General features: G+C 47.6%; 5 protein-coding genes, 1 long non-coding RNA gene and 2 pseudogenes across 11 annotated transcripts; 6 read left to right on the plus strand and 2 right to left on the minus strand.

Annotated features, from left to right (window-relative positions):
* Positions 1 to 8,930: 8,930 nt before the first annotated feature.
* CENPB (centromere protein B) lies at positions 8,931 to 12,038 on the plus strand. The gene has a single exon (XM_043987543.1). The coding sequence runs from the start codon at positions 9,037 to 9,039 to the stop codon at positions 10,810 to 10,812; it is 1,776 nt and encodes a 591-aa protein (XP_043843478.1). The 5' UTR covers positions 8,931 to 9,036; the 3' UTR covers positions 10,813 to 12,038.
* Positions 12,039 to 19,474: 7,436 nt separating this feature from the next.
* Positions 19,475 to 31,206, plus strand: SPEF1 (sperm flagellar 1). Of its 4 annotated transcripts, none has more exons than XM_043988657.1 (8): positions 19,475 to 19,717; positions 21,706 to 21,817; positions 24,658 to 24,796; positions 25,195 to 25,234; positions 27,345 to 27,405; positions 27,717 to 27,828; positions 29,259 to 29,362; positions 29,872 to 31,206. In XM_043988657.1, exons 1-8 carry the CDS (start codon positions 19,609 to 19,611, stop codon positions 30,239 to 30,241), a joined length of 1,047 nt encoding a protein of 348 aa, XP_043844592.1. In that variant the 5' UTR covers positions 19,475 to 19,608; the 3' UTR covers positions 30,242 to 31,206. The 4 variants fall into 4 exon arrangements, with proteins under 4 accessions (XP_043844592.1, XP_043844593.1, XP_043844594.1 ...); XM_043988658.1 differs by having other exon boundaries at positions 29,850 to 30,030; XM_043988659.1 differs by having other exon boundaries at positions 29,259 to 29,992.
* Positions 31,207 to 32,555: 1,349 nt separating this feature from the next.
* LOC122743599 lies at positions 32,556 to 51,152 on the minus strand. The gene is made up of 3 exons (XR_006355002.1): positions 51,105 to 51,152; positions 47,621 to 47,697; positions 32,556 to 33,172 (listed from the first exon to the last, which is right to left on the minus strand). It is a non-coding gene; the product is annotated as an uncharacterized LOC122743599 (long non-coding RNA).
* C2H20orf27 (chromosome 2 C20orf27 homolog) lies at positions 49,725 to 95,482 on the plus strand. Of its 3 annotated transcripts, none has more exons than XM_043988664.1 (6): positions 49,725 to 49,747; positions 63,511 to 63,621; positions 68,633 to 68,784; positions 83,285 to 83,423; positions 92,084 to 92,206; positions 94,435 to 95,482. In XM_043988664.1, the coding sequence occupies exons 2-6, from the start codon at positions 63,603 to 63,605 to the stop codon at positions 94,533 to 94,535; spliced, it is 534 nt and encodes a 177-aa protein (XP_043844599.1). In that variant the 5' UTR covers positions 49,725 to 49,747; positions 63,511 to 63,602; the 3' UTR covers positions 94,536 to 95,482. The 3 variants fall into 3 exon arrangements, with proteins under 3 accessions (XP_043844599.1, XP_043844597.1, XP_043844598.1); XM_043988662.1 differs by lacking the exon at positions 49,725 to 49,747 and adding an exon at positions 50,110 to 50,267; XM_043988663.1 differs by lacking the exon at positions 49,725 to 49,747 and adding an exon at positions 51,330 to 51,351.
* A 1,082-nt stretch (positions 95,483 to 96,564) lies between these two features.
* Positions 96,565 to 139,540, minus strand: HSPA12B (heat shock protein family A (Hsp70) member 12B). The gene is made up of 13 exons (XM_043990208.1): positions 139,243 to 139,540; positions 133,341 to 133,402; positions 120,704 to 120,801; positions 119,802 to 119,926; positions 116,356 to 116,542; positions 115,961 to 116,065; positions 114,820 to 114,936; positions 110,138 to 110,312; positions 105,056 to 105,142; positions 102,952 to 103,056; positions 101,533 to 101,791; positions 100,867 to 100,970; positions 96,565 to 99,669 (listed from the first exon to the last, which is right to left on the minus strand). Exons 2-13 carry the CDS (start codon positions 133,381 to 133,383, stop codon positions 99,029 to 99,031), a joined length of 2,046 nt encoding a protein of 681 aa, XP_043846143.1. The 5' UTR covers positions 133,384 to 133,402; positions 139,243 to 139,540; the 3' UTR covers positions 96,565 to 99,028.
* An 8,045-nt stretch (positions 139,541 to 147,585) lies between these two features.
* Positions 147,586 to 154,033, plus strand: LOC122739600 (annotated as a pseudogene).
* A 32,305-nt stretch (positions 154,034 to 186,338) lies between these two features.
* On the plus strand, positions 186,339 to 225,321 carry SIGLEC1 (sialic acid binding Ig like lectin 1). The gene is made up of 22 exons (XM_043989060.1): positions 186,339 to 186,384; positions 187,019 to 187,384; positions 190,161 to 190,457; positions 193,437 to 193,703; positions 194,815 to 195,069; positions 195,977 to 196,276; positions 196,683 to 196,940; positions 197,706 to 198,014; positions 198,745 to 199,002; positions 200,080 to 200,382; positions 203,173 to 203,430; positions 204,040 to 204,336; positions 206,847 to 207,107; positions 208,136 to 208,426; positions 209,251 to 209,505; positions 210,533 to 210,835; positions 212,111 to 212,365; positions 217,928 to 218,227; positions 221,090 to 221,195; positions 222,671 to 222,743; positions 224,800 to 224,959; positions 225,179 to 225,321. The coding sequence occupies exons 1-21, from the start codon at positions 186,339 to 186,341 to the stop codon at positions 224,926 to 224,928; spliced, it is 5,187 nt and encodes a 1,728-aa protein (XP_043844995.1). The 3' UTR covers positions 224,929 to 224,959; positions 225,179 to 225,321.
* A 22,484-nt stretch (positions 225,322 to 247,805) lies between these two features.
* On the plus strand, positions 247,806 to 255,604 carry LOC122739603 (annotated as a pseudogene).
* The last annotated feature ends 28,648 nt before the right edge of the window (positions 255,605 to 284,252 follow it).

Consider the following 284,252-nt stretch of genomic DNA (forward strand, 5'->3'; position numbering starts at 1 on the left):
TATATATATATATATATATATATATATATATACACACACACACACACACACATGTGAACTAGGGAATAGATGTCATATTATATATGTGCATTTGAACATTAAATGTATATTTTCTATTATTCCAGCAGTTATTGATATCTCCATTTTTTTTTAACATATAGAGAATTTATTGTTTCAGGCTTCCTAAAGCATACTTCAGAGCGGGAACACCTCTAACTTCCCACCTAAAGACCACCCCAGCCTCTGTACCCTTCACCCACCTTTATTCCCTCTCTCAGTGGCCTGGGTGGGAGTTTGAGAGAAGAAAGAAGACATGGGAAGGAGAGGGAGAAGAGGCCATTTCTTAAGTTTTTAGGTTCATAGGATCCTAAATGTAGTTCAGGAAGTGACCTCATTGGCCATGTGGATCAACCTTATTGTTTTACTTCAAATCGAGGAAATGGAGACCCAGCATGGTGCACTGATCGGCCAAGGTCACACAAGCATCTACCATCCTCAGAAATTTGGGTTGCGGGGTTCTCCCAATGGATTTTAGTTCCTTATTTATTTTATTTTTTAAAAGGCTTCCATGTCAAGATTGTTTATGAGCTTCTCTTCTGGATCTGTGGGTCCTTTGAGTGTCCTGGGAGTGGACTAATACCTTCTTGATGACTCGACTCTAAGAAAACCTTTTAGAGATAGGTCTAGAACCCAGAGTGGACTTGAAAAGGCTTCATAGGAAATCATGGGCTCTGTCTGCCTTGGAAATACAATGAATTCTACCCTTTGATGCAGCAATATCACTACTAGATCTGTATCCCAAAAAGAGCAAAGAAAAGGGGAAAGGACCTATTTGTAAACACACACATACATGCATAAACACATATATGTGTATTTTTGTGTGTATATGTATATATACATATATATATATATATATGCATGTGTGTGTGTATTTACAAATAGGTCTTTTCCCCTTTTCTTTGATCTATCTATATCTATACTTATAGCTATAGCTATACCTATATTTTTATCTATATCTATATCTACACCTATACCTACATTTATATCTACATCTACATCTATCTATCATCTATATCTATCTATCTATTGATAGCAGCTTTTTTTGTGGTGCCAAAGAATTGGAAATTATGAGGATGCTCATCAATTAGGGAATGACTAAACAAGTTATGGTCCATGATTGCAGTAGCATACTACCGTGCTGGAAGAAATGATGAGCAAGATGGTTTCAGAAAAACCTGGGAAGACTCATAGGAAATGATGCAAAGTGAAGTGAGCAGAACCAGGAGAACATTGTACATGGTAAAATCAATGCTTTAATGATGATCACCTGTGAAAGACTTAGCTACTCTGATTAAGACAATGATCCAAGATCATTTCTCCCCCCAACCCCTTGTTTCTTTTTTTTTAGAGAAAGTTTTAAAAATAAAGTCCAGGGGCAGCTAGGTGGCACAGTGGATAAAGCACCAGCCCTGGATTCAGGAGGACCTGAGTTCAAATCCGGCCTCAGACACTTAAGACTTACTAGCTGTGTGACCCTGGGCAAGTCACTTAACCCCCATTGCCCCACAAAAAAAAAAAATAAAGTCCACATCATTCTTTTTTTTTTTTTGTGAAGTCCACTTCATTCTGCACTCAGTGCTCATCAGATCTCACACTGGCAGTGAATATTGTTTTCCATTATGTATCCTTTGAAATTGTATTGGATCCAAAGGATCCATAATCAAAAATACTAGTCACCTCCAGAGAGAGAATGAATTAACTGAGTGCAGAATGAAGCAGACTTAAAAAAAAAATCACTTTCTTTATGTTTCTCGGTTTTCACATTTATTTATTTGTTTTGCAGCATAGCTAATATGGAAATGTTTTGTATGACTTCACATTATAATAGATATCATCCAGTCTGGCTTCTGATCTCATATTGCTTACCTTCTCAATAGGTTGGGGGAGGGGAAGGCAGGAGAAAGTTTGGAATTCAAAATTTTTTTAAAGGCATGTTATAGGGGGCAGCTAGGTGGCGCAGTGGATAGAGCACCAGCCCTGGAGTCAGGAGTACCTGAGTTCAAATCCGGCCTCAGACACTTGACACTTGCTAGCTGTGTGACCCTGGGCAAGTCACTTAACCCCACTTGCCTCACTTAAAAAAAAAAAAGGCATGTTATAATTAAATAATTTTAAAAAGAGATAGTGCTTGGCACATAGTAAGTGCTTCCTTCCTTTCCCCCTTCCGTGGCTGTTTCAAGAGAGAACAAGTTCTGGCAGGCTCCTTGAAACTGAAAAGGCTGTGAGTAGACCAGGCAGTGGCAGTCTTAGAAGGACCAGCCTAGCTAAATCCAGAAAGATAAACCCTCAATTTGGCCTCAGGCTGCTGAACTTTTTTGGTCTCAGCCCCTATTAAAGACCTTCTGATACCTTAAGTCAACAAGTGTTGACCTTGCTAGGAGCTGATCAGGGTTCTGGGGGATAAATAAAAACAGAACAGGGCAGCTAGATGGCACAGTGGATAGAGCACCAGCCCTGGAGTCAGGAGGACCTGAGTTCAAATCTGGCCTCAGACACTTAACACTTACTAGCTGTGTGACCCTGGGCAATAATCCCAATTGCCTCACTAAAAAAATAATAAATAAATAAAAATTTAAAAAAACCAGAACACCCCAGCCCCTCTCAGGCTATGAAGGGAATATTTACATGGGAAAAATCAGAGCCTTGAAGAATCATTATCAGAGTTTAGAAAAATTATGAACCTCTTAGTGGACCTTGAGTGGCCAGTCCAAGACTGCTTGGGCTTTAGGTCTTGGCTGTTCTCCCTCACCATAGATAGATGGGTGGATGGATGGATGGATGGATGGATGGATGGATGATAGATAGATATAGAAAGAAAAAGAAACAAAAAAGAAAGAAAAGTAAGAAGGAAAGAAAGGAGTGAGGGAAGAAGGAAAAAAAGACATACTGAGTCATCAGTCCTTTTTCAGTCATGTCTAACATTTGACGTCTTCTTGGCAAAGATATTGGATTGGTTTGCCATTTCCTTTTCCAGATTACTTTACAGATGAGGAAAAAGAGGCAAATAGGGTTAAGTGACTTGCCTAGGGTCACACAGCTAGTAAGTGTCTGAGGCTAGATTTGAACTTGGAAAGATGAGTCTTCCTGACTCCAGGCCCTGCACTCCATGTACTCTGGTGCCACCTAGCAGCCCTAAACTGAGGTCTACTTCCTCAACTGGGCCCTTGATGCTGCAAGGCAATCTCTTTATACCTTCCTAATTAACTCACTTTCCCATTCATCACAGTAGCTCTTCTAAAATGTTTCATCCTCCCTCAAGTCTCCCATGGTTCCCCCTCCTCCCCACCCTCTCAGCTGAGATCCCTGCCTCGTATTTTACCAAAAAAAAAAAAAATTGAGGCCATTTGTCAAATGCTCCTTCTCTTCTCCTCCTTATCTCCTATCTCCCTGATGCCTTCTGCCAGCATCTCCTTTGGTCTCATTCCATCCTGTCCCCTCTGACAGCTTGCCCCCTCTGTCACTCCCACTCTCTCACTTATCCACAATCTCTCCCAGTCAGCTCGCTCTTTTAATCCATTCTATCTCTCCTTCCTTTTGTGGCTCAGCTTCAGAAGTCTGCTGCTATCTCTCCTCTCAGTTTCTTCTTAATTTTCTACAGTCTGGCTTCTGATCTCATCATTCCACCAAAACCTTTCTCTTCAAAGATACTAATTATCTCTTAATTGCCAAGACCACGTGCCTTTTCACAAGTCTTATTATCCTTCTTGACCAGGCAGTCCTCGACACATTCACCCTCCTAGATACTTACTCTCTTTCCTCTAGGTGTTTGTGACATTGCCCTCTCCTGTCTCCCCTAATGTATCTGACCCATCCTTCTCGGTCTCTTTTGTTGGATCTTCATCTGGGTCATGCCCACTAACTGTGGGTGCCCCATGGGGCTCTCTTCTCCATCTATAATATTTCACTTGGAGATCTCATCAGCTCCCGTGGATTCAGCTATCCATCTTTTTGTCAGTGATGCTCACATCTAGTTATCTAGCTATTAACCTTCAGATTTGCGTCTCCAACTGCCCATTAGATATCTCCAACTGGAAGTCCTATAGATAGATATCTTAAACTCTCCATGTCCAAAATTGAATTCATTCTCTTTCTTCCCTTATCCTCTTCCTGATACCCCTTTTATGTGTTTTCCTTCCTTCCTCCCTCCCTCCCTCCCTCCCTCCCTTCTTTCTTTCTTTCTTTCTTTCTTTCTTTCTTTCTTTCTTTCTTTCTTTCTTTCTTTCTTTCTTTCTTTCTTTCTTTCTTTCTTTCTTTCTTTCCTTCCTTCCTTCCTTCCTTCCTTCCTTCCTTCCTTCCTTCCTTCCTTCCTTTCTTTCTTTTTGCGGGGCAATGGGGGTTAAGTGACTTGCCCAGGGTCACACAGTGTCTGAGGCCAAATTTGAACTCAGGTACTCCTGAATCCAGAGCCAGTGCTTCATGCACTGCACAACCTAGCTGCCCCCCAAAACCCCTTTTATTGCTGAGGTTACCACCATCCTCCCAGTTACCCAGGTGACAGGTATCATCCTTGACTCCTCACTCCCTCACCACCTTGGTAACATCTTTCATATGGGCTCCCTCCCCTCCTCTGATGCTGCAACCAGCCTGGTGTTGATTCTCACAGCCTCTTGCCTGGACAGTTCCAAAAGACTGCCAGTTGATCTGCCTCCCACAAATCTCTGTCCTCTACTTCACTGTCTTTGTTTTTTTATTTTTGTTTGTTTGTTTGTTTGTTTTTGTTTTTGCAGGGCAATGAGGGTTAAATGACTTTCCCAGGGTCACACAGCTAGTTAAGTGACAAGTGTCTGAGGCTGGATCTGAATTCAGGTCCTCCTGAATCCAAGGCCAGGGCTTTATCTATGGTGCCACCTAGCTGCCCCTTGTTTTTTGTTTTCGATTTCTCTACTTCACTGTCAAAGTGATCTTCCTCAAGTGAACGTCTGACCCTGTCACCCCGTATAAACTTAAGTAGCTCCCTATTACCACCAGGATTAAATATTAAGTCCTTTGTTTAGAGTTTGAGGCCCTTTATAACCTAACCCCTCCCCCCACACCTTTCTAGTACAATTATTCCTTGCACATTGGAACTTTCTCCATGGTGCTTGTGATATATTTGCCAGTTGGCATAAGAAATTAAGTGGGAATTTTGGGCCAGCAGATGACACAGACCAAATACTTAACCCAAATTTTACAATAAGGTAATGTAAACACCCCATAAAAGAAAAAGAAAAAATTCAGACTTCTTCTCTGGTATGAAGGGAGGGCCAAAAAATTTTACAGGGATTTTCCAGATGGCATGGGGTGGGAGAGGAGGCGGGGGAATACTTCTCGCCTACCCCCCTTGATTTTATGGGATAACTGTATTCTTACACCTTACATTTCCCCTCCCCCAACATTCTTCAATCTACTTGCTCTTCTTCCTACAAGAAACTCTATCTCCTGACTCTGGGCATTTTCTCTGGCTGGCCACCATGTGTGGAATGCTCTCCCTCCACCTTCTGGCTTCCTTTAGGTCCTAGCTAAAATCCCACCTTCTTCAGCAAACCTTTCCTGATCCCCCTTAATTCTATTGTTTTGTTTTGCCGGGCAATGAGGGTTAAGTGACTTGCCCAGGGTCACACAGCTAGTAAGTGTCAAGTGTTTGAGGTTGGATTTGAACTCAGGTTCTCCTGACCCCAGGGCCCATGCTCTAGCCACTGCACCACCTAGCTGCCCCCAGACTTTTTTTTAACTTTCTTTTTCTTGTTTGTTTTGGTCTGTGTATTTATAATTTTTATTTTTTTGCAACCTGGCTAATATGGAAATATGTTTTGCATGATTTCACATGTACAATTGATATCATATTGCTTGCCTTCTCAATTTGTTGGGGAGGAAAGAAGCTAGATGGCGCAGTAGATAAAGCATGGGCCCTAGATTCAGGAGTACCTGAGTTCAAATCTGGCCTCAGATGCTTAACACTTACTAGCGGTGTGACCCTGGGCAAGTCATATAACCCCAGTTGCCTCACCAAAAAAAAAAAAATTGTTGGGGAGGGATGAGTGGGAGGAAGAGAATTTGAAATTCAACATTTAAAGAATGAATTAAATTTTACATGTAATTGTGAAATATCTAATGAAATAAATTCTACATAACACCATACATATATATTTCCATCCATCCATCCATCCATCCATCCATCCATCCATCCATCCATCCATCCATCCATCCATCCATCCAACCTTCCATCCATCATCTATCTATCATCTATCTATCTATCTATCTATCTATCTATCTATCTATCTATCTATCTATCTATCTATCTATCTATCTATCTATCTATCTATCATCTATCTATCTATCCATCATCTATCTATCTATCTAAGAAGGCCCTGTGGAGGCCTGGAGCCAAGCAAGATAAGGCCAAAGCCTTCCTATTAGTGTCCAGGGTGGTTCAGGACCAGAGCATAACTTTCTGATGGCGAAGGATGACTGGAGGTGATGGCTCCAAGGGAAACAAGCTCCCAAGGTAGTCTGTTCCTTGGAAGGACAGCTCTACCTTAGGGTAGTTTTTTCCTTAGGTGAAGGTTAAATCTTTTCTTTCTAACTCCCATCCTTTCTCCTACTTCTGCTTTCTGGAACTAATCAGAACAACTGGGGCAGCTAGGTGGTGCAGTGGATAAAGCACCAGCCCTGGATTCAGGAGGACCTGAGTTCAAATCCAGACTCAGCCACTTGACACTTACTAGCTGTGTGACCCTGGGCGAGTCACTTAACCCTCATTGCCCACTTCATCGCTCTTCTAAGACAGCCCTTCAGGTACTTGTACCCAGCTCTCAAGTCCTCTCGGGGTCTTCTCTTCTTCAGACTAAGCATTCCCCTTTCTTTCCTCATGTGTACAAACTTGAGGCAAAGCTTTCCATATGCTGTTCGACCCTCTCTAGTTTGTCAACTTTTTTCTACAAAGAGACATTTAGAATTGACTCTACTCCTCCAGGTGTGGTCCCATACATAGGATGTCTGATGCTTGGGGTCCAGGACTGCTCTGTGTTTGTCTTTGTGCCCCCCATCAAATCAGCAAACATCGATTAATTGCCTACATTGTGTTAAGTAAGTTCTGTGGCTAGAAAGAAAAAGGTAAAGAGCCATTTTTGCTCTCAAGCAACTCACATAGAAGTTTTTGTTGAGTTTACTATGCCTTCCCTAGTTCATACACCCTAAGATTAATGTGTCCTCTTATCCCCTCCCCCACTTTCTGTTCCTTTTGGGCAACAGAACAAGTCCTAGCCATCTTTATTTATTTATTTTTAGTGAGGCAATTGGGGTTAAGTGACTTGCCCAGGGTCACACAGCTAGTAAGTGTTAAGTGTCTGAGGCCTGATTTGAACTCAGGTACTCCTGACTCTAGGGCCGGTGCTCTATCCACTTTGCCACCTAGCTGCCCCCAAGTCCTAGGCATCTTAGAGGCCTTCCTTGCCTCCCCCAGCTATTGATGCCTCCATCCACTACCCGGGGCATTACCTTGTAATTAATTTGTTTTTCATCTTTTATGTTTCATTCATATGTATACAAGTTGTTTGCCTCCCTGGGATGTAAGCATAGCATGGGTAGATTTCAGACATTCGGATGTGCTGGCCACTTTTCCTTGGCTTCTGCATTCTGGCCCTTTATGTAAAAGATCGTTCACTAAGCTTGGGAAAGAGCAATTCCTGCTGCCTATGACTGGGGGTTTTGTCAAAGAGGATGAGCCACTGAGTATCATGGTGGTGGGGGAGCAGATTCTTTTGCACCGCCCATCTGCGTGGGGTGAAAGAGTTGCAGAATCTCCCCAGCCGCTGTCTTGGAGATTCTGTCCTTTCTCCCGTGAAAGGGGCAGTAGGAGCGTCAGTGCCACGGCGGAAGCCACGAGTCCTTGTCTAGTCTAGTGGACCCTGAGACGGGACCTCAAGTCCCTGCTGCCTCTTCTGCTCTGAGAGGTGATGGAATACCGGTGCAGAATGAGGCCAACCTTTGGACGCGGCACAACGTTGTTGTGGCCGTGGTTTAATTTTTCTTTTGTCCCCCGTTTTCCAATGGGAGAGCGAGGCGGGAGGGCGAGAAGAGGGATGTCTGTTCATGAAAACCATTCCTGGAGGGCTTCGGAGGTCCCTGCGACCCCCGCGATGTGTGTCTCAAATAGAGCGTCGGCGGGTCTGAGCTCCCTCCCAGGTCTCCCTGGAGGATGCTCAGGTCGCGCTCTCCGCGCCCTTCCCGAGCGGAGCGGGCCAGGGTCGCTGTCCTGGAGGGCGCTCGCTCGCAGCCCGTGCTGGCCAGCGCCCGCGCGCTCGGACGGACCACAGTGACCTCCAGCGGTCCCCGGCAGCAGCACAACGGCCGGGGGGCTGGGGGGGGGGAGGAAAGGGGAGAGGGAAAAGGGGGGGGGAGGGAGAAGGCGGGAGGCCGGGGGCGGAGATGGGGGCGTGCCTCCTGACCACGGGCAGCCACTTGCGTCCGAGGGAAGGAGGGGCTCCTGCTCCTCCCCCCCATAGCCCTCCCCTTCTCCCGCCGCTGCTTCCCGCGAGATCCTGCTCTGCGCGAGCTGGGCCTCGGAAAGAGAGGGAGACCCTCCCCCACTCGGCCGCCCCCTCCCGCCCCCCGCCCCGCGCCGCGCCGGCCCGCCCGGGCTCCCCCTCCTTCCTCGGCTGCTGCCCCTCACTTCCTGCTGCTGCCTCACGCGGGGAGCGAGCGGAGCGCAGCTCAGCGCAGCGGGCGGGCAGCGGCGGGCAGGCGGGCAGGCGGGCAGCGGCGGGCAGGCGGGCAGCGGCGGGAGGCCAGCGCCCGGCGAGCCCGCCGCCAGCCGCCAACGGCCAGCGGCCAGCGCGGCCGGGTCCGGCCGGGCCGGGCGGGCGGGCTCCGCGGCCGGCGCGCCGCTTTGTCTCGGGCGGGCGTCGGTCCGGGGGGCCGCGGGGCTCCCCCCGCCCCAGGGACGCCCCCTCCCGGGGCCGGCCCGGGGCCCGGGGCGGGGGGAGGGGGCCGGCCACCATGGGCCCCAAGCGGAGGCAGCTGACGTTCCGGGAGAAGTCGTACATCATCCAGGAGGTGGAGAAGAACCCGGACCTCCGCAAGGGCGAGATCGCCCGGCGCTTCAACATCCCGCCGTCCACGCTGAGCACCATCCTGAAGAACAAGCGCTCCATCCTGGCGTCCGAGCGCAAGTTCGGCGTGGCCTCCACCTGCCGCAAGACCAACAAGCTGTCCCCCTACGACAAGCTCGAGGGGCTCCTCATCGCCTGGTTCCAGCAGATCCGCGCCGCCGGTCTGCCCGTCAACGGCATCATCCTCAAGGAGAAGGCGCTGCGCATCGCCGAGGAGCTGGGCATGGAGGACTTCACGGCCTCCAACGGCTGGCTGGACCGCTTCCGCCGCCGGCACGGGGTCATGACCAGGAACGGGGTGACCAAGAGCCGCTCCCAGCCCGCCGCCCCGGTCCAGCCGCCCGCTCCCCGGGCCCCGGCCTCGGCGCCGGCCGCAGAAGGCGGCGGGGGCGGCGGCGGCGGGGGCAGCAGGCGGTGGTGGGAAGAGCAGCTGCCCGCACTGGCCGAGGGCTACGCCTCCCAGGACGTCTTCAATGCCACCGAGACCTGTCTGTGGTACAACTTCCTACCTGACCAGGCCCCTGCCCTCGGGGGCGAGGCCCGGCCCAGCCCGCGGCGGGGCACCGAGAGGCTCATCGTGCTCCTGTGTGCCAACGCGGATGGCAGCGAGAAGCTGCCCCCGCTGGTGGTGGGCAAGCTGGCCAGGCCGCAGGGATCCCGGGCCAGCCTGCCCTGTGACTATACTGCCAACCCCAAGGGTGGCGTCACTGCCCAGGAACTAGCCAAGTACTTAAAGGCCCTGGACGCCCGCATGGCGGACGAGTCCCGCAGGATCCTGCTGTTGGCCAGTCGGCCGGCCGCCCCGGCCTTAGACATCTCCGACCTGCGGCACGTTCAGGTGGCCTTCTTCCCGTCCGACACCCTCCAGCCTTTGGAACGGGGTGTCGTCCAGCAGGTCAAGGGTCACTACCGACAGGCGCTGCTGCTCAAAGCCATGGCCGCCCTGGAGGACCATGACCGCTCCAGGCTGCAGCTGGGGCTCACCGAAGCTTTGCACTTTGTGGCTGCCGCCTGGGAAGCCGTGGAGCCCTCGGACATTGCTGCCTGCTTCCGGGAGGCTGGGTTTGGGGGTGGCCCCGGGCCGGACCTTGATGTGGCTGTCAAGAGCGACGAGGAGGAAGAGGAGGAAGAAGAGGAGGAGGATGACAATGAGGAAGAGGAGGAGGATGAAGAGGAGCAAGGGGAGGAGGAGGGAGAGGAGGAGGGAGAGGAGGGAGAGGAAGGAGAGGAAGAGGAGGAAGAGGAGAGCTCTTCAGAGGGGCTGGAGGCAGATGACTGGTCCCAAGGTGGTGGGGGGGCAGGTGGGAGTTTTGTGGCCTATGGAGGCCAGTATGAGCAGGGGGGGCCTGCTGTTCAGCTCCTCGAAGCTGGGGAGGACTCGGAGTCGGAGAGCGATGACGAAGATGAGGACGATGAAGATGAAGATGAGGACGACGAGGACGACGATGATGACGACGACGACGATGACGAGGTGCCCGTGCCCAGTTTTGGTGAGGCCATGGCCTACTTTGCCATGGTCAAGCGGTACCTGACCTCCTTCCCCATTGATGATCGTGTCCAGAGCCACATTCTCCACTTGGAGCATGATTTGGTCCATGTGACCAGAAAGAACCACGCCAGACAGACATCTTCCCGAGCCCTGGCACACCAGAACTTAGCCTGACAAGCTGTCTTTTTTTTTGGGGGGGGGTCCCTGGACGCTGGTGCATCCCGGTCCTGACATGTATGGGATTTCCAGGGGGCTCTTTCAGGGACCAAGTGGTGATGGTGGTGGGGAATGGTTTCCAACATTGGGGGTTCCACTCCCTTAGGTAATGTCCTACACCCCTGCACCCCTTGGGAACTGGGCTAGGCCCTGTGTCTACTTGGGAGCTGGGCCTGGGAGCTGGGCTGGAGTTAGCCTAGCCTTCTTCCTCTTGCCTTTCCCTTACCCCTCCTCCCTCTCCACCTTTTCTCCCCCTCCTTCCCCAGCTGCCCCCAGGGCTAGGATACCTGCTGTGACTGGCAGGGCTATGTATAGGGTGGGGAGGGTCCCTTATGAGCAGGCCCCACCCCAAAGTGCCCCACAGACACTGACCAGCCGGGTCCCATCAGCAGGGGCAGCTGGTGGAGTGGGCTGGGGATCAGAGTGAAGACATTTTGCTTGGTGGGTAGGAGGGTGCCCAGAGAGTGCCAGCCTGCAGGTTCCCCCCCCCCAACCCTGCCCCCTTGGGCTCTCACCTTTCACACTCTGCATGGAGATTCAGCACTAGGGAAGGGGGCCCTTCCTCGGGAAGAGGGCTCAGAGGGGCCTGGAGAGGCGGCCCCTGAGAAAGCACTTAGAGACAGCATGGCGGCAGGCCCCGAGCTGCAAACCTTCAAGCCTGCCTGCCAGGGAATCTTTTTTTTAAGTGCCCATAGCGTTCCCTCGGCCCCAAAGGGAAGCTTTTGAGAGAAGCACAGTTTCCTCCACCTCTGAGGAGTTGGTTTCCAAACTGCTCCTCCTTAACCTCTGAGAGATTTTTTTCAAATCAAGGGCTCATTTCTTCCTGCCCCTGGGCTCCCGCTGCTGCAGGGGAGACTGGACGAGTTCCAAGCATTTCTCTTTCCTTGAGGTGTGAGGGCAGGGCGGGGTAGGGGGCCCTGTTTCTCTCTTGGGCATAATCAGGATCCCAAAGCTGCCACATCTTGCCTAGTCCCCCATGCTCCCCCACCCTTCTCCCTCTGTATGGTACCTTCCCTAAGCTGTTGCAAGCTGACAGGGGGATGGGGAGGTGTCATTACCTGCAGGGAGGGTGGTGGTGGGTCCTGGTTGGGTCGAACTACTCTCCAGCTATTTCTTTTCCTAGTCTGAATTCAATAAACCCTTCCGATCCCCTTTTGCTGGGGGTCGGGTGTTTTGACAGCTGAGGGGTGATGTGCTTTGTGTCCTGGGCTTTTTTTCTGGGGATGCCCCTCTCCCATCTCCTGTCCATATTGCTAGGGATGGGGATCCAGGAGTGCACGGTTCGGGAAGGGAGGAGGACAGCAGCTGGGTGGTAAGGCTGTGTCGATTGTAGTTGGTGTGGCTAAGTCCATTTTTGAGGTCTGGGAAAGTGGGTCTTTGCCCAAGTTTCATTTGAGGTCAGAAGAAGAAAGCAGTTGCAAATGCCTGCTGCCTTGATGGGCATTTGATGCAGAGCAGCTAGGTCTGGGTTTAAGAAAGGCTTATTGTCTGGCTTCAGGATACCTAAGTGCAAGGCCTGTCTCTCCATCACTTACTCTGTATGACCTTGGGCAAGTCAAGAGTCTTAAAGGGGAGCCCGGAGGAAGGGAAGGAAGATGGCGTGCTTCTTGAGTGTGTGTGATAATGTAGACAGGGGCCTTTATGGGTGGGCATCTGTTGGGGCAAGGAAGCCCCCACCCCCATTTCCCCCCCATGCTATCATAATCTTTGTCGTTTTACCATTAGAGATTCATTCCTTTAGCTAGTGCAGGCTTTTCTGTTAGAATGTAAAAATCCCTCCAGAGCCTTTATCATCCTAACATCTTAGCACTGGAGAACAAGGTTCTGGTGGTAATGAGACCAGGGAAGATCGTTGCCAAGCTGAAGGGGCCAGAGTCGAGAAGTGTGAAAGGCAGGTGGGAGGGTATTGAAGATCTTCCCTCCACTTCAGACAAATGTCTAAAGTTCAACTTTAGATTCAATCCGTCCAGAGGCCGTGGGCACATCCTGGAGGTGCCTGCCAGTGAATGAGACTTGATGGGGGAATGAAGACTTCTGGGAATTGAGACCTTGCGGTCTAATACCTTAGTATTTGGACCCCTGACTCCACTCCCCCAGGTCTTTGGGTCACCCAGAGTTTGCTAAGGGCTGATTATATAGGTACCAGAGGCGGTGCTAAAACACATTCCCTACTCTTGAGGAGGGGGGAGATGCCAAGAAGCATCTAGGAAGAGAGGAAATTCATCCAGAGGAGACAGAAGGCAGGCTGGGAGGGGAGGCTCCCTGACCCTAGACCCAGAGTGGGAGGAGACCTCTGGAGTTTGACCCTTCATTTTCCAGAGAGGTGAAAGAACTTGGTTGGGGTCACAGGGCCAGATTAGATGCTTTCCCATTCAACAGGTTAGTTATTAAGTACTGACTGTGTGCAGGGTTTGTGTTAGGCCCTGGGAATCCAAAGACAAAATGTGTGCATCCTTCAGTAGGTTCACTGTTATCTTACCTGTAGCAGGTCTATGTGAGGAGGAGGGAAGGGGAAGGGCTTGGGCATAACTAACCCCTCTGCTTTGGTCTCTGCCAGAGTCCATTGAAAATTCAATTTGCCTCTAGCCTTCCTATTCAGACTTTCTCTTTTCTGCCCTTGGGTGGTGGCCAGCCGTGCCTCCAGCTTGGGATCTGGTGGTTCACGGCACTCATCTCTGGTCTAGAGAGAGGTAGAAAAAGCCACAGCTTTAAAATCAAGTCTTGGGTTTAAATCTAGCCTCTACAACTTAGTACCTGTGTGACTTGGGGTAAGTTACTCCCCAGACTCACTTTCCTTTTCTGTAAAAGAAGGGGGCTGAATTGGACAATCTAAAGTGCCTGAGATCTAGGATCCTGCTCTTCCCAACCCCCCAGGCTCTGGTGAGGCCAGTGGGGGTCGGGCTGGGCGCTTGGCCAGGCCTCTCCCTCTCCCAAACCGGTTTGCCTGCTTCTCTGGTGCTACTTGGCAGGTTTACAGGGGTTTGTCCCTTGAACAGGGTTCTGTTCTCTTGCATTCCCTGGTAGATGTGCTCCCTGTGGTTGGGGGTGGCTAGAACCCTCTGCTCCCAACACTTGCTCCCCTTGCCCTACTCCTCCCCATCCTCATGACCTCAGGTTCACTCAAGGAGGCTTCTTCGTTTGGGCTTCTGGGATAGTTTAGAGCTGAAATCGAGGGTCAACAGAAATCATCTTGTTCCCCCTTATCATAGGAATCCTTGATTCAGAGCTGGTAGGCACCCCAGAGGCCATTTTAGTCCAGCTCTCTCTCTCTTTTTTTTTTGGTGAGGCAGTTGGGGGTTAAGTGACTTGCCCAGGGTCATACAGCTAGTAAGTGTTAAGTGTCTGAGGCCAGATTTGAACTCAGGTCCTCCTGACTCCAGGGCCGGTGCTCTATCCACTGCGCCACCCAGCTGCCCCAGCCCTCTCTTTTTACAGAGGAGGAAATTGAGGCCCAGGGAGGTTAAGCTACTTGCTCAGGGCACAGGAGAAGGAGGAGTGTGAAGAGTTCCCTGCTTCAGGAGACACTCGGACTGAGAGTAGGGTCAGAGAACAGAGGCCGCTTAGTTCCAACCCCCTCATAATACTGCTGAGGATTCTGAGGCCCAGGTAAGGGAAGGGATTTGCCCATGATCACCCTGGTAGTAAGCCTTTTTTTTTTTTTTAAAGTGAGGCAATTGGGGTTAAGTGACTTGCCCAGGGTCACACAGCTAGTAAGTGTTAAGTGTCTGAGGCCGGATTTGAACTCAGGTCCTCCTGACTCCAGGGCCGGTACTCTATCCACTGCGCCACCCAGCTGCCCCCTCTGGTAGTAAGCCTTGAAAGTAGATGGTTCTAGGTTTTCTTGACTTCAGAACCTTAGCTCTTACCCCTGGGCGATGCCTCTCAGTTTTACAGATAAGGAAATAGAGGCAGAGGTTAAATTGCTTTATTCAGGGTTACATAAGGCCTCGCATGGGAGCCAACATTTGAATTCGGGTCCTCTTCAGAATGAGTCAGGCTCATTCCTGCTTGTGATGACCTGTCCTAGGAAAAGATCCGGGCTTGGCTCTTGGACCACCACCAAACCGTGAAGTTTGATCAGACTTTGTGAGCGTCCAGACCTGAAGCTAAGCCGGCGGTAGGGAGGGTAATTGGCAAATTCATGGACTTTCTTTGAAATTTTTTAACAGTTTGAGGTGGCCTTTTCTGGGAGCCCTGGAATTAATCCAGCCTCTGAGGGTTCCATGGAATTTTCAGCTGGGAGAGAGGAATCAGGGAAAAACAAAGGGTATCCCTTGGGGGCAAGGGTTTCTGTGGTTTAGCCTCTAAGTGGGGAGAGCACTGGACCTGGTGACAAGACCTGGCTTTGAATCCACCCTGAGACTGTGTGACTTTGGACAAATCATTTACCTCTCAGCCTGATGCTTCCTCTGTAATATAAGGGGGAACACTATGCCACCCACCCCATTGGGTCGTTGTGAGGAAATCCTTTGTACACCTGAAGCCACCATTGAAGTGTGAGTTGTCATTAGGATCGTTTGTGCCCGGCCCCCAACTGACAACCTCTAGGGTCATCCTGGGAGGTCGGGGAGCAGGGACAGCAGTCTCCTGCTTTCCCCTTTCCTAGCATTGGTTGGTTTGAAGCTATAGAGATCTCATGGGAAAGAGAAGTGGATTTGACGTTGGAGGACCTGGCCTTAACCAAGTGGCCCTAGTCAAGGCAGTATGGGGTAGTAGATAAGGCAGTGACCTGGGTTCAAATCCTGCCTCAGGAAATTAATAACAACAGCTGGTACTTCTGTAATGTTTTATGGTTTGCAAAAATCCCTCAGGAGCCTTTATCAGTCAGTAACATGTTTTTTTTGTTTTTTGTTTTGTTTTGTTTTTTGCTGGGCAATGAGGGTTAAATGACTTGCCCAGGGTCACACAGCTAGTAAGTGTCAAGTGTCTGAGGCTGGATTTGAACTCAGGTCCTCCTGACTCCAGGGCCGGTGCTCTATCCACTGCGCCACCTAGCTGCCCCCTAGTCAGTAACATGTTAGCCCTGAAGGACAAGATTCTGGTGGTAAGGAGACCATGGAGGATTGCTTCCAAGCTGAAGGGGCCAGAGTCAGGAGAAGAGTGTAAAAAGCTAAGGGAGGTCCCCAACCCCTTCCCCCATACCCTGGGAGGTAGGTTACTATCCCCATCTTACAGATGAGAAAACTGAGGCCTCCGGTGGTCAAGCACCTTGCCCAGAATCATTTGTAGTCTAGTAAGTAGATAAGAATCTACTGCATCCGGGTTTATTAGCAAAGTGTATTAGCAAAATGACAGAACAAGTCACTGTACTCTCAGTTCATTCACCTCTAAAACTAGAGGGTTGGAATGTTCCCAACGAGCTCTAGATAAGAGGTTCTTAATCTGGGATCCATTTTAGGGAAATCTCTGAACTTGCCTGGGGGGAAAAATGACATCTTTATTTTTTATAACTTCTAACTACAGTTTAGCATTCCCTTCAGTTAGGAATTTAAAAAGTCATTATTTTGAGGAAGGGTCCTGAGGATGCCTCAGACTGAGCATGGGATCTGTAAACCACTAGATGGATCAGAAGGGTTCAGGGCATGAGGTGAAGTTGGCCCAAGCGGTCAGTCAGAGGTGGTGTTGCTAGGATACAGGCTGAACACCTTGGCCGAATTGTTCATTAGAGCCTCAAAACGCTTCCATGAGGTAGGTAGTCTTTCATTCCCATTTTACAGATGAGGAAACTGATTCACAGAAAGGTAAAATGACTTCGTGTGCATATGGATGGTTTGGGATTTGAAGGCAGGAACACCTGAGTTAAAACCTTAAATCATTTTCTAAATACCTGTTGTTGTTGTTATTAATGCTGGAAGAGATGGTGAGAGGTCAGCCAATCACAGGTCAGCTACTCCAAACCATGCTTGAGACTTCTCTAGCTATCCAGCAACAGGTGGCAACTGTTTGAAAGCCTCCCTCAAAAGGCAGAGGCCCCAAGGCAGTCCATTACACCTTGGGGCAGCTGTGATTGGTAGGGAGTTTTTTTTTTCTCCTGTTCAGCTGAAATCTGCCCCCTTTGCAAAGTCTGTCCCCACATCAGAATGTGCTGAATCCGGGGCAGCTAGGTGATGCAGTGGATAGAGCACTGGCCCTGGAGTCAGGAAGACCTGAGTTCAAATCCGGCCTCAGACACTTGACACTTACTAGCTGTGTGACCCTGGGCAAATCACTTAACCCCAACTAAGGGAGGGAAAAAAAAAAAAGAATGCTGAATCCCATGGACTCAGAGGACCTGTGTTCAGATGCTGGCTCTGTGGCTCATGACCTCTGCCACCTTCTCCCTTGTTAAAGCTCTTTCCACATCTAAAAGGAAAGATGGTGGGATTGGCATGGATGAAGACGAAAGGCCCCATCCATCTCCAATCTGTCAGCCCTCTGCAGCCAAGGAGGGTTAGTGAAATCCTCTTCATTTTACAGAAGAGAGAATGGAGGCCCAGGGGCCTCAAATGTCTTGTCCTAGGTCACGCAGAAATAAGCAGAAGAGCCAGAATTTGAGCCTGGTTCTGTGTGCTCTGCTAGGAAGCAGTAGAGCCCATCCACAGCTTCTGAATGTGTTGGGGGTCACTTCCAAGCCCAGGGAGTAATTTTTCGGTGGAAACAAGGAAGTCTGTGAATCCTGCTGACCCCTGCCCTCCCCAGACCAGGAGGCTTTGACTTTCTGAAGTCCCTCCTTCTGGAGCTAAAGCTGCCCTTTATCGACCCTACCCTAAGTGTGCCCCACATTCCAAAGTCCCCCAGCAAAACTTCCTGCCCTGAGGCACCATTCTCTGCGATTGCACTACACATTAAGCCAGAAATGCCTGGCCTGGACTGGGAGACATAGTCAGTTTTAATGGATCAATGCATTCATTTAAATGAATCTCTAACTGGTAGAATGAGGAGTGAGGGTGGGTAGAGACGCTAGGGATGCTTTTTGGGTCAATCCCTCCTAGTGCTTCTCTGCTAATGCTGATACCAGCCTGTTAAGTGTCCCTACTTCTCTCTTCTTAGGAAGTCACTAGGTAACCAGTCAGTCGCTTGGTTCCCATTTCTGACAGCACAAATTCCTGGTCTACAGAGTTGGCCCATTGCTCGTCCCTTTATTTCCCTTTTCCCTGGGTTAAAAAGCCCTGTCCCATACTTTCTTCTTAGGTCCAGAAGAACTCCAACCTTTGGTGGGGGTTATGGAGGTGGTGACATCCCATTTCTGAGGAGAGGTTTTACTTGGTGGAAAGCTGGTCCTTCTGGGGCCATTTCAGACATCCTCCCCCACGGCCAAATTGGTTTTCAGGATTCCCTCCTCTCTGGCACACCACCCCCAGCACCCAGTGCCCTCACGCTGCCCCGGTCCCTCCCAGTTCTGATGTTTTCTCTTTACCAAGGCCCCTCTAAGCTCTGATATTGCAACCTTGGAGTTCCCTCCTAGCTCCAACATTGTGTTTTCAGGTCCATTCCTCGGCATTTTCTGTTTACTAGCCCTGGTCCTTTTCAGTTCGGACAATGACTATGTACAATTCATGTAAAGGACTTGGCAGACTTTCAAGTTAGTCAATAAATATTAAGGTCCTACTATGTGCCTGGCGATGTGCTAAGTGCTGGGGATACAAAGAAAGGGAGAAGGCAGTCCCTGCTTTCAAGGAGCTCACATTCTAAACACTCAGACACTTGTGTACAGGCAAGCAGCAACAGAGGAGACAAAGTGGAGATAATCAGTCGAAGGAAGGCTAGAGTTAAGAGGGATGGGGAAAGGCTTTCTGAAGAAGGGGGGATTTCAGCGAGGATCTGAAGGAAACCGGTGGAGCTGGGAGGCAGAGAGAGCATTCCAGGCATGAGGAACAGCCGGTGCAAATACCTGGAGTCGGGAAATGAGCGTCTTGTTCAAGGAACAATAAGGGAGTCAGAGTGGGAGGTGTAAGAAGCCTGTTAGTCCTGTTCCTTCCTGGTCAGGCTCTAGGCAGTTCCTTAAGACTAAGCTGCAGAGGAGGCGCTGATAAAGGGTTTCCTCATGGGGGAGTTCTCTATCCCAATAAAACCACAGGTATTAGTTATTATTTTTCTGTTACACACCATTACCAAAATGTAGCCTTGTGTTCATCTCCTTAGTGGTCCGCGTTTGCAGCTGGGGCTGCTCTGATGTGTTCATCCGTGACAAGGCAGCTAGGATCTTCCGGAGACAAAGCCGTAGCCCGGAGGAGAAAAGCTCTAATGGTGGAATTTCAGGCACCAGGGATAAGCCAGTGAGCAAGGGTTTTTTTTTGTTTTGTTTTGTTTTGTTTTTTGAAAGGCGAGGGAGACAGTAGGCCTGTCCTTTTCCCTCCCCTCCTTCCTTCAACATCATATAGTCGGTAACCCGCCCTATATTTGGGTCATAGCACTTCAGGTTCGAGCCCGCTCTCTATAGGGCGGTCCTGGCTAGGTCTTTGACATCCCTTCTTGTTCCGAGTATGGCACTTGCTCCGCCTCCCAAGGCTTCCTTTCTTCTCATTGGCCGCAGTCTCAGGCAGGGGCGGGCACACCGAGAACTACAACTCCCAAAAAGCCTCGGGACCCAGGCGGCCGCCCCGGTTGCCATGGTTTCTGTAAACAATATGGCCACCCCCAGGCGGGGTTCTAGGCTCGGGGCTCAGCAGGCAGCAGCGGTCGCTGGGGTCAGCTAGAGAGGTGGCAGCTGAGCGGCAGGGCTGGGGCTGGGGAAGGAACGGCGACTTGGGCGGGGTAGGAGGGCCGTGGACGCTCATGGCGGGCAGCGTGGACGAGGAGACGCTGCACCAGTTGTACCTGTGGGTGGACAACATCCCCCTGTCCCGGCCCAAGCGGAACCTCTCGCGGGACTTCAGTGACGGAGGTGAGGCAGGGGGCGCTGGGGAGGGGTGGAGGGAGGGGCAGCATTCCAAGTGGGCGTGGCCAGAGCCGGGCGGGAGCTCCCCCAAATATGGGGACCACGCCAGTTGGGCCACTGGAGACTGAGGCGTGAGCTTGCCCCTGGAAGGTGCCCCAAGACCCCCTTCCTTCCGCAGCTTTGTTCCCAACTTAATTTTCTGAGCCCCCCAATCCCTTCCGCCACAGATCCGCCCTGTTCTTATCCCCCATCCCTTTCCCTCCACCATGCCTTTCCCCCCTCTACCCCTCTTCATTCATGTCCGCTCTCTTCCCCCTTCCCTATTGTCAATCCCTGTCCCTACCTCCCCATCCTTCCTTCTCCATCTTCCCCATTTATCTCTCCCATCCCATCCATTCTTCTGTCCATCTCCTCCATCTCTCACTTTCCTTCATCCATCTTCTAATCCATCCCTGTCCTCCTTGCCCCCTTCTCCAATCCTTCTTCCTACATCCCTCTAGTCTAGCCATCTACTACCCATTCCACACTTCATCCTTCTCCCTTCATTCGTCCTCCATCCTCCCTTCAGCCCTTTCCCTAACACCCATCCAACTCTCATCTGCTTTTCTTCTCCACCCTTTCCCCATCCCTCCATCTCTCCTCATCTCTGTCCTGGATCCTTGTTATCCATGCATCCATCCGTCCGTCTGTCCATCCATCCACCCACTCACCCACCCACCCACCCATCCATCCATCCATCCATCCATCCGTCTGTCCATCTGTCCATCCGTCCCTCTCCCTCACCCCTCAGCCTGTCTCCTCTGTATCATGGCCTCTGGGGTCTCTTCTAGCTATCGTCTATGATCCTTGGATTTCTTTTTCCCCATAACTATCCTACCACCCCCCCCTCCCTATCCCATTTTCCCATCCTCTCCCCTCCATCTCTCCCATCTCTATTTCCTCCTAACTGTCCCTTTTGTTGTCCTCTTCTTCCTCATACACCCCCATTTCATTCTTTAAGCCCAGTTTCCAAGGCCTTGGGAGTGGCACCCTTGAAAGTCAAGCTCAGACAAGGGCTTGGGGACCTCCTTTAGCTTTTCGAACTCTTCTTTATCAGTTGATTGTTCTAGAGAGGCTGGGACAGAGGGGACTTCACTTCATGGGATCCTTCCCTGGGAAGGGAAAGCAGCCATGGCCTGACCCTTGGCACATTAAGTCTGTGTCCTTGGCCTGGAAAGAGGAAGGGCCAGGATGTGCGCTGTAGGTTAGTAGGACATTTCCAGAAAAACAGGTTGAAGTAGGTGCTCTTGGCCAGCAGGCGGCAGTGTCACCTCACTGCCAACCCCCACTAAAATCAACAATTACAACAACCCACAAAAAGCCTTGACTGTTAACCTTTCCTTTGGTGTGCTGGGGTTAGGGTAGGCAGCAGAGGAGAGGGAGGCTCTTTGGCTGGGAGCTGCTGGGCTCCTGGGTGAGCCTCTGTTTCTCCATTGGTCACTCTCAACATTATGCAGAGGAATGAGCTCTATAGCTGCCTCAGCCCATCCTCTCCTGAAATAGAGTCGTCCTGATTTCTCTTCCTCCCATTCCCTTCCTTTCCTCTCCTTAATTCTCCTTTTTCTTTTTCCTCCAACCCTTCCTTTCTTCCTCTTCTTTTGTTCTTTTCTCTTTGCTCCATCCCCTATCTTCATCTTCCTCCTTTCTTGTCCCCCCATCTTTTGTCCTGTTTCTTCTTCTCCTTCTCCTTCTCCTTCTCCTTCTCCTTCTCCTTCTCCTTCTCCTTCTCCTTCTCCTTCTCCTTCTCCTTCTCCTTCTCCTTCTCCTTCTCCTCCTTCTCCTCCTCCTCCTCCTCTCTGTTTCTCTCCCCCCACTGTTGGCTCTCTATATCTGCTCTCTTTCCCCCTTCCTCATTCCTGTCATTTTCTCTTCTCCTCTTCTGACCTCCCTCTCTTCCACGGGGTTCCCCTCTGTCTATCTCTTCCCCTTCACCTATGTTTGTGTGTCCCCTCCAGTCCTGGCTGCTGAGGTGGTGAAGTTTTACTTTCCCAAGATGGTGGAGATGCATAACTATGTTCCAGCTAATTCTGTACAGCAGAAAATCAACAATTGGATTCACCTGAATAGGTAAGCTTAGCCTTCAGCTGGGAGGATGTTGTGGATGAAGCAGGAATAGAGTCAGGGGAGTTAGGGCTGGGAGAATCCCCTCCCCCTCCTTCTTGAATGGACGGTCCATGATAAAGTTGTTTGGGTTTCTCCCAATCTCCCAGCATTCTCTGTTCACTCTCCCCCTGCTATCTCTTGCCTCCCACTGTCTGTTGTTAGAATCTTAGAGAAGGTCAACCCATTTGTCTCAGGCAAGCAACATTAGGAAGGTAATGTTTTCTGTGTGAAAAAAAATCAGAAGATGCATTTCAGAGCAAATTGGATTAAAAAAAAATCCATCTGCTGTTTGGGATTATCTGGACCACGTGGCCCCTCCCCCTATTAACAGTACAAAGTACCATTATTTGGATTTCAAATTTTTCATCTTCCTAGCCAAATTAGGGACTATTTAAGCCTCATGGTCCTGCTTTTGAGAATCAGCAGCATAGGGCTAATGGACAGAGGGCCAGCCTTGGACCAGGAAGACCTGGGATCTGAGTTCAGGTCCTGTCTCTGACAGATACTGGTTGTGGGCCCTGGGCAAGTCACTTCGCCCCTCCCTGCTCTGGGCAACTCTCCAGGGTCTTACATTTCAGAGGAGTTGCTGATAGATTCCAGGAAGGAGTTTGTACATTGGAAGTTCCCCACAGTGATTCGATCACAAGTACATGGGGCCAAAAACCAAACAGTTTCTTCTGTGTTCTGCATAAGCTCTATTTTGTCTTAGGAGGCTGTCTCTGTTGGGAGGTGTACTTAAGCTAGTGTACAGCCCCGGAGGATTAAAACAGGACAGGAGATCCTGCCCTGTGTCCTGTCACCTTCTTGGAGCCTTGCCTGGTGGCCAGAAAACTACCTGCTGGGCTCTTGCTCCCGCTGACATTATGGAAGAAATCATACCCTTGTTTTGCCCCACCCCCCTATAAAAGATGTAACTGAAATCTATAGCTTTTTCTTCCCTTTCCCTAGAAGAAAATCTCTCTCTTCTCCCTCAATCCCCAGCTTTCCAGAAGTAAAACTAGTTGTCCATCCAGTTCTATTAAAAAAAAATCCATAAAAATCGCCGTGTATTCAACTAATATTGGAGGCCTGTTTCTTTTTTAAATTTTGATTTTTACAATTAACAAGCTTTCATTTCCTCTCCCGGCACCTCCCCACGGAGGGAAAAACAAACCAACTGGCTCTCATTAGAAATATGCATAGACAGGCAAAGCCAATTCCTCCATTGGCCACGTCCCAGAATGTCTGCCTCATTCTTCATCTTGAGTTCTTCATGTCTCTCTGTAAAGAGAGTGCTTCATCTGGTCCTGTTTTACAAGTTGGCACGACACCAGGAGGGAGAGCTAATGCACCAAATGAAAGACCTCGCCAGGATAGAGCATTCCCAATCTAATAAGATGAAATTCAGTGGAAATAATTGGAATGTCTTACATTTGGGTTTCAAAAAAATCAACCTCGCAAGTACAAGATGGAGGAACCACGGTCAGGGAATGATTTGTCTAGAAAAGAGCTGGAGGTCTTAGTGGGCCTCCAACAATGATAACAATGAGGATAGTCCAAAAGGAGAATGGGTTATTTTTGGATGCAGTGGGTTCCCAGTCCTTAAAGACCCTCAACCCAAGGTTGGTGGACCACTTGCCTGGTGTGTTATAGCTGGAATCCTTTTTTGGGCATGAGTTGGACCGGATAGCTGCTAAGGCCCCTAAATGGTGGCTCTGGGTCCCTGTGGCCAGTCTGCCTCTCTGCCCTTAGGGAGGATAGACCTCAGCAGACAGGCATGGAGTGCTGGGCTTGGCCTCTAAGACTTAGAGGGAGTCCTCTGGTGGCCACAGGATGCTTGCTGCCCTGTGATCTCTCCTGCCTTGGATCATTCTCTACCTGCCTCCTGGGTATGCCTTTGAGGCCTGGGCCTGGGGTCTTCCTTCTCCCCAGGGCCCATGCATAGGGGTTGCTTCCATAGTAGGAACTCCCTCTCTTGTAGTATTTGTATGTATGTGTGTGTGCGTGTGCGTGAGTATGTGTGCATGTGCGTGTGTGCATACGTGCATGTTCATGGTCATGTGTGCATGCATGTGTGTGCATTGCGTGCATGTATGGTCGTGGTCATGTGTGCACAGGTGCGTGCGTGTATTGTGTGTGTTCATGGTCATATATGCACGCACGTGCGCACGTGTATTGTGTATGTGCGTGCATGTGCACGGTCATACGTGCATGCATGTGTGCGTGTTGTGTGTGCATGCATGTTCATGGTCATGTGTGCATGCGTGTGTGCATTGCGTGCGTGTATGGTCGTGGTCATGTGTGCACAGGTGCGTGCGTGTATTGTGTGTGTTCATGGTCATATATGCATGCACGTGCGCATGTGTATTGTGTATGTGCGTGTATGTGCACGGTCATACGTGCATGCATGTGTGCATGTGCGCGTATTGTGTGTGCATGCATGTTTATGGTCATGTGTGCATGCACGTGCGCATGTGTATTGTGTATGTGCGTGCATGTGCACGGTCATACGTGCATGCATGTGCGCGTGTTGTGTGTGCATGCATGTTCATGGTCATGTGTGCATGCGTGTGTGTGCATTGCGTGCGTGTATGGTCGTGGTCATGTGTGCACAGGTGCGTGCGTGTATTGTGTGTGTTCATGGTCATATATGCATGCACGCGCGCACGTGTATTGTGTATGTGCGTGCATGTGCATGGTCATACGTGCATGCGTGTGTGCATGTGCGCGTGTTGTGTGTGCATGCATGCATGTTCATGGTCATGTGTGCGTGCGTGTGTGCAGGCGCTCGCTCTCCACACATGAAGGGCCCTGGTCTGTCGCAGGAAGGTGCTGCACAAGCTGAATTTCTCTGTCCCTGAGGATGTCATCCAGAAGATTGCCCAGTGCTCCCCCGGAGTGGTAGAACTGGTGCTGATTCCCCTGAGGCAGAGGCTGGAGGAAAGAAAGCGAAAGAAGCAGGAGGTTGGCTCATCTCCGGCCCGCCCTAGACCCCATCCTCTCCCCCGACCTCCCTGCCGGACTGAGCCAGGCCTCCCTGGCCTTCTATGTGGGCAGAGTACACGGCTGCCGGTATATAATACAGTCCGAGGGTTCACCCTCTCCCCGCCTAAGGAAAGCCCTTTGCTTATTTAGCAGCCCTGGCATCTGGAGTCAGCCTCAGGGGGCGGGCCGGGGTGGGGAATGGACTTTGCCTTGTGGCTCTGATCTCAGGGCCGGGGAGCCAGCAGGCCCTGGACCTATGGCCTGGTCTCCTAACCACAAGCAAGGATGGAGGAGGGAGGGGTGGTCAGGCTCCCCTGCCCAGGGCTCCTTGGGAAGGGGAGGGCCCAGTGTGGGACTGTGTGTGTGTTTCCCCACAGGAGGCGGGTCTCCAAGAAGGCAGTAACTACATGGATGTGGGTAAGGTCACTTCCACGTCACCTCTCTCTTCTTCTCTAAACTGCACCTGGTGTGTGACCCCTGGCGTCCCCTCAACATCAGGCCGGGAGGGCGGAGATCTGAATTCTAGTCTTTGGTGGCACGACCTTGGACAAGCCACTCAATGCCATCAGGCCTCAGTGTGAGAGGGAGAACCCTGGGATGAGAGAGAAAGAGAGGAATCGCTTGTGCCTGTGTGTGCAAAGGCACTTGCCTTCTACCAAGACGAGGTCACGTCTGGAAGATCTGTGTCATGGAGTCTGTGCGCTTCCTTTGTCTGTGATACTGCTGGGAAGAACAGCTAGCTCCCTGTCCTCTGCCTCCCCATGCACTGGGAATCTGGGGTCTGATAGGAGCAGAGTCCGCACACTTGGTTGTCGGGAATCTCTAGTCTGAGCAGATGTTCTTATCCTCAGAGACCCCAGGACCGATGAGGAACGGTCATAGTAATAGTAGTAACAACATCAACAACAACAATAATAATAAACCGCAATAACTACTACTACTAATAACAACAATAACAAATATTAACTACTGCTGCTGCTGCTACTACTACCACCTAACTCTCTTTTTTTTTTTTTTTTTTTGCGGGGCAATGGGGATTAAGTGACTTGCCCAGGGTCACACAGCTAGTAAGTATCAAGTGACTGAGGCTGGATTTGAACTCACGTCCTCCTGAATCCAGGGCCGGTGCTTTATCCACTGCGCCACCTAGCCGCCCCCTACCACCTAACTCTTATATGATGTTTACAATGTGCCAGGCACTGTGCTCTTTACAATTATTATCTCGTTTGAGACTCACAACAACCCTGGGAGAAAGGTGCAATGTTATCACCATTTTACAAATGAAGAAATCGAGGCAAACAGAAGTCAAATGACTTTTCCAGAGTCACACAGTTAGTAAATGTCTGAGGTTGGATTTGAACTCAGGTCTTTCTGGACCCCTGCACTCTATCCATTATACCACCCATCCCAAAGATACTCAAAAGACAAAGCAAGTGAACAGACAACAACAACAACAACGAAAAAAATCCCACGTATATACAATGCCAAAGTACACCTGAGAAGCCGTAGATGTGGAAGGAACTGAAGTAACCAGCACTGGATGGGGTTAGTCAGGAGGGCTTCCTGGAGGAGGTGATTTTGGGAGGAAAGCAGGATGTAGCTTGTCCAAGTGGAGGAGGAGGCAGGATTAGCAGAAAAAGATAGCTGAGGGGCAGCTAGGTGGCGCAGTGGATAGAGCACCGGCCCTGGATTCAGGAGGACCTGAGTTCCAATCTGGCCTCAGACACTTAGCACTTACTAACTGTGTGACCCGGGGCAAGTCGCTTAACCCAATTGCCCTACCAAAAAAAAAAAAAGAAAGGAAAAAAAAGAAAAAGATAGCTGATCCCCTCCTATTTATTTATTTATCTATCTATCTATCTATCTATCTATCTATTTATTTATTTTTGGTGAGGCAATTGGGGTTAAGCAACTTGCCTAGGGTCACACAGCTGGTAAGTGTTAAGTGTCTGAGGCCAGATTTGAACTCAGGTACTCCTGACTCCAGGGCCGGTGCTCTATCCACTGTGCCACCTAGCTGCTCCTCCTCTCCTACTTATTATTCCTTCTCCAGGATTTTAAGATTAGAAGCTCTCTATCTACTTCAGTCCCCTCACTTTACAGATGAGACCAGAGAGCTAGAGCTGACAAGGAGCCTCTGAGGTCATCTAGTTCCACCTTCTCATTTTATTATTTTTAGATTTTGGGGGGTTAAATTAAAAAATTTATTTTAGACTTAAATACGAAACAAGGAAAAAAAAAGAAAACAGCAACATTGTCAAGTACACAGCAGAATTTTTCATTTTATCCAGAAGAAAACTGAGGCCCAGGGAGATTGGGTCTTGTCCATGGTCAAATGGTGAGAGGGTAAGGCGAGCCTTGAACCCGGATCCTTTGACTCCAGATTCTGATGGGCAGAAATAGCTGCTCTCAAAGGATGTGTGTGTGTGTGTGTGTGTGTGTGTGTGTGTGTGTGTACCACACCTCTTCCCTCACCCCAAAAGGAGCAGAGCCTGCGGGCAGCTCTCATCTGGCCTTCCTCACACAGGTTTCTCCCAGAGGACCCAAGGGGATGGTACCACAGACCCCCGGAAAACAGGGCAGCTCAGGTAAAGGCTCCTCCTCCTGTGTGTGGCCATGGGGTCTCCAGAAGTCAGGCAGGATATTGGGGATTTCTCCCCCAGCCCTGACCCAGTATTAACCTTGACACCTCTGGAGATGTCTGGGCTAGGGAGCGATGAAGGTGGTTGAGGAAGAAGTGGGGATTGGATCATTTGGAGGGCAAGGGAGGGAAAATATGGAGAGAACTGCATGAGACAGAGGAAGCAGGGAAGGAAGGGTGCAGGGCTGCCGAATGGATTTGTGACAACAGGGTCGGTCCTCTGTGTCTGTGTCTGAGTGGACTCCCTCGTCTCCCTAGGGGAGGCAAGTTTCTCCCTGCGTATAGCCAGGCCTTGCAGGGGGACCCAAACTTCCTAGTACAGATGGCTGAGAAGGAGCAGGAGTTGCTGGCCTCCCAGGAGACAGTCCAGGTGAGTGTCGCTGCCCCTCCGTTCTTTTCATTCATTGCAAGGTGCGGCAGACAGAAAGAGAGTTAAGGACAATCCCTGTTCTCAAGGGGCTCGCAATTTAAGAGGGAGGGGAAATTATGGAGAAAAGACACCATGCAAGAGACAGCCTGGAATGATGGGATCTTTCTACTGATCTGGAAAAGTGGTAACTGCTGGGGAAACTGAGTCAGGAGAAGGACTTAAGAGGCCCAGAGTCCCCAGGCACTCTTGTGTCTCACCCTGGTCCTAATATATGACTATTAGTTACATATATATGTGTATACTCAATACAACACATGTACATATGTACACACACACATCTATGAGCTCATCTCTCATCTCCATGACTTTGCACTGTTTGCACACTGTCCTCCCCTCTGCCTCTCAGAACCCCCAGAATCCTCCAAAGCTCAGCACAAGGGCTGCCCCCACCCCAGGAGGCCTTCCCTGATACCACTTCCCCAATTGCTAGTACCCTCCCCTCGGAAACGGCTCTGGTTTTGCTTCACACAATACACACACACACACGTATGTGGGTACATGTGCATTTATATACTTTATGTACATAGAATTTACATATAGATAGATCTATAAATAGACAGATTGTCTCCCCCACCCCACCCCAAGAAAATGTTAACGCCTTGAAAGAAGGGACCCTTATGCTTTTGCCTTTGTTCTCCCAGTGCCTGGTACAGAGTAAAAGTTAGTAAATGCTTGTCAAATGGATGGGTGGGTGGGTGGATGGGTGAATGAATGGATGGATAGGTGGTTGGATAGATGGGTGGGTGGGTGGATGGATGGATGGATAGGTGGGTGGGTGGATGGATGGATGGATGGGTGGGTGGGTGGATGGATGGATAGGTGGGTGGGTAGATGGTTGGATAGATGGGTGGGTGGGTGGATGGATGGATAGGTGGGTGGGTGGGTGGTTGGATAGATGGGTGGGTGGGTGGATGGATGGATAGGTGGGTGGGTGGATGGTTGGATAGATGGGTGGGTGGGTGGATGGATGGATAGGTGGGTGGGTGGATGGTTGGATAGATGGGCAGATGGATGGTTGGATAGGTGGGTGGGTGGGTGGTTGGATAGATGGGTGGGTGGGTGGATGGATGGATAGGTGGGTAGGTGGATGGTTGGATAGATGGGCAGATGGATGGTTGGATAGGTGGGTGGGTAGATGGATGGGTGGGTGGGGGGCTGGGTGAATGAATGGATGGATAGGTGGGTGGGTGGGTAGATGGATGGGTGGGTGGGTGGGTGGGTGGATGGATGGGTGGGTGGGGGGCTGGGTGAATGGATGGAGGCATTGTTGCTGAGTGGTTTTGCCCGGCCCACTGTGAGAAGGGGTCCAAGCTGGAGCTGCTGGGCCAGGGTGTGGACAAGGCTGTGACCTTGCTGTCCTGGCTCTTCAGGTCCTTCAGATGAAGGTACGACGCCTGGAACACCTGCTGCAGCTCAAAAATGTCCGTATTGATGACCTGAGTCGGCGCCTCCAGCAGGCCCAGCGCAAGCCGCGGTGAGCAGAGCGGGGATGGAGGCCCTGTGCGGGTCCCCCCTCCCCCTCTAGCCTCCCTTCCTGGAAGCGCCTCTACCAGCTGCACATCCAGGCCCAGCTGGACAGACTGACCTCGGGCCCTGGAGTCCCCCGTCCCTTGGGCGTCCCTGCCCTGGTCGTGGGCAGGGAGTGACAGCCCCAAAGGCTCAGGCTGCCATGTGGCCCCCGGAGCCTGGGGTGGGAGGCCCCTGAGTGGTACCAAACAGAGCTCCCGGGTCAGAGCTTCTTCCTTCCCTTCTGCAAAGTCCCCAAGGGTCCCTCCGCCCAGGAAGGATGTTGCAAGTCCCTCTCTGGAGGCATCGGCAACTTCAGCCCGGGAGGTGGGGCCATCCCGGCTGAGCTGTGCTGTGTCACCAAAGAGGGCGGGGAGGGGGGGTCAGGGTCTTGGGTACAGTGGGGGACCAGCCCTTCCTCCTGAGCCCTGCATCTTTCCTTGTTCTGGACTCAGCCTCCTCCTCCCTCCGGGTCAGGCAAAAGAGGCATCCCTTGGAACCTGAACCCAGAGCCCGGACATCCTTCCTGCTTCCTGAAGCCCTGGGCACTGTGGACCACTCCTCTGCCCTCCACACGCTCTGGGAGGACTTGGCCCTGGCACTCATTTCCAGTTACACCCCCTGCCACGCGTGTCCCTGGGCACCATCCGCCAGAGCCCTGAGTCATCTTGTCCTGAGCCAGAGGAGGATGTGCCCGGCTTCCTCAGGTTTTCTCCTGGCCCCGGGCCCCCCTCCCCACCACGATGAGGGGGAGCCCATCCCATGCGCCCGTCTTTCCCACTCCCACTCGTCAGCCAAGAGCAATAGGACCGGCCAGGGCTTCCGATGGCCGGGACGTCAAGGATAGAGGTCAGGGCTTAACTCAAGGCTGGGGAAGAGACACAGGCTGCCTGCCTTTAGCCCCCTGCCTTAGCAAGGACCAGCCCTTCTCAGTTCTGGAAAGCAGATGCCACAGGTCCTTCTGTCACTCAGATCCCCAAGGAAAAAGGGCTGGGGGAGAGAGAGAGATGATGGGGAGAGAAAGCTGGAACATCCCCCCCAATAAACATGCTCTGCTCTGATGGTCTGCTGAGTGACTCTGGGCTCTGCCTCTTGGCCCTGGCTCTGTGGATGCCTGCTCCCCCCACTCTTTGCCTTCTTACTTTGGGCAGTCATCTTTATGCCCTATGGGACGTGGTGGTTAAAAGGCCGGCCCTGTTAGAATCTGGATGCCTTAACCAGAGTCCCCGCATCCAGGCTGAACTCCAGCCCTGACCCAGAGCTGACCCCTAGCTAAACCTGCTCAAAGAGGGACCCTAAACTCTGACCAAAGGCTACCCCCGAACCCTGGTCAATGGTAAATCATTCCAACCTTTGCAAGAGATTATCCCCCTGGCCCTGACCAGAGGCCAGCTCCTGCCCTGATCACTGACTGGCCCCTGAGCCTGGTCATGGGTTGACTTCCAGGATTCCGTGGGGTTTTGACCTCTCTCAGCATATACTGGTTGCTCAACCTGGCAGCCAAATTCTTCCAGGCCAGCGGGTAGCAGTAAATAGCATTGTGGCATGGGGCTTGGGGGAAGGGCAGGAGTCAGGAAACCAAATGGGGAAGTGGGGTATCTATGCCCGTAAGTTCCCCATCTCCATTCCTGATGAAAACCATCCCTACTTCTGGCCCAGTCTTCTTGTAGACATAGGTCTCCTCCAGGCTCTTTCCTGATACGACAGCACTTTATCTACATCAAGTACCTTCTGGCTGAAGGCATCACCTTCAAGCATCTGTCTGTCTCCCAGAACTGTCCTGGTTCCAAGTTGCTAATTTCAGAGGCTGCAGAAATAAACACTTCCTCCTATACATTCCCCCACATTTAGCGGCAAATGCTCTCTAAATAAATGGGTGTCTGTGTGGTAAGTCAGTCAACAAGCATTTATTTATTTATTTATTTATTTAGGCCGGGCAATGAGGGTTAAGTGACTTGCCCGGGGTCACACAGGTAGTAAGTTTCAAGTGTCTGATTCTGGATTTGAACTCAGATCCTCCTGAATCCAGGGCCGGTGCTTTATCCACTGCACCACCTAGCTGCCCTCAACAAGCATTTATTAAACCCTTACCATGTAGCAGGTATTGTGCTAAGCATTAGGTATACAAAGAAATGCACAAACAATCCCTGCTCACATTCTAATGAGGGAGACAACATGAAAAGGAACACGTACATACAAGATCTATATGAGGTAAAATGGAGTACTCTTAGGGAAGCGCTAGCATTGAGAGGGACCTGGAAAGTCAGAGACTAATGCACAACTTACATATCAACAAGGCATTGTTGAAGGATAGAGAAGAGCTAGCCAGGTTCCAAGGTGATTAAGTAGGGTGTTAAAGCACAGTAATCGCCTCTGATCTTCTTCATGGGCTCCAGAGGAATCCTCATGCTTCCCTACTGAGAGTGACCTCCCACATTAGCAGAGGCTCAACAGTATGATTTGAGATTGCGTAATTATATATAGAACAGGACTCCATTCTGATGGAGTCAGTCCAAAAGCATTTTTAGTAAGTACATTCTATATGCCGGGCACCATGCTAAGCACTGAAAATATAAGTAAAAAACAAAACAAAACAAAACAGGAAAGAAAAGAAAAAGAAAATATAAGCAAAAATGGGGCAGCTAGGTGGTGCAGTGGATAGAGCACCACCCCTGGAGTCAGGAGGACCTGAGTTCAAATCCGGCCTCAGACACTTAACACCTACTAGCTGTGTGACCCTAGGCAAGTCACTTAACCCCAATTGCCTCACACACACAAATATATATATATATATATATAAGCAAAAAGAAAGACAGTCCTTGTCCTCAGGAAGCTTACATTCTAACGGGAAGATGGCACACAAAAGGCAGCTGAGGACCTGGCTGTGTAGAGAAGTAGTCTAGGGAGCCTTGAAGTGAGCACGGTTGGTGTGGGTGCCTCCTCCAAAGAAGGAGCTCACCCTTTAGAGGAGGAGGAGAGGCTATAGGGGTGGAGGCATTGTCAGCAAGTGTCACGATCACTTTTGTTGTTCAGTTGTGTCTGACTCTTCTTGACCCCGTTTGGGGTTTTCTTGGCAAAGATCCACTATTGGCCATTTCCTTCTCCAGCTCATTTGACAGATGAGGAAACTGAGGCAAACAGGGTTCAGTGACTTGCCCAGGGTCACACAGCTAGCAAGTGTCTGAGGCTGGATTTGAACTCCAGACCCGGTACTCTAATCACTGAGCTACCCAGATGACCTAAAGTCATATAGCTAGCAAGGAAAGAAGGTGGTCTCGAGCCCAGGGTTTGTAATTCCAAGTTCAGTGATCTTCCCACCATATAATTCTGCCCTCGAAATCCTCCAACGACTAGTATTCTCTTCTTGGTGCTTGAAGCCCACCTCCGATTTGGGCCCTGCTTTTTACTTCTCCAGCCTTGTTTCCCACAGCATTAGGGTTAGGGTTTCTTGTCCCCCAGGCAGGGTCTTCCCTGTCCCTGCACGAGCGGTTGTTTTGCTCCACCTCTGTTTTGTCCCTCCTCCTTTGCCCTGGTTTAGAAGGTCTCCTTCCTCCTCCTCGGCCCATCAAAGTCTACCCATTCTTCATGGTACTCTCTAGGTCTATTGCCTCCAGGAAGCCTTCCAGGAAGGATGTGGCACACCCTGGGGGGCACTGTTTTATTTCGTCTTGAATCATCCTCTGCTTTGTTTCATCCCCTCCTGTTTCATGTGGAGCTTTAGCAAGCCAGGGTCCCTGTCTTCTTTGCTGTGTCCCTCAGCGTAACATTGGCATCCAGTCTTGAAGGAATCAATGAAAGGAGAAAAAAGGCACTTATTAAGCACTTATTGTTTGCTAAGTTTAGCTAGGGATACAAATACGAAAGAAAAGCCAGGCAGCCAGGTGGCATGGTGGATAGGGTACTGGGCCTGGAGTCAGGAAGGTCTGAATCCAAATTTGGCCTCAATTACTACCAGTGTCACCTCAGGCAAATCACTTAACTGCTGCCTGCCTCAGTTTCCTCAACTGTAAAATGCAGATAACAAATCACCTACTTCCCCAGGTTGTTGTGAGGGTCAAATGAGATAATATATGTCATGTGCACTAAGGTGCTTATGCTATTGTCCTCTGCTCTTGAAGAGAACCAAAATGACATCACTATGTTGGGGTCAAGGTACGGGTGTATCCGACTGTGGCTGATCAGACCAATAGGAGATTAGAAAGCTCTACCCCACTGTGTATGTTTCCCATTCAAACAATGTGGCCAGCCCATCGGACCTGGGCTCTGGGCAGTTGCTTGGTTGTTATCTTCATTCTTGAAGATCAACAAAATGATATCACTATGTTAGAATCAAGTTACACTGTGTCCAATTGGCTGACCAGACCAATATGAGCTCAGAATGCTCTACCACAGGTTGGTCACAATCCATGTGGGGGCAGCTAGGTGGCGCAGTGGATAGAGCACCGCCCCTGGATTCAGGAGGACCTGAGTTCAAATCCAGCCTCAGACACTTAACACTTACTAGCTGTGTGACCCTGGGCAAGTCACTTAACCCCAATTGCTTCACAAAAAAAACCCCACAAATAATCCATGTTGGATTCTTTAAATTTGCACCTCTTGCATTTCCTTTGAGTTACTGCAATTCTGCTTTGCTCATAGAGCACAGCACTTTCTCTGATGAGGACACACCATGCTGGGCAGTCCTGTGCCAGCATCTCCCATGTCGTGCAATCAACTCCAAAGTTCTTAAGAGAGACCTCGAGAGTGTCCTTCTATTGCTTTTTCTGACCACCACGTGAGCTGTCGCCTTTTGTAAGTTCTCCATAAAATAGTCTTTTAGGCAAGTGCAAGTTTGGCATTTGAACAATGTGGCCAGCCCATTGGAGTGCTCTCTGTAGTGGAGTTTGAATGCTTGGCATAGGATTGAGCTCAAGAGAGGACCTCAGTGTCTGGTATCTTGTCATGCCAGGTGATCTTCAGAATTTTTCTATGACAATTCAAATAGAAGTGATTTAGTTTCCTGGCATGATGCTGGTATCCTGTCCAGGTTTCAGAGGGGCACGACAATGAAGACAGCACAATGGCTCTGCAGACCTTCAGTTTGGTAGTCAGTCTAATACTGATACCTCTCCTCTCCCACATTTTCCTTCAGAGCCTCCCAAACACTGAGTTAGCTTTGGTAATGCATATTTATTAATGTGTGCGTCCCTGGAAAGTATACTGTCAAAGTAAGTGAACTTTATTCACAATATTTAAAACCTCTCCTTTTGCTGTAACCAATAGTTCCATATATGGACGGTGTGGTGCTGACTGGTGGAGCATCTGTGTTTTCTTGGTGTTAATTGTTAGCCCAAAATTAGCATAAGCCACAAAGAATTGATCTATACTTTGTTGCATCTCAGCTTCAGAGGCTGCATTGAGTGCACAATCATCTGCAAACAAAAAAGCCAGGCACTAATTCTCCCTCCACTTTACTCTTGGCTTGTAGCCTTTTCTTTTTTCTTTTCTTTTCTTTACTTTTCCTTTCTTTCCTTTTTTAAATTTTTTATTTTTTTTAGTGAGTCAGTTGAGGTTAAGTGACTTGCCCAGTTACCTAGCTGCCCCTCTTTCCCTTTTTTACAAAGGGTTTTACATGTTTTATTTGATCATCTCAATAATTATGGAAGTAGGGGGATGGAACCAAGATGGTGGAGAGAAGCCAGTGAGTTGCCTGAGCTCTCCTTCTGTTCCCTCAAAAAGAACATTAAATGAAGCCTCTGGATAGATTCTGAAACTACAGAACCTGCAAAGAGAGAGATACAGTCTTCCAACCAGAGATAATTTAGAAGACTTCAGGAAAAGTTGGTCTTACTCGGGCAAATGGGAGGCGCAGTGCAGCGCAGCGCAGCGCAGAGGGGGTCAAGGCAAGTCAGCAGGAAGCTGTGGGCCACAGCCGAGCAACTGAAGCCCCTGGATCCTGGCTCAGCAAGCTGGTGGTGCAGCAGGACAGTGGTGAAACCCACCTGCACCAGCCGAGAGGGCAGGTTGTCAGCTAGAGGGCCACCCACAGGACAGGTGTGACCAGGCCTGACCATTCAACCCAGCGTGCTGGGAATAAGCCCAGGGTGGTGAGAAATCCACAAGCCATAGAGGCCTCAGTGTAGAAAGCCAGTGACACAGCCCCTATACCCCAGCACAAGAAGCTTGAAACAGGGACCCTGGTGCCCCCAGAGCAGACCTCAACTTTAAAAAAAAATAAGCTGCAATATGAGTAAGAAACAAAAAAGAGCTCTCACCATTGAGAGCTTCTGTATTGACAGGGAAGAGGCAAACACAAACTCAGATGAGGACAACACTCCCAAATTGCCTACATGTGAAGCCTCAAGAGGGAAGATGAGTGGATAGAGCACCGGCCCTGGAGTCAGGAGGACCTGAGTTCAGGTCCGCCCTCAGACACTTAACACTTACTAGCTGTGTGACCCTGGGCGAGTCACTTAGCCCCAATTGCCTCACTAAAAAAAAAAAAAAAAAAAAAAACCAAAAAAAAAAAAAGAGGGAAGATGAATTGGTCTCAAGAACAAAAAGCCTTCTTGGAAGAGCCCAAAAAAGGATTTTAAAAATCAATTGGGGGGGGCGGCTAGGTGGCGCAGTGGATAAAGCACCGGCCCTGGATTCAGGAGTACCTGAGTTCAAATTCGGTCTCAGACACTTGACACTTACTAGCTGTGTGACCCTGGGCAAGTCACTTAACCCCCATTGCCCCACAAAAAACCAACCAAACAAACAAACAAACAAAAAATCAATTGAGAGAAACAGGGAGAGAATTAAAAGCAACACAAGAAAATTATGAAAAAAGAATCAGCAACTTGGAAAAGGAAGCACAAAGATTGACTGAAGAAAACAACGCCTTAAAAATTAAAATTGGACAGTTGGAAAATAATGACTCGATGCGACACCAGGAATCAGTCAAGCAGAATCAAAAGAATAATTATGGAGGTAGGTGCTATCATCTCGATTTTACAGATGAGGACATGAAGCTAACTTGTAGCCTTTTCAAGTTAAATAACTGACCATCAGTGCAGTAGCTGACCTTGATGCCTTGTTTGTTCTAACTGAAGGCGTCTGACAGCATTGCTGAAGACACCATGCTAAAAAGCATGGGAACAAGCACACGGACTTGTTTCAGTCCACCGGTGACCAGGAAAGATCAGGAATATCATCCATTATCCAGAACTGTGGCAGGCGTGTCATACTGATGAACTTCTCTGGGCAGCTGCATTTTGACATCATTTCCCATAAGTTCTCATGACTGACAGTATGGAAGGCCTTGGTCAGACCTACAAACATTGGATACAGACCTCTCCTGCTCCTGGCATTTCTTGTTTGTTTGTTTTTGTTTTGTTTTTGTTTTTGCAGGGCAATGAGGGTTAAGTGACTTGCTCAGGGTCACACAGCTAGTTAAGTGTCAAGGGTCTGAGGCTGGATTTGAACTCAGGTCCTCCTGAATCCAAGGCCAGTGCTTTATCCATTGCGCCACCTAGCTGCCCCTACTCCTGGAATTTCTTCTGCACTTATCAGGCAGAAAACACCATATCCACCATTCTTGGCCCTTTCTGAAGCCACACTGACTATCAGGTAGATGACCATCGTCCAGGTGAAAGATCAGCCTATTAAGAACTCTGGCAAGAATCTTGCTGGCAATAATGATTGTCACAGGATAATAGATTTCCTTTACCTTTAGAGATGGACAATGGAGGCATCCTTATGTGATGAGTAAAACTAAATGTGGTCATCTATTTCTTTCTTTCTTTCTTTTTTTTTTTGGTGAGGCAATTGGGGTTAAATGACTTGCCCAGGGTCACACAGCTAGTAAGTGTCAAGTGTCTGAGGTCAGATTTGAACTCAGGTCCTCCTGAATCCAGGGCTAGTGCTTTATCCACTGCGCCACCTAGCTGCCCCTGTGGTCATCTATTTCTGTCCCAAGTGTAGGGAAACTTAGCTGGGGCTTCTAATATAGTTGTTACTTATAAATTAGAAGCTTTAGCACCAGTTTTAGGGCATTAAGCATTTATTAAAGTATATTAGATATTAGTAAAGAGAGTGCACATGGCTCTGAAAGATAGGAAAGCGTAGCTAGAATCTAGGGAAGAGAGAGAGAGAAAAAAGGTACCTTCACCTACTAGTCTTAGGCCAAAAAAAGAAAGTCCCTGTCCCTGTCAGAGTGGAAGCTACCTGTGGGTCCAGAAGAGAGGCGGTGCCTACATACTGCTCCAAGCTAATTGGCCAGCATCACCCAAATCCATTGGTTCACTGGAATTGAGGGCAGTCCATGAGTAGAACATGCTGAAGTCAAGAGTTCAGATCCTCTGGTGGGAACAAAGCTTTCAAGGTAGGTGTGGTTTTGAGTGAGGTAACTTCCTGACCTTAAGAAAGGTCAGCCAGGGGGCAGCTAGGTGGCGCAGTGGATAGAGCACTGGCCCTGGAGTCAGGAGGAACTGAGTTCAAATCCAGCCTCAGACACTTAACACTTACTAGCTGTATGACCCTGGGCAAGTCACTTAACCCCCATTGCCCTACCAAAAAAAAAAAAAGGAAAGGTCAGCCAGGATCTCTCAGCAGGGGGACCCCTGGAAGTCCCCAAACCCCTATTATTTTTTTTTGAGGGGCAGTGAGGGTTAAGTGTCTTGCCCGGGGTCACACAGCTAGTAAGTGTCAAGTGTCTGAGACTGGATTTGAACTCAGGTCCTCCTGAATCCAGGGCCAGTGTTTTATCCACTATGCCACCTAGCTGCCCCCTCAAACTCCTATTATTAATAATTTTATCACACTTGAATACCTGGGGTATAACCTCCTTTTGCCATATAACCCAGAAAATTTCAGTCAGCTTTTGTATGAGCAGTGGATCCCCCACCTTGTAAATCTCAGCTGGAAGAAAATCAGCACCAGTTACTTTGCCACAGCAGAAGAGCCTAATTGCATTCAAAGCCTCTTCTTCAGGTTTTTAGAAATTTGGCTAGAGAGCAATGGACTTCAACCTGAAGTAAACGGTCAATGACTTCAGCATTGATTGATGATGGTTCATTGAGAACACTACAGAAGTATTCAGTTTATCTCAAGTTCTTATCATTAATCAGTGTGGCTCCATCAGCACTGAGTTGAGATGCACCATATGTTTTTGGACCATAAATAGCCTTCAGGACATCATAAAAGCACTCTGGATAGTCAGTATTAGTGTAAAACTGAATTTCATCTGCCTTCTTTTTCTTTTTTTTTTTTTAAGTGAGGCAATTGGGGTTAAGTGACTTGCCCAGGGTCACACAGCTAGTAAGTGTTAAGTGTCTGAGGCCAGATTTGAACTCAGGTCCTCCTGAATCCAAGGCCAGTGCTTTATCCACTGTGCCACCTAGCTGCCCCCTCATCTGCCTTCTTAGCCAAGAATCCTGCATCTCTCTAAGCTTTGCTTGTACTTTACTTTTTTTACTTTTTAATTTTCACTTAGAGTTTTCCCCAAGTTACATGTAAGAAAAGAAAAACAAATTTTTTCACATTGATTTTTTAAAAACTTTGTGTTCTAAATTTTCTTCCTCCCTTCCTCCTCAACCCTCCCTATGCAATCAAGCAATTCAATATAAATCATACATGTGCAGTTATGCAAAACATCTTCACAATAGCCAAGTTGTGAAAGAAAATAGACAAAATAACTTTAGAAAGAGGAGCTAACAAATAAAATCATACTTCACTCTGTATTCAAATACCATCGGTTCTTCCTCTGTTGATAATTTGCATTTTTCATAATTCCTTGTGATAGTATCCTGCTCATCATTTCTTTCACAGTTACTATTGCTAACTGTATTACCCTCCATCCTATTCCCTCCCCTTGATATTTACTCTATTTTCTATCTTCTTTCATCCTATCCCTCCTCGAAAGTGTTTTGCTTTTTACTGCCCCCTCCCCCAATCTGCCCTCCCTTCCTTTGCCTCTCCCCCTCCTTTTCCCATCCCCTCCCATTTTCCCTCAGGGCAAAATATATTACTATACTCACTTGAGTGTGTATGTTGTTCCTTCTTTGAGCCAATTCTGATGAAAGTAAGGCTCACTCACTCCCCTGCTCCTTCCCCATCTTCCCTTAGACTCCATAAGCTTTTTCTTGTTTCTTTTATGTGAGCTACTTTACCCCCCTTCTACCTCTCCCTTTCCCTTTCTTCCAGTGCATTCCTCTTACCCCTTAACTTTATTTTAAAGTCCGCACCCCAGTTCCAGCAGAGACCGCAGCTATTCTCTCCCAACTGCTGGACCCCCTCAACAGGTCCATGAGCCAATTTTCAGAAGAAGCAGCTGAAGATTCTGAGGCTCTGGAGGTGCTGCCTGTCCAAGGCAGATTCTGCTCCATGTGCTTCGCTCTTCTCTCATCCTGAATAGCAGGTGATCCCAGTCACCTAATTAAGCTGTTTTTGAGTGGAAAATAGTCTCATTCTGTTCTTATGTGGGTTATACTGCTCCAGGAGTTGTCTTATGGCATTATTTTCTTGAGTGCGTGGCCAGGTTTGTTGGGAGTGGGGAGAGTCACAGCCTTTTCTCTGCCATCTTCTGTACTTTACTTTTTTTGTGGTGGGGGCAGGGCAATGAGGGTTAAATGACTTGCCCAGGGTCACACAGCTAGTAAGTGTCAAGTGTCTGAGGCTGGATTTGAACTCAGGTCCTTCTGAATCCAGGGCCAGTGCTTGATCCACTGCGCCACCTAGCTGCCCCCCCTGTACTTTACTTTCGATGGAGTTAAATGCTACTTTCTTAGATACAGATAAACTATCCTGCTGGTAAACCTTGTGGAGTTCTCATTTTTTTTTTTTTTCCATTTATCAGCTTCAGAATTTCCCCATTGTTTTTGTCAAACCAGTCTTGATGTTTGCGAGTGTTCTGGTCCAGATGAATAAGTGGAGTACTGTACACTCGATCTCTGTAAGCTGCTCACTCCTTTTCTGCTCCACTGTTGCCGACTGTGTGTTGGCTCAGCTTTCCCTCCAAGTTAGCAACAAACTGCTCCCTCTCAGAGAAGTGCTCTAGTCTGTTGACATTAAGTGTTCTGGTAGTCATCTTGCCTTGGGGCCCCTGCTTTTGTTGAATGAGAATATTTAGCTTGGAGAAGATAAGTATGATCAGTCTAGCACTTTGCACCACATGTTGTTTTAGTCACTCTCAATTCCGTCTCTTCTTACAATGACATAGTCTATTAAATGCCAATGTTTTCTGTGAGGGTACATCCACCAAGTTTTATTGTGTTTAGGTAAATGGAAAACAGTGTTGGTGATGAGGTCATGAGATGCACAAGTCTCTCTCTCTTACTTTTTTTTTTTTAACACTTAACAGTATTTGTTTTTTTCCAATTACATGTAAAGATAGTTTTCAACATTCATTTCTTCTTTTTCTTTTTTCTTTTTTTTTGCGGGGCAATGAGGGTTAAGTGACTTGCCCAGGGTCACACAGCTAGTAAGTGTCAAATGTCTGAGGCCAGATTTGAACTCAGGTCTTCCTGAATCCAGGGCCAGTGCTTTTTCCGCTGTGCCACCTTGCTGCCCTCTCAACATTCATTTTTGTAAGATTTTGAGGTCCAAATTTGTCTCCCTCCCTCCCTTCCCTCCTACTTCCCCAAGGCAGAAAGCAATCTGATATAGGTTATACATTACAGTCATGTTATGGAAGAAGAATCAGAACAAAAGGGAAAAAACAAAAGAAATAGGAAACAAGTAAAAAAAACAACAAAAAAGTAAAAATAGTGTGATTTGATCTGCATTCAGACTCCATAGTTCTTTCTCTGGATGTGGATAGCAACTTCCATCACCAGTCTTTTGTAATTGTTTTGGATCACTGCATTGGGCTTTTTGTTTGTTTGTTTGTTTTGTTTTGTTTTGTTTTGTTTTGTTTTGTTTTTTGGTGGGGCAATGAGGGTTAAGTGACTTGCCCAGAGTCACACAGCTAGTGTCAAGTGTCTGAGACTGGATTTGAACTCAGGTCCTCTTGAATCCAAGGCCGGTGCTTTATCCACTGCTCCACCTAGCTGCCCCCATATCCTCTTTTTTTGGTGAGGCAATTGGGGTTAAGTGACTTGCCTAAGGTCACACAGCTAGTACATTTCAAGTGTCTGAAGCTGAATTTGAACTCAGGTCCTCCTGATTCTAGGGCCAGTGCTCTATCCACTGTGCCACCTAACTGCCCCTATATCCTTTTTTTTTTCTCTTTTTTTTTTTTGCGGGGCAAGGGGGGTTAAGTGACTTGCCCAGGGTCACACAGCTAGTAAGTATCAAGTGTCTGAGGCCGGATTTGAACTCAGGTCCTCCTGAATCCAGGGCCGGTGCTTTATCCACTGCGCCACCTAGCTGCCCCCCCCCCCCATCCTTTTACCATTTATCAATTGGGGCATGGCTTGTAGAGATGCTTGGCTCTTCAGTAGTAAGTGATCATTGCTGTTGCTGTTTTCCAACTGCATTCTGGGAGTCTGAATCTATTCTAGCATTACAGTCACCCAGAATTACATACTTGTCCTCTCTTGACACATTGATGATGAGGGTCTCCAGGTCTTCATAACATTTTTATTTGACCTTATCAGGGTTCATCATGATGGGAACATAGGCACTGATGATGATGATGGTGGCGTGGTGCTTTCCTGCATGTGTTAATTGCATTGTCATGAGCCTGTCCTTCACTCCTGGCATACCAGCTTGTTGACTAGATTATGTATTTAGTTATTTATTTATTCATTTATTTGTTTGTTTGTTTGTTTGTTTATTTATTTTTGCAGGGCATTGAGGGTTAAGTGACTTGCCCAGGGTCACACAGCTAGTAAGTGTCAAGTGTCTGAGGCTGGATTTGAACTCAGGTCCTCCTGAATCCAGGCCCGGTACACCACTCAGATTAGTTTTGATTGCAAAGCCTACACCAGTTTCATGGTGCTCCCCTTTACTGTGTCCACTCCAGAAAAGCATGGATCCAGCTCCGACTTTGGGGAGCTGGCCTTCATTTGCCAGTCTGGTTTCACTCAGGGCTACTAATTGCATGCGATACCTGCTGAGTTCTCTCGCAACAACAACTGTTCATCTTTCAGGTCTGCTGTATTTTGTCTTGTCCATAAATGTGAGCACGCTCCATGTATTGATGGTGAGTGAAGTTTTTGTACATTTTTGTGTTTGTGTGTGTTTCGACCGCATGATGGGATCCCCTCCTGCTGTGGTAAACAGGCCAGAGTTGGGTAAAACAGACCATTTTTTAGGGCACCTTTTCTAGTCCCTTCGTCATACCGAGACGTGTGCAATGCAGTCCTTAAAAGGTGGCTCGGACACCTAGGGGGCTGCTGAATCCTACTGCTGCTTCCTGTGAGAAGGTACTTAATAAATACTTGTTTCCTTCCTGCCCTCAATGGGCTTATAGTCTAACAGGGCAAACACTGTTCATAGGCCAGGCAGGGTTGGAATGTTACAGGGAGAGTGAGTGGGGCCACAGGGGAAGAGATTCCTTCTGCTAGCAATGGAAGCTGATTTGATCCTGACTCCAGAACTGGGGATAGGGTGGTGGCCGTCCAAAAGGCCTGGGGAAGGCATGGCTGAAGATGTGCTGGAAACACCCAGCTGGATTATTCACTACTCAGGACAGTGGGACTTCAGGGTGAAAGCTATAGAGATGGAGGGCTCACACCACCAGGGCTTGTGCATGGCCCCTGATGTAGGTGGCAAGGTTGCTGGCCTGGCTGTTGAGAAGGTAGAGTTTGCTCATTGGGAAAATGCTTTATTGGTCCGAATAGAAAACCCAGCACAGCCCTGGTGAAAGGGCACCAGCCTTGGGGGCCATGGCTCTGGATCCTGTTTCCCCCGTGTCTCAGCTGCATTACCCAGACAGGTCGCCTCATCTCTGTGTGAGCCCTGCTTTCCTCACTGCTAAGGTGGATAGAACAACCTTGTGCTAACGACTTGGTGGAAATCGAGTGAGCTAATGCCGACCAAGGGCTTTGGAAGCTCGACTAAATGAGATTAAGGGGAACAACATGTTTCTACAGTGGTTTTTAAGGCTTACAAAGGCCTTTCCTCCCAGAATGGGAAGGATTTGGAGAGGGAGGGAGGAGAAGAGAGGACATGCCAGATAAAGGGAGACGGCGGGAGGAAACTAGGAGAGAAGGAATGCTGGCAGAATGCTGAGTACAGGCCATAGGTCATGGAATGTCAGAGCTGGAAGTTACTTTAGAACATAATAACAAGTAGTACTTATATGTGGCATTATAAGGTGACGTGCCTTATGAACATCCTCTCTTTTTATCCTCACAACAGCCCCGAGAGGTAGGTGCTATCATTATCCCCATTTTGCAGTTGAGGAAACTGAGCCAGATAGAGGTTGTGACTTGCCCAGGGTCACAAAGCTAGGAAGTAAATGTTTGCTGTCATATTTGAACTTGGGTCTTCCTGATTTCAGGCAGCACTCAATTTGATATCTGACAGCTCAACCTCTTCATTTTATAGATGATGGAACTAAGGCCTAGAGAGAAATGACTTAGTCAAGGTAACACAGTTAATGAGCAATCTAGTCAGGACTAGAATTCGGGTGCCCTTGAAAGCATATATGTGACCCAAGTGAGAAAGAGGTTGGAGAGAGAGAGCTGCTGGGGTTGGTAATAGAGGAGCTGGGTAATAAGAGGGTCAGGGGCCTCTCTCTGGGCTTGTCAGGGGACATCAGTGGCTCCTTGAGGGCAGGGTGGAGAAGAGACTCTCTTTCCAGTATATTTCCACCTAATGTCCAGTAGACACTGAGGCTAGAAAGGGATTGTATCCTAGCTTCCTGACTCTTCTACCTAGGTACTGTGTGACCTGGGACCTGTCTTTCCTCTTCATCATTACTCCTTCCCTTCCTCCTTCCCTTCCTCCTTCCTTTCCCCTTCCTCCTTCCTTCCTTCCTTCCTTCCTTCCTTCCTTCCTTCCTTCCTTCCTTCCTTCCTTCCTTCCTCCCTTCCTTCCTTCCTCCCTTCTTCCCTCCTTTCTTTCCTTTATCCTTCTCTTCTTTCCTCCCTTCCTTTCTCTCTTCCTTCCCTCCCTCTCCCTCCCTCCTTTCCTTTTTCCTTCCCTTCTTTCCTTCCTTCCTTCCTTCTCTCTTCTCTCACCTTTTCTCTGTCTGTCTGTCTCTTTACCTGCCCCACAGCAACAGTTCTGTAAAAACAGAATCCTAAAGGGAACCCATGGCCAGGCCTCCTCAGAACAGAGCCAGAGGCTCTGCTGGGCTCAGGCCCTGTGGCCCCCCCCCCCTTCTAGTCTATCCCAAGCACTGAAGCTTCTACCTGCCCCACCCCCACCTTGGGACTCTGGGAGGGCTATCTAGGTCTGATGGAGAAATCCCTGGTGTCATGGTGATGGGCACCATGGAGATGGTAGGAGAGGCTGGGGCCTCAGGGACATCAGCGGCACAGAGGAAGCTCTTTGTCTGAGCCGGAGGCTGAGGCTGGAACCTTGGGCTTCCTCGCCCTTCCCCAGCTCAGGCCCGGTCTCTCTCCTCTTTCTCCCTCTCCTTCTTGTCCTCTTTCTCTTTTCCACTCTCTTCCTCTTTTCTCCATTCTTTCTCTTCCCCCTCATCCAATTTCCAAGGGGGTAAATCAGGGGTCCTGCCCTTGGGGAGTCCGAGAGAGTCATAATGGGGAGAGTCCCAGGACCTGCCCTTGGTCCCATGCAGCTGGTGCAGGGGCCACATAACAGGGAGCAAGTGGGAGGAGGGAGCTGCTAACCCAGACACGAGCACCCATGTTCCCCAGGCTTCCTGAAGAGCCTTTTGGCAAGATCATCTCATTTGGAATTTATGTGACACTGGATAACATCAGCCGACATTACAGCGTTTTAAAGTTTCCAAATCACTTTATATACATCATCTGCTACGAGCCCTGCAATGACCCTGGGGATCAATCGACAAACATTTATTAAACACCTACCCTGTGCTGTGCCCTGTCTTGGGGAGTGGAGGGGGGCAGGGGAGGTAAAAGAGAAGGAGTTCAGGGGCAGCTAGGTGGTGCAGTGGATAAAGCACCGGCCCTGTATTCAGGAGTACCTGAGTTCAAATCTGGCCTCAGACACTTGACACTTACTAGCTGTGTGACCCTGGGCAAGTCACTTAAACCTCATTGCCCTGCCAAAAAAAAAAAAAAAGGGAAGGAGTTCTTGCCTTTCGGGGAGCTCACAATCTAACAGGTGAGATTAGGTGTACCCATAGAAGTGAATATTTGCAACTTATACAAGGTCATTTTGTGGGATGCAAGAGACAGTAACAGCTGGGAAAACCACAGGAGCCTATATTTATGGCTGGAAGGGATCTTAGAGGCCAGAGCATCCATTCCCCTTATTTAACAGATGAGGAAACTGAGGCACAGAACAGTTAAATGAATCGCTTGGGGTAGGAAGAGGGGAAAGTCATATAGGTGGTGAGTGTCAGAGGATGGATTTCATCTTAGGTCTTCTGGACTCCAAGGTTGGCACCCCAAACATTAGTTCTTGGGTTATAGGGGACAGGACTGCCTGGATGAGATCAGTCCAGGAATGTTTACTTGAGAAAGTAGGATTTCTGGAAGTGTTCAGAGTCAAAACTCAGATGAGAGAGGAGTTCTCCTGGGATTCTCTGCTGCTGGGGAGGGCGGTGGGGTAGAGAGAGGACTCTACTTAACCCTTTCTTATTTAAGTTATTAAATTAGTTAAGAAGGGAGCAATGGGACCCAAGTGTTCTCTCTCCAGTGGGCAGGCAGAGGTGTGGATGCATGGGTGGGCAAGGGCTGGGGGTGGGGTAGCTAAGGCTTCTGGCCAAGGCAAGCCCGATGCTTGGGCCTGGACTGATGACCGTAGAGGAAAGAACCTATCAATTCCCATCTCAACACTATTGATCTGTGATCTGAGAGTCAGTAACCACAGCAGAATTGCAGCCTTGCTATTTACCTTTTGCTGATGGTGTTCGGCACACCCTGGGGACTTGGGGAGAAACTTTTTCCAGCTTCCTAAGGCATCCTGTCTCAGCTTGGGGAGCAAGAGGCCCCTCCCAAAGACACGGACCTCCCCTCCCCTCTCCTTCAAGGCCCGTTATACCTCAGCCCTTTGTCCCTTCTCCACACTTCGGCATCATCTCATTAGCATATCAGAGCAAAGAGAAAGAATAGAGGAGCACAAGCAATTGAAAATAAACGAGAGGCAGCCCAGCGCTATAGGAAGGGTTCTTGGGCAGGGCTCGGATTTCAGTGTTGGCTCTGGTCCTTGGAGAGTCCCTGGGAAGCCACTTAACTGAGATAGTGGGACCGGATCTCTTCCAAATCTCAATCTATGAAAATACTACAATTCTATGACCATCTTTCTGCCCTAGGTTCATCGTTCAGTGAAATGAGACTTTGAAACCCATTCTACAGAGAGAAAGCCCAAGGCTAACCCCCAGCTTTGGAATCACAGAATCTGAGTTGAAAGGGATAACAGCAGTCACAGGGTGAGGAGTGGACCTCCGGACTTTATCTGCAGGCCTTAAGGTAGGGGGTTAACACATTCCCTCCAGAGAAAGCCCATTTCCAATTGTGTGGCTAATTGTTAGGGAGTTTCCTCCCCTCCGCCAGCTTTACTCCTTGAGAAAGGGGATTGTTTGTTTCACTTCTGTCAATCCTCAGGGCTTAGCATAGTGCCTGGTATGCAGTAGGTGCTTAATACATGTTGATTGACCGATTGATTCCATGGAGCCTAAATTTTTAGCTCATCCATTTCTTTGGTTTTTATTTTTTATTTTTGGTGAGGCAATCGGGGTTAGGCAACTTGCCCAGGGTCACACAGCTAATAAGTGTCAACTGTCTGAGGTCGAATTTGAACTCAGGTCCTCCTGAATCCAGGGCCGGTGATCTATCCACTGTGCCACCTAGCTGCCCCAACTCATCCATTTCCACCCATTGTTTCTAGTTCTGGTCTTGTACAAATACATGCTTGAACAGCTGTCATGTTCCTTTCCTGAATCTTCCCTTCTTCAGGCTAAAAATGCCCCTTCCTTTAGCTTCTTTTTCCTTTAATTAACTTTCTGTTCCTTTAATTTGTGTTCAGTGCAGTGTCTGGTGTCTTGCCCCTTCCAACTTCCCCTGGACATACTCCAGTTGAAAGGGCAAGTCCAGGTTCATTCTCTATAGGAATGGGCCCTGACCCCTCTTTGCAGTGGTCACAAACTTCATTACCCAGAGGCCAATCTGGTGATGAATAAATAAGTACTTGCTGAGGGATTGATGAAGTTAGCTAGGCTTACCGTTGGATGACAGACGAGCAGACAGGCAGGCATAGCCCGTCACCCCCTCTGGACTGTAAGCCTTCCCAGAGACCTCCCTGAAAGGAAGGAATAGGAAAATAATCACACTAGCCAGCATTTATGAAATGTTTTAAGTCTTCCAAGTGCTCCAAGTAGCTTATTAGCAGAGTCCCATTTTACAGATGAGAACACTGAGGCTGAGAGAGGTTAGTGACTGGCCCAGTGTCTGAGGGAGGATTTGAATCTGCCTCCGGGTTCTGATTGTTGTGAAGATACCCCTGTTGGTGTTTTCAGGGTCGAAGGGCTGTCTTATGGAAGGGGAATGTTCGAATTCTGCTTAGCCTCAGAAACCCGGATCTACAAGCTAAGGGCAGAAGCGGCAAGAGCTGCCCAGTAATTCAATTAAACTCCTAGCAAGAGATTTCAATTCAATTCACTCGACCAGCGCCTTCAATGTACAAAAGCCAGAGCTTTGTTCCGGCCCCATTCAGTCTTGGCATTGTTTCCTCCTCCCCCTTCCCTCTATTCTTTCCTTCCTCCGCGGGGTCGGGGCCACATGGCTTCCTCTCTGCCAATCCAAATTCCCTCCCTCTTTCAAGATTCCGCTCGAGTGTCTCTTCTCCCCCGGGGAGGCTCACCTTTGGCTCGGAGCTGCTTTCCCTAGCCTACTAGCCGGGCAGTGGAAAAAAACCCTGCGTTTTGAAGCCACAGACACTCCAAAGAGCGTCTGACTTTTGCCGCCTGTGTGATCTTGGCGAAGTCGCTGCTAAGGTGGGGGCCACAGTTTCCCCATCTGTCAAATGTGAGAGAGTGGCAGTGGTAGAGCGAATGCATTGAACTTGTTGTCATCAAAGGACCTGGGTTCAAATTCCGTGTCTGTCACCCGTGTGTTACTTTGACCCAATCGTTTCACCTTCTGAGTTTCCTCCTCTAGAAAATGAGAGGGTTAGACCGGGCGGGCCTCTATGGCTCCAAGCTCTAAATTGGATGATTCTAGGATCAGACCTGCAACGGTTTAATCGAATGAGTCTTGTTTCCCCAGTCCCACACAGATCAAGGGGGTGGGGGGTGGGGCGGGGTGCTTCGAGGCTTTACTGCTGTTAGAAGACGGACAAAGCCGTCTGCCTCTCGTGGGTAGGGGGGCAGGGTGACGGGAGGTGAACACTACATTTTAAAAGGACTAGAAGTGAAAAGAACCACCCCCCCAATTGTATCTGGAGTCTGGGCACGGTGGATTTAGATCTCTACTGCCTCTCTGTCTCTCTCTGTGACCTTGAACAATGATAATTATAACAACAGCTGACGTTTATAAAATGTTTTCAAGTCAAGTTCAGAAACATTTGTCAAATGCCTACTGTGTGTCAATCATTGCGCTAAGCGCTGGGGGTGAAGAGAAAGATTAAAAAAAAACAACCCCAAACCAACAAACAAAAAACCATGCTCCTGACATCAAGGAATTCAGTCCAAGAAAGGTTTGCACTTTTATTTTCTGTAAAATGGAGATAATCTGCCTCCCTGGATTGCTGTGAGATTAAAACGAGATATTTGTGAAGTGTCTTACTGACTGAAAGCACCATGTAAATGCTATCTCTGGTTATTTACATTGATTTTTGGACCCTGCGCAGAAGTTACCAACGGGTAGCTTATTGGCATGAGGAAACTGAGGCTTAGCGGAAGTCGTCACCTTCTCACCTCCACCTGTTTCCTCCGTAAAACGAGGTTGGATTAGGCCTGGGGTTCTTCAGTTAGCGTCGGTGAGCTTTTTAAAAGAAATATTTTGGCAGCTGGATTTTACTACAATTGGTTTCCATTGTAATTCTATGTATTTTATGTACTTAAAGACATTATCTAGAGAAGGGGTCGATGGGCTTCACTAGACCGCTGCCCAAAGGGTCCAGGGCACAGAAGCAGTGAAGAAACCCCTGGATTGGACGGCTGCAAAATGGGGTGGGGCAGGCCTAGGCGGCCTGGCAGGGTAGAGTCTGCAGCTCTGAGTCTCTGGTCCTAGGAGCGCTAACGTCCTTTTCAGCTGCAGATTCTGCACTAATAGCGGCGGCCCATCGCTCCAGTCACCGGGCCGCGCACGCCGGCAGGGGAAAGGGGAGTGTCCCGCAGTCGCCCGGGGAGGTAAGAGCGGTCACGACTAGCCAGTGCACGCGGGGCACACCGTGCACCCTGGGGCCGCACGTTCAGCTAGCCTAGAGCACCCCGAGAGACGCCGCGCCCCCGCCCGCTTCCACGTGACGCAGCGTTCTAAACCTGGCTACATTGTAGCCACAGAAGCCCCGCCCATCAATGGAGTCGCCTTTCCTTTATTTCTCGCCCCGGAGCTCGCCTATTGGCCCTAGACCCGAGGCCAGAGGCTCTAGCCACGCCCTTATCCCGTCGGACGGCCCTCCCACTCCCCTCCTCGAGTGGCGGAGAGACCCCGGCGGAGTCCCCGCCCCTTGGTCCGGGCCAATGGGAGGCAACAGAGGCGTGTCCGGGGGTGGGTGTGTGGGGCGGCTAGGAAGGTTCTGCGGCCGCCCCGGCCGGGGGGCGCAGCCGCGTGCGGAACCTGGACCCTGAGCAGCGCGAGCGGCGGCCAGCGGTAACTACTGCGGCACAGCCCGAGCCCCGCGTAGCCGAGCCGGAGCGTGTGGGACAGGTGAGCACAGGCCTCGCGGCGCCGCCTCCGGCCCGCAGCCCCGGGCGCTCGGTCGGCTCCTGCCCCGGGCTCAGGCCGGCCCGGCCCCGGATCGCTGCGTGTGGAAGCCGAGCTCCGGCTCCCTGGCCTCCCCTGCCCTCCGCGGGCCGCACCTGCTCCTGCGCTCCTTTCCTCGTCCCTTCTCCCCTCCTCCCCTCTGCCTCCCTCCCGCCCTCTTTCCTTCCCTCTTTTCTTCTCTCCCTTCCTTTCCTTCTATTCATTCATTCCCTCTCTTTCTCTCCCTCTTTTCTTCTCGTCTTTCCTTCCCTTTCTTCTCTCCCTTTCCCTTCCCTCTCTTTCCTTCCCTCCCTCTTTCCTTCTCTTCTTTCCTTCCCTCTGTCTTTCTTTCCCTTCCTTTTCTTCATTGCTTTCCCTTCCCTCTTCCTTCCCTTTCTTTCCCTTTTCTCCCCTCCCTCATTCCCTTTCCTTTCCTTCTCTCCCTTCTTTCCCTCTTTTTTCCTCTCTTCCTTTTTCCTTTTCTCTCTTTCTTCCCTCCCTTCTTTCCTTTCCCTTCCTTCCCTTTTCCTCCTAGTTTCTCCCTTCCTCTTTTTTCATCCTTCTCTCTCTGCTTCCTTCCTTTTTCCTCCTCTTTCCCTTCTTTCCACTGAACGGCCCTCTCTCCCCCCCCTCCACATCCCACTCCCCTTTCCCCTGAGCTATTGCCCTGACCTCTATTCCCAATCATCACTAGTGTCCCATTGCCCTCTCAAATGCCACCACTCCCCCATTAATCCATCTCTTCCCAGTCCCTGCCTCTCCCCATCATGGGAACCTCCTGGTCTGTATAGCACATAGTACCTTCATCTTCCTCCTTCCCTTCCTCTCCAGCTCTTCTCTCCTTCCCCTTGTCTCTTTCCTCTCTCTGGTCTTCCTTCTTCCCTTCCTTCTCTCCCCCTCTTTCCGCTCTCCCTCTTCTCCCTCCTACCCTCCCCTCTCCTCTCCTCCTCCCTCCTTCTCCTCCCTCCTCCTTCCTCCATCTCCTCTCCCTCTCCCCATCACTCTTCTTGATCTCCCTTCTCATTTCCCACCTCCCAGGACTCCTTAGGTGGGAACCTGTCTGTCCTTCCCCCCTCCCCCCTTGCCTTCCCCTCTCAGGCCAGGGGTAGGGGATGAGCCCGTGAGTCCTCTTAGCTTGGGGTTGGACAGAGGGGAAGAAACAGAAGTTGAAGGTGCCTTCTCTGCAATCATCTTTTAGGAATTGGGGGGGGGCGGTAGTTAACCCTCCTAGGGCCTAAATAAGCCTTCTTTTCCCTGAGCCCTCTGCTTAAAGTCCCTTGGGGTGTGGTCCCTGGTACCCCTCCCTTCACTTCCCCTGTGCCTGATGGAAGGAGGGGAGGGGGCAGGGAGCAGAAGCTGGGGTAGGGGCGCATAAGGACTGGCTGATCTCCCGCCAGGGCTGGGGCCACCTTGACTGGGGGGATCTGGGGGGAAGAGGAGGGCCCCATTGTCAGAAAGGTAAGAGGTCTTGGATGAGGGTCTGTGTGTGGGGAGGGGGGCTGAGAGAAGGCTGCAGAGGATTACCAGGGGGAGCGAGAGGCAGCTGGAGGAGGCAGAGGTGGGGGTCCTGGCCCTCCCCCCCACCATCTGAAGATGGGGAGGCTGCACAGCCTCCTCTCTGGGAGGGGTGCTGGGTGACCTTGCCTTAGTCACTTCCAGTCCGTCCCTCCTCCTGGACCTTGGTGGAGGTGGGGAGGGAGCCAGGTGATCCCTGGGGAGGCCGGGCATCGAGATCCTGCGTCAAGGTAATTGTGTTGAGTGCTCCCTGATTAAGTGAGAGCGTCCTGTGTCTGAGGCTGAGCCTGCACCGCAGGAGGCCCAGCAAAGTGGGTTGGGAATGAATGTGTGGCTGCCTGCCCGCTGGGGAATGACCTGAGCCTGGGCTCCTTCCTTCCCCCTCCCACTCCCCACCTGCTCTCTGGGGGATGTCGTTTCTCCTCCTCCTCCCCCAGGCTATTGATGAGGAAGGGGGGAGAAGAGGGAAGGTGGAGAGCTGGGCACTATGGGGGGGTCCCATCAGGCCCCTCTGGGGCTTCGTCTGAAAGCCGGCCTCCAGCTCCCCCCGCCCCCAGTTCTCCCTTCGCCTTGCCCATGAGCTACAGTACACCATGAGACTAACTTGTGGGGGTCTGTCCCGGGAAGCAGCCACAGGTGCTCACACCTTGAGAAGGTCTTAGATTTGATGGAATCGGAACTGTCTATTTCATCCTCTGTGATCCCCCCTCCCCCATTTGCCAAGACTACTCCCCCTCCCTGTCTTTTGGGAAGCCTGCCTTGGCTGGTCAGGTTGGGAGGATGGGTGGGGTTGGGGGAGGGATGGAGGAGATGCTTCCCGCCCCCCCCCCCCCCCAGCAGGGCTGTGTTTTCACTTTCTTGGGAAGGTGGAGGGGGGTGATGTCTCTCCCACTCCCCAATTCTTTTTTTTGGGGGGGCATTGGGGGTTAAGTGACTTGCCCAGGGTCACACAGCTAGTAAGTGTCAAGTGTCTGAGGCCGGATTTGAACTCAGGTCCTCCCGAATCCAGGGTCGGTGCTCTATCCACTGCGCCACCTAGTTGTACTCCCCAATTCTTTAGGTGAATTTAATGAGCCCAAAAGGCCGGTAGAGAAATGAGCTGTGGATGTCGGTGGCCCCGCCCCAGTCTGCCATGGTTCCCCATTATTTTATTAGGATTGATCAGGGACTCAGGTTTGAATGCTGTGCAACTATGGGCAGGTACTTTGTCTCTGGGCCTGGTCTCCTCTGTCAAAGGAAGGGGTGGGACTGTGAGATGAGTTCTGGGGTGCCTTGTGCCTCTGAGTGTCTGCTAGCCCTTTGGGGGCTGCTGAGGGGAGGAGGGGTGTGTGGGAGGGAGCGGCTTTCCAGACAAAGATGTTCCCTCTTGGTGAGGAGGCCTCAGTAGAAGCCCAGGTGCGGGAGAGGATAGGACGCCTCTTTTCTTAGGCTTCCCCCCCTCCCCATACAGCCTCCCAGCCACAGCCTAGGAGGTCAGGGAGCATTTCTGATGGTCAGGGCCCCTGGACTTGCTTTTTTCCTCCCCTTAGTCTAAGGATCAGAGATGCAGAGTTTTGAACAATGTGGTCTACTCCACCCCCATAGATGAGGCTAGGTGACTTGGCCAAGGTCACCTAGCTGGTCAAGCCTAGATCTGCTAAGCTCAAACAGTTGTCATTTCTGTTGACCCCCTGGGTCAGGGGTCAGATCTAGGCGATAGGGCCAGAGGTTGGAGAGCAAAGGAGAGAGAGAGAGAGAGAGAGAGAGAGAGAGAGAGAGAGAGAGGGGGAGCCCCTCCCTGTGGGGGAGGGGCAGGGGCAGGATGCTCTGGGAGCCACAGCAGGCCCTGACGCTATGATGCTGTTGCTCATTTCCCACTTCCATGGGGCTTGAACGGGAGCATCTTAGGGCTGTCAGACACCCAGCTAGGAAGAAGTGGCATTTGAACCTGAGTCTCCTGACTCCCAGGCAAGGGCTTGCTCGTCCTCATCACCGTATTGCCTGATCGATGCGGCTGGCTCACGGGAAGTGCTCAGGCGCTGGCTGGCTGCCCACCTGTTAGTCATCATAGACAAGACTCTGGCATTGGGGGGGGGGGCGCTGAATGAAGGCCGAAGTTCCTCCTAGTCCCAAGAATCTGTGATTCGCGCCTGTCCTCTCCTGGGCCTTAAGAGCCCTTTAAGCCGGCCGAGGCTTCCTCTCTGGGCTCCCTTTGAGGAGGGGGCTGGGGCCGGGGACATTCAGCCAAAGTCTTGCTGGCCTGAGCGAAACCAGAATCCCCGGCCTCGTCCTCGGTCTGTCGGGCCAGACTTGGGAGCTGTTCCCATGTGTCCCTATCAGCGAGCCAGGAGGCCAAAGAGACACAGGCCGGCCCTGGGCTGGCTGCCCCTGCCGCCACCACCGACGGCTCTCCTGCTCCTGGGAAAATGAAGTGATGGGGGAAGGAAGCCGGCTCCTGGGAGCCCAGGCACACCCAAGGTGGGGAGTTTGGGGAGAGCGCGTTAATCACACTCGTTAGCACCCGTGCTCTGTTCCTAGGGCACCCCAGGAGTGTTCGGTACAGAGGCCTTGCCTCCCACGCTCCAGCAGCCAGGCCCTGCAAGAGGGGCCAGGATGGCATCTCGGGTCCTTCTCGACTCTGATGTCTGGACCCCCACCCTCCAGGAAGGGGAAGGTGGCGATAATGTGCTGCGGTTTTGTCAGCCTTTGTTTACACTTTATGAGGTGCTGTCACACCCACAACAACCCTATGAGGCCCTCGGGATGAGGAAACTTCGGAAGCCCGGGAAGGGTTAGGACTTAGCTTGGGGCACCCAGCAGTGACTGTGCCCGGCTAGAGAACACCAAGTGTCCTAACTTCCAGCCCAGGGCGGTTCCCAGGGATGTAACTAGGGTGGGGTGACAGGGCCTTTGCCTCTAAGTGTGGTGAATTTAGGGCATGGTAACAGCACCTAGGGCACCTGAGTCCAAGTCCTGTCCCCAATTCTTACTGTGTGTGTCAGTGCCAGTAAATAACCTCCCTGGACTGTCTGTAAAATGGGGGAGCAGGGCGGGATGGCCTGCTCTCAATCTCTGATCCTCTGCTCAGCCAACAAGCATTTATTAAATGCCTGCTGTATGCTGGGTGCTGGGGATTCAGGGACAAAGAATGAAACAGTCTCTACTCACAAGAAGCTGACATTTGAGTGGGGTGGGAGAGAACTAGTGCTTCTGTATAAATATATAGAGAATAAAGATAAATGCATGAAGGGGTAGCCTAGGAAGATCTTGGAGCCACCCGGAGTTAGAACAAGCATAATTGGTTCAAATGGGAGTCTGCCAGATGGGTGGGGGGATCTTATTCACCAAGCCACTGTTCTGGGCTCCCCTTCCCCCAACCCTGCTCCATCCTCCCCTTCCCCCCACGACTCCCCCAACCCTGAAGAAATACCTGGTCCCCCCCACCGTGCCGCCTCCTTCCAGGAGAACTCAGGGTGATGTGGCGAAAAGGAGGCGCATCAGAGACCCCCGGGGGCTCCCCTCAGAGCAGGGACTTGGCTCCCTCCAAAGTGGGCCGATGCAGAGGCTTCTGGGAAGAGGCGGCCAGCCTTTGGGCCTTCCTCCCCAAGAGGAGGATGGGTTTCTACTTAAAGCAGAGTCAGCCAAAGCTCCCCATCCCAGCCACAGATGGGAAAGCCCCCGGCTGGCTTGACTGCTCGCAGCCTGAAGTCTGGTTGGAAACAGTTCCTCGTCAGCAGACCCCCTCTAAAAGAGGAGAGGGAGATGACTAAGGGCAGGGGGGGGCTCCTCCCTGATAGGAGGGGGCTCCATCTCCAGCGGCAGCGTGGGCCAGACGTGTGTCCCCGCGAGCAGAATTCCCGTGGCCCGGGACCTCCACGGAGGTCCTCAGGTTCCTAGCGCTCCCCCTCGGCCCCCGCCTTCCCCGTTTGGGGGCCATTCAGATCATAGAGCAGGAGCAAGAAGGGACCTGAGGGGTCATCTTGCCCCCCATTCTCATTTTTTCTTTTGGTGGGGCAATGGGGGTTAAGTGACTTGCCCAGGGTCACACAGCTAATAAGTGTCAAGTGTCTGAGGCTGGATTTGAACTCAGGTCCTCCTGACTCCAGGGCTGGTGCTTTAAAAACTGTGCCACCTAGCTGCCCTCCCCCCCATTCTCATTTTACAGATGAAGAAACGGAGGTCCGGAGACCCTGCCCTGATCTTTGAATTATCATAGGACGCTAGGTGTTAGCGGCAGAAGGGATCTTAGAAATAAGAGGGATGATGATGACCGCCGCGTGTATATAGAGGACCTTCAGTGTGCGTGATTCTGGTTTGGTCCCTTGGCCCAGTCTCCTCGTTGGGGAACAGAAGGAAACACAGAGGCAGTCATGGGCAGTCAGGATTTGAACCCAGGTCCTGGGACTCCTCAGTTACAGATTCAGTTGAATTCCCCGTGTATTAAGCACCTAACTCTGTACAAGGGAGGCTCTGGGGGATACAATAGTCCTTACCTACAGGGAGCTTACGTTCCCAGATGGCCTTTCCTCTGTAGGAGGTGCCCAGAGGCCTCTGGGCCTGTGCAGCAGGGAGTGCGTGCTTTGGAGTCAGAAGAGCCGGCGAGGCCTGCCTCGGACCTGGTGTGTGACCCAAGGCCAGGCAGCTGTGGCCCTTCAGCGGTGGGGGGGGGCTGATCTGCCCCATGGAAGGAGTTCACCACACTGGGAGTTCACCTGCAGGGGCAGTCACAGGCAGGTGTGGACCCAGAACCCTCTGAACAACAATGACTTCTGGAGGGGCAGGCAGGCTGGTGTCTGGGCAGAAATGCCCCCTCCAGCAGTTTAGGAAGGCAGGCCCTGGCTTGCCCGGCAGGCCGACAATGCCCTGGGGCTGCCTCTCCTGGTTTGGGCTCAGTGATTCTAGGCCTGGCTCCTGGAGTAGGTGGAATTAAAAATAAACCAGATATTAAAAATAGCGGACGTTTGTGTGGGACGGCAGGGTTTGCAAAGCCCTTTGGACACATCACCTGGTGTGAACCTTAGAGCAAGCTCGTAGGGGCAGGCAGGGTAGGAGTTACAGACATTTCACAGTTGGGGAAACTGAGGTCGTGGGGATGGACAAACAAATGAAAGAAAGGAAAAGCATTTACTGGCCGCTCATGACCAAAGGCCCGCAGGAGGCTTATCTTTCAGTGGGGGACGTCACCTTAAGGGGGTGGTGGCCAGGGAGCGGGGTTGTAGTGAGTCTGGAAGGTGACAGGGGTGAGTGAGGCTCGGTCATGAGGGCGTCTTAGAGATGGGATTCGAACTCAGGCTTCTGCTGAGCCCAGCCCAGCCTAGCTTCTTTTCTGTTGCTCCAAGGAATTTACCCAACCCTCTCTGGGGATTTTCTGGCTCAATTACACATCACATGTTCTTGGTCTCATCAGAGACCTGGATTCAGATCCTGCCTTCCAAAGTCATTTATTTCTGCCTCTCAGTTTCCTCATCTGTGAAATGGGCTCAGTGGTCTCCCAGTCCCCTTCCAGCTCTGAAGTCTATGATCCTAGGACTGTGCTGGTCCCTTCCTTACCCCAGCTTCTCCTTTTCCTAACCACCCTCTGCCATCCAGCTCCAGGGCACTCTCCCCCCCATCCTTCACTCTGGCCCAGCCTCACCATTCGATGCCCCGTCCTCACCATTCGATGCCCCATCCTGTAGAGAGGGGCCTTACAAGGAAAGGTCATTGATTTACAGCTGGAGAAGAAGACCTCCCTCTCATTTTATGCTTGATGAAACTGAGGTCCTGGGAATCACAAAAGATGTGGCAGAGTCAGGATTCAAATCCAGATCCCCCCACATTTTACAATTGAGGGAACAGTGGGGCCTTGGGGACCCCAGGCTCATAGATCTTCGCTGTGCGAGCCATTGAAGCCACGTTGCCTTGGGCTGGGGCAGGGCTTGGGGAAGGCCTCTTAGTCCTTAGGGCCTCAGGGTTGTGCCCCTTCCTGGGGCCCCTGGGCTGCAGACTGGCCGAGCCTCGGACCTGTCCTGGAATCAGGCCCGCGAGAAGACCAGGTCAACCCGTGCCAGTGGTGCCCATGCACAGACCCCAGGCTGCAAACCTCAGGCTGCCTCTGGCTTTCCATCCTTGGGCCTGATCCCATGATCCTTCCCTGGCCTGGGAACCTTTTCTAGGTCCCCACCTCAGCTCCCCTGCCCAGAGCAGCAGGGCCGTCATTTCTCAGTGAGTGTCCTTGCTCGACCTCCCAGGGTGGGGGGGCTGACCCTGGCACCCCAGTGCCTCCTGGTGCCCCAGGCCTGTGGGCTGAAGGATCCACTTGCTGCTGCCTTCCCTGGGGTCCCTGAAGATGCACAAGGTCATCCTACTATCTAAGCATTGATTAAGTGCTTGCTGTGTGCTTCTGCTGTACTGAGCTGGGGAGACAAAAGCCAAGCTGTCTCTGCTCTTCAGGGCTTCCATACATTCAGTCAGACTCGTCGGGGACCCATAAAATGTCTGTGGCCAGTTAGGGCCCTCTACCCAGAGCCCTGTGCTCCCTTGGGGAGCAATCGAGAGAGGTCCAGCTGGGGGCAGCTAGGTGGCACAGTAGATAGAGCACTGGTCCTGGATTCAGGAGGAACTGAGTTCAAATCCAGCCTCAGACACTTGACACTTACTAGCTGTGTGACCCTGGGCAAGTCACTTAACCCTCTTGGCCCCAGCAAAAAAAAAAAAAAAGAAAGGAAAAAAGAAGAAAGAGGTCCAGCTGGCCCAGGCACCTTGGGGCAAGTCACGGGGCTCACTCAGGGCTCTGAGGTTTCTCTGTGCATCCTGTGCACCCTGTGCCCCTCAGGAGTTCTGGGTGGCCTCGTCAAATATTAAGTGCTTTGGGATCCTGATAAAAACAGTGGCCTGCCTGGGTAGGGGTGGGCAGGTGGGCCGCTGGGCCTGGGGGGGAGGGTGCAAGGATGCGGCCGCCCAGAATAGAGGGGGCAGGTTTTTTCCTCCCAAATTAATCTCACTTGGGCTTCCACCTTCCATACCGTGCCCCTCAACATGTTCTTGTATTCTTTTTCCCCTCCGCATTTATTAGTCTTGTATCTCTTCTAGCCTTTTTCTTCCCACCTGGACAGTGGCCTCCTGTCCCCTGGGGTTTTTTGTGAGGCCTTAAGGAATGTATTTCTTTTTCTTTCTTTCTTTTTTTTTTTTTTTTTTTGTGGGGCAATGGGGGTTAAGTGACTTGCCCAGGGTCACACAGCTAGTAAGTGTCAAGTGTCTGAGGCTGGATTTGAACTCAGGTACTCCTGAATTTAGGGCTGGTGCTTTATCCACTGCGCCACCTAGCCGCCCCCGAACGTGAGTATTTCTTATCCTGCTCATTGCTATTAGGCTGTGCTGGAAAATGGGGAGGGTATGGAGAGAGAAGGGAGTGGGGCGGGCTGGCACCATGGGCAGAGATGTGGATATGGGAGGAAGATCAGCTGGGGACAACATGTAGAATTCCTGCCTCGCTTCCCCTTGGGGAGCCTCAGTTTCCTCATCTGTAAAATGGGGTCACACATGTAGTCCTGACCTTTCAGGGGGGTCCCAAGGCTCCTGTGACAGCAGAGCCCTTTTTAAGCTTCCGGACACCAGCACAGTGTCCGCTATTGTCTCCCCCTAACTCCTGGCCCGACCCCATGTGTGACACTCTCTCAGTACGCGGGCAGCCAGATCCCTGGGCAGGCACCTGGGGGGGGGGCTCCCCTGCCCTCCCCTGTGACCTGTTTTAGCCTCTGCCCTTCAGGAGCCTAATGACAAAAGAGCAGACTTCTTGTTGGGAAACTCCAGGTGTCATTCTCCAGGCTCATGGGCCAGAAAGGGGGCCGGGGTTTGGGAAAAGGGGAGAATCACTCCTCGCCTCCCCATGCTTCTCCTGATAAACCAGTAGAAAAGGGGAGGGGGCTTCCTGGCCTACCAGTCTGGCTGCCCTGGTCCCCCTGGGCTGTGGACTTGCCGAGTTACTGTGGCCAAAACTCTTTGACCTCTCTGGGCAGCCCAAGAAATCTGATGTCAGTGGATTCCCTTTGGAAGTCTTGGAGGGCTCTGGGGGTGGCTTGTTTAAAGAGGGTAACTCGGTGGGGCCAGAATGGGGGGGATCTGATGACGAAGGCCGAGTCCCTTCTTACTCCTTTGTCGGCCCAGTTAGAAGGGGCTCATCTAAGCCTGCTTGGGGTGTGTGAGGGAGGGAGGGAGGAGCCCCTGGCATCTCACGCCCCTTTGTGGCCTCCACTTGCCCCTTGCCATCTGCTAAATGTCAGCAGTTCTGCAGGGTACGCCTGGGGTCTCTCTGGGGGGGCGGGAGGGCTGCAGGTCATCGGCCTGTGAAGTCATCCGTGCATGGAGCCAGCTCCTCGGGACTCATGTGGGAGTCTCTGGAGACTCGTCAGCCAAGCAGATGTGTCACATGCCTCAGCGGGCTGATGCCCCCTGCCCCAAGCTGGGATTTCAGCTGCAGCTGCCTCACCAGGGGAGTCCCCTGGACTCGGGTCACGAACCCCTTAGCAGGCAGCTTCTCCCCAGCCCAACCCCGGCGTTTGGAAAATCGAGAAGGCTACACAGCCTTGATGCCCAAATCTGGGCATGAATTTAGGGCTTTATGTGCCTGGCACATAGTAGGCCCTTAATAAATATCAATCAGGGGGAGGGCCGAGGGCACTTCAGGCCAGCTTCCTTTGGAGGACCCTTTGAGAGAGGGAGCCTTGGCCTGGGAAGAGAGTTTGAAAGAGCACCGGCACTGACCCTGCCTTAAACGTTCCTGGCCTCGGTTTTCTCATCTGCAAAATGACCCCTTCTAGCTTTCTGTTGGTGTTCTAGTCTGTGAAACAGGGTCAAGAAGAGTGTTTTGATAATGGCCACGGGGGAGGAGCCGGGCTTATGCCCCAGTTTGGACAGAGAAATCCCAAGGAAGGTTGTCCAGTGGGGGCATGAAGGGCTTGGGTGGAGAATGGTGAAGGGGGGGATTTGGAGTCAGTAAGAACAGAGTTTGAAACCTGCCTGGACACTTAGTTGTGTAGTCAGCCTGAGCTAGTCACTTAACTTCTGAAACTCAGTTTTCTTTATCTGTAAAATGGGAAAGGAATGGGACAAGAATTTATAAAGTGTGTCCTTGTGCCAAGTGCTTGACAACAACCCTGGGAGATGGGTACTGTTATGATCCTCACCTTACTGAAGAGGAAACTGAGGCAACCGGGTCAGGTGACTTGCCCAGGGCTGCCCACCCAGTAAGTGTCCAAGGACAGATTTGAATTCAGGTCTTCCTAGCTCCAGGCCCAGTGCGCTACCCACTACACCACCTGGCTGCCTCCCAACCCTTAAAGGCCTATTTACACGGGAGCTATTATCACTCCTCTTGCGGGTGGGAGTTGTTTCTTAAGAGCAAGACTGGTTGACCAAGCTCAGGAGCCTCTGGTTTTAGGTCAGGCCTGGAGGCTGGAGTGGCCTTTTCCTCCCTCTCCCACAAGGGCCCTTCTGGAGTCCAAAAGTCTGGGGTGGGCGGAGCCGAGCAGACCTCTGGGCCACCCTGTCCCCCCAGGGAGCAGAGGGTGCCTTCAGACACAGAGCGTCCTCTGCTCTGGGGCCAGGGATGTGATGATGCTCATTTTCTGGGGCAAGTTTCTCCTCTCTAAGATGGGAGGGAAGGATCCCTTCAGGCCCCTAGGCTCTGCTGACCCAGGATGAAGGATGAAGGATGAAGGTGGTTCTCAGGGCACTGGGGACCCCAGCCGGCTGGCCCAGGGCTCTTGGGTGCAATTGGGGAGCTGGAACAGGACCGTGATGCAGATGGGGCAATGCTGATGGGGCACTGACCCCCGGATTCTGAGTGTGTGGGGCCTGGGAGGGGCGTATGGCTAGCAGGAGAGGCATCACGGGATGAGGGGCACAGGGAGCCAGACGGACTCCATCCACAGGGCCAATGAAGGAGCCTCTAGAGAGCCCTTCTGCTGCCCGGGGTGCTGTGCTGGGCACAACCCCTGCTCAGGCTGCCAGCCTCCTGGCCTGAGGGTAACCTTGGGAGGAGGCCTGGTCTTGGAGGAGGCTGGGAGGTGGGGGGAGGCCGAGTTTCCTGGCCAGGGGGTGGGGGGCTTTAGAAGCCAAGGGGGCGACATTGTGAGCACGGGCATTCATTGAGGAAGAGGGATGGGATGGGGGCTCTTTCAGTGGTTTGGGGCCATCTCTTGGCCTCTGAGTTGGATTGGAGCAGGCAGAGACATGAGGCCAACCTGAGACCCCTGAGGAGGGTGGGAGATGGTGGGGCCCTGGCCTAGAGCAGTAGCCATGTCGGAGGAGAGGGGAGGGGGCGCAGAACAAGATGTGGCAGCCGGGTGGGTGAGGGAGACGTTAAGAGTGGAGGGGGCGGTGCAGCTAGGTGTTGTAGTGGATAAAACACCGGCTCTGGATTCAGGAGGACCTGAGTTCAAATCTGACCTCAGACACTTGATACTTACTAGCTGTGTGACCCTGGGCAAGTCACTTAACCCTCATTGCCTGCAAAAACAAAACAAAACAAAAAACAGAGACTGGTTAGACGGAGGAAGTCTTGGCCTTGGTTTCTTCATGACCTGAGGTGCCTTCTGGCTCCAAAGCTCTGGTCCGGGGATCCTACCTGGGGGACCTTGACCGAGGGAAGGAATGAACTCTGGGATTGCCAATTCCCTGCCATCTCGGTCCTACAAGTCTCTGCCCCTTCCTGGGCCTCAGTTTCCTGACCCGTAGAAGGAGAGGACTGAACTAGGGAGCCATTGTGGTCTAGTACGGGGCTCCTGACTTGGCATCAGGAGGGACCTGGGATCAGTTCCTGCCTCGCAGAGGAGCCGGTCATTGAAACTTCCCCAGAAAATGGGCACAGCACCTACCCACAGGCTGGACGGACCCCCGGGGCGGGTTGGGAGGGCCAAGGAGCCATTTAACGGCCCCAGCAGTTCATTCAATAGGCGCTCACTAGGCTGGGGGTGCGGGGAGGGTACGGGGCCACGTGGGAAACGGGGAGGGCAGCCTGTCACCATGCCATACCAGGTCCGGTCATGTGGAGTCCAGCCACAGCATCTGGGGAAGGGGGAGGGAAGGAAAGGGGGAGGAGGAGGGAGGGGGGGGGGAGAGAAGGAGGGTGGAGGGCTTTCTGTAGGAGGTGGTCATCCTTGTCAGGTTGTTTTCTGCTTATTCTCTATGGTTCCACTTACCCTTCTCTGGGCCTCAGTATTATCTGAGGATTATCTTCTCCTATTAGAATATAAGCTTCCTGAGGGCAGGACCTGTCTCTCTTCTGTATTTGTATCCCTAGCCCTTGGCACAGTTCTTGGCAAATAAGTGCTTAATAAGCACCCCCCCCCCTCTCTCTTTCATTCACTTATTCACTCATTCATTCACTCATTTACTCCATCCATCATCCATCCATGCATTCATTCATTCACTTCATTCATTCATTTACTCATTCATTCACTCATTCATGATTAGATTCCCTCCAGCTGTTTTTCTAGGCCCCTCTTTACCCTCCCCATTCCCCTTGCCCCATAGTATCATCTTGAGACCCAAAGCCCTGCTGCTGCTATTGACCCCCAGTGGACTGTCAGCTCCTTGTGGGCAGGGACTATCTTCTGCCTCTTCTTGTGTCCCCCAGCGCTTAGCCCGGTGCCTGGCACATAGTAGGTTCTTCATCGGTGACTGGTGGGGAGAAGTCCTGACTCTCTTGTCCTCGTCTCTCCTCCTCTGACAGGTTCCTGGTGCGTTCTCCTTGGAGTATGGGCGGCTGCTGAGTTGGCATTGGGAGCTCTGCTTTTCAGCTGACAGGCAGTGGGCAGGGGCTCCATGGCGACAGCTAACAAAGGTGAGTGAGGGGTGCTTCCCGTGTGGAGGCAGAGCTCCCTCCTGCACGGGTGCCTGCCTGGCGTTGGCCTCCGCTGGGTTGGAGCGGCTCGTGCTTGGGTGGGCATCCGCGCTTGACTCTCTCATCTCTGTTCCCCCTTAGGGGCCCTGGGGAATCCCAGCTCTGCCCCTCACTTCCTCTGTGACTGGACAGGCTGTAAGCCGTCCTCAGGTCTGGAATGACTTTCTGTGTAAAATTAGGGGCTTGGCACTAATGGTTGGTGGTGTTCCCCACCCCTTTTCTCATCTCAGTCTGGGCCTCTTGCCTCGGGTGTCATTTTAACACCTCCCTCTCCAACAAAATGGAAGGAAGTCCCTTGAGGACAGGCTGTTCCGTTGTCTTTGTTCACGGACTCCTGAGCTGACCTCTGGGGGCCCTGCTGTCTCCTGGGTATCTCAGGCCATTCCCCTCTTGGGAGCTGGGGTGCACCTGCTGTCGATATGTACCCTCTGATCTCTTGGAGAGGTGACCTAAAGCAGAGGCCTGCAGTGAACGCTGTATCATCCAGGGGAGAGAGAAACTGGGGGAGAAGTGTGGGGGACAGATGGGCAGAGCCCCGGTAGGAGACTGCCCATTCTCCATTCATCCCGCTGGAGATCTCTCTGCCAAAAACAGCAGCCAGTGACTGCTCCAAATGCTGGCCGTGGAGTCTGGAAGATCCGGGTTCAGATTCTCTGTCAGCCACTCTCTGTGTGACGCCAGCCCTCGCTTTCCTCATCTGTAAAACCCAAGGCAGTTGGAGAGACCAGCCAAGGTGGCGGAGTAGGAGGAAGCAGTTCCGCTCAGCTCTCCCCGGCTCAGCAAAGGCTGGGGCTCAGCACTAGCGAGTCATGACTGGGCGATCCAAGGAAAAACCACTCTGGGTCAGGGTTGGTGTAGAGAGGCAGAGGGCTCTTGGCACAGGGGCCTCATGTGGCCAGGAAGGTCCCGGGCCTCACAGGCTTCCAGCCCCGCGGCTGAACTGGTGCCTGTGTCTGGGCACGTGGGCAAGAAGTGGTTTGGAGCGGGCAGGGAGGGGCCCGAAGCTGCCCAGACAGCAGGGGCAGGAGCCAAGTGGCGGCTCTGTCCCTTTGACCCCAGAGCTGAACCACAGGTCTGCTGTGGCCTGAGGTGTGGCCAGCAGTGGCCGGCCGAAGCTCCAGGTGGGGGAGAGCACACACTTGGGTCCTGGACCCACCTGGCCGTGGGGCAGCAATCAGGTTTTGCCTGAGATCCACCATCCACCCCAGGAGGCTTGCCAGTCACCCCTGAGATCCTTGGAACACAGTGTCAGCATGCAGAGAGAGCAGCCCAGCCCAGCCCCAGGAGAGGAGAAGTGATCAAGCCCCGGGCCTTCCCGGTGGAGAATGGCGCCCCCCCCCCCAACGTCCCAATTCAGGAGGGCAGCTGGAGACGCCTGGGCCGCTGGCACCTTCCGACATAAGCCCCGGATTTGGGGAAGCAGATTGCAAAGGGTTCAGCGTCCTCCCCTGGAATGTAATTAACTCATGAGCAGGGATTGTTTTCTTTGTGCGTCTGCATCCTTGTCCCCTGCCAGCACAGTGCCCAGCACATGGCTGGTGCTTGCCAAGCCCTTATTGATTGGCCTATCGAGGAACTGGCTCGCGCCCCCATTTAGATTTGGATGGGCGACCGACATTCACCGGAGCCGTGGCATCTGGGACCCTGAGGCTGGGGAGCAGCTGAGGAGGAGGGGGAGGAGCAGGGGGACTTGTATGTTCTCCCCGATCCGTAGCGAAGGAATGAAGACAATCACATAAGGGAGAGCCGCAGCGAGACCAAGCACTCCTGGGTCCTGGCTCTGCTTCTGACATCTGCGCCAACTACCTTTGGACGGGAGGGCACAGACCTCGATGACTCACGGGGCATTGATGCCCCAGAAAACCAGAGCGAGCGGCCCTCGATGGATTCCGGTCACCGGCCCGGACGGCCCCATCCTCGGGAGGGCAGATGCGAGATTGGGAGGGATGACCCGGGCTGGGGAAATGTCCCGATTTTGGATAAAAAGGAAGGAGAGAGAAGAGGCTGCCAACAGTTGGACAGTCAGCGTGACTCATCGATTCTTGGCCGCACTGTGGTGCACAGATCATTAGATAGATGGCTAGTGACCGTCTAAGAAAGGAGGCCGTGGCTTCAGCCAGAGCAGGCTTGTTTGTTTGGGGCAGGGCTTCTCGTGTGACTCGTTAGCGGAATGTGATGGATACTGCTCACGGTTTCCCAAAGGCGTCTGGATGTGCCAGCCACACACTATTCTTTAGAAAAGTTGGAGAGGCTTGGACTGGGAGGATGGTAGCTTGATAGCGGATCATCAGTAGCTTAGAAATAGGTGAGTGAGGGGCAGCTAGGTAGTGCAGTGGATAGAGCACCGGCCCTGAATTCAGAAGAACTTGAGTTCAAATGTGACCTCAGACGCTTCACACTTACTAGCTGTGTGACCCTGGGCAAGTCACTTAACCCTCATTGCCCAGACAGCAGGGGCAGGAGCCAAGTGGCGGCCAAGTGACCCAGCCAAAAAAAAAAAAAAAAAGAAGAACAACCAGAAAAACAGCAAAAAGAAATGGGTGAGTGATTGGACACAGAGGGGGGTCATTTGTGGTTTACCATCACTCCTCTTGGCTGCTGGTCTCTGGTGGAGTGCCGTGGGGAGGGGTCCTCAGCCCTGTGCTGTTCTGACCAGACAGGTCTGTGGGTTGGATAGGCATCGGTGGTGTGCTTGTCGAGTTTGCTGATGACACAGAATTGGGAGGGGTCGCTAGCACCGGAGTTAAGATCTTGGCCCCCCAAAGCTCTGGGCGGTATCTAGTGTCGGGGATCCAGTGGTCTGTCTGAAAAAGACCAGGGGCATTTCTGGTGCCCCAAGAGCTCAGTATGAGTCAGAAGGGCACGTGACAGCCAAGAAAGAGAGTGAGATCTTGGATTGCATCAGGGGAATGAGGGAAGTCACAGTCTCTGTTGTCCTCTGCCCTGGTCGGATCATAGCTAGAGTTTGGGGCTCCAGAGTTTAGGAAACTCACAAGCATTAATTAGGTACCCACTGTATGCCAGTCTTGGGACACCAAGAAAGGTCAAAAGCACCCCTGCCCTCGCGGGGCTTATGTTCTGAGGGGTGACAGTGTGTAGGCACCTAGGGCCCCCCAAGACACCCTCAGAGGTAGGTGACCTTGGCGGGGGCTGCACTAGTGGTTTCGGGGCCCAGAGGGGCCCTCCTGCAGAAGGGGATGTTTGGCTTTCGTAGTGAAGGAAGCCGAGGATTCTCAGAGGTGGACGTGAGGGTTGGGCTTGGTGGTGCGAGGACTAGTGAGCGACTGGAATGGCTGGACTGTGGAGTATGTAGAGCTAGGATGGTGCCAGGCTGGCAGGAGCTTGTATTTGGTGAGGATGTTGGCAGGACCGGTGTTGATCAAAGTGAGCCGGGGGGTGATGCTGGGCTGCTGTTGGTGAGCTTGTACCAGCCGAAGGAGCCTCCTGCACGTGGAGAGGATGCCTGGGCACCGTGGGCACTGTGGCCCCCGAGGGCAGAGCTGGTGGCCGGCGGGATGGAGCCTCCAAGAGCAGGAGCTGTTCAGGCCGGAGCTGGAGTGGCGTAGGAGTGGGCTGGGCACCTCACCCCCTTCCTCCAGGTCTTCCCTTGTCCTCTCTGCCTTAGGCCAGACCCTTCTGATGCCGACATTCTAGGAGTCTGACCTGGGGGCACAGACTGGCAGGCTTTCTCAGGGAGGTGATGGGGTCCATGCCATCACAAAGCAGATGTCTTCATCACCCACGGCACCGCCCATGACATCACCCTGTTGCCTTTACTCCCTCCCCCTTTGGCTCCCGGTCTAGTCCACCTTTGTCTCGGCTTCTTGGTCTCCCTCCCCCCTCCCCCGTGCCCCCTTTTCCCCTCCCTGCCCTTCTTTCCCCCTCCCCTCCCCCCAAAATGAAGCGGTCCCATCCCATCTCTGGCAGTGCCCATAGCTTACTGGCCAGAGGCTCCCAGGAATGTCTTCAGAAGGCCTCTCGTGGGCTCTACATGGTGTCTAACTGGTGCTTTAAGAAGAAAAAGAAAGGGGTTTTCAATGAGGGGGGCTTCCCCAAGAGGAGCATGGGTAGGTGGGGGGGAGGGAGGGGGAGTGGGCAGGAGGGGCTTCCTCTGTTTCCCTGAATGACTTTCTTTTTTTTCTTCACGACTGGCCTAGGATGTGATGTGTGTGCATGTGTGTGTTTTCATCTGTTAGCTGAGAGTCCTAACCAATAGGATGTCCCCCCTTCTAACTCCCACGTGACCGTCAGCATTTTCCAATCCTGATCCTAGGCAGAGCCCACCCTGTGTCTCCGGCTCCTCCCCAGCCCCTGTTCCTCCCCACCCATGAGGCCTGACCTCCTCCCTGGGGCCCCAGCCTGGCTTTCCGATACCCCCCGTTCCCCATCCTCAGCCTCAGACTGACCTTCCGTGAGACCAACCATTTAACAATATTGTTACCACTTCATGCCAGCCCTCAGCCCCTGGGCCCATGGGCTCCTGCCTCATCCTTCCCCCCTGCCCACACTGAGCAGAGCTTGGCCCAGGCTCACCCCCTCTTCTCTCAGACCAGCAGAGGTGGCACGGCCCCGTGGAGCCCATCTCTGTGTCCTGTTAGAGCCCAAGCAGAGGACAGAGGGGACTGTGAGCTCGCTCCCTCCCTTGATGCAAGCTCTCAGTCCACCAGGAGTCCCCCGGGTCTGTCGGCAGACTCCTGGACCCCCCACGCTGTGCTGGCAAAGCGGTTTTTCTCTCATTCCCTGCTGACTTTCAGCTTGCGGGATGTGGCCCGGAGCATCTTTGCTCACACTCCTAGCCAGTTCTGTGTCATTGTGCCCGGCCGGAGCCCTCCTTGTCATCATTATTAATGGCTTGTCCCATGGCTGGCAGAGGGTCCCGTGTCCGGATGACCAGCGACTGGGGCCGGGCGTCCCTCACCTGCCCTCTCTGCACCCCTCCCTCCCTCCCTAGGAACCAAGACCAAGATGGGCAGTATCCGCTTCTCCGAGGCCTCGACCAGCCATGCCGTGGAAAGCTCCCAGAGCCACGTCCACTTTGACGAGAAGTTGCACGATTCGGTTGTGATGGTTTCTCAGGAGTCTGATGGTAACTTCCTTGTCAAGGTAGGAGACGGCCTCCTTCCCCTCGGCCCTGCCCGCACACTGTGCGCTATGCTAGAGGGCTGGGCTTGCAAGACCTGTGTTCAAATCCTGCCTCTGAGGGACTGGGAGGCAAGGGTGGTGGCAGACAGAGCACAGCAGGCTTTGGAATCCCAGGTTCTGGGTTTGAATTCCACTATCACTCTTGCTGCCTGGGTGACCTTGGGCAAGTCCCTTGACCTTCTGGATTTATTTTCCATCTGTAATACAAGAGGAAGGTTGCACTTGACGTCCTCTGAGTGAGGTCCCCCAGCTCTCGATTCTGGCCTGAGGATCCCGTAAAGCCACAGTTACCCCTCCCTGAGCCTCGGTTTCTTTGTCTGCAAAGTGGGAAGAGCTGTTTATCGGGCACCTCCCTCACAGGGTTGTTAGCACGGCTCTAATGAGGTGGCTCATGACGTGTATTGCGATCAAAGAGTCAGTGTTATTGTCCTTCTTGTACCCCATTCTGGGGCCCTACGGGGAGGGCTTAAGCTTCCTCCTCTCTGTGCCTCAGTTTCCCCAGCTGTCAGATGAGTGGGTCAGACCAGGTGCTGTCCCCAGTCACAGGGTCTTCACAGCCAGGACCTTGGAGAGGTCATCGAGTTCATTGTGCACCTGCCCAGAGACCCCCCTCCAACGTCCATCCCCAGCAAATGATTCCCCCCCCCCCCCCCCGCCCCAGCAAGGCCAGCCTGGCCCTTAGGGGACCGCTGGGGATGAGGGGAGGGGAGATAGAGAAGAGACAGGAAGAGCAGACCTTTGGAGGAGCCAGAATGTGCTGATGGAGACCCTGGGCTCAGCTCGGAGCCCAAGGAAGTGGAGAGGAAAGGGGCTGGAGCCTGGCTGAGCCTGAGGGCACAGGGCACAGAGAGTAGGCTTCAGAGCTGGATGGAGGCCGAGGGGGTCTCCTGTTACAGAGGGGGAAACTGAGGCCCGGGGGGTGGGGTGGGGAAGTGCTTTGCCCAAGGCAACATAGGAGACGGCAGAGCCAGGGTGGGTGGAGGAGATGGCTCCTGAGACTGAAGGGGGGAAGGTGGGTTGGAGACAGGAAGGTGCCAGGGGGAAGGGGGGGCATGAATGCCACCCGTCGAGCCTTGGACCGGAGGGGGATTGAAGGGGCACTGGCTGGAGAGTGTAGCTCTAGTGGTCGGAGCCCCTGGTGTCCTCCACCCCCCAGAGAGGGAACTGGCTGGAGGCCTCAGGGTTTGGATAAACTTCACTGTGGGGGGCTGGCTGGGCTGATGTCAGCGAGGACAGTGTGAGCCCTTCCCTCAGCATGTCTCAGGGTAAGGGTGGCGGCTGGGGCCTGGCCAGGAGCGGGGGGGAGAGAGAGAGAGAGAGAGAGAGAGAGAGAGAGAGAGAGTGTGTGTGTGTGTGTGTGTGTGTGTGTGTGTGTGAGAGAGAGAGAGAGAGAGACACACACACACACACAGAGAGAAGAGAGAGGAGAGACAGAGGGGAAGAGACCTAAGGATAGAAGGGAGAGACAGAAGACAGGAGGGAGGGAGTAAGGGAGTGAGAAAAAAAGAGGAGAGAAAAAAGGGGGGAAGAAGGGAGGGAAGAGGGAAGAGAGGGAAGGAGGGAGGGAGAGGGAGGAAGGGAGGTAGAAAAGAGGGGAGAGGGGATAGAGGAAAAGAGAGGTGGGGGGAAGAGGGCAGGGGGGAGTGTGAGAGAGGGCCCAGCATTACAGAGGAGGTGAGTGAGCATACTGGGTGAGACTGAGCTTTCCTGGGACACCGAGAGAGGGCTATTGTCTCCCTACAGGCTGCCACCCCCTCAGGCCCCGCCCCCCCCAGGCCGTTACAGGGCTTCTTCTTGGGCAATGTTGTTCAAAGTGTCTTTGAGGCCTGTGAAACTGAGTCAGCCTCCTTCCTTTTCCCAGGCCTCTCTCTTGGGGGCTCCCCTGCCCTCCCTCCCCTCCCCTCTCCCAACAGCCACCTCCTCCTGTGTCTCCGTCACCTCCCTGGGCTCTGAATGCCCTCGGGATCTCTCCCCCCCACCACAGGAGGAGGCTGAAAGCCCCCCTCCCTCTCCCCCAGCCCTTATACCCATAATAGAGCAGTGCTGTTTCTCTGGGGTAGCCCGAGGTGGCGGTAATGCTGGACCCTGAGCCTGAGGGCCCTGGGTTCAAATACTGACACCGTGGTGTCCTTGGGAAGTGTCTGCCCTTCTCTGTGCCTCAGTGTCCTCCTCTTGGATGAGATCGTCTTGAGGGTCCCTCCCGGCTCTGACCGAGGGGTCTCTCCCCGCTCTAGGCCCTCCCCTGCCAGAGCCTGGGACCACACCCCACTATCTCTGAGCAGGAGGGGACCGGAATCTGACAAGGAACCACCCAGCCTCTGACTGCAGACCTCTTTGGACAGGAAGAGTCAGGAGGGCCTGGATTCCAGTCCTGCCTCAGGCACTTTCTGGTTGTGTGAACCCTGGGCAGTCACTTCCCCCCTCTCAGCCTCTGTTTCCTCATCTGTAAAACAGGCGTCCTAACAGCACCTCCCTCCCAGGGTGGTTGTGGGGATCCAGTGAGATAGGAGGTGTAGACTGCGATGGCCATTTTGTTTATCCATAGCCCTGTGGGCCGAGTCCCAAGGCCCGGGTTGTACAACTGTTCAGAAACCATTTATTTACCTTCCTGAGCGACTTGGTTTTCTGTCCAGACACGAAGTAGCCGTTTTGTAGCCTCTGCCCTCCCGGGCTGTTGTCAGGCAGGTTCTGCATAGATGTGTGGAAGAGCTCATAGCGCCAGTCCTGGTGTGAGGACCCTTTAAACTCCCCCCTCCCCCTTTCCCTCTCTCAAGCACACATGTATACACACATATGTACATATGTACACACACATACACGCTCATGCACACACACACATACCCTCCCCCCTGGCTGCCCGCCATCTCCCCTTCACTGGACAGACGTGCCGGGCTGATGGGGGAATGAGCAGCTCCCATTTTTAGCTTCTCTAATTACTGGTTGGCTGGCTTTGCTCCTAGGAGCCCAGGCTTCTGGGTTCCTCTTCTTCTCCCTGCCCCCCACCCCCATCCCCTTCATCCCCCCAGGGCAGGGAAGGAGCCAGAGTCAGGACCGAGGAGCTGGTGAAGGGCAATGGGCGTGAGTCATTTCTCATCTGTCCTTACTGGGCAGCTGCTTCCCTCATTTTGGACTTAGGGGCCAGGGGCTGGGTTTGGATCCTGCCACGTACACTTGCTGGCTGGGTGATGACCCGTGTGTGTGACAGAGACGCTAGAGAATAGCCCGAGCCTGGGCCTCCTCAGCCTCCTCGGCAAAGGAGAGGATCTGGGAGCTGTTGGGTCAGGGTCCAGAGGGGATAAGTGGCTTACCCGATGCCACACAGCACACGAGGAGGAGTGAGGTGGGGCAGGGGATGGAACCCCAGACCAAGAGTCCCACGGCTGGCTGCTTCCCCTCATCTCCAAAGCGATCAGCATCGTTAGGATCCCCCCTCCCTCCTCTGCACAGAATGGGGTGGCTGCTGAGGTCTCTTCCGGTTCTGAGTTCCCCTTCTTCTTGTCAGAGTTCGGCCTTTAGGGGGTAGTGGAAAGAGCTCTGGATTAGGAGTTAGGACACCTTCTCCAGAGTCCGGCCTCTGACCTTGGGGATGAGTCATTCCTCTCTGGGTCTCAGCTTCCTTAACTAAAATGCTGAGGCGTTACCACCCTGCCTGTGGAGGCCTCACCTTGTAGGGGCCTGTCAGCAAGCTGACTGTGTCCCAGAGACCCCCCAGCTCTGACGTTCTGGGACCTCAGGCTCTTCAACCCCCCCATTCTGTGGTGTCTAGGCCCCCTCAGTCTGTTTTAGGCTCCTTTGTGGCTCTCAACAGTTGGGGTCCAAGAGCTTCTAGCTCAGACATTCTCGGATACTGTCAGATGGGCCAAGGGTGGAAGCCAGTTTCTGATTTCCTTAGAAACACAAGCCCCCAAAGGCTTGGCCCAGACGGAGATTCTGTCCTTCAAACTGTAAACAGCCCATGATAATAGAGGGGAGTGGCCGGCTGGAGTGGGGCTCCTGGAGGAGGTGGGAATCGGAGGCCAAATGCAGAAACAAGAGGAGGGATAGCATGAGGGAGGGAGGGAGGAGGAGGAGAGGACAGTCTGCACTCCTGGGGGACTCGTGTGATCTGCTCTTTCCCTTCCCTCTGCTTTTCCTTTGTTCTACAAAGAGCCCTTTGATCTGATCTGAGGTATATTTTGGTAACTAGCTTGTCCTTGGGCCAACTCCCCGAGGGGCTGGGGAGGTCAGACCAGTTCATTGGCCTCATCTGCTCGGTGCTGGTTGGGTGGTGGGTTCAGTCCTTGACTGGGCCCCGGATGGAGACCACTGGCTTTGGCTCTTTGAGACCCAAAGTGCGGGAATGTGGATGGTTTCATGCCTCCCACCCCTGCTGCTGGGAGCCACAGCTCCCAGCCTGTGCCCCACTGATGAGGTCTCGGAGGGTGGCCTGCTGTTTCTGCTGGAGGGAGATAATCTACGGCCAGTTAGGGGCGTGGAAAGAGAGAATCTGCTCTGCCTCACAACAGCCCCGTGAAGATACAGGTGCTTGTCAGCGTTATTATCCCTGTTTAAGAGACAAGGAGGCTGAGGCCCAGACAGATGAGGTGGGATGGTAGCAGAGGTGAAATTCAGACCCCAGGTTTTCTTCTGGCAGGTTCAGTTCTCTTCGGAACGCCTTCCCCACGGACAGCGTTGTACATTCCAGAGAAAAGAGCCCTGGGTTTGGACGTGAGGATTCTAGATAACCCTGCAGAAAGCTCATCTGTGAAATGGGAGCATAACCCCATGGACTCCCGGCCTCAGAGCAGGGTGCTTGTGAGGTTTGAGGGAGATAGTGTGTAAGAAAGTCCTTTGCAAACCCTCGGGCCCTACGTAGGTGTCAGTTATTGTTGTCAGTATTTTTAGTTTGGTTTGACTGCCGTGAAGGGGAAGGGATGAGCAAGAAGGTGGGATAGGCAGGTCGAAGCCTGATTGATTGTCAAAGGCCTTAAATCCTAAACTGGAGGATTGGCGTGTTCATCTCGAGGCAGCAGGGAGTCTCTGAAGGTTGTTGAGCCGGAGAGTGACCCGATGACTATTTTTGCCAGCCGTGCGAGGGATGGATTGGCAAGATAGAGCCCATCTTCAACCGCTCTTTTAAAACAGGGTTAGTATCCACTGGACCTAAAAAGGAAATTCAGCTTTTTGAGCTTGCTTTCAAACCGAATCCAAAGAGATGAATTAGGAGGCTCTTAGGGTAGGCCAGGTGTGCTAGTCTATAGACTGTTGGCTAAAAAAGCCAGCCTGTGACGAGGTGGCGGGCTGGAGTCAGGACAAGTGGGGCCTATGGGCCCTCCCAGGAGGGAGAGAGGCCCGCGGGCCTCAGGGACAGGGAAGCTCTCTAGGAAGGGCTGAGCCTTGGACTGGGCCTGGTGTCTGGGCAGGACTTAGCCAGACTGAGGGTGGACATTGTGTAGCAGGAAGGACTGGCGGCTAGGTGGGTTGAGGGTTGGCAAGATGGAAGGCAGGGGGGACAGCCCAGCCCAGCTAGAGCCGGTGGTTGTTTGGGGCCAGGCAGTGCAGGGCCTCGAACGCCAGGCCAAGAAGTTCAGGCTTCATTGTGTTGGTGGGTCGTGGTGAGCCATTGTGGGTTCTTGAAATGAAGTAGTTTGTTTTTTTTTTTTGCTGGGACAATGGGGGTTAAGTGACTTGCCCAGGGTCACACAGCTAGTAAGTGTCAAGTGTCTGAGGTCAGATTTGAACTCAGGTACTCCTGAATCCAAGGCTGGTGCTTTATCCACTGCGCCACCTAGCTGCTCCCGAGATGAAGTAGTTTTAAAGGGCCGTGAGGCTGGGGCTGAAGGGAGCGCCAGTGGTTATGGCTAAGACAGACTCTAGGGAGAGAGGGAGGACAGGCCTCAGGTATCAGTGCCAATTCCCTTAGAGACGCCCCTCGGGTCAGAGAAGATACATGGTTCTGGGCAGAGATCCATCAGGATGAGACACCAGGGGATCTTTGGCCCAGGGTAGGAAGAGGGAAGCTGAGTCACAGAACCTCAAGATTCAGAACGGGGTATAGCGCTCATTCCATCTGGCCTGGTCCGAGGAAGCCCCGTGAGGACACAGGCAACCCTTGGCCTCTGCTGGTGGCCGTGAGTGTGGGTGCAACTGCTGTGTCTTGTCCCGCCCTCCTGGGCTGGGCAGGGCCAGGCCCTCTTTGGCACGGTCTCCCGAGGCGAAGCCCTTCTCCAGCCAGTCTGCCGTCCTCTGGACTAAGCCCCTGGTCCCCGCCTGCCCTCAGAGGGCTCCTAGTTTGAAGGGATGGGGTGTGGCACAGAGTAACCCCTGCTAGTCTGCTGGGGAAGGCAGCCCTGATCCTCACTTGGGGAGCAGCTGGGAGATAATTACTGTGGCTGGCACAAGTATTGTCTCACTTGGGCCTCCCAGCTAGCCTGAGAGGTAAGTGCTTTGATTGTCCCCTTCTCATAGATGAGGAAACTGAGTTGGAGATCAGTCGGTCAGTCAGCAAACATTTATTATGCACCTACTCAGTGCCAGGCCCTTCCAAGGAATTTACATTCTGATGGGGGAAATGGCAACTCTGTATAAATATATCCAGGCAGCTGGGTGGCATGGTGGATAGAGCACTGGCCCTGAAATTGGGAGGACCTGAGTTCAGATCTCACCTCAGACACTTACTAGCCGTGTGACCCTGGGCAAATCACTTAACCCCGATTACCTCAAACATCCGGGGTTGTCTCCAGTTGTCCTCATGTGTATCTTGCCACTGGACCCAGATGGCTCTGGAGGAGGGAGTGAGGCTGGTGACCTTGCACGTCCCTCCCTCACTTAAATTAAATGCACTATAAGTGATGACATCACCCCGATGTCACAGTCCTCTTCCCGAACGAAGGACAAACAACAATAATAAATATATTGTGAATATTTGCTAAAGAGGCTGAATAAACACGGATAATTACAGAGTGGTTGACTATGGGCTCCTTTGGGAGGGAGGACGACACTAATGTTTCTGCAGCATATCAGGAATGGCTTCCTGTAGAAGGTGTTGCTTGAATTAATTCCTCATCATTTATTAAATTCCTTGTGCGTGCAGGACATTATGCTAGGCATGCAGACAGAAGTGGAGCGGCCTTGTCCAGAGGGAGCTTCCCTTCTCTTTGATGAAATCACCATTTCCATACCGGAGTAAATAGCACTACTAGAAAGTCACTTGGGGAGAGACCCTTTGTGACTGATCTAGAGGTGATAGGGAGCCACTGGTGTTTATGGAGCAGAGGAGTGACGTAGTTAGACCTGCGTTTTCAGAATTATTTTGGCAATAATATGGAAGATAAATTGGGAGGGGGGCCGCTAATTAGGAGGATGTTATAATACTCTAGGTGATAGGAGAAAAGAACCTTAAAACTCAGGTTCAGCTGTGATGCTGATGATAAAAAAGTGGGGGGGAGATGTGGAGGTAAATCAGGAAGATTTGGTGACGGGATTTGTGGGGAGAGGAGTGTGTGGAGTCGAGGGTGACGATGGGTTTGAACACTGTAGCGCCTCAGAAGGATGCTGGTGCCCTCGATAGCAGGAGAGACATTTGCAAGAGAAGTGGGGAGGGGATGAAGGGAAAGATGCCTTTGAGATGCCTAGAGGCTGGCTAGTGAGGCATGTCCTGCAGGCATGTGGTGAGAAGAGGGTCAGAGAAATGGGACTGGGTGACATCTGCCTAGAGATCGGGGAGGGGGGTGTGCAAGGAGAGAGAGAGGAGAAGGGCAGAGGGCCCAGGACAGAGCCTGGGGGCATGATGCTCATGCTGCTGAGCCTGCAAAGGATGATGGGTCAGGCAGGGAGAATGAGAACCAAGAGGGAGCAGGGTATCAAACGCAAGAAGGAGAGAGGATTTTTTTTGGGGGGTCAGCAGTGTCCAGACTACAGAGAGAAGGACATTGAAGGGCTTCTGGAATGGGCTGGTGGGGGATGATTGGTACCTTGGCAGGGGGTGGAAGCAGGCCAGAGAGGCCAGCAGAGGTTGGTGGCGTGTCTGGGAGGGGCTTTTTCTCTGAGGTAAATGTTGGAAGGACTAGGTGTTGAGGGGCTGGAACAGCAGGGAAGGGGGAGGACAGCCTGGGGGTCCTGCCTCCCTCTCTTTCTGCTCCTCTGCTGCTTTGGTTCAGAGCTCACATAAATAAGTACACTCCTCTCTCCATCTCCTTCCCCCGTCTCTTCCTGATGTCTTGAGCTGTCCATCCGTGGGTGGGGCCCGAAGCTGGGCTCTCCAGCCTCTGGGGGATGGATCTGTGTTCACTCCCTGACCCTTCAAACAAGCTCTCAGTTGGGCCTCCCAGCCCACCCAGGCTCTGTCTCTGTCTCCCCCTTGTTTTCTCATAGCCTGTCTCCGTGTCTCTGTCTCCCTTCTCATTCTCCCCTTCTCTCATTCTCTTTATCTGTCTGTCTTCCCTTTTCCTCTCCCTTCCCACTCACTCACTCTTTCTTCTCTCTTCTTTCTCATATTCTTTCTCCCCCTCTCCTCTCTTCTCCTTCTCTCTCTCCCACTCTTTCTTTTTCCCTCATATTGTCTGTCTCCATCCTGTCTTCTCACTTTCTGGCACAGTGTCGGCATTTGGGAAAGTGGCTGCATTTTTCTCACGATGAGATGTTGAACTCTTTTCCTTCTGAGAAATTTTCCAGGAAGAACAGCTTGGAGCTCCGTGGATATTAGGCCGCATGTGTGCACATGTGCACGTGCATCTCCCTCCTCCCATTTGCTTCTGGTGTGTGTGAGTGACCCCTGATCATATGACGGAGCCCCTCGATAGGCCTCGCTTCTGCGTATGCTAACGTCAGCTCCCATGGGTTTATTGCTTCCCAGAGCCTTTCTCACAGTGACTGACCCTTTCAGGCTTTGCTGTTTCCCTTTTACATAGGAGCAAACTGAGGCACAGATGGGGGAAGGGAGACCCGCCCAAGGCCACACTTAGTAGGAGGAGGAGATGCCCCGAACCCCGAGGCTTTCTGGCTTCTGATGTCGTCTTTCCCTTGGGCTCCCCATCTCTGATGGGATGATAGTAGCAGTCAGCATAGTAGGAGAGGAATCATGGAAATTACAGTGGAAAAGAGGGCTAGCCTTGGCATCAGGGAGACCTGGGTTCAAATCTTTCCTCAGACACTTGATAGCCATTGTTCCTCCACTCTGAGTGATTCATGTCACGCCTCACCTAAAAAACAAGGTTTGGACACAGGGGCCTTCAAGGTCCTTCTGACTCTAGGTTTGTGATCTGTGAGTCTGTGTGTATGCCTTCACCTGGCCTGGCCCAAGGCTCTGACCACCAGGCTCCCTGGCCTCAGACATTTTTTTTTTAAATTTATTTTTATTTTTTGTAGGGCAATGAGCGTTAAGTGACTTGCCTAGGGTCACACAGCTAGTAAGTGTCAAATGTCTGAGGCCGGATTTGAACTCAGATCCTCCTGAATCCAGGGTCAGTGCTCTATCCACTGTGCTACCTAGCTGCCCTCCATTTTTTTAAAAAATAAAAGTATTTTATTTTCCAGTTACATGTAAAGACAGCCCTCAGCATTTGTTTACATAAGATTTCCAATTTCAAATTCTTCTCCCTCCCTCCCCTCCCTCCCCCTCTCCCCCAGACAGCAGGCAATCCGATATGGGTTTTTTATATATATATGTACACACATACACACACATATATACATACACACATATACATACATAACAACATTAAACATATTTCTGCATCAGTCATGCTATAAGAGAAGAATCAGAGCAATAAGGAAAAACCTCAAAATAGAAAAACAACAGCACCAAAAACAAAAGAAATTGTATGGTTCAATCAGCATCCATATTCCATAGTTCTTTTTTTTTTCCCCCCTGGATTTGGAGAGCCTTTTCCATCATGAGTCCCCTGGAACTTTCTTGTACCATTGGATTGGTGAGAAGAATCCAGTCCATCACAGTTGATCAACACATAGTGTTGATGATATAATGTTCTTCTGGTTCTGCTGATCTCACTTATCATCAGCCCATGCAAGACCCCCCAGGTTTCTCTGAACTCCTCCTGCTCATCGTTTCTTCCAGCACAGTAGAATTCCATTACATTCTGGCCTCAGACATTTGCTGAGAGCTCAGCAGAAGCACACTGTTCAGGGAAGGCTTCTGGGGGAGGGGGGGAACGGGACGGGGACAGGGCTTCAGGTAGGCCTTGAACAACAGGTAGGGGGATTCCTACGACAGAGAAGTCAGAAGCCTGGGTGGCTTCTGGGGCTGACAGTTGCCCCAGGGAGAGGTGGTTGGTAGTAGTCAGGGTCGTGGTAGTGTGGGGTGGTGGGCAGTGAAGCGAGTGACTGGGCTTCCAGTGTGGGGCACGGTGTAATAATGAGGAACAGGAATATCCAGCTGCCTGCTCAGTTCTTCCTCCTCACCCTTTAAGGTTGAGAGGGGGCTGACTGGGAGAGAGTTAGACGTGGCTATTTGATTCCAGTTTAATTTAACAATCATTTATTAAGCACCCACTGTGCGCATCAGATCAATAAACAAGTACTCATTAAGCGCCTTCTATATGCCAGACACTGGGGATTCAAAGGCTAGGCATAGGGGCTGGGCTTGTGATTACATTGGCATAAGTGCCTCCCTGGCTGGGGGGCCACCTTTGCCAGTGTGGGTTGGCATCTTCTCTGCATTTTACAATCTCAGAGATTTGTCCAGAGCACTGAGCACGTCAGTGACTAGCCCAGGGTGACACAACCAGTATGTGCCCAAGGGAGGACCCTCAAGGGACGGCCTTGTCCTCCCACTTTCCCTTCCTAAAACAGGGTCTGTGTGTTCAGTGTGTGTATGTGTGAGTGCATACCCATCCCTCTTCCTCCACCGACTGGCCTGCAGAAGCCTCTGGGCAAGATTTAATGCCAGCAGATGCTGCATCGGTCCTGCTGGGAATCTCGGTTTTTTTTCCAACCTTTGATTTCATTGGTGCTGGGAATGCCAGTGAGGAATCTCTGCTTATGAGAATCCACACGTCCCATTTCAATTTCAAGCGGTAGACGGTGGCCAGGGCACTGGGACAGCAGCCATTGGCCACCGGGCACTGCGCCAAGCGTTTTATGGTTATCACCTCCTTGGATGCTCACAAAACCCGGCGCAGGAGGTACTGTGGTAACTCCCATGTCTATCCAGAATCTCCGTGGATCTATCTCCTATAACTTTATTATCTCTGTTATCTTTTATTTATAATCTGTACCACCTTTTTATCATATGTATCCGTCTGTCCATCTGATCTGCTTTCCCACCTGCCGATCCCGCTAGGAGCCCGATCAACACAGTCCTGGGTGTGGAGTCAGGAAGACCTAGGTTCAAATCTAGCCCCAGTTACTTTGTGCTGTGTGACCCTGGACAAGTCATTTCACCTCTTGGCCTCAGCGTCCTCATGTGGGAAACACGGAGGATAATAGCACCTCCCTCAGACGAGGTGATGTTTGTAAAGTGGTCTGCAAACCTTAAAGCCCTGTGTAGATGTCTGATTAGATTCATTAATTGTCTGTCTGTCTGTCCATCTGTCTGCCCCCCCCCCCCCATGTCACTGGTAGAAGGAGCTCCCTGGGAGGACACGTCTACTGTGCACCTACAACTTAGAGATGGAGGGAGATGCCTTGACATAGGATTTGTTAAGTGTGTCCTGTGTGTCCAGGACTGTGTTAGGCACGTCACAAATATTATCTCATTTGATCCTCATAACAGCATTGCTGGTTTTATACAGTTTAACATTTTACAATTGAGGACACTGAGGCAGATGGTGGTTAAGTGACTTGTTTGGAGTCACACTGCTAGTAAGCTTCTGGGATGAGATTTGAACACAGGTCTTCCTCGATCCAGGCCTGGTGCTTTAGGTACTATGTGGTGGCCTCACCTGCCCGCTTGGCTTGGGTGAGCTCAGCCATCCTTTACAAAGAAGAATTTTAAAGGGGGCAGCTAGGTGGAGCAGTGGATAAAAGCACCGGCCCTAGATTCAGGAGGACCTGAGTTCAAATTTGGCCTCAAGACACTTGACACTAGCTGTGTGACTCTGGGAAGTCACTTAACCCCCACTGGCCCACAAAAACCAAACAAACCAAACAAAGAAGAATTGTAAAAAGGAAGGGGAAAAAGCAGCATTTTAACCCTGTCTCATGGTGTATGCAGTCTTCTCCACCCATAGCCCCCCGCCTCCCTCTGCCAAGAAGGGAGGGTTTGTGCCCCATGCTGACCTCCCTTCTGGCTTTCCTAGGGGGTGGGTTGGGCTGTGTTCTTGTTCTCCTGCAGTTGAGGCTGCAGAAGGCCCAGCCCGGTGCCCTAGCTAGTACGGCCGCCTGACCTTGAGCTCTGGGCTTCCTTCCTCTTAGGCTCTGCTTCCCCGGCTCCAGGCCATGGAGTGTGGAAGTGTTTCTCCTGGGGCCCGGAGGGGCAAGGGGGTTCAGGGAAAGCCTAGACCCGGAGTCCTGCCTCCCCTTGGCACCCCCTCGCTCCTCAGTGCCGCCTTCTACCTTTGCTAGGCTTGGCATGAGAGTGGAGTCCAGGCGAGGCCACAGGGGGCCGGGCCAGTGGGGGGCGGGGGGAGCTGCTGGGCGGGAGAAGGGGCACCAAGGCCGTGGGAGGTTGTTAGGTTCCTAGGGAGACAGAAGGGAAAGGTTGTGAAGTTGGGGGCGCCCCGCATGTCTTTGGTTGGGAATGAGCCATAAAGAAAGGATGCTGTGGCACTGGGCTGGGGCTGGGGTCGAGGCGGGAGGGGGCGCCCTGCGTGGATGAAGAGTCTCCTGCTCCAGAGGTGGTGGAGACCAAGGTGATGTGGGCGGCCTAGGTGGGCTGTGAGGGCCCTGGTCTGAGGCGTCCTGGTGGTGGGCCTGGGTGCTGCCTGGCTTGGTCTGGGCATTTGAGGGCTCTGAATTCAGGCTGGATGCCCTGGGTTCCAATCATCACTCCTCCCGGAGACCTTGGGTCAGTCACTGACTCGGGCTGGGCTGGATGGTCCCTGAGCTCCCCGCAGCTCCAAATCTCTGGATTTGTGAACCCCAGTCTGTCTGCTTTCCTAAGCATTCCTTAAATGTCCCCTTTGGGGACAAGAAAGAGAAAGATCCTGCCTTCAGGGCGCTTCTGTGTCCGCCAGCTGGCCAGCCCCCTTCTCAGAGCAGGCCTGCCCTCGGGGCCTGCATGGAGTCCAGGGACAAGGCCAAGGTGGCGCCTGGGGTCCTGGGCCGAGCTCTGCCACTGTGGGTGACAGGGAGCGAGACACTCCTTTCTTCTGCCTTGGTTTACTCCTCTGTGAAATGGGTTCAGCGATCCTAGCCCTGCTTGCTGCCCCAAGGAAGGGTGCTTGTGAAGATGAGTGCATGTGCTCGCTCTGCTTAGGGGGAGGTAGAAGAAGAGGCAGCCCCTGTCCTCAGACAGGGTTGCGGGGTGGCATGGGGGTGCTCATTGTCTAGTTGGGGAGAGAAGGCTGACTGATGTAGCTCCATTTCTCAAGAGCCCTGGGACATAACCTTGCAAGCCTAAAACCAGAGTGCTGTGTCAGGAGGATTGTTCTGGAAACCCCAGGGTGGGCTAGGCAGGGTTCTCTGCTGCAGGCCAGGTACATGGCAGTGGGGGCCTGGGCTGGTCTGAGGGCAGGTGGAGCAGGGGAGGGGATGGGGGGCGGACAGGAGAGTGGAGCCACAGGGGTGAGACTGTGGATGGGTGGGGAGCAGACCAGACACCGTGCGGCCCCTCCAATGGGGCTGACGGGAACAGTTCAGGGAGATGTCAGGGGGTCTGGTTAGGGAGACTGGGCAGACCAGACTGGGAAGCCCTGCTGACCGACCAAGCGATGTTAGCTTGCGTGGTTTGTGTTGTGTGAGTGTGTGTAGTTCATGTGTCTGGGCTAGTGTGTATATATGTGTGTCTATTAGTGTGTACATGCGTTATGTATGTGTGGTTTGTGTTGTGTGTGTGAGAGAGTGAGTGCGTGTATGTGTGTGTAGTTCATGCTGTCTGGGCTAGTGTGTATATATGTGTGTGTGTCTATTAGTGTGTGCATGTGTGTGTATGTGTGGTTTGTGTTGTGTGTATGAAAGAGTGTGTGAGTGTAGTTCATGCTGTGTCTGGGTTAGTGTGTCTATATGTGTGTCTGTTAGTGTGTGCATGTGTATATATATATATATGTGTGGTTTGTGTTGTGCATGTGTGCGTGCACACATGTGAGTGTGTGTGGTTTGTGCTGTGTCTATGGGCTGGTGTGTCTATATGTGTGTGTCTGTTGGGGTGTGTGTGTGTGTGTGTGTGTGTGTGTATGAGTATATGTGTTTTGTGCTGTGTGGGTTAGTGTGTGCGTGGATGTTTGTGTCTATGTGTGTGCACGTGTGTTCCTGCCAACCTGGGGGAGGGTGGGCAGTGAGGAACAAGAGCTGGAGGCCCCTGGGCCATGCTCACCCCTCCTCCCCCTGCTCAGGTGCCCCCTAACCACTCCCTCCACCCCCACAGATCGGCTTCTTGAAGATCATGCACAAGTATGAGATCACGTTCACGCTTCCTCCGCTGCCCAAGCTGGGAAGAGACGTGTGCGCCATCCCCCTCCCCAACCTGCACCTCAAAGTCCTGAGCGTCACTCCTGTTTCTGAAGGTGAGTCCCGGCTGGGGATTGGGGGGCCAGAAAGGACCCTGCCTTCGCAGCCCCGGTCCCCCATCTGAAGAGTGGAGGGAGGCCCTGGTCGGACACGAGGTCCAGGTCCTGCCCATGGGGAGACCCTGGTTCCAGGAGCCAGCCCCATCTGATGTGCAGTATGGCCCCAGGCCTTGGAGACCTTGGTCTGGGGAGAGACCCGGGCCCTGGTCCCAGGGGGTGTGTCAGGCACACTTCTCTGCAGGGACGCTCTACCTAAAGTTTTGTGGTGCCCCCGGCTCCCCTCCCCGGTGGCACCATCTTTACCTGCTGAGTGATAAGAGGTCACTCCAACACCTGCAGGTTGTCTCATTGGGGAGCCCCATCTGTTCCCACGCCCTTGTCAGAAAATACCTCCTGCCTTCATGCCCCTAGAGGGTCTCCCCTTTGTGTTGGGGCCGTCACAGCTACAGTCAGAAGGGCCCGGCTCATATCTCACCTCTGACACCAACAGTGACCTTGGACGGGTCGCTTCACATCCCTGATTGTCATAGAGAAAATGAGGGGCCTGGACTCAGGAACCCAAGGGCCCTTCTTTGGGGTCTGAAACTCATGTCTTGGGTCACACAGAGGGAGAATTCAAACCCAAGGCCTCCAGACTCCAGATCCAGTGCTCTCTGTCCTCCTCGGGGGAGACCCCCACTCATTTCTAGCCCTTAGGAGTCTCCTGGTCAGGGGCGTGTGGGGAGGGGGCTGAGGCAGGAAGGAGGCCCCTTGTGGCCTGTAGGAATGGGGGCCAGGTGGCTCCTCCTCTGTGTCCTTGCTGCTCTCACGACAGTGGCTTTGCCCCCAGGCAGGTGATGTTACATTCACTTGGGTTGGGTCGGCCCTGGGAGAGGTGGGGGCAGGAAGAAGTCTTGGAGAGCTGCCCACGGAGCCACCTGCGGGCACGTGGCAGATGCTCTGGGGAATCTCTTCATCCTGTTGGCAGCCCGCACTTCTCCACCGGGCCCTAGGTCTGATGAGACACGCATCCCCCTGCCTTGGCTGGTGTGGGTGCGTCACCATGGAAACCTCCTCTTCTTACCTGACAGCCTCCCCCCTCCCTCCCTCCTCCTTCCTCTGCGCTTACCGGGTTGAGGGTCCTCCACTCTCTCGAGGACTCCCTTGGCACTCCCCCGGGCTGATTGCTCCCAGCCCCCCACCTTCCTCCTCGGCTGTTGAGATTCTGAGTCTGAAGGGAGCTCCATTAGCATCCCATACACACATCTGGGGGCACAGTGGGGCAGTGCCAGAGCTGAGTGCGAATCCTCCTTTAGACACCATGGGACCTCAGCTTCCTTAGATACAAAATGGGTGTATCAGGCCCCTGCTTCACTTCTAGGCTTATTGGGAGCCTCAGATGAGGTAACTTATCTAAGGGCCCCCAAACCTCAGCGTTAGCCCCCCCTGTGTCTGTGTCATCTTGCTGTCACGCTTTGTCTCTCTCTGGAGATGATTGGCCTCCCTGGAGGTGGAGACAGAGGTAGAGCCTCTGGGGTCTTCTGAGAGCCGTGGTGGAGTCATGGGAAAGGGCATCTCGTTGCCCTGAACCTCATCTGGGAAATGAGGGCATTGCCTCTCAACATCATCACTTCAGGGTGATGACTGAAGGACCAGGAGTGGGCCAGAGGACCCGGGTTCAAATCCTGACCTTGCCATTTATTTACTGAACTTGCATGCCCTTGGATAAGTCACTTCCTTGGATCACAGACTCGGCCCCAGGAGGGACCTTATATGGTGTCTGATCCAACCTCTTGATTTCACTGGTGAGGAAAACAGACCCAGAGCAGACACGATCTTGCCCCAAGTCAGACAGGAGGCAAGGGCCAGAGTCAGGATTAGAACCCAGCATCTGCAGACTTCCTCTCTTCCCATGGCACAGCCTTGCCTGTACCTCCTTTTCCTCATCTGTGAAGGAGGGGGCTGGGGTTCCTGCGCCTCCCGGCTCTGGTCTCTGGTTGAAGCCGGGTGGAGGTGGAGCCGCCGGGCTCTGGGGCCCCCGAATGTGGAGGAGCCATGAAATATTGGTGCCCTGATTGATGAGCCCTTGGCAGGGAGACCGCAAAGCTCACGTCTGCAGCTGCTGCCTGTCGGGGAGGAGCATGGGGTGGGGGGAGGAGGAGGGCAGCTCAGAGAGTCATGTCGGGAAATTGGATTCTGGCCCCTGGGGTTTCCTGTGAGATCCAAGTCTGCCCCACCTTCTCCACTTCCCCGTTCTCTTTGTGACTGGGTCCTGGGCCCCCCAGGGCAGGGCTGGTGTCTCCCCATCAGCACAGGGTCCCCTTGTTTTCCCTGGGCCGGCTCTGCCTGTGGGGAGGCTCGGGTCGGGAGGGGGGGGATGGCAGGAGGGGTGGACTGAGCAGGTCTGACAGTCTGAGCGGTGTGAGGCTGAGCTGTGGGGGTGGGGAGGAGGAGGAGATGTGTTCTTGTACCCCCGCCAAGAATCCCCCACTCATCGCTGGGATGGATTTCATCCTTTTATCTCCTCAGTGCCTCACCGAGCAATCGAGCCTCTTGGGGCGTAACTGAAGCCTGCCTTTTCTTTTCATATGCCCCCCCATGGGGTCTCGGGGTAGCTGGGTCCCCTGCTCTAATGGCCTTGTGCTTTGGGGCAGGGGTTGGGGGCCATCCTTCCCCCTCTGCCTCCACCCCCCCCCCCCCATCAGCCACTGGTCAGGGTCAGTAGTGACAGAGCCCGGGCAAAGCTCAGAGGGAGGGGCCGGCCCGGAGCATTGCCCAGGTATGTTCTTGCCACAGGAGTTTCCAGGGTTCCTTGGTGCAGGGCTGGGGAACCCTTCTGATGTGGGGAAAGAGCCAGGTCCCTGGGCCTGAAGGGAGAAAAAGACCCTCACCCTCCTAGTGTTGCCCTTGGCAGGATCACATTTATGAGAGACCTCCAGGATCTTCTCATCTGAGCACTCCCACCCCAGTGTGGAACTCTCCCCATGACATCACCCCCCAGTAAGGAACCCCTCCTCTACAACATCACCCTCCCAGTGTCTCCCCCCAGTATCACCAACCCCAGTGTACCCCCCCAACACAGTCCATCCTAGTGGAATCCTCCCTGCCCCCCATTATATTGCTGTCAAGGCATCCAGCCTCAGTTTGAACACTTAGTTGGTGGGGAGCTCACTATCTCACAGAACAGTCTATTCTAATTTTAGACAGCTTCAGTGTTTTTTTTTTCCTTTGGTTTTTATTGATATCTTTTAAAAAATATATCATTTTCATTTCCAAGTATATCCCTTTCCTGTCTCCTCTAGAGAGCCATCCCTTGTAATAAAAAAGAGAAGGGAAAAAATAATTAGTTCATCCAAACTGTAGCAGGTCATGCACTGTGATGGTGTATGCACTATTCCACACCCAGAGCCCCCCGCCTCTGCAAAGAGCCAGGCCTTGGTCGCTGGGACTTCACACTGTTGTGTTTTGGCTGGTCTGCTCTTGTTCCTTTTCTCTGCATTGTTGCAGGGATGGCGCGTGTTGTTTCCAGGTTCCACTGTCTCCCCGCTGCGTCTGTTCATAGAGGTCTTCCTGTGCTGTTTCTGTGTTCTGCGTATTCAAACTTTTTTTTTTACTGTGCATTAATCTTCCAGGACAGCTCCAGTGCCTAAAGGCTTTCCTGGGATTGGGTTCAAATCTGCCACGTTCTGGCTTTTGATGCTGTGGAGAGAATGCAAGTCCAATCTTTTAAGTGGATGCCTTGCCCTCTAGACGTGCTGTGCCTGGTCTGCTCTGGTGGTGTGCAAAACAGCACTGGACTTGGGGTCCTAGAAGACCCAGGTTCACATCTCACTTCTGACACGTGACTCTTGGTAAAGTCACTTGAGAACACTGGGTCACAGTTTGCTTGTTTGTAAAATGGGGGTAGGGGCAGCTAGGTGGCGCAGTGGATAGAGCACTGGCCCTGGACTTAGGAGGACCTGAGTTCAAATCCTTCCTCAGACACTTAACACTTACTAGCTGTGTGACCCTGGGCAAGTCACTTAACCCCAATTGCCTCACCAAAAAAAAAATACCCTAAGTAAAATGGGGGTGATGGTTATGAGATGTTTGTAAAGCAGTTTACAGAGAGCTTTATGGATCAGCTGTTATTGACCTATACCCATGAGATCACAGGTGCGGGCCCCAGACCTGATAAAATAACAGCGATTTCTAGTTTTAGAGCTGCCCGGAGCAGTGGTGAACACCGCCAGCCACTGCCCACTTAGAAAACCACCCACAAACATTTCCCAATTGCATCTTCATCCAGTTTGGGAGTTTTGTTGAATTGACCCACCTCTGGCCTAGATCACACAGCTAGAAAGAGTCAGAGGTGAGACTTGAACCCGGGTCTTGTTGGCCCTGAGTCTGGTGCTGTTTGTTCTCTACCGATTGTTGCCTCTGTGGTGCCGGTGGGATCTTGTTGGGTGAGTGCTTGGGGCAGATCTCGGCCTATTCCCGTCTTCTCATCCTGTACGGCTCTTCTTGTCCATCTTCTCTAAGTCTTCCACAGGGGGCCTCACTAACATTTCCTGGCCACTGGCGACTCCCATATGACTGTCCCTGCCCTTTTTCTTTTCTTCCTTCCTTCCTTCCTTCCTTCCTTCCTTCCTTCCTTCCTTCCTTCCTTCCTTCCTTCCTTCCTTCCTTCCTTCCTTCCTTCCTTCCTTCCTTTCTTTTTTCTTTCTTTCCTTCCTTCCTTCCTTTCTTTCTTTCTTTCTCTCTCTTTCTTTTTTCTTTCTTTCCTTCCTTCCTGCTTTCCTTTCTTTCTTTCTTTCTTTCTTTCTTTCTTTCTTTCTTTCTTTCTTTCTTTCTTTCTTTCTTTCTTTCTTTCTTTCTTTCTTTCTCTCTCTCTCTTTCTTTCTTTTTTCTTTCCTTCCTTCCTTCCTTCCTTCCTTCCTTCCTTCCTTCCTTCCTTCCTTCCTTCCTTCCTTCCTTCCTTCCTTCCTTCCTTCTTTCTTTCTTTCTTTGTGGAACAATGAGGGTTAAGTGACTTGCCCAGGGTCACACAGCTAGTAAGTGTTAAATGTCTGAGGCCAGATTTGAACTCAGATCTTCCTGAATCCAGGGCCAGTGCTTTATCCACTGCACTACCTAGCTGCCCCACCTTTTCTGATTGGGCATTTCCTGGAAGGCCCTGAGGCTGCTTCTTGTGCCACACGGGCTGTGGAAAGGACACTTGGGTCCTCCACATTCAACTGTTTCAGAGATTTTTGGTTCAGACCTGTGTCTGAACCAAATTTCACCAATGCCCAGTATGGATCATGTCATTTCATGCCTTAGAGAGGGGTTACCTGGGCCGAAGGGGGTCAAGGCCACAGGCACATTTAGGGAATGGGAAGGAAGTGAAACGATTTGCCCAGGGTCATATGGCTAGGATTTGTTAAAGGTGAAACTAGAACCCAGGTCTTCTGAGACCAAGGCTGGGTGGTCCACTATGCCAGTGATCCCTTTATACCCCTAAAAATTATGGAGGATCCCCAAGAGTTTTTGTTTATGTGGGTTCTTTCTATCAGCATTTTTTGTGGTTCGTTTTTTTTTTGTCATGGCCAGCTCTTTGTGATACCCTTTGGAGAGGCTGGCCATTTCCTTCTTCAGCTCTTTTTACAGATGAGGAAACTGAGGCAGAGAGGGTGAAGTGACTTGCCCAGGGTCACACAGCTAGCAAGTGTCTGAAACTGGATTTGACCTTGGGAAGAGGAGTCTCCCTGACTCCAGGCCTGGCGGTCTATCCACTGCGCCATCTAGCTGCTCATCAGCACTTACCATGTTAGAGATTAAAATTACTAACATTTTGGCATTAATTCATTAAGAATCACAACATATTTTTGTGAAAAATAACTATCTCAGGGAAGCTAGGTGGTGCAGTGAATAAAGCACCAGCCCTGGATTCAGGAGCATGTGAGTTCAAATCCGGCCTCAGACACTTGACACTTACTAGCTGTGTGACCCTGGGCAAGTCACTTAACCCCAGTTGCCTTACCAAAAAAAAAAATAATTATAATAACTATCTCCTACAACAAAGGAGATTTAGGAGAATGGCATTGTCTTAGAGATTTTTGCAAATCTCTTGAATGTGTGGCTTAATAGAAGCAGCGGGGTCTCCTATCTGCTTCTGCGTTATTCAGTCTGATGTGCTTAGTTGTTTTGGCTGAAGCGTATCAAGAAAATCTGGCCTCATAGACTAGCAGTTGGAAGTGGGTGAAGCATTTTTTAGTAGGCAAACAATGGCAGTGTGATGGTGAGTTGTTTTGGCCTTGCGGATCCCCCGAGAGGTCCTTGAAGCCCACTTGGAGAACTGGCCCCCACCGCCCGGCTGCCTTCTTGTTGGGAGATTAGAGCCGGGTTTGTGTTTTGGGGAAGCCAGAGGATTGTGGAAAGACCAACACATACATTTCCCTCCCAAGCTGTCTGGCTGCTCTCTTCTTCACCTTTGAGTCTGAACCTGGCTCATTGTTCCCCTGTGCTACCTGCCTTAACTGGAACCCTCTGAGAGTCCCTGCTAATGCTGTCAGAGAATGGAATGAGCTCTTTTGCCTGGCTTCTTCTCGGTGAACCCTTACTGCATCCTGGGGATTGCCATTTTGCCAAGTTCTAGCAGATGCTTTGTTGAAGTCGTGTATCTTGAATTTGGATAGGGAGAGATACTGCGCCCACTGGGAGGCAGTTTCCAGAATCCCTCCCTCCTTTTTTCCTTTTGGAAACATGGCTCCCGGCCTGGGGGAGACCCTGGTCTTATGGGGAACCATCCCCTACTCTTCGGAAGCCCCATGTCTGATGGGGAGATACCCTTTGTTCTTTTTTTTTTTTTTTTTGCGGGGCAGTGGGGGTTAAGTGACTTGCCCAGGGTCACACAGCTAGTAAGTGTCAAGTGTCTGAGGCTGGATTTGAACTCAGGTCCTCCTGAATCTAGGGCCAGTGCTTTATCCACTGCATCACCTATCTGCCCCAACCCTTTGTTCTTAAGGAGTGCCTGGTCCTATGGGGAGATACTCTCTGTTCTCAAGGACCCTCTGTCTGCTGGAGAGACATTCTTTGCCCCTGGCCCAGTGGGGAGACATCTCCTGCCCTTGGAGAGCCCTTGGTCTGGTGAGGACACACCCCCTGTTTAGACCCCCTCTGGCCTCACTGAGGGTCGTGCAGGACAGATAAGCCTGTGGTGGACGGCTGACTCTGGTGGTCTTGGGCAGCTCCCTTTCCTGGTCTTCCTGATTGGCTGCAGAGCTGGGCTGGCTCTGAAATATTCATTGCTCCTGGAGCCTGTGGTCTGAGGCCCGCCTTCTCTCCCTGCTGGCAGTGCCCGCTGCAAACTGAGCTGCTTACCGCTGGGTCTCCTGAGCCCTGCCTTCCCCTTCCCCTGCTGGCCCAAGTGAGGTGAGCCTGAGGACATGGGGAGGGTCTTGTCCTCGGGGCTAAATGCCGCCCTGCGGGGGTGGGGTGGCTGGAAGCACCCGCCCAACAGCTCAGCCGCATGGGCGCTCCTCAGGCCTCCCTGGGCCGCCGGCGACCTCGCTGCCCTTTCCTCACTTGGCCGTGCCTTTGGCTATTTACTCCTCCCCCTGCTGTCTCCTCAGGCTCCAGGCTTCAGGTGCGGAGGCATGGCAGCTTTTACGGCATTTTGGTTATGCCCTCAATCCTCTCTGGGCACAGACATGCCCTGATCAGAAGGCAGAGGGTCCTCTAGGAGACTGCCACTCTGTGATGGGCAATTGCTTTTTATTAAAGTGTAGCACATTTAACACTGTGGCAGCCAACTCACCCTGTTTTTGCCCCTTTCAACTTCCATTCTTGTCTTTGGGTTTTGGGGTGTGATTTATGGTGTCCATCTGTCCTTCCTTCCTTCTCTCCCTCCCTCTTTCCTTCCTTCCTCCCTTCCTTCCTCCCTTCCTTCCTCTCTCTCCCTCTTTCCCTCCCTCCCTCCCTCTCCAGGGTTACTTACAAAGGAACTGAGAATGTATTCAGTCGATGATGCTTCTCAGAGAGTAGCAGGTCCCTGTCCTGCTCTGAATTTCCCAAGTTCTTCCAGACTCCTCCAGCCTCTTTTTGCCCGGCCATCCCAGTTCTTCCTCCCATCCCGACTCCTTCTCAGTACACTGCCCCCCTCCCTGGGCCCTTTGGGGGACTCTCTTGAGCTGCTGATGTCCTTCACTAGGCGGCATCTTAGCGGGCTTCTCATCTTAAGGACCTGGGTGGCAGTCCCAGTAGGTGGGCTGCTTAACAACTGACACTGGGCAAATCCCCGACTTGTCAGGGCCTCCGTTTCCTTAGCTGTAAAATGAAGGGAGTTGGATTCCTGTCTAAGGTGCCCTTCGGTTCTGCATCCTGCCGTCTTATCTCCCTTCCTCCGCTGTAGGATCAGCCGTAAAATATAAACAGGTGGGATCGCGGAATCCCAGATATGAACCTTGAAAGGACCTGGGAAGTCCTTGAGGCCAAATCCCCTATTTTACGGATGAGCAAACTGAGGTGCAGAGGGTTGAAGTTGCAGCTTGCCCAGGGTCACACAGAATAAGGATCTGGATTCAGGTCCTCCCATCGAGACCGGATGACCCCCAAATCCGGAGGGCTTCTCTGAGCAAGCAGGTCACTGCCCGCAGTTTGGGTGCTGATGAAAGCTTGTGACGCTCGGGGCCCCTCTGGGCCTCCTCTCTTTCCCACAGGCTTCTGCGTGAAGTGTGAATACATCGCCCACAAGGAAGGTGTTCTGAAGGAGGAGCTGGTGCTGGCCTGTGAGACCAGAGACGATCCCTCTGTGAGAGTGGTGCTGCAGGCCAGAGTCATGGGTGAGGAGCAAGGGGCGTCCAGCACCATGGACAGAGCCCCTGCTGGCTGTGGGGGCGCCTGAGGGAGGGACTTAGCCTTGTCTTTTTTTTTTTTTTTGGTGAGGCAATTGGGGTTAACTGACTTGTCCAGGGTCACACAGCTAGTACGGGTCATGTGTCTGAGGCTGGATTTGAACTCAGGTCCTCCTGACTCCAGGGCCGGTGCCCTATCCACTGCGTCACCTAGCCGCTCCTAGCCTTGTCTTTTAAAGGGCCCCTCCCGTGCCTACCTTCCAGCTTCTGGTCTGATGGGGGGGAGGTGGCCCACTCCGAAGCTAGAACAGAGCCTAGAACTGACCTCAGGATGGGATGCTGGAGGCTGGTGCTTGGAGGTGGTTGGGGAGGAAGGCAAGCGGCTGGGTCATAGACCAAGGTTCAGAAGGGGTAGCAGGGCTGGGGGGTGGGCTTGGAGGGGTCCTGGGGCCCAGCAGGGGTGGGGGAGGTGGTGTCGGCCACAGACCGAGCCCCACGGGAGAACAGCTCCAGTTAGAAGCATTGTCCTTGTCTCTGCCTCTGCCTCTGCCTCTCCAGGGAGGCAGCCAAAGTGTGGCACCTGGAACACGCAGGATTTGGGTCAGAGCGCCCTGTTCATAGCCCAGTTCTTCTGCTCCCTGCCCGTGTGTGACCTTGCCAAGCAGGGCATGCGTCCTCTCCCCAGCCTCAGCTTCTTTGGCAGGAAAAGGAGGGGCTCATAGCAATAGTGGATCAGAGCGGGCACTGGAGGGTGAGGGGACCCCCAAAGATGAGTCGCTTCCCCTCTCTGTGCCTCAGTTTATTCATCTGTAAACGAGGGGGCTCCAGACTGGGAGCCGTGGAGTGCTGCGTGTCGGCCTCCGTACCAACTCCCCTGCCCCCTCTGCTGGCTCCTGGCGGTAGCGACCGCTGGTCTACCGAGGTCTGGGATTTGAGGGGATGTCTGGTTCTCAGAAAGCTGGGAGGAAGAGGAGGAGGAGAGGGGTTTGGCTTCCCCTTCGTCTCTCTATCCATCCTCCCCATCGCCTTCATTTCCTGTGGTTTAGCTGCCTCTGTCCCTCCCCAAGTGCCCGTGAGCCACCTCTCTGGGCCTCCTGGGGTGGCGCCTCGGCTGCCATAGGGTCTGAGCTGTACCTGACCTGGCGTTTGCTTTGTAAACATCCCCAACCAATGGCAGTGACTGAGTGAGGCTCAGCCCTGAGTGGCGGCTTCGGGGGGTTTTAGGGAAGGTGCGGGGGCTCCCTGGGGTTCCGGGGCTGGAGGAGACCTCTGATCAGCCAGTCCAGCCCTTTCATCTGGCAGCTGAGGAAGTCCAGGCCCATGGGGAGTGACAAAGCGGGGATTCGAACCCAGGACCTTGGCCCCCAGAGGTAGCCCGCTTCCTTCTCTACCCTGCTGACAGCCTCTAGGGCTATTTGTATTAGGAAGGAACTTGGGGGAGCAGGAAGAGCCTCATGCTGGGGAGTTGGAAGCAATCGCTGACTTTTCGATGAGGCTTTAAGGCTTATAAAGTGCTTTACAGAAAATGTTGAAGGAGATGTGGGAGAGACCTCATTGGCTATCAGGTTCAACTCCACTCGTTTTACAGAGGAGGAAACTGAGGCTCATTGTGGAGGCCCATCGCCTGGGGCCACCCACCCAGGAAGTAGGTAACGGAGCCGACTTTGAAGCGAGGCTCTCGGAGGGACGGGATCCAGGGCCTGGAGCCCAGGTCGGGCTGATTGCCTGCGTTCTTGCTTTGAAAAGGAAGGGAGCTGGGGCAGCTAGGTGGCGCAGTGGATAAAGCACTGACCCTGGAGTCAGGAGGACCTGAGTTCAAAACCGACCTCAGACACTTAACACTTACTAGCTGTGTGACCCTGGGCAAGTCACTTAACCCCAATTGCCTCACTTAAAAAAAAAAACAAAAACAAAAAGAAAAGGAAGGGAGCTGATATAAGTAGATGGTGATGGTGCCTTGGTCTGTGATTCTGTGCAGGAGGGAGGGAGGCAGGAGCAGAGATAAGCAGGGGGCAGGAGCAGGGTCTCCAGCGTCCAGGATACGATGCCCATTCAGAGTCAGGAGACCCCATTCAGAGTCAGGAGACGCCGTTCCGATCTCAGATCTCAGCTCATGGGGAAATTGCCGAGTCTCTTGCCCTCAGTTTGTCCCTCTGTGGAATGGGGGGGCGCAGCCAAGGAGAGGCCGGAGCTGACCGCTGTCCTCTTGTTTTCAGACCGGCACCACGGCACCCCGATGCTCCTGGATGGGGTGCGCTGTGTGGGCGCGGAGCTGGAGTACGACTCGGAGCACAGCGACTGGCGTGGCTTCGACTAAGGACCCCCATCCCACCTCCCTCCGCTCCTTTGCTCCTCCCCCTTTCCCCTCTCCCGGATGGAGCAGCTGCTTAGTCCCTGGACTGGATGCTTTGCTACTTGGAAGAGGGAGAGAGGACCAGAAAAGGCCTGGGGCCAGGGTGGGGAGGGGCCTCTGGTGTCTCCCTTCCGGGAGCCAGGAGGGGCCCAAAGTAGGGCCCCCCCCCCCAATCCCTTCAGCCTTAAATTCCATCCGGATTTGTCTCAGTCTGTGTCGCCTGCTGCCCCTCACAGGGCCCAGCATCTGGGCCAGGGAGGGGGGGCGGGGTGTGGATGAATAGAGGGAGGACTGGGAGTATTCCTAGCCGGGTAGTAGATGGGGTCTTTGATGCGGGCTGCCTCCTTCCCCTGCCACCCTCCGTCTTATCCCGGCATCCCCACTGCCTCCTGTCTCTTCTGATTCAGTGACCGGATGGGATCCAGCCTCTGGATGGGAGATTGGGCTTTTTTGGACGGGAGGGGAGTGGGAAGGCCTCTTCTGGGTGCCTCAGTTTCCCTGGTCTGCAGGTGGCCTTCCTGGCGTGGGGAGGGGCAGGCTCTGGTGTGTCAGGGAAGCCCAGGGTGCCTCTGTCCTTCCCCTGCCCTCTCAGCCTGGGCTGTCTTCCTCCCCCTGTGCAGTCAGCCTTTCCCATGGGTCCCCCTGTCCCCATTCCTAAGCCATAGAGCAGGAGGAGAGACGCCCCTCCTCCAGGCTTGCACCGGCCTTTATCTTTGCTGTTGCTGCTTTAGCTGTTTACCCCCCAGACTGCCCGGGGGGAGGGGGGCTGTGGAAGGAGGCTGGGCACTGGAGGGAGGGTCCTGTTCTAACCTCCGCCTCTCATGCCCATGAGTGTGCCTGTCCTGTGTTTGTTGGTTTGTTTTTCTAAGTGATTGGGGTGAAAGCCCAAAGAAATTAAAAGAAAAAACCAAGTTTCTGTGCAGACCAAACTGATTACTGGCTTTTGTGGGATGGGAAGGGGGGTGTCACCCCCCTGGAATAGATGGCTGTGTCCTCAAGCCCTAGGGGTCGACCCCAGGAGCCAGGGAACCTCTGTGGGCCTGGGGGATAATCCTACCTTTGCCTTTAGGTCTCCAAAGATGGGGATACCCCCCACCCCCACCCCGGGCAGCCGGCCAGTAGAGTCGCTTAGGCAGCATGAACCATAGATTGAACCAGCACTGGGTCGTGGGGGAAAGAACAGGAGTCGGCAGCTGAAGCCATAGCATAATCGGGTGCTGGACTAGGCATTGTGGAGACCCACTTCAGACATAAGCCGTGTGGCCGAGCCTCAGTTTACTCATCTGTCAGAAGCTGGTGGGGGGGATGGTGGCAGCCCCAGGTCCTTTCTGGCTGTAAATCCATGAGTTTATGACCCCTGTGGGCCTAAGCTCTGGTTCTCTGATCTTGGTTGTGAGTACTAAGGAAGAAGGCTGAATTTTTCTACCCCCTCCCTCTAACTCTTATTTGAGATCTTTGCTGCTCAGATTTTTTTTTTTTTTTGGGTGGGGCAGTGAGGGTTAAGTGACTTACCAGAGTCACACAGCTAATAAGTGTCAAGTGTCTGATCCGAATTTGAACTCAGGTCCTGAATCCAGGGCCAGTGCTGTATCCACTGCGCCACCTAGCTGCCCCTTTAGAATGGTCAACACTTGTCTTTAGCACATCCTCTCAGTCGGGCTTCCTGGTCACTGCTCCCATCCCCTTCTTACCAAACAATCTTGGGATTAGGAGTATCGTTCCAGGGGATGCCAGCCCCAATGATTGGTACCAGAGCAAGGTACGGGTTTGTGGGCATGGTCTCAGGTGGCTGGATGGAAGAAGTTTGGAGTAATCTCCATAGCAGCTCTCCCCTCCTATCCCCTCCCAGAACACCCCACCTCCCTCAATAAACCTAGGCCAGGGCTCCAGCCTGTGGGGACTGGCCTGTCCAGCCTCTGTCCCTGCCCCGCAATCTCTCTGCTAGACTGTGACCTTGGGCATAAATGCTTTATTGAGAACTTGGCTTTCTCTGACAGCAAACCCAGAGTCTCCTCCCCAGTCTGAGAACCGCCCAGCCCTGCCTGGTGGTGGGTGGTGGGCATGGGTCTTCATTCCTCTTGGGACAGGGAGCGGGGAGCTACTTGGATCTACAAGAGCTTCCTCATGGACTCTTCGCTGCAGGGAAGTGACCATTTCCTCTGAGGCCTGTTTGAGTGACCTGAACTATGCAAGGAGTGTTCCCCCCAGCCCCACCACAGGGTGCCTCCCCCTGCTGACAGTGACCCAAGTGACACCACCCCAGACAGTGACAAACTCAGTCACTTACTCTGTTAGTAACATTGCCCATCTCATAACAGGATCCCACAATGACCTCTTCCCGACTAACGTCCCCTGCTGATAACTCGACTCCTGATAATTACTCCGGCCGGTGGCATCCTTCCCTGCTCTGCAGAGCTGTGATCTCATCCCCATGGGCATCCCTCGCTCGCCGCTCACAGCCCAGCCACGACTTCATCCTGTGGTTTTCATCCACGTCTGGCCATAGGTCAGCACGTGGGAGGAAGCGTTTCTAACAGTCTCAGTCTGTCCGCTCTTCTCTGTGTCTGCCCAGCCACACCTCCTTCACAGGCATCTCCCACCCTGAGTCCTTGCAGGAGGTCATCATTGCAAACATGGTGCAGCCTACTCACATTCTCCTTTCTCCTCTTTTGGTGTCACTTGTCATTCTCTGCAGAATCTCCCCCTTGGGAGAATGCTTATGCCAAAAAGTTGGGGCTCAGTGCTGGGATTGCCAAAAGCACTGAGCAGCTCCCCAAACAATCCGGGCTGTTGTTTTCCCTCTTCCACCCGTTCCTCCATTGTCCACCTTCGCCCTGCCTCAGCAGACTGGCTATTCAACTACTTGACAGTCTGGACAACATACATTTTTCATCCATTTAGTTTTTCCAGTGTGCATTGTTAGGCGAACCTCTTGGGGAATCATCGTTCTCATTAAGGGATTCCTGTCATATGCCGGGGCCAGAACTACTTACCCCATTAGTACCTTACCCTGCTAGTTAACTATCCCACCTAGTTATATTCCTGCCAGTAACTGATTACCCTAGTAATATATTTCTGACTAGTAATGCTACCTCATTAGTGAGAACTGAATGTAATACCCCCCTCCCCTACTTGTCAAGTACTGCCATTATCTAATATTTTCAGACCCTACCCCACGAGATGGGGTCTTTATCGGTCTCGGCCCCTTCTAGGTGTCATTGGCCTGCATCCATCGATCCCTCGTGTGCTTGGCTTCGGTCGCCCCACCTTGTGTGGGAGGGCCCCCTGGGGTCACCGAGGTCTCCGTTCCAGCCTCGTCTGGGGGTGCTGCTTGTTAAGCCTGGGAAGTTAGTAAGATAAGTGCTGTGCAGAGTTTTTTGTTCCCAGGTCCTTGCTGGTCCAGGGACATGGGGCTGAGCCATTGCCCCAGAGTCAGATTCACTGAATCTCCCCTTGCTCATGGGCCCCATTTTCCACTTTCAGCTCTTGTCCGTGGCAGGAGAGGGTGCGGGCTCGAGGGCTGGTCTAAGCTATAAAAATAGAATCTGAGTTTACCTGCACCCCCTCCCCCAGTAAGACAAAGCAGAGTGTACCTAGACGTATAGGAAGGGGTCGCTTGGGAGGGTGCGGAGGAAGGGGGGCTGAGCTTGAATCTCATCTCTGTGCTTAGCTTACTGTGTGACCCATGGGCGTGTAGCTTAACCTTTCTGGGCCTTGAACTTACTCACAGGTGAGATGGACCAGACTGTCTTGTCCAGCCTTAGCATTCTATGATTCTGTGGGTGGGGAGGGGGATTAGGACACTGGGGAGCCTCCCCTGCTCTTTCCCTGAGCAGTGGGGATAACTTGCAGTTTACCCCAACCAGGCATGAGGAGCACCCTCACCCACCAAACAGACCCTAGTTCCCTCTGCCGCCTCCTTCACTGGACACCCTCCAGCACCTTGTCAGGGGCTGCCTCTTGGTGGGGCTGCCCGCACAGACTCCCTGGGGTGAGTGGTGAGGACAGCGGCCTTGGCCCATCAAGAAGTGGGTGAGGACTCCAGGTTGGCCCGGTAGCACTCTCTCTGTTGATCTTGGAGCCTTGTGCTGTACTTCGGGAAGTCTTCCAAGGTCCCCCTGCCCAGCCCCAGCCCCAGCCCAGGGCATGGAATAAAGGCAGAATTTGGGACGATGGAAGGGATTTTGGAGAGAAGTGGAGTCCAGCCCTGAAAAAGGGGAATGAAGGAACGAGGTGTGGCGGGAAAGGAAGAGAGAGGAGAGTGGAAATGTGGTTAGGGGAGTGGGTCTGAGAAACAAGACCAGAAGAAGGCATTGGGGATTGTGGGAAGGCACAAGGAGAGAGGGCAGAGGTGTGGGCAGATTGGAGAGTTGGGGAGAAGGGGGAACGTGAGAGGTTAAGGGGGAATGAGAGCTGGAGAGGGAGCCAGCCGGGCTGGGGGGTCTCCAGGCTAGGCCTCAGTTGGAGAGGAAGTCGATGGTGGCGCGCACTGTCCGGGAGGTGCTGACGTCCACAGCGGTGACCTTGATCTCCGTGTCTCCAAACTGCATGGAGGCTCGAATCTCCCGGCGAGCCGGAGTCGTTCCGGGAGGAGCAGGGGCCAGCTCGAGGCTGATGGCCCCACACTTGCGCACGCCAGGATCGGTGATGTACTGGACGTCCTCAGCCGCGCAGCAGTAGATATTGATGAGGATACGGTGCTGGCCGGGCCTGGCGGGGCAGTAGCTGCGCTGAACCACCTCTCCCAGGGCCACAGACTGGTCGGCCGCCACGAAACGCTCAAAGACATCCGTGCACCAGCTCTTGCCGTCCTTGACCAGCAGCTTCTCCGGGGGGTGGCGGCCGGCCACGAACTTGTTAAGGACCCCGACTCCGTAGGTGAGCGGCGAACGGCGCACTCGGACCACACCAGGGTCCAGGCCGAACAGCACGGCGCCCTTCAGGATGGTCAAGCCCACGTCCTGAGGGATGATGACCCGCAGGCCTCTGCTGCCAAAGGCCTCTTGCACTGCGTGTTGGAGCACCGCCGACTGCGCAAAGCCCCCCACCAGGAACAAAAACTTCACCCCCTGCACCTCGGGGCGGGCCAGCAGCTCATCTGTGGGGAGAAGAGGAAACCTGAGACCCTGAGCTCCGGCTCTCCCCCCGGCCTCGTCTCTCCTTCCCCTCTGACCAGGCAAAACAGCTAGGGACCTTCCAGAGGCTGCGCTTGGGCTCTTGGGGGTTACCCTCTGCTTGCACTGTTTGGACAGTTTGGGAAGGGTTAGTTCTTGGTTCTGGATTCTCCAGAGCCCCCTCCTCTGGCCTGGACTCAAACAGAAAGACTCTGCCTGGTTGGCCAAGGCAACAACACTTTGAAAAATGTTAAGGCAGAATGGGGAATGGTAGTAAAGGAGTAAGGTAGAACGTCAGAGCTGGGTGGGAGGGCCTTAGAACAGGGAATGTCAGGGCTGGTCAGGAGAGGCCTTAGAGCAGGAAATATCAGAGCTGGGGGGGGTCTTAGAACTTGGAATGTCAGGGCTGGGTGGGAGAGCCTTAGAACAGGGAATGTCAGGGTTGGGTGGGAGGGTCTTAGAACAGGGAATGTCAGGGCTGGGTGGGAGAGCCTTAGAACAGGTAATGTCAGGGTTGGGTGGAAGGGTCTTAGAACTTGGAATGTCAGGGCTGGGTGGGAGAGCCTTAGAACAGGGAATGTCAGGGCTGGGTGGGAGGGCCTTAGAACAGGGGATGTCAGGGCTGGGAGGGTTTCTAGGACTAAGAATGTCAGGCTTTAGAATGTAGTATTGGGGAAGGTACCTTAGCAAGAATTATTCTTGCCATTCTTTGTATCCCAGTGCTTGGCACACAGTAGGTGCTTCATAAATGCTAGCTGAGAACTGACTGACTTGGGTCAAAGACTGTTAGATGAGGAAAGAATCTTAGAGTACAAAAGGTCCGATCTGGCAGGGACCTTAGAACACGGGAGGTTCAAGCTGGAAGAACATTAACACAGTAGGTAGGAACAATTCTCAGAACAAAAAAAGTGACATCACCTTAGTGACTCATCCAGTCCAGCCTTGTCCATTTCACTCATCTGAAAACCATCCCAGAGAGTAGGGAAGTGACTTGCCCAAGGTCACATGGCTGGGGGGCCCCCAGGTTTCCTGCATTCCTAAGCCAGTACTATTTCTCCATACTACAATTTCCTTCTGTTTCAGGCCACAAAAGACAAAACCCAATCCCGTTCTGTTTCAAGTCTTTGAGGCCCCTGTCCCCCATCGCCTCCCTTGTCTGGCGTCCCGGGACCTGCCCTCACCAATGTGTTTGATGATCTGGCTGACGGTGGGCTGGAAGAGCTCGTTCATGGCTTCACAGGACATCCTCAGCATCCCCTGGGAGGACCACTTCACAAAGTTCACACTGCAGGGGGGAGGATGAAGACAGAATGAGCCCCAGAGGAGGGTGGGGGAGGGGGATGCCCTTCCCAGTCTGCATGATTCCAGGAGACAGAGGGGGCCCCTCCATCTGGACACCCAGGATGGGCATCACTGAGTCACTTCTTGCCTGTCAAGCAGACACCTTCTAGGGGAGCGTGATGGGGGTGATGGTCAAGTGTCAGAAGGGCGATCCCATAGTCTTCCTCAGTCACCTCCACCCAGTTCTGAGGCCTACCACCTTCCTGCCTGTCACTGGGGATCAGAGAGAGATAGGTCTAGAGCTGAATGGGATCTTAGAGGCCACCCAGCCCAACTCCATTTTACAGAATGATAAACTGAGGCCTCCAGAGGTTATGTGACTTACCCAAGGTCACACATGGGGCAGAGCTGGGGTCTGACCCCATTCCTGATTAAATCCAGCATCCACCCTGCTACTACTTCCTTTCCTTCCCTCTTCTTTCCATACTTTCTGCACATGCCCAATCCTAGCCAGGAGAACATCCCTCTCCCCGTCTGCGCCCAGGGCAAGGAGGCCATGGCCCCACCTGCTTTTGCGCAAGGCCGTCTCCACGTTGTGCCCGCGCTGTTTGCGGTAGAAGTCGATGAAGGAGAAGGGCAGGGAGATGTTGAGGGGACTGGCACGGTGGGGCCCGGCCGTCCGCTTGCGAGCCTCAAAGGCGATGGTCAGGTCCACCCATGCCGCCGGGCGCTTTGTTTTGAAGGTGGTGATGAAGTCGTTGCTGAAGATCCTGCCCAGAAGCTGTTCAAAAGCCAGGTCCACCCCAACTGCTCCATAGGGACCCCCTGAGGAGGGAAGAATCGAGGGGGCTGCTGTCTCCCCAGGGAGAGAGAGACTGATGCAGGCGGCCCCGGGCACAGGAGCCTCTGGTCTGAGAAGGAGGCACAGCCTCTGCCACTAACCCTAACTTAGGCACAGGTCTCATCATGCCACGTCCCCACTCAACAAACTTCGCCGGCTCCCTAGTGCCTTGGTATGGGCCGTCTCTCAGGCCTAGGATGCCCTTACTCTTTGCCTTGTGGACTTCCCGATTCCCTTCCAGCCTCAGCTCAAACACCACCTTCTCCACACAATTCTTTGTGATCCCCAATGCGAGTGTGTCGCCTCCCCAAAGGGCCTTGTATTTGGATATGCACATACACATGCATATGTGTTTACACATGGGCAGGGACTCCTCATTGTTATCCATCAGTGGTGTCCACTTCCTTCTCGAGCTCATTTTGCAGCTGAGGAAAGTGAGGCAAACAGGGTGAAGTGACTTGCCCAGGGTCACAGAACCAGGAAGTGTCGGAGGCTGGATTTGAACTCAGGAAGATGCATCTCCCTGACTCCAGGCCTGACTCTGTGCATTATGGCGCCACCTAGCGGCCTCAGTCCTCTACTAATGAAACCTAAATAGCTAATATACAATTTAAACACATCAATTATATATTAATATATTACCTATATTAATATTAATAGGTAATTATATATTAACATAAGTATATATTGATGTATAATTAATATATCAATAATATTACATGATATATTAATATTATGTAATATCTAATAGAACATATACTAATTCAACAGTTCCTACCCACCATAGAGCATCAGCTCCTTCATTTTTGTCTTTGCATTGCCAGCATCCGGCACAAAGCCTGGAGTTCAGTAGGTGCTTAATAAATGCTAGCTGACTGATTGGCATCAACTTGTTTGCTGGACGAGCTCCACATAGTCCCTGCCCTGAAGGAGTGCCTTGTCTTATTGGGTGAGGAGATGCTCAGGAATGGGGGAATCCCAGAGCCAGGCTGGAGGGGTAGGGCGTTTGGGTGGTCTGTCTGGTGAGGATGTGGCTGCCTGCAGTACAGATCTTGGCCACGAGAGGGCAGTGCGACCAAAGTACTGGTCAGTGCTAGGGAGACTGGATGAATGGGGAAGGGAGGGGGTCATACTTGGCCCTTACCTGAGGCTTTGTAGAGCTCCTTGAGGGTCCCCAAGGGCTGCTCAATCTGGTGCACCGTCAGGTCTATGGTGCCGCCCCCACAATCTGCCACAACGTAGCGGTCACCTGCAGGAAGGGTGTGTCAGGACAGGGTGGACACAAGCACCCATAAACATGCACCTGTGTACAGGCCTGCCTGGAGACACACGTGCAAGTGGGCACAGGCGTACAACATGCAGACACACCAACCTGTGGATGCACACGGGCATTCACACCGACACGGGCGCCATGTTGTTTCTCTCAACATGCTCCCAACCCTGCCTAGAACCAAACCAAATCAAAACAACATTGCCCCCCCCCCCCAGGTCACAGATGGAAGGGACTGCAGAGCCTGAAGTGTCAGAGCTGAGAGAGGAACCTTAGAACACAGAACGTCAGTACTGAGAGGAACCTCAGAATACAGAACGTCAGAGCTGAAAGGATCCTCAGAACACAGAACGTCAGAGCTGAGAGGAACCTCAGAACACAGAAAGTCAGAGCTGAGAGGAACCTCAGAACACAGAGCGTCAGAGCTGAGAGGAACCTCAGAACACAGAGCGTCAGAGCTGAGAGGAACCTCAGAACACAGAGCGTCAGAGCTGAGAGGAACCTCAGAACACAGAGCGTCAGAGCTGAGAAGAACCTTAGAGCACAATGTCAGAGCTGAGAGGAACCTCAGAACATAATGTCAGAACTGAGAGGAACCTCAGAACAAAGAATTTCAGAACTTAGAGGAACCTCAGAACACAGAATGTCAGAGCTGAGAGGAATCTTAGAATACAGAATGCTAGAGCTGGGAGGGGCCTTAGAGCCTGGAATGACAGAACCAAGAGGAACAGAATTAGGCTTAGAGACAGAATTAAGAAGAATGTCAGTGCTGGGAGGGACCTTGGAGACAACACAAACAAAGGCTAACATTTACATGATGGTATCCTGTTTACTAAGTGACAGAGGTATACATACACACAGACACAGACACAGACACCGCCTCCCCTCCCCTCCCACATCACAACCACATTCCTCTATGGGCGCCCCTCTGCCATGTCCGTCTCTTTATCTCTGTTCCCCTAAAGGCTCCTCTGGTTTCTTCCAGTCTCTTCAAAGACCCCCGCTCCTATCCTACATCAGGGTTCTGCAATATAAACATCTCTCCTGCCTGCCTCCAGGCCTCTTCCTCTCCTCATCCCCATTGCCCAGCCTGGGTCTGCGTTCCAATCCTTCTGACCTGTGGACAGGTACAGAGTCACCCCCCACACCCCTGCCCTAGTTCATGGGATCCCAAGTGTCTGAGGTGCCCCCACTCCCACCCCGGTGACTCTCGTGGTTGAGCCTGTGACCCCTGAGAGCCTCCGGGATCTTTATTCTGAGTGAATCCTGCCTCTCCCCAGAGTGGATGGGCAGGTGGATGGACCAGGCTGCTCCTGTCTGAGTGTTGTTGGCCCTCAGGGCAGGTGATCCCCAGCTAGCTGTGGGTGGGGGGGAGGTTGTTTAGTGAGGGATAGTGAAGATGAGGATGGGAGTTTTCTTTTTTTTTGTTTTTGGTGACGCAATTGGGGTTAAGTGACTTGCCCAGGGTCACACAGCTAGTAAGTGTTAAGTGTCTGAGGCCAGATTTGAACTCAGGTACTCCTGACTCCAGGGCCGGTGCTCTATCCATTGCGCCACCTAGCTGCCCGATGGGAGTTTTCTTAGGGGGGATGAAAGGGAGGAGAGAGGGAGGTGTGAGGGTGAAGTCTCACCTGGGGGCAATACATCTAAGGCTGAACCTAACTATTTTCCTCACCTAGTCAACACTTTGGATTTGTTGGTAGAAGCGAACTAAACTGACTGGCTAGTATCTCTGTGCCCACGTGTCTGTGGGCACATGCCCATGTGCCAGGGCGTGTTTGCCTGTGCTTCTGACAGGCCTGGGCTGGTGTGGGCTGAGAACTGAGTTCTATGGTCCCCAGTGCCCCAGTCCTGTGTGTGCATGGAGGGTAGGGTGGCTGGTACCTCCTCCGGCCATGGGACCTCCCAGCCCTTGGTCAGCCCTTTGGCCTCTTCTGCCCTCCTCCCACAGACCCTTCCCCAGCTGGCCCCCTCCTACCTGCCTGCATCTCTGCCCACAGCTCTCCAACACCTGACTCCACCAGGAAGGTGCGGCTATGCCTCGATCTTCGAAGCTGTTCCCTGGCTGGGAAGGAGAGAGCACAAAATGAAAGGGGAGCCCTCTCCCAAATTCCATCCTTGATAGTCGGGGCACTCATTTCAGCAAAATCTTTTAGTGTCCTTGTCGGCACAGCTTGGGGAGTCGCTGTCCTGCTGCGGGAACTGGCGTGGTCAAAAAGGAGGCCGACAAGACCAGTGCTTAAGTCAAAGGAATGAAGCACAAATGGTGGAATCTTGGACCCTGGTGACAGGTGGCCTGTCGACTTAGAGTTCCAAGAGACCTCAGAGTCCTTTGGTCCAACCTCATTCCACAGACGAGGAAACTGAGGCCCAGAGATTCAGTGACTTGCCCATAGTAAGATATTTTGAGGGGCCGGGCCCTTCCCTGTGCTCCCTATTTCACCTTCGTGTGGACTGGTCTGAGAAGCAATCACAGTTGGTCTGATAGCCTCGTTTCAAAATCTCTTCACTAAATACACCCCCCCCAACCAAGTTCTCCCCCCCGCCTCCCGCCACCTTCTCTCTTCCCTACCCTGCTCCATCTCTCTGGGTTGTCCATCCCCACGGCCCCCAAGGACACAACCCTCTATAGAGAAGGGGGCTGGATCTAACAACCTCCAAACTCCCTTCCAGCCCCCAGTCTATGACCCTGCTCCTCTCCTCGCTCCTAGCTTGGGCTTCCTCTCAGGCCAATGACCACCCCCGCCCCATGCTTACTCCTCAGTGGGGCAAGAGGAAGGCCTGTAAGAACAGCCGCTTCCCAGTGCCCTGAGCTTCCTGGTCCTAGCGTCTGCTCTGTGGCTAGTCTACGGTGGGTCCCCTCTTCTGTTTCTAAGATGTTTCCCTGGTCAGGATGGGAATGGGGTCAATACCCCAAGACTGCCCTCAGCCCCAGGGGCCCAACTTCACAGGGTCATTCTAAGGAAAGTGCTCTATAAAGGTGAGTTTTATATGACACATACATATCTATCTATGTATTGATAGATGGATGCATACATAGACCACAGTTCTAAGGAAAGTGCCTTTGGGTTTTTTTTTTGTTTGTTTGGTTGGTTTTTTTGTTTTTGGTGGGACAGTGGGGGTTAAGTGACTTGCCCAGGGTCACACAGCTAGTGTCAAGTGGCCGGATTTGAACTCAGGTCCTCCTGAATCCAGGGCCAGTGCTCTATCCACTGCGCCACCTAGCCACCCCCTGGAAAGTGCTTTATAGATGTGAGTTTTATATGACACGTGTGTGTATGCATGTAGATATAGATAGGTGGATGGCAGATAGGTGGTATGTAGATAGGGTGCCAGCCTCATCTTCCTGAGCTCAAATCCAGCCTCAGACACTTACTGGCTGCGTGACCCTGGGAAAGTCACTTCATCCTGTTTGCCTCAGTTTCTTCATCTGTAAAATGAGCTGGAGAAGAAAATGGTGAACCACTCCAGTATTTTTGCCAACAACAGCAACAAGAAGACAGACAAGTAGATAGATAGATTGTGATTTCATTGGTGGAGGGAGCTCCCATTCAGGAAATTCCCCATAGAAATAAGATACACACGGGACTAATTAGATATAATCAGCAGAGGGAGAGCACTCTCATTGAAGGGGAGTGGCAAAGACTTCTTGAAGAAGTCTTGGATTGAGACTTGAAGGAAGCCAAGAGAGGTAGGAGGCAGAGATGAGGAGCAAAGGTGACCAGTAGGTTCACCCTTTCCAGGTCTGGGGGACAGCTTGTGAAAATGGCCAGAGTTGGGAGATGGGGAGAGAACAACAAAGAGGCCAGTGTCCCTGGATTATACAGCCCATGGTGGGGTGGGAGGTGCGAGAAGTCTGGAAAGGGTCAGGTTATGGAGGGCTTTGCGAGCATGAAATACAATACACAGGGGGCAGCTAGGTGGTACAGTGGATAGAGCACCGGCCCTGGAGTCAGGAGGACCTGAGTTCAAATCCGGCCTCAGACACTTAACACTTACTAGCTGTGTGACCCTAGGCAAGTCACTTAGCCCCAATTGCCTCACCAAAAAAAAAAAAAAAAAAAAAAAAGAAATACAATACACAGGAAACCAAAGAACAGTGAAAATAATAACGGCCTTTTTTCCTCTCCAAGTTCACAGACTCCTTGAAATCCATTTATGCCTCCCAGTTGAGAGCCCTTGCTCTAGAGTTTCCTGGGGCCTTGAGAGATTAAGTAATTTGCCCAGGGTCACACAGCATATGTCAGAGGTTGGGTTTGAACTCAAGTCTTCCTGATTCAGAGGCTGGTTCTCTATTTGTTATTCCATGAGGACTCTGATGAGTTACTGTGTTTTTATGAATAATAAATCAACTTGGTGGTCAGTACCCCACAGAGCCAGCAGGTGGGGCAGGGGAGCTGAGCGCAGCAGAGCATCCACAGCATCCCAGGGCTTTGGAGATTCTCTTTGAGCTTCTTGATTTTATAGAAAGGGCGCTGAGGTTCATTCGAGTGAGATAATTTGCCTCGGGTGCCGGGGGCAGAGGTGGGACCTCCTCCTGCCCACCGCCATCATGCCTCCCTCCCCAGCTGGGCTGTGCAGGCAGGAGCAGGGCATCATGGGAAAGGGTCAAAAAGCAAAACAACACACGAGTGGGGAGAGTCAGTGGAAGTCTCTGCCACTGATTAGAACCTGGTGGTGAAGCTTTGCTCGGACAGTTTGGGATCCCTCCGGAAGTGGTCCCTCCCCTCTCTCTCCCCCAGGGATCTGGGCTCTACACCCACAATCCAAACAGGTGTTCCTGCTATAGGTGGAGTTGGGATGAGTCATGACCTTCCCCTCCCCTTCTCTCAGTCAGCTCTGTCCACCAGGAGGCCAGACCCTCAGGCTGCTTTTCCTTCTGTCCGGGAAAAGGTCATCAGGTTTCTCCATCCCCCTTCCTCACCTGAATTCCCCATGACACAAACTCCAGCGGCCTCGCGTCAGCTGCTGGGGTAAGCGTGCTGGCCTTGGGGTCAAGGCCTGGCTTCCCAGTTCTGCCTCTTACTGGCAGTGGGCCAAGTGACTGCCCTAATAACCGTAATCATAACAGCTAATAGGCTATGGCACTTTAAGGGTTACAGATCTCTGTTTAGATGATCTCACTGGATTCTTACCACAACCCTCTGAGGTTGGTGCTACAGATGTCATCCCCATTTGACAGATAAGGAAACTGAGGCTCAGAGCGGTCATATGGCTTGCCCAGTATCACTTTCCTTCTCTGTCAAATGGGGATAATAACCTTGCTACTTACCTCATAGAGTTGTTGGGAGGGGCAGAGAGTGTTTCTAAAGAGCCACTGTTCAGTTGTATCAGTCATGTCTGACTCTTTGTGACCCCATTTGGGGTTTTCTTGGCAAAGATACTGCTGAGGTTTGCCATTTCCTTCTCCAGCTCATTTTACAGATGAGGAAACTGAGGCAAACAGGGTTGAGCGACTTGCCCAGGGTCACATAGCTAGAGTCTGAGGTCAGATTTGAACTCACAAAGATGAGTCTTCCTGACAGTTCTACCATTCTATCCATTGCACCACCTAGCTAACCCTTTATAAAGAGCTATGGGATCACAAATAGCTCTGGATTTGGAGTCAGAGAATTTGGGTTCAAATCCCAATTCTGTCACTGCCTTCGTGACTCTGAGCAACTCACCTCACTTCCTGTTTTCTGTGGAAACTGGGCTTGAGTCTCTGCTAAATAAAGGGGTTGGACTAGATGACCCATAAGACCCTGCCTTTTTGTGATGTCCACATTCCGTTATCTGACCCCATACAAGGTTGCGACCCACAGTTCAAGAAGATTTGATCTATACAGTCAGTCTATCTATCTATCATCTCTAGATGTTTATTTAGTTTGTCTAGTCATCTCTCTCTTGTTCTCTCTATCCTGTCTATTTATCCATCCATCTTTCTATCTATCCTGTTTATCTATCTATCCATCCATCATTTATCTGTCTATCCTGTTTATAAATCTATGATCCACCCATCCACCCACCCGTCCATCCATCCATCCATCCATCCATCCATCCATCCATCCATCCATCCATCCATCCATCCATCCATCCATCCATCCATCCATCCATCCACCCATCTAGTCTATCTAGTCTGTCTATCTATCTATCTATCTATCTATCTATCTATCTATCTATCTATCTATCTATCTATCTATCTATCTATCTATCTATCATCTATCTATCTATCTATCATCTATCTACCTGTCTGCCTATCTATCTATCTATCTATCTATCTATCTATCTATCTATCTATCTATCTATCTATCTATCTATCTATCTATCTATCTATCTACCTATCTATCTATCTACCTGTCTATCTATCTACCTGTCTATCTATCTACCTGTCTATCTATCTACCTGTCTATCTATCTACCTGTCTGTCTATCTACCTGTCTGTCTATCTACCTGTCTGTCTATCTATCTATCTATCTATCTATCTATCTATCTATCTATCTATCTATCTATCTATCTATCTATCTACCTACCTATCTATCTATCTAACTGTCTGTCTGTCTGTCGGTCGGTCGGTCGGTCTGTCTGTCTGTCTGTCTATCTATCTATCTACCTGTCTTCTATCTATCTATCCATCTGTCTATCTATCTATCCATCTGTCTATCTACCCATCCATCTTATATTTAGAGCTGTGGCTACATTACAGATCATTTATTCTAATTCCCTCACTTTCCAGATATAGAACCTGAAACACAGAAAGGTTGACAGCTACCCAGTTCACACAGGTAGTGAGCAGCAAAGCTATCATCTCCCCATTCTGTACTTGTGTGATTGATTCTTGGAGCCCTAGGGTCCTGCTTTACATTGACTTCTCTTAAATTCCATCTCATTAGTTGTCCCAGTGTTCTGACCTCTCCAGGTCTTTCTGGATCCCACCTCCACCATCGATCATGTTAGCCGGCCCTCCTTGCACCAGCAGACTTGACCAACCAGCGCTTTTCATCCAAGCCACTGGTAAAATTGTGGACTGGTACAAGGCCCAGGCCAGACCCGCAGTATCAGGACTCGTCCCCTCTCTCACCTTGGCGGAAGCTGGAGTCGATCGAACGGCGCTCGCCCAGGAAGCCATTGGATACCGGGCGGCAGCTCAGGTCAATGAGCTGGTGGAGACGGAGCTTCCGACAATAGATGGAAGCGGCTTCAGGCTCCAGGGCTATGAGGAGCTGCTCGGGGTCCTCGGGGGACACCAAGCCCGCCTGCAAGAAGACGGGAAGGGAAGGAAGCGTTAGTGCAGACAAGTTGGAGTAAAATCCATGAGGCCGGACTTCATCTACAAAAGCCCACGGTGGCAGCAATCGCGGTGCCAGGTAACAACAGAGTAAAGAGGCAAGCTACATTTTTTTTTTTGGTGACGCAATTGGGGTCAAGTGACTTGCCCAGGGTCACACAGCCAGTAAGTGTTAAGTGTCTGAGGCCGGATTTGAACTCAGGTCCTCCTGACTCCAGGGTCAGTGCTTTATCCACTGCGCTATCTAGCTGCCCCAATTTTATATATGTATTTATTTTTGCGGAGCAATGAGGGTTAAGTGACTTGCCCAGGATCACACAGCTAGTAAGTGTCAAGTGTCTGAGGCCGATTTTGAACTCAGGTCCTCCTGAATCCAGGGCTGGTGCCTTATCCACTGCGCCACCTAGCTGACCCAGCAAGCTGCATTAAGGACTGTTATGTTAATAACGAAATAGGACCCACACCTATTTAATAGGTCGGAGTTATAGGTAACACTTTAAAGTTTGCAGAATGCCTTATGTATTATCTGCTTTGATCTCTCTTCTTTCTGAGCCAAATGATGAAGCATCGAACCACAGAGAAAACCAGACAGGAAAACAGTCATCCTTGGCCAATCATTAGCTTCCAGGCCCTCCTCTTCCCCGCCCCTCCCCTCAGGGTTGGGCTTGGTATTTAAACCTTCTTTCAGTAAGACCAACTAACTGATGGATAGAGTCTGACAACACTCTGTACCCAGATGTTCTCCCTTCTGGGGTAGCATCAGTCCCCCCTTTCCTCTGCCTAGTGCCTGCCTTCCCTACTGTCTCTCCTGGGTTCTGTTCCCACAATGCCCTGCTCTGGAGATGTTTGATAATGCAGAGAGAAGAGTCTTCGAATGTCAGAGCTGGAAAGGGTCAACCTCCTGGATTCAAATCCAGCCTCAGACACTCCCTAGCTGTGCAATGCCAGGCAAGTCGCTCAACCCTGTTTGCCTCAGTTTCTTCATCTGTAAAATGAGCTGGAGAAGGAAATGGCAAACCAGTAAGGATCCTTGCCAAGAAAACCCCAAATGGGGTCACAAGTCAGACACGACTGAAAAATGACTGAGGTCAGCCTCTCCATTTTACAGAGGAAGTTGGGCCCTCAAGAGGGAAAAAGATTGGCTGAGGTCGTACTGACAGTGTTTGGGAAAGTGGGCATTCCAGGTCGGGAGTCTTGTCTCAGACTGAGCATGACCACACGGCAAATTAAGAGCCAGAACTGGAATGTTTTAGGGTTGGGCTGGGGTCTCTCACAGCCTTCGCTGGTGCTGAGAGGGTGTCTCATCTTCTCCATTCGGGTCTTCAAGGCCACATCTTCCCTGTTGTCCGAAGGGCTTCCTGAGGGCAGGCATGTCTCACCCTCATTAGACCAGGGGCCGTCTGCCTGGATGGCTACCTGCCATTTTGCCCTTCCTCTTCCTTCTCCCCAGCAGCCTGCTCTCCACCCCTGGCTCTCTTGGTTCCAAGGGAAAAGCATTTGCCTTCCCTTTTACCAGTCCTCTGAATCACTTCCTGATGAGGTGCTCACTCCTTAATATCTTTTCTTTTCTTCTCTTTCTTTTCTTTCTTTTCTTTCTTTCTTTCTTTCTTTCTTTCTTTCTTTCTTTCTTTCTTTCTTTCTTTCTTTCTTTCTTTCTTTCTTTCTTTCTTTCTTTCTTTCTTTCTTTCTTTCTTTCTTTCTTTCTTTCTTTCTTTCTTTGTAAGGCAATTGGGGTTAAGTGACTTGCCCAGGGTCACACAGCTAGTAAGTGTCAAGCGTCTGAGGCTGGATTTGAACTCAGGTCCTTCTGAATCCAGGGCCAGTGCTCTATCCACTGTGCCACCTAGCTGCCCCCCACTCCTTACTATCACGCTGCCCCCCACCCCACCCCACCCATCCAGCTCCTTTTCCATTTCCCCCCATTAGATTATAAACTCTTTGAGGGGAGCAACTGTCTCGTTTGTATGACCTTAGCACTTATCACAATGCCAGGGATGGCACAGTCAGTACTTGATAAGTGTTTGTTCTGTCTGTTTGCCTAACATCACCTATCACATCTGTCTCTCATTTGTCATCTATCCAATCTAGCATCTATCATTCAATCATCTCTCACTCTCCCTCTGTCTTTTTAAGTCAGAGGCTGTCCCTCCCTCTTTCCAATCAGGGCAGGGGCTGTGTCTCCTCAGAATGGAGGTTCTCTGATAGCAGACATGGCCTCTTCCGTCCGAATACATGAAAATCCCTTGAAGAGAGGAACGCTATCTCTGCCAACAAATTGGGGGCCTTCCAGGGGCAGGGGGCATGTCTCCTTGGCTGTGCCAAGGCAGGGGGATGGCAGCAGAAGCCTGCTCCTGGGACTTCCAGCAGAAAGATCCCTGAACTTCCAACGTTTCAGGGAATGTTCCAGGCTCTGAGGGATCCCCTGAATGCTGTTTGGGGTGGGGAGCAGGGGGCGGCTAGCTCTGATTAGATCTTCAGCACACTTTCCTCCTGCGGTCCTGGCTCTTTCTGAGCCGGGGCTTCCTCGGAACAATGTGGGAGGAAAAGCCACAGAGGGGCTGAGTCTGCGAGCGTTGGGCTGGGAGGAGGGCGGGGGTGTTTGTTCTGGCCTGGCTACAGGCGATGTTCTCATCCCTTGGATGGGCCCCGCAGCACAGGCTCTGGGGGAGTCCTGAGCCCAGGCCCTGGGCCTCTCCTCTGGCAGAAGCCTTAACCCTGTGTGGCTCCTATCCTGCTTTCCCATCATTGCACAGTCAGATCCGGCCCCTGCCCTGGTCACTAAGGACTTTTGTCTCTAGACAGATGCCCTGGGGGGCAGTCCCAGCCATGCCAGCCTCCCAGGGCAGGCCTGGCACCCGCACCTCTTGTTTTCTGAGCTCAGCGCTCCCCTGCAGGCCGTTTCCCTGGCCTAGAAGGCCTTCCTCCCTGACCTCCACCTCTTGGAGTCCCTAGCTCCTTCCCAACCTCAGCTTAAACACCAGGGAGCCTGCCTGGATCCTCCCCAGTGGCTAAAGACCTCTACCTTCAAATGGGCCCATTTAGGGCTCAGGACGGGTTGTATTTCCCTTTGTATATCTTGTTTCCCATTAGTATGACGGAAGGTTCTCGAAGGCAAGGACTGACTGTATCACTAGGGCCTAGCTCAATGCCTGGCATCCAGTGGGTGCTTAATAAAGGCCTGCTGATGGACTATGGTGTAGTAGAAAACATATTGGCTCTGGAGCCAAAGGGCTTGGGTTCGAATCTCTGTTCAGATGCTCACTACCTGTATATCATTGGCCAAGTCACTTAAACTTATCTGAGCCTCAGTTTCTCCGTTTGAAAAATGAAAATGTTGGATTTGATGGTCTCTGAGGTCTCTGTCGATGACCATCCTCGAGGGATCAGCCCAAACCCTTCCTGACCCTGCTGCTCTCCTTGGCATGGGTCCCTGTTGGGAAAATGATGTCCCCAGGGTTATTTGGCCTCCCATGGGCTGTATGCCCAGGATCCTCTCGTCTAGAGTCTGAGCTAGGGGGGACTAAGCCACCTGTAAGCCCTCTGCCATTTGTCTGCTTCTGCTTCCCCAAGAGTGCCCTCTCTCTGAGATGACCCCCACCCATTCTTCTTCTTTTTTTTTTTGCAGGGCAATGGGGGTTAAGTGACTTGCCCAGGGTCACACAGCTAGTAAGTGTCAAGTGTCTGAGGCTGGATGTGAACTCAGGTTCTCCTGAATCCAGGGCTGGTGCTCTATCCACGGCGCCACCTAGCTCCTCCCCTCCCATTCTTTATGCATTCTGCAGGTATGTCGCTATTTGCAGGTTGTACCCCCTATCAGATTGTGAGCTCCTGGAAGGCAGGGCAGTGCTCAGCCCAGTGCCCGGCACACAGTAGGTGCTTAATAAATGCCTGTTGACTAGGGATGACCAGCCTACTGCTGTGTCCCTCATGAGTCTATAGATTTTGATTTGGGTCCTCAGCCTGCATAGAACACTAATTTTTTTTTAATTTAAAAAAAAATTGTTGGTTTTTTTTTTTTTTTGGTTGGACAATGAGGGTTAAGCGACTTGTCCAAGGTCACACAGTTAGTAAGTGTCAAGTGTCTGAGGCTGGATTTGAACTCAGGTACTCCTGAATCCAGGGCCAGTGCTCTATCCACTGCATCACCTAACTGTTCCCATATAACACTATTAACACTATTTTGGCCCTAGGGCCTGGGTTCCAATCTTTCCTCTCTAACTTAGTGCCTGGGATATCCTGGGAAAGTCATTTTTCTTCTCGTCTTCAGTTTCCTCCTTTGTCAAATGGAGATTCCAGTCTAAAAACTCTCTAAGGTCGCTTCCAGCCCTAAGTCCTAGGTATTCATTCGGTCAATCAATAAATGTTTATTAAGCACCTACTATGTGCCAAGCATTAGGGTTAGGATTGGAACTCAGGCCCTCCCAAGGCTGTTTTGTCTCCAGATTGGGCGGAACCTGTTGGGACCTGTCACTCACCAGGTAGGCAGCTTCCCTCATGAACTGCTTGGCCGGCTGCTTCCAGATGGCAGGGACAGTGAGTACCCAGCGGATGGCATTCCTCTCTGGCAGTGATGGGCACTGTTCCCTGAGCTCCTGGATTTCAGCCGCAGTGTTTGGAGGAGGGAGGGAAGGAGGAGGGGGATCAGAATCATAGCGCACAGAACAGAGTTCGTTTAGGTCAGCCCTTTCGTTTTACAGATGGGGAAACTGAGGGCAGGGGGAAGGGACTTGCTCAAGGACACCCTGGTTGTGAGAGGCAGAGTTGGAATTCAAAGCCAGGCTCCAGGATTCTGGCTCCGGCCCATCTGTGATGTCTCTAGTTTAGCCTTCCGTCCCACCCCTATTTTCCAACAGAAGACCCAAGCTCACATTCCCAGCAGTGGAAAACACAGTCAGATGGCAGGGAGGAGTCTGTGCTTGGTTGGGAAAACTACAGGTCATGTTTCTGTAGCTCTTACTCCTGTGCAGGCCCCAGGCATGATTTGGACAGTGTTGGGGTGTGTGTGTGATTGCCCATCTCTGGTGCAAATGAAGAGCCCTGGATAATAGCAGCCGCCTCTCAGGGTTGCAGTGAGGATCGATGAGATCGCACACATACCGTGTTCTGCAAACCTCCCATCAAACCTGTGAGATAGCTGCTAGTATCTCCATTTTACACACTGGGGAACTGAAGTTAGGTGACTTGCTCAGGGTCACACAGCTAGTAAGTGGAAGACTGGTCCTAAAAAGGGGAGGCAGGGAGTCCAGTGAATTATGTGACTGAAGAAGACCCACAGGGTCAGAGGACCAAAGGGAGTCCTCCCAATGTCAGGAAGCAGGATTTGAACCCATGTCTGAGGCCTCTGAATTATGCTCCATGTCTGAAGTTCCTTAGAGACATTCATCTTATTCTTTCAGCCCCTCCTCCCGATATATCCATCTCTGTCTGGGCTGATGTCTGGAGACAGGGGAATGGGCGAGATGACCTCTGGAGGCCCGGCCACCACTGGAGGCCTGGCCACCGCCTTAACGCGGGCTGGCGTCAGAGGACGCACTGGTCTTGGTCTTGGTCAGGTGGGAGAAGGGCCCAGTCGGATCTCCTTCCCTCCACCCCTCAAGGACCCAAGGGGATGGTCACCTGCACAGCGTGCTTCTTAAAGAACCGCAGAGCGTGGGCGAACACCTCCAGGGCGGGCATCTTCTTCCCATTCACAGCCTCTAGCTCTGTCTTCATGGTGAGGTCCTAAGGGTGGGCAGTGAAGCAGTGTCAGGGGAGGGGGTGGAGGTGGGTGTGACCCTGACCCCTCTCCCCACCCTGCAGAGCGCACCCCACCCCAACTCTACCCTCAGCCCCGCCCTTCATTTCTGAGCCCCGCCTCCATTTTTCAGAGGTAGCCTGGTTCCATTGCTCCAACCCCCTCCCACCCCTGGGGTTCTCCCTCCCTGCTCCATTCCCTCACCCTGACTCCCGCCTCACGCAGCCTCTCCCCTTATACCTCAGGCCCCACCTCCCACCCTCTCCTCCCAACTCACACTGGCACTGTGGATCTTCATCTTGAACTTCTCAAAGTACAGCCAGTCCCGGGCCTCCTCTGGGTCCAAGTCATGGTAGTAGTCCCTGGCCGTGTAGCCGAAGCTATGGAAGGCGCCCTCCGGGGTCAGCAGCAGGCTGGTCGGCGTCTTCTGGTGGGCCACGCCTGGGTCCCCGCCCTCCCACTTCCTGGGGTGGGATGGAGTCCAGTCAGTTTGGCCAGCTCTGGCTCTGAGGCCATCTGTCCTGGTCTCATCTGCGATTTTATCGACCTTCCTCTGCCTCTCTCCAGTCCTCTCCCTATCTCTGTCTCTCCCAGTCTCCTGCATTAACTGTGTTTTTGTTTTTTTCTATTTCTCTGTCCAATTCAATTGAGGCAGCTGGGCTGGGGGTGGGGGTCAGGATGGGGACAGGGACAGGGAGATCGGCAGAAACTGGGTGGAGCCATTCTGACATCAGTGTCATCAGAGAATCCATCCCTGGCACCCACCGGGTGGGGGCTGGCCCCAAGACACAGTCCTGAGTTGTTCATCTTTGAGGGAGGAAGCCAGGCCCCCTCAAACGTCAGCGCCCTGGACTGAAGCCCTGCTGCCCCAGCTCTGAGGATTCCTTTTTCTCTCCATCTGTTTCACCATTTCTTTCGGACTTTCTCTCTCCCTCTCATTCTCACACATTATGCTTTCTCTTCATGAGACTCCTTCCATAGACCTACCGTGACACCTGCCTTTGACGGTCTCTTTTGACTTTTGTCTCTTTGGGGCCTCTCTGCTTGGGCCTCTGGTACATCTCAAATAAAGCACGTCTACAACAGAACCCATCCAGTCCTTCCTTTATAAGCTTTTCTTGACATCAGGGTCTTTGGGACAGTACCTTGGTACAGTTGGAGGGATGAACTTGGTGTCAGGAAGACCTGGGTTGCAAACCTGCTCAGAAGGGTTCTGAGACTTGCCCGTGGTCCTATAGCTGATAAGTGTTGGAGCTGGGATCCAAACCCTGGTTTGTAAGTCTAGAACCCTTTCCAGATTCCTAAGTCTAGAACCCTTTCCAGATTCCTGAGTCTAGGACCCTTTCCCTTGTCCGTTGTGGCTTCTAATATACAATATGTGATCTCTCTCTCTCTCTCTCTCTCTCTCTCTCGCTCGCTCTCTCGCTCTCGCTCTCTCGCTCTCGCTCTCTCGCTCTTTCTGTGTCTCTCTGTCTCTTTCCCCTCTTCCCATAATGCCCATAGATTTGTCTATCTATCTGCCTATCTGTCCATCTATTCATCTATCTCTCCCTCTCTCCACATATCTATTGATCCACCTACCTATCTATCCATCCCTCTTTTTCTCTCTGACTCTCTGTCTTTTTTCCCCTCCCCTTTCTATCTCTTTTTCTTCCTATATACTTATTGATCAATCTACCCATCCACCTGTCTACATATCCATCCATTTATTCATCTCTCTCTCCTCTTCTCTACATATGCCTATTGATCCATCTATTTACCTATCCAGTCCATCCATCCAACCGCCCAACCATCCATCCATCTCTCTTTTTCTGATTCTATGCCTCTCCCTGTTTGTTTGTCTCTGTCTTTCTTTCTCATCCCACATCCTTTACAAATCGAACTACTGGATCTTATGCTGAAATACCAAGGCCAAGGTTTAAGTTCACCTATGATCCTAAATGTGTGACCCTAGTCAAGTCACTTGACCTCTTAATACCTGAGTCTAAATTGCAGAGGGATTTTGCTGAAGAGGCTATTTCCTTAGCAGGAGCTCCATACACCAATAAAACAACAGGCTTTTCCCCTAGCATATATAATGACAGCTACCATTTCTATAGTTTTGTGAGGTTGGCCAAGCACTTTCTACACATTATCTTCTTTGATCCTCACAATAAATCTGGGAGACAGATGCTGTGATTATTCCCATTTTACAGGTGAGGAAACTGAGGCCCAGAGCTATTAAATGACTTGCCCTGGGTCATGCAGGTAGTAAATATCCAGGGTGGGATTTGAACCCTGGTATTTCTGACCTATTTGCCATGCCACTATCTGTCTTACCCACTGTTCCTGGCCCTAAGCTGGGCACGAGGTGGGAACTTAGAGAGTGCTTGATTCATTGTACTATGTGGGGTAGAAGGGATTGAGGGTGGAAAAGTGTGTGTGGGGGGAATCACCAGGCAGAAACAGCTCCCTCCAGCTGTGAGGTGGGAGGAGCCAAAGGGAGAGACAATGAGAGATGGCTGGGCTAACATCTGGATCTGAGGCAGCAGGCAAGAGGAAGGAAACGGGACAGGGAAGTGACCCCAGCTTGGGGTCAGTGTGTATGTGAGCGAGTGTTGGGGGTGGGGAAAGGTTGGGAACAATGAATTTACAGGGAAGGGAGGGAGAGGGAAGGAGGGTGGGGGGTGTGTGTGGGCTTTGGGGTCCTGGCTCATTGAGCGGGGTTTGTGTCGAGGCTGGAAGAGGAGGAAATACAATCTCTCAAGTTCAAGGTCACCAGATCCACCCTTGGCACCTGGAGGATGCAGAAGGAGACTCGTCTACACAGCTTAGAAACCTGGATTATTCAGCCAATAACTCTGGGCCCTCAGGTTCAGGATCACTTCCTTCAGCCCCCAGCTCTTCTCTGAGTCTTCTCTTCTGCATGGGAGGAGACCCCTACCCCTGCCAAGGTCCTGCTTCCCTCCCCTATCTCACCTTGCTGTGTACACGATCAGAGGACATCTAGTCTAACTCCCTCCTTTTACAGACCAGGAAACTGAGGCCCAAGGAGGTCAGCTGACTCGCCCAAAGTCATACAGGTAAGTGATGTTCAGAGGTGGGATTTAAACTTGGGCCCTGATTCTAAAGCCATCACTTTCCCCACTATCCTATCAATGGAGAGATGTGAAAATATTTATCTGGTATTTATCATCTATTACTTATAAGGGCAGTCTTTCTTTTCCTTTTTCATCTTATTTTATTTGGAACTTTAGAAATAAAACAAGCATTCCATAACATAGAATAGAAAAAAAGATGATTGTACATGTACAACTTGCTATTTCTTTTAAATATAGAATAAAGTTATCATGTAACTTCCTTTTCCTTTCCTTTTCTTCTTCCCTCCCCCTGCCCCCAGTGCTACCATTAAAGGAAGGAGGCTGAACTCCATTTTCTTCCAAGGGCTGTTTTTCTCAGGCTGGGATTACAGTTGTTTTCCTCAGTGTCCTAGCATGAGGGAACCGGCTTGTGATTTGGTCTCTCTTGACCTCTTCCCAGCTGGGGCTCCTGGCCCTAATGTTTGGGTTGGGGATGAGTCTTCTTCCCCCAATCACTCCCAACCCTGGGCCACTTGATGAGTTTATGGTTGATTCTAGGCACCACCCCCCGTTATGATCCAGCCAGGCTACCGAGGGATCACCTTCCTTGTTTGTGCCATCTGAGTCATTCCTAACCTCACCCCTGGCCCTAGGGTTCCCTTACCTCATCATGTGAATGGACTCAGGGTCGTTGGTGAAACTGAAGGCATAGCCGCTAGAGGTTGTGCCAAAATCAATGGCCACCACCACGGAGAATGGAGCAGGCCGAGGGGCTCGAGCCTCGCTCCTCTGGAAAGACATGATTAATTAGAATGGGGCAAATACAAAGAGAACTTTTACCTCCCACACCCTAACCCTCCCCTCCTCCTTTCCTCTACAATGAATCAATCCCAGGCGTTCATCGATCTATGCATCCATGCCTCTATCCATCCATGCATCCATCCTTGCATCCATCCTTGTATCCATCCATGCATCCATTCTTGCATCCATCCTTGTATCCACTCATCCATGCATCCACCCATCCATGCATCCATCCATGCACCCATGCACCCATGCATGCAGGGTCTGGTTATCGAGAGAGAGACCAATATCATCAATTTGTTAATTATTTTTATTTATTTATTTTTAGCGAGGCAATTGGGGTTAAGTGACTTGCCCAGGGTCACACAGCTAGTAAGTGTTAAGTGTCTGAGGCTGGATTTGAACTCAGGTCCTCCTGACTCCAGGGCTGGTGCTCTATCCACTGCGCCACCTAGCTGCCCCAATTTGTTAATTATTAATTAGCCTAATTAATACATTGATTACTAATCACCCAGAAATAATAGTTCCTGCCCTCAAGGAGCTTACATTCCAATGGGGAAGACATCATGGAAAAAAATTATACCTACAAGACACATCCAGTCAAATGAAAACCTCAGGGAGAAGGCTCTGGCATTGAAGGACGGACTGACCAGCAATGGCCTCTTGCAGAAGGTGGGCTCTGAGCTGAGAGGCCCCCATCCTGTGGGCTTACCTGAGCCTGAGCCCTTTCTCTCTTCCCACTCCCCACCATCCAGGGCCACTTACCGGGGACTGAGAAGGGGTGAGTGGAGCAATGCTACAGCTGTCCTGCATTCTTGGAGAGCTTGGAGGGGTGAGCAAGGGGGACTGATCCCCATTTGTACCTGGAATGAGGGAGAAAATGTCAGTCATACCTTGTCCCAGGTTCACCTCGTGGGCATTAGAGACAGAGGGAAGAGACATGTTCAGGAACCTCTAGTCTGATGGAGGAGGTGAAGCCCTTGCTTCCACCAAAGAAATAAACAAACATTTATTAAATGCTTACTGCATGCCAGTCACTGTGCTAAGGAGTGGAGGAACAAAGAAAAGCGGAAACACACCTGTCCTCACTTCAATTCAGGAGAAGATAATAGGTAAACAACAATATACATGCATGGTACATACAATGTAAATGGGAGGCGACTGATCGCCGAGGGGAAGCAATAGCATTGAGGAGGGCCAGGAAAGGCTTCTTGCAGATACTTGAAGGAAGCTGGGAGGTAGCAATGAGGAGGAAGAGGGTTCTAGGAATGGGGGAACAACCACTGAAGAGGTATCCGGAGCTGTTTGATCACAGAAAATATGGAGGGAAGGAAGATATAAGAAGACCAGGGAGGTTGGAAATGGGGCCAGGTTATGATGAACTTTAAAAGTCAAATAGGGGCAGCTAGATGGTGTAGTGGATAGAGCAGAGGCCCTGGAGTCAGGAGGACCTGAGTTCAATTCCTGCCTCAGACACTTAACACGTACTAGCTGTGTGACCCTGGGCAAGTCACTTAACCCCAATCACCTCACTAAAAACAAAACAAAACAAAACAAAAGTCAAATAGAGGGACAGCTAGATGATGCAATGGATAGAGCACCGGTCCTGGATTCAGGAGGACTTGAGTTCAAATCCGGCCTCAGACACTTAACACTTACTAGCTGTGTGACCCTGGGCAAGTCATTTAACCCCAATTGCCCTGAAAAAAATAAAATAAAATAAAAGTCAAATAGAAAATGTGATATTTGATCCTGGAGGTGATTGGGAGCCACTGAGGTTTGTTGAGTAGGGGAGTGACCTGCTCAGACATGCATTTTAAGAATGGTCACTTTGGCAGCTGAATAAAGAAGGCACCAGATTGGGGAGAGACTCGAGGTGGGCAGACCCATCAGCAGCTACTGCCATAAACCAGGCACGAGATGATGAGGGCATCGACCAGGGTGACAACTAGGTCAAGGAGAGAATGGGGCATATGCAAGAGATGTTGTGAAGATAGAAATAACTGAACTTGGTGACAGATCAGATATTGAGGATGGGAAGGGTAAGAGAAAGTGAGGAGACTATGGGGGGGCTCCTCCTTTGATTGGGGGACAGACCCTGCCTTCAAGGAGTCTGAGTCTGCCAGATGGGACCAAAAAGACCCATCCATTTAGATGCAAGCATAAGGGCAGCTAGGTGGCGCAGTGGATAGTGCACTGGCCCTGGAGTCAGGAGTACCTGAGTTCAAATCCGGCCTTAGACACTTAACACTTACTAGCTGTGTGACCCTGGGCAAGTCACTTAACCCCAATTGCCTCAGTAAATATATATATATATGTGTGTGTGTGTATATATATGTATATATATATATGTGTGTATGTATATATATATATACTGCTAACTGTGAAGGATTCTTTGATACTCATTGAGAGGGTCCCCTAAAGGAAGAAAGAGCCAAGATGGGGGAGGAAAGGCAGCGACTTGCCTGAGCTCTCCCCAGGACCCTCCAAATACCTTCCAATAATGCCATAAGACAATTCCTGGAGTAGCAGAACCCACAAAAGGACAGAGTGAAATACTTTTCCAGCCAAAGACAACTTAGAAGGTCAGCAGGAAAGGCCTGTTGTACCAGGGTAAGTCCAGGGCAGGCCTAGCCCCGGGCCCAGCAAACCAGGAGCAGGCCTTGGGAACCTCTGAATCAGCAGTCGCAGCAACTGCTTACCACAGATGGTAAGGGGGTAAAAAAATTGGCCAGGAGATTACAGGGGCCTTTTTGCTAATATTGAGACAGGACTCTGTTGTTTTGCCTGTGGTGGTCCCAGGAGGTGGGAAGAGCACAAACACACCAGAAATGGCAGCCTCAGTAGATCTGGACTCTGTTCTGCTCTGTTCAAGGGCAGAAAAGCAGGCCTGTGGTTGCTTACAGACCAGAGCACAGGCCAGGAGAGAAGTAAACATATCTCTCCTTAAAGCATACCACCTTGGAAGAACTAAAAACTTACAAATTCCTAGCAGTATCTCTGAAAACAGCTGCACAACCCCCCTGAAGCTTGGGACAGTGTGCCCTCCACCCTGGAAGCAGCGCCTCACTTGAATAGAGTTAGAATGCAAGAAATAGACTGGGAAAATGAGCAAACAGAAAAAAAGTTCCGACCATAGAAAGTTTCTATGGTGACAAGGAAGATCCAATACATCTTCAGAAGAAGACAACAAAGTTCAAGCTCCTATACCCAAAGCTAAAGTCCTGAACGAGACGATATTTTGGTAGCCGAGATCAGACCACTGAACTTCGACAGTTTGCAGATGAGGCATCACTGAAAGAACTTTGGCCTGCAGGTTGGCAGACCTAGGTTCTAGGTTACTCAGTGAGTGACCTTGCACAGGTCACCTGCTTTAGAATTCCTTATCTATGAAATGCGTCCTGGCCTAGGAGATATCTTCAGATTGACCTTTCTTGTTGAGTTCATTTGTTTATGATTCATTTTTGTCTAATCTGTTACACTGATCTAATTTCTATTTTTTTTAAGTGGGGCAATTGGGGTTAAGTGACTTGCTCAGGGTCACACAGCTAGTAAGTGTGAAGTGTCTGAGGGCACATTTGAACTCAGGTACTCCTGACTCCAGGGTCGGTGCTCTATCCACTGTGCCACCTAGCTGCCCCCCAGATTGACCTTTCTGCAGCTGATATGGAGGAAGAAGGGCAGGGTTGGAGGCTGGAGGTGAGGAGAGGGGTGACACAGAGGGGACTGGTGGGATTCCCTCTAACTCAGATCCAAGTAGATATGGATGAGTCAGGAAGACTTCTTAAAAGAACCCAAGTTTAAATGTGTCTTTCGAGGCCAGTAATATGGAAAAGGAGGGGAAGTGTGTCTCCCTTAGAAATTCAAATGGAAAAAGTACCAACTTTGGAGGCAGAGGACCTGAGTTCAAATCCCGGCACACCGGTGTGACTTTGGGCAAATCACTCAATTCCCCTGGACCTCAGTTTCCTTATTTGTAAAATGCCAGGATTGGATTAGATGAACTTTGAGGTATTTTTCAGCACTAATCTCTTATCCTGTGATAGTAAATCATTTAACATCCTTGGGCCGATCAGCTGTAAAATGACAGGTAGGTGGTGGAGTAGATAAGAGCTCTGGGCCTGGAGTTAGGAAGACCCGAGTTCAAATCCATCTTCATCCACTTTCTAGCTGTGTGACCCTGGGCAGGTCACATCACCCTGCTTGCCTCAGTTTCCTCATTGGTAAAATGAGCTGTAGAAGGAAATGGCAAACTGCTCCAGTATTTCCCCGAAAGGGGCCACAAAGAGTGGGACACAACTGAACAACAAGATACCAATGACAACAACAGCTAACATTTATATAGCCTCTAGCATGTGCCAGGCATCATGTTAAGAGTTTACAATTATTGTTTCATTTAATCTTCATAACAACCCTGGAAGTAAGCATGATCATTATCCCCATTTTATAAATGAGGAAACTGGGGCAAACAGAGATTACACGACTTGCCCAGAGTCCCACAGCTAAACATCTGAGGCTGGGTTTGAACTGTTTTTTACTCTGGGCTGGGGGCTCCAAACACTGCCCCACCCAGGGTTGGGTTCTGAGGTTCTTCCAGCCAGGGTCTGAGTGTTAGAGCTATAAGACTGTCTGGCCTACCCTGCCTCATGCTCTGTCCCCTCCCTCCCTTTTCAGAGGAGAGGAAACTGAGGCCCAGGTTAGGGAACCTGCTTTTTCAAGCTCACATGGATACTGAGAGAACAGAGCTGAGACTCTCACTTTGGGACTCTTGGTCACTGGTCCCTCTGTCTCATCTCAAGGCCCTTCTATGAGGACAAATCATCCACTCAAGGTGAAGATGGGACAGAGAGATGGGGGCAGGACCTGTGATTTCTCTGGTATAGGGGACTCCCGGGGAAGGAAACACTGTCCACCAATGCAGGTTGCCATCTTTTCTGTAAATTAGAGTCAGAGAGAGGAGCCTGGAGTCCTGAGGGGTTGAGACTTGCCTAGGGTCACACAGCCAGTAGATGTCAGAGGGAGAACAAGCTCAGGTCCTTCCCGCTCCAATGCCACTTCTTTATCCACTACATTTGAGGGGTTGAGATGGAATATTGTGTATAAGGAACAGTAACTGGGTCGGTTTGACTGGAAGGGACACAAGTTAGGTAGTTATGTTGGGGCCAGATTGCGAAGGGCTATATGTGCCAAACTGAGTTGTTTATATCTGATTCTAGGGGTAATAGGGAGCCACTGGCGTTCACTGAGTGAGGGAATAATGTGGTCAGACTTGGCAGCCAAGTGGAGCATGGTTTGGTGTGGGCTGAGACCAATTATCAAGTGATCTTAATTGTGCAGACCAGAGGTGATAAGAGTCTGAGGCAGACTGGAGGCTGTGTGAGTGGGGAAAAGGGGAAGGGTGGGAGAGAATTTGCATCCCACTTTTGTTTCTGGCATTTTTCGTACTATACTACAGCTGTCTCTCCTCGCATGACCCGAAGGTCCTTCCCAGTTCTAACGCACACGCTGCAATTCTGACTCCCCAGAGAGGCACTCCAGCTTAGCAGACAGAGCCAAGAATGGGTGGGACAGTAGACAATGTGGGAGGGAGGAAGCCAGCCTTCCCAAACTCTACCCCTGAGTCTATTGGCTTTTTGTTATAAAAATCAAAACTTCTTCCTGGTTAACTGTAGGTAAATGAGGGGCCCTTTGGTTTCTTTCCCACACTGTGAGGAGGTTCCCACTGGCCCTGGGGTTCAGGGAGGATGAGGAAGAGGATGGAAAAAGAGGGAGAAGATTAGGGAATGGGAAGAGGGGTTCGATTGTGGGGGAATGAGAGCTGCTGGTTTGTCTACCCCAGACACACTGAGATCCCAGAAATTCAGAGTCAGAAGGAACCCCAGTGGAGGTCTATTCCTATCTGTGCCTGCTCCCTACCCAGCAAGTGGTCAATTAAGGGGAGCTCCCTCGCTCCTTAAGCATGCCCTTCTCACTTTTGGACAGCTCCTCTTGCTAAGGGGCTGCCACCCATCGCTTCTCACTACTCCCAACTAGACACTTGGGAGTCCTTGGCTGGCCCCCAGTCATCCCTCTTGGCTTCTAGTTTGGAGGTTCTGAACCCTCTTTGTGTCATGGGCCTCTCTCTGGCAGCTGATGAAGTCGGTGGACCCCTTCTCAGAAGAATGTTTTTAATTGCATAAAATACCCAGGATAATCACAAGGATATATCAAAATCAAGATGTGATTTTCCTCATCGGGGTTCTTGAACCCTCTGAAAACTATCCACAGACAATTAAGAATCCTATATCTAGGGGCAGCTAGGTGGCGCAGTGGATAGAGCACCGGCCTTGGATTCAGGAGGACCTGAGTTCAAATCTGACCTCAGACACTTAACACTTACTAGCTGTGTGACCCTGCGCAAGTCACTTAACCCCAATTGCCTCACTTAAAAAAAAAATCCCATATCTAGTGCCTGGGATAAAATCCATGTTGCACAAAGGCTTGTGGATTGGTTGGTTTCTTTCCTATGGGGTTCCAGTCTCATCCTATCTGCTTTTTTTTTTCTTTTTAAAAGAGAGTGGGTCTTCTTAACTCTCCTAGCCTGGAAATGGGGTGACCACTCATGGGCCTGGTTCCCCTCCTGAGCAGTAGGGGGGCTCTGACCTGCTTCCTTTTTTACCTGGGCTAGTTCACACCTCCTGAAGTAGCTTGGTGGCTCCCATCAAATTGGTGCCAGACTTAGTGAAGACACTTGATCCATGTACTACAGCTTGGAGCTGCAGAGTCTCAGCAATCCATCAACCTCAGCCTCCCTGGTAGCAGGGAATTATAGATGTGTGGGCTTCCACATGGGGCCTCTCATTTTCAATTCAGTTCAATTCAACAAATGATCATCTGCATCTGCTATGTGTCCTGTCCTAGATGTTGAAAATAAAAAATCCAGACAACTTTAGTCATTAGCCTTATAGAATGTATTGTCTAGTAGTATCCTAGGGGGCAGTAAGAGAAGCAGGAAGACATTATGGATAGAGAACTGGTTTTGCCAGATCTGGGTTCAAGTCTTGGATCCATACTGGCTGTGTGACCTTGGGTAAGTCAACTAGACTGTCAGTATCCCCAGATACCTCTCTTAGGACTATATATATATATATATATATATATATATATATATATATATATATATATATATATATATATATATATATATATATATATATGTATGTATGTATTTTTTTTTAGCGAGGCAATTGGGGTTAAGTGACTTGCCCAGGGTCACACAGCTAGTAAGTGTTAAGTATCTGAGGCTGGATTTGAACTCAGGTACTCCTGACTCCAGGGCCGGTGCTCTATCCACTGTGCCATCTAGCTGCCCCCTTAGGACTCTATTTTGCAAACCTGGGGTCAGTTGCAGTGAATATTCTCACTGGGTATTCCCCCCATCAAAAAAAAAAATCAAAGGTCTGATCATGTAGATTTTGAACTGGAAGGATGCTTAGAGGCCATTGAGTCTGACCCCCTCATTTTACAAATGTGGAAACTGAGGCAAACAGATGATCTAACCAGAGGGGCTAAGAAGCAATTGGGATTTGAACCCGGGTCCCCTGCAGTCTGACTCCAAATCCATTTTTCTGTCCAATGATACCAGTATCACACAGTCAATCTGAGCTGTTGGTGCCTATGGGGGTCAGGATTCGAACACAGATGATTGTATTTGGTTTTTTGTTTTTGTTTTGTTTTTTTAGTGAGGCAATTGGGGTTAAGTGACTTGCCCAGGGTCACACAGCTACTAAGTGTTAAGTGTCTGAGGCTGGATTTGAACTCAGGTACTCCTGACTCCAGGGCCGGTGCTCTATCCACTGCGCCATCTAGCTGCCCCAAACACAGATGATTGTAACCCTTCACCTAACATTCCAAGCTTCCTTCTCAGATCCCCATCCCTCGGGGGAGGGCATGAGACAAAGGCCGCAGTCAGGCCCCTTCAGGGACCAGAGGTGGGAGGCCCTTCCTCACTAACGAGGCTACCAGGAAGGCAGTGACATTTCAGTGAAGCTTTGAAGCCAGTAGTGGAGATGGGGAAGGGCCAGGAGACAAAGCCATGGGGGCAAGTTCGGAACATATCAAATAGTCCAGTTTGGCTGGATTTTCTATGAGACAAAACTGGAAATGTGGGGTGATAGCAAACTGTGGGAGGCCTTGAATGCCAGACAATAAAGTCTGTAGACACCTCAGCTGAGGAAGGGCGAGAGCAGATCGGTTCTGCTGCCACCACCTGCTGATCAATTGGGGGGTGGGTTCTTCCTCCTTGGGTTTTTTTTTTTTTTTTTTTTTGCAGGGCAATGAAGGTTAAGTGACTTGCCCAGGGTCACACAGCTAGTAAGTGTGTAAGTGTCTGAGGCCGGATTTGAACTCAGGGAGTCCTGAATCCAGGGTCTGTGCTTTATCCACCGCCACCTAGCTGCCCCCTTCCTCCTTGTTTGACAGGGTGAAGAGCCTGGGCAGGGTGGGCAAGGAAAGGGAGGAGGAGGAAGAGGCAAGAAATCGGGAGTCGGAGGGAGACAGAAAAAGGCAGGATGGGACTGAGGTGTCCAAGCCTTTGAACTGTGCGGCTGTAGACAAATCCCTCTCCCTTTCAGAGACTCAGTTTCTTCCTTGAAAAATGAGCGGGCTGGGCTAGTTCAGGGGTTCTTAGCTTATCGGGGTGTTGTGGACCCTTCTGGCAATCTGGTAAAGCCTAGGAAGCCTTTCTCCAATAAATGCATAACACAAAAATACATTAAGAAGGATGAAACTAATTATACCTAAATGCAGTTATCAAAACACACAAAGTTTACAGAACTCGGCTTAAGAAACTCGCCCTAAATGATTTCTAAAGTCCTTCCAAATCTAACCTTCTGAGAGTCTGTGCCTGAAAGGGGGATGGGCGAGTAACTGTTAGGAGGGGAGGTGCTGAGTCTGGAGAGAGGGAGGAAGGAAGAAAGAAAGGACCGAGGGAGAGATGCAGAGACAAACAGCGAGACAGGAGAGGGGGAGGAGGGGATGCAGTGGGGAGTTTTCGGATCAGGGGAAAGACTGGCTTCATGGACTGGGAACCTTCCCCCTCCCCTTTCCTCCCCCTCACCCCCCCCCCCCCGCCCCAGCCCCCACACATGGTTCCAATTAGGTCCTGAATTAATCATCCCACCCAGCCATGGGGGACAGACTGGCCCCAGCTGGCAGCCGGGAGGAAGGCGATGGAGTGGGGGGAGGGGAACACAATCAGAGTTAGTTTCTTGTCCCCCCATAAGTCCCCAGGCTCCCAATGAGGGAGAGCCGTGCAGGTGGGGTCCACCCCGAAAGTACGACTGAGTCTCTTCTGTTCCACCCGCCCCCCAGCTTCTGGAGCTCATCTGAGCCTCCTCCCTCCCCCACGTTGTTAGCGCTATCTTTTCTCAAATAACCTTATATTTACTTCAGGCTCAGAATCACAGGCTTTGAGGATTGGGACGGACCCCACGGTGTCATCTAAGTACAAGGAAATGCTTAAGGAACCCCCTCTGTACCGGGCAGGTGGCTATCCAGGAAGGGGACCAGCCCCTTCCCCCCATTCCTCTTAGGGACAGCTCAGTTGTGGGAAGTTCAAATTGTTCTAAGCATGTGCTGTATCCTGGCCCTCAGCAGAATGTAATCGCCTTGAAGGTAGGAACAGCTCCGCGGTATCAGCACATCATGGAGCCTCGATGTATCGACAAAGATCCGCGGGCTCGGGGGCTGGGCAGCAAACCCCAGTTCTGGCATCGAGAGCCGCAGGACCGGTTTGGTCACCTCTGCACTGAGCGGGTGAGACGCGATGACCTCTGGGTGCTTCCAGATCTAGACTGACGATCCGATGCCATTATTCCCATCCTCCCCAAAAGGGGTAAGGGTAGGATGTTGAAACCCAAGGAGAGCGGGACAGATGGTAGGATTTCAAGGAGGGCAGAGAGGAGAAAGCTTCTGGGCCGTGGAAAAGGCACTGGACTTGGTGTCAGAAGACCCAGGTTACGATGCCAGCACCAACACTCACTGGCATTGGGACCCTGGCCGGATCACTCTACCTCCACTGTATCCTCATCTGTAAGATGGTGATGGAATATTTGTTGTTTTTATTGAGTCGGTTCAGTAGCATCTGACTCTTCATGACCCTATTGTGGGGTTTTCTCAGCAAAGATATTGCAGTGGTTTCCCTTTCCTTCTCCAGCTCATTTTACAGATGAGGAAACTGAGGTAAAGAGGGTGAAGTGACTTGCCCAGGGTCACACAGCTAGTAAGTGTCCAAGGCCAGATTTGAACTCAGGAAGTTGTCTTCCTGGTCCAGCACTCTGTCCATTGAGTCACACTACTTTCTTTTCAAGGGGCCATCGGGAGAAAACTGCTTTGCAAACCTTAAAGTTTTACAAAAGTATGGCTATGTGTATGTGCATGTGTGAATGTATATGTATGTGTGTATGTGTATGTGCATGTGTCTTACTGCTATTGTTGATAGTGACAGTTCCAGAAGTCATTACAGAAGAGACCCTGTCTGACCTCCCTCCCTCCCTTGACAATCTCTCAGCACCTTGGGATGGAACGTCCTATAGGTAGGTAGGTAGGTAGGTAGGTAGGTAGGTAGGTAGGTAGGTAGGTAGGTAGGTAGGTAGGTAGGTAGTCCCTATCATCTCTGGAGAATTTCCTTATCTCTGAGCCCCTTGGGGGCATTGGAGATGGCCAGGTGGAAGAGAATATAGTGGGGACCAGGGGCATCGGGGGCCTTCACAGCACACTGCTGGCATTTGCCCCCCGTGGAGGCAGAATGAGGAACCTCATGAGACTCTGATGTTCCCCTTCCTTCCTGCTCTGTCATGGGGCTGCCCTACCCCACCTTCCTGGAGTAAAATTACTACCCTTTGAGTCATTAGGTGGGGAGTGGGAGGGTATCTCTAGAAAGTCCCCAAGAAAATGGACATGTATTGTTTGGGAAAGTTGTGGGGGATGGTGATGTCTTTAGCACATATACAGGACTCTAACCTTCTCATTTTACAGAAGAAGAAAATGAGGTCCAGAGAGAAGTGACTCAGCCAGGGACCTGCCTGTAACAGTACTAATAGGAAGAATTAGGATTTGAACCCACACCCTTGGACCACAGATCTAGCATTTTTCTTTGTTCCATCTGGCATCTCGATATAGTGGTGACGGTGGTATTGGTATTCATAACTTCCAAGGAGGCACGATTAAGAAGAATATTGGGGGGCAGCTAGGTGGAGCAGTGGATAGAGCCCTGGCCCTGGAGTCAGGAGGACCTGAGTTCAAATCCGGCCTCAGACACTTAACACTTACTAGCTGTGTGACCCTGGGCAAGTCACTTAACCCCAATTGCCTCACTAAAAAAAAAAAAAAGAAGAACATTGGATTAAGTCTGAACGCCTGGGTTCAAATCCCACTTGTAGACATGTACTGGCTGTGTAATGTTGGGCAAGTCATTTTATTTGTTTTTTTTTTTTTTAGTGAGGCAATTGGGGTTAAGTGACTTGCCCAGGGTCACACAGCTAGTAAATGTTAAGTGTCTGAGGCCGGATTTGAACTCAGGTACTCCTGACTCCAAGGCCGGTGCTCTATCCACTGTGCCACCTAGCTGCCCCTGGGCAAGTCATTTTTAACATCATCTTTTCCCGTTCTGTAAAATGAAGGGCTTGGACTCTTTCCCCTCTAATATCCCTCTCAGATTGGAATCGATGATTCTCTGCACTCAGGATAAGCAAAATCCCCCAGTCAATCAATAAAAATAAAAGCAAGCATCTTTTAAGTATCTGCTCTCAGCCAGGTACTGTAGGGACCACTGGGGATCCAAAGAACTCACCCCCCACTTCGAGGACCCCCAGAAACTTCTAAGCTAGAACCTTTCTCTGGGCCCCATCTAGATTAGTTCTATTTTTTCTTTTAAACTTTTATGGAAATCTTTGATATTTATTCCATAGTTATTTCCCTTTCCATTTGAACCCTCCCTTGTAACAAAGAAAACCTGCCAGCTGAAACCAACATAGAGATTTTGATCATCTAAACATCTATTTTCCTTATTTTTGACTGTGCTCCCCTGCTGATTATTAAATGCTCTTTAAAAATGAGTGTACCCTGGGGCAGCTAGGTGGCTCAGTGTATAAAGCATTGACCCTGGATTCAGGAGGACCTGAGTTCAAATCCGACCTCAGATGCTTGACACTTACTAGCTGTGTGACCCTGGGAAAGTCACTTAACCCTCATTGCCCTGCAAAAAAAAAAAAGAGTGTACCCCACTTGGTCCTAGGCTGAGCTGTTTCTGAGGTCACACAGGCAGCTGCTAACATGTTGTGTGACCGTGCACTGGTTCCTGACTCTCTGGCCTCAGTTTCCCCTAAGTGACTTGGGAAGGAACCTCTGCTTTCCTTGCCTCCCAGGCATGCTGTGAGTGTAGAAGGAGTAAACACATGGGAGTGAGCTTTGAGACTCACCTCATCTGGAGAGAGGCAGGGGCTAGCCCAGTGGGTCAGACGCTGAAGATGGGAGGGGGACTGGGTAAATCAGTGAAGGGGGACTGGGTTTGGTTCCTCCCCCTGAGCTAAGGCTGAGCAGGGCTGGGCCAGAGAGCCCTGAGTGCAGAGGGGGGAGGGTGGGAAGAAGGACAGGAAGGAAGGGCCGGCCAGGTCTTTGTGAGAGGACTTCCTGGGGAGGGTGCCCCACCCCAGCTGATGGGGACAGAGGAGAATGGCTGGAGGCACATACACACACACTACATATGGAGCACAGGACCTAGCAAATAGTTGGTGCTTAATAAATGTTAATGGATTGGTCTCCTTCCTTCTGCTTCCCTGCAACCCTCTGAATACCACCCCCCCTCACGCATACATTCCCACGCCACATACATACTCATACACACTCATAGTTGTGTGCACACACTCATGGGAGCACACTTGCTCCCTTTCTCATACCCATACCTGGACAGCCACTTGTCTATGCATTCAGGCATATCCATTTGTACGGGCATCCGGCCGCCAAATCCCCCAGACCACACTTGTGCACACACATTTAACTTCTAGGCCCAGTATCACAACTGGCTGCTCTTCTGTGCATTTTGCAGAATGCTTTGTACACCGTAGCCATTTAATAAATGTTTGTTAGATTGAATTGAATTGTTTTATATTTATGTGTCTGTGTGCGGGCCTGTACATATATAGACTGAACCTGGATAGGGTCTTTGCAGTGTGTGTGTGTGTGTGTGTGTGTGTGTGTGTGTGTGTGTGTGTGTGTGTGCACACGCTTTATGGCTGGCTTAGTGGTAGATACAGTTTCAGTGGAGGAGGAAGAAGGAACTGGGAGTAAATCATTTAGTGTGGGGGAGAAGGGATGTAGGTAGGGTAAAGTTGCAAAGAAAAAGAATGGGGGAGTTGGGTCTTACTTATTTGCAGACTGTGCATCTGAGACTGTGGCACGGCCAGCATCTTCGCATCCCCTGGAAGTCTGTGCAGAGGAAAGAGAGAAGGATGTTAGATCAGGCACCTTGACCACCCACCCAGTTACCTCCTGCCACCTTTCTTGAAGCTTCCTTCCCAACCCTCAGTCATTATTCACAGACCTAACCTTTAACAATACAGATAAAGCACCGGCCCTGGATTCAGGAGGACCTGAGTTCAAATCCGACCTCAGACACTTGACACTTACTAGCTGTGTGACCCTGGGCAAGTCACTTAACCCCCATTGACTAAAAAAAATACAGATGACACCCTTTGCCTCCGACCTGTAGGACCTGGGCTCCGAACTGCAAGTCCAGCGTTGGGATTGGGCTACCGTCAGTCGCTCAACTCCCTCAATTATCCTGCTTTCTCCATGGGTTTGGGAACTCATCCAGGGGCACACAGAGGCTGCCCCCCTCCCAAGCACAGACACATATGGAGGCATAAGGACATGCCCAGACACATAGGGAATCAGTGTCCCCATCAGAAGTGACCTCACAGGTCATCTAGTTCAGCCTCTACTTGAAGACCTCCACTGGGAGGGACCTCACTCCTCCTGAGGCTGATCCTTTCACTTTAGGGTAGCTCTGCTGATCAAGAAGTCTTCCCTTCCTCAGGCCCAAATGTTCTTTTCAATTTTCACACATTACCCCTAATTCTGCCCTTGGGGCCCAGAAGGACCAGGTTAATCCCTCTTGGGGTGGGGGGGGAGAGACAAGGGGACATTTGAGGGTGGGACCTGAGGCTGAGCAGCCTCGGGGGAGAAAGGGATTCAGAAGGCTGAGGTTTTCAGGGACTAATTTGGAGCTCGGGGGTCTTGCTGACTTGGAATGAAGTGACTTCACCCGGAGCTCAGCTGGAAAAGAAGGGAATGTTCTCCCAAACCAGGTTGGGTCTAGGAGAGCCTAGCTACTTGCTTGGTGCTAAGTCCTGTCAAGGCGGAGGTCGGTGGTGGCTGAGCTGCGATTCTTCACGGTGCCCAGTCGTAGAGGGCTTATTTGGCAGTACCACTTGTTGTAGTAAAGTCATTTTTGCCTTCTAAATGAATGAGCTGAAGCAGGGAGAAGCAGGGAAGGGGTGGGGGGCAGGTGCTAATGTAAAGAGGAGAAAATGACATTCCCTTGGGTGGGAACAGTGGAAGGAACTCAAGTCTGACTGCTGGGAGCCTTCAGGTTGAAGATGTCCTACGCGATTTTCTTGCACGCATGTGCACAAACACACAATAGATTCTGCCACATTCGTGTGAGTTGGGGCCATATACTTCAAATGAGATCTCTCTTAAAGGAAAACCAAAATATAAGTATACACTGAAAAATAATGTGGATCCTAGGCACCAATCAGATTTTATTCAAGCCAGAAATGGGAGAAAGTCTTCTACATCCCATATTTCTGTATGGAAAAATTGATAGATACATGAGAAAAATTTCCAGTGTTGTGTCCAGAAGCAGGAAACTTAGGGGCTGGGCAACAATCCCTGGAGACCTATTAGTTTCATGGTGAAGGTGAAGAGGGAATGAGCACAGTTATATGGAGGACATGGTGACCAGGGCTTTGTCCCAGGAAGGAAAATTCAGAGAGAAACACCTATGTGATAGTACCCTGCCCCCGTCCCCTGCATACTAGGTGCAGACATTGCTAGTTATAAACTCATTAATGAGGCCAAGGCCATTTAAGCCAGTTAGATTTATACAGAGGATACATTGTTCCTCAGATGCAGACCAGTTCCTAAACCCTACTACTGCTACAGACAGATCCCTAACCCCAAACATTGAATACAGATCAACATCTATCCCCTTTAGTCCGACAACCCAGTTCCTAAACTTGATCAAAGCTGGACCTCAAACTACAACCTTAGACTGACCCTTAACCCTTCCCATAGTATGCTCCCTAACCTTGATCACAGACTGACCCTTATTCCTTGCCACAGGTTGACCCCTAACCTTGACCATAGACTGACCCTTAATCCACTCCAACCCCTAACTAGATGTACTTAGCTTGGAGAAGGGGATTCAGCAAGAAGATAATAATGGACATTAAGACTACTAGTCAGGGGGCAGTTAGGTGGCACAGTGGATAGAGCACTGGCCCTGGAGTCAGGAGGACCTGAGTTCAAATCTGGCCTCAGACACTTAACACTTACTAGCTGTGTGACACTGGGCAAATCACTTAACCCCAATTGTCTCACCAAACAAAAACCAAACCGAACCAAACAAAACAAGACAACTAGTCATCTTTGCCCATGTCCCCTATCTTCCTGTCCCTTACAATAATTTGTTTATTTATTTATTTATTCATTCATTCATTTATTGTGCCTCTTTGTGTATGTGTCTTCACCCCTTTCAGTTTCTCCCTACTTCTTCCATGCAATTTCTTTTTAGCCCTTTATTTTATTTTCTATGGTGTTATATCATCAATGTTAACTTATGATCACACTCTGTCTACACATACTCTTTCTAATCATTCTGATATTACATTCTATCTATGATATATGTATAAAATATAATTATATATCACAAATAAATTAAAATTTTTTTAAAAGACCACTAGTCATGAATTATATAAGGAGATTCCTTCTGAGTATGAGTTGGGCTAGATGTCTGCTGAAGTCCCTTTGAACTTGACTTCATGTTCACACAGATTCACTGCTAAACTTGGCCCCAAAGGTAGCTGAGCCCTCATCTTTCCATCTCCCTAAGACTCAGTTTCTTCATCTATAAAATGAGAAGGTTGGACTTGATGGAACTCCACATGATCCTCTTCCAGCTCCATGATCTTCTCAACCTTCTCATAAATGCTGGTCATGAAGCCAGGGCAGGAGGTGTTCATGGTGCACACCTACATATCTTGTTTGTTTTGTTTTGTTTTTGGTGAGGCAATTGGGGTTAAGTGACTTGCCCAGGGTCACACAGCTAGTAAGTGTTAAGTGTCTGAGGCCTGATTTGAACTCAGGTCCTCCTGAATCCAGGGCCGGTGCTCTATCTAGTGCGCCACCTAGCTGCCCCTACATATCTTGTTTGAAATAATTAGGCAAGTCATTGAAGCTCCATGGATTTATAAAATAAGAGGCTTGGATTATATGACCTCTGAGCTTCCTTCCAGATCTAGGACCTAGTACCACGTAACTTCACATAGCATTTTGTTTAATCTCTAATTCAAATGATATTGTTTATGAAGATATTTGTGTCTTTCCTACAGTAGATAAACCTTACAGTAAGGAGTCCTAAGTTTGAAGCCTACATCAGATACTTCCTGTCTGACTTTGGGTAAATTATTTAACTGTCCTCAGCCTCAGTTTCTTCATCTGTAAAAATGTAGATAATAACGGTACCTACCTTATAGAGTTATTGTGAGGATCAAATGAGTGATTGTATGTAAGACATTCTTTTTTTTTGTTTGTTTGTTTTTTTTGTTTTTTGTGGGGCAATGGGGGTTAAGTGACTTGCCCAGGGTCACACAGCTAGTAAGTGTTAAGTGTCTGAGGTCGGATTTGAACTCAGGTACTCCTGACTCCAGTGCCGGTGCTTTATCCACTGTGCCACCTAGCCGCCCCCGTATGTAAGACATTTTTGCTCAATAAAACTTCTGAGCCATCTCTTCAGCCTTCACACCTTCTTATTGCTGCAGGCAACCCTCTAAGACCACAAATTGCCTATAAATAGGCTGTTGCCTCTCTTTATTTGTAGAAGGGTTTTCCCCTCTGGGAGTTTATTTTACTAATGAAATCCCAGATGCAATTTAGATTATCCATCTGTCCATTCATCCATCCCTCCATCCCTCCATCCACCCATCCATTCATCCATTTACCCATCTACTCATCCATCTACCCATCCACCCATCCATCTACCTATTCAAAGACATATACATGAATTGGTTCGGATCTCTATTCCTATCTTTTTGCCTCTTTCTGCCTCTATCTCTATCATCTCTATCTCTATATCTGACCAGATGTGGAGATTCTATTCTTAGATGAGGAAACTTTCTATACCACTGTGGTAGTAGGACTCAAACCCAGGACTTGACTCTGAGGCCAACTCTATACCAATTAAGGTATGTTGCATATACACACACATATGTATATATGTATGCATATATATATATATACACACACACATACCCATATATACACACATACCCATATATACACACATACAATTATCTCCTTACAAGACCATAAGTTTCATAAAGGCATGTTATCCAATCTTTATGTTGGGTTCATCTAATGGCAGTTAACATGTTTATTTATGTCCACATCTTTTCTTTAGTATACCTGTACTAATGCATCTACTCTTCATGAGATTTTGGGAAGGGATATTGGACTAATGACTTCATTGTGTAGGGAACTTCTAGTGAGAAAACTCCCACTACCAATACAGATTGGCATCTGGTCTGCACTGGGGGGCACTGAGAATTTAAGTGACTAGCTAAGGGTCACATAGCTAGAGGCTTATGGATTTATCTGTCCCTAAATTCTTTACGGAACTTATGGGTGAACCAAGGGAAGGCCATGAACAAGAATCATGCATTAGGAGCAGATTAGACAGAGATACATTTGAATATTGAGGGCACCCATTTGTCTGATTCTTTATGAGTCCTGACATTTGCCCCATCTGACTGGAGGCTTCCTGAGGGCAGGACTAATTCTCTCCAAGTCACAGATGAGAAAACTGAGGCTCAAAAAAGGGTCAAAGAGTGAGGGAGTGATTGGCTTAGACCCTCCTATACCATAGAAAAGGGCTGCTAGGTGAGGCGATGGTTAGAGCCCTGGGCCTGGAATCAGGAAGACTCATTGTCTTTAGTTCAAATTTGGCCTCATATACTAGCTGTGTTACCCTGGGCAAGTCACTTCACTCTATTTGCCCTCAGTTCCCTTATCTGTAAAATGAGCTGGAGAAGGAAATAGCTTTATCTTCACTTATTTATTAAGCTTTTTGGGTCGTAGGTTCCTCATCTGTTTTTGTTTTTTGCCTTTCATTGTAATCCCCAGCCTGACACATAGTAGGAAATACAAGTGCTAAAAAAACCCAAGGGGTTAAGCTAAATAACTTTCTGAGGTTCTAAATCTACCGTTTTATGACCTATGAAGCAGAGATGTAAACATACATTTACCCCAACCTCAGGAGCTTACTCACTGCCTCCTTCCTCATTCCCCTCCCTTTCTTTACCCAAGGTAGGTTCTACAGACTCTCTGGGGGTCCCTTGGGGGTCTCAGCTACCCACCCCCCTGGCCTCAGCTTCTCCCAGGGGACCCTCTACTCCTGTCTGTTGGCCAAGGTCAGAAGTTAGCACATGGCTCCCCGCCCTAACCTGTCCTGTTCCCCCCTACTCCCCAAAGCACACACTTCTGGGCTCTCCCTCAGGCACAGAATTCCTCCCAATCATGACCCCACACAGAGATTGCCCCGGGATCCTCCTTTAACCCCACTCAGGAATCCCATCGCCCCCCACATCAGACCTCCCAGGTTCCACAGAAAGGGAGTGGATGGGAGCAGACAGGATGGGGAGCAGAGCGGGGAAGTCAGGAGAGCTTGGAATACTCTGCCTCCACCCCTAGCCTTGGATTCTAATGAGGTGTCCAAGCTGAGGGGATCCCCAAGCATTCAAAGGTAGAAACTTTTGGACCTGGGGGAAATGGGAGCTTTACAGCCCCATTTCTCAGGTCCTGGGGTGGGGCGGGTACTGAAGCCACCCATTGTGTGTATGTGTGTGTTTGTGTGTGTGTGGGTATGTGTTGGGGGGTTCCAGACTCTGGACCAACCCCTAAGCCCCCCATAGCCCAACCTGTGCCCAATCTCCCACCCCCAAAGTCAGGTAGGATAGCTTGCTTTCTTCCTCCAGCCAGGTACTCACCTCCCGCACGTTCGCTCTGGTCCCTCTGCTCCCCACCAGCTCACCAAAGCTGCCTTGTTCCAGCTGTGTCTGGATGCAGATGTTCCTTGGCCTCACGATCCCCGTCCCCAGTCAGGCCCCCTGTGCCTAAGTCAGGGAGGGAACTAGTCTAAAGACGAAGGTCTTTACCCCCCTATCGCTCAGTCCTTCAGCACCCTCTCCTCCTCCAGGGTGGGCCCACACCTTCCCCTCCTCGAGTGCTTCGGAGCAGGCAGGCAGGCAGGCAGGCGATCCCCAAAGTCCGGGGGATTTCTGGACTATTTCCTCCCACTCCTGTCCCCCACCCCTTGGCCCGGCCTCCTTCCCCTCCTGCTTGCCCGCCCAGTGCAAGAGAGAGAGAGAGAGAGAGAGCCCCTAGGTTCAGATTGCAATCCCAGACCCAGATGTGGGAGGGGCGGGGTCTGTGGACTCCGAGTCTCCCAGTGGAGGGGTGGGCGGGAGAGAGAGAAACCCAAATGCTCAGTCCTGGGTCCCCTGCCCCAAATTCATAGGGCACCCCCCCTGGATTCTCTGGAGAAGAGGAATTCCATTCCTTTGCCAACCCCAAACCAATTTTGCTAGCGCTTTGAGAGCGTGTGGAGGGACAGGGGAACATGGGCTTCTTGAGAAAGCCTGGCGCTGTCAGTGTGGCGATTTGGTGACCGCGGCCCATCTAGCTACACCTCCCACCCCACCGAGGCACTAAGTGTTCAGGAGAGCCCCTTGGTTTCTTGGGAAGCCCAGGCAGCTCGGGGACAGCTCTGGACCTGGAGTGAGGCAGACTTGAGTTTAACTCCGACCTCGGAACTGTGTGACCCTGGCCAAATCACTGAACCTTTCTGAGTCTCAGTTTCCCCAACTGTAAAATGGTGATAATAAGAGCCCCTCCTCTCTCACCGAGCTGTTGTGAGAATCGAATGAGATAATACATATGTCAAATGCAGTATGACTGCCGGCTAGGAGAAGGAGGAATAGAAATAATCATTTGGACTGGACCGGTCCTCCTGGTGTATGACTGGGATGTGGGAGCTCCGATCACGTACACTCCCCACCCCACCCTATTGCCTTCCTGGTCAAGCTCCACCTGATTCTGGTGCTTTGCCCAGGAATGATGTCGGAAGCTTGGACGTTCCAGCTGTGGATGAGACCATAAGAATGCGAGCACCACCCCACTTGTTCTCTCCCTCTGGCCCTCGATCCTGCTTCTGCCAGACTCCAGAGGGAGGAGGGTTTAAGGAAGGCTCCCTCTCTGAGTCGGATCACTTTTTGGTTAGATCTTTTTTTTGGGGGGAGGGGTGGGGAGCAATGAGGGTTAAGTGACTTGCCCAGGGTCACACAGCTAGTAAGTGTCAAGTGTCTGAGGTCGGATTTGAACTCAGGTCCTCCTGAATCCAGGGCCAGTACTTTATCCACTGCGCCACCTAGCTGCCCTCTCAACTAGCATTTATTGAGCACCAATTAAATGTCCAGCCCTGTGTTTTATTTACAAAACAAACAAAGCAATTTGAAGAGAAGGCATGCTAATAATTGGGAGAATCAGGAAATTTCCTTCTTTTTAAACAATATATGTATATATATATATATATAAATCTTAAAAACAAATATATTAAAATATTTTTTAAAAACAAGCATATATATATATAATTTAAAGTATATATCTTAGGGGCAGGTAGGTGGCACAGTATAGAACACCAGCCCTGGAGTCAGGAGTACCTGAGTTCAAATCCGGCCTCAGACACTTAACACTTACTAGCTGTGTGACCCTGGGCAAGTCACTTAACCCCAATCCTCACTAAAAAAAAAAAGTATATATCTTAAAAACAAGTATATATATATATATATATAAAACAGTTATACATATATTTAAAACAAATATACATATATTCAAAATAAGTATATTTTTAAAAACAAGTATATACATATATTAAAACAAATATCTATGTAGAAAAGTCCCTTGTAGGAGGTGGCACTTGAACGTAGCTGAAATCTTTCCTCATCCTGTATTTTCCTGATCCTGGGCCTCCTCCAGTCTCTCTGGATTTGGGAAGAGGAGGGTGGGCTGAGGTTTGGCCTCAGCTGCCTCCCTCTGACTCCCTGGTCTTGGTGACTGAAGCTTGGGACAGGCAGTCAGTCCTCCCTTTCATTTTTGGAGGCCTGCGGAAGCTTGTTGCTACCAGCAAGTGGGGACAGACTCTACTCTCCCAGCTTTTGGATCACAAGGACCTGGGCTCAGAGCTTCTTAGCCTGGCTTCCTGGCCAACTTCACCTTCTCCCTTCTGCTGTGCTGGACATCTCTCTCCCTATCAGACTAGGAGCTCCCTGGGAGTGGGAGCCACATCTCCTCCATCACTGTTGCTTTCATTCTGGGACCTCTGCGAGGATGCACGTTTTTCCTCACTCAGTGACTCCCTGTAGATCTACAAGAGGAGAAGTGGGCTGTGGGCCTCTGCATATAACTGAAGTGCCAGGTCAAGTTCTCTCTTTGCTTAAATCACCCTGGCCAAATGGAAAGTACGAGATCTGCCACTTACTAGCTGTGTGATCTTGGGCAACTCACGTTGACTCTTTAGCCTCAGTTTACTCTTTATACAATGAGGACAGTAAGAGCACCTGCCTCACAGGTTTTCTATGAAGATCAAACAAGATCACATCTGTAAAGTTATTTGCAAAGTTTAAAGTGCTTGTAGGAACAGGAGCAGCCATTGGGATTATCGGGCAGCTCATTTCACTTCAATGAAAGAGAAATCAACTGATCTGTTGATATTGAGGAGATGGCAACTGGGGGAATGATATGATGGGGAACATACCAGATAGGGGCTTAAGAGCTCTGGTATCACGCAACCTAAACACACAATAATGATAGCTAGCATTTATATATTCCTTTGTGGTTTGCAAAGTATATTATAAATATAATCTCTTTTTGTCCTTACCTTAATGCCGGGAGGTAGGTGCTATTATGATCCCCCATTTTACAGATGAGGAAACTGAGGCAGACAGCGGTTAAGAAATTTGCCCAGCATCACACAGCAAATAAGTACGTGAGGCTAGATTTGACCTCAGGTCTTCCTCACTGCACGTCCAGTGCTGTAGCCATTCCTTGTACCACCTAGCTTTCTCTACAGCTGCTCCACAACGCCTCAGGGGAACCCCTAGAACCCAAGGGGAGTTGCAGCTACCTGCCCTAGGGACCAGGACCTCCGGTGCAAATAGGGAATGGTGAGCCCCAAATTTGTATGTTTCACTCTTTTTCAAAGGGTTGTTGTGAACAAAGAGCTTTGTAAACCTTAAAGTGCTTGGGAATGTGAATTCTTATTCCCTTTGGGACTTCTAATTTTTTTGCTCTGACCAGTCTTCTTAAGTGAGGAAAGTCAGATGTCCTTTTAGTTAAACCTCACACTTGGATCCCGCCTTCCCTCCAGAGCCCTGTGATTCTTGGTCCTGGGTCCTGGGTTCAGGTCCCAGGGCAGCAGAGGAGAACAAATTCCTCAGAGCTGTGATATCTTGGCATCATAGATTTAAAGCTGATGTGGTCCTATAGAGTAAGTGGCAGAGAGAGCCTGGATTCTCTTCCAGGTTTAAATCTCACACATCTTTTTCAGTTCTAGGTGGCCTCTGCCGACAAGGGAATATGTAAAGATGGCTGGACAATTGTCTTGAAGTTCAGTTAATCAGTCAGTTAATAAGCATTCATTAAGTGCTTACTGTATGCTTGGGCACAGGGCATGTAAAGAACTGTGTATATATAAAACAGAAGGTAATCTCAAAGGAGGAGCCATCAGTGACTGGGGAGGGTTGTAGGGGAGAGAGCTAGGAAGGGCCACTTATAGAAGGGAGGCTTGGAGCTGAGCTTTGAAACCAAGGAAGCACAGAGGGGAGCTGAGGGGGCAGAAAATTTCAGACCTAGGGACAAGCAGAGTCGGGAAATAGATGGTGAAACGGAAAGGAAGCTGCCATTGCTCTATCATACAGCGCACAGATCAGCATGAGCTGGGTTTGTCCAATGTCTGGATTGTCTTTCAAAGCTGCTTCTTTAGAGATCACCAGTGTCAACCACCCACCCCTCCCCCCAGCGTAGCAACAAGGACAAAACATAATGTAAGGGCACAAATAAATGCTATCATCCCTCCAGGAAGCCCTCCCAGATTGATGAGGACGAAAGGAGCTGATTCCTCTTGCTCTTCCATCCATCCATCCATCCATCCATCCATCCATCCATCCATCCATCCATCCATCCATCCATCCATCCATCCATCCATCCATCCCCTTTGTTTAATTATTAGAACTGATTCCTGCTCCAAAGTTTTCAGTGGCTTCCCCTCCCTCCAGCACTGAGTCCCAAAGCTTCAACCTGGCATTCAAGGCTCCTTAAACTACCTCATTAGCATGGTGGCATGTTGGAAAGAGCACCGATTCTGGAATCAGAGGACCTGGGTTCAGATTCTGCTTTAGGTGCTTACTACATGCCTGACCTTGGGCAAGTCACTTAACCTTTGTGGGCCTCAGTTTCCGCAGCTGTAAAATGGGGGGGGGTCAGACTCAAGGACTCTGTGCTCCCACCCTGTTCTTTTTTTTTTTTTTTTAGTGAGGCAATTGGGGTTAAGTGACTTGCCCAGGGTCACTCAGCTAGTAAGTGTTAAGTGTTTGAGGCCGGATTTGAACTCAGGTACTCCTGACTCCAGGGCCGGTGCTCTATCCACTGCACCACCTAGCTGCCCCTCCCACCCTGTTCTAAAGCTATGGCTTTATGATCCTTGTGTCCCGGGGCTTCTCTGTTAAGCCACCTTCCTCTTCCCAGGGTGGCTTGTGTGCATACAAGCTTGGACAGGGGGTTTTATGTGTCAGAGAGTAGAAACCAGTAGGGTAGGGCTAGGTATGTCAGTGTATCTTTCAGTTTGTGCCTCCCTCTCTTTCCTTCTGCTTCCCCCCATCTCTTTCTCCCTCCTCTCCTTCCTCCCAGTAAATGATAACCACTCTCTCCTTGTCAGGCTTCCCAGACACGGTGGCCTTTGGTGGTCTGGAAAGCATTACCAACATGCTGAACACTCCCTGCAAGCTCTCCTCACCTCCTCTCCCTCCCCCCACCCTTAGGAAGGGGGGCTGCCTTCAGCCCTGGGGCCCCAGACTAGCCCTACTGACAGACGCTTGAGGGCAGCCCAGGGACCTGGCTGAGAGACGTCTGGCCTCTGAAAGCAAAAAAAAAATGTGGGATATGGAGACTCACATGATGGAAAGGAGCAGGAAAGAGAGACGTCCATCATTCCCTCGGCATGCCCCATTCCCAACTCCCCAGGCCTGCTCTGAGCTTGCTACACCTAGGGAGCAAGAAGAAAACCTAACAGTACTTAGAGCTGGGGGCTTCTGATCTAGAGATGGTGAAGGAGAGTGCCTCCTTCACTCAGCCCCCAGGACCTGGGTTTTCCTGAGAACAGCCTGCTTGCTTGCAGAAGGGTACATGGCCTCCCCCCCCCCAACCATAGTTCCTGGGCTGATTGAGGAATACAACAGTTCTTTTTTTGGGGGGTGAGGCAATTGGGGTTAAGTGACTTGCCTAGGGTCACACAGCTAGTAAGTGTCAAGTGTCTGAGGCCAGATTTGAACTCAGGTACTCCTGACTCCAGGGCCGGTGCTCTATCCACTGTGCCACCTAGCTGCCCCTGAATACAACAGTTCTTGCCATCCCATAGATCCAGATCTAGTCCCCAGATAGGGAAGCCCTAACTTCATACCATTCCTGGGGTGGGGGTAGAGACACAGACTCTGTACCCACGGTCTAGTGGGAACCTACAGGGGAAAAGTGTGGGCTAGGATCTCTTAAACTAGAGCTCAATTCTTTTTGTTTGTTTGTTTTGTTTTTTGTTTGTGTTTTTTTTTTTTTTTGTTTTTTTTTTGCGGGGCAATGAGGGTTAAGTGACTTTACCAGGGTCACACAGCTAGTAAGTGTCAAGTGTCTGAAGCCAGATTTGAACTTGGGTACCCCTGAATCCAAGGCCGGTGCTTTATCCACTGCGCCACCTAGAGTTCAATTCTTATGTCAGATTTATGCCCTAAGATGATAATTGCCAGTTGGAGAAGATTGGTTTGTCCTGCCATCAGAAGGCTTTAGTACAGGGGCAGAGGGATGGCCAGGGTGACTTCTAGAGATTCTTTCCCCCTCTTCTGACCCTTGACCTTTCACCCACATCTTTTGAGGTTATTTCTGTCTCCTCTGACCTGACCTTGCCCCACCCACTCAGTCTGCTCAGGAGGGCCCCCACCCCACTGACCTCATCATCTCTGGCAGGCTAGACTTTACTACTCTCCAGTTCTTAGCTTCCTGTTGAACAAGGGAGGGAACAGAAGGGAGAGAGTGACCCCTTCTATTACTCCTCTCTGCAAATATTTAGGAGAACTCAGACCCTGTCTTCATGGCTCCCCTGGGAGCCCCCTCCATCTCTCCCTCTGTCTACCCATGTTCCTCTGTCCTAATGTGGGAAGAGTCAACAACTGTCCCATCAGACCATGTCCAAAGACTCTGGCTTGGTATTAAAATCCCTTCACAGGTCAGCCCCAACCAGTCTTTCCATCCTTCTCCCACCATTATGCCTGGCACCGACCATAGATCATTAGGCTATACGATCTTCAGATGCAGTCGTAAGTCCTATGACGTCTTAATCACGGGACTGTGGTCTCCAGAAGGTGCCAGTGGATACCAAGGGGATGAGGAGAGCTCTCTAACTCCCTTCCATTAGTATAAAACCCATCAAGAGGGTGGGTGAGGTACAGGACATGTGGGTTTCAACTTAGGTTGGAGGTAGTAGGTCAGTGACAAAGACCGGGAGACCAGCAAGGAGAAGGAAGTCAACAGCTTGCACCCCTTGAATCACGTCCTCCCAAACTCCTGCCTAGGAAAGGGAGGAGACCAGCTCCCCCAGCCCCAGCAGCATCTACCAGGCAATCATGTTTAGTTATTAGATTCCTGAGGTGTGAGCTTCCTTCCAGGAATTCCTCTGCTCCGCCTGTCCCAGCCCCCCTCACCCTTCCCTCTCAGGCCCATAATCCCCCTCCCTATAGATTTCCTCTTCCCTGACAACAGCACCATCTGGCCAGAGAATTCTTCCGTTTTAAAGGGACTCATGGGGAGTGAGTGAGAGCTGTAGTCAGCATTTAAAGTATCCTTGGGAGGGAGGGAGGGCGTATGTGTGTTTGTGTGTGTGTGTGTGTGTGTGTGTGTGTGTGTGTGTGTGAGAGAGAGACAGAGAGAGACAGAGAGAGAGACAGAGAGACAGAGAGAGAGAGAGACAGAGACAGAGAGAGACAGAGAGAGAGACAGAGAGACAGAGAGAGAGACAGGTGGGCACTGTTCCCCTAGCATCACCACCTAGGTCAGACCATCCTCACTCAAGCTTTTTTGACAAACAGAAAGATCTCTGAGCTGGAAGAGTCCCCAGGAATCATCCCTATACTAGAATCGCCACCACAACATCCCTGCCCAGTCCAAAGGTGTAAATAGCTTGGGGCAAATGGGGCTTTGCTACAGGCTTCTGACATGGAGACAGCTTCCATCTTTCTATCCCTTAAAGTCCTGCAGAGGCATAACTTCCTGAGGGATTCTCTGGTGACACTCAGAGCCTCCTCTAGACCTACCCCTTGCTCGGAGCTACCTCCTTCTAGTCTATAAACACATATTTATTAAGCCCTGGCACTGTGTGCCAGGAACTATGATCTGAAAGCTGTGAACTCCAGAAGGTCTCCAAGAAAAAACCAACACCCCCAAAACCCAACCAACAATACCAAAAAAGCAAAACAGTGCCTGCCCTCAAGTAGCTCATATTCTAGTGGAGGGGATAATATGTACTTACATGTTACAAGTAGATGGAAGACAATCTGAGATGAGAATTTACAAAGAGTTGGAGGTGAGATGGGACTGGGAGTCTTCTGTTTTTTGTTTTTGTTTTTGCCAGGCAATGAGGGTTAAGTGACTTGCCCAGGGACACACAGCTAGTAAGTGTCAAGTTTCTGAGGCCAGATTTGAACTCAGGTCCTCCTGAATCCAGGGCTGGTATTTTATCCACTTTGCCACCTAGCTGCCCCCAGAGTTTTCTGTTCTTTTGAAAGAAGTGGGTGACTGGAAGGAAGGTGGTGCTCTTGATAGGAATTAGGAAGTCTAGAAGAGGGATGGGTTTGGGGAGAAGATAATGCATTCTTTTGATCTGTGTTAAGTTTGAAGCGTCTACAGGAAATCTAACTGGAAATGTCCAGTGGGCAACTGGATGAGAGCTTAGGAGAGACAATAGGATTGGCTACGTAGACCTGGGAATCTCCTGCATAAAGATGACCATTGGATGCATGGCAGCTGATGAGATCAACCAAGTGAATAGAAGTGAGGAAGAAGAAAAGAGAGCCAAGAGAGAGCTTTGTGATATACTCACAGTTAGCGGGTGGGACCATAGATGAAGACTGAGACTGAGGAGAGGAGCATCATGAAAATCTAGCATGGAGAGAATATTTAGGAGAAGTTCATAATGGATAGAGCCAAAGGCTTCAGAGAAGGCCAAGAGGATGAATAAAAGGCTATTCAATCCAGCAATCAGAGATCACTGTTAACTTTGGAGAGACTAGCTTCAGGTGAACAGATCAGAAGCCTGATTTAAGAAGAGGAAGTAGAGACAACAGTGTAGATGGCTTTTTCAAAGAATTTCACTAAGAGCAGAAGACAAGATATGCCATGGTTTCTGGAGAGGGCGTGTCAGGCTGTTCTTTGTCTCCATTGGCAAACCCACTGCCATCTTTTCTAACTTCTTATTAGAATGGGAGCTCCTTGTGGGAAGAGGCTTTCTCTTTTTGTATTTGTGTCTCCAGTACTTTGTGTAGCATCTGGCACTAGTAAGCAATAGATGCTTTCATTCCCTGACTCATCCTTTCATTTATGGTGGTAGCAAGCTGTTCCCACTCTCTACCCCTGCTCCCACCCACCCTTAGCTCAAATGATGTAATGATAGTAAGAGACAGATGACAGAGATAATTAGGTCTTAATATGTTAAATAAAAAGCAAATCATTATCTATAACTTGCTTTTCCCATATAAAGTGTTAAGATCTTTCCCTGAAGAAACTGGAAGGGCGATTCCCTTTTGGCTGACAAAACATCGAATAAGTCCCTTTTGGTCTTTAAAAAGTTTGCTAGCCTTGGAACAATGACACATGGGAGCAATTTTTCTTTCTCCTCCATCTACTCGCATCTGCCACAGAGCATTCCTGCAGGCAGAGATAACTACCCCTGCATCCAGCCCAGAAGAGAAGGAGAGAGTTAGGACAAGGAAACTGCTTCAAGGAGCGTGACCCCTGGCAGTTGAGAAGAGAGTCAGCCAGGAAGCCCTTAGAAGTTGGGGGCTTGACCTTGTCTTACAGATGAAGCGAGTGAAGCCCGTGGGTGCAGTGGAAAGAACCCTAGTTCTGAAGTCCGAGGATGTGGGTTCCTACTGTGTGTCCTTGGGGATGTCGCTTAAGTCTCCTGGGCCTCGGTTTCCTTATTTGCATAATGGGGATGGGGAGTTGGGCTGGATGGCTTCCAGTTCCATGTCTATGGTCCCAGTCTAAGACTCTGAGAGGCCTGGGGCAGCTAGATGGTGCAGTGGTAAAACAGTGGCCCTGGATTCAGGAGTACCTGAGTTCAAATCCGGCCTCAGACACTTGATGCTTACTAGCTGTGTGACCCTGGGCAAGTCACTTAACCCTCATTGCCCTGCAAAAACAACAACAACAAAAACAAAAAAACCCCAAAGGTATTACATGAATTTTGGGGGCATCTAGGTGGCACAGTGGATAAAGCACCGACCTTGGATTCAGGAGTACCTGAGTTCAAATCCGGCCTCAGACACTTGACACTTACTAGCTGTGTGACCCTGGGCAAGTCACTTAACCCTCATTGCCCCGCAAAAAAAAAGACTCTGAGAGGCCAAATGTGTCCAAGGTCACACAAACGAGCAATAATAATGGCAGAATTTTAATCCCTGCTCTCTGACCCCAGTTCCCATGATCTTTCTACTATTCCATCTTGTAGCTAGAGGTACATCCTGGCTGGCCAGCCCCAGGCCGGCTTCCTTTGGATGAAGACCACAGGGTAAATCTTTCTGGTGTCTGAGCCAGATGTCTCTGTAGCTGGAGCAGACCGAGGCTCCCCCAGATGAGAAATGAGTGGATACCCGCCAGCTCTCCTGAAATAGGGAAGCTCCAGCTCACTCCTAAATACTTGGGGAGTTTGGCCTCCTGAGGGAATCCCAGGGTGGTAAGAGGTGTGGGGACCTCTGTCATTTGTATGTCTCTGGGGTTTTGGACCCAATCTAAGACCAAGGGGTTGGTGTTGTCAGAGGAATGCATTCAGCTAATAGGAACCTCTGAGATCATCTTCATCTAAGGAGAGTGGAAAGGGATTGGGAGTCAGAGGGTCTGGCTTCAAAACCCAGTTCTGCCATTTACTAGTCACATGATCTTGGGCAAGTCCTTTACTGAATGAATGAATGAATGAGTGAATGAATGAATGAATGGAAGAGCATTTGTTAAGTGCTTACCATATTCTAAGGGTAGGGAGGTGAATAGAAAAGACAGACAGTGCCTGCTCCCAGGGAGCTCCCATTCTAATGGGAGGGGACAACACATAGGGAAGGGTTCAGGTGCAAGTCACATGGAAAGGTCCCATGGTCCTTAGGGTGTAGTGGCAGCACACGGTCTTGTATTGTCTTTATTGTCATTCCCACTGATCACATCACCTCAGCTTCTGGTGGTGACCCACCTGCCAGCACCAAGGACTGCAGTGGTGAGCATGACCTTTTCTGGATCTTGAGCAGCTGTGGCTGATATGCTTCTGTGTAGCACAAACAGAAGCAGTTGCCAGGCTGCGTTTCCATGGTGTTTGCTTCCTGGATGATGCTTCTGAATCTGGGCTGGAAGAGGGGCTTTGGTATTCCCATGGCTCTTGGGTTCAGGGTCCTGGGATGCCTCCCTTGGGTTCTGAGCAGAGGTGGTGGTGGGTTTGACTTGCCTGGCACCTGCTGCCTCCTTGGTGCCTTGACGATTCAGCTAAGCTGGCTTGTCTGCTCCCCCCCCCATGCCCCCTCCTTCTTCCTCCACAGCAGTTGTTTCCAGGGATGAGGTGGGGGCTGGACTTGAAGCAATAATGGCGACCTGGTTGGTGGTGCCCTGCCTGGGGCTCTGGGTCTTACTGCCCACAGGTGGCTGTTGGTGGTGGTGGTGGTGGCAAGGAAGGGGGGCTCCTTCACAGCCTCATCTCTAAAGCGAGGAGGTTGGACTAGATTCCTGCTAGGGCTTCCCTGGATCTAGGGTGCTAATCCAACACCCTCCTGCAGATGAGTAGAAGGAGGCTTCCCTCCTGTGTCATCTTATCCTCCCCATGTGGTCCCTTCCTATTCTAATGCTTTCTCCTGTGATTCATGATCGCCTCTCAAGTCCCCATCCTAAATTCAGCTCAAGCCCAGAAAAGGATTCTGGGCACAGTCAATACCCTTCTCTTCCCACCTTCTAAAACCACTCTTCCTCACTGTGAACACACTGGTACCCAAAGTCTCCAGAGTTCCCTGAGCATCAGGATCCAGCTTCCCTCCCTCTCTGTCTGCTTCCCTCACATCCACTCCAACCCCACCCCTTCCCTCCTTCTGCATCCCAGTGTGAGTGCAAGCTAGAAGAATGGGATGGGACGGCAGCACCCCCTAGAGGCAGCTGGAATCTCTGCACCTTCAGTGTGAATGGACAAGTGAGCCAGGGTGGGACAGACTCACAGCATCTCAGAGCTGTAGGGGCTCTCCCAGGACATGGAGTCTGTCTTGGATCTGTCCAAGAATCCTTTCTCCAAGCATTCCCGAGCAGTGACTTGTGGCCTTTGCCTGAAGAGCTCAATGGTAGGGAGCACACTCTCTCCCCAGCAAGGAGATTCATTCATTTGCTCAGCATGCATTCATTATATGCCTGCTGTGTACCAGACAGTGGGCTACCGTGCTGAGGATTCTTAGGCCAAAGTAAACAGTCCTTGATTTTTAGGAACTTATGTCCTATTGGGGGGGGGTGTGTGGAAGAACTATATCTACACAGAAAAATAAACACCTAATGAATGCAAGGAGATAGGAGACAGTCATCCTGTCCAAGATTTTGGAGATGAGCTTTCAAGATAACAAGGGACTCTGTGAGGGAGAGGTGAGAGGAAGTGCATTCTAGCATGAAGGACATGTCACCTGTGCCAAGGCCTGGAGGCTGAAGATGGAATAGGGGCCTCAGGACAGAGGCCAGATTGGCTGCAATGTTGGGTTTGTGAAGGAGAGTAATTCCATTTTTGGATAGCCCTAACTGGGTGATGCAGTAGATAGAGGGCCAAGTCTGGAGGCAGGAAGACTCCTCTTCCAGAGTGCAAATCTAGCCTCAGATAGATACTAGCTGTGTGACCCTAGGCAAGTCACTTGACTCTGTTTGCTTTAGTTTCTCCGTCTGTAAAATGAGTTGGAGAAAGAAATGGCAAACTACTCCAGGAGCTTTGCCAAGAAAACCTCAAATGGGGGGAGAGCTGGACATAACTAAAAATGACCAAACAACAAGAAGAACCTTTATGAATTACATGGTACCTTAGTTGGCCCCTGTGCAACTTCTAGTTACTGTTCTTGGTTCTGCCGTCCAGAGCCAGGCAGAATAAGATAAATTCCTATTTCATATGACAGGCCTTCAAATACTTGAACTTAATGTTCACTAGGTATGTGCAAGATACTGGAAGTCATTGTTCAAGGCTTAACATCCTTGGTTTCCTTCCAGTGATCCTCCCATGGCATGACCTTTGGGTCCCTTTACCACTCTGGCCTGAAATCTCTGGTTCCATTCTAGCTTGTTAGGGTCCTTCTGGGAGGTCCCCAGCCTTGGCTCCCAGAAGCTCTTTGGATTTGACTTCTATTGAAACCATTGTTCCCCAATCCCATTTCTCACTGGATCGCCACTCCTGCCTTCCAAGCCCCAGTGACACTGAAATAAAGTCACATGCATTTACTTAAAACAAAATGCAAGATAAGTATCAAACCTTTAAAACTACAAAGCAAATACTCCTGCCATCACTTCCCAAGCTGAAGAAACACAGTAGCTTGTGTTATTGTGTTTACTAAATACTGTTGCTGAATCATTTTTAAGTCATATCTGACTTTTTGTGACCCCATTTGGGCTTTTCTTGGCAAAGATGCTGGAATAGTTTGCCATTTCCTTCTCTGGCATATTTTATAGATAAGGAAACTGAGGCAAACAGGGTGAAGTGACTTGCCCAGGGTTACATAACTGGTAAGTGTCTGAGGCCAGATATGAATTTAGGAAGATGAATGTTCCTGACTGTGCACTATGGCACTACCTGACTGTCTAATTACTAAACACTGGTAACCACCTAATGTTGAGATGTGGAGGAAGGCTTCTAGTTTGTCCTTGGAGGGAATGCCCACATGCACATGAGCCATTGAAGTCTTGAAGTAAGTGTCTAGTGTGTCATTTGAAAATGGGTACAAGAATACCATCTCTCAGTTTTGGTTTCTTCATCTACAAAATGGGCAAAATAATGCCCCGTACCTCACAGGGTTGTGATGATCAAATGAAATATCAGGTATAAAGTATAACTCAAAGCTTATAAAGCACCTTAGAAATATTAGTTATTGTTTTGTTATTATTCTGTGATTTCTCTGACTTGGAATTTGGTGCTTGTTACAGTAAACCATGTTGGTTTTCCTCTGGGACAGTGGCATTCATCATCAAGGCCACTTGGCCATTGAAGTGAGTAGGTCCTGATTTGAACTTTAAATGGAAGGTTCAGTGGATAGAGTGCCCCACTTAAAGTTAGGAAGGCTCATCTTCAGGCCTTCAAATCTGGCCCCAGACACTTACTAGCTGTGTGACCTTGGGCAAATCACTTAACCTTGTTTGCCCTAGTTCCTCATCTGGGCTGGAGAGGGAAATGGCAAACCCCATCACTCTCTTTGCCAAGAAAACCCCAAATGGGGTCATGAAGACTCAAACATACTGAAATGACTGGAAACAACAAAGTAAAATTAGCTTCTTTAAGAGGCAGTGAGGAGCTGTGGGTTCCCTGCTCCTAAGGGACCCACTCACCCCGGCCAGGCCGAGGCTCCGGCCGGGAAAGGGTCACGTGGGCTTGGGGTTCTGGGCCAACCTTTACCCCCGAGTCTTTTCCTGCCACACCAGGTTCTGGTGATCGACGGGCGGGGTCATCTCCTGGGCCGCTTGGCGGCCATCGTGGCCAAACAAGTCCTCCTGGGGCAGAAGGTGTTCTCAGTTCGCTGCGAAGGCATCAACATCTCAGGAAACTTCTACCGGAACAAGCTGAAATACCTGGCCTTCCTCCGAAAGCGAATGAACACAAACCCTTCAAGAGGCCCTTATCACTTCAGAGCCCCCAGCCGCATTTTCTGGAGGACTGTGAGAGGGATGCTTCCCCACAAGACCAAGCAAGGTCAGGCTGCCTTGGAACGCCTTAAGGTGTTCGATGGCATTCCCCCACCCTATGACAAGTGGAAATGAATGGTTGTCCCCGCTGCTCTCAAAGTGGTCAGACTGAAGCCAACTAGAAAGTTTGCTTATCTGGGGAGCCAGGCCCACGAGGTTGGCTGGAAGTATCAGGCAGTGACTGCTAAGATCCATTATAGAAAGAAAAAGAAGCCCACGAAACTGCGCAAGCAAGCTGAGAAGAATGTGGAAGGCAAAAGACACAAATACACAAAGGTGCTGAAGAAACACGGGCTGCTGGAGTGAGTCCAATAAAGTCTGTCCTCTACGGCAAACCCCCCCCCAAAACCCAAAACCCAAAACCAAAAAGAAACCAAAAACAAACAAGAAAAGAGGCAGCGACTTCCTTTTTTTTGGAGGCCTTCAATGACAGGTAGGGCCACTTTTTTGTGCGTGTGCACATTGTGTTTTGTTTTTTTCTGTGTAGGTTATGTGACTCACAAGGAGGGAGAAATAGATATTTCTAGAATCTCCTTCCCTTCCCCCTCCCACCCCACCTCCCCTTCTCCAAGGGACACTGATTTCTGCCAAGAGAGGAAGTAGGAAGTTGGGGCCAGAGGCTAGCACCTCTGCTCTCCTCGTAGAAAGGGGGCGCTTGGCTAGAACTATTTCTATCTGCTCTTTTAAATATTGTAATAATAATAGCTGGGGCAGCTAGGTGGCACAGTGGATAGAGCACCAGCCCTGGAGTCAGGAGTACCTGAATTCAAATCTGGTCTCAGACACTTAACACTTACTAGCTGTGTGACCCTGGGCAAGTCACTTAACCCGAATTGCCTCACTAAAAAAGAAAAAAAATAATAATAGCCAATATTTATAGAGCACTTACTATTTGTCAGGCACTGTGCCAAGCCCTTTACAATTCTTATCTCACTTGATCCTTACAACAGCACTGGGAGGCAGGTGCTATTAATATCCTCATTTTACAGATGAGGAAATGAGGCAAACAGGAGTCAAGTGACTTGTCCAGGGTCACACGGCTAGTAACTATCTGAAGTGGGATTTGAACTTAGGTCTTATACCCACAGGGCTACCTAATTTAGGGGAAGTAAGTTTTAGGTTCAAGCTGTGCTCCTGCTCACTGTTTCTTTGTGGAGCAGTGTCCCAAGCTATGTATCTGAGGCTCAGACTCCTATGAGATACTAATTCCATAATGAGTATATAGCAAATAGAGAGCAAACCCATGTATCTAAACAGATAGCAAACAGAAATCAGAGGAAGAATACACATGAGAGTATATGCCAGACAATGCACAGAGCGAATGAGCTCTCTGTGAGTGAAAAAGCTCAGTTGGAGAGAGACAGAGAAAGGGAGACAGACATGGAGAGAGACAGAGAGACAGAGAGACAGACAGAGACAGAGAGAGAGAGAACCAAATATAATGAGATTCCTTTCCAGTATAGGTTGAACTAGATGGTGGCTGGGGTCCCTTCCAAGCCTCCAATTCTATGAGACAGGAACTCTACGGTAAAGGGAGAGAACCACCCTTATCATTTACAAAGTGAATATACTTAGGACAGTTGGCCCTGACAGAGAAAATGGGCTGGGGGTGGGCGGCGCATGGTAGGATCCAGGGAAAGAAGTTATAGAGGCTCCCAGGAAGGATAGAGTCAGCCCAAGGGAGGAATCTTTGATTGATAATGATGACAGAGGGGCAGCTAGGTGGCACAGTGGATAGAGCACTGGCCCTGGAATCAGGAGTACCTGAGTTCAAATCCAGCCTCAGACACTTAACACTTACTAGCTGTGTGACCCTGGGCAAGTCACTTAACCCCAATTGCCTCACTAAAAAAAAAAAAAGGACTGTGGATAATGATTAAGGTCTGCAAAATACTTTACATATATCATATTATCTCATTTGATCCTTACAACAACCCTGGGAAATTGGTGCAATCATCATTGTCTTTTACAGGTAAGAGGTAAAATGACTCGTATGTCACAGAGCCAGTAAGTGTCTGAAGCAGGATGTGAACTCCATTCTTCCCCCCACTCTACACTATCCATTGCACCATCTAGATGCTCCTGAAATAAGAAAGTCTCATTTGGGGAGCCCATAGCCAGAAAGCAGGTTCTGAAAGAGGCTGAGAATTCTGCTAATCCTCCTTCAAATGAGAAACCTGAGAGTTTGGCCTAACATCCTCACAGGCCAGAGTTGGACTGGATCCGATTCTATTTTTGGTCTTTAATGGAGGGACATCCAATGGTGAATTCCACAGTCAGCATGGATGCCAGTGCATGTATGAAGTGAGGGATGGAATGGGGGGCTCAGAATCTCATGATCTTTGGAGGGGGGCAACTTGTGGCTAGACTGCACACGCCCAGAGCAAGGGCTCCATGCACTGTAGTCTTGCCTAAGTTTCTGGGCTCTACTGTATTTTCTCTGTTTTCCTTCAAAGCTTACCTTCAGCATGATCAGATTTGACCAGAGATAAGAGAGGAAAAGGCCTGACATTGCAAACAGGGCAGATGAGAGAGCAGAGGGCCCTGAGCAGTTGGTTCAGGTTGTTTTATGTCCCTGAAGAGTGTGGGTGAGGCCAGGGAAGATCAAAGGATGACAGCCTAGAATAGGGAAGGCCAGGACAGCTGGGAATGCTGACGCAGCGGAGCTGATGAGAAGAGCCATTCTTCACATGTGGGCAAATCACTTCCTCTCCTTGGCATAAGTTTCCTTATTAATAAGATACTCGGGTTAGCACATATCAGGGATTCTTAGCCCACAAACTTAAAAATATTTTGATAACTATATTTCAATGTACTATAGTGGATTTCCTTTGTCACCCTGCATATTTTATACATTTAAAAATATTGTACTCAGAAGGGCTCCAAAGACTTCCACAGACTGCCAAAGGGGTCCAAGATACACAAAAGGGTAAGAATCTCTGGGTTGGTTGATTTCCAAGGTCCCTTGTAAATGATGGTATTTTTAAAAAAATTTTTATTCTGAATAGAATTTTATTTTCCAAAATATATGTAAAAAACAAAATTTTAACATCAATTTTTAAAAAACTTTGTGTTCCAACTTCTCTCCCCCCCTCCATTTCCACCCCCCACCCACAAGAACTCAATCAATTCAAAATAAGTTATACATGAGTAGTCATGGAAAAATTCCCATATTAGCTAGTTGTGAGAGAAAACAGTGAAAAAACCCAAAACTTCAGATTAAGGAATTGTCAAAGAGGAAATGAAAAAAAAATTGAAATGTGCTTCCATCTGTTTTCAGATACTATCAGTTCTTTCTCTGCAGATGGGCTGCAATCTTCATAAGTCCCTCAGGGTTACATTGGATCATTGCCTTGCTGAAAACAACCACTTGCTTCCCAGCAGATCATCCCCCACTATTGCTGTTATTTTGTATATAGTACATTTCACTCTGCTTCAGCTCATGTAGGTCTCTCCAGGTTTTCCCCATAGCATCCTGTTCATCACAACCTCTATATCAACCTTACGCTTGACAGAGAATCTTCTTCACAAAAGCCCGGCAAAGTAGGTACCATACATTTTGCCATTATAATCAATCATCATAACTATTTCCCTCCATTCCACTCCCTTCCCATGACATTTACTCTATCTTCTTTTTACCTATTCCTCCTCAGAGGTGTTTTACTTCTATACTCTCCCTCACTCTGCACTCCCTTTTTTCATCCTTCCTTCCTTGTCCTCTTCCCCTCCTATTTTCCTGCAGGGTTAAATAGATTGCTCCTCCCAACTGGGTATGAAAGCTATTCCCTCCATGAGCCCACTCCAATGAGATCAGGGTCTCTGAGCTAATTCTGTGTTCTAAATTTTTCCTCCTCCCTCCCTCCTCAACCCTTCCTATGAGATCAAGCAATTCAATATGTCATACTGGTGCAGTCATGCAGAACATCTTCATTTTCCTTGAAAGTGTTTTGCTTTTTACTGCTCTCTCCCCCAATCTGCCCATTCCTCCTTCCCTTCTCCCCCCCCCCCCCCGCTTTTCTCCCTTCCTCCCCCCAGGGAAAAAGTATATTACTATACCTACTTGAGTATGTGTTAGTCCTTCTTTGGAGCCAATTCTGATGATATTAAGGTTCACTCACTCCCCAACTCCTTCCCCCTCTTCTATTCTCCTCCATAAGCTTTCTTCTTGTTTTCTTCATGTGAAATACCTCTCTCCAGACCATCTCTCCCCTTCTCCTTCCCCCAGTTTATTCCTCCTACACCTCAACCCTATTTTAATGATGTCATCATGGATTAGCTAGGTGGCACAGTGGACAAAGCACCAGCCCTGGATCCAGGAGGCCCCCCAAGCTCAGATCCAGCCCCAGACATAAGACACCCCTCCCCATCTGCCCCACAAAGAACAAAACATAAATGCTTTACAGATATCATCCCTTCATATTCAGTTCAGACCTGTCTTCTGTGAATTTCTTGTGAATAATTTTTGTCTTGTCTTGTTTTGTTTTTTGGTGAGGCAACCAGGGCCAAGCGACTTGCCCAGGGTCACACAGCTATTAATTGTCAAGTGTCTGAGGTCACACCTGAGCTCAGGTTCTCCTGAGTCCCGGGCCGGCGCTCCATCCACTGCACCACCCAGCTGTCCATGAATTTCTTACTGAGATAGTTCTTATGATTTTAAAGTATTATCTTCCCATGTAGGAATGTAAACAGTTTGATCTTTTAATATCCCTCATGAAGTCTTTTTCCTGTTTACCTTTTTATGCTTCTCCAGGATCTTGTATTTGAAAGTCAAATTTTCTATTCAGTTCAGGTCTTTTCATCACAAATGCTTGAAAGACCTCTTTCTCATTGAAATCCCATTTTTGCCTCTGAAAAATTATACTCGGTTTTGCTGGGTACGTGATTTTTGGCTGAAGTCCCAGTTCCTTTGCTCTCTGGAATATCATATTCCATGCCCTTCGGTCATTTAATGTAGAAGCTGCTAGATCTTGCTTTATCCTTATTGGAGCTCCACAGTATTTGAATTCCTTTTTTCTAGCAGCTTGCAGTATTTTCTCCTTGACCTGGGAGTTATGGAATTTGGCTATAATATTCCTGGAGGTTTTCCTTTTGGGATCTCTTTCAGGAGGTGATCGGTGGATTCTTTCAATTTCTATTTTAGCTTCTGCTTCTAGAATATCAGGGCAATTTTCCCTCACAATCTCTTGGAGGATGGTGTCTAAGCTTTTGTTTTGGTCATGGTTTTCAGGTAGTCCAACGATTTTCAAATTCTCTCTCCTAGATTTATTTTCTAGGTCAGCTGTTTTTCCAAGGAGATATTTCACACTGCCCTCTATTTTTTCATTCAATTGGATTTGCTTTACTATGTCTTGGTTTCTCATAAAGTCACTAGCTTCCATTTGTTCAATCCTAATTCTTAGGCAGTTATTTTCATCAGACAGTTTTTAAATCTCCTTTTCCATTTGGCTTTTCAAACTGTTGACTTTTTTCTCATGACTCTCCTGCATCACTCTCATTTCCCTTTCCATTCTTTCCTCCTTTTCTCTACATCTTCTTTCTAATTCTCCTAATTTCTCTTCAAAGTCCCTTTTGAGAGCTTCCATGGCCTGAGACCAGTTCATATTTTTCTTGGAAGCTTTGGATGTTGGAGCTTTGACCCTGTTATTATCTTCTTCTTCTGAGGTTGTATTGTGGTCTACCTTACCCCCAAAGAAGTTTTCGATGGTCTTCTGCTTTCTCTGCCTGCTCATCCAGGCTTACTATTTCTTGGCTTTGAACTCCTTCTTTAAGTGTGGCGGTGCTTCCAGGGCACACTGTTCAAGCTACAGCGTGGCCTGGGGGATGGTTGGGCTTCTTCTCAGCCTTCCTGGCCTCTCTTTCATTTGATTTTAAACTCTCCACTGGTGTGTGTGTGTGTGGGGGGGGGCGGGGTGGGGTTGCTTCTTGGCTCCACTCCTGTTCTCAGCTTCAGAGGTCCCAAGTGTTTTGGGTTGAGGGGGGGCAGGCTTTAATCTCACCTGGCCTGTTCTCAGGTCCGGAGATAACCTCAGGCCTATTTACTAAGAAACCAACCAGCAAAGCTTTCTGTGGTGTGGTTCTCAGCTTCTGATGAGACTGCTCCCCTGCTCCCCTCCCCCACCTGGGTCTCCCACACTCAGGATTTTTTCCTGGTTGCCTGCTGGGGTGGGACAGTTGAATCCTTTCCCCCCAATCCACTGGTACCCCTGCACTTACCCCTCCCCCCCCAGGCTAGCCGTTCAGTCCGACTGCGCGCTCAGTTCCAGAAGACACCGGTGCTGCAGCCGATTCAGAGGCACTGGGGCAAATTCCTCTGGCGGGTGTCTGGTGTGTTGGCCCGATTGTGGGGTTAGGCTTTATTCGTGGCCCAGCACAGCCCCCTGAAATCTATCTGTAGCTGGAGAAAACTCTCAGCCTGTATTTTTGTGTGTTTTTCTGCCCCAAGAGTTCTTTTATTGCTATTTTTGGGGTTATTGTATCAGAAGACCTGTGAGCTTAATGTCTTTCCTCCGCCATCTTGGTTCTGCCCCAGAATGTAAATGATGGTATTTGATGACAAAATTTTATCTTCCTAGGTGATCAGGAATTTCTTTCTTAAAAAAAAAAAGCATTCATTCATTTGCTGCTTTATTTATTTTTCCATCCATCCATCCACCCATCTTTCCATCTGTCTGTCTATCTCTCCAATGAATGAGTTCAAAGGGGGCTTCTTGGTAAAGCATTCAGCTTCTCAAAATGGGTACTGAAGTGGTGTTCTGCACAAAGAACACTGCATGTGGAGTCAGAGGAACTGACTTGGCTACTACTTATTTCTCATACGACCTTGGACAGTTATTTTCTCTCTTTTTGCCTCAACTTTTCTCCTCTGTCAGATGATGAGGTTGGATTCTATGGCCTTTAGAATCCTTTCCAGGTCTCAATCTTATGATCCAAAGACTTCCTTCCTCTTCCCAACCTCTGGATTGAAGCTGGTGAGGATGGATGAAGCAACATTTTTCCAAATTGGCTCCTCCCATACATGTTCCCCTGAAAGGCTTCCTAGGTGAGGCCGAATTAGCTGGATCTGCTGGATGGCTTGTGCAGGAAAAGGAAGGGGGCATCATTTGGGGCTGGGGACTAAGGAAGTACATGTGATACTCAGTTGATATTTTGGTTATTTTTTGCTGAACTGCTATTTCTCTCTCTCCTCTCTTTCTTGTTCTTGTTTCTCTCTCTCTCTCTTATTATTTGTCACAAGGGACAAGTTCCTGGGGAAAAACAAAACACCCATGAACTTGCCATCACACACATCCATGTTCAGAAAGTATGAAATTCTCTTCTCTGATCAGTCTTTTATCTTTCCACCTCTTTATCTGCCTTGGAATCCCAAACCCCGTTCTTCATCTTCGCCGTTACCTCCAATCCTTTGACCCCTTGGTTTTTCCCCAGGCCGTTACCCCTGCACTGGCTACAGTCTTCTTCCTTCCTCATTTGACAACCTAGTGAACCAGTTCAGCTCAACACTGTCCTCTTCTCTCCAGTCCCTGGCCCCTCTATCACTGATCTTTCCCTCTAGGCCTCAGATTTGGATTTTTGCCGCCATCCTCTGCCTTCACTCATGTTGCTAAATGGAAACTGTGACAGCTATGTCCGCTACAAATTTGTTATAATCTCAGCTGGGCTCTTGTGGTTGTGAGGTAATCCTTTAGTATCTCCCTGATCGATTTGCTACAATTGTGACTTGTGACTGCTACAATTCGCTATATTGTGGGGGACTCCTATCCACCACCACGGCTTTCCCAAGCCTTTTTTATTTTTTATTTTTTTTGGTGAGGCAATTGGGGTTAAGTGACTTGCCCAGGGTCACACAGCTAGTAAGTGTTAAGTGTCTGAGGCCGGATTTGAACTCAGGTCCTCCTGAATCCAGGGCCAGTGCTTTATCCACTGCACCATCTAGCTGCCCCTCCCCAAGCCTTTTTGTTCCTCCCTAAATCTCCCATGGCTCCCCCTCCTAGTTGAGAACTAACCTTGAATCATATCTCACTGAAAAAGTGGAGGCCATTTTGATGAGAGTTCTCTTGCTCCACCCCTTCCTCATCTCCCATCACTCCTTGCCTTCTGCCACTCTCCTTCACTTCTGTCTCATATGAGCAGGTGACCCTTCTCCTTGCCAAAGAAAATGCATCCATATACATGTTATCTTATTCCATCCTGCCTGCTCTAAATGATTGCCCATTCTAACATCCCTACTTTCTCACTAAAATCTTCTCTCTCTTCCTGGTATTGGCTGCTTCCCTATTGCCTACAGATATATAACCCTCATTCTCAAAGAACCCCTCACTTATTCCACCCATCAGAGCTAAACACAGTCCCATATCTCTTCTGCTGTTTTGTGGCTAACCTTCTTGAGAAGGCCGTCTATAACGGGTTTCCAGCTCAATTTACAGATGAGGAAACTGAGGCAAACAGAGTTAAGTGACTTGCTCTGGGTCACACAGCTAGTAAGTGTCTGAGGCTGGATTTGAATTCAGAAAGATGAGTCTTCTTGACTCCAGGCCTGGCACTCTATCCACTGTACCACCCAGCTGCCTTCATGACCTCAGGCCTGGACTGTTGCACTAGCAGCCGGTGAGTCAGCCTGCCTCAAGTCTCTCCACACTTCAGTCCCTTCTCCAATCATGTCAAACTGATCTTTTTTGTTTTGCTTCACAGTCAGTCCTTTACTGGTATGTTATATTATTGTTAAGGGCTAAAATTCTAGTTAAACTGTCTAAAATATCTAATGAGTGGTCGCCAATAAATTATAAGCTTTAGCAAGAGTTAGACTTTTAAGCATTTATTAAGGAGAATAAGAATTTGGTAAAGAGAGAGAGAAAGGCCTAGATTCCTATCTATTAAAGGGAGAGCACATTTCTAGCTCCCTTCTCCACCAGAGTCCAGAGGAAAGAGAGTGAGACCGAGCGCCAGTCTCTTCCTTCCTCCTCCCACTAGCCCGCGTCACTTCCTGACGCCAAAGAAAAGACTCCTGGTCTTGCCCTCAAAGACCTTTGCTTCATGGGCAGAACTCTTCTACAGTAAGTCTCCAGCAGGTGGCGTCATTCCAATCGTTACATTATAATATTAATAAAATAATAACATGCCCACCCCAAACTGTTGTATATACAAATAACAATTTTTTTAAAGAGACAATTTCATTGCTATCATTTTCCCTCACCTAATTGTTGTTTCTATGATCTGTTCCTTGACCCACTCACTCATTTTTTTTTTTTGGCAGGGCAATGAGGGTTAAGTGACTTCCCCACTTACAGCTAATAAGTGTCAAGTGTCTGAGGCTGAATTTGAACTCAGGTCCTCCTGAATCCAGGGCCAGTACTTTATCCACTGTGCCACCTAGCTGCCTTCCACTCACTCATTACTTAGGATTGAATTAAGTCTCCATTTGGGTCTGTTGCTTGTGCTCCCTGAAATGAAAATTACAAGCTGATCTTCTTAAAGCACAGGTCTCATCAGGTCACCCTCCTACTCAATAATATCTCCACCTTCAAGATCATAAAATCATCCCCTTGGCATTCAAAACCCTCCTTGCCCCATTCCTACATTTCAGTCTCCTTACCTCTTACTCCCACATACTCTCTGATCCAGTAACATTGACCTCTTGCTTTCCTTTGAATGAGACCCTCCCTCTTACAACTTCTGGGCATTTTCTCTGGCTGATCCCAATGCTTGGGATCGTCTCCCTCCTCATCGCTATCTCCTGACTTCCTTCAAGTCCCAGCTAAAACCCTACCTTCTACAAGAAACCTTTCCCTGTCCCCATGAATGTTAGTGCCTTCTCTCTCTTAGTCATTTCCAGTTTCCCCAATATACATTTTGTTTGTATGTAGTTGTTATTATCTGCCCCTTAAGACTGTGAACTCTTTGAGACAGGGGCTCCTTTTTTCCCCTTTGCCTTTCCTTTTATCTGCAATGCTTAACACAATGCCTGGCACTTAGTAGGTGCATAATAAATGCTTGATGACTGATCGACTGACTCAGAGGAGGCAGGAGGGGTATATTTGGAAATGAGATAATGTAAAAACAAAACATATGAATAAAATTGTGACAGTCACTGGCCAATAGAATGTCAAGGCAGAAATGATGTCTTATGATGTAAAGAGTACCCTACACCAAAAAACATCTCTTCCTGTCATTTCCATAACCTATATAAGACCCCTCCCTCAGTTTCTGGACTAGAGGTAGTACCTGACCTTAGAGGCACTACCTTGAATTGGCAAGGGTTGGGGAACAAGTGCTAACACTGTCTCCAGAGGGCCCCTGTGAAATTGTACTTTTGCCATTTGAGAGGAGTGGACAGGGTTCTGGGCTTGGGGTGCATCTACCCTATCCCTTTCCCATTTAGCTCCAAAGTCCAGCTGGGCCCATCAGATTAGTAATTATCATCCCCAAATGAACCAGATATGCCCCCAAGGGAGTGAGAGCCAGGTGGGCTCATTTCAGTAGGGGCAGAGTGGATAGAGAACAGATGAGGTTGAATGGCTCAGCTAGGGAGACCATAGCCAGGTTAGTGGAGTAATTTGTTGGCAGTGAGCCCAGAGGGGAAACTCTCAGAAATGATTTGGGGAACTAAGAATCCTATTTTGCTGACTTTAGGGTTTGGCCCAGTCTCTGGGCTCTTTTTCTGTCCCTCCCCCATGACCTAGTACAGAAGCTGAGAAGAGGTAGGGTCAGGGCCTGTCCAGTTTCCATTTCTCCTCTCAGATCTTTGCTGAACCCAGCAAAGATGAGCAATCTCAGCAGTTTGGGAAGGAAAGGGAGAAGGAAGGTGGAAGGGAGGGAGAAGAGTTTCCGGTAATAATTATTTTCCAGTAACACCATTGCCTTTCTCCCATCACCACACCAATTTTATATTTGATTTGATGTTGGAGGCAGTACTGCCACTCAAACCTTAGGCCCAAGCCTAACCTTTGGGAGCCTGGAATGGTCATCAGTGGGGATAATCTAAGTCCTGGAGCTGGGAGAGGAAATGGTTTTGGGGAGTGTCCTGGCCTGGAAGGTCTCGGTTTTAGGGGATTAGGACCCCTAGGAGGCAGGTGGTCTAACTGGGGGAGATGTGACCTCTGCCTTTGGGAAGTTCTAGTCTCATGGAATAGACACAATGACCTTGAGCTTTTCCCAAAGTCTAGAAGTTATACTCTAAGGGTGGGATGGGGCTGACATATGCTAGTGATTAGGGGCAATTAATAGGTCATGAGAGAATGAATCCTTCCGGGGAAAGACAGCATGGACCAACTTGATCATCTCCAGGGTCCCTTTTACCTCTGAGTTCTATGGCTCCTTCACAAGTCTGAGAAAGTAATGGTATGCCTTCAAGAAGCCAACCAGAGGTAAGCAAGTAACCAGAGCCAGAGGGTGGTGATAAAGGAGCGTGAAGAAGCATTTTCTACCCAGGGAATTCAAAGTGGACTGAAGGTGATCATACCGTGAAGGAGATTCGCAGGAGTGGTAAGGAGGGGACCAACTTTTCTACCTGAGACAATCTCTTTTGTGGCATCTATCTGCTATCCATGCCTCAGGAGGTGTGAGGTTCATGATGCCATCATGCAAGAGGATGAGTTTCTGTAGAATATGAAGTTCAGGAGATTAGCCCAGTGGGAAATGAAGAGGTGACTGCCTTGGGAGCGCTCCTGAAATGAAGGATCTGATAGGAAATTCCAGATGTCCCCCCTTCTCTAATCAGAGGATCAAAGATCTAGAACTAGGGGGGACCTTAGAGATCATTAGTCCAATACTTCATTTAAAGGTAAGGGTAAATGGAAGTTCAGGCAAATGAAATGATTAGCTCAAGGTCACATAGTTAGTAGCTGACAAAAGGGCAATTCAAACCCAAGCCCTGTGATTCTGACGCTGGAGCTCCTGCCGCTAGAGAATGGCCAAGTGCCACTGGATGTTGTGTTTGGTGCTGATCTGTTCAGCATTTTTTTCCCACAATGACTTGGATGAAGGCACAGTGGCATCTTTATTGTGTTTGTAAATGATTTGAAGCTGGGAAGCACATAGCTCCCACGCTGTGTGACAGCTAGGATCCCAAAGGACCTTGATAAGATGATCAGATCTAGTAAGGGGGTTCAATTGAATTGAATCAAATGGGCTGATGGCTGATGGATGATGCAAACAGTTCTTTCTTTTCCCACTTCAAAGCTTGCATCTGAGGGCAAAGAATCTTGGTTGATTCCATCTCTAAGTTCCTCTAAGGTGGGGTTCATTTCATTTTTATCCTTCTATTCCCAGCACCTACACTGTGCCTAATACTTAACAGGAGCTTAAAAAATGTGCATCAAATTACAAGGAATTTAATTGACTGGCATCAAAATGTTTGTTGACTTGAACCACTGAAAGTGAACCTGGGGGCAGCTAGGTGGCACAGTGGATAGAGCACGGGCTCTGGATTCAGGAGTACCTGAGTTGAAATCCAGCCTCAGACACTTAACACTTACTAGCTGTGTGACCCTGGGCAAGTCACTTAACCCCAATTGCCTCACCAAAAAAAAAAAAAAGAGAGAAAGTGAACCTGGAGGTGGAAGAACAGACTGAAAGGCCCACAAACCAATGACACCGGGATGAGGAATCCCCATTTTGGCTTGAGTGTATTTCAGAGCTGTGCTCAAATAGGAAGGCCAATTGTTAAATTTTTTAGCCTGAATATTTATTTATACTTCAGAAATTGGCAAACGCTACAAATAAGGGCTTCATTTATTGTTTTGTGAATTGTCTGGACTTAAGGAAATGATGGAGGAAATATTAACAATGTGGATCAAAGCTTCTTAAACTGTGGGTTTTGACCCCATTTGAGATCTGAATGTGGGGGTTTCAATGGGTGGGGGAGGGGCTGTGGAGAAAGAGAGAATGTGGAACTCAAAATTTTTAAAATTTCAGAAATAAATAATAAATTAATTAATTAAAAACAAAAAAAACCTTTGAGCCCCTATCTGGAACTGTGTAGATTTCTTTTGCACACACTTCTAATGACCTTATCCTGGCCTAGTATTTATGAAAAATGGAAAATGGTACCCAGAACTGGTGACAATAGCAAGAGAATAATCAGTAGGGGTTTGAGCACTAGAGCTCCCTCAACTCAGGAAACTGAAGTGGCTTAGGGGCCAGGAAGGTCCAAGAGACAGGGTAATTCTCCTGGAGGTTCAACAATCAGGGAAGTTAAGTAGGGAATGTTTCTTGCAAAAGCCCTTGGGTCCAAGGTAAGTCACTAGAACTTATTATGAGAGGAAGATCTGATGATCCAGGAGGCTGAGATCTATGGTCTAGAACTGGAACTTGGCCTTTGCAGATAACTTTCAATTAGTTAAATCTCTACCTGTTTACATGGTTGGAGAGATGACATCTCTCTCTAGGGGCACAGAATACCTCTCACTGCTCCTTATCTTAAGCCTCAGAGAGGCAATGTGAGATAGGAGAAGAAATTTAGAACTTGGAGTCAGAGAAGACCTGGGTTCGAATCTCTCATACTTAGTTCTCTGTCCATGGGCAAGTCACATTATTGTTGTAAGACTCAATTTCTTCATTAGTAAAATGGAGACAATGATAGCACCTCCTGCACAGGGCTGTTGTGAAGCCCTCAGATGAGATAATGTGTGGAAAGCAATTGCCAAATGTCAAAGTGCTATTGAAATATCAACTATTAGGGGAAGCTACGTGGTGCAGTGGATAAAGCACCGACCCTGAATTCAGGAGGACCTGAGTTCAAATCTGGATTCAGACACTTGACACATACTAGCTGTGTGACCCTAGGCAAGTCACTTAACCCTCATTGCCCCACAAAAAAACATAAGAAAGAAAGAAATGTCAACTATTATTATTAGGATAAGTGACTTGCCCAAAGTCATGCATAGCCAGGGTCTGAACTCGGTTCCTCTGACTCCAACTCTAGTGCTTTCCCCACTGAATCCCTGTACTCTGTTTCTCAGTTCTCAGAAAAGTGGTCATAGGCTTGGCCCAGAGCCAGGATAGAGTGTGGTGATATAGAGGACTTTAATTAGTCTGACATCTGGATATCCTGGTGTGTCTCTCTTTTCCTCCCTTTTTTTCTCTCTCTTCTTTCTCTACGTCCCTTCCTCTCTCCTTTTCTCTCCCCTCCCATAGCAGAATAAATAAGTTATTGACTTGGCTCAATGATAATTCATCCTTCTGTATTGGGGCCAATCCCTCCCTTCCTCCAGCATGGAGCATGCTCAAAGTTGCACTTTCTGGTTCTGGTTGACCTGGGAGCCTTAGGTCCACAGAGTGACCCCATGCTGAAAGACTTTACCTTTCAGTATGATGTGGTAAACTCTGAGTGTTTCCTTGGTTTACCCTTGCCCTATGATAGCAGCAGGGAGGCAGATCTTCTATCATTTAAGTGAAGACAGCCTTGGATTGAGCCTTCTTTTTGCTACGAGTCTTTCTTAAGTCTAAGGTGGAGGGATGGGTAATAACTTATCCCTTTGGGGAATGCTGCTTTCATGTGGATCATGGACTCCATTAGGTAAGCTTGGGCTTGGGTTCCTGCAGGCTTCTTCCACTTTCTTTTTCCTTTCATGAATAGGTGACCAAACGTAGTGCTTGAAGTGGCCATGTTCAGGCTTAGAGGTGACCTTTTGAGTCTGAAAGGTCAAAGAAAGAAGCTGTTGGTTGCTGCAGATGCAGGAAAATTTGCTTGTGGAACCAGCTAAGTTCAAAGTTCAGAGGACTTTTGAATTGGGATTGAGCATGAGTGGAGGGATGAGGTAAAATGTGAAATGCCTAATTAGTAAGCCTGCAAACCCCATTGGCTCCTGATAAGGTTTAAGAATCAGTCTTTCATTAGATTGTAGCCACAGTTAAAGGTTAAGTTACCGAATCTTGTTCTGTCAGTATATGCTTGAGTCTTTTCACATTTAGCATTCCTTTTTTGTATAGAAACAAACCTTATCAGATTCATTTTTTTTTCAGGGCAATGAGGGCTAAGTGTCTTGCCCAGTGTCACACAGCTAGTAAGTGTCAAGTGTCTGGGGTCAGATTTGAACTCAGGTCCTCCTGAATCCAGGGCCAGTGCTTTGTCCACTGTGCCACCTAGCTGCCCTCATCAGATTCATTTTGGATGCCCCTTTTCTTTCCCCTTTTGGGGAGATCCAGAGGTGGCCATAAGTAAAATAGCCCCAACGGGTTACTGAGGAGGGGCTTAATGGGACAATGAGTATAAGAAAAGAGACTCTAACAACTCTTTAGAGGCAGGCTCCTTCAGGATTAGACAAGGTCAAAACCACATGATTGAGCATAGGACAAAGAGTGGAACAAACCCTTCATCCCATGGACCCACTGAAGGTCCTCAAGGTCAGACTTCATAAGATGGAAGAACCAACAAGGGAATTTTTATTCTGGAACTGATTCTCACTAAGGAGGAACTTAGTTGTTGGAATGGGGATGTTGGCAGGAAATGACTATTCCTATCTAGCATTTGTGATGGAGGAGAGGAAATCCAGGCAAAGTCTGACATGCATCCCAGATCACAAAGAGGAAGGGTAGATAGAGCCCCACAGCCCACCCATTTACAGAAGGAGTTAGACAGTTAGTTGGGGCCATTCACAGAGCATTGGTCCTGAAGTTAGGGAGACCGGAATCAAATCCTGACCCAGTCACTTAATAGGTCTGTGACCTTGGGCAAGTGGCTTAATATCTCTGAGCATCATCTATAAAAGAGGCTTAATAATAGCACCTGTTTCACAGGTTTATTTTGAGGATACAATGAGATAACAAAGGTGAAAGCACTTTGATCTCCTTAGAGGGTTATACAAATGCTACTTTTTATTAGGATGATGATAAGCTTTCAAGAATAAAACTCTGAAAACACAGAGAAAAATAATTTTGAAAAAGAAAGAAGAGTGGAGACGTCTAAAGAGACTGATCTAGACACAAGGGAAGTACACTAATAAATATAGAAAAGATGGAAGCAAGCAGGGATGTGCTGCAACCAGTCATATTGGCTGGAGAGACTTGATCATTGAATTTGCAGAGTAAGCAATTACACTTTGGAAATTGACAAAAGCTCCAGATCAGGGCGTGGTTGATTATATTGATTGTCTAGACTTAAGAAGGTGATAGAGAAAATGTTAATAATGAATATTGAAGTTAAAAGTGTATGTCCCATGTACATTTTCAGAGAGCCTGTGTATGTTTTGTTTTGTTTTGGGGCCAGGGCAAGGAGGGCTAAGTGACTTGTCCAGGGTCACACAGCTAGTAAGTGTCAAGTGTCTGAGGCTGGATTTGAACTCAGGTCCTCCTGAATCCAGGGCTCGTGCTTTAGCCACTGGACCACCTAACTGCATAGAGAGCCTGTTGTTAAGCAGTTACCAGCACACCTTTGGAAGTAAGGGCAGGTAAACAAGGATGAATACTGAGATGTGCTAAAGCTCAGGGAAAGCTATGGATAATCGTAGCTCAAGAGGACTCTGCATTGTTCTCCACTCTGTGAAATCTCTCCTTGGGTCTAGAATAATTCAGAGGAGCTGAGTTGGCTCCAAATTCTGAAGTCTTCCCTGGAAACACCCTTAACTTCTCTATGAAAAAGACAAGAGATGAAGCTGAGATTTCAAAAGACTCACAGACAAGGAACTAGTGCAAACAGGATGAAAGTATGTCTGTGCTTTGTGTCTTCTTTTCTCTTCTCTTTTACCTTTTACTTCCAAGATGGCAACACTGGAAGCTGAGGAAGAGGCAATGAGAGCCCTACTGGTGAGCCTGAATGCTAATGAGGGAGAAATGTGGGCATCAAGGATTGGAGCCATGACCAGCATCACTCAGAAACTCAGAAACAGCTGTGTGTGTGTGTGTGTGTGTGTGTGTGTGTGTGTGTGTGTGTGTAGGAGGCAGCTAGGTGGTCCAGTGGATAGAGCACTGGCCCTGGAATCAGGAGGACTTGAGTTCTCACCTCAGGCACTTACTGGCTGTGTGACCCCAGGGTCACTTAACCCCAATTGAGTTAGACTTCTGGGGCCATCCCTGATTATCCTGATGTATGTCTTGCCATTGAACCCCCATGGCTCTAAGGAGAGAGTGAGGTTAGTGACCTTGCACAGCCCTCCCTCACTTAAATCCAATTCAGTGCAAGTGATGATATCACCCCTATGTCATGGTCCTCTTTGAGAAGGAAGGAAAACAACAACAATATGCATGCATGCATAAATAGACACACATAGTACGTATATGTATATATGTATATGCACATGCATATGTACATACACAATATGTATATATTCATGTCTATGGTATTTTGTTCCACATTATAAAAAATAATGGGGTCACAATATACTGTTTTTTAAGCTCTGAACGCTGGGAAGTAACTTGAGAGAGTGGAATGCCCCTAAGTAGGGGGTGCTCTGAATCAGTTGTAGATAGTAGAATAGCAGATCTCATGTTTTAGTATATAATTGATATTTCATTAACTTCCTGGACTAAATCGGAACATGGCCAGAAAATGAAAAGTGCTTCTGAGTCAAATCTTCCAAAGCAAAAGCTGACATATTGGGTTGGGGAAGTAGCTAAGTCATTTTGATCATTCCCTAGTGGAGATACTGCAATGGGGAAACTATAGCCTGTAAAAGGATCTATTTTTGTTTGTTTGTTTTTGTGGGGCAATGAGGGTTAAGTGACTTGCCCAGGGTCACACAGCTAGTAAGTGGCAAGTGTCTGAGGCTGGATTTGAACTCAGGTCCTCCTGAAGCCAGGGTCGGTGCTCTATCCACTGCATCACCTAGCTGCCCCCAAAAGGATCTATTAACACCTGACTTTGTAATAATAATCCTTCTAGGAGGCAGCTAGGTGGCACACTGGATAAAGCACTGGTCCTGGTTTCAGGAGGACCTGAGTTCGAATCCGACCTCAGACACTTGGCACTTACTAGCTGTGTGACCCTGGGCAAGTCACTTAACCCTCATTGCCCTGCCCCCCCCAATAATCCTTCTTTCTCTTCTCTCTTTTTTTTTTTTTTGCCCAAGGTCACACAGCTAGTAAGTGTCAAGTGTCCAAGGCTGGATTTGAACTCCGGTCCTCCTGAATCTAGGGCCAGTGCTTTTTATCCACTGTGTTACCTAGCTGCCCCCTCCTTCTTTTTCTTGATATATGTTCAGAAGAGGGGAAGAGAGAGAGAGAGAGATAGATAAAGACAGAGACAGAGAGAGTTCAAATAGAAATAAAGTTTAAAAATTAATAAAATAATCTCTCACATTAAAAATTTTTCTAAAATAAGATACCGATTTATTATCATTTTTTTAACAATCTTGCATATACTGAAATGTTTTGGACAACCAGTCTATTTAATGTATGAATTTCAACAAATTAGACAAACCTTTTTCTAAAACTAAATGCTTTAGGATTATGTATAAAGACCTATTGTGTTTAATGAACCTAATTGGTTTTTTTTTGTTGTTTGTTTGTTTTTTTGCGGGGCAATGGGGGTTAAGTGACTTGCCCAGGGTCACACAGCTAGTAAGTGTTAAGTGTCTGAGGCTGGATTTGAACTCAGGTACTCCTGAATCCAGGGCCAGCGCTTTAACCACTGTGCCATCTAGCTGCCCCCGAACCTAATTGTTTTTAATTTAATTATTCTGTATGAAATAAAGCCACAGGTACTAAGGGAGGGAGGGGAAGCATCTTTGGCTATTTGCTTAGAGCAAGCAGAAATTTCTGAGTAATAGAGTACACTGACCGCTATTTATTGTTTGTTTATCTCTTTGGCCAAGTTAGCTACTGGAGTTTTGGGTTTTATTTTCAAAAATAAAAAAAAAAAGTATTGCTTATAGAGAATGATACGATTACATTGAACCTTCCTTTGTTCCCCGGCCCCCCCCCCCCCTCCCCGCAAGTGTCAAGTTAATTCTTTAGAAATCTCTTTGAACTCTTCCTCACCTATCATGTGGCCTGACAAGAGGCTGTTTCTGGTCATTCTGGGGATCACAAGTATTTCCATTCTCTTTTCTAGATGTACGTACGTATATTATATGTACTTCTAGGTGTAGTAGTTTAAATTGTTTTGTAAAGGAGATGGGTAGCATTCGTTTCCTCTTTATCTTTTCATTTCCAAAAAAAACATGATTTAAAACAGTTCTAATTTTCAAAGTCTCAATCCATTTTGAGACCTTATAAACAATTACTAAAATGTATCCAAACAGTTACTAAGACATAGACTGTCACTAAGACATATCTAAAGCCTGTGCATTTAGGTATCTGTTGGTAAAGACATTTGTGAGTATTTAAATGGACCTGAAAGAAATTGAGTAGTTCCCTATTACTTCTAGGATAAAATTGAAAATGGTTCATTTAGAACCATCATCTTTATTTGGCCTTTTCAATTATTTTTCATTGTTACAACAGCAGAAGTTTTAAGGCTACGAATACAATTAAAGATATAAATCCTTTAAGTTCATTCTTTTAACCTGTAAAATATTTGAAAGCCAACCACACCTATCTTACTTCTCAACTAGAAGCAATGCACTCTTGTAGCTTTTGTCATTTAGTTATTTTTCAGTTGTGTTTGACTCTTTGTGACCTCATTTGGGGTTTACTTGGCAAAGATATTGGAGTGGTTTGCCATTTCTTTCTCTAGCTCATTTTACAGATAAAGAAACTAGGCAAACAGGGTTAAATGACTTGCCCAGGGTCACACAGCTAGTAAATATCTGAGACCAGATTTGAACTCATAAAGATGAGTCTTTCTGATTCCAAGCCCAGTGCTCTATTTACTGCACCACTCAGCTGCCCTAAAGTTAAGTTTACTACTCCATTAAAAAAAAATTAAAACTAAAGGGCAGCTAGGTGGCACAGTGGATAGAGCACTGGCCCTGGATTCAGGGGGACCTGAGTTCAAATCCAGCCTCAGACACTTACTAGCTGTGTGACCCTGGCCAGGTCATTTAACCCCAATTGCCTCACCAAAAAAATAAAAAATAAAAACTTGATATCTTTTATTACATCACAACTTTATCCTATCCCTTCTTTGAAGATATGTATCATCTTCATATTATCAAGAAAGATGTGATATTGTATGAATATAATGTTATGCATGAATATATGTATTAATCCATTGAACAAGGAGATAGCCAGTCTAAGAGCTGATTTTCCCCAGTCACCCGTTTTAGGAAGTTGACAATTCCTGGTGATTGATTCAGAACAATAAAATCAAAGCAACAGAGTCTTAATGAATTGATTCATTAATCAATCAATCAATTAATTAATTAATTCGTTCATTCATTCATTCACTTATTTATTTATCCATTCATCTATCTATCTATTTATTTATTGCAATAGAGTCTTTTATACTTGTGCCCCAAATATAGCAGTTCAGAAATGTTTGATGGTTGTAACAATTAGTTATTATAAAACATTTACAGTTCTTCTGCCATCATTATAGAAACTATGTAAGGAAGAAGTGCACAGTTGTTACAAAATCTGGACTGTTCTTTCAGGCCCAAGCCTAAAGTCATAGATTGACCTACCATAGATCTACTGGGAGAAATTTATTCCATTTGATTTTGAAAAAGCACGTATACAGCAACATTCCACGCTATTCACAGGGTATCATAGCCAGGTTCAGAATCAATCAGACAGGAAACATTCCTGTTTAGAAAAGAAATAACACAATGGGGAAACTGAGTTGAAACAAATTCTGCCATTAGTATTTTTTCAACCTTCCTAGTCATTTGCATCCACCAGTACTATTTTCCAGATTGCCCTCCCTTCGGGAAGCTCATGATATTTCCCTTGAACGATGGAGTACTAGATGAACAAAAGATACCTGAATTCAGAGTCAAAGTAATTCAAATCACAGTTCCACTTCACACAGGAATTTCCACTAATCACAATTTAGAGCAGGATATAGAGTTGGTTTTTTATGTTGTTGAAATAATAGTTGATATAAAAACATGTAGCTCCAGTATCTATTAAGTTCATAAAAGGCTTTCATTCAATACTTTTCTAATTTAAACACATCTTGGTGTAAAAATCAATCATGAGAAATTAAGAAAATAATCACATTCTGGAGTTTCACTCATATAGTTTATTCAAAATACAGAAAAAGGATGGCCACTGTGAGCCTTCAGCCTAACATCCACATTTTAAAAATATTACATATTAAACCCTAAGGCAAAAAGAAAATATTTAAAATTGAGGTTTCTTGATACTAAGTTGTATCAAGGATGTAACTTCAATCATACTCTTCTTGGCTTGATCTCATAATTTCCCTAATGGGAAGGAATCCCAGAGGTCATGGAGTCTCCCATTCTCATTTCACTGATAATAATAACATCCAACCCATAGTGCTTTAAAATTTGCCGTGTTTTTGTGAGGTCTTTGAGGGTAGGAACTTTCTTTTACCTCTTTTTTTGTACTCCCTGCATATAACACAGTGCCTGGCACATAGTAGGTACTTAATAAATATTGATTGATTGATGATTGATTGGTTACTTCATTTGATCCTCACAGCAGACCTGTCAAAGTTAGGTGCTATTGTTATACATTCTTATATTATTATATCAGTGAGTACTTGAGGCAAGATTTAAACTCAAGTTGTCCTTACTCCAAAGCTAGCACTCTATGATAACTCTTCAGCCTTTGACTGAATGCCTCCAATGGGCTTTTTTCCTCCTCAAAAAATTGAAAGTAATTTTGAGATTTTTCATGACTTCTAAGCTTTATTTGACCAATTTTTATATTCTTGGTAATATAGAAAAGTAGCTGAAACCATGTAGCAATATTTAAAATTGAGCAATCTAAATTTGGGTTGACATTGGGGTTTTTTTTTTAAGTGAGGCAATTGGGGTTAAGGGACTTGCCCAGGGTCACACAGCTAGTAAGTGTTAAGTGTCTGAGGCTGGATTTGAACTCAGGTCCTCCTGACCCCAGGGCTAGTGCTCTATCCACTGTGCCACCTAGCTGCCCCCTACATTGGGTTTTGATAAATTAATTAGGGAGAATTACTTTGTATAGCCTGATTGATTTGTGTCCTGAATGGTAACTACTGATACCACCTTTGCAACCGGAAGAGCAATTTGGATTTTGGTCTCTGAATGCAGTTAGTTTAGAATGTCAAAACTGACAAACAGATAAAATAATTTCCTATGTAAAGCAATTTGGAAATGCATTCAACTGAATTAATGTATTGGATTGGCAATAAGTTTTGTTTCAAGTTTCACATTTTGAGTCTTTCATATTGGTATATATTTTTATTATGCTTCTAATTTTTTACAGTGTGATTTTGGGACACTATTGTATAAAATGTTATTAATTTGAAAAATGATACTTAGCATTACTGCATTTTTGTTATTAGGAGAACTTTATATACATACTTTATATACATTTATTTATCTATATCTTGTGCTCACAGATTGTAAGTTTTTAGAGTCTAGCAATGTGCCTGGAACATAGTAGGTGCTTAATGAATGTTTGTTGATTGATTCATTGATTAATAAATGTTTGTGGGATTGGAGCAGATCAAATTGGAGTGTGAATGCTATCTGATGCTCTATAGATTCTCTCCTCCCAGAGTAGGGTGTATGGCTAGGGCTCAGGCATTGTGTAATTGTAAACAACTACTTCCCAATGGGGAGTGGGGATGGTAGTTGAGGTTTTGGGAAAAGAGGAAGTACCCAAGTGAGTTTAAATTCTTCTTAAGATTGAGGAGGACCAGAGCTGCAGGGAAGTCAGAGGGATCAGACCTCCTGGCTGGACTCAGGGTGCCCCTTCTTTTGGATCTGAGGCTGAAGCCATCACCTAGGGTACCAAATCAAGGTAATTTCTCCCCGCTGGCAGGGAAGGTAAACAGGGACTGCTGATGAGTGGAGAAAAGAAAGGAAGAAATGCCTTTGCTCTGGACAAGGGATGAGAGAATTTCCCTTTTTTTTTGGGTGGGGGGATCTTCTGGGCTTTCTTTGAGCTTTCATGAGTGGAGGCAATTCTGTGTTGTGGAAATTCTTTCCACTTGTGTAATTAGCAGCTAATCTGGGAGTAGCCCAGAGGTGGGGTATCATGGTGGAAAGATCTCTGGCTCTGGAGTGAGAAGTTGCATGTTCTTATCTCACCTCTGATGATGCTTGCTACCTGGGTGACCCTGAACAAGTCAATGCATCTCTCTCAGACTTAGTTTCCTTGTCTATAAAATGGGGAGGTTGAACTCTGTGGTCTTTGTGGTGATTTCCAGGTAAGGGTGTATGATCTATGATGCAGAGTGGCACCTAGTCAGGCCTTTATTTTGGCTTCCGAGATGTATCCTAATACATAGAGGCTATATGGTATAATAGGTAGACAGCTGGACAAGGAGTCAGCAAGAACTGCCGACACTTCTTAATTCTGTGACTGTGACCAAGTCACTTAGACACTCTGGGTCTCAGTTTCCTCATCTGTGAAATGTGGGGGTTGGATGCAATGACCTCTAGGGTACCTTCTATCATGTAACTGATAGCCAACCAGCATTTATGTAGTGCTTTGCAAACCGTATCTAATTTTTTAATTCTCATAACAACCCTGTGAATTAGGTGTTAGATCACCTCACACCACCCTCCTCATTTTACAGGTGAGGAAACTGAGTCTGTCAGAGGTTAAATTACTTGCCTAGCATCTGATGCTGGATTTGAACTCGGATCTTCCTGACTCCAGGCTCAACACTCTATCTGCTATGGTGCCACTTTGTAAGCTCTGTGATCCACCCACAGGGCTTTCAATCCTCATCTCATTCTCTCTCTCTCTCTCTCTTTTGGTGGGGCAATGAGGGTTAAGTGACTTGCCCAGGGACACACAGCTAGTAAGTGTCAAGTGTCAGAGGCTGGATTTGAACTCAGGTCTTCCTGCATCCAGGGCTGGTGCTTTATCCACTGTGCCAACAGCTGCCTCCTCTCATCTCATTCTCTAATCTTGACCCTCATCGAACTTCTGGAATCTAAATCTGACCATATTTACATACCTATCTCTCACCCTGACCCCAGCTCCGTACCAATATCTCGATCTAACTACAGTTTGAAAAACAGTTCTCAAGCCTGACTCTAATCCATTTTCTCATCCCCAAATTTCATCCCAAGGGCAGCTAGGTGGCACCATAGTGCACAGAGCACTAGGCTTGGAATCCAGAAGTCTCATCTTCATGAGTTAAAATCCAGCTTCAGACACTTATTAGCTGTGTGACCCTGGGCAAGTCACTTAACCCTGTTGACCTCAGTTTCCTCACCTGTAAAAATGAGCCAGAGAAGGAAATAGCAAACCACTTTAGTACCTTTGCAAAGAAAACCCCAAATGGGGTCACAGAGAGTTGTACACGACTGAACAACAAAGAGCTAAACCTTCGTCCCTATCCTCATTCTCAACTCTAACCTCAATTAAAAACCTAATGATTTGCTCCAATCACATCGCAGCACCTAACTCCAATATACCCAACCCCAATACTTAAGCCTCCTAACTCTAGCCTGAACCTTATCCCAAATCAGCTCTTTTTTTTTTTTTTTTTGGTGGAGCAATTGGGGTTAAGTGACTTGCCCAGGGTCACACAGCTAGTAAGTATCAAGTGTCTGAGGCTGGATTTAAACTTAGGTCCTCCTGACTCCAGTGCTAGTGCTCTATCCACTTGTGCCCAAATCACCTCATTTAAGTGAGCCCCATATAACTGTATCCCAGTGCTATTTTGACCATTCATTCTAATTTTGGCCTGAGGTTCAACCTAAACCTTACCTGCCAGGTGGCCTGTCCCAAATAAGTGTGTCATTTTAGACTGATTCACATGCAAAGGGGTTTCTTTAGCAATGAGACTGAACAGTGCCATGCATGTGTCACATCCCAACCCTGGCTCCCTCCCTGAACCCAACCATTCTCTAAATCTTTCCTTAACTCAACTCTCCTTTATTCTGCTGCCAAGCCCATCCTTCACCCTTCTCCCTGGTGCCAAAGCTTGCCCAAACCTTGATCTTTATTCTAAGCCCAATTCCATCTCTAGCCCTCTTGCGTCATAATATTAAAAAAATTATTAAAAAGATTGTTCTTACCGTTATAGACAGAGAAAGAATGAACCAAGTGTATGAAATCCCAGGGAGTTGGTAGAAAGGGCACTGATTTTAGGGAAACCATCTGGGCCATTCACCACCTGCATTATCTTAGGCAGAGTGACTTCACTCCCTGAGCCTGCTTACTTATCTCTAAAATGGGATGAAAATACTTGCTCTATCTACTTTGCAAGGTTCTCATGAAGAAAGTTTTTTGCAAACAGTAAAATGCTGTTAGAAATTGGAGATACTGTCATAAGTCTCAAGAATCTGTCAAATCATTGGCTTCCAAATCTGATCATACCTACATTCCATCTCTCGCCTTGACCCCATCCAAAGCTTGGCTTGGAGCGCGTGCCAACATTCTGCATGACAGAATCCATATTTGACAGGCCAGCACACTGAACCAAACCAAGTAAGATGAAATTCAACAGGGCTCAATGTAAAGTCTTCCACTTGCCCTAAAAAACCAACTCCCTGGTGATGGGAGATGCTTAGTAGAAAGAAGTTTGTCTGAAGAAGGTGTGATGGGTAAAACTAAATGTGTGTGGTCACCTTACCTGTCTGTCCCCAGTGTGGGGAAAGCTAACTAGGATTTACTTATAAATTAGAAGCTTCAGCAACAGCTTAGGCATTAAGCATTTATTAAAGTATATTAGAGGTAAGCAAAGAGAGAACACATGTCTCTGAAAGAATAGGAAAACCTATCTCCCCTAGAGGAGAGATCAGAGTTCAACCTGGCTGATTCTTTTGCCACCACCATGAAGTTCCAGCCACCAGTTGAAAAAGAGAACAGCACTTCCTGCTGTTCCTGCCCTCTAATGCCAGTCCATTAACAAAGGAGTGGAGGGAGGGGTGGACTGCAAGCTCAGCCTGAGTGAGCAGTGTGACAATGAAGCCGAGAAAGCTAATAAAAGTGAATTTAGACTGCCGTGTAAGAAGCGGGAATATCAAAAAGTACTTTGTCCCGAGCAGATTACACCTGGACAATAGCAATCAGTCTTGAGGCTGTGTGACCAGACTTTCGTATTGGGAGTTAGGTAGGATCTAGTCAGGAGACATCTGTTATCCTGACTGTGGTTCCATGATGATTGAATTGTTTATTTTTGGCTGCTTGCAATATTTTCTCCTTGATCAGGGAACTTTGGAATTTGGCTAAAACATTCCTGGGAGTTTTCATTTTGGGATCTGTGAGTTACAATCTGGCCTCAGACACTTAATAACCATATGACCTTGAGAATGTCACTCAACCATGTTTGCCTCACTTTGCTCATCTATCAAATGAGCTGGAGAAGGAAATGGCAGAACACTCCAGTATCTCTGGTAAGAAAACTTCAAATAAGGTCATGAAGAATCAGATAGAACTGAAAAATGTCTGAACATGTAAAAGTTAATAGATCTGCCCAAGATCACACAAGTGGTATGTGTTAAAGCCTGAACTGGAATCTGACTCTGAGGCTGGTCCTCTATTCATTAGTCTTGATATAAGAGGGAAAGTGCTAACTCTGGAATCTGAGAACCAAAGTTCAAATGCTGCCTCTGTTGTGGCCTGTGTAACTTTGAACAAGTCACTTTCCATTCCTCTGGCTTGTTTTCTTGATTTGTAGAATAGCCGGGTCAGCTGGCCTCTGGGGTCCATTCCACCTCAATATCTTTGGTCTGGTTCTCTTGGGGATTAATGTTGTCTGACAACTGGTCTTTTTAGCACGAGATGGTGTACTCTTTGGAGAGTGTATGTGCCATCCCTCCCAGCTCAGATCATCCAGCCTTGATCATCTACCTTGGTCCTTTTGGCCAAAGAAGGATTTGGGCACCTGGATCTTTCCACTCATTGTGCCCCTTGTTGTTCTCTCCCCTCTCCCCTCTTCACTTTACATGGATAGTCTAAGCCTGAGAGAGAAATTGTGATGATGCTCACGAGAGAAAACTGAAACCAGGACCCAGAAGAAAACCTTGAGAGCAGAAATGAAACTGAACGCTTCCTTCCGTTCCCATTCACTGACATTTCTTTATGCCCTGACTCCTGCTCATGTGACCTTGGTCAAAATGCTGCCCCTCTCTTTGGCTTTGCCATCTCATCTGCACAGTCTGTTTCTAGACCTCTCTTTCCTTCCTCCTCATTGAACTCTGCCTTGAGGCCAAGAGAAATATTGGATCAGAAGGCCAGGTCTGACAAAGTGTCTGATAGCATGTCCTGATGGCTTCCCTCCTTGATGCTGTGAGAGAAGGCTTTGGGCATTGGACTAGCTGCCCCCAAAGTCTTTTCCACCTCCAAACCTCAGCCTATGAACTTGTTGAGACATATTTGAACTGGTGAGGCTCATGTTCAGATCTTCCCAGCCTTTGGTTGGTGTTGTCTCTCTACTGTCTCCTTTCCTCTCCCAGTGACGGTCTCTTCTAGCTCTGGTATTCTGTGGTTTTAAGTCTCTGTGCCCGGACTTAGCAGGAGCTTTCTGTGCTGTCATGACATTAGTACCACCCAAACTGCCTAGACTGCTGAGCTGGATGCCTGATCTCATTTAAGAAATATTTGTTAAGCACCTACTCTGTGCCATTCACCATGTAGGTCCCAGGAATAGAAAGAATACATTCATTCATTCACTCGTTCATTCAAGAGCCTACTGTGTGCCAGGAATTGTGTTAGATTCTGGGGAGGCAGATATATTTGTTTCATTCATTCACTCATTCATTCATTTTTTCACTCATTCATTCCCTCACTCATTCATTCCTTCAATCAGTGAGCAAGCATTTATTAAGTACCCACTATATGTCAGGCAATGTGCTAGGTGCTGAGGAGACAAACTTGGATTCCTCTCTTAATTCATTTAATCAATTGATCAATGAACACATATTTATTAAGTTATGTGCTAGACACTATGAATCCTATCTTTGGCCTTTATTCACTAGCTTTATTGTCCTTAGTGGTCAGTAGTGGCACCTCTTGATTTCATAGATAAGTAAACTGAGATCTAGGGAGGTGAGGTGCTTCGCTTGTCACCTTTTGCAACAACTATTCCAAAATCCTCCCACCTGTTCTCCTGACTTCTGGTCTCTCATCTTTTCAGGCTGTTCTTTTTTTTCAGGGTGTTCTATACAAGGCTCCCCAAATCATCTTCCCAAAGCTCAAGTGTATGTCACTCCCTGGCTCAAGAATCTTCAATGACTCCCTATTACCCCTATAATTAAACAGGAACTCTTTAGGTTTGTCAGTTAAAACCCTTCATGGCTGTGTGACCCTGGGCAAGTGACTTAACCCCCACTGCCTTGGAAAAAAACAACAACAACAAATCCTTTATGGTCCAGACCCAGCTTATTTATTATCCAGGCTTATTACACATTACTATAATAATAATAATAATAATAATAATAATAGAGTATATTAATACTCTATGTTTTAGCCAGCTGGACTACTTGCAGTTCTTGGCATTCCATCATATGTCCTGTAAGGGCCAAATTTATTATGGGGAGAGTTAGTTGGGTGGCTCGCCATAATATTGGGGTTCAGAAAATAATAAGAGACCTCTAGGTCCAAAGTTTCCTCCCTTCCAAAACTGTCTTTTAAAGTTATTTCTCCCAGGCTAATAAGAAAGGAGATTCACAGCCTCTTTTTCACAAACAAACCAGGTTTTATTAATGGGAATAAAATTTACAACAAAGGTGAAGTTAATAAAGCCAGGGACAAGGGAAGAAGGGAAGAAGAGAAAACAAATAAGCTCCCTGGCTTTATCAAAGACTGACTCAAACCCCAAACTTGCTTCCTGCTCAGTTAGCTCAAAGAGCTGGCCTCAATTCCACTAACCACATGGGGTCTGAAGTTTCAGTGGGAGTCAGCTGGGCAGTCCCTCTCTGGCATGCTCCTCTGCTCACCAGAAAGAAAGAGCTTCTCCAAGTAAGTATTCCCCTTTTCTACTTTTTCTCTCCTTCCTCAAAAAGGGAAGTCATTTAAGTTGCTTGGCTGAGAATGGTCCCCCTGGTGACACCAGTAATACACTAGCACATCACTCAGGGAAGGCCAGGTGTGACCTATATCTAATCATCCCCAAGTAGGTACTTAGTCGGTTTCTCATTCTCACCCAATTCAAACAATACTAAATCAATCAGGTGGGGCCCCTGGGCATCTGCTAAATTCCATTATTTTATCATAGTACGAAGGCTTTGGGAGAAGGTATGGAAGAAGGGAAAAGCTTTTATAAAGTGCCTACTATGTGCCAGGCACTGTTCTAAGTGTTTTACAAATATCCCATTTGAGATTCATACTACCCCTGGGATGTTGGTATTATCATTGCCCTCAGTTTACAGGTGAGGAAACTGAGGGTATGTGACTTGTCCAGGATCACACAGCTAAAAGTGTCAGTGGTCCAGCCTATGTGACTCCAGGCCAAGGGCTCTAACAGCACCATGGGGGAAGCCATTGGAGGCTAGTATTCTCTTCCTCCTCAAAGGATCATGCATTTCTAGCTGTTCACTTTTGGTATTCTTCCAGTGGAATGTAAACCCCTTGAGGGCAGGCACTTTTTCATTTGTTTGGTCTTATTTTGCTTTGTCTTTGCATATCGGGCACCTAGCACAGTGCCTTTCTTGTAGTAGGCATTTAATAAATATGTTAGCTTGAATGTCAGGGTGGCACACTGAATAGTTCACTGGTCCCAGACCCAGAGGACTTGGGTTCAAATCCTGATTCTGATGCTTCCTAGTCACTTAATCTTCTTGAGTCTCAGCTTCCTCATCTATGAAATGAAGGGGTTGAACTAGATGGCTTCTCATCTAGATTTCTATGAGCCTATAGATTGGTGGTTAGTAGCAGAGCTGAGGAGCAGCTAAGTGGTGCAGTGTACAGAGAGCCAGGGAGACTCCTCTTCCTCAGTTCAAATCCAGCCTCAGATACTTCCTAGCTGAGTGACCCTGAGCAAGTCACTCAACCTTGTTTGCCTCAGTTTTCTCATGTGTTAAATGATCTGGAGAAGGAAAAGGCCAACCACTCCAATATATTTGCCAAGAAAACTCCAAATAGGGTCATGAAGAATTGGATATGACTGAAATGACTGACCACAAACAAAGCAGAGCCAAGTTTCAAAAGTAGTTCTTGTGATTCCACACCCAAAGTTATGCTGTCTCTCTCCCCAGGGTCCTGCCCAGTGATTCTTCCTTGCTTTCTTATGCCCATGAGCAGTCCTCTTTTGGAACCATAAGAAATGGATAGTTTTGGTTTTCTTTTTCCAGGACACAGATGCGGAAGTTGTTGTCAGGTTTCTATCTTTGCTTCCATCCTCCCTCCCCCTTTGTTGAGTCAACACTTGGTACCAGGCACTGGGCAAAACTGTGAAGTAAGTTTAATGTGCCTTGTATTCCCCTGGTTCCTTCTTTCCTCTGCTTTCTCTACTTCCTTCCACTTCATTGATGTGGTTTCCTGCATCCTCCCTCCCCATCCCAGGATGCTACATGATCTGGGCTCTGGTAACCTCTCTGACCCTCAAGTTCCTTTTCTGTCAAATTGGGGTAATAGTTGATCTAACCATCCTACATTGAATTCCCCCTGATAATTATTTCAGGCTCAGAGGAGATAACAGAATCAGCATGGAGTAGTGGGCAGAGTGCTGGAGTTGGAGTCAGGAAGACCTGGGTTGAAATCCCACCTCCTGCATCTACTGTCTCTGTGATGCTGAGTAAATTACTCCATAGTCCTCATCCATGAAATGTAGGAGGAAGGCCCCTAAGATTGTTTCTAGCTCTTCATCCATGACCCAATGGTTTCACCTTTTCCCACCCTCTGCCTCCAACTTGAGGTTCCCGAGGAAACAACTCTTCCACGTGGTTGCTACTTTCTGAAGGGTCTTACTATCTAATCTAGCCAGTCAGTCAGTCAGTCAGTCAGTTAATAAACATTTATTATTGGATTCCTATATGCCAGGCACTGCCCTAAGGGCTAGGGACACAAAGAGAGGGAAAAGACAGTTCTGAAGACAATAAATATGTACGAACAAGCTATAGACAGGATAACTGGGAAATGACTAATAGATGGAAGGAACCAGAATGAAGAGGGGCTGGGAAAGGCTTCCTGTAGAAGATGGAATTGTAGCTGAGACTCCAAGGACATCAGGGAAGCTGGAGATGAGGAGCAAGAGCATTCTAGGCTTGGTGGACTGCCAAGGAAGTTGTGTGAAGAGAGGAGATGGAGTGTCCATGGTCTCACCGGATCCTTCTGCACTCCCCTGTGAGGTGGTTGGGGCAGGGGTTGTTATTTCCACTGCATAGACGTGGAGAAGGAGGTCCAGAGAAGTTACTCAAGGGCACAAGAGGCCAGAAAAGAGCCATGTAGCCTTTCAGCTGCCACAGCCTCAGCCTCCCTGTGCTTGGTCCTGACAGGTGTACCGCCCTTGATCTGTCCTATATTCTGCCCCCTGTTTTCTCTGTCTGCTGGGGTGACAACTCACAAATCTGACAACAAAACCTGCAGTAATCAATCAATGATAGTACAGTGGGAATCCTGTTCATGCCTCAGTTGGACTAGGTGGCCACTTAGGTCCCTTTCAGCTTTCTAATTCTGTGATTTATTAAGCATCTACTTTGTGCCAAGGCACTGAGCTGTATCGAGTGCAGGGCTTGGAGTCAGGAAGACTCATCTTCCTGTGTTCAAATCTGGCCTCAGATACTTACTAGGTGTGTGACCCTGGGCAAGTCACTTCACCCTGTTTGCTTCAGTTTCCCCATCTGTCAAATGAGCTGGAGAAGGAAATGGCCAACCACTCCAGTATCTCTGCCAAGAAAGCCCCAAATGGGGTCACAAAGAGTCAGACAGGACTGAAACGAACTAAAACAACATGTTGTACCAGGTACTTTGGAATGAATGGGCAGGGATCTAAGGGGAAAACCATTCCAACTCGGTCCTCCTCCCCCCTCCCGCCCCCAGTTCTTTATTCCTCTTAAGGAAAAATGCATCTGAAGAGGGGTCTTCTGGAGACAATGCCCCTGCCTTTATGGAGTGACTCAGTGGAATTCTGGGAGCCACTATGGCAATAAGCAAGAGGAGAAGTTTTGAGAGAGGGATCCCCTATCAGTGTATGGGATTTTGTCTATAGCCAGGTTGGCTGCTGTCCAGGGGTGCTGTGATGACTTCTGGGGCAGATGTTTCACACAGTTGAGGACTGAGGATAAGGATTTGATTTCTCTGCTTCCCTTTCTGCCCCAGGCCCTATCACCACTTCCCTCCTGCCCAGGAAAGTGAGTGACTAGGGAAAGGACCCTTGAGAAAGAAGTGTAGGTCCAAAGGAGACATGAGGAGGGATGAGAAGGGATCTGAGGCCACCCCAGGGCAAAGGCTTCACTGAGCTGGATCTTCCTTCACTCCCTCTCTCTGGGGCAGGATCTGCAGGGTCTTAGTAGAATCTCTGCCTACTGGCTCCATCAGGCTGCCAATGGAAGATGATGGCGGGGGAGGTGGTGACCTTCATATTAACAACCCACCTTTCTAAATTGCTTTCAGGTTGACAAATCACTTTCTTCCACAACACCCTCAAGGCAAGAGGCAGTGACCCCCCTCCTGAACGGCCTGCCCTTCCTGCTCTCTCCTTCCTGGAGCCCTGCTGGACCTGGCCATGGTTTTGACCTGGCTGCTTTTCCTTGGGTCTGCCTTCCCCCTAGGTATGCCTAAACCAGAGAGGGCCACTGCCCTTCTGACCTCACTGAGCTCACACTTTTGGAGAAAGCCCAAACCTCCCCACCCCCCAATTCCCACACAAGCCTGTATGGATCTTGGATTTTGCGAAGTGCTTTCCAATCCCACACCTCCTTTGGTCCTTGACCTCATGGAGGTTACATGTGAATGGGAGACCAAGAAGCATGTGCCCGGGGAGGGGGATGACCACGAGTTATACATTTTCTTTTCCCTATGTCTCTCCTTTGGTGGGAGGGAAATCTCCCCGTTTCTAGAATTAGAGAGCCCTATTTCCTCAGACTGGTGTAAGTAAAGGAGGGAGACAGGTGTCCCAAGTCTCCCGGCACTTTCCCTGAAGACAGCTGGTGGGCCCTCTGCTTTGTTTGACTTCCCCAGAGAGGGAGGGGCAGCTAGGTGGTGCAGTGGATAGAGCACCGGCCCTGGATTCAGGAGTACCTGAGTTCAAATCCGACCTCAGACACTTAACACTTACTAGCTGTGTGACCCTGGGCAAGTCACTTAACCCCAATTGCTTCACTAAAAACAAAAACGAAATGCAGAGAGGGGAAGAAAGGATCAGACTGATTGATTCTCCCTCCTCTCCCTTATCTCTATCATTAGGCCTGGCGTCCTGGGTGGTGACCAGCCCTGAAAATGTTCAGGGTGTCAGTGGCTCCTGCCTGGTCATCCCCTGCACCTTTAACTTCCCTAGTAATGTGAAAGCAAACCAAGGCATCACTGCTATCTGGTACCGTGACTACGCAAGTGCTGACAAAAAGGTGGTGGTAAGCCATTCCAAAGACCCAGGGCAGGTGGACAGGATCTTCCAGGGCCGGGCTGTATTGTTGGGAATCCCTGGGAACAAGACCTGCAATCTGCTCTTGCGGAATCTCAGCCCTGAAGACAATGGGGACTATACCTTTCGATTTGAGATCATTGGGGCAGACAGCTGGTCTGGCAAGAAGAGCACTGCAGTCACGGTTACTGGTGAGACTGGGAAGGGGGTGCCATCATCTATCCCATCTCTATTCCTTACCCCCCTCTCCCATCCCCTTATCCCCTATTCCCCTATTCCCCATCACAGAACCACAGAATTTCAGATTTCGAAGGAACCTCAGAGATCATCAGCTCCAAAGCTTCTTCTTCTTCTTTTTTTTTTTTGTGAGGCAATTGGGGTTAAGTGACTTGCCCAGGGTCACAAAGCTAGTACATGTCAAGGGTCTGAGGCTGGATTCGAACTCAGGTCCTCCTGAATCCAGGGCCAGTGCTCCATCCAGTGTGCCACCTAGCTGCCCCCAGCTCCAAAGCTTCTTTTTTTTTTTTTTTTTTTTTTTTGTTTTTTTGGTTTTTTTGTGGGGCAATGGGGGTTAAGTGACTTGCCCAGGGTCACACAGCTAGTTAGTGTCAAGTGTCTGAGGCCAGATTTGAACTCAGGTCCTCCTGAATCCAAGGCCAGTGCTTTACCCACTGCGCTGCCTAGCTGCCCCCTCCAAAGCTTCTTAAAATGTGGGGTTGCAACCCCATAGGACTCATGTAACTAACTGAATGTGGGGTTTGTAAAAAAATTGGGCAACAGTAAAAGATTGCGTATGCCTATTTTATATACCTGGGGTTGCATACAAATTTCTCAGGTGAAAAGGGATCATGAGTGGAAATAGTTTAAGAAGCCCTGATCTGGGGCAGCTAGGTGGTGCAGTGGATAGAGCACTGGTCCTGGAGTCAGGAGTACCTGAGTTCAAATTCGGCCTCAGACACTTTCTAGCTGCATGACCCTGGGCAAGTCACTTAACCGCAATTGCCGCACTAAAAAAAAAATAAATAAATAAAGAAGCCCTGATCTAATCTAACCCATTCCTGATTAAGAATTCATGCTCCAGGGGTGGCTAGGTGATGTAGTAGATAAAGCCCAGGCCCTGGATTCAGGAATACCACCGTGAGCAAGTGACTTAACCCCCATTGCCCCACCAAAAAAAAAAAAAAATTCATGCTCCACCACTCCTAGCATCTCTGATAAATCATCCAGTCCTTGTTTAAAGACCAGTACTGATAGGAGGCAGCTCTATGGCTCAGTGGAAAGAGCATTGGGCCTGGAGTCAGGAAGACCTGATTTCAAATGCTGCCTGTCCCTCACTAGCTGTGTGACCCTGGGCAAGTCATTGAACCTCTGTTGGCCTCTCTTGGCCTTAATCCACTAGAGAAGGAAATGGCCAAACACTCCAGTATCTTTGCCGAGAAAAATCCATGGACATTGGTGTGCTCTGGTCCCTGGGGTCACAAAGAGTCAGACACACCTGAGCAATAACTGATGAAGGCCTCATTAGTTATCATGACATTCCATTCCACATGTGGGTAGCTCAGAGTTTTAGGAAGCCCACACATTCCTTTGTCTTCCTCCTTTCCCTGATCCTTCATCTCTGCCCCTGCTGTCACTCTCCCCAAATCACATTTCCAAGTTAGAAGGGGCCCTAGAGGCCATGAATTCCAGACCCTACAGGGCTGAGGAGCTTTTCTCTGGCATTTTTGACAAAGTGACCACCAAGGAGAAGGAATCCACATGTATGAGCTGTGTGACCTTGGGCAAGTGTCTTAACTTTTCTCAGCCTCAGTTTTCTCGTCTGTAAATTGGGGATAAGAATAGCACCTACTTCCCAGGATTGTGAGGATCAAATGAAATAACATAGGAGGAATACTTTCACATCTTTGAATCCCTATGTAAAATATGGTCATCATCTTCTTCTTCTCCTTCTCCTCCTCCTCTCCTGCTCCTTTTCTCCTCTTCCTCTCTTCCTTTTCTCCTCCTCCCCTTCTCATCTTCTTCCCCTTCTCCTCCTCCTCCCCTTCTCATCTTCCTCCCCTTCTCCTCCTCCTCCTCCCCTTCTCATCTTCCTCCCCTTCTCCTCCTCCTCCCCTTCTCATCTTCCTCCCCTTCTCCTCCTCCTCCCCTTCTCTCCTCCTCCTTCTCCTCTTTCTCTTCCCCCTCCCCTCTTTCTCCTCCTTTCTTCCTCCTCCTCCACCAATATAGAACACTCCACTTTTAGATGACTCTCATTGTTCGGCAGCTTATCCTCATATCTAGGTTCAATCTGCTTTCTGAAGCACATACATGTACACATGACTCCTTTGGGGTCAGGCAGAGCCCATCCAGGCCCACTTGCACATGATGCCCATCGGGTCTCTCCTGAGGCTTCTCCTGTATCCATACCCCCAGTTCCTTCAATGGCCCCTAATATGACATCATTTCCAGTCCCTTCCCCATGCTCACCTCCCTTCTCTGGACAGGCTCCAGCTCATCAATATCCTCCTAAAAGATGCTGACCCACGTCCACCCCTGATTCCATCCTCATGACTCATCTCTTAGCCCCAGCCCTTTCTTTTCCTTCCTGTCCCTTTCCCACCCTTCCCCTTCTTTCTGGTTGGTCAGAATCCAGTTCAGAGGTTGGAGGGAGATGAGTGAGGCTTCAGAAAAGGTCTAGAACTATTGAAGAATGGGAGGTGTGGGATTTCCGGGGCGGAGCCAAGATGGTAGAAGAAAGGCAGTGAGCTCCCTAACTCATGACAGGATCACTCCAAAAAACATCCAAATAAGGTCATAGGAAAATGCATGGAGAATGGGAGGCATGGGGGGAAGAAGGCCTCTGTATACGTTTCCTTCTAAGACCCTTATCCCGTCTTTGCTACCTCCTGAGTGGGGATTATTTTTCAGAGAGTGGGAGAGGGGGACATGTGTGTGAACCTGTCCCTACATCTTTCATCTCCACCCCAGATAACCCCAACACCCCAACCATTGCCTCCCCATCTCCTCTTCGGGAAGACACGCAAGCCATCTTCACCTGTTCCACCCCCTATGTGTGTCCTGAGGAGGGGACCCCCCTCTCGTGGCATGGCCAGGATCCTGTCCACTCCAACACAAGCCAGCTCCAGGAACTGGAGCCCACCAGCGTCATGTACCAACAAAGCCTCAGCGTTGCCTTATCCTGGCGAGACCATGGTCGGAGTCTGAGTTGCCAGTTCTCTGCTGCAAGGAAGCAGAGCCAGGAGAAGATCAGCCTTCAGGTGCAGTGTGAGTACTATCTGGTGCCTGACCTGTCAGCCTCCTGGGCAATCTGGAATTCTTGGAGCTCTCCTTCAGTGACCTGGAGCCTCTACTTCGGGGTCCCTTAGGCCTGATGCCTTAGTTTATTCCCATGCCTCCCTAGATAAATCTCTCCGGGACTGCCACCCCCTTACTGAAAAAAATATATTGTCACCTCTCAGACTAATGTAAATTGGCAACCCAAAGCATAGTTAGGCCTTCCAAGGTTGGTGGTTTGTACCTTTCCTGTGGTGGGGCAGGTGGGGGAAGAATAAGAAGCAATCTGCCTGGGGCAGCTAGGTGGCGCAGTGGATAGAGCACCAGCCCTGGATTCAGGAGGACCTGAGTTCAAATTCGGCCTCAGACACTTGACACTTACTAGCTGTGTGACCCTGGGCAAATCACTTAACCCACATAGCCCCACGACCCCCCCCCCCCCACCAAAGAAACAATCTGCCTACCTTTAAAAAACAGAGAAAAAAACCTTTTCTTATTGCTGCTTAATTTGAATGAAAAAGCCACTTTGATTAACTAAAAAATCCAATTAACTAAATTTAATAAACTATTAACTAAAAAACATAAAAAAGAGGTAACTTCTGTGGATAAAGGTAAAGTAAGCCAAGTAGAGATGAGTAATTTAAACTTGATTATAAAGACTAATGAGCCCATTAGTAAATCAATGACTGTTTTGTTTTTTTTTTTTTGAGAGAAGAGGGAGAAGACCGGGTCTCTCCCCTCAGGGGGCCCCAGTCTCCTTGTAGAGTTTTAGGTTTTCTGCCTCCCAACAGTTATTTCCTCCTAGGCATTTTGTGTATAATTTGGGAGCTGCTAGTTCAGGGGTGGGGGAAGTGCAGATTATGGCACCTGGGCGACTTACCGCCTTGTGCTTGAATAGCTTAGATGAAGAAAATGGATCAAAAGGGAATTGTATCCAATTTAGTACTTAGTTATCCTTTGACTAGGTCATTAGAAAAGCAGCTTAAAAACAAGTCAAACATAGCAGTTGTCAGAATGACTTGTTATGCCATTTAAATCAGTGACATACAATTTGAGACAAGATTTAAAGAATCTTTAACACGTAGGTATAGTTTGGTACCTTTCTCCCTGACCCTTCATTGTTGCCAATTGGTGCCAAATGTAACAGTGCTTTCCCTCCCACTTCCTTGGGACTCACCCTAACCCTTTCCTGGCATACTGAGCTGGTGTAGGAGCTGTTGGCAGTTTCTGAGAGCATTCCCCGGTATCAGTGGCTGTTCTAGACACTTGCTTATTATTCATCTGACTACATATTTGCTGCTTTTTGAGGGTTAGTTTGCTCTTTTAAGTACCCTGTTCTTCCCTTGATGTCACTTTTCCTTAAGGCTCAACAGAAATAGAAAAATTACACAATAATAAAACACAACAAAATGTGCCCCGCCCAACCTGCCCTCTTAAAAATCCCATGAAGAGCTTTTCCCAATCAGAAAAGGGTTTTACAGTTACAACACTATTTTAAATAACATTTTATTGATATTTTCTATTTCTTCCATCACCATAGTCATCTTCTTCTCCCTTCCAGGGAGAAATCCCATATGACAAGTAATATTTTTAGAGAGAGGGAGAAAAAGTCAGCACTAGGGTTTAATACATCAAGAGAGTCTGAAAGCAGGTATGATGTGTAACACTGTGGACAGTGACATTACTGTATGATTTTTGTTTTTCCATTCTCCCCTCCACAATATAATGCTTATACTATTAAAAATGATTTAACAGGGGCCAGCTAGGTGGTGCAGTGAATGGAGCACTGGCCCTAGAGTCAGGAGGACCTGGGTTCAAATCCGGCCTCAGACACTTAACACTTACTAGCTGTGTGACCCTGGGCAAGTCACTTAACCCCAATTGCCTCACCAAAAAACAAAAACAGAAACAAAACCAAAAATGATTTAACAGGCTCTTAGCACATCTAATTACTTAGCTGGATGCAGAATGCCCTGTTTTAAAAGGACTATTGTGGTGCAGTGGATAGAGCACTGGGCTTGGAATCAGGAAGACTCTTCTTCATGACTTCAAATCCTGCCTCCGACACTTGCTAGCTATGTGACCCTGGGCAAGTCACTTAACCCTGTTTGCCTCAGTTTCCTCATCTGTGAAATGAACTGGAGAAGGAAATTATAAACCACTCCAGCATCTTTCCCAAGAAAACCCCCCAAATGGGGTCACTAAGAATCAGACATGACTGAACAACAAAATTAATTCTTTTCACAAATTTGAATCTAAATCCTACGTAAAATTTCCAAATATCTCAAATGACTTCTTCAGCAGAAGATAAAAGATTCATACATGAAACAGAGAACAAAATAAGATTACTTAGAATCAAGTACTCTTCTGTTCCATAGCAGTCTGGAAGAGGGAGATATCTGTATAGGCAGGAATCATCTGGGAAGGCTTTCTGAAGGGAGTGGGTTGGCAACTGGGCCTTATTTAAGAGCAGCCTCTTTAGTAGGAGATATTTAGGGGGATAGAGGAGAGGAGAGAGGGCACCTCAGTGGTGTTGTGGGTCGGGATACTAGTGGAGCTGGTAGGAAGGCTTGAATGACCAATTACCTCTCCCTCCTCCAATGTTCCTACTCCTGCTGGGATAGTTGTGACTTTGTGGTACAGACCAGGGGCAGCATGGGTTAACTTTGCCCTCAGGTGGCTTGCTCTGGGACCCCACTATGGATCACTGAGCAAGAGGAGTATGATAGCAGCTTTTGGGAGCCCAGAAGTGAGGGAACACTGAGGGGACGTGGAGTAAAGGCACAATCAGAGTCTGGTGAATCAGGGAGAGCTTTCTGTAAGAAGTGGAATTGCATAAAGAAGAGGGGCATGGATTAGTGAGGAGGAGGGATAGTGAGGTGCCCTCAGCTCTCAGATCCATGGGACCTCGCCATCTGTCCTCGTCATCTGATGAACCTTCTCCCTAGTCAGTCTCTTCTTTCTTTCCAGACGCCCCCAGAGGAGTGGAGGTCTCTCTAAGGCCCTCCAAGAAGAACATCCACGTGGGGGATTCCTTTACCCTCACCTGTCACATCAATGGGAGCTACCCAAAGCCTACTGCCTTCAGGTGGTTTAAAGATGGTGTCCTCTATGATGCCAATCAAGAGGTGCTCCAGGTGAGCAAGGTCACATGGGAGGACCATGGGCGCTACTCCTGTGAGGTGCAGAATGTGGTGGGCACCAGGGCAGCTGACCCCCTCACTGTCCCCATCTTTGGTGAGTTCCTCCAACAAGGGTTTTAGGTATCATGATGTGCGAGCCCCACGGGATTCTGGAAAAACCTCTGCTAGGACCTGCAGCCATCTTGGGCTGACCTGGGAAATGGGAGGAGTCAGTCCCCTCTTCTGGGCCCGAGTAAACATTGGGGATCTTAGCCTCTTTCTGTATGTCAGCCTTGCCAATGAGCTCAGAACTGGCCATAGGCTGGGAGGTTGTGGGGACTCCAGCTGGTGCTGCTACCTGGTGATCTGGGAGGTGCTCATGGGTGACATTTGGATCAAGGGGTCCAGACTATGTGGTGGCGTTAGGGTTAGGTTTTAATTCAGTTTAACAAACAGCGATTCTTTGCACTGTCTAGATGACAGGGGGAAATGTAGTGGGCTTAGGACTGACTTTGAACTCAGGTTAGACCTGCTTTGGTCACTTACTAGGAAGACTTCCTGAAGGCAGCAACTGTTCCCTTTGCCTCTTAGCATTTTTGACACTTTAGCAGGGTAATTGGCCTAGAATAGGAGCTTCATAAATTACTGGGGCACCTAGGTGGCTGGATGGATAGAGCCCCAGGCCTGGATTTAGGAAGACCTGAGTTCAAATCTGGCCCCAGACACTTAGTACCTGAGTGACCGTGAGCAAATCGCTTAACCCTGTTTGCCTCAGTTTCCCCATCTGTAAAATGAGCCGGAAAAGGAAATGACAAACTATTTCAGCATCTTTTCCTACAAAACTCCAGATGAGGCCACAGAGAGTCTGACACAACTGAAAAATGACTGAGGGACAACAAAGTAGTTGTCAGGTTATATTAAAATTAAAGCTCTTTGAGAATATGTCCTGACACACTTGATTAAATTCTGGTGAAGTTGGGTTGATTTCCATGTGACCCTAGAAAATTGGGACAACAGAAGATCCTTGGCGAGGGGGTGGGGTCAGGCCAAGAGGTTTGACCTTGGCAGAGGATAGAACTGGGTCTGTCAGAGGTACAAATTAGGGGTGGAGAAATGGCTGCTGGGGCTGGAGTCCTCACACATTCTCAGTGGGATGAGGGAGCTCTAGGCCCCCAAGATATTGCCTGGCCTCTCCCCTCCCTCATCCTGCACTGCCTGTCTCTTAGATCCACTGATCCGAGTGCACCCACCCGGGATCATCCAGGAAGGGCAGGCAGTGGCTCTCACCTGCACTCTGCCTGGGGGGGACCAGCAGAACATCTCCTACAGCTGGTTCAAGAACAACATGTGGATGGAGGACTTGGCTGCCGAGACCCTCACATATGCCCGAGTCAGCAGTGCCAACACCGGCTTCTACTTCTGTAAGGTGCAGAATTCAAAGGGCGTCAAGGCCTCCCCGCCTGTTAACCTGGAGGTCACCTGTGAGTTGCCCTCATCCTGGGCAGGGGTTTGGGACTGGAAGGGTTCAGGCGGGCCCTTTGGCAGCTAAGGGCTGTGATGTGATCCACTCCATCTTTGTGGCAGCAGAAGCGACAGCAGCTGCACCACGTTGTAGAGACAGCCCCAGGCTTGGTATGAGGAAGATCAGGTCCTGTCCTGTCTCTTCCACAGAGTAGCTGCTTCACCTTGGGAGTCACTTCTCTCAGGGTATGAGTTTCTTCATTTGCTAAACAAGAGGGATTTACTCTCTGTAAGCTCCTTCAGCCTCTAAATCAACGATCACAGAGCAGTAGCCCCCCTCAGCCCAGTTCTTGGGGCTTCTGAACTTTCCAAATAGTTTCTCTTCCCAGAACCACCCTCACCTTCCCCATCCCACCTCAGCTTAGTGTGGTTTCCACAGTGACTCGCAATGGTGAAATTCTGTGACTCTGCAGTGGTATACCCTTGAGAAAGTCACTCATCTTCTCAGCCTCAGTTTCCATTGGTGAAATAATACTTTAATCTCCTGCCTCATAGGGTGGGAAAACAAAGTGCTAGATGAATAAATGTGTACATACAGAGGGTGTCCCAAAAGTCTTGGTGCAGCTTTAAGCTATTAACTCACCCACATTCTGAGGGGTGTGTGTGTGTGTGTGTTCATCTTCACTCCAATATGATGTTCTTATTAAATGGTCATCATAATTCTGCTTTATAAATGTAAAAACATCCTGGGGAACCTAGAGGAAGCAGCTGCCATGGTGCTTCCAAGCCCAAGAAAGGTTAGGGGAAGGGAAGCCAGTAACTCTCCTTGGAGAAATCCTATAAAGCTTCCATTATTGCTGTGCCTTTTTCTGGGCCCTTGGACCAGGCCAGGTGTTCTTACTCAGCTCTAGTCTCTAACCCGTGTAGATGCACCAAGGGTCCCTGTGCTCACCTCCTTCCTGGAAACACAGAGGGGTCAGAGAGCCATCATCCACTGCTCCGTGGACAGTGAGCCCCCGGCCAACCTGACCCTTCAGCATGGTGGCCGGGTGCTGGCCTCCTCGAATTCCCAGGACACACCCAGTCAACGCTTCAGTATCACAAGCGGCTACAACTCACTGAGGTTGAGTATTCGAGGACTGGAGGCTGAGGATGGTGGGGACTACCAGTGTGAGGCCGTCAATGCCCTTGGGAAGGCCACCTCCAACCATGACTTCAGAGCTGACAGTAAGGGTGGCCCTCAGGCTGAGGTGGTGGTGGGGGCATCATGGGGGGAGGGGTAGAAACTTGGGCTAAGCATCAAGGCTGGGCCCAGTCCTCAGGGATCTTCTTTTTGTAAAACAAACATATAATTAGTAGACCCTGGAACTAAAAAACTGTCCTGAAAGGAAAGGCAGATTCATTCAAATTGGAAAAAAGATGGGGAGAGGAAAATCCAAGAATACTTCCTGGAGTAGGCCATATATACAACGATAAGGTCAAGGTGTCCTGACAGTGCAGGGGAGGAAACATACTGGGCTTTTAGAAAGGCCTGGGTGGAGTCTCAGAGACAGGGGGTTGGGGTTGGGGGCTGCTGTTGGGGAGGGGCTCTGATGATCTAATTGACTGCCCCTTTCCCCTTTGCTCTCCCTAGCAGCCTGGGTGGGAATCCACCCCACTGCCGAGGTGGTAGAGGGCGAGGAAGTGACGCTGAGCTGTGTGGCTGCCCAGGGTGCCCAGCCCTATGCCCTCTATACCTGGTACCAGAACGGAGAGTGGCTGAAGGAGGGACCCCTTAGCTTCCTCACCTTCCCCAGGGTGCTCAAAGCCAACTCAGGTTCCTACTACTGCCAGGCCCAGGACAGCCTTGGCAGCATCCGGACCTCACCTCCTGCTGCCCTTACTGTTCACTGTGAGTGACTCCTAAGACTTTGGGGATGGAGAGGGAATGCTGGGGGTTGGGGGAGCCTCCTGGCCCCCTGCCTCCAACCGTCCAATGTCACCCACTCCACAATTCCTTCCTGAATACCTACTAAGTGTCTGGCCTCACTGCCAGACACTGGTGGGGGCCTGGAGAGTGCGGGAAGAGGAAGGGAAGAATTTGTCCCCACCCTCCAGGAGCTCACAAACAGTTCAATTCACTTCAATTCAGTAAGCACCGATTAAATGTCTATGATGTGTCAGGAACATTATTGGCTGGGCTTTGGGGAAAGGCAGGCAAGAACACCAGGCCCTGTCCTCAAGGTGCTGCCAATCTAATGGGAGAGACAACGTGGAAATAACTATGTACAGACAAGATACACCGACCTGATAGATGGGAGGCAATCCCAGAGAGGAGGCAGTAACATTAAGGGGGATTGAGGAAGACTTCTTGCAGAAGGTGGGATTTGGAATGAGTCCAGGGGGAGACCAGGAAGTCAGGAAACAGATCAGCATTATAGGTGTGAGGGACAGTCAGTGAAAAGGCCAGGAGTTGGGAGATGTCATGTGTAGCCAGGAGATCAGTGTGGCTGGATCAGAGTGTGAGTGTGTGTGTGTGTGTGTGTATGTGTGTGTGTGTGTGTGTGTGTGTGTGTGTGTGTGTGTGTGTGACATATCAGCTGAGTCTGGCAGGGGAATAGTCACCATTGTACCCCCATGGTTCCTCACTTCTCCATTGCCTTTTCCCTCCTTATAGACCCCCCACGACAACCCACGCTTACTGCCTTGGTTGACACGGAGGCTGGTAGGCTGGGCCTCCTCTTGTGCAGAGTGGATAGTGACCCACTAGCTGACCTGAGGCTGCTCCGAGGAGACCAGCTTGTGGCCACCTCTCAGGGTGGGTGTGGATGTGGGCAAAGCCATCCCCGGGTTCAGGCAGCTTCTGGTCCCAATTCCCTTCGTGTGGAGATCCGTGATGTGGTACTGGAGGATGAAGGGGAGTACACGTGTGAGGCCACCAATACCCTTGGCAATTCCACGGCCTCTGTGGCCTTTGAAGCCCAGAGTGAGTATCTGGGAAGATGGCTTCAGGGAAGCTGGAGAGATGGATGTTTGGGCAGATTGGCGGTGACATGGGATAGGGTGGGACCAAGGACAGGTGGTTAGGAATATAGGGGGAATAAGGAGGGGTCATAGTGGGGAGGACTGGTGCTAGTGTGGTCATAACCATGGATACTCAGCAAATGGGGTAATGAGCCTTGCTGAGTCCCAGTGGCATTCAAGTGAGGCTTAGTGACATTCAGCCTTGGACTCACTGCATCGTGAATTCTCTCTGGACCTAGAAAACAAGAGGGTAAAGGAACCATAGAAAAGGGGACCGTGTCTAGCACGAGTTTTAGTGTGCTCGGGGTATTCCTTAGTTTCCTCATTTGCAAAATGGGCTGTTGAATTAGATCACTACGGTCAGTGCTGAGGACCTTCCAGTCCTAACATTCTGTGGTGCAGATTTCCAGCCTCGATGGATCTGATGAGCTATGGCATGTTAGCAGGACTCATGTCTGAGCTGGGTGATGGGCAGTGCTACATGGAGGCAGAGGGATTGACAAAATCAATACTACCCTCCGTCTTTCTTGGGACTAGTCATGCATGGAGACCAGGGGAGAGATGACATAATGGTCAGTCCCATGTATTGTGGTTGGGAAGACTGGACACATTTAGGGGTGGAGGCAGGGGGATGGTCCTCATGACCTGAACTCCAGGGCTACCTGACTCCGTGACACTGATCTCATCCCCAGCCACCCGCCTGGTTATCTTTCCATCAACCACCGTGAAGGAGGGCGAAGAGGCCAATCTGACCTGTGCCGTGAGCCGAGAGTCAAACAACAGTCATGCCAATTTCACCTGGTACCGGGATGGAGCCCAGTGGGCCCAGGGATCGCAGGAAGCTGTGGTCCTTCAACATGTGGCTAGGACAGATGCTGCTCTTTACTCCTGCCAAGTCAGCACCCAAGTGGGGGAGAGGCACTCCACCCCAGTGGCCCTGCATGTGGTGTGTGAGTGAAGGGCTTGGGGCAAATGAGGGATGGATTAGAATCTGGATAGATTAGACTCTGGCCAGGCTGGGGAGGGTGAAAAGGATACAGTGCATGGGAAGCTGAGGCTGGGTCTGAGGATAGCTCTGGCCTTGGGGCTAAGGCTAGGTAGGGCAGGATGGGGCCAGGCTTGGGCTACCTGAGTGTGGTTTAGGGGCACAGTTGGGATAGGAAGAGTGGCCAGATGTGGCGTTTTGGGAGGGGCATGTTTGGAGACTGGCTTAGGCCAGGTGGGTATCCCTGGCAATAATTTATATTGTGGTTTTAATTTTATCTATACAGTGCAAATGTAATTTCCCCCAAATAACAGGTGAGGACACAGACTTGGAAAGGTTAAGGAGTTTGCCAATGGTCACACAGTGTAGAGGAGTGTGAAGAAAAGCATTGACTTTATAATAAGAAGACCCAAGTTTGAGTCCCACCTTTGTTATTTACAAGCCATGTGACCACAGGAGAGTCACTTTACTTTTCTAGTGCCGTGGTTCATACAGCATGAGCCCGAACTGTGGGTCCTTTTCATGAGTTCAAATCCAGCCTCAGGTACTTCCTAGCTGTGTGACCCTGGGCAAGTCACTTCACCCTGTCTGTCTCATTTCCTCATCTATAAAATGAGCTGGAGAAGAAAATGGCAAACCCCTCCAGTATCTTTGCTGAGAAAACCCCAAATGGAGTCATAAAAAGTTGGATACGATTGAAAAGCTTTTCTAGATGTCAATTTTCTTCTCTGCAAAAAGAGGAGGTTGGACGAGATGAGCTCTTAAGTCCTTTCTAGCTCTGATATATTGTAATTTGGGCCCAGGATGTGAAGGGTAGGTAGTGGGGAGGTGTTTCAGAATGTGGAAGGTTTGGCTGGGGAATGTAGAATGGAAGAATCTAGAACGTGGAACTGGGCTTGGGGAGTGGCTCTAATGTGGGTTGGAGCTTAAGTTGGGGTATGTGGCTGAAGGAGTGTTTTAGCTATTATCAGGATAGGATGAGGGAATGCTCAGGTGGTAGGGTCGAGGAGTCAGCCTAATCCCACCTCTCTTCCCCTTCCAGACCCTCCAGATTCCCCCCATCTGTCTGCCTTCATGGACACCACTGGGGGTCGAGTGGCTGTGTTCCTCTGCACTGTCCACAGCAGTCCCCTTGCATCTATGTCCCTGTTCCATGGTGAGGAGCTGATGGCTTCCAGCCTTGGCTCCAGGGCTTCAGAAGGCAGGCAGCTTCAGGTGGAAACTAGCCTTAACTTCCTGAAGATGGAAATCAAGGACCTGAAACTAGGAGATGCTGGGAACTACAGATGCCAGGCCACTAATGCTCATGGCTCAGCCTCCACTACAATTTTTTTTCAAGTTCATGGTGAGTGTGTCTCTCCTCTCTCTCTCTTGGTTCTTCTAGGGAACTGAGAGGTGAACTTGGAGTCAGGAGAGATTTTTCTCTAACACATACCAGCTACATAGCCAGGGTAAATCACTTGATACTTTTGAGCCTCAGTTTCCTGAACTAGAATGGTCTCACAATGCCTGTACTTCACAGAGTTTTTAAAAGAATTAAATAAATTAATGTACGTAAATCGCCCATTGCTAGCATAGTGCCTGGCACAGAGTAGGCACTTAGTACATGTTCATTGATTGATTTTTTGTGAGGGAGGACAGTGAGAGAAGTACATGGGAAGAGTGGGTGAAGGTGCAATGTTATTAGATGGGAGGGCTAATATGTGAGAGAACAAGGTCCAGGATGAAGGGGAGCTTGCTCAATATGTAGTTCTACAACCTACAGGAGATGTTTACTACAAGGAGATGGGATAACTTCTATGGCTTGTTTGACAAGCTTCCAAATCACTAATAAAGTTGTTGAAAGCAATAGGACCAAAGATGATCACTGGATCACTTCACTGTAGACCTTTCAATGTAACCCTGGGCCACTAGGAATTTCCAGCCACTCAATCAGTCCACATGAGGACTTTCATTTTTGTTTTGTACAATGGCATTCGACTGGTAGATGGGGAATTTCTGAGGATTTACCAAAGGATTTTACCAAGGATTTTCCAAAGCATTTAATGAGGTCTCTCTTCCTATTCTGGTAAACATGCTGAAGAAAAATGGGCTTGTAAGCAATGGTCCAGCTAGGGGAATTTTGAGACTCAAGACAGGAACCAAGGTTCCTTATTTCCCTAATTTTTAACCCTCAATGTGGTCATATAAGTAGGTTTTCAAGTGTCCTACAAGCAATAGCACACAGGGATATAATCCTGGTCATGGTACTGTCTGTCAAGACTAGACTTCGAGTATATATGGAAATAGTGACCCAAAAGGCAAGGCACTAGGCAGCACTAGCATACATTATCTCCAATTTACAGATAAGGAAACAGAGTCAGAGGTTAAGTGACTCACACAGGGTCATAAAGCTCGTAGTATTTGAACTCAGGTCCTTGACCCCAGGTCTGGGTCACTAGGAAGCTGCCCCTTTTTACAAACTGCGTGACCTTGGAAAAGGCATTGAATTTCTTGAGGCCTCTGTTTCCTCTAGTGTAAAATGAGGATGTTGGACTCCATATCTCAGAGGTTCCCTCCCACTCTAAATCTAAAAACTTCAGAATTGGGAAGAAGAAATGTACTCTCCCCTGCAACAATAATAGTTGCCACCAGGTGGCAGAAGGTCACCATGTCAGAGCCTATTCAAGACCACAACTTTTCTGGCATATAACTTGACTAAAATAAATTTGATCTTCAAGTAAGGCATTAAGACTAGAAATAAAAATCTAAAGTATTTTTAAGAATATGGAACACAGGGAGGCCTTCCATTCTTCTTTCTAGTTTAGTTATCATGGAATCCTAGAATAGGAGGGGCCAAAAAAAATTGTGTAATCCCTTCTCATAGCCCATACATGAGGCCCCCTGCCCAAAATCCTGAGAAGTGGTCATTCGGCTTCTTATTGAACGAACAGCTATGTGACTTTGGGCCAGTCTCTTAATTTCTTTGGGCTTCAGTTTCAGTGTCTTTATCTAAAATGAGAGACAGGGCTCATTCATTCATTCAGCATTCACTAAGCATAATAATTCTTTATTCCATAATAATTCTGTCTCTCCTCTCCTCTGCTCTCCTTTCTTTTCCTCCCCTCCCCTCTCCTCTCTTCTCTCCTCTTCTTTTCTTTCCCCTCCCCTCCTCTCCCCTCCCCTCATATCCTCCTCCTCCTCTGTCTCTGCCTCTCTCTCCCTCCCTCCCCTCCTCCTTCCCTCAGCCCCTTCCCCCCTTCTCTCCCTAAAACAAATGCAAAGTAATTTTCCTGGTTGGGAGTGTGAGGACACTAACAATTGAGACAAGGGAATCTCTCAGGTAGGGAGTGGACCTCAAGCTGAGCTTTGAAGGAAGCTAGAATTCTAGGAGGCAGAAGAAAGAAGGGGCTTCATTCCAAGCATAAGGAATGGTGTAACAAAGGCACACAAGAAGGACATGGGATATAGCGTGGCAAGTATGTCAGTTTAGCTGGAATGTTGCATTTAGGACCTTTAAGGTTCTTCCCAGTTCCAACTCTGTGAGCCTGTAAAAGTGCCAGGCATGGGGAGCTCACTTTCTCCCGAGGCAGCCCATTTCATTTTTTGGAGGGGCTGAGGGCTCCTATTGTTTGAGATGACCTTTATATTCCACTGTGATCTATTTCCCTGGAGCTTCCTTCCTCTCACAAACAAGCCAAGGCAGCACCAAGGAGCTGTGTCACTGGCAGCCTGGAGACACAGCAACTGCAAAGAGGACTGAGAAAAGCCCCTCTGGGGATCATCACTTCCCATCATACAAATAAGGGAATTGGGGTTCAGGAAAGAAAGCTACTCCTCTAATGTCTGAGCTGGGACTTAACCCATCTTCTGATTCCCAGTCTAGTGTTTTTTCTCTATCACCTTTGTTTCTTTTCAGGTCAGATTTCTTAAGCTGCTGCCAAGTTCTTGCCTATATCCTACTTAAATTCCATCCTTTCCTAAGGACGGGTGATCTTCAGCTAATCCACTGGCCTGTTCTCTGGAGTGGCTTTTTATCAATGTGAAGGGGGTGATATTTCCCCCTCCCCTCTGCCCCCTGCAGCTTGCTGGAAATGTCTCCTTAAGTGAGGACTGTACTGCTCTGACCCTGTGTTCCCCCTCCTCCCCCTTCCAGCTGCTTGGGTTCAGGTATCCCCATCTTTGGAGGTTCACGAAGGGCAGACGGTGTCCTTGAGCTGCAAAGTGACGGGTGGAGCCCCCGATGGGACCACCTACAACTGGTACCGGGACAGCCGCCACCTCCCAGAGCCCACCATTTCCACACTCCACTTTGCCTCCATCACTGCTGAGCAGGGTGGTGCCTACCACTGTCAGGCCCGGGTCCCTGGGGGTGCTGCCAGTCTCTCCTCCCCTGTCAGCCTGCATGTATCCTGTAAGTCTTGGCTCTGTGGTTGGGGATAGAAAGGGAGAAAGAAGAGTTGGCAGTGGAGGGTGGCTAGGAAAGGGGAAGGGTTGGGGGAGAGGAGAGAAAGGAAGAGGAGGAAGAAGAGAAGGGGGAGGGGAAGGAGAAAGTGGGAGGGGGATCAGGTGTTCTTTTAGAGTATTCAGGAACAGAAACAAAGGGCAGTCTGGTTGAGGGGTGGGAGCCCTGGGGGAGGGGGAGTGGGCAGTGCTCCCAGGTCACAGGAAGGTGGTCCCCAGCCCTTGATTCCCTGAGTTCCAGACCTCAAACCTGCAATGACTTCAGACTGTCCCCTGATCCCAGGTTTCCCTTAAGCTCTTCTTGTGCTCAGAGGTAGTCGGGGTGCTTATCCCATCCTAAGATGGGATGGAGAGTCCCATCTCCCCCAGGTGCCCAGAGGTGAGGTATGTGAGGCAGGTGACCACGTTGGGGATTTCCTCTCTGCTCCTTAACTGACTGGGCCCATCCTCAGGAAGCCAGAACCTGGGCCTGAGGGACCAAGGGCTTAGGAGAAGAGTGGGGTCCTCTTGGCCCATTGTTGTAAGTCCCTCTCCCCCCTCCTCTGCTCTCCCCGAACAGACCCCCCACGACAGCCTACCCTTACTGCCTTGCTAGAGTTGGAGGCTGGGAGGTTGGGCCTCATCCTGTGCCAAGTGGACAGTGATCCCCAGGCCCAGTTGAGGCTGCTGAGGGGCAGCCAGCTCCTGGCCTCCTCCCAGAGCAGGGTTGGAGTCGACTCATCCCGAGTTACTCGGGCCTTTAATGTCCTCCGTGTGGAGATCCCAAATGTCATGCTCGAGGATGAAGGAGAGTACACTTGTGAAGCCAGCAATGCCCTTGGGAATGCCACAGCTTCTGTGGCCTTCAGTGCTGAAAGTGAGTGAGTATATGTGTGTTTGGTGGGGGGTGGGGAGGGGGCAGGCACTTTACATATAGGATGATTTTTTAAAAACCTGGATTTGTGGTTTCACTGTCTTATGGGACTCTGAATTAGCAAACTATCTCTACTAATGTAGGCACATGATCTGCAACTTAGTCTTGAAAAAATGCTCATAATGCTAATCACTTGCCCACAAATAAAGACTGAAATAAATTATTGGAGAAATATTCATTGCTCATGGGTAGTCTTAGCCAATATAATAAAATGACAATTCTACCTAAATTAATTTACTTATTCAGCATTGCATAATCAAAGTCCCAAATAATTGTTTTATAGAGCAAAAAAGAGAATAACAAAATTCATCTGGAGGAACAAAAGAATATCAAGGGGATGGATGAAAAAATGTGTAGGAAGGAAGCCCATCAGTTGTTGTTGTTCAGTAGTTTTAATCGTGTCTAACTCTTCATTACTTTATTTGGCATTTTCTTGGGAAAGATACTGGAGGAGTTTGCCATTTTCTTCTCCAACTCATTTTACAGATGAGGAAACTGAGGCAAATATGGTAGAGTGACTTGCCCAGGGTCATACAGCTAGGAAGTGTCAGAGGTCAGATATGGACTTTGGAAGATGAGTCTTCCTGACGACAAGCCCAGTGCTCTAATACATACTCCAGATTTCAAACTATATTACAAAGCAGTAGGGGGTAAGTAGGTGGCACAGTGGATAAAGCACCAGCCCTGGATTCAGGAGGACCTGAGTTCAAATCGGGCCTCAGACACTTGACACTCATTAGCTGTATGACCCTGGGCAAGTCCTTTAACCCTCATTGCCCTGCAAAACAAACAAACAAGCAACAACAACAAAGCAGTAATCATCAAAACAATCTGGTATTGTAAGAGATTGAGTGGTGGACCAGTGGGATAGCTTAGGTACATAAATACCATAGCAACCTCAGTGACCATAGTCACCTAGTGTTTGATAAACCCATATAGGAAAGTTGTTTGGCAGAAACTAGGCACAGACCTATCTGTCATGTCATATACCATGATATGGTCAAAATGGGCATGTGATTTAGACCTTAAAAGGTGATATTGTAAATAAAGTAGAGGAGGATGGAAAAACATACCTGTCAGATCTACAGAAACAGAAAAGATTATAAATAAACAAGAGATAGAGAGGACCATGGGAAGTAAAATGGTTAATTTTGATTACATGAAATTAAAAAGGGTTTGCACAAACAGAACCAATGCAGTCAAAATTAGAAGGAAAGTAGGACATTAGGAAAAAATGTACAGCAAGTTTTTCTGATAAAGGCTTCATTTCTCAAATATGTAGGGAACTCGGCCAAATTTATAAGAATAAGAGCCATTCTACAATTGATAAATGGTCAAATGATACAAACAAGCAGTTTTCAGAAGAAGAAATCAAAGCTATAAATAATTTATGTAAAAGTAATCTCAATCACTACTGATTAGAGAGATGCACATTAAAACAACTTTGAGATATAACCTCACACTATCATACTGGATAACATGACAGAAAAGGAAAATGGAGGGGATGTGGAAAAAAATGGGACACTAATGCATTGTTGGTGGAGTTGTGAACTGGTTCAACTATTCTGGAGGATAATTTGGAATTGTTCCCAAAGAGCTATAAAACTGTGCATACCCTTTGACCCAGCAATACTATTACTAGATCTGTATCCCAAAGAGATCAATGAAAAAGGAGAAGGATCCATATGTACAAAAATATTTATAACAGCTCTTTATATAGTGGCGAAAAATTGGAAATTGAGGGAATGCCCATCAAGTGGGGAATAGCTGAACAAATTGTGGTATATGATTGTGATGAATACTTTTGTGCTAGAAGAAATGATGAGCAGAATGGTTTCAGAAAAAACTGGGAAGACTTAGATGAAGTGATACAAAGTCAAGTTAGAAGAACCAGGGGAACATTGTATACAGTAACAGCAATATTGCAACAATGATCAACTGGAAAGACTGCTGTTCTCATCAATACAGTGGTCTATGAAAATTCCAAAGTTCACATGATGAAAAATGTTATCTCCTCCAGAGAGAGAATTAGTGAACTCTGAGTGTAGATTAAAGCAGACATTTCCCACTTCATTCATTCATTCATTCACTCATTCATTCTTTTATTTTGTAATATAACTAATATGGAAATATGTTTTGCATGGCTTCACATGTTTAACTGATATCACGTTGCCTTCTCAATGGTAGTAAGAGAATTTGTAACTCAAAATTTAAAAAAAGAATGTTAAAAACAGGTCATTTTTCCAGCGTCACAAAACTAGTTGCATTAGAGGCGAGACTTGAGTCTTGCTCTTCTTGACTCTGAAATTAGCTCTCTTTCTTCTATTCTACTGTCTCTTTTTATCCATGAAATAGCTGTTTCCAATAAATAGCATGGTCCTGTTCCTAGAAGGAGGATAGGTGTGTCTCATTGCTTCTAATCTGATACCTGGTTCATCTTTCCTCCCCAACAGCTGTTGTAGTCCAAGCATTGCCCTCTCTGACCATTCAGGAAGGCCAGGCTGTGAACTTGACTTGTGTGGTCTCTGCTGCCAACTTTACCCAGCTCAACTACACATGGTACCAGAATGGACAATGGGTGGCTGGAGGCCCTGGCTCCTCCTCCATCTTTCTCCCCAGTGTTTCTGCTGCTGATGCCACTTCTTACCGTTGTGCTGTGGACACTCATGAGGCAGGCAGGCGCCTCTCCTCCCCCAAGAGCCTCTCTGTCCTCTGTGAGTCCTAGGGTGGGCTGGCTCCAGGGATTTTGAATTACCTTATGACTTCACCCTTGGAGCAGGGCAGGGTCTCAATGATTCTCTTCATTTTAGAAATTGGGGAAATGATGTGAACTCCTTATATAGGAGCAGCAACTGTGACTTATCCCAAAGTCCTTTCTGGGTTGCCATCTCATTTCATCTTTCCATCTCAAAATCTATGATACTTTGGTCATCTCGACAAAGCAGGGATAGTAAGACAGATTGTTTCCATTTCACAGATGGTAAAGACAAGGCCTGGAGAGGTTGTGCGATTTGGTCAAGGCACACTTAGGGAAGATAGGACTCCAGATGTATCCCAGTCTGGGGTGGAAGAGGGGTAGAGCTGTAGCTAAAGGTCCTATGAAAGGTCAATCTCAGGGACAGTCGTACTGGGGAGAAGGGGCCAGCCTACTTCCCAGAGGCTCTGGAGGGAGAGAAGGCAGACCCTGGAGAAAGGTGCCACATGGGAAGATCCTGGGAGTGGATCAGGGCTACAGGGCACTAGCTCTATATGGCAGTGTGGGCTGGTGGAAGCAGTGATGAGGTGATGGGGTGATGGTCCCTGTGGGGAGGAAGCAGACTCTTTTCCCTGAGTGAATGTCAGTACTCTAGGAAAGCTCTTGTTGCCCTGTGCTGGTTATGACTCTGAGGAAGGGGAGAAGACAGTGGGGATGGGAAACTTAAGACAAGACTCTGGGGAGAATGTTCATGGGATCCTAGCCCTAGATCTGAAAGGGATCTCAGAGACCACCTGGTCCAAGTCTTCCATTTTACAGAGTGGTAAATCGAGGCTCAGGTTGGTAAAGGGTGCAGAGCTAGAAAGTACCTTGGAATCTATTGAGCCCAAATTCCTTCATTTTACTGATAAGGAAACTGAGCCCTTGTAAGCCCTAGTCTCATACTAAATTGAGGGTTATGCTCCCTGTCACCCCCTTCACCTCCTCCAAGAAGTCCTCCCTGTTTGACCTTGTCCCTGCTCTGATTTCCAATGTTCTTCCCTCCAGACCCACCCCGGGCACTGCGTCTGACATCTCTGCTGGAGAGCCAGGCAGGACAGCCAGCTGTGTTGTTGTGTACTGTGGACAGCCAACCTCCAGCCACACTGGCTTTGAGTTGGGCTGGTCAACTCCTGGCCTCTTCTTCCATTGGGCAAGCCAGGATGGGGGCCTCCTCTATCCCTAACACCCTTCGTCTTGAGCTCCAGGACCAGAAGACCCTTGGTAGTGGCCTCTACACTTGTTCTGCTAAGAACTTCCTGGGCCAGGCTAATACATCCTTGGAGCTGTACCTAGAGGGTGAGCACAACCATCAAGCTGCCCCTCTGTCTTGGTCTCTGTCCCCTGTTCCTGTGTCCCCTGCTGAATCATCCTCTGGCTATGGGATTTGCTTCTCAAGGGGACCTCTTCCCAGAAGTGGAAAGGGGTGGGCACAGGGCATGGTCTTCTTCCAAATATCTCTGGCTTCACTCCCCCGGCCATCTAGAGACCTATTCTCAGTATGGATCAAAGGATTTAAAGCTAGAGGAGACATTAGAGATCACTGAGTTCAATCTCCTCATTTTACAGACGAGGAAACTGAACCCAGAGGGAGTGAAAGGACACAGGGAGCAGGGTTAATTGTAGAGCCCAGGTCCTTTGACTTTAGATCCAGGGCTCTTTCCACTCTGTTACTAGCCCTCTGGTTTTGAATGAAATTCCCCCTATTAGTGTACCTCAACTCATACCATGTGGGTAGATGCCTCTTCTGCTTATGTCTAGAGCTTTCCCTGAATGTCTTATGCAGAGACAGCTAGTGGGCTAACCCAGTAAACAAGCATATGGTAGGTTCCTACTTTTACTATGCTAGGCATTGGCCATACAAGGACAAAAATGAAATAATTCCTGCCCTCAGGAAGCTTACACTCTATCAGTGGAGAAAACACATACAAAGATAAGTAGATACAAAGTATATACAAGAGGAAATACAAGGTAATGTTTGTGGTTTTGTTTTTAGTGGGGAGGAGAAAGGTATTAGTGAATGGGGCAGGGGGAGGCGGTAAGAAAAGCTCCACACTGGAATCTGGAAGCCTATGCCTTCCTCCCCAGCTAGTCCCATCCTCAGCTGTCTCCTTGCCCTACAGTCACCAGAGTGTCCATAGCCCCATCCAGTGAGGTGCCTGAGGGCACACCCGTCATCCTGACCTGTGAGGATCCTGCTGCCAATCCACCTACCATCTATACCTGGTATCACAATGGCCGCTGGCTACAGGAGGGGCCGACTCATATCCTCCAGCTTCCTGGCACCACCAGGGCCCATGACGCTGGTGCCTACTCCTGCACTGCCCGAGATGCCCGGGGTGTACGAAGTTCTCAGCCCGCTGCTCTTCACCGTCTATGTAAGGGGGAAGGAAGGAACCCAGTTCTAACTGGTGCTTTTGCCCAGCTCTTATGATTCCTAGGCTCACAGAGCTAAAGCTAGAAGAGGCCTCAAAGGTCATCTCATCTAATGCCCTTATTTTTGAGGAAAGTGAGAAAGTGTAGTCCATGAACCCAGGTCTTCTTACTCCAAAGCTAGACTTCTTCTTCTTCTTTTTTTTGTGGGGCAATGGGGGTTAAGTGACTTGCCCAGGGTCACACAGCTAGTAAGTGTCAAGTGTCTGAGGCCGGATTTGAACTCAGGTATTCCTGAATCCAGGTCCGGTGCTTTATCCACTGTGCCACCTAGCTGCCCCCAACGTGCTCTCTCTTTACTAACATTTAATGTGCTTTAATAAATGTTTAATGCCAAAGACTGGTGCTATAGCCTCTAATTTATAAGTAGCAATATATTAGAAGCCCCAGCTAAGTTCCCTAAAACCTAGAACAGAGATAGGCACCCCCATATAATTTCAAAGGACATGGAGAGAACCAGTGCTTACCTTTAAGAAGTCCCTGGTCTGATGACCCAATCTCTTTTCTTAAGGTGTCCTCAGTCTGATGGGGGAGAGACCCAATCCTTGGCCTCAGGGAGTCTCTTGTCTGATGGTGGACACAGTCCTTCCTCTTGGCAGTTCCAGGTCTGATGAGGGAGGTAGCCAGTTACTGCCTTGAGGGACCACCCAAACTGATGAGTAAAACAAGATAAACGAATCAAACTTTAGATCAATTCAATTCAGTTTTATTTGATTCAATTCTACAAATATTAATTCAAAGCTAATTACAAGCTGAAAAATTCTTCCAAAGCCAGGAAGAACCACCATGTTGACCCCAATAATTTGCTACATTGGATCCATAAATATCCCTATAGAAAAGAGTAGAAAGAAACACCATGGAGGTGCCTCAAGATATGAAGTAGGGGATGGAGCAGATATAGGAGGTTTAGCGGTGAGGCAGGCTCCGCTGTAACCTGGCTTTGGACCCACAATCTGGTTCTCTTGTTCCCAGATGCTCCTAGAGATCTGTTGCTCACTTCTTTCTTGGATACCCGGGCTGGCCGAGTGACTGTGTTGCAGTGCACTGTGGACAGCGAGCCTCCAGCAGAGCTGACCCTGTCCCGAGATGGTGAACTGGTGGCTTCGGGCCAGAGTACCTTTGGGTCACTGGTGGGGAGAAGTCGTGTCCATGCTACCCATAACACCCTTCGGCTGGAGCTGTGGGACATCAGCATGGAGGATGAGGGAGACTACCTCTGCTCTGCCTGGAATGCTTTAGGCTCCGTCAGTATCACTGGACAGTTGTGGGGAGAAGGTGAGTGGAAAGGCTTGGCTGGAGGTCTAGGGAATGGGGACAGAGGGGTCAGTCAGTCCTTCTCTCTGTTTCTGGGCATTACAAGTAGACTAGGTTAAGGTATAGGAAGAGGTGGATTCAAAACATTCCTGATATCCCCAGTCTGATGGGGTGGCAAAGTCCCTGAGCTCTCTGTATTGCAGCCTGTTCTATAGGGAGGGAAGGGAGGAGAGAGGGAGGGGGAGAGAGAGAGAGAAAGAAAGAGAGAGAGAGAGAGAGAGAGAGAGAGACAGAGACAGAGAGAGACAGAGAGACAGTGAGAGCCTGTGAGAGCTAGAGTGAGAGCAACCCTTTGCTTGATGGGGGAAAACAGCCCATGCTGTGATTCAGGAGACAACCTCTGAGAGGCACTGGTCTCATGTGACCATTGGAGTCTCTCCCTCAGGGAGCCCCTATTTGGGTCTTGACTTTCTTGAAACTCTCGTCTGAGAGAAGAGATGGTTAGTTCCTATTCTCTGGGAGATCATAGGGTGAAATAGTCACGTGGTGAGCAGAGGATGGGCATAAAGAAATGTTAAATCACACAAGAATGGATAAGATTATTTCCTGTCTCAGTAGGTAAGATGGGCGTACTTTGGGGGAGAAAGGGATAATGATACCATCTTTGGGGGAGACATGTAGACATCTTTCTCTGATTCTTAAAGATTAAATTAAACCATCAAATGTCTAAGTGCCTCAGTTTTCTCCTCTATAAAATGGGAATCATGATGCCTGTATTACCTACCTTGGAGGGTAATTTCAAGGTTTAAATGAGATAAGCTAGCTAAACCTTGACAATTTTAAAGAACTATAAAATTATCATCATCATTGTTGTTGTTATTGTTGCTGTTATTTTTGTTTCTTATTCTCTTATTATTATTATTTTTGGTGAGGCAATTGGGGTTGTGACTTGCCCAGGGTCACACAGCTAGTAAGTGTTAAGTGTCTGAGGCTGGATTTGAACTCAGGTCCTCCTGACTCCAGGGCTGGTGCTCTATCCACTGTGCTACCTAGCTACCCCCTCTCATCTATTATTTTTGAGGAAATTGAGGTAGGAACTTGTCCAGTTCAGGTTACTTTCCTACAATTGTTGTTTTGGGTTAAATCCTGTGGAACAGAGGGATCAAACAATTGCTTTTTGTAGTTGAATAAAAGTTTTGGATTGTAACCTCATTTTCTCTTTCCTCACTGAAAGTGTATCATTATAGTTGCCATCATCGTCATTGTCACTTTTACTGTCATTGGGCTTTTCCTCAGGTCTTCGCATCACAGTGGAGCCAGGCTTGGAGATTCATGAAGGAGACTTCCTCAACATGAGCTGCCTGCTGACCAGCCAGGCCCAGGAGAACACCACCTACACATGGTCCTGGAATTCTAGATGGCTGCAAGAGGGGCCTGAGCCTACACTCATATTTTCCCAGGTGGTCCGTGAGCAGGCTGGGGTGTACCAGTGTCATGCTGAAGGGTCTTTGGGCAGTGCCTCCTCAGCCCCTGTCAGCCTCAAAGTGCTATGTAAGTGTCTGGGCTCCTCTGGGTGTCTTTGAGGGTATACCCACTTTGTGGGGGCCTCTTTCCCCTGCCAAGTTCCAGGGTGCAGGTGAACAGGAAATATGATACATCCTTGTCTTGTGCATAGATTCAATGAGCCTCTTTGGGTGGGCTCAGAACTCCACCTGCCTTTAGGATAATAGTTCTATACCCTCCTGTGTCTGTCCTTTTCTTTCTTTCTTTTTTTTTTTGGCGGGGCAGTGGGGGTTATGTGACTTGCCCAGGGTCACACAGCTAGTAAGTGTCAAGTGTCTGAGGACGGATTTGAACTCAGGTACTCCTGAATCCAGGGCCGGTGCTTTATCCACTGCACCACCTAGCTTCCTGCTGTCCTTCTCTTTCTCTCTCTCTCTCTCCCTTCCTTCCTTCCTTCCTTCCTTCCTTCCTTCCTTCCTTCCTTCCTTCCTTCCTTCCTTCCTTCCTTCCTTCCTTCCTTCCTTCCTTCCTTCCTTCCTTCCTTCCTTCCTTCCTTCCTTCCTTCCTTCCTTCCTTTCTTTCTTTCTTTTTGCAGGACAATGAGTGTTAAGTGACTTGCCCAGGGTCACACATCTAGTAAGTGTCAAGTGTCCGAGGCTGGATTTGAACTCAGGTCCTTCTGAATCCAGGACCAGTGCTTTATCCACTGTACCACCTAGCTGCCCCCTTGTCTGTCCTTTTCTTAAGAAAAGATAGGAGCTAGGGAAGACAGGCAGCTTTTGTAACTTCCTTTTGTCTTCTGCTTTAGGGCTGAACACTAGAAATTTTGATACCTTGGGCAAGTGCTGCCAGGGAAATTGACCTTGGGTGAGCAACAGAAAAGGCAACTTTGAATTGATTTTTTTTTTTGGTGAGGCAATTGGGGTTAAGTGACTTGCCCACGGTCACACAGCTAGTAAGTGTTAAGTGTCTGAGGTCGGATTTGAACTCAGGTACTCCTGAATCCAGGGCTGGTATTCTATTCAGTGCACCATCTAGCTGCCCCTTTGAATTGATATTTTTTTCAAGATTGAAAGGAGTTTTATTGTTTTTAAAACATAGACATGGGCTATCTAAGACCTACCAACTGAGTGATCAGGTTAAGGATAGCAATAAGGAAGCAAAATCTATTTATCTATCTATCTGACTGTCTATCTAACTATGTATCATCTATATATTTAGTCTATTTATCTACCTCTATGTGTTTTTTTCTGATAAAAGTATTTTTGTCTAATTACAAGTAAACATAGTTCTTAACAATTGTTTATACAAGCTTTCCAATTTCAGATTTTTCTCCCTCCCTCCCCTCCCTCCCCCTTCCCCTAGACAGCTGGTAATCTGATATAGGTTTTATATATATACATAATAACATTAAACATATTTCTGCATTAGTCATGTTATGAGAGAAGAATCAGAGCAATGAGGAAAAACCTCAAAATAGAAAAACAACAGCACCAAAAGCAAAAGAAATAGTATGGTTCAATCAGCATCTTTACTCCACAGTTCTTTTTTTTCCCCTGGATTTGGAGATCCCCTTCCAACATGGGTCCCCTGAAATTCTTCTGTACCATTGCATTGGTGAGAAGAATCTAGTCCATCACAGTAGATCAACACACAATGTTGATGATACTGTGTACAATATTCTTCTGGTTCTGCTCATCTCACTCATCATCAGTTCATGCAAGTCCTTCCAGGTTTCTCTGAACTCCTCCTGCTCATTGTTTCTTACAGAAGAATAGAATTCCATTACATTCATATACCACAACTTGTTCAGCCATTCCCCAATTGATGAGCAGAGCCAAGATGGCGGAGAGTAGCCAGCAAATCGCGTGAGCTCTCCTTCTGTTCCCTCAAAAAGAACATTAAATCAAACCTCTAAATGGATTCTGAAACCACAGAACCTGCAAAGAGATAGAGAGACACAGTCTTCCAACCAGAGATAATTTAGAAGACTTCAGGAAAGGTCCGTCTCACTTGGACAAAAGGGAGGCTCAACTGACTGCAGCGTTTGGGAGAGGGTGGGGCAAGTCAGCAGGAAGCTCTGGGACACAGCCAAGCAACTAAGGCCCTTGGATTCTGGCACAACACCCTGGTGGTGCAGCAGAACAGTGGCAAAACCCACCTGCACCAGCCGAGAGGACAGGTTGCCAGCTGGAGGGATACCCACAGGAAAGGTACCAGAAGGCCTACTGATCCCAGCCCACTCAGACAGGAAGCCCAGGGCCATGTCCACTGATCCCAGTGCACTCTGACAGGAAGTCCAGAGTGGTGAAAAATCTACAAGCCATAGAAACCTCAGTGTAGAGAGCCAGTGACACAGCCCCTATATCCCAGCACAAGAAGTTTGAAACAGGGACCCTGGTGCCCCCAGAGGAGACCTCAACTTAAAAAAAAAAATAAGCTGCGTTATGAGTAAAAACCAAAAAAGAACGCTCACCATTAAGAGCTTCTGTGTTGACAGGGAAGAGACAAACACAAATTCAGATGAGGACAATACTCCCAAATTGCCTACATGTGAAGCCTCAAGAGGAAAGATGAATTGGTCTCAAGAACAAAAAGTCTTCTGGGAGGAGGTCAAAAAGGATTTTAAAAATCAATTGAGAGAAATGAAAGCAAAACAAGAAAATTATGAAAAAGGAATCAGCAACTTGGAAAAGGAAGCACAAAGATTGACTAAAGAAAACAATTCCTTAAAAAATTCATCTGGCCAAATGAATTTATTTTTAAAGATGAATTTAATGATCCAGTGGAGGTGGAGGTGGGAGGCAGTGCAGACACCTTAGGACAAAAGGCCTCATGGTGGGGGAGATTCTAATACCCTGCAGTGTAAAGGAGAAACAGAGACCCTGAGACACGGGGAGGCTGTTGTTGGGGAGGGAGCAGGGTGGGGTCTAGCTGGCACAGAATTTATTTGGAGTAAAAGTGAAGTGCTATCTTGTAGGTTCCTGCTTTAACTCATTACTCTTGTTAACTAGGTGCTAGATTGGACTCTAGCATTCCTCTGACTCTCAGCCTGAATAATTTATTCTCTCATTTTAGGTCTGTCTCTAGCTTTTTCTCTGGCTAATTCTCTGATTATCAGTCTGTCTCTGCCTCTTTCCTTGACTTTGATTCTTTAGCTCTAGGTCTGATTGGAGTTCTTCCTATACCTTCTTTTTTATTTTTAAATTTAATTTAATTTAATTTTTTTAGTGAGGCAATTGGGGTTAAGCGACTTGCCCAGGGTCACACAGCTAGTAAGTGTTAAGTGTCTGAGATCGGATTTGAACTCAGGTACTCCTGCCTCCAGGGCCTCTATCCGCTGCGCCACCTAGCTGCCCCCCTTCCTATACCTTCTTAATATTTCCCCCCCAATTACATGTAAAAACAATTTTAACATTAAAATTTTTTTTGAGTTCCACATTCTCTCCCTCCCTCTTTTCCTCCCTCTCCCCTCATTGAGAAGGTAAGCAATCTGATCTAGGTTACACATGTGCAGTCATGCAAAACATATTTTCACATAGTCATGTTTCAAAAGAAAACAGTAAAAATAATGTAAAAAAAAATCCAACATACTTCAATCTTCATTCAGACTTGAAGTTCTTTTTATGCCTCTGTATCTGACTCTAGGTCAATTTCTAGCCTTTTCTCTGCTTTGATCATTCTCTAATTCTAGATCACTCTCTAACTTTGTCTCTGACTCTAGGTATGTTTCCAGTTCTTCCTATGACTTGCAGATCTGGCTCAATCATTTTCTCTGATTTGAGTTTTATCCTTAGCTCTTTCTCTGATTCTCACTCTTTCTTTTATAGTCCCTTTTTGGCAAAGCAGCATATGGGAAGTGCAGATATTACCAGTTGGAAATAGGGACTGAAGGATCATGAGAGGGGGAAACCTGGGGATTTGGGGGCTCTACAGAGAAGAGGGGGGCCAGGGAGGATACATAACAGCAATGAGTTGATGGCAAGTGAAAGTGACTGCTGGCCTGAAAACCCTGAATGTACACGTCAGTAGTTGGAATCTTTTTTGGCTCCCTGACTCTCTGAGAGAGTGATTTGCTAACAAAGAGTTTGCAGTTTGAAGTATCAGCTTGCTGAGCTCTGGAAGATAGTGAAATTATCCCCTTTACTTCTCCCTTTTCCCAGTCTCGGACACTAGGTGGCGCCATAGTGCTTAGCGTGCCAGGCTTGGAGTCAGGAAAACTCAAGTTCAAAGTTGGCCTCAGACACTTAGCTGTGTGACACTGGGCCAGTCACTTAACCTTGTTTGCCTCAGTTTCCTCATCTGCAAAAGGAGCCAGAGAAGGAAATGGCAACCCACTCCAGTATCTCTGCCAAGAAAATCCCAAATGGGGTCATGAAGGGTCTGAAGTGACTGGACATTTCTCTGTCTCATTGTTGCTTCATGAAACTGGTATTGCTCAATTTAGGGAGCTTCCTGGTCTCTTCAAACCTTGTTTATTTGGTGTTTGTACTTTTATTATAGATTCCATACAAATATAAGCTGATTTTTTTGTTAAATAAGCGCCCCTCCCCCCCGCCCCTGCCCCTGTATGAAAGACTGGGTCTGCATCTCACCCAGGCTGGAAGTGCAGCAGCAATTCATTCATTCATTCATTCATTCATTCATTCATTCATTCATTCATTCATTCATTCATTCGTTCATCCATCCATCCATCTATCTATCTATCTATTATTTATTCATTTACTTAATCATTCATTTATCTATTTATTCATCTTCCCACCCCACCCATTTATTTAATTATTTATCCACTCACCCATTCATTCACTTATTTTTTTTTGTCTCAAGGTCCTTTTATTTATTTATTTTTCTGTCATAAAAGTATTTTATTATTTTCTAGTTATGTGTAGAAATAATTTTCAACATTTGTTTTTACCAAATTTTTCTCCTTCCCTCTCTTCCCTCCCCCTCCCCAAGACAGAAAGCAATCTGATATAGGTTATATATGTACAATCACATTAAACATATTTCTGCATCAGTCATATTGTGAAAGAAGAATCAGAACAAAAGGTAAAAAACTCAAAAAACAAAAAAGTAGAAACAGTATGGTTCAATTGCAGTGGCTATTTATGGGCCCAATTTTACCACTGATTGGCTTGGGAGCTTTGAGATCTGTTTTTAGCTCTTTTCTTTTTGTTTGTTGTTTTTCTTTTCTTTTTGTTTTTAGCTCTTTCTATGAGTCTTGCCCTTTCCCTGATTCTAGGCACCTCTCCAGCTCTTTCACTGATTCTGGATTGGTCTTTGGCTTTATTTCTCATTGGCTCTTTCTTTGATGTGGGGTCTGTTTCTAGCTCTGTCTCTAGATGTTCCTTTAATTCTATGTCTGTCTCTAGTACTCTATTATTCCAGATTGAACTCCAGAACTTAGATTGACTCTAGGTCAGTCCCTTGTTCCCTCTCACTCTATGTCCATTTCTAGCTCCTTTTCTGAGTCTGTGTTTTTCTGACTCCTGATGTGACTCTAGCTCTTTATCTGATTCTGGGTCTGTCTTGAGCTCTTTCTCATATGCTAGCTTTTTTTTTTTTTTCAAGTCTCCAAGATTAAGACTCATTCTAGGCTCTTATTTGCAGATGCACCACGGACACCTGATATGATCTCCTTTCTAGAGCCAGAGAATGGTCTTTGGGGTATCCTGCACTGTCACGTGGATAGTGAGCCCCGGTCTGAGCTGACCCTTTATCATGGAAGCCATTTTATTGCTTCAACCCGATCTGGAAGCCGTCATTATCCCCACATTCAAGTATCAACCTCCTACAACACTCTGAGGGTGGATATCCAGGATATGAATGCCAAAGACCAGGGAGAGTATGTGTGCTTGGCATCCAATGCCCTTGGCACTGCTTCTTCTTCTGTGTACTTTGGAACAAGAGGTGAGTGAAGAACTCTCAGGGAAATCAGGAAGGAATTCATTTGGTCCCTTCCCCTGCTCTAAGGAAGAATCATACAACCTTGTCTGTTTCTCTCTCTCTCTCTCTCTCTCTCCCTCTCTCCCCATACCCCCCTCTCTCTGGGTCTGTGTGTAATCTCTGGAGGAGATGCCACCACTTTCTCTGAATGACACATTCTATAGCTTCCCAACATTGAGAGATAGAGAGAAAGTTCTCTCTGAGGTCTGCCATGAAATTTTCTGTTTTCAATTTGGATGGTTCTTTCTCATTTCACCAATTCTATGGCATTCAACAAACACTAAGCACCTACTATGTGCATAACACTGCTGGGTGCTGAGAATACAGTCAAAAAGAACATAGTCCCTGGCTTCAAGGAGCTTACAATCTCAGTAGAAACAGATGAACTCACTACCATTCAGACAGGATCACTATGTCCACCTACAGAGATGTTCCAGACCTCCTAAGAGGTAGGGGGGTAACCAGGACCAGAATAGAATCAAGAACAAAGACAAAATAAATCTCAATCCAACAGCCGGAGTCATGGGTAGGGGCAGAAGTGAAAGCTTCACGTGGGCTGGGACCATGTATACTGCTGGGGCCGACACTGATTCTGTGTGCACTTTTCTCTCTTGGTTCTCCTGTCACCTATCTGCCCACCACTCCTCAGTCTCCTTGGCTGGATCATTACCCATATCCCGATGCTGGTTGTGGGTGTACCCCAAGGCTTTGTCCTGGGCTGCCATTTCTTCTTTTTGTGCACTCTGTTTCAGTGATCTCCCTGCAAAGGTAGAGTTAGTGGAAACCATTTCTATGAAGATAATGATTGCTCTACTGCTGCTCTCATGGCTCCCCCAAGCTCTGGTCTCACATCTCTAACTACTGCTGGGTATCTATCTCCACCTGGACATTCGAAGACATCTCAAACTTAGTTTGCCCAAAATGGAACTTTCTGTCCTTTACCCTAAACCCTCCCTTCTTCCTAATTTCCTTATTTCTGTCAAAGGCATCATGATTCCTGCTGTCACTCCAGTTCATTCTTCAGCTAAACTTCATCCTTAACTCTCCACTCTCCCTATTTACACATCCATTTAGTTGCCAAGCCTTGTCAATTCCATCTCATTGTTCACCTTGCTCCTCACCAAACCACTACTCTTGTTCACCCTCTTCTTCCACCTTCTTCTCCTCTGCCACCCCATCACTTTGGACTTGAATTATTGCAATAGTGTCCTTCCTAACTTGTCTGCCTGCCTCTGGCTTCTCTCCTTTATAGCCAATTCACCCACATCCTCCACAAAAATGTCATTCTTTTTTTTCCCAATTTTTATCCCTCTTTCCCGCTCTCCCCTTCCCCCTCCCTGAGGTGGCAAACAATCACATATGGGTTAGACATATGTGATTATGTAAAACATTACCATATTTGGAATTTTATACAAGAAAACTTGATTAAAAGAAAAAAATGAAAGAAAGCAAAAAAATAGCATGCTTCAGTCTGTTCAATCAATATCAGTTCTTTCTTTGGAGGTGGATAGTATGTTTCATCAATAGTCCTTTGGGATTGTCTTGGATCATTGTATTATTGAGAATAGTCAAGTCTTTCACAGTTCTTCATCAAACAATATTGCTGCCTCTGTGCACGATGTTCTCTTGGTTCTGCTCCCTTCACAATACATTGTTTTACACATGTCTTTCCAAGCCTTTCTGAAGTCATCCTGATTGTCATTTCTTATAGCAGAATAGTATTCCATCACCATCATATACCACAGTTTGTTTAGCCATTCCCCACTTGGTGCACATTCCTTTGATTTCCAAGTCTTAGCCACCACAAAAAGAGCTGCTATAAATATTTTTGTACAAATAGGTCTTTTTCTATTTTTGAGGATAAAAATGACATTCCTAAAGCACCATTCAGACTATGTCTGCCCTCTACTCAGAGTTCCAGGATCCCTACTGCCTCTGGGACAGTCTACAGGTGCTCCTATACTTGGCATTTAAAATCCTTTACACTCTACCATTATAGCCTAATTATACATTACTCTTCCTCACAGACTCACTCTGGCTTATTCATTGTTCCTTGTATTCATCATTTCATTTTCCACCTATGTACCATTGGAAAGGCTATTCTCCATTCTGGAAATGTGGTCCCTCCTTATCCACTTCTTCAAAGCTCAGATCAGGTGCCATCTCCTATAAGAAGCTTTTTTGATTCTCCTAGATGCTAGTGTCCAGCTCTCACTCCCATTGCTTTTCTTTTCTTTTCTTTTTTGGGCTGGGCAATGCAAGTTAAGTGACTTGCCCAGGGTAACACAACTAGTAAATGTCAAGTGTCTGAGGCTGAATTTGAACTAAGGTCCTCCTGAATCCAGGGCTGGTGCTTTATCCACTGTGCCACCTAGCTGCCAACTCTTTTCTTTTTTTTTAAACATAAAGGTATTTTATTATTTTCTAGTTACATGTACAGATCGTTTTTGACATTTGTTTTTATAAGATTTCTAGTTCCAAATTTTTCTCTCCAACTCCCTTCCTTTCCTCCTCCCCAAGACAGCAAGCAATCTGATATAACCATTGCTTTTCTATAGTTTGCATTGGCTTTTATGTGTACCTCTGGTTCTTTCCTTCCATCCTTTGCTCCTTGGAAGCCCTATGAGGGCAGAGCGTGTTGCTCTTTGTCTTTGTATTTACAGTACCTGGGCCTGACTTAATATAATAATATAGGTCCTTAATAAGCATTTGATTTAAGTGACAAGAAGAGCTAAAGATGGCTTAAGCAGGTAATGGAGATATATGTTTGGGATGTGGAGAAACCAGGGAGCCTTCTAAGGGGACTTTTTCACTTGGGTCTTACAGTTCTTGATGCCTTGAGCCTGTATCAGCTGCTCTTCATCATCTTCATGGTGTTGTCTTGCTGCCTATTGCTGCTCTTGGGTCTGGGGGCCATTTACATCTGGAACAGGTAAAACTGTCTGAAAAGGTATCTTCTTGATTTTCTTCATCTCCTTTTTCCATCTCCTCCTCCTCTTCCCCTTTTCTTTCTTCCCCTCCTCTTCCCTCTCTTCCTCTGCCTTCTCTTTCTTTTTATTTTCCTTCTCCTCCTTCTTCTCTTCTTCCTCCCCCTCCCTTTTCTTCTCCTCCTCTCCTCCTCCCCTTTCTTCCTCTTATCCTCCTCTTCTTTTTTCCTTCTCCTCTTTCTCTTCTTCCTCCTTCTACTCCTCCCCTCCTCCTCTTTCTTATCCTCCTCCTCTTCCTCCCCCTTTTTCTCCTCCTCCTCATCTTCTTTCTTTTTATTTTTCTTCTTTTCTTCCCCTCACCACTTTGAAGCATATGTATATTATTTTAATATTTGTAAAGTGCTAATGTGTCTAAGGCAAAATCTGAACTCTTCTTCATGATGACAGTGATTACTACTCCTCTTGCTGCTATTACTATTGCACAAATATGTAGTGCTTTATGGTTACAAAGCTCTTTATATACATTGTTTTGTTCAAATTTCACAACCACCCTAGGAAGTAGGGAGAGCAGGCATCATTATTTCCATTTTAGAGATGAGGAAAATCAAGCTTAGACAAATCAACTCCCTCTCTGGGGAATAAATATAAATGAAGGGGTTATAGACTATGGCTTCTTAGGGCCCTTCTAGCTCTGAATTTATGAGCCAATGACCCTCTGATTCTTACTAGCTATGAAATGATTCACTCATAAATTCACTCATCTAGATGATCCTTGTTTTCCTCATCTGTAAAATGGGGATAATGATGCCTGTTCTGTCTATGTTTTTTGGCCCCAGCAACTAAGGAAGGGTCATGATGGGGTGTGGACTTGGTTTAGATCCTTTGGTTTGTGAGATTAAAATTGGATATTAGATCATAAATCTACCCTACTTAACCTTTCCCTTAATTTATCTCCCAGACTAGTAAATGGAAGAAGCTTCTGGTTTTCTAGATAGAACTTTTATTGTATGGTAGTCACAAGGTGATGTTGATTAGAAGGATAGGAAAGTAGAAATACAATACAAATCGTCTTAAGTCCAGGCTTAGTCTATATTCCATATAAAACTCACCAAAAGCCGAGGGCCACCTTTGGGGAGAGAGACCGAGTCAAGCGCGTGCTGTTAACTGAGAGCCGGGCCGAGTCAAACTCCAGTCCGCGTCTGTCTGTGCAGCGCAGCCAGGAGACCAGTAGAGCAGGAAAAAAAGCCCCACTTCCGTTCTCTCCTTGCCTTTTAAGCTCCCACTCCGGAAGTCGAGTGCTCAGCAGGCAATCTGGCGTGCGTCGCAGGCAGACTGGTGTGCGTAGCTCATGCTGTTGGTCTCCTCCCCAAAAGGGTGGTCCTAAGAAAAACTAGCGTCTCTCCATTATCTAACCGACTGTTAAAACTTTTTACCACAGGTTGTAGAAATCAGTCTCCTCATCCACTTTTTCCTCCTACAGGAAAAACCTCTTCTATAAATTGAATCCAGATGAGAACCTGGTAGAGATGGCTTCCCAGAAAGAGAAACCCCAGGTATCTTTGCTTTGTTCTCTAGTTTAGCAATGCATTCTCTGCTCTAGTTTCCCTTTCCTGGGAGCACTCTTGGAGATGTATACTTGTCAGTTAATTTGATACATAAAGTTGGGGGACAGGGGTAGGGCAAGAGATGGGGGAGAAGGGGATAGAAAATAAGTATTTACATAACATCTACAATGTACCAGGAACTGTGCTAGGCACTTTTACAAATGTCTCATTTGATCCTCATAACACCGTTCTAAGGTAGGTGCTATTATTATCACCATTTTATAGTTGAGGAAACTGAAGCAAACAGAGGTTAAGTGACTTTCCCAGGGTCACAAAGCTATTAAGTGTCTCAGTCCAGATTTGAAGTCAGGTCTTCCTTACTCCAAGCTCAGCACTCTATCCACTGCACCACAAGTTACCTTCATCTCTTCTCCAAGAGAACAAAGAAGATAGGAAGGCTCATGGCAAATTGAGTAGCTACATTCTGGATCGAGGCCCTAAGACCAGAATAAAAAGAACCCCTGTCTGGGGTCTGGAGTTGTTTATTACATCCCCCAAGATATGGTTTGCCTCCTTGGAGTCATCCTCAATTCTTCCTTCTTTTTCACTACCCTTTTGCCACCCTCATCCTCATTATGTCTCTCACATCCTGTTTCACACCCCATTCACCACACTAGTTTCATCCTCTTACCTGCCTTCCTAATTGATCATCCTGTATCTTTTACCCCTTCTAGGCAGACTTTGCTGATTCATTCCCTCAGCCTTTAATGGATTCAGCTTTGACTGTTGTGTTTGTGTTTGTTTACAAGGTTCTGATCTCTTTGCTCTCATGCTTTATCTCTCACTAGAAATGTAGTAGAGTAGAAGGCACCGTGTGCCATTTTTCCTCTCTTTCCTCTGGTCTGGAGTTTTATAGTAATTGCCCCAAAGCACCTGGGATATCATTTGGGTCAATACTCCAACCACTATGATAGCAATAAGACAAGAACAAGAATTTAAAGTCATAGCCATTGACAAAGAAGAGAAAAAAATTATCCTTCTTTGTAACTTGTTTAGAAAACCTTAGTGCAGTGGATAGAGCACCAGCCCTGGAGTCAGGAGGACCTGAGTTCAAATCCGGCCTCAGACACTTAACACTTACTAGCTGTGTGACCCTGGGCAAGTCACTTAACCCCAATTGCCTCACAAAACAAAAACAAAGAAACAAAAAAAAAAGAGAGAGAGAGAGAAAACCTTAGAGAACTAGCAAAGAAAGTATTCATGACATTGAATAGTTTCAGTAAAGTAGCAGGATGAAAAATAAATCTATAAAGGTATGTAGCATTCTTATATAGCCCCCACCCCCACCCCAGTCAAAGCCTTTTTAAATCTCTGTTTCCTTTTTTTTTTTTTTTTATACAGTTAGATACTCCCTCCCTGTCCCACAATCACCCTTTGGGAAATCATTTTCCCAGTTGCTGACAACATATAAAATTTATCACTCGCTTTGCTCATTTAGTGATGAATTGTTTTACTCTCAACTACACTGGCCAATAGTCCTAACCCATCACAGGATTAGTTTTTTAAGTCTTTCTTTTTTGGTAAAGGCCTGCCAGAGCTTGGACTCCATTGGTTAGACATTGAGACCTCACGGGGGTATAACTAGGGATTTTGGTACCTGGGCGCAAATTTAGCTGAAGGAGGGCTTCAATTCTTATTGGATGTTATTGTGCTAAGGCAACCCATTTTCTAGACAGTCTGGTTGGGGCTCCTATGGACATATGACACCTGTCCTCTCAATTCCTGGGAAGAGAGGCTATGGAATTATAGATTTAGAGCTGAGAGGGAACTAAGAGATCAATGGATTTAACTTCTTCATTTTACAGATGAGGAAACTGAGCCAGTAAATGACAGTCAGGATTTGATTAGGGGCTAAGTCTGAGGCAGTGTGAAGCTTCCTGGCCCAAACAAGGGCCTTTTATGAGCCTTTTATCTTGGTTTAATGAGTGCTGTGCTCTTTCCACTGACTGGAGCCATGGTTTTTGGTTTTTTTGTTTTTGTTTTTGTTTTTGTTTTTGCCCCACAGGTGGAAGAAATAGAAATCAGGGAACCTGAAGACCTTGCCAAGGAATCAGAAGTAGATCTCACTAGGTCCAGTGATAATGTCCTGATGAATTCTGGCTTCACCAGACCAGATCTGGATACCTTCCTCTAAATTTCCAACTTCCAGAGCATCCTGGGAAATGGTTAGTAGAAATATGGGAGGGACAGATTGTGCTCTCCCCTTGCCCATCTCTTGTGGACTGTTGCCTTCAATGGGGATTCTGAAGAAGGAGTTAATAATATTACCTCCCCCCAATCTTATTCCTCCTCTCCCTTTCCCCCTTGCCCCCTTTCTCCCTTTCCTATCTAATCCTCCTCCTTCTTATCTCCTCCATAATTGTCCATTTCACCTCTTCTCCTAGAAACCCCAGGAGGTCAATGGAAGCCTTTGAGAACTCTACATGCTTTTAGCTTCCTGTCCTCACATCTCTTCTTTTTCTCCTTGGTAAGATGGAAAACTAGGAGTTGTGTTTTGGGGTTTGTCCCCTGAGGTAAACCTATCAGCATCCTATCAGCATCAGGGAAGCAGCCTGGTGTGAAGGAAAGAGGACTGGACTTGGAGTCAGCAAGCCTCTCTGCTTGTGAGAATCTTGACGAGTCACTTAAACTTTCTGGACCTCTTCATCCTCATTTGTAAAATGAAGGCTTTGGACTGGATGATCTCTATCGCCCCCTCAGCTCAAAAATAGGTGATCCTGTGATTGTCGCCACTATGATGTTCAGGTTTTGTGGAGATAAACTACAATATTTCTCCCTGGAAAGATGTTCTTCCTGTGATTCCCATCTCCATTTCTGTTCCAGAACTGTGATGAATACCAGAAGGAAATCTAAGGGATTCCTTTCTTCTCTAGGGACTAGAGTGAAGGAGTAGTGTTCCCCTAACCTCCATCCCAGCCCCTCTCTTTTACCAGAGGTCATGGTATTTTCTAGATAGCCAGCTAAAAGTTCCCTTTGAAAGCCCTCCATCCCATTAGCTCTCCTAACATCCTAATTCCCTCATTTCTATGAAAGGTCCCATTCTGGGGTCTTCTGATGCCTATAATGGAGTGGAAGGAAATTTTGATGTGGGGAAAATCACCTTCATCTCCCTCTCTGCCTCAGAATAAATATTTTTCTACATCTCCCTCCTTTTTCTGTCTCTAATTGGTTTACCTCTCCTCTGAGACTACCCTCAATTTATCCAATATATACTTAATTGTGTGTTGTCATTTGCATGGTATCTTCCTCCTTAGACTGTCCCCCTTGAGGTCAGGGAGGATGGGTTTTAAAAACCCTTCTTTGTATCTCACCACTCAATATAGTGCCTGGCATATAGCAAGCACTTAAGAAATGCTTTTTTTTTTTTTTTTTTTGGTGAGGCAATGGGGGTTAAGTGACTTGCCCAGGGTCACACAGCTAGTAAGTGTCAAGTGTCTGAGGCCAGATTTGAACTCAGGTCTTCCTGAATCCAGGGCCAGTGCTTTACCACTGCACCATCCAGCTGCCCCAAGAAATGCTTTTTAATTGAATGGACTTAGTCTGTGGTTATCTGATTTTATTTTCCTGTATGCTCTTTAAACCATGATGTAGTCTGGATGCTTTCCAAAATCTCTGCCATCCCCATCACTATCACTGCCCAACCATGACTTTCGACTGCCACTTAAGTGTCATCAGCATCAAACACCATAAAGATCACCACCACCATCTTTACTATCCATCACTGGCATCACCATCACCTTTACTATTCCCCTTATCACTATCGCCATCAGAGACATGAGCTCCACAGCCATTACAATTCCCATCATTAGCACTACCCCATCATGATCATGACCATCACTGCTGCCATGATTGTGACCATCGGTGCCATCATGATCTATGCCGTTGTCTATCCCTGTCCTCACCATCACCACAGTCACTACCAGTAATGCCATCTTCACCACCACCATTATCTTTACTAGATTTCTTTCTTCTTCTCCATCACCATTAACACCATCTTCACACCATCTCCTTCCCCATTGCTATCACTTCACCATGTCACTATCACTACTGACCTCACCATCACCTTTATTATTACCACTTTTATCCTCACCATTAATATGATATCACGGCGAGAGAGAGTGGGCAGGACACAAACAAGGGTAAGAACCCCTGAATTCATAAATGTTTAACTGACTGACCTCTCAATTGTGACACCTAGTGGTTAAAGATTGGTATACCATGGATGACTGGTGAAATGACCCACAGTCCCAGGTTAAACCTCCTTGGTGTATAATTCCCAAACACAAACCAGGTGGTTGCTTGGGGCTTCACCTCACATTCAGGAGGCTAGATGCAGCCTTTCTGCCTGCCTCTGCTGGCCCAACTTCTGACTCAATCATAGCCAGCAAATAGTGGCTGGCTTCCTGAGGCCAAAAAGATCTAATAACAGATCTTTTTTGCATCTCTAGTATAAATTTGAATTGGTCATAGTGAATAATTTTGACTATATTACTAGTCTTTTTCATAGCATTTTATTTAAAAATTTGCATTAATATGTGTTAGATATTATTAAATAGTTCTCTTTCCTTGCTTTATCTTCTTCTTCTTCTTTTTTTTTTTTTGCGGGGCAGCGAGAGTTAAGTGACTTGCCCAAGGTCCAAGGTCACACAGCTAGTAAGTGTCAAGTGTCTGAGGCTGGATTTGAACTCAGGTACTCCTGAATCTAGGGCCAGTGCTCTATCCACTGTGCCACCTAGCTGCCCCTGGCTATATCTCTTTTAATGAATTGTTGTTGACAAAAGAAACCAGCACTGATTGTGATGTATCCTCTGCACTTAGCTCATCTCTTCTCAGTTGGCAGATGCACCAAACAATCCTTGAAGTCATTCCAGACATGTAGGATGTGTCAGAGATTGTAATCTATTGATGTAGCCTTTGGGACCCCAGCATCACTTATTTGCAGAGCCTTGTGAGGCACTGGAGGTGGACTCTAGTAGAAGAATGATAATTAGATTGGTGATGATAATATAATAAAAAAGTTCATTTACATATTTGCATGTAATATATAAATGTGGTCAGGCCATTTCAATCAGTTAGCTCAGAGTGTGGTGCTAATGACATTATCCCCATTGGGGCCAATTTGTCCTTTCAACCCTAGTGCTGACCAAAAGTCTATTGTGTCAAGCCCTTTGTCTTACGGGTTCCTCTGGAGCCATCTCAGTTGTACCCAGGCTTTGGGAAAAGTGGCTACCCATCAGATTTATTCTTGGATCACATCTCTGGGAAGGTAGGACTCTATGGAGAATACAGACAGCTTTCATAAAGAAATCAAGGACACAGAACTTGGAGAGTATGAGATTTGATGGAAGAGTGTCTGGATCCTGGCAAACAGAGTTGAAACCCAGGATAAACAAGAAAATAGTAAGAAAGAATTTAGTTACTGCCAATGGGTTCAGATCACTAGATGTATCCCTGCATAAAGATGGGGAAGGGTATCAGTGGAATCATCCAATCAATTCACTCCACTTATAGTTACTAACTGGGGCATTTATAAGGAGAGAATGTTTTTATTGAGTCAATCAACTCAAAGCATCCCCCAAATCCTTAATCAGTTTGGAAGGAGAAAAATGCTTCTAGCCATTGGATGAAATGACATGATGCTACACAGGAAATGTCTTGGGATTGGCTGAAGAGAATTGGCTGAGTATCTGAATGCAAAAAGCGATGGCTAGGGACAGCTAGGTGGTGCAGTGGATAAAGCATCAGCCCTGGATTCAGGAGGACCTGAGTTCAAATCCGGCCTCAGACACTTGACACTTACTAGCTGTGTGACCTTGGGCAAGTCACTTAACCCTCACTGCCCTGCAGAAATGCAGAAAAACACAAAAAAAACCACCAAAAAAGCAATGGCTGATGGCTAGATGGCAGTTTATATGGAAAAAAACCACACCCAACATTAGGCTCTATAGGAGGCAACAAACCCAATGTGAGTCCACACTGTGACATGGTTTTTTGTCTGTGAACTCAAACTTAGGTTGTATTGAGGGGTATGATGTCCCAAAGGAGAGAACTGATAGTTCCATTTTACTTGTCAGCTAGTCAAGAAGCATTTATTAAGTGCTTACTAAGTGCCGAGTGCTGGGGATGCAAAGGCAAGGGAAGTCTCCAGCTCAAATTGTAGTGGGGAGAATGCATGTAAATAACCAGGTACATCCAGATGCATAGAGTAGATGTAGGTAATCTCAGAACAGAAGACCATAGCAGGTGGAGGCAGAACCACTGGATGAAGTGGGGTAGGAGCTGAGGTTGGAGCTAAGTCTTAAGGGAAGTAAAGAAGCTAAGAGTTGGGTGTGAAGGAAAAGCACTCCCAAAAAGCATTCAAGCTCTGGAGAATGGCCAGTGCAAAGACACAGAGAGGGAAAGTGGAGTGATATCCAGTAGGACAGTGTGAAAGAGAAAAAAGCGTAAGAAGACTAGAAAGGTAGAAGGCAGTGGAAAGCTTAAAATGCCCAACTGAGGATTTCATATTTGAGGTAATAAGGAGCCACTCGTGTTTATTGAATGGGGGAGGGTGTGCACGGTTATGGGGCAGCTAGGTGGCTCAGGGGATAGAGTGCCAGGCCTAGAGTCAGGAAGACTCATCTTCCTGAGTGCAAATTTGACCTTGCCACCACAAAAAGAGCAGCTATAAATATTTTTGTACATGTGGGTACTTTTCCCTTTTCCATGATCTCTTTGGGGAAAAGACCCAAAAGTGGTATTGTTGGGTCAAAGGGTATGCACAGATTTATAGCCCTTTGGGCATAATTCCAAATTGCTCTACAGAATGATTGGATCACTTCACAGCTCCACCAACAATGCATTAGTGTTCCAATTTTTCCACAGCTTCTCCAACATTTATTATTTTCCCTTTTTTTCATATTAGCCAATCTGATAGGTGTCATGTGGTACCTCAGAGTGGTTTTAATTTGCATCTCTCTAATCAATAGTGATTTAGAGCATTTTTTCATATGGGAATAGATAGCTTTGATTTCTTCATCAGAAAATTGCATGTTCATATCCTTTGACCATTTCTCAATTGGGGGAATGACTTGTATTCTTATAAATTTGATTTAGCTTCCTATATATTTTAGAAATGAGGCCTTTATCAGAAGTACTGGCCATAAAATTTGTTTCCAAGCTTTCTGCCTTCCTTCTAATTTTGGATGCATTGCTTCTGTTTGTACAAAACCTTTTTAATTTAATGTAATCAAAATTATTCGTTTTGCATTTCATAATATACTCTCTCTTGTTTGGTTATAAACTGTTCTCCTTTCCAAAGATCTGAAAGGTAGCCTATTCCTTCCTCTCCTAATTTACCTATGGTATCACCGCTTATGTATAAATCATGTACCCATTTTGACCTTATTTTAGTATAAGGTGTAAGATCTTGGTCTATGCCTAATTTCTGCCATACCATCTTCCAGTTTTCCCAGCAGTTTTTGTCAAATACTGAGTTCCTATCCCAGAAGCTGGAGTCTTTGGTTTATCAAACACTACATCACTAATGTCATTTACTACTGTGTCTCCTGTGCCTAGCCTATTCCATTGATCCTCCACTCTATTTCTTAGCCAGTACTAGATACTTTTGATGACTACTGCTTTATAGTAAAGCTCCAGATTTGCTATGGCTAACCCACCTTTCTGTGCATTTTTTCCATTATTTCCCTTGATAGTCTTGACTTTTTGTTTTTCCAGATGAATTTTGTTATTATTTTTTCTAGCTCTATAAAATAATTTTTAGGTAGTCTGATTGGTATGGCACTGAATAAGTAAATTAATTTAGGTAGAATTCTCATTTTTACTATATTAGCTCAGCCTATCCATGAGCAATTGATATCTTTCCAATTCTTTAGATCTGATTTGATTTGTGTGAAAAGTGTTTGGTAATCGTGTTCATAGAGTTCCCGGGTTTATCTTGGCAAGTAGACTCCTAAGTATGTTATATTATCTACCATTACTTTAAATGGGATTTCTCTTTCTACCTCTTGCTGTTGGACTTTGTTGGTCATGTATAGGAATGCTGATGATTTATGTGGATTTATTTTATATCCTGCTACTTTGCTAAAGTTGTTAATTGTTTCAAGTAATTTTTGAGTTGATTCTCTAGTATTCTCTAAGTAGACCATCATATCACCTGCAAAGAGTGATAGTTTTGTTTCCTCCTTGCCTATTCTAATTCCTTTAATTCCTTTTTCTTCTCTGATTGCTAAAGCTAACATTTCTAGGACAATATTAAATAGTAGGGGTGATAATGGACATCCCTGTTTCACCCCCGATCTTATTGGGAAGGCCTCTAACTTATCTCCATTACATATAATGCTTGCGGATGGTTTTAGGTAGATACTGCTTACTATTTTAAGGAAAGCACCACCTATTCCTAAGCTCTCTAGCATTTTTATTAGGAATGGGTGCTGTACTTTGTCAAAAGCTTTCTCTGCATATGTTGAGATAATCATATGATTTTGGTTCATTTTCTTATTGATGTGGTTGATTATGTTCATAGTTTTCCTAATATTGAACCAGTCCTGCATTCCTGGCATAAATCCCACCTGGTCATAGTGTATTATCCTGGTGATCACTTGCTCTAATCTCCTTGCTAATAAATCTTATTTAAGATTTTAGCATCAATATTTACTAGGGAAATTGGTCTATAATTTTCTTTCTCTGTTTTTGCTCTGCCTGGTTTTGGTATCACCACCATATTTGTATTATAGAACAAATTTGGTAGAACTCCTTCTTCATCTATTTTTCCAAATAATTTGTATAATATTGGAATTAATTGTTCTTTAAGTGTTTGATAAAATTCACTTGTAAACCTATCTGACCCTGGGGATTTTTTCTTAGGGAGTTCATTAATGGCTTGTTCAATTAAAATGAGGGCTAGAGATGGCTCTGTGAAGATTAGAGATGTTAGGCTTATGGAGGAAGCAACAAAAGGAGCAGGTGTAGATGACTGTTGCCCCAGAGAGTGCAACAGCATTTCTGTCTATGCCAACACACTGGGTGCAGCCAGGGCTGGGTGCAGCTGGTTTATTTAAGCATGGAAGATGACATAGCCATAGCTGTTGTAGAAAGAATTTGCTCCTTACAATTATGCAGACACAGAAGGTTATATAGTTCAAGTACAGAGAAGGAAGGAGTCTCTGTGCATAGGAAGGCAGCCTGGCTGGGGTGGAGTGTCCAGGGCTGGCATTTTTCCCCTACTGGGATTATTTTCCTTGGGAATTAGATTTTGGGGAGTGTGTGGCTCAATCACACTAGCTTCCTAACTGGTTTTCTTGCCTCCATTTTCTCCCCATTCCATTTTATCTTCCACTTAGCTGACAAAGTGATTTACCTAAAGTCCAGGTATAAGCATGCCATTTCCCTATACAATAAATTATACTGGCTGCCTACTACTACCAGGATCAACAGTGGATCAGAAGGTGGAATTAGATGATGAATTCTGGAAGCAGATTAAAGCTGGCATGAAGAGAAGCTTTTCTCTGTCTCTGTGTCTCTCTTTGTCTCTGTTTCTGTCTCTGTCTCTCCCTACCTCTTTGTTAAAACCAGAACAGTTCAAACATATTAGAAAGGTATTTTTGATAATTTTAAGAACAGATGGTGTGTACTTCTGTTCTGAACCTGAGGCCAAGCAATAAAAAGGAACTTATTGCTTAAGTAGAAATGACAGGGGGTGCAGCTAGGTGGCGCAGTGGATAGAGCACCAGCCCTGGAGTCAGGAGGACCTGAGTTCAAATCTGGCCTCAGACACTTAACACTTACTAGCTGTGTGACCCTGGCAAATCACTTAACCCCCAATTGACTCACTAAAAAAAAAAGTAGAAATGACAGGAATCTGGAAAGGATGTAGTAGCACCTTTGAGCTTATAGTAGATAAGAAGGGAAAATATGGGCTTGATTTGACATGACCTCTTAGACTTCAGAGAGCATTTACAAAAATTCGCACAAAGGATAGAGGGATTAAATCCTACAGTTCAATATTCCACAGGGGAAGTTGTCTCCAGAGGGATGGGACACACTCAAGAATGAAAGTATAACAAAAAGAGCCACCTTATTTCGATGAAGAAGAACAGGGGAACTTTTCTATGGTTTCATGATGTAACATTGAGATTTAAGGAAAGAAGGCAGCAAGAGTCATCCTGGGAGCTGGGTGTCAAACCACCCAATTAATTAAAAGCATGAAACTTACATTCTATGAGTTCAGAAGTTCTCAAATTTGCTGGTCTCATGATTCCTTAACACTCTTAAAAATTATTACAGTGGGAGCTAGGTGGTGCAGTGGATAAAGCATTGGCCCTGGATACAGGAGGACCTGAGTTCAAATTTGGCCTCAGACACTTGACACTGTGTGACCCTGGGCAAGTCACTTAACCCTCAATGCCCCACACCAAAAAAAAAAAATCACAGACCCCTCAAAGAGTTTTGGTTTACATGGGCTTTATCTAGTGATATTTGCCATCTTAGAAGTTAGAAAAAAAATAAAGAAATTAGACTATTTGCCATATTAGAATTAACCTTATGAGATATTAGAAATCAAGGCGGGGGGAAGCTAGATGGCACAGTGGATAGAGCACCGGTCCTGGAGTCAGGAGGACCTGAGTTCAAATCCGGCCTCAGACACTTAACACTTACTAGCTGTATGACCCTGGGGAAATAATTTAACCCCAATTGCCTGACCAAAAAACAAACAAACAGAAAGAAATCAAGGCATCTTAGTGTTATTATTAAAATAGTTTTGAGCTCAAGAAGCCCCTGAAAGTAGCTCTGGGATTCCCAGGGGTCCCTGGAATGTATTTTGAGAGTTGTTGCACTAACTCATTGGTTTCTCTGCCTTTATCCTTTCAGCTTTTAGTAAAACCTAATGGCGTTAGTTCAAGGGGTCAAATGAAATAATGTATGCAAAGCACTTTGTAAGGCTTAAACACTACATTGTTATTATTATCATCATAATCACCACTGCAATTAGCACCATCTTTATCATGGTCATTGTCATTGTCATCATCACCCCCCTGATTTTCTTCAAGACTCAGCTAGTGTTGCCTTCTCCATGAAGTCCTTCCTAGATCTCCCAGCTGCTGGAGCACCCCCACCCCCAACTGCCAGTGTCTCTTTTGTGAATGTCAATCTGTGATATATTCCCTCCCAGTTAAATCATAAGCTTCTTGAGGCCAGGTGGGTCCCATTCTGCTTTTGTTTTTGTATCCCTAACACCAGCACAGTGTCTGTCACATAATAGGTCCTTAATGCTTTCTGAATATTTAATTGAGATCCTTTCCAAGTCAGGCTTTTGGATTCTCTAATTCTGTGATCAGAGAGGTAAAGAGATCAGCCACACTGGAAGGAGCTTGGTAAGTGACCAGGGTACCCTCTGGCAGTGTGTGAAGACAGGAGGAAAGCCCCAGGGTCCAACAGTAGAGTGCAGAAACAGGAGGGAGAGTTAAGGATAACTGTGGAGACATCCCCTTGCCAGCCATCTTCATACCCCAGAAACAAATGGACAAATATTCCTTTCCTCACTTCCCAAATAGCTTCAGATTTAGCCTTGTAATCAGACTCCTCAACTGCCCTGCCTCAGTTTCCCTCACAGCAAATACTCCCATGATGTAAAACCAGGATGAGGATGACTCTCTTGACTTCTGACTCTTCATCCTGCAATTGCTCAGCTTCCTTGACAGCGTCTCGATTGGATAGAAGCTCTAGCTCCCGAACCCTGCACTGTCCAAATGGGAAATGTCTCCTCATGTCTCCTCCCTACACCTTCTGGGGTTGGCTCTGCCAATGTCCTTTCTCTCATGTGTCCCAGACAGGCAGAACCTGACCCTGCTTGGCAGGCATAAGACTAGAAGTGAAATTTGATCTGTGGTAAAGTCGGAAAGCCCCACAACATGATTATCATCAGGCTTTGGCAGGAAGACCCACAATGCCATGGATCATAGTTGGTATTCTTCAAGTTGGTTGAATTAAGTTGGATTCAGACAATGAGCAATGACTGATGAGGTAGACAGGAGCTTTGGAGAGCTCCTGGTCTAAAGGAAGAAGTGCAGTCTCTCTGCCTAGGCAACCCATAATCTGCATGGAGAGACAATCTATGGAGAGGGGGAAGGGTTGGGGGGCGGGGGGGAAGGAGTACCTTTTTGATTGGAGATATGATCTTACCTGTAGGAAGACCATAGTCTGAAGTTGTGATTTTGTACTGATCCCCAGCACATCCTCCCTCAATTCAAAATAACTCAAAATGCATTTTTAAAAATAAACATTTTTATTTAAAGTTTTGAGTTCCAAATTCCCTTCCTTCCCTCCCTTCCTCCCCTCTCCCCTCCCTGAGGCAGTAAGCAATCAGATATAGGTCATATGTGTGTAATTATGTAAAACATTTCCAAATTAGTCATTCAAAATGCATTTTGATGCTCCCTCAAGCAGTTAGGTGGCACAGTGGATAGAGTGCCAGGCCTATAGTCAGGATGAAGTCATTGTCATTAGTTCAAATCTAGCCTCAGACATTTACTAGTTATGTGACCTTGGGCCAGTCACTTAACCCTATTTGCCTCAGTTTCTTTATCTATAAAATGAGCTGGAGGAGGAATGGCAAACCACTTCAGTATCTTTGACAAATGGGGTCACAAAGTCAGATATGACTGAAAAATGACTGAACAACAACAAACACCTTAAACTCTCATTTCCCTAGTCTTCTGAAATCTCATGACCTCTACCTTCATTCCACCCCGGCCACACACAGGGATAGTCACATCCTGTATGTCATTATTGCCCACAATCATTCCTTGTCCTGAATAAAAACTGTGGAGATTCTACTCTCCATGGTTTGCCTTCCATTCAAACAGTTATCATTCTGTCATTTTGGGGATTTGAGCTTCAGAAGGGAACAGCAAAGCACTCTAGGATCTTTGCCAAGAAAACCCCCAAAGAGGTCACAAAGCATTGGACGTGACTGAAAAGGACTGAACAACCAAGTCCCAGTACTGCTTTTCTCCCCCATTTATTGACTACAAGGCTGCTCCATTTCTTCAAAGGGATTATTATTTGTTGTTGTTGTTGTGTGGGGCAGTGAGGGTTAAGTGACTTGCCCAGGGTCACACAGCTAGTAAGTGTCAAGTGTCTGAGGCTGGATTTGAACTCTGGTCCTCCTGAATCCAGGCCAGTGCTTTATCCACCGTGCCACCTAGCTGCCCTCTCTTCCAAGGGATTCTTGCCCACAGTAGTATATGTAGTGATCACCTGAATTAAATCCACCCATTCCCATCCATTTAAGCTTAATGACACCCAAGATGTTGATGTTCACCTTTCCATCTCCTATTGGGCCACCAGCTTGCCTTGGTTCATAGATCTAACATTGTAAGGGGCTTCATCTTTGTTGACCTCCATAGCATTTGACATTATTGTTCAACTCCCTTCAATCCATATTCCTTCAACAATATCTCAAGCTGACACTTTACCTCTTTGATTTTTCTCCTGTTCCCATCTGTGTTACAAAATGCTCTCTTTGTCCATAGTATTCAATGCAAGGTTTAGCTCCTTTTCCCTTTCAATGTTCCTAATTTTCTTACCACATCCTGTTACACTTTCATATACATTTTGAGTTACCTAAGCTCGATTCCACATTTTTTACACAACTTTAAAAAATCTGGTTTGATCCAGGAATTTCCTGTACTCTTTTTAGGTAGTTCTCTTCCCCCAATCCCACACCCTTTCCTTCTGCATTGGAATCCTTTATGTCTGTGTCATCAGAACTTTATTCCTAAGAATAACCCACTCCTCTTAAATCAACTTATTTCTGTGTCAAGATAATGGAAGGTGGTAGATCAGGGGATTTAGCAGATACTCAGGGGCCCACCTGGAGATTGATCTAAACTGATTGAATTAAGTGAGAGTGACTGCTGACTAGCTTGTAAGCACATCTGGATGGTACTTAAGAGGGTATTGTTCTCAGAAGCTAAAAACTTTTAACTTTACATCGAGATCACCTTCAGGTCCAGTGAAACAATGAATTTGAATGACGCTAGCCAATCAGCTTTAAGAACCTCCCATTTCTGGGAGGAAGTGGACGCTGGCAGAGGAGTTCTTCCTCTTGTGGTGAGAGACATCGGCTTGGTGGCAGAGGACTTCAGAAGTGGGAGGTTTAGGAAGGCGAGGATTTCCAGGCTATAAGAAATCTGTTCTCAATCTTTCTCTCTCTTTCACTATCTTGTAATAAACCCTTAAAAAACCTAAACTCGTTTATCAGTGATTTTAGTCAGTTCCCCCCCAAAACTGGGGGGACAGATTAGAACCCACATTTGGAATTTTAAATTATATATTTTCACCAACTTCTTTCATGGAAATATGGGCCAAAGGGTCCTACATATTTTTAAATGAATTCTGAAATACTCTCTTCTACGTCTAAAGTACATGTCAGGCTATGCCAAGTGTTCCCTTTCCTTAACTATCATAATAATGGCTTCCGCTTACACAGTGATTCAAGATTTACAAAACATCCCATCATTCCTGCTTCAGCAAGCCTCTCCTGTGTCTTAATAATAATCCAGTTCATCCCAATGATTCACCTCACTAATGCTTGTACTTTCTGACAAGCAGGACAAGAAAAGAATTTCTTAGTTGTTCTGATTGTGGCAGAGAAACCATTTCAGCAGTTGTCTGCAGGGCCAAAGTCCCCCATTGCCACTATATTTTGTCTCCATGACAACTTTGTGATTTGTTTCCAGAACTCATCATCTGGTTCCTTCTTCTGGCCAGGCAGTCTGTAGTACACATTCTCAATAGCATTGTTTCTTTCTTCTTTCCATTGATTTTCATACAAATGTTTTTCATCATGCTTCCCACTTCTGATTTGTAGATCCTTGCAGAAGGGTCCATGTTGTACATATGCAAACCTACTCTCCTCCTTTTATCCTTTTTTTTTTCTGTTGAAGAAGGTGAACCATTCTATCAACAAGTGCTAGGAATGGCTGAGATGTTAGGTCTCAAGGATACCTCAGTACTAAAATATCTAGTTCATTTTATTATTAATGTTCTGTGGAATGCTCAGAATTCTATACATGTACATATTGAATGCCTGGATATTTAAGGCACCAGGCATTATGGCACAGTGGATAGAGTTGGCCACAGAGTCAGAGACTTGGATTTAAGTCCCTCCTCTGACACATTCTGGTCACTCTCAGAGCCCACAAAGAACTCTCCAAGACAAGTATCAAAGAAGGTGCTGACCTGAATCAATGGTCAAAAACAAATATTCAGTAAACACTTAATGTGTCAGGGATTGAGCTAAGTACAAACATAAACACAAGCAAAAAGAAAGATAGTCCCTGCCTTCAAGGAACTTACATTCCACTGGAGAGACAGAAGATTAAATGGAAGTGAAAAAGGTAAGGTTTTTTTGGGGGGGGTGCATGGGGGTGGTAAAATCTCCATAGAATCCTGGTGGAGATGTCTGAAGAGTCAAGATTGAAATTACATGAAGAGGGGCAGCTAGGTGGTGCAGTGGATAGGGCACCAGCCCTGGAGTCAGGAGGACCTGAGTTCAGGTCTGGCCTCAGACACTTAACACGTACTAGCTGTGTGACCCTGGGCAGGTCACTTGGCCCCAATTGCCTCACCAAAAATAATTTTAAAAAACCACAGAAATTACATGAAGAGAGGAGTGAGCATGACTGACTTGGGCATTTCATCAAAATGGAGATTCTAGGAGGAATTCACCAATCAAAGGATGGAGCTTTAGGGGCACAGGGATCATCCTGGATGAGAAGGTTGCTGGGACAGGGTGGAGAAATCCAGAGAATCAAGAAGGGAGCCTGGAGAGGGGATGTTCTTCACTATAGCTCCCTATACTAAAGGAATCTCGGGTGTAAAAAGAAAATTACGGCCATGGGAATGATTAACATTCTGCTTGGAAAAAATAATTTATTAACTATTTGACATTTGAGCTTCTAATTCTTTCAAACAAGATACTTGCTACTACTGCTTGCAATGTTGACATAAGATCAGATCATAGGATTTATAGTTGGAAGATGCTTTAGAGATGATCTCTTCTAAGCCCTCTTTTTGTAAAAGGGGAAACTGAGTCTCAGAGAAAGTGAATTTTCAGGCAGCCACTAAGTCAGATTTCACATCCCGGTTCCCTGACTCCAAGTCCAGCTTAGTTTCAAACTCTCTCAATCAGATCAAATAGCTTCTCCCGATTTTGTAAGCAGAGCTCTTTATAGGAGGCATCTTAGGGAGCTGCCTATGAATGTAACTCTAGGCAATTTTATAAAACAGTGACAGATGGATGTGGTATACTGAGGGAAGAAAGGTGGGACTTTCCCTGCAGGTTTCTCTTAGCAGAGGGAAATTCAACACAAGAATACACACAGGGCAAACATCCCTGGAAACCTAACATGAAAGCAGCCAATATTACTGACTGCATTTGATTGAGCCCATCCCTATCTTCTTAAGCTGTATTGCTGTGTCTAAAGGACTATGATGGATGAGTCACTCATACACCAGCATCTTTGTTGGGTTCCCACTCTCTTAGTCCAGCTCCTCCTGCCTCCCCCCCCATGTTGTTGCTGTTCAGTAGTTTTCAGTTGTGTCCAACTCTTCATGACCCCATTTGGGGTCCTCTTGGAAAAGATACTGGAGTGGTTTGCCATTTTCTTCTCCAGCTCATTTTACAGATTAGGAAACTGAGGAAAACAAAGTGAAGTGACTTGCCCAGAGTCACAAAGCTGGGAAGTGTCTGAGGTCAGATCTGAGCTGAGGAATATGGGTTTTCCTGGTTCCAAGCCCAGCCCTCTATCCACTGTGCCACCTAGCTATACTAGCTCCCCTTTCTGTAATAATACCAATGTGTACACAATCCTCTTTGCTCTTCCCTAAATGTGTCTCAATACTCAGGAGGGGGTCAAGGTGGGTACAGTGCTGACCATCTTCTGAATAGACTGTACTCTTATTTAGTTATCCTATATGCCCAGTCCTATGCTAGCTATGAAATAGAACATTGGGTGTCTTGCCCTCTTCTGACTTGTTTTGCTTCCCTACTTTTAATTTCTTTTCTTGTGCTATGGGCTAATAGGATAATAGGACCAGACAGAGATAGAAGGGACCTTTGAGACTGAGTCCAACCCCTTTATTTTACAGTTGAGGAGAGTGAGGCACAAGGCTGTTAAGTGATTTGCTCAGGTTACAGGATAGGAAGTTCTGACGCAGGATGTGAACTGGGGTCTTCCTGACTCCTAGTCCAATGCCTTAGCAACATTACCACCCAGCTGCCTTCCAAGTAGCAAGGCAAAGGGATGAGTGGGAGAAGGCATGAGGGTTCTGGGCCCCCACATGCCTGACCTTTTCTCTTCCCCTCCCTTTCTGTCTTCAGCTCAGCACAAGCATGAGATACGGTTTACAGTAGTGGGCACGAGAAACTCCCCCTTGGACCTCACCATGGTGGACTTTGTAGATGGCATCCAGGTGTTCTCCTAGGAGAAACAGAACAGGCAGCTCAAGGCCAAGGAGGTCTGGATCTCCCAGGCCCTGGGTGCCAAGTTCATGGTGTAACAATTGGAATGACGCCACCTGCTGGAGACTTACTGTAGAAAAGCTCTGCCATGAAGTGAAGGTCTCTGAAGGCAAGACCATGTGTCTTTTCTTTGGCGTCAGGAAGTGACTTTGCTTGTGGGAGGAAGAAGGGGGAGCCTGGTGCTCTGACTTGGTTGCTCTTTTTCCTGTGGACTCTGGCGGAGAGCAGAGCTAGGAATGCTCTCTCCCTTTTAATAGATAGATGAATGTAGGCCTTTCTCTCTTTACCAAATTCTTATTCTCCTTAATAAATGTTTAAGAGTCTAACTCTTGTTTTTTTGGGTTTTTTGTTTGGTTGGGTTTTTTTAGTGAGGCAATTGGGGTTAAGTGACTTGCCCAGGGTCACACAGCTAGTAAGTGTTAAATGTCTGAGGCCGGATTTGAACTCAGGTACTCCTGACTCCAGGGCTGGTGCTCTATCCACTGTGCCACCTAGCTGCCCCCCTAAAAGTCTAACTCTTGATAAAGCTTATAATTTATTGGCAACCACTCATTAGATATTTTAGACAGGCTAGCTAGAATTTTAGCCCCTCACAGATGGCTGACCATGAAGAGGAAAGCTGAAACCTCAGTCTTCTGATCTTCTGGTTGGGTAAGACATTTCCTCTACCATGTCCCTTTAAACTGCTAAGTATCAGCTGTTTTCCCTTTAAATGTTTTCAGACGGATCTTTTAAACTCCCTAATTACCCTATTTTTGATTTTAGTCTGTTTAACCAGAGAAATGGGAGATAAGATCATGTTAATGCTTTGTTTTTGTGGATTTTCTATTTTTCTTTTTCTTTTTGTTAGAAGAGCCAGCAAGGGGGGCAGCTAGGTGGCACAGTGGATAAACCACTGGCCCTGGATTCAGGAGTACCTGAGTTCAAATCCGGCCTCAGACACTTGACACTTACTAGCTGTGTGACCCTTGGCAAGTCACTTAACCTTCATTACCCCGCAAAAAAAAAAAAAAAAAAAGAAGAAGAGCCAGCAAGGTGCTCACACAAGAATGCTCCCCCTCTCCCAGCCATGCTTTTTCAGAGAAAACTCTGATTTCTGCAGCTTTTCCAAGTTCTAACACTAATTGTTGCTCTCATTTTGCATGCCTGGAGGCTTCTCTAGAAGCTTTTAATCCCCTAGAAGCTGGGGAAGGGGAACCCAGGCCTGAGTTTGATTCCTGGGCTGTGTACCATGTGGGAGAGGTGGTCCCCTCCCCTTCTCTAGGGACCCCACCTCCTCCCCCTCCTTTCCTTGATTCTCCTGCGCAGGAGGTCATGAGATCTAATCCACCTTTCTCAGGTCCTGATCTTGCACATGGGCAGCTTTCTCTACCTGCATTTTCAGCCCTACCCCAGCTGAACTGTGATTCTGAGACAACCTTAGAAAACCCTTTAAATTCCAGATATGTTCATTTTGTTCATAATTTTGCTAATCTTCTTTTGTCTTTAATTAGTAACCTTCTAAAGCATTTGTATTATGAAAGGACCGACAAGCAATATAGAGGGGTTAAAGAAGACAAACTTAAGCTGAATAAAAATGACAATGATCATCATAGTTCAAGACTCTGCTTCTTTTGCCGTGGAAGGGTACATATTTTACAGAAATGTAAAGCAGCAAGGTATTGATATGAGTATTGGGGATTTTAGATATCAGAATCAAAAGTATTCTAAATTTTAAAATTTCTCATAATGGCATGAGGATAATTAGGCAGATGATGCAAAAAGTGATGAAACAAAGATAAAAATTATTTTTAAAAATTAATATCGCAGCAATTGTCTTCTCAATTACCCTCCATAAGGGGGGACTATAGTAATATTATAATTTAAAAGAATGTTTCAATTTTTGTTTTATTATATGTTTCACGTGTAACAACCAAGATTCTGAATTCCCTTAGACATGTTTTTGAGAACTTTCATTGTTTGATTTGATTATTGACAAAGCTATTTTAAAGCTGTGTTAAGCTCAATTTTGTAGGAAATTTTCCTGGCTTATTACCAGCATCCACACATCAACCCCTGAAAAGACTTCCATTCCATGACTACACCTAGAGGACATCTGAGAAAAGACTTTCGGAGACTTTAAATGAACAGTTTTGGTTTTGTTTTCCTTTTTCTCTTTCTGTTATAATATACACCATCTGTAACACGTACTCTCTGCAGAAGCCCTCCCTTTGCAAGACCAATGTCAAAGCGTCGGTTCATGAGGACAAAAAAATCACCCCTCTGGACAAAACTTTCCTCTCTTCCTTTTCTATATTGTTATTAACATATTGTTAGTTAGCATAGGTTATTATATTCTGTTATTTTTGACTGTTTCATCAAGGAAACGTACCGTTTCTTGAGGAAACAAAGCGGGGAACTGTAATGATTGGAATGACGCCACCTGCTGGAGACTTACTGTAGAAGAGTTCTACCCATGAAGCGAAGGTCTTTGAGGGCAAGACCAGGAGTCTTTTCTTTGGTGTGAGGAAGTGACGTTGGCTAGTGGGAGGAAGAGGGAAGAGACTGGTGCTCTGCCTCACTCTCTTTCCTTTGGACTCTGGTGGAGAGCAGAGCTAGAAATGTGCTCTCCCTTTAATAGATAGGAATCTAGGCCTTTTCTTCTCTCTTTACCAAACTCTTATTCTCCTTAAGAAATGCTTAAAAGTCTAACTCTTGCTAAAGCTTATAATTTATTGGCGACCACTCATTAGATATTTTAGACAGTTTAGCTAGAATTTTAGTCCTTAACAGAAAACAAATCAAAATAGCCCTTTTGACTAAACTTCAACTGAGTCCCCATTCAGTATCTTCTTTCCCCAAAAGAGCAAATAGATCTTATCTTTCTCCTTAGCAAATATCTAGGCATCCTTGTCTTTCGTAAACCCTTCCTGTGTCTTTAAGCTGCCTGTTATAGTATTTACTTTAGGTTATTTTCTATCATGCTAATAAAACCGACATCAACCAGTAACCAGTAAGCAAAGAAACCTTAAATACCCTTTGAAAGAGGGAGTCTTTGACCTCCCTTGGAAGGAGTCTCCAGCATGATCATGTGTAATTCTTGGGACAAAATAAATTTATTATGAGCCCAGAGTACCCCCAGAAGTTCTGTGGGGCACATCAAAGAAGCTTCTCCTTGAGAAACTAATTCAAAGGACAGACGCACCTAAAGAGATAAGTGGGGGACAGCTAGGTGGCACAATGGATGGAGCACTGGCCCTGGAGTCAGGAGGACCTGAGTTCAGATCCGGCCTTAGACACTTAACACTTACTAGCTGTGTGACCCTGGGCAGGTCACTTAACCCCAATTGCCAAAAAAAAAAAAAAAAGAGAGAGAGAGAGAGAGATAAGTGAAACCAGATGGGACTGAGCTAGTCTGGGACCTCCACCCTTCATTCTACTCCCCCTCAACCCTGGGGTGATAAGATTAGGTGTAGCTGCTTCCTTTGTGTCCTGAAGAGATGGCTTGAGAGATCCCAGCCACCCCTCACCCAATTCCTCCAGCCACCACCAGTGGCGGATGGTCCTCCCTCACTAAAGGAACTTTCCACAGTCAGATGGTCACCCCAATCAGTCCTCTATAAAAGTACCTGCCAGTCTCCTGCTCCAGGAGATTGGTATCTCAGAGCCATGCTCTGTGCCTTTCTCCCCATGAGAAGTCCAAGGATTTCTCTTGGTTTCCCTTCCCTTCCTCAGCCCTGAAATAAACTACCATCTTATTCTAACTGTTTTTGTGTGCAAGAGGGTGTAATACTTTAAAAAGGAATTCCTAAGTGTCATGGGGAAAATGGGGTATGGATTTGGGGTCCTCAGGAACCCCGTTGATCGCCAGGGTTGATTTGGCTGATCTGCCTGGCTAGGCGGGTGTCCCCTTCCTCCCTCACCTCTCCATGTGCGTCTCTCCCGAATCTGAGCACTGGGTTGAAGAGGATGACCTTCCCGATAGAGGCAGTACCCTTCTTCAGTCAAGGGTATACGAGTAGTTGCGATCCCCTGCTAGAACAAGCTCCCATGGTCCATAAATTCTTCACCCATCTACAAGTATGATAAATAATATGCTCCATGTTCTAATTTTCTTGTGAAATCTCTCTTTATATTTAGTTCATGCATCTATTTTGACCTTATCTTGGTAAATAGTGTAAGATATTGGTCTATGTCCAGTTTCTGCCATACTACTTTCCAGTTTTCCCAACAATTTCCCCCAAATAATGAATTCTTACCCCCAAATCTTAAGTCTTGATGCTTGTCAGCACCCCCTTTTGTGATCACCAAAACTGTGGCTAGTAAAACTATATGTGTGGTCGCCTTATTTCTGTCCCAAGTTTGGGGAAAATTAGCTGGCATTTCTAATATATTTGTTACTTCTAAATGAGAAGCTTTAGCACCAGTTTGGGGAATTAAGTATTTATTAAAGTATACTAAATATTAGTAAAGAGAGCACATATGTCTCTGAAAGTTAAGAAAAAGCCTATCTAGCCTAGAGGAGAGAATAGAGCTCAGCCTGGCCTGCTTCTTTCTCCAAGTCCTCTGCCACCAAGAATGCCTCCAAGAGAGTCTAAATGAGAGTAACTGCTTGTGGAAGCTAATGTGCATTTCTCAAATCAATAGTGATTCAGAACATTTTTTCATATGACAATAGATAGCTTTGATTTCTTCATCTGAATACCGCCCCTTCATATCCTTTGACCATTCCTCAATTGGGGAATGACTTGTGTGAGAAAATAATAGGGTTTTGGGACAGACCAAAGGTCCCACCTCCCTCAGGGGATTGAGTGGGTTAAGATTGATTGGCTTAATTGACTTTGCTGATTAACTCACTTAAATTTAATTCAATTAAAACCACACCTGCCTGGCCCTTGAGGGTGTGTTCTCAGAGGGTCTGAACTCTGATATCAGCATAGGACCACCCTCAAGTCTAGTGAACCAATGGATTTGGTTCATGGTAGCCAATCAGCCTGAAGCAGTGTGGAAGGGACCACCTCTCCTCCAGACCCATAAAAAGCTTCCACACACATTGACTCAGAGTTAGACTCTCAGAGGCAGTTTTGGTGGCAGAAGACTTGGAGGGAGAAGCAGGCCAGGCTGCAATGCATTAGAAACCCCTCCTAATTTTCCCTAAACTTGGAACAGAATGTTAAATGCCACAGTTTGGCTGACCAGGAAGGGTATGTTGGATCCTGAAATCTTCTGATCTTCTCTGCAAACAAGCTGGGTAAGAAAGTCTATTTATACATTCCTCCTATTTTCACTGATTTTATGGGCCTGTCTCTCTAAATTGCCAAAGGCCTGCTCTTCCCACTTTTCTTGTGCTTTTTTTCTTTCCCCAACCACTTTTTCTCAGGAGGAAAAGGTTTTTTTGAGACAATTTTAGGCTGTAATTTCATAAGATCATGTGAATGCTTTGTTTTCTGCATTTTCTATTTTCATTTCTATCTTTATTATTCAGGCAAATTTTGAATTACAACATGGGCACTAAAAATACCTAACTCTACTATATAATATATGGGTCTCCCCTAGAAAGGATATAGCATGGGATTCATATAAGGTACCCATTGTACCAGGCATGGAACAAAGAAAGCTTATTGAATTGTGTTTTAGGTGGCACAAAGAATATTTTAGTTTATTAGCTAGAGTCTGGATCTTTTGCTCCCCAAACATTGAGAGATTTGCAATTCTGTGCTTTAAGTGCCCCAAAGATTTAACTTATTGAGAACTCTAGAGTAGAGTGAGCAAGGAGCTCACACAAGTGGAGAGGTCAGCTTCTCCCCATGTTTCCTCTACTCCAACCACAGAAGCAAATCTGCTTTTAAAGGAGACAGAAAAGCCCCCAAACCAGATGACATCCCAAAAATCATCTGAGAAAAGACTTCCAAAGACTTAAATGGGCATTTTCCTGTTTTCCTTTTCCTATGGCATACACTATTTGGAATACCCACCTCCTAAAGGGGACTGCCCCCTTGAGTTTTTTTGTCAATGAGTCACTCAAATTCTCTTTTCATTCCCCTTTACATTGTTATTCATCATAGAAGCCTTTATAAATATTTGTAATATTACTGCTTCTTTTAAGGAAACCATGTTTCTTATAGAAGCCCAGGGGAGTTTGACAAAATAATGGGTGTTGGTATGCCCAGAGGCCCCCACTTGAGGGGATAATATTAAGACTGATGGATTGACTTTGCTGATTAACTCACATAAAGTTGACTCAATTAAAAGCACACCTACCGGAAAGCCTTGCCCTCAGAGGGTGTGTTCTCTGAACTCTGACCTCAGCACTTTCTGCTCATGGACCAAACTCAAGTCCAGTAAGCCAATAGATTCAAAGGATGCTAGCCTATTAGCTTGGAGTTGGATGGAAGGGCCTTCTCTCCTTCAGTGGGAGGTGGGTAGGTAGTGAAGCTCTCAGACTCACTCATTGTTAGAGGACTTGGAGGAAGAAGGAGGCCAGGCTGAGCTCTATCTCTCCTCTAGGTTAGATAGGCCTTCTTAACTTTCTGAGCCAAGTGTTTTCTCTAGACTAATATTTGGTATGCTTTAATAAATACCTAATGCCCAAAAAAGCTTCTAATTTATAAGTAGCAATATATTGGAAACTCCACCTAATTATCCCTAAACTTTAGACAGAAATACAGTGACTGCATATTATTTTAAATTCCACAGGTCACAGTTGCCAGACCTACACATCTCATCCCTAGTAACAGATAGAGGTAGAGCTCTAGGTCTGGGGTCTATGAAGCACTGCCAGGTCTGTTCCCATCTGGGATCCCAAGCCCCTTCTGCCTCCGGGGTTTCTGCAGGAGAATGGAGCAAGGGCATGAGGGCAAAAGGAAGGAATTAGAGAGGGCAGCAAGTCCCCTTCCTGTTCAGACCAAGTTGGCACTTCCAAGCTGTCTTTCCTTCTGTTTAGAGTCTCTACCCAGAGGGCAGGGTTTTTATAAGTGCTCAGAGACTTCAAGCTGTGTAATTCCGGGTTGGCCTGTGTCCATCCTAGGAAGAAAAGGCAAAGACTCCCTCACTCTGAGATCCTTCTCCCTCCCCAGGTCAGCTTGCAAAGAACCAAAGCCTATTCCAAGGAGAGAGCCTGGAGCCAGAGAGAATGACCTCTGGGACCCAGAGACCCTCATCCCAGGTGAGTGCAGTCCATCCACAGAGCTGACCAGCATCAGCAATGGTGGAATCCAACAGAGCCAAGGAAGCTCTATCCTGTGAAACACAGATTGTCCTCTGCAGTGCTGTCAGCAGAGCCGACATTGTCCGCCTGGATCTACTCATTTCCTTCTGCCTCAGACCACCCCAGTCTTCCCTTGTCTCTCTGAATCTTCCCTCTCTTTTGTTATTCTTAGGCCAAGTCATTGGTCATTTAGACAGTGGCTCCTGTGCCAAGAACTGTGCCAACTACTGGGGAAGTGAAGGAAGGTTTAATAACAGGCCCAGCCCTCCAGGGGCTCACTGTCTAGTTGGGAGATAACATGGCAGCAGCTGGGTGCACACAAGGTGTCTCTACCATAGAGATGGCAGGCACCTTCAGAGGGAAGGCTCTAGAAGTGTCAGGGACCAGGAAAAGCTTAAGGTGAGGTTTTTGCTGAGATGTGAAGGAAGCCAGTGTTGGGGGTGGGGCTTGTGACTTGGGTCTATGGACTATCTAACCCAGACATTGGAGGCTCATCCCGCATCTTGTGTTATAATAGAAAATCATTCATTTCTTTTCACCTAAGTCCAGTTTTATCCATCTTTTTTTTGAGGATACATAGAAGGGGGGAGGGTCATAGGAAATGCTTTCTCCTTGTTCCTTATCATGGGGGTTGGGCTAGACTTAAGGGATTGATGACTACACCTTTCTCCAAGTTGGTGCCAACACAAACCTGAGTTTCTGAAGTCAGGCAGTCATCTGACTGTAGAGAAAAGAGAATCCAGAAGTAGCCTGGCTATGCAGCCCTCAGACAGTGGGACTTTCTTACCAAGAGTGAGGCTCCTAACAGGAGAAAAGACAGTGTACACCCCAGCTGGGGAATCCAAGAGCCAAATGGGCAGCCCTACTTTTTACCTGTCTGATGACTTTTTCTGTGCACCAATAGTATTGGGGGACTTTTGACCTACACTGGGGGAGAGGGCTAGCTCACTCAAAGAATTGGACACTCCTCACTTTTCTTTCTAGTTTTGGGTTCCAAAATTTATCCCTCCTTCCCTCCCCACCCTGAGGTGGTAAGCAATTACACATAGGTCATACATGTACAATTATGTAAAACATTACCATATTACTCATTGTATAAGAGAATTTGAATAAAAGAAAAAAATGAAAGAAAGTGAAAAATTAGAGGATAGTATGCTTCATCATGGGTCTTTTGGGATTGTCTTGGATAATTGCATTGGTGAGAATAGTTAAGTCATTCACAGTTCTTCATCAAACTATATTGCTGTCTCTGTGCACAATGTTCTCTTGCTTCTGTTCACTTCACTCACTATACATCAGTTCATATAAGTCTTTCTAGGCCTTTCTGGGTTTTTTTTTTTTTTTTTTAGTGAGGCAATTGGGGTTTAGTGACTTGCCCAGGGTCATACAGCTAGTAAGTGTTAAGTATCTAAGGCCGGATCTGAACTCAGGTACTCCCAACTCCAGGGCCGGTACTCTATCTGCTGCACCACCTAGCTGCCCCTCGAGGCCTTTCTGAAACCATCCTGCTTATCATTTCTTATAGTACCATAATATTCCATCACCATCATATACAACATCATGTTTAGCCATTCCCCAATTGATGGGCATATCTTTGATTTCCAATTCTTAGCCACCACAAGAAGAGCTGCTATAAACATTTTTGTACAAATAGGTCTTTTTTATCCTTTTGGGAATATCTTTGGCATATAAACCTAGCAGTGGTATTGACAGTTCTATAGCCCTTGGGCATAGTTCCAAATTGCTCTCCAGACTGGCTGGATCTTTTCACAGCTCCACCTACAGTGGATTAAAGTGCACAACTATCAGTGGCAAATATAACACAAAAGGAAAATATTGGAGGATGTAGGAAAGCTGGAATTTCTCTTTCTTTAGGATGTTGCTGGATTGTTGGTAATATATGGCAATACTGATGATTTATGTGGTTATCTTTTGTGTTCTGCAACTTTGATTTTTTTTGTTAATAATTTTGAGTATCTTTTCAGTTTAGTTTCTAGGGTTTTCTAAGTATAACATATCATCTGCAAAGAGTGGTAGTTTTGTCTCCTCCTTACCTACTCTAATTACTATTTCTTTTTCTTCTCATTGTTATAGTTAACATTTCTAGTACAATACTAAATAATAGAGGTGATAATGGGCATCCTTGCTTCACTCCAGACTTGGCTGGCACAGTCATCTATTTTAATTTCTAACGTGAGAAAAAGGATGTTTTCCCTTAAAAAGGTACTGAGACTTTGGTGCAGGATAGGGAGTCCAGGCAACTAAAGCCTAGGGCTCTTGGTTTGGCTTCATGCTCTCCTGATTTCTCATAGCCACAATGAAGGCCAGGTGTGCCCTGATGCTTGGTTAATGTGATGGAGTCTGATGGGAGCTTCACTGATCTAAGGCTGGTTGCAGAAATCTGGCAGTGACTTGCAGAGATAATTCATTGGATCCAAGAGAGGGGGAGTGGGGAGTGTGGAGGGAGAATAGAGGGTCTAGAAGAGAGCCTTGAGGAATATGCACCAGTCTCCATTGCGGTGTGGTTCCTAGGCCACCACAGGAGACTTGAAAAATGTGGTCAGACATGTGGGAGGTAAAGCAGGAGAGAAAGCTCCCAGAGGAGAGGGTGGTCAACAGTGTCATCTGAAGAACAGAGGTGAGTTAGGACTGAAACAAGACCATCAGGTTTGGCAATGAAGAGTTCAATGGTAAATTCAGAGAGAGCACTTTGAGGAGATTGAAGAGGAAAGGCAATCTGGAAGGGAGTGACAGGAACATGGAGTTCAGTCAGATTTTTCAAGGAGTTTGGCTAACAATAAGGTGTGAGACAGAACGATAGCTCGAGGGCTGGGAAAGCTTTAGTGAAGGTCTCCTTAATGCATACTCTCAACCTCCAAAGAAACTGACTGAATTATATTGAACAGACTGAAGCATGCTATTTTTCATTTTCATTTTCTATTTATTCATGCTTTCTTATACAAAATGACTAATATAGTAATGGTTTTACATGATTGCACACATATTACCTCTACCTGATTGCTTGCTGCCTCAGGTAGAGAGGGAGGCAAGGAGGGGAAGAATTTGGAACTCAGAACTTTAAATGAAGATGCTAACGACCACAAAACAATTAAGTAAATAACTACACAGAGATTGAAAAATTTCAGTTGAATAAATAAATATATTATTTTAGTAAGGATTATTTGACGAGAGAAAATAGAATTGCTCTAAAATAACAGAACCTCAAAGAGTGGATCATAACATTCTGATTGAAATGGAAGAGCATCAAAAACCAGGTGCATTGGCCAAACTCAGGTTCTGCATGTAGCCAATTGGAAAAACAGATGACCCCTCCCAAGTATCAAAGGATTTGCAGATGAAGCTGCTCTCTTGTGTATTGTTCATCAGTCTGCTTCTCAACTGTTTGTCTTGACTCTTGGTCCCAAATATTCTAAAGCTTTAGGGGAATGTTGAGATAATGGGTTTTTCCTAAATTGTCAGTGTCTCATGTCCAAACCCAGTCAACAAAAAATCATTTTTAATGGATGAATGAATTCTCCTTTCCCCATCACAGTTATTATTATTTCTATATAAATAAATATTAAAATGAAAGGACATATTCCATTACCTACTGAAAGCAATCATAAAGCAAAGACATAAGAAGTTTTTGGCTATACTCCATGTTAACCCACATCCTCAACATTACTATAGATGGACTTTTCTTCACTATTCTGGAAACAGTCCCATAACTCTCTCTTCAGCACAGATTGCAAGATATATGTATGTGATTTTATATATATAAAAACACACACATATGTGTATATATTATATATATACACATTATATATATATTATAGGAGCAAAGAAGTGACTTATTCAGGGTCACACAGCTAGTAAGTGTCAGGTTCTGAGGCCAGATTTTAGCCCAGGTCCTCCTGAATTCTGGGCCCCATTGTGTCACCTAGCTGCCCTGGAAACAATATTTCTTAAGAATCCCCTTCATAAGGGAGGCAGAAAGCTGGGAAACCATTTTTATAGCCAGTACTTCTGATAAAGGCCTCATTTCTAATATATACCAGGAATTAAACCAAATTTATAAGAATACAAGTCATTTCCTAATTGAGAAATGGTCAAAGGATACGAACAGGCAGTATTGTGATGAAGAAATCAAAGCTATCTATTGCCATATGAAAAAATGCTCAATTACTATTGATTAGAGAAAAACAAATTAAAACAACTCTGAGGTACCACCTGACACCTATCAGACTGGCTAATGTCACAAAAAAGGAAAATAATCAATGTTGGAGAAGCTGTGGAAAAATTGGAACACCAATGCATTGTCAGTGGAGCTGTGAACTGAACCAATCATTCTGGAGAGCAATCTGGAATTATGTCCAAAGGGCTATAAAGCTGTGCATACCCTTTGACCCAGCAATACCACTCTTGGGTCTTTTTCACAAAGATAATAAAAAAGGGACCCACATGTACAAAAATATTTATAGCTGCTCTTTTATTGGTGGCAAGGAATTGGAAACTGAGTGGTTGCCCATCAATTGGGGAATGGCTAAACAAGTTGTGGTATATGAATGTAATGGAATTCTATTGTACAGGAAGAAATGATGAGCAGGGGGAGTTGAGAGAAACCTGGAAGGACTTGCATGAACTGATGATGAGTGAGATGAGAAAAACACAGAGAACATTGTACACGGCCTCAACAACATTGTGTGTTGATCAACTTTGATAGACTTAATCCTTCTCAGCAATACAAAGGTACCAGATAGTTCCAAAGGACTCATGATGAGACTCTCCAAATCCAGAAAAAAAGAAAAATCCTGTAGAATATGGATCCAGATTGAACCATACTATTTTTTTTTTGTTTTTGGTGCTGTTGTTCTTTTGAGGTTTTTTCTTTTTGCTCTGATTCTTCCCTTATAATATGACTAATGCAGAAATATGTTTAATGTTATTGTACATATATAACCTATATCTGATTATTTGCTGTCTTGGGGACAGGGGAGGGAGGGAGAAAAATTTGAAACTAGAAATCTTACAAAAACTAATGTTGAAAACTATCTCTACATGTAACTGGAAAATAATAAAATACTTTTATAATAAATAAAAAAAAGTCCCCTTCATAAGGACCTGATTTCAAATCTGGCCTCAGACACTTGACACATACTAGCTGTGTCACCCTGGATAAGTCATTTAACCCTCATTGACCTGCATAAATAAGTGGGTAAAAATCCCCTTCATAATTAGGTATGACTTTATTTCAGCCTTTTACAAAATTAATTAGGGTGCTTTTCTTTACTCCTCTCAGTGACTACTAATAATGTTTTTCACCCCAGAGTATACAGTATTTGATACCTCACAAACTTTTTAATAAATTTTATTTTGTAAAATTTTTTTTATAAATTTTATTTTATAAAATTTTATTTTATAAAATTTCTTAACATGCTCCTTATGACATGTAACATCCTTTCTGGTGAGGAGAAATTTCACATCCCCTTGCTTTCTTCTCCATAAACTCTCATACCTCACTCATAGAGCACATAACTTCTCTCTGATTCTATGGGAAGAAGCATTTCATAGTAAGACATTTCTCCAACTTTTATTATTCCAAAATGATTCTCACTTCAAATACAAAATGTTTTTTTCTCAGTATTCCATTGGGTTCTTATTGGATATGGTCTCAAATGCTGAGTCTGACACACATCAAGATTAGAGGAGTTTGGGGTGTAACGATTGGAATAACGCCACCTGCTGGATACTTACTGTAGAAGAGTTCTGCCCATGAAGAGAAGGTCTTTGAGGGCAAGACCAGGAGTCTTTTCTTTGGCATCAGGAAGTGACGCGGGCTAGTGGGAGGAGGAAGGAAGAGACTGGCGCTCAGTCTCGCGCTCTTTCCTGAGGACGCTGGCGGAGAAGGGAGCTAGAAATGTGCTCTCCCTTTAATAGATAGGAATCTAGGCCTTTCTCTCTCTCTTTACCAAATTCTCATTCTCCTTAATAAATGCTTAAAAGTCTAACTCTTGCTAAAGCTTATAATTTATTGGCGACCACTCATTAGATATTTTAGACAGACTAGCTAGAATTTTAGCCCTTAACAGGGGCAAATTCCTTCTGTGCTTCAGTTTCTCTCTCTAAGTTGATGAGGGTTGGATTAGATGAATTCTGCAGTCTTTTTCAGCTCTAAATTATGCTAATTTTCCTGGTTTAGGAGTTGGTGACATTCCAGGATGTGGTTGTGGATTTCACCAGGGAGGAGTGGTGCCTCTTGGACCATTGTCAGAAAGAGCTGTACAAGGAGGTCATGCTGGAGAATGTCCAGAACCTGCTTTCTGTGGGTAAGGACCTTTTCCCTCTGGTTACTCTGAGCTACTAACATGGTAGCTCATTGCTGCTCCTAATCCTGCCAGGCATAGTGAGTTTATCCTGATTGTTCCTTCTTTGTTCCCTCAAATTGCAGGGCAGATGTTGGGAAAGGAAGAGAATGGAATAAGCATTCATAATGGAATGAGCAGTCTTGCTGCATATCAGAGAATTGACACTGGAGAGAAACCTTATGAATGTAATCAATGTGGAAAGACTTTCACAAAGAGCTCTGATCTTGGTGCACATCAGAGAATCCACAGTGGAGAGAAACCTTATGGATGTAATCAATGTGGAAAGACTTTTGCACAGAGTTCCAGTCTTGCTGCACATCAGAGAATCCACACTGGAGAGAAACCTTATGAATGTAATCAGTGTGAAAAGGCCTTCACACAGAAATCACATCTTGCTGCACATCAGAGAATCCACACTGGAGAGAAACCTTATGAATGTAAACAGTGTGGAAAGACTTTCACAGTGAATTCCGGGCTTGTTGCACATCAGAGAATCCACACTGGAGAGAAACCTTATGGATGTAATCAATGTGGAAAGACTTTTGCACAGAGTTCCAGTCTTGCTGCACATCAGAGAATCCACACTGGAGAGAAACCTTATGAATGTAATCAGTGTGGAAAGACTTTCACAATGAGCTCTAATTTTGCCGCACATCAGAGAATCCACAGTGGAGAGAAACCTTATGAATGTAATCAGTGTGGAAAGGCTTTCACAGAGAGGTCCAGTCTTGCTAAGCATAGGAGAATCCACACTGGAGAGAAGCCTTATGGATGTAATCAGTGTGGAAAGACTTTTAGAGAGAGTTCCCATCTTGCTAGGCATAGGAGAATCCACACTGGAGAGAAACCTTATGAATGTAATCATTGTAGAAAGGCTTTCACGCAGAAGTCACATCTTGCTGCACATCATCAAATCCACACTGGAGAGAAACCTTATGATTGTAATCAGTGTGGAAAGACTTTTCAGTGTGAGCGTTATTTGGGTGACTTGCCTTAATATTGGGGTCCCGATATTGAGGGACCTTTAAGGTTTATTCTCCCCTCTGAACTATTCCCTATTCCTTTTAGATATTTCTCCCAGGCCATTAAGAAAGGAGCCTCTAAACTTTAGTTCATAAAAGGCTCAGATTTTATTACTTGGGAATTAATTAAATAACAAAGGTGAAACTAATAAAAATCAAAGATAAGGAAATAGGAAAATAGAAATGCAAATAGATATTCTAACCTATTCATTCCCAGACAGTTCTCAATTAAGCTAGTTGAAAGCAATTTAGGATTTTCCATAATTAAAACTCACCAACCCTCCAGTATGCAGTTTCCAGCACCACACCAAGACACCAGTTTCCCAGCCAGCTCACACGCACCACCAGGCCACCCCAAACAAAAAGCCCACACCTCAGGAACACACCTCGCCTACCAGAAGCAGCCTAGCCTCCCTACAGGTAGCATTCAACCTCTCCTTCCCCAAAAGGGGAGGTCCTTCAAAAGCTGCTCAGTAGCATATGTAACTGGGGTGGGCCAGGGGTGGGCCAGGTGTGGCCCCTCCCAAATGATTCAGCTAAAACTTTACTACAGATAAATTTTTACCACAGCAGAGAGTTCCAGTCTTGCTAACCATAGGAGAATCCACACTGGAGAGTAACCTTATAAATAGAATCAGTGTGGAAAGGCTTTCACACAGAACTCACATCTTGCTGCACATCAAGGAATCCACACTGCAAAGAAACATTAGGAGTATAATCAATGTGACAAGACCTTCGGGCCAAAATCTTCTCTTATTTTCCATCTGAGAATCCCTATTATATAGAAATATTTTCCCTATGACAAATGAGGAAATACATTCAGTAGTTAAGAGCTTGTTCAAAATTAGAGAATTCATTTTTATGAGCAGCTCTATATGAACTCAATGTGGGAAGGCTTTTAGGCAAGACATCTTTTTTTTTTTTTTGTATTCATCCTCATTTTTACTTGCCCTTTCTTCCATTTTCAATAAATTTCTTCAAAAAACTATGAGTAAGGGACAGCTAGGTGGCACAGTGGATAGAGCACTGGCCCTGGAGTCAGGAGGACCTGAGTTCAAACTGAGCCTCAGACACTTAACACTTACTAGCTGTGTGACCCTGGGCAAGTCACTTAACCCCGATTGCCTCGCCAAAAAATAAAATAAATTTCTGTAGATCTGACAGGTATGTTTTTCCATCCTCCTCTACTTTATTTACAATATCACCTTTTAAGGTCTAAATCACATGCCCATTTTGACCATATCATGGTATATGACATGACAGATAGGTCTGTGCCTAGTTTCTGCCAAACAACTTTCCTATATGGGTTTATCAAACACTAGGTGACTATGGTCACTGAGGTTACTATGGTATTTATGTACCTAAGCTATCCCACTGATCCACCACTCAATCTCTTACAATACCAGATTGTTTTGATGATTACTACTACTTTGTTGTAGTTGTTTATTGTGCAGGGCAATGAGGGTTAAATGTCTTGCCCAGGCATTCCCAAGGGCATTGCTGGCTTCACAAGTGTACTCTCCTTCATCCTCGAGCATGACATTTGGGATCTCCACACGGAGGACATTAAAGGCCCGAGTAACTCGGGAAGAGTCAACTCCAACCCTGCTCTGGGAGGAGGCCAGGAGCTGGCTGCCCCTCAGCAGCCTCAACTGGGCCTGGGGATCACTGTCCACTTGGCACAGGATGAGGCCCAGCCTCCAACTCTAGCAAGGCAGTGAGGGTTGGCTTTTGTGGGGGGGGGGGGAGGGGGTCTGTTCGGGGAGAGCAGAGGAGGGGGGAGAGAGACTTACAACATGGGCCAAGAGGACCCCACTCTTCTCCTAAGCCCTTGGTCCCTCAGGCCCAGGTTCTGGCTTCCTGAGGATGGGTTAAGGAGCAGAGAGGAAATCCCCAACATGGTCACCTGCCTCACATACCTCGTCTATGGGCACCTGGGGGAGATGGGACTCTCCATCCCATCTTAGGATGGGATAAGCACCCCGACTACCTCTGAGCACAAGAAGAGCTTAAGGGAAACCTGGGATCAGGGGACAGTCTGAAGTCATTGCAGGTTTGAGGTCTGGAACTCAGGGAATCAAGGGCTGGGGACCACCTTCCTGTGACCTGGGAGCACTGCCCACTCCCCCTCCCCCAGGGCTCCCACCCCTCAACCAGACTGCCCTTTGTTTCTGTTCCTGAATACTCTAAAAGAACACCTGATCCCCCTCCCACTTTCTCCTTCCCCTCCTCCTTCTCTTCTTCCTCCTCTTCCTTTCTCTCCTCTCCCCCAACCTTTCCCCTTTCCCATCCACCCTCCACTGCCAACTCTTCTTTCTCCCTTTCTTTACCCTCCCCTCCCTCCACATCCCCAACCACAGAGCCAGGACTTACAGGATACATGCAGGCTGACAGGGGAGGCGAGACTGGCAGCACCCCCAGGGACCCGGGCCTGACAGTGGTAGGCACCACCCTGCTCAGCAGTGATGGAGGCAAAGTGGAGTGTGGAAATGGTGGGCTCTGGGAGGTAGCGGCTGTCCCGGTACCAGTTGTAGGTGGTCCCATGGGGGGGGCTCCACCCATTACTTTGCAGCTCAAGGACACCGTCTGCCCTTCGTGAACCTCCAAAGATGGGGATACCTGAACCCAAGCAACTGGAAGGGGGAGGAGGGGGAACACAGGGTCAGAGCAGTACAGTCCTCACTTAAGGAGACATTTCCAGCAAGCTGCAGGGGGCAGAGGGGAGGGGGAAATATCACCCCCTTCACATTGATAAAAAGCCACTCCAGAGAGCAGGCCAGTGGATTAGCTGAAGATCACCCGTCCTTAGGAAAGGATGGAATTTAAGTAGGATATAGGCAAGAACTTGGCAGCAGCTTAAGAAATCTGACCTGAAAAGAAACAAAGGTGATAGAGAAAAAACACTAGACTGGGATTCAGAAGATGGGTTAAGTCCCAGCTCAGACATTAGAGGAGTAGCTTTCTTTCCTGAACCCCAGTTCCCTTATTTGTATGATGGGAAGTGATGATCCCCAGAGGGGCTTTTCTCAGTCCTCTTTGCAGTTGCTGTGTCTCCAGGCTGCCAGTGACACAGCTCCTTGGTGCTGCCTTGGCTTGTTTGTGAGAGGAAGGAAGCTCCAGGGAAATAGATCACGAATATAAAGGTCATCTCAAACAATAGGAGCCCTCAGCCCCTCCAAAAAATGAAATGGGCTGCCTCGGGAGAAAGTGAGCTCCCCATGCCTGGCACTTTTACAGGCTCACAGAGTTGGAACTGGGAAGAACCTCAAAGGTCCTAAATGCAACATTCCAGCTAAACTGACATACTTGCCACGCTATATCCCATGTCCTTCTCGTGTGCCTTTGTTACACCATTCCTTATGCTTGGAATGAAGCCCCTTCTTTCTTCTGCCTCCTAGAATTCTAGCTTCCTTCAAAGCTCAGCTTGAGGTCCACTCCCTACCTGAGAGATTCCCTTGTCTCAATTGTTAGTGTCCTCACACTCCCAACCAGGAAAATTACTTTGCATTTGTTTTAGGGAGAGAAGGGGGGAGGGGGCTGAGGGAAGGAGGAGGGGAGGGAGGGAGAGAGAGGCAGAGACAGAGGAGGAGGAGGATATGAGGGGAGGGGAGAGGAGGGGAGGGGAAAGAAAAGAAGAGGAGAGAAGAGAGGAGAGGGGAGGGGAGGAAAAGAAAGGAGAGCAGAGGAGAGGAGAGACAGAATTATTATGGAATAAAGAATTATTATGCTTAGTGAATGCTGAATGAATGAATGAGCCCTGTCTCTCATTTTAGATAAAGACACTGAAACTGAAGCCCAAAGAAATTAAGAGACTGGCCCAAAGTCACATAGCTGTTCAATAAGAAGCCGAATGACCACTTCTCAGGATTTTGGGCAGGGGGCCTCATGTATGGGCTATGAGAAGGGATTACACAATTTTTTTGGCCCCTCCTATTCTAGGATTCCATGATAACTAAACTAGAAAGAAGAATGGAAGGCCTCCATGTGTTCCATATTCTTAAAAATACTTTAGATTTTTATTTCTAGTCTTAATGCCTTACTTGAAGATCAAATTTATTTTAGTCAAGTTATATGCCAGAAAAGTTGTGGTCTTGAATAGGCTCTGACATGGTGACCTTCTGCCACCTGGTGGCAACTATTATTGTTGCAGGGGAGAGTACATTTCTTCTTCCCAATTCTGAAGTTTTTAGATTTAGAGTGGGAGGGAGCCTCTGAGATATGGAGTCCAACATCCTCATTTTACACTAGAGGAAACAGAGGCCTCAAGAAATTCAATGCCTTTTCCAAGGTCACGCAGTTTGTAAAAAGGGGCAGCTTCCTAGTGACCCAGACCTGGGGTCAAGGACCTGAGTTCAAATACTACGAGCTTTATAACCCTGTGTGAGTCACTTAACCTCTGACTCTGTTTCCTTATCTGTAAATTGGAGATAATGTATGCTAGTGCTGCCTAGTGCCTTGCCTTTTGAGTCACTATTTCCATATATACTCGAAGTCTAGTCTTGACAGACAGTACCATGACCAGGATTATATCCCTGTGTGCTATTGCTTGTAGGACACTTGAAAACCTACTTATATGACCACATTGAGGGTTAAAAATTAGGGAAATAAGGAACCTTGGTTCCTGTCTTGAGTCTCAAAATTCCCCTAGCTGGACCATTGCTTACAAGCCCATTTTTCTTCAGCATGTTTACCAGAATAGGAAGAGAGACCTCATTAAATGCTTTGGAAAATCCTTGGTAAAATCCTTTGGTAAATCCTCAGAAATTCCCCATCTACCAGTCGAATGCCATTGTACAAAACAAAAATGAAAGTCCTCATGTGGACTGATTGAGTGGCTGGAAATTCCTAGTGGCTCAGGGTTACATTGAAAGGTCTACAGTGAAGTGATCCAGTGATCATCTTTGGTCCTATTGCTTTCAACAACTTTATTAGTGATTTGGAAGCTTGTCAAACAAGCCATAGAAGTTATCCCATCTCCTTGTAGTAAACATCTCCTGTAGGTTGTAGAACTACATATTGAGCAAGCTCCCCTTCATCCTGGACCTTGTTCTCTCACATATTAGCCCTCCCATCTAATAACATTGCACCTTCACCCACTCTTCCCATGTACTTCTCTCACTGTCCTCCCTCACAAAAAATCAATCAATGAACATGTACTAAGTGCCTACTCTGTGCCAGGCACTATGCTAGCAATGGGCAATTTATGTACATTAATTTATTTAATTCTTTTAAAAACTCTGTGAAGTACAGGCATTGTGAGACCATTCTAGTTCAGGAAACTGAGGCTCAAAAGTATCAAGTGATTTACCCTGGCTATGTAGCTGGTATGTGTTAGAGAAAAATCTCTCCTGACTCCAAGTTCACCTCTCAGTTCCCTAGAAGGACTGAGAGAGAGACAGAGAGAGACAGAGAGAGGAGAGACACACTCACCATGAACTTGAAAAAAAATTGTGGTGGAGGCTGAGCCATGAGCATTAGTGGTCTGGCATCTGGAGTCCCCAGCACCTCCTAGTTTCAGGTCCTTGATTTCCATCTTCAGGAAGTTAAGGCTAGTTTCCACTTGAAGCTGCCTGCCTTCTGAAGAAACTCTCTCTTCCTATGTGCCTGTCCTTTTAAATATCAAAGTAGTGCTAAGTACCAGCTGTTTTCCCTTTCAATTTTCAAATGGGTTTTTTAACTCCCTAAGGACCGTCTTTCTGATTTTAGTCTGTTTCAGCAGACAAATGGGGGATAAGATCATGTTAATGCTTTGTTTTGTGGATTTTCTATTTTTATTTTTATTAGAGGAACAAGCAAGATGCTCACACAAGGGAATATAAATATCCCCCCCTCTCCCAACCATGCCTTTTCAGATAAACCTCTGTTCCTGCACCTTTTTCAGATTCTAACACTAAGATTTTCTCCCCACATTTCTCCAATTCTTACTCATGCTGTTCTTTTGCATTCCTAGAGGCAAGGACCCAGCCTCCTCTAGAAGCCTTTATCCCCCTTAGCAGTGGGGGAAGGGGGATCCAAGCCTGAGTTCAAATTCCTGGCTGCTTCAGTCTAGAATGCCAAATTGCCCATGGTAAGCACTTTATAAATACTTGCTGTTTGAGACAAAATTGTCTCAGTTTACCCAAATTACTTGAGGAGACCACGAAGTCAAGCAGAGGCAGATTTATTACATTCTCATGAGAAGGGCGGCTTCATTCCAGAGATGAGATCCACAATAAGGGGCTCATGCTTTGGGTTCTTAGGGATTTTGAGTGTGGGGGGGTTCGCTTGTGCACAGGGAGAGCTCACAATCTAACATCCAATCCTGTCTCACCCAGGGTAAGTGTTCAGGTCGTGATCAGGGTATAGGTACATGTTCCAAGAATGAGGGGGAAAGGGGAGTGGGGAAAGGTCAGGGCAAGGGGGAAGAAGGGTGTGATGGTACCAGGAGCCAGTACCAATGGGGAATTGGGACTTAGGAATGCAAAAGGCAGAGGTATTATCTGGGTGGGGTTTGAGCAAGAGACATCTTCTCCTGCCTGGTCATAGCAACAGCATAACTAACCCATAACAAGAACTGGGGGTTTGGCATGTGGGCAAAGGGGGAGAAAGGGATACCAGGGTATATCAGGTTCAGTAAGGCAAAATACATGATTTCTATTATAAGCAATGGAATTAAACATGAACAAAATGATTTGACTATAACAGGGACTGGGGGTTGGGAACTTTCCAGACCCCATCCTCAGAATCTGAACTGACTCAAGTCCACCTATGCCATACATTGCTGACTGGTTGACTTCCCCATATTAAGAAAAATATTGGGGCAGCTAGGTGGCGCAGTGGATAGAGCACCGGCCCTGAAGTCAGGAGTACCTGAGTTCAAATCCGGCCTCAGACACTTAACACTTACTAGCTGTGTGACCCTGGGCAAGTCACTTAACCCCAATTGCCTCACTAAAAAAAAAAAAAAGAAAAAAAAAGAAAAATGTTTCAGTGAATCCTTGGGATGGTGGCAGGGGTGGAGAGAGTAAAAATATTGCTACCCCCAATCTTGCTCACAGAAAAAAAACCAAGAGAAAGGGGGAAAAAACAACTTGTTAATGAATTAGTGTGCTCAAGCAAAAAAAATAAAAATGCATACAGGGCTATATCTGAAGAAGAAATTTTCTTTCCATCCCTTTTGTCCATTGTCTGTCAGGAGATTTTTTTTCCTTCTGCATTATTTCCACTCAGCATTTATGTAAAATCCTTGAAAGGAGGAAAGGTCTCATTTTTTGAGTGTCTTAATTCTCAAAGGAGAGTGTCATGCCTTGGTCTGATTGGTACTTAAATATGTATTGAACTGGCTTTATTTAAGCTATTGGCATGATGTCCTAGCACAGAAAAAGAAGTAGTCTGTTTCCAAGGGCAGCTGGTTGCCACAGTGGATAAAACACCGACCCTAGATTCAGGAGGACCTGAGTTCAAATCTGGCCCCAGACACTTGACACTTACTAGCTGTGTGACCCAGGGCAAGTCACTTAACCCTCATTTTCCCAGAAAAAAGAAAAAAAACAAAAGCATAGTCTGTTTCCCCTTTTTCTTCTTAATGAATGAAGCAACATGAGGATATGCTATTCTGAATATTACTAAAAGAATTTAATTGGATGTCATGATGGAAATTGTGACAATTTGTGGATCGGTGATGACACCATCTGAGAGTTTATGATGGAGAAGAGAAGAGCTAGGTACAGTAGCACAAGCACCCTAGATTTAGGAAGTGGATATTTTTAAACATTCTGAGGAAGGATAATTTGAATCACATAGGTGAAAATTCTGCAAAAGGAAGTCAACTAAAATGATTTGTTCAATACTCTAGAATTTTTGAATTCCTCATCAAGAGGAATGATTCTGATGACAAGGAAAAAGGGAAAGTTGTGTAAATAGACAAATGTTGATGTGATAAAATTCACCAACTTGGAGTTTTAATATATACTCACAGAAGTTAGGAACAATTCAGGTAATAAGAGGATAAATCCAAAAATATGGAATGGTTCTATAAGAATAGGGACAGATGTTTGGAAAATGAGGAAAGTCTAGCAAAAATTAAGTTTAGTACAAAATCTTATACTATATATTATAATAAACTCAAAATGGATATTTTACCTGAATATCCAAGTTCATACCATAAAAAAGGTAAATTAAAAACTATGGGGGGCAGCTAGTGGATAAAGTACCGACCCTGGATTCAGCAGGACCTGAGTTTAAATCCAACCTCAGACACTTGACACTTACTAGCTGTGTGACTCTGGGCAAATCACTTAACCCTCATTGCCCTGCAAAAAAACCCAAAAAACCAAAAAAAACCCTATGTCTAGCGGCTAAATTCATAATAGAAAGAGGGCACTGTGGTAAAATAATGGAATTTTTCATTTAGATGTCCCCCCATGCTCTGAAATCAGGAGGATCTGAGTTCAAGTCCAGCCTCAGACACTTGACACTTACTAGCTGTGTGACCCTAGGCAAGTCACTTAACCCTCATTGCCCCACAAATAAATAAATAGTACACAATTATTAACACCAACTCTAGAGTAACAGCTAGTTTTCTTTTTATTTTTTCTTCCCATTTCTTTCCCTCTCACCTAAGAATACACACCTGACTTTTTCGTCTTCTGTTTGGTGAAGACCACAGAAAAGCTAATTGTCAGGACTGCTGCTGTGAGGATGCTCAATTCTTGGTGACAGAGAACTTGGAGGAAGAAGCAGGCCAGGCTGAGCTCCATTCTCTCCTCCAGGCTAGATTGGCCTTTTCTTAACTTTCAGAGACATGTGCGCTTTCTTTACCAATATTTAACATATTTTAATAAATCGTTAATGTCCAAAACTGGTGCTAAAGCTTCTCATTTATAAGTAACAAATATAATAGAAACCCCAGCTAATTTTCCCAAAATTTGAGACAGAATTTAAGTGACCACACATAAAGTTTTACTAGCCACAGTTTTGGTGATCACAAAAGGGGGTGCTGAACCCCTCAGTCATCTGATCTTCCCTGCAAAATAAGTTAGGTAAGAAATTTTATTTTTGTTCCTTTTTCCTATTTTCAATGATTTTATGTGCCTGTCCCTTTAAATTTTCAAATGGGTTTCTAATACCTTCAAAATACCTAAGTACCTGCTAAGTATCTAAGTACCTTCTAAGTACCTGCTTTTCTCTAACTTCAGCCTGGTCAATCAGACAAAGGGAGAAAAGTTTGTTGTTGGGGTTTTAAAAAAATTTTTGAGACAACTGTAGGCTATAATTTCATAAGATCATGTTAAGACTTTGTTTTTCTGAATTTTCTATGCCTATTTTTATTTGTACTTTTCTTTGTATTATTGTAAGTAAATTTTTGAGTTATAGGAAGAGGATTAGAAATAGCATACCACACAATATTCCCCAGTACTCTCCATTAGGAAAGCTAGTCATGAATTGGGACAAGGGACAATTTACAGTGAAATCAGACATGGCCAAGGGAAAGCTTATAGGACTGTGTTTTATATGGCATAGTTTATTAGAGGAACAGTGGCCACAATATGGGTCATTTGATCCCCAAACATTGAGGAATTTGCAAACAATCCTGTGCCACATCCCCCCATAATAGTTACCTTATTGGAAACTCTGGAGTAGGGTGAGTCAGAAGCTCACACAAACGGATACACCAACTTCTTTCCCTTCTCCCTCTATTTCCTCTATTCCAACTGCAGAAGAAAATTCACTTTTAGAGGAGACAGAAAAGCCCCCAATTCTTCCCCTTCAAGAGATCCTCACACATGATTGAAAGGGTGCTGTGGGGAGGCTCAGACAATACACACCCTTTGGGCCCAAACATCTGAGTTCATGGAAGTGAGATATTCCTAAATTTGATGAGGATCCCCCAACAGTTATCAGCCAGTTTAGGGCAATTTTTTTAGAGGATATCAGCCCACTTGGGCTGATGTTACTGGTCTCATGGAAATGATAGTATCCCCAGGGGAAAGAGCTGATATGTAGCGGCAGTGAACTCCTTAGAAACATCAGGAAAAGCTGCTATTTGATGGCCTTTAGAAGACCCTAACTGGGACTTGCCACTTTCCACACTGCATTCATAAGGTTTCTCTCCACTGTGGCTTCTTTGATGTGCAGCAAAACTGCTTATTCCATTATGAATGTCTATTCCATTCTCTTCCTTTCCCAACATCTGCACTGCAATTTGAGGGAACAAAGAAGGAACAATCAGGATAAACTCACTATGCCTGGCAGGATTAGGAGCAGCAATGAGCTACCATGTTAGTAGCTCAGAGTAACCAGAGGGAAAAGGTCCTTACCCACAGAAAGCAGGTTCTGGACATTCTCCAGCATGACCTCCTTATACAGCTCTTTCTGACAATGGTTCAAGAGGCACCACTCCTCCCTGGTGAAATCCACAGCCACATTCTTGATTGTTACCAACTCCTAAACCATGAAAACTCACATAATTTTGAGCTGAAAAAGACTGCAGAATTCATCTTTTCCAACCCTCATCCACTTAGAGAAACTGAAGTACAAAAGAAATTTGCCTCAGACTCCTCTAATCTTGATGAGTGTCAGAGAAAGCACTTGAGCCCAATGGAATATTGAGAAAAGACATTTTATATTTGAAGTGAGAATCATTTTGGAATAATAAAAGTTGGAGAAATGTCTTACTATGAAATGTTTCCTCCCACAGACTCAGAGAGAAGGTATGTGCTCGATGAGTGAGCTATGAGAGTCTATGGAGAACAAATCAAGGGGGTGTGAAATTCCTCCTCACCAGAAGGGATGCTACATGTCATAAGGAGCCTGTTAAGAAATTTTATAAAAAGTTTGTGAGAAATTATCAAATACTGTCTATTCTGGGGTGAAAAACATTACTAGTAATCACTGAGAAGAGAGCAAAGAAAAAATACCCTATTTAATTTGATAAAAGGCTGAAATAAAGTCATACCTAATTATGAGGGGGATTTTTACCGCCCCTTTTTATGTAGGTCAATGAGGGTTAAGTGCCTTACCCAGGTTGACACAGCTAGTAAGTGTCAAGTGTCTGAGGCTGGATTTGAAATCAGGTCTTTATGAAGGGGATTCTTAAGAAATATTGTTGGGGTAGCTAGATGGCGCAGTGGATAGAGCACTGGCCCTGAATTCAGGAGTACCTGAGTTCAAATCCAGCCTCAGACACTTAACACTAACTAGCTGTGTGACCCTGGGCAAGTCACTTAACCCCAATTGCCCCGCCAAAAAAAGAAATATTGTTTACAGGGCAGCTAGGTGGTACAAAGGATAGAGCACTGGCCCAGGATTCAGGAGGACCTGGGTACAAATCTGGGCTCAAAACTTGACCCTGAGTAAGTCTCTTAACCTTCATTGCCCCTATTATATATATATATAGCAATCTGTGCTGAAGAGAGAGTTGTGGGACTGTTTCCAGAATAGTGAAGAAAAGTTATCTATTGCAATATTGAGGGTTTGTGCTAATATGGAGTATGATGTGTCATAGCCAAAGATATCTTATGTCTCTGCTTTATGATTGCTTTCAATAGGTAATGGAATATATTCTTTCATTTTAATATTTATTTATATAGAATTAAGAATAACTATGATGGGGAAAGGAGAATTCATTAATCCATTAAAAACAATTTTTATTGACTAGGTTGGGACATGGAACTAATCCATAAGACACTGACAATTTAGGAAAAACCCATTATCTCAACATTCCCCTAAAGCTTTAGAATATTTGGGACCAAGAGTCAAGACAAACAGTTGAGAAGCAGACTGATGAAAAACACACAAGAGAGCAGCTCCATCTGTATCAAAATACTTGAGAGGGGTCATCTAGTTTTCCAATTGGCTACATGCAGAACCTGAGTTTGGCCAATGCACCTGGTTTTTGATGCTCTTCCTTTTCAATCAGAATGTTATGATCCACTCTTTGAGGTTCTGTTATTTTAAAGCAATTTTATTTACTCTCATTGTTAAATAATCCTTACTAAAATAATATATTTATTTATTCAACCTAAATTTTTCAATCTCTATTTGTTTAGTTATTTATTTACTTAGTTGTTTTGTGGTGGGTAGCATGTTTATTTAAAGTTCTGAGTTCCAAATTTTTCCCCTCCTGACCTCCCTCCCTACCTGAAGCAGCAAGCCATCAGATAGAGGTTATACATGTGCAATCATGTAAAACAATGACTATATTCATTATTTTGTATAAGAAAACATGAATCAAAAGAAAATGAAAGTGAAAAATAGCATGCTTCAGTCTGTGTTCAATCAATAGGATTCAATCAGTTTCTTTGGAGATGGAGAGTATGCTTTCTCCTTAGTCCTTTGGGATTGTTCTGGATCACTGTGCAGCAATTCTTTTTCCATACAGATAAACATATCTACACGTTTTTGCCATTTATATTTTTTTTCTCAAAATATGTGCTTGTGGCACAGTGGATAAAGCACCAGCCCTGGATTCAGGAGGACCGTAGTCAAAATCCATCCTCAGACAATTGACACTTACTAGCTGTGTGACCCTAAGCAAGTCACTTATCCCTGCTTGACCCACAAAAAAAATATGTAATTTATGTCCTATTTGTAACCTATATTTCTCATTGTTTCCTTTATTTCTATTATTGAAAATTGGAGCAATTAAGGAAGAGTCATTAACCATTTTTTTTAGCTTGCCCACAAAATTACCAATTTTCCTTTTCAGGGGGAGTCCCATGCCATGATTCTTCACACAAGTTATGAACAATCATGTAGGAATGCTGCCATTTTATTGACTGATATCCCTCTTTAAATCTATTAAATCCTGAACTCATTCTTATCAAAAGCTCTTCTACATCTTTTTCATTCTCCATCCTCCCTTATTCTAACTTCACCACCATGGGGGAGATCATGTACTCCAAACCTCCACAGAAGGAGAGGGTCAGATCACATATGTCCCCATTTCTTGCCTGGGTGTACTACTTATTTGTACAAAAATATTTATAGTAGCTCTTTTTGTGGTGCCTAAGAATTGGAAATCAAAGGGGTACCCATCAATTGGGGAATGGCTAAACATGATGTTGTATATGACAGTGATGGAATATTATGGTATTACAAGAAATGATAAGCAGGATGGTTTCAGAAAGGTCTAGAGAGACTTATATGAACTGATGTATAGTGAAGTGAGCAGAAGCAAGAGAACATTGTGCATGGAGACAGCAATATTGTTTGATAAAGAACTGTGAATGACTTAACTATTCTCAACAATGCAATTAGCCAAGACAATCCCAAAAGACTCATGATGAAGCATACTATCCTCCTCCAGAGAAAGAACTAATATTAATGAAACACAGAACAAAGCATGCTATTTTTCACTCTCTTTCATTTTTTCTTTTATTCAAATTTTCTTATACAATGATTAATATGGTACTGTTTTACATAATTGTACAATATGTAATTGGTTACCACTTCACAGAGGGGAGGGAAGGAGGGATAAATATTGGAACCCAAAACTACAAAGAAAAATTATGAGTGTCCAATTCTTTGGGCAAACTAGCCCTCTCCTCCAATCTAGGTCACAAGTCCCAACACTAATGGTGCCAAAATCCAGGAAAAGTCATCAGACAGGTAAAAAGGAGGGCTGCCCATTTGGCTCTTGGATTCCACAGCTGGGGTCTACACTGTCTTTTCTCCTGTTAGGAACTCACACTGTCTGAGGTCTGCTTAGCAAGGCTACTTCTGGATTCTCTTTTCTCTACAGCCAGATGACTGCCTGACTTGAGAAACTCTCAGGTTTTTGTTGGCACCCAGTTGGAGAAAGGTGTGGTCATCACTCCCTGAGGTCTAGCCCAACCCTCATAATAAGGAACAAGGAGAAAGCATTCCCTGTGATCCTCCTGCCTTGGATGTATCCTCAAAAAAGATGGACAAAACTAGACTTAGGTGAAAAGAAATGAATGATTTTCTATTGTAATACAAGATTCATGATGAGCCTGCAATTCTTTGGGTGAGCTAGTCCACAGATCCAAGTCACAAGCCCCCCCCCCCCCCAACACAGTCTTCCTTCCCATCTTAGCAAAAACCTCACCTTCTGAAATAAGCTTGTCCTGGTCCCTGACACTGCTAGAGCCTTCCCTCTGAGGGTGCCTGCCATCTATATGGCAGAAACAACTTGCGTGCACCCAGCTGCTGCCATGTTATCTCCCAACTAGAAATTGAGCCCCTTGAGAGCACGACCTGATATTTCTTAAACCTTCCTTTGCATCCCCAGTAGTTGCCACAGGAGCCGCTGTCTAAATGCTCATTGACTTGGCCTAAGAATAACAAAATGGAGGGATGATTCACAGAGACAAGGCAAGACTGGAGTGGTCTGAGGCAAAAGGAAATGAAGTAGATCCAGGTGGACAATGTCAGCTCTGCTGACAGCACTGCAGAGGACAATCTGTGTTTCACAGGATAGAGCTTCCTTGGCTCTGTTGGATTCCACCTTTGCTGATGCTGGTCAGCTCTGTGGATGGGCTGCACTCACCTGGGATGAGGGTCTCTGGGTGCCAGGGGCCATTCTCTCTGGCTCCAGGCTCTCTCCTTGGAATAGGCTTTGGTTGTCTGCAAGCTGACCTGGGGAGGGAGAAGGATCTCAGAGTGAGGGAGACATTGTTTTGGCCTTTTCTTCCTAGGATAGACACAGGCCAACCTGGAATTACACAGCTTGAAGTCTCTGAGCACTTACAAAGGTCCCACTCTCTGAGGAGAGACTATAACCAGAATGAACGGGCAGCAGAGAGGGTCAGGCTTGGAAGTGAACTTGGTCTGAAGAGGAAGGGACTTGCCATGTACTCTAATGCCTTCCTTTTCCCTTCATGCCCGTCCCCTATCCTCCTGCAGACACCCAGGAAGAAGAAGGGGCTTGGGATCCCAGATGGGGAGAGACCAAGCAGTGCCTCATTGACCCCAGACATAGAGTTCTACCTCCATCTGATACTAGAGGTGAGATATGTAGCCCAGGCAACTGTGACCTATGGAACTTAAAATTATATGTGGTCACCTTATTTCTGGCCCAAGTTTAGGGATAATTAGGTGGGGTTTCTAATATATTGCTACTTATAAATTAGAACCTTTAGCACCATTTTTGGGCATTACGCATTTATTAAAGCATACCAAATATTAGTCAAGAGAGAACACTTGGCTCAGAAAGTTAAGAAGGCCTATCTTGCCTAGAGGAGAGAGAGAGCTCAGCCTGGCCTCCTTCTTCCTCCAAGTGCTCTACCATGAGTGAATATGAGAGCCTCACTACCTACCTCCCACTCTGAGAGAGACGGCCCTTCCATCCAATTCCAAGCTAATAGGCTAGCATCCTTTGAATCTACTGGTTTACTGGACATAAGGATGGTCCATGAGCAGAAAGTGCTGAGGTCAGAGTTCAGAGAACACACCCTCTGAAGGCAAGGCTTTCAGGTAGGTGTGCTTTTAATTGAGTTAACTTTAAGTGAGTTAATCAGCAAAGTCAATCCCATCAATCTTAATATTATCCCCTCAAGTGGAGGCCTCTGGGCATCCCAAACCCATTATTTTCTCACAAACTCCACAGTGCTTCTATAAAAAATATAGTTTCACATGATGGTGGAGGAAAGGCAGTGAGCTCTCTAACTCATGACACGATCGCTTCAAAAAACATCAAACAATCCCTTTGACCCAGCTATCCCACTTTTAGGTCTTTTGCCCAAAGAAATCATGGAAGGGGGAAAGGGACCCACATGTACAAAAATATTTATAGCTGCTCTTTACGTGGTAGCAAGGAATTGGAAGTTGAGGGGGTGCCCATCAATTGGGGAATGGCTGGACAAGTTGTGGTATATGAATACAATGGAATACTATTGTGCTGTAAGAAATGATGAGCAGGAAGAGTTCAGAGAAACCTGGAGGGTCTTGCATGAGCTGATGATGAGTGAGATGAGCAGAACCAGAAGAACATTGTACACAGTATCATCAACATTGAGTGTTGACCTACTGTGATGGACTATATTCTTCTCACCAATGCAATGGTACAGAAGAGTTCCAGGGAACTCATGATAGAAGAGGATCTCCAAATTCAAGAAAAAAAAAAAGAAAGAAAGAACTGTGGAGTATAGATGCTGATTGAACCATATTATTTCTTTTGTTTTGGGTGCTGTTGGTTTTTTTTTTCTATTTTGAGGTTTTGCATCACTGCTCTGATTCTTTCTCTTGTAACAGGATTAATGCAGAAATAGGATTAATGTTATTATGTGTATATATATATGTGTGTATATATATATCTATATGTATATGTATAGAGATATATAGATATAACCTATATCAGATTACCTGCTGTCTAGGGGAGGGGGGAGGGAGGGGAGGGAGGGAGAAAAATCTGAAATTGTAAAGCATGTATAAACAAAAGTTGAGAACTATCTTTACATGTAACAGAAAAAATAAAATACCTCATACATTAAAAAAAAAACCATCAAACAATGCCATGGGACAATGCTTGGAGCAGCAAAACCCAGAGAAGAATGTGCTGAAATCATCTTCTAACTAAGAACAGCTTGGAAGGTCAGAAGGAGGCAGGAGTGGAGCCCAACCCCACAGTCACCCTGACATAGATCCAATCCCAGAAAGGCCTCACCAGAGAAGGAGACCCCCAGAGCCTCTGCATCAGCTGAAGCACCAGTGTTGTCTAGAACTAACCTCACAGCCTGTTGAGAGGGTGAGCCCTTGGCAGGGGGAGACTACAAGGGTCTATGCTGGTGCTGAGGCAGAACTTGGGTTTTTCACCCCTTCTGGGGACCAGGAGGTGGGCTTCAGTAATAGTGGCCCAGGTGGCGGAGGGGCACAGGCTTGTCCGAGCTAACAACCACAACACACAAAGCTGGTTGATTAACAAGTTGGTTTGGGGTCGTCTATGGACCAGGGAACAAGCCAGGCCAGTGAAGAACCTGAACCTCCTTAAATCATACCACCTATGACTTCTTATTTTTTTTTTTTCACCTGCAACTTCTGAAGCTTGGGATACTGCAACCCAGAAGACGACAAAAGAGAGTATGGCAGAAATTAGGCATAGACCAACATCTTACACCTTATACTAAAATAAGGTCAAAATGGATACATGATTTAGACATAAGAGGTGATACCATAGGTAAATTAGGAGAGAAAGGAATAGTCTACCTTTCAGATCTTTGGAAAGGAAAACAGTTTATGACCAAACAAGAGATAGAGAATATTATAAAATGCAAAATGGATGATTTTGATTACATTAAATTTTAAAAATTTTGTACAAACAGAAGCAATGCATCCAAAATTAGAAGGGAGGCAGAAAGCTGGGAAATAATTTTTATGGCCATTACTTCTGATAAAGGCCTCATTTCTAAAATATATAGGGAACTAAATCAAATTTATAAGAATCCAAGTCATTCCCCAATTGAGAAATGGTCAAAGGATATGAACAGGCAGTTTTCTGATGAAGAAACCAAAGCTATCTATTCCCATATGAAAAAATGCTCTAAATTTCTAATGATTAGAGAGATTAAATTAAAACAACTCTGAAGTACCACCTGACACCTATCAGATTGGCTACAATTACAAAAAAGGAAAATAATAAATATTCAGAAGCTGTGGAAAAATTGGAACACTAATGCACTGTTGGTGGAGCTGTGAACTGATTCAACCATTCTGGAGAGCAATTTGGAATTATGCCCAAAGGGCTATAAAGCTGTGCATACCCTTTGACCCAGAAATACCACTTTTGGGTCTTTTTCCCAAAGAGATCATGGAAAGGGGAAAAGGACCCACATGTACAAAAATATTTATAGCTGCTCTTTATGTGGTGGGAAGGAATTGGAAATTGAGGGGATGCCCATCAGTTGGGGAATGGCTGGACAAGTTGTGGTATATGAATGCAATGGAATACTATTGTACTGTAAGAAATGATGAGCAGGAGGAGTTCAGAGAAGTTAATTTTATAATATCTCCTACCATTTGTTTCCAGACCTATCCTCCTACAAAAAAACAAAAACAAAAACAAAAACAACAGATCAGAGAACATGTCTAAAAATCAGATCAGAGACTGCCAGGAAAAGAAAAAACGCCATAATATCAATTTATTTTGTCCCAAGAATTACACACGCTCATGCTGGAGACTCCTTCCAAGGGAGCTCAAAGACTCCCTCTTTCTAAGAGTATTCAAGGTTTCTTTGCTTACTGGTCGATGTTAGTTTTATTAGCATGATAGAAATTAACCTAAAGCAAATACTATAATAGGCAGCTTAAAGACACAGGGAAGGTTTACCAAAGACAAAGATGCCTAGATATTTGCTAAGGAGAAAGATAAGAGCTATTTGCTCTTTTGGGGAAAGAAGATACCGAATGGGAAATCATTAGTTGAAGTTTAGTCAAAATGGGCATTTTGATTTGTTTAGTCTCTTGGGCAGAGAAGTTTGTAAATTCGGACTTCTCTGCTAGCTCTCTGGGTTCAGCCTGAAGTTTTAGTCAAAGAGCATTTTCCAGGGTCTCATGAAATCCATTTGGATAATAAGGCAGCTCCAGCCAATCCAGGAGATCCATACATTCATGTTAACACCTTTTTCTGAAGCCTTTTCTCTGATTGACTCAGATTGGTTGTTATCACTTGAGCATTATCCCCAGGAAACAAGGCAATACTTCTGCCCAGATGTTCCAATTTAGACCCATGCTTCTCTGCTCTTGTGTATTTCCCATCTATACCCAGTCTCCCCATTAGACTAGGATTTCCTTGAGGTCATGATCAAGGTCTCCTCTATCAGACTAGAAGTTCCCAAAGGGTTGATGACAGTGTCTCCCCCACACCAGGCCAGGGCATGGGTTCCTGGTTTGGATCTCTCACATCATACCAATCTTTCCATGCCAAACCCAAAGCTCTACATCCCCTTCCCACAACTTCCCCAGACCCACGTTCCTGGATCTCCCTCAGAGCAAACAGCACCAAAATAAGTATCCAGGAAGAGAATGACCCTCTCCCACTTCTCCAGTTCATCATCCTGCTCTGTGTGAACAAGCCTTTCAGAGTCCTCAAAATCACACCACTTAAGAGAACTACAAGTTCATAAGCCCCTTCTGCCTAACAGTTCCTTTGTAGCAAAAGAAGCCCCATTATGCCCAAGACCTTTCTTGCTTTGGTACTGGCCCTGCTATGTCCCTGGTCTCCTATTATTCTCAGACAGGACATCTGTCACCAGGCAGAAGCTGTCACTGGCCGGCTGGAGCCTGTGGTGAGAGCAGGAAATCCCTTGACTGTCACTACTCTCAGGAGGTATTGGGGATCTGCAGAGTGTGGGGACTCTCACAGCACCATGGGCACAGCTGATATTTGTAACTGTTAGTAGAATTAAGACATGCTGAGTAGCATAGAAAAAAGAATGCTGGGTTTGAAGTCTAGAAGTCCTGAGTTCAATTCCTGCCTTAGACTTTCCCTAGCAGGTCCCTTAACATCTGTCTCTGTTTCCTTATCTGTAAAATTGGGATAATAATTGCAGCTGCCCCACATGGTTGTGTTGTTCAAGTGACTTAACATACATTAAGTTCTTTAAAAACCTTAAAGTGTTATATAAATTCTATTTTTATTTCTCATCACAGAGATCCACCCTCATGGAGTTAGTCCCCTGTCAAGTGAGAAAGATAGTCAAATCTCAGGGAGTCCCTGTTCTATTGGGGAAACTACCCTCAGTAGTTCTTGGGTATAAGAGGAGAGCAAAGAATCTGCCTTGGTGGACCTCCCAATCTGAAGGGCTGTGATAAAATAATGGAATTTGGCAGATGCCCAGGGTCCCCACCTGACAGATTTAGTATTGTTTGAATTGGATGGAGGCCACACCTGGCTGGCCCTGAGTGACATGTTGGTGTACTACTGACATCAGCAAGAGGCCACTCTCAACCAACAGGCTTGAAGGACCTTCCTTTAGGGAGAGGGAGAGAGTAAGGAGGAAGTGAACTGTTGCTCAGAAAAGAACTTGTTTTTTGGTGAGGAGGAATGAGAGTGGTGGCAGATGGAGAAGGGGGGTGGAGGGGCACCCTCTTAGTAGTTCAGACACCATGGTGTGAGATTTCACATGGGCTCATAGGAAAGACAATTGTTTTCTTTCTCTCTGGCTATACCGAATTAGATCTGAGCTAGCATTTCCATACTATGAGGAATCTGTTCTCAACCTCTCTCTCTTCACTAACTCATAATATATATTTTAATAAATCTTTAAAAGCCTGTACTCTTGCTGAACTGATCAGTGATTTTAGCCAGCTTTCCCATAAGACTGGGGGTGGGAAGGAGGGGGCAGATTAGAACCCACAATTTAGATTTTAACCTACACAGGGCAAAATAATGGTTGCCTTTAGGGAGTCCTCAGGCTGAAAGGGACAACAATTCTAGATAATGACTTTGGTGATGAATGTCTCTTTGAAAGCTACTTCTCAGATCCCTGGGTTCATTTTTATAATTGAATCATGCTTGCCTATCTGCAGCCTCCCTATGTGTCTGGCTTCTCCTCTCACAGGGTGCCCCATCCTGCCTCACACCTGTGGTTGACCTAATGCTCTCTGGTCTTTGATAAAGGTGGCTTTTTGTTCATCTCTGGGCATCCATCATCACAATTGAGGTTACTAAAGAATCCATACTTCTGCCACCAAATTTTCTCTTGTGTTTCTAGTCTCCTTCATAATTACATCCTGCCATTTCTCCTTGGACATCATGCCAACAGCTAAAAAGCCAGTTCAACGCATATTTAAGATCCAATGAGACCAAGGCATGGCACTCTCCTTTGAGAATTCAAAGACAGGGTGCAGCTAGGTGGCACAGTGGATAAAGCACTGGCCTTGGATTCAGGAGGACCTGAGTTCAAATCCAGCCTAAGACACTTGAAACTTAACACTTAACTAGCTGTGTGACCCTGGTGTTATGGGGAAAATGGGGTACATGTTTGGGTTAGGGGTTGGGGTTCTTAGGAATTCTTCTTTAAAGAATTACACCCTCTTGCACACAAAAGTAGTTAGAATAAAGTGGTAGTTTATTTAGGAGCAAGGGAAGGGAAGTGGGGGGGAAGGGAAACCATGACAGAAATCCTTGGACTTCTCATGGGGAGATAGGCACAAAGCCTGTGGCTCAGAGGTACCAATCTCCTTGAGCAGGAGACTGGCAGGTACTTTTATAGAGGACTGATGTGGGGAGGGGTGAGCATTTGACTGTGGAAAGTTCCTTTAGTGAGGGAGGACCATCCCCCACTGATGGTGACTAGAGGAATTTGGTGAGGGGTGGCTACGGATCTCTCTTCAGGACACAAAGGCCACAGCCACACCCAAATTTAACTCCCCAGGGGTAAGGGAGATCAGAATGAAGGGTGGAGATTCAGAAGCTAGCTCAGTCCGATTTGGTTCCGCTTATCTCTCTATCTGTCCTCTGCTTTGGTTTCTCAAGGAGAAGATTCCTTGATGTGCCCCAGAGAACTTCTGGGGTGCTCTGTGCCCCATGGCATTTCCCCACTTCTCTCTATATAAGGAAAGGGGACAAAGATACTTCTGAAACTGCTTCATGCTGCCCGGGGGTCACAGAAATCACAGCACCAGGGAGGGGGAGGGGAGAGAAGTGGAGAAGACCTGGAATTCATGGAGCTGTGAGGGGCCCAGAGAATCCAGAGGGTGGGAGGCAACATATAGGCACAATGGGTATCTGCCATGAATCCTTGAGCCTAGATGGAACAGACTTAAACAAAAAATTGAAACTGACCAGAGCAAAAATGAAAAGGGACTTTATCAGATCAGGAGTCAAGTGTGACCGCTATTTTCCCAGTGGAAGCTGGAAATGCTGAATGCCTGCTTTACCGAAGTTAAGTAATCAGACCAAAGCCTAGTTCTGTGAGGGGCAGTGTCTGTCTACATTTTAGGGTCCTTTTATCCCATCCCCACTTTGTGCCTTGATTGCATGCTAGGACCTGAACCAGAGAGTAAGACAGAGGTCGCCCCAAAACCATTCCTAGGCTTGCCTCCTATGTCCAACTTGGCCACGGGCCTGACAAGGTGCTGACCAGGAGAGCAAGCTGCAGAGTGCTGGATTTTTTGCTAAGCTGATCTCTTGGGTGCTGCCCTAGGGACAAAGAGGTAGGAGAGTTGGCTTCACCTTCGTGCGGCATCCCCCACTTCTGTGTCCCGGTTTACTGCAGCTGCCAGAATCTCAGCCACCCGGAGTTCTGCTGATAGCAGAGGTGGTGATGGCTGCTGCTATTATAGAAGCTTGGTCTATGGAGTGGGCATGAGCCATCTTTTCTCTCTCTTTGGCTACTGCCAGGTCCCTGTTATTAAAAATCTTAAAAGCAATATCAAGGAGTTGTGAGGATGGGATCTGGGGACCCCAGTCTAACTTCTGGAGTTCTCACCTAATGTCAGGAGCAGACTGGCTGATAAAATGAATATTGAGGACATTTATTCCTACATCTCTTTGGGGGTCTAGGTTGGTATATTTCTTCAGAGAGTCTGCTAAGTGGCTCATGAAGACCGCAGGATTTTCATCAGCCCCCTGTGTTATCTCCCTCACCTTTCCATAATTGACTTGTTTCTTAACCCCCCTTCTCATTCCCTCAACCAGGCAGGTGACCATGTGATTTCTACAAGCACTGTCTTCCCTATTATCATGGTCCCATCTTGGTTCTACAACTGGGACAGCTGTAAATCCAGGGACCCCAACCCAATTTCCAACCTGCGAGTGTTCATCCCCAACTTGTACTGCCAGGTCCCAAATCTGTTTTTTTCTCATCAGGGGTACAACAGCTGGCAAGAATAATTTGCAAATCGGTCCAGGAAAGGTCAAACTCCAGTGTCACAGACTTAAAGCCATCTATGAACTTTGTGGGGCTCTCTGAGTAGCTCCCCAATTTCTCTTTAATCTGAGATAACCTGTTTATGGAAAAATGAACATGCCTTAATGTTGTGCCCTTCCCAATGGGAAATTCCCTTAATGGAAGCAGGGAAGCAGTGGAAGATGCTGGTAAGGACCTGGGTGAAGCTGGTTGGGAAGATAGCTCAGGTGGAGGCCGAGACAGAGGATCAGGTGGAGGGACCAGTGGGGGAGGGGAAATAGTCTTTGGCTGCAGTGTGGGTGGAGATGGGGAAAAGGAGATGGCCATAGGTGACTGCAGATTAGGTAAAGCAGATGGGATTGGCTGCTGAATGGAAAAAACAGGAGAAATGGGAACATATTGGAGTTCCCCCAGATTGTAAATGGGGTAGAGCAGGATAGAAGGATACTGACATCTACTCCCTGTGTGTCTGGAGCTCAGCTGTGGAGGGCACAGGGAATTGGTTCTGAGATCAGCCAGTGGGCAAGGAGAGGTTTCAGTCATAGAGTGATATGACAGTGGTTGACCCATAGGTATGGAAGCAGGTAGGGAAGAAGGAGTGAAACTAGAAACAGGTAGGGAATGAGTTTGAGGAGCAGGAGGGGCTGGGGTCTCAGAAGAGGTGCCCAAATGGTTAGCTAATTGCTTGGACTTGCAACCGGCAAGGAGACCTCATGCTTTCCTTTTGACTTCTGGCTTAAAGTCATAAAAGCCGAGATGTATGGAATCTCTGTCCATCTCCCTTCACGCTTACAAAGCTTGTCCAATTGCAAAATGGTATAATTAAGGGTGTCGTGTACAGGCCAGTTTCCTTCACTTCCTAGAGGATAATGTGGCCATAAATTGTTACAATTTTTACTCAGATTTTTAAGTTCTAGTTTAGTCCAGTCTCTTAGGATGCACCCCAGAGGTGAATTTTTCAGAACGCTCCCTTTCTGTCCCATAACTACTGTCTAAGGAGAATGGTCTGAACCAAGAGCAGAGCACTACCAAGTGATAGACACATAAGCATAAGAGTTCTTACCCAGAAACGTGTAGTCTGAGGGTCCAGCATGGTTCGGACATCTAGGAGTCCCAGGCTGCCCTCTGCTGTCGTGCAGAAGCCTATTGTCTCTACCTCTCTGACTCAAACGGGAGGTTGAGTCCAGTGGGAGAGGGAGAAGAGAAACCCAGAAGGGAGGGCCCTACCTCCAGGTTTTGTGTGCCAAGTGTGGTCCAGACATCTAGTTGAGCTTTCAGCGAGGGAGGGAGACTCAGGCTGCCCTCCGCTGTCGCATGCGAAAGCTGATCCTCTCTCTACCTCTCTGTGACTCAAATAGGAGGCTGAGTCAGGTGGGAGAGGGAGAAAGGAAACCCAGAAGGGAGGTTCCCACCCCCCAGTTTTGTGTGCCAAGAGGAAAGAGGAAAAGAGAGAAAAGCTTAGTGTTAGAATTTGAAAAAGGTTCAAGAATCAGAGGTTTCTCTGAAAAGGCGTGGTTGGGAGAGGGGGGGATATTTATATTCCCTAGTGTGAGCACCTTGCTGGCTCTTCTAACAAAAATAAAAATAAAAATAATAGAAAATCCACAAAAACAAAGCATTAACATGATCTTATTCCCCATTTGTCTGCTGAAACAGACTGAAATCAGAAACAGGATACTTTAAAAACCCATTTGAAAATTGAAAGGGAAAACAGCTGGTACTTAGCACTACTTTGACAGTTAAAAGGACAGGCACAAAGGAAGAGAGAATTTCTTACCAACTGGAAGATTAGATTTGTCACCCTGGTTTGTCACCAAACTTATGTTTAAACTCTAACTGTTATGACTAAAAATCTAATGTGTGGTCACCTTAAATTAGAAGCTTATAGCATTAAGGATTTATTAAAGTATATTAGGAGTCAATAAAGAGAACTTGTGGAGTTCAGAAAGTTTAAGAAAAAGCCTCTCTCCCCTGGCCTACTTCTTCTGCCATGCAGAGCTTGTCCTAGCAACCAAAAAGAGGGATTCTCAGTCTTCCTGAGTGGAAGCTTCCTTCAGGACAGGAAGAGGGTCGGTCCCCACACACAGCTCAAAAGTAATTTGCTGGTAGCATTGATTGAAAGGACTTACAGACAGTTCTATGAATAATGACATCTTCCAGAAGCCAAGCCACATGCTTTCTCCTCAGGGGGTGTTGCCTTGGTTCTCACAATGTTTCTCAGCGGGGGTCCCCCCGCTGAGTGGTTTGGCACACTGATTCTCACAACATAGGCCAGGAAATATTCTTTTAAACCCTGAAACTGCAGTTAGTAGCAGAAAGAGATAGTCCCTGCCCCCAAGGAGCTTACTTGCTAATGGAGATAGACAACACAGAAAAGGAAGCTGAAAGGAGGAAAGGGGTGGGGAGAACAGAAGCAAGTTCAAAAGGAAGCCCAGAAAACAGGATAGCTGTAAAAATTTCCTTGTTTTAGCTAGGCTGGCATGGTGAGTCTCTTCTCTACAAGGAGTCCCTTTGATGGTGGTCACCAGGCTGGAAACAGGACTGGTGATCTGAGAGGCAGAGGACAGGTATTGCTATGGTCAAGACTCTTGGACTTACATGCCAGTGGGGAAGACACAGTCCCTGGACTTGGGGAGGTCCTTATTTTAGAATCATAGACACTTCTACATGTCTATCACCAGGGACTTGGCCAGGGAAAGGCAGCCAGTGTATCACAAAGCACTCAGGTCTTCCTGGTCCCCAAACCAGCTCTCTGTCTAGTATACAACACAGGGGGAGGCAGCAGGCACAGCTTTGGGCATTGAACCTTCCGTGCTTAGACCCATTTTGCAACCTAGCTCTGAGGTCACTATTGTCTTTGCTGTCATATGTCAAAGTCCATCCAAGTCAAATCAAGTGAAATCAACAAACTTTTATTCAATGCTTACTCTGAGGTAGGCATTGACAAGTAGGGAAAACCCAGAATTGTTCCACTTTCTTAAAAATCCTGCCTGGGTCTCACTTCACATTTTTCTGGGGCTGGTCATGTGCCAATGGGAAAACATGGGAACCGCCCTGCCCCAAGGACTGCCTTTTCATCATTCCATCCTCACACTTCACACTCCCTTACTTTGCTCCCTCTTATGGTAGGAAATGGAGGCTGTATCCTACACGACTTTTTTTTTTTTTCCCTATCTTTCTTTGGACCCCTTGACCTTGAAGTCCAATTTAGCCTACACATTCCAACCTTTTGTATTGATGCCTTTTTGTCCTTACAACAGTCATCTTCCAAGTGAAAGTAAGTGAAGCCAAACAGTTATTGAGTGCCTACTAAATGTCAGACATCATGCTAAGTGCTAGGAGTATAAAAATACTCCCTTTCTCATTCTTAGTGTCTTCTCTCTACTGATTCTTGCCAATTTCCTGTATATGCATATGTTTAGACATGGAAATATGTACATACATACATACATACATACATACATACATACATACATACAGGCAATTAGATACCTATGTGTACATATACATACATATAAACACATATATGCATATGATCTTTCTCTGCCTACTCATCCTGGCTTACTATTTCTTGGCTTTTTTACTCCTTCTTAAAGTGTAGCGCTGCTTCCAGGACACAACATTCATGCTACAGCATGGCCCAAGGGGTGATTGGGCTTCTTCTCAGCCTGCCTGGATTGTGAGTAATCACAGCCACATTCTCTTTGACCCGGAAACAGAAGTCTGATTGAACTCTGCTTCTCTATGGTTGGAAGCTTGGCGTGCTTTTGCCACTCCCCCACTGGGCCACCACCACTCGATTCAGCCCACTGGTTCAGACCCAGTGCGCTTTGCCCCAACTCCAGTAGAACTGCCTCCATTTCACCCCGGCCTACCGCTGAACCCCCTCACCAGTCCATGATCGGAGGCTCAGAAGCTGCTGGTGCTGAAGACTCTGACATGTGCTGGAAGCAGTGTCCCTGGCTGGGTCCAGACTGTGGGCTGAGCTGTTCAGCCTGATCAGAAGGTGAATGGAATTGCCCTCTTTTATGGAGAAATAGTTTCACTCTGTTCTTATGTGCATTAGGCTGTTCTGGGTGTTGATTTTTTACTGCATTATTTGGACGTGAATGGACGGGTTTATCTGGAGCTTGTGGGAGTCACAGCCTCTCCTCTGCCATCTTGGCTCCGCCCCCTCCAGGATTCTGCATATGATCTTTATAAGTGTTACTTACATGTTGTATTCCTCATTAGAGTGGGAACTTCTTGAGGGCAGAGACTCTTTTTGAATTCCACAGCGCATAAGCACAGTTCCTAAGTACATTGTAGATGTTTAACAAATGCTTGTTGAATGAAAGATTGTCCTCAAAGAGCTCACAGTCTAATATGAGAGAAAATATACAAACAACAATTTACAGAACACTCTACAGATTCAACCTTCTCTCAGGGCAAAGAAATCTAACATGAAAATCTTATCTAATAATCTTCTCTCCTCATGACCCCAAATCTCTCTTCTTTCAGAAGAGTATTCTCCATTTTTTCCTCTCCAAGACCCTCACTGATTTCTTTCTTTCTTTCTTTCTTTTTGCAGGGCAATGGGGGTAAAGTGACTTGCCCAGGGTCACACACCTAGTAAGTGTCAAGTGTCTGAGGCCGGATTTGAACTTAGGTACTCCTGAATCCAGGGCCAGCGCTTTATCCACTGTGCCACCTAGCTATTCCTTCACTGATTTCTTCATGACTCAGTTAGTGCTATGGTGTATATGGTCTCTCCCTTCTGCTATCCTACCTTGATAATGTTTGTAAAGGGCTTCACAAGTCTTATAGCATCATAGAAATGCTAGCAATCACTAAGTCCCATCACTGATGTTAACAAGTGCTATTGCTATTTGAAGAAAACCCCCATCACTTCTCTATAAACTTTCATGTCTTTCATTCCCATGTAAAATATCACACCACTGTTTTATTTGGTGAATGTTAAGTTTAAGCATTGTTGTTTCTTTGAAACATTCTCAATAAAATATTGTGTACAATATAATGAAGAATTGTTAGCAGCACAATGTGACAAAGAGTTTAAAGTTTTAAAATACAGAACATCAGTCTAGCAGGGACAATAGATATTTTCAATGCTGCATCATTATATATTAAGTTAGAGGTGCAAACCTATTGAAATATCTTGTATTATTTAAATTTACATTACCCTAATAACTACCCTAATGTTTTGCAAAAGTAGGTGAAGGATTTCTACCAAATTCATTTTATGACACAAATATTGTGGTGATACCAAAACCAGGCAGAGCAGAAACAGAGAAAGAAAATTATAGACCAATTTCCCTAATGAATATTAATGCTAAAATCTTAAATAAGATATCAGCAAGGAGATTACAGCAAGTGATCACCAGGATAATACACTATGACCACGTGGGATTTATACCAGGAATGCAAGGCTGGTTCAACATTAGGAAAACTATTAACATAATCAACCACATCAATAAGAAAACGAACCAAAATCATATGATTATCTCAATAGATGCAGAGAAAGCTTTAGACAAAATACAGCACCCATTCCTAATAAAAAACACTAGAGAGCTTAGGAATAGGTGGTGCTTTCCTTAAAATAGTAAGCAGTATCTACCTAAAACCATCCGCAAGCATTATATGTAATGGAGATAAGTTAGAGGCCTTCCAAATAAGATCAGGGGTGAAAGAGGGATGTCCATTATCACCTCTATTATTCAATATTGTACTAGAAATGTTAGCATTAGCAATCAGAAAAGAAAAAGGAATTAAAGGAATTAGAATAGGCAAGGAGGAAACAAAACTATCACTCTTTGCAGATGAAATTGGAAGTCTTATATGAACAAATATTGAAAACTATCTCTACCTGTAACTGGAAAATAATAAAATACTTTTATTTAAAAAAAAGAATCCTCTTCATAGGGGGGCAGCTAGGTGGCAAAGAGGATAAAGCACTGGCCCTGGATTCAGGAGGATCTGAATTCAAATCTAGCCTCAGACACTTGACACTAGATATGTCACCCTGGGCAATTAACCCTCATTGGCCTACCAAAAAAAGAAGGGGTAAACATTCCCTTCAAATTAGTAGGAGTATTTCAGGCTTTTATCAAATTAAATAGTTTTTGTCTTTGCTCTATTCTCAGTGATTAGTAGTAATGTTTTTTCACCCCAGAGTACATAGTATTTAATAATTTCTCACAAACATTTTATAAAATTTCTTACCATGACCCTTATGGCATGTAACATCCCTTCTGGTGAGGAGGAATTTCACATCCCCTTGATTACTTCTCCATAGACTCTCATACCTCAATCATCGAGCACATACTTCTCTCTGAGACTGTAGGAAGAAGCATTTCATAGTAAGACATTTCTCCAACTTTTATTATTCCAAAATGATTCTCACTTCAAATACAAAATGTTTTTTCTCAGTATTCCATTGGGTTCTTATTGGATATGGTCTCAAATGCTGAGTCTGACACACATCAAGATTAGAGGAGTTTGGGGCAAATTCCTTCTGTGCTTCAGTTTCTCTCTCTAAGTTGATGAGGGTTGGACTAGATGAATTCTGCAG

Source organism: Dromiciops gliroides, chromosome 2, assembly GCF_019393635.1.
Source record: "Dromiciops gliroides isolate mDroGli1 chromosome 2, mDroGli1.pri, whole genome shotgun sequence".
Taxonomy (NCBI): domain Eukaryota; kingdom Metazoa; phylum Chordata; class Mammalia; order Microbiotheria; family Microbiotheriidae; genus Dromiciops; species Dromiciops gliroides.

What these genes read in the sequence shown, in the direction of transcription:
- CENPB (XM_043987543.1), top strand. Translation starts at nt 9,037, where the DNA reads ATGGGCCCCAAGCGGAGGCAGCTGACGTTCCGGGAGAAGTCGTACATC.
- SPEF1 (XM_043988657.1), top strand. Translation starts at nt 19,609, where the DNA reads ATGGCGGGCAGCGTGGACGAGGAGACGCTGCACCAGTTGTACCTGTGG. An exon ending in CAGTAACTACATGGATGTGG is followed by an intron (nt 25,235 to 27,344) that starts GTAAGGTCACTT and finishes TTCCTCACACAG; the next exon opens with GTTTCTCCCAGAGGACCCAA. An exon ending in CGGAAAACAGGGCAGCTCAG is followed by an intron (nt 27,406 to 27,716) that starts GTAAAGGCTCCT and finishes TCGTCTCCCTAG; the next exon opens with GGGAGGCAAGTTTCTCCCTG.
- C2H20orf27 (XM_043988664.1), top strand. An exon ending in ATGGTAACTTCCTTGTCAAG is followed by an intron (nt 68,785 to 83,284) that starts GTAGGAGACGGC and finishes CCACCCCCACAG; the next exon opens with ATCGGCTTCTTGAAGATCAT. An exon ending in CGTCACTCCTGTTTCTGAAG is followed by an intron (nt 83,424 to 92,083) that starts GTGAGTCCCGGC and finishes TCTTTCCCACAG; the next exon opens with GCTTCTGCGTGAAGTGTGAA.
- HSPA12B (XM_043990208.1), bottom strand. Translation starts at nt 133,383, where the DNA reads ATGCTGGCCGTGCCACAGTCTCAGATGCACAGTCTGCAAATAA. An exon ending in TGAGGGAAGCTGCCTACCTG is followed by an intron (nt 110,313 to 114,819) that starts GTGAGTGACAGG and finishes GTCTTCTTGCAG; the next exon opens with GCGGGCTTGGTGTCCCCCGA. An exon ending in CGACTCCAGCTTCCGCCAAG is followed by an intron (nt 105,143 to 110,137) that starts GTGAGAGAGGGG and finishes TCTCCTTCCCAG; the next exon opens with CCAGGGAACAGCTTCGAAGA.
- SIGLEC1 (XM_043989060.1), top strand. Translation starts at nt 186,339, where the DNA reads ATGGTTTTGACCTGGCTGCTTTTCCTTGGGTCTGCCTTCCCCCTAG. An exon ending in GATCAGCCTTCAGGTGCAGT is followed by an intron (nt 190,458 to 193,436) that starts GTGAGTACTATC and finishes CTTTCTTTCCAG; the next exon opens with ACGCCCCCAGAGGAGTGGAG. An exon ending in TGGACAGTTGTGGGGAGAAG is followed by an intron (nt 210,836 to 212,110) that starts GTGAGTGGAAAG and finishes GCTTTTCCTCAG; the next exon opens with GTCTTCGCATCACAGTGGAG.